The sequence below is a fragment of the Poeciliopsis prolifica genome, unplaced genomic scaffold (assembly GCF_027474105.1).
Source record: "Poeciliopsis prolifica strain line A6 unplaced genomic scaffold, Auburn_PproV2 SCAFFOLD003, whole genome shotgun sequence".
Classification (NCBI taxonomy): Eukaryota; Metazoa; Chordata; class Actinopteri; order Cyprinodontiformes; family Poeciliidae; genus Poeciliopsis; species Poeciliopsis prolifica.
The window spans coordinates 6,568,098-6,828,614 of record NW_026562378.1 but is presented as its reverse complement, the minus strand read 5'-3'; the positions used below and the strand labels follow the sequence as shown (position 1 = coordinate 6,828,614).

The following is a 260,517-nucleotide window of genomic DNA, read 5'->3' as shown; positions in this document are numbered from 1 at the left end:
AAATGTCTGGGTTTTACTTGCTTTATTTACAGTTGAACTTAGGACTGATGTTGGATTTGTTTTGTCCACAAGGTGGAGATATTTAGTTGGTAATAGACGCACGACCGCATGGAAAACATGAGAGGACAAATATTTCTTTGAGCGAAATCAGGCCAGCAGATGGCCAAGGAAATATTTTATCACTGATTCATTGTGAAAATAGGTAGCTTTGACATATTCAGCCTTGTTTGGGCCTTCCTTTATGAAAGGCATTAGGTTTTCTTGTTCTGGCTTGTTCTGCAGCCCCAGAACCAGAACCAGAACCAGAACCAGAACCAAACGTGAAGAAGCAGCATTCAGCTTCTAACACTAAAATAAACACAAAGTTTTCAACAGCATATGATCTGTGAAATAATTTATTTATTTATCAGATGAAACCAATTTTTTACGTACTGTCCATGAAAGACATGCAATATATTGTTTTCATGGAATGGTGATAAATAATCAGGCTAAAAATAATAGAGAAATATCTATAACAGACTCATACAAATGCCAGTAGTGCTATCATTGTTGAAGCCCATATGATGATGCTGTGGTGTTGTAAGCTCCTGCTAAATTAAATCACAACAATTGGGTTAAATGGAAGCACCCACATACTCACAACAATTAATCTGTCCCAGAGATGAACCTGTTCTGATGTGAAATGTGCCAATTTTTCAAGAACAAAAGTTTACATTTTGACCACACGTAGTGTGGTCTGATCAAAATGATTGGTTTATGTTAATGTCACAGGAAATGCAAAGATGCCTGCTGTCATGTGATTGGTTTTATTGCAGGAGGAAGTGGTGTGCTCTATGTGTATGGAAAGCTTGTCAGCAGAGGTGAGCTGTGTGGGAGCGAGGCCGCCATTCAAAACCGACTCAGGCACAGCAGCTCTGTCAGGAAAAACGGGAAAAAATTCCAGGAAGTTATTGTGAAAAACTTGTTGAAGGAGATCAAAAATGGTTGACTCAAAAATAATGAAAAGAAAAAAAAATAACAACAGGTAATTGCCAGACAGCACAATCACAAATAATCATAACATATTAATAGGGAGTCAGTTCTACTAATAAACAGAAAAAACAATTATGGCATTATCTGAATTCATAGCAGAAAAGAATTAATTATGTTGAGCAAAATAAGTGTGGAGTAGGGGTTCTGTGGTGGCGCAGGGGCGAAGCATGACCCATATATTTAGGCCATAATCCTCGTGGCGGTGGTCGCAGGTTCAATTCCTGGCCAGGCGACATTTGCTGCATGTCCTCCTCCTCTCTCATTACCCTCCTTCCTGTCTAACTACTTTCAAATAAAGGCCACTAGAGTCAACAAAACCTTTAAAAAAAGAAGCGTGCAGTTGGAATTTTCAGAGCTGAAAGAGAGAAATAATTATATAGCAAAAACTATTTTAGGCATTTACTGACATTTTCACTCAGAACCACACAAGGTTTTCACTGTGGTCACAAGTAATAATGTCCCTAAAAAAATAAAAAAAAACCCCCAAACCTCTGCATCCCCACAAAATCACCTCAGACTCAAAGTGTCACTTTGCAGTTTATTCAATAAATTTCAGATTTTTTTTATTTTTATACATCCATACAGACATGGCAACATAACGTTAATTTGTGTAAACGACGTCTGACCGAAGAGTCCGTCAACAGAAGTGGTTAAGAGAGCAGCACGGGCTGCTCTGAAGGAAAGGTGAGTTGGAGCATGAAAAGCTTTCAACCAAACGGGTCACTTTGCTGAGGCGGCAACCCGAGGCAGAGGGCAGAGACTCCCCATGACGGCGTCCAGAAGGATTCATGTCACAAACACTAAAGACATTAAACGGAGATTAAATGTGCACAGTAATCTTAGCAGAAATTAAGGCGTTCAACATGAATGTGCTTTGATGCTGCAGGATTCAGCCCCTATTCTACAGAGCTTTGGGCCAGGTGAAGTTTTTTTTTTTGTTTGTTTTTTTTCCCGCTGGTACATATGCTGGAAAACAACTTTTTCTTTTTTCCTTTTGCGAAGCTTTTTGACAGCAACATTTTTGGCAGTGTTTGTAGTTATACGTATTTATAACCATATAGACTTTACAGCCACAAACTGTGACCTGAACCACAAAGAAATACATTTTTAAAAAGGTTCTGATGTCCTATTAAACTTATTTCACAGGTTTAAATCATCTATAGAAAAATAATTTCTTTAATGCAGCATTGCACTCAGAAAATAAAAAATAAAAAAAACTGCTGGGGTATTTGCTTAGCTTTTTTGTGATTGTTTTAATTTAAGCAAATTTTTAAATTCTTTTTAAAAAAAGAAGTATTTATCCTTATTGATTTGCAAGTCAAAACATTTTTATTTGCTCTCTTATATAGCAAATATTTTTTCTGAATGACATATTTCTCGTAATACTTGTAAGTATATAGAAAATAAAGCTATTATTGTGTTGCTTTGTTGACACCCTGAGAACAGATCGAAAGCCAACATTTTCAAAATAATTTAAAGAGATTATTAGTTTAGTATTTTTTAAAATTTGTTTCTGGAATTTTTCTAATTTATCTGACTTCCTTTCGGCTTTATAGAATAAACTTTTACTCAGAGGTAAAGAAAAAAAGTTATTACAGTAGCTCAGAGCATCAGGAATAACTACATATGGATGGGATTTGCTTAAAAGGGCTTTCAAACCGTTTTACAATCATTGTTTCCGGATGACAATATAGAAATAGATACTACTGCAAAACTTATATTTTAACGGTGGCATGCTTGAGCAGGCAGTAAAGAGAAGAGAGCCAAGGCCACCAAAACTTCCCACATCCCTTTGTTTTCTGGTTAAATGCATTTAGACGCCCCACATGAGGATATACTTTACAGCACACAGGCTCCAAACAAGTCCATGTTGGAAGTAAAGAGTTTACTGCTCTAAAGGACTGAATGAAAGAACGAATCTATAGACAGTTATGGATTAGAAGTAGATAATCAGAAATGCAGCATTTTGGGTATTTCTCATCTCAAGGTTCCCCTTAGAGGTTTTGACATCTGTCTGCCTTCTTTCATCTCTTTGTCTTGTTCCTCCGCTCCCAACCTCCTCTCCTCTCCTCTCCTCTCCTCTCCTCTCCTCTCCTCCTCTCCTCTCCTCTCCTCTCCTCTCCTCTCCTCTCTCCTCTCCTCTCCTCTCCTCTCCTCTCCTCTCCTCTCCTCTCCTCTCCTCTCCTCTCCTCTCCTCTCCTCTCCTCTCCTCTCCTCTCCTCTCCTCTCCTCTCCTCTCCTCTCCTCTCCTCTCCTCTCCTCTCCTCTCCTCTCCTCTCCTCTCCTCTCCTCTCTCCCTGCGTGTTGCGCCTCCCTGGCTTCGACTAGTCGTCCAGCATTTCAAACAGTGCCTGCAGCAGCCGGTCGTTTCTGTGCTTGTACGGCTTGATGTTGTAGAAGCCGTCGCTGTAGTCACTGTAGAGGCTGTCCCCTGGGCCGCTGAACTTGTTGATCAAGTCCAGAGCCTGGTACAGCTTATGAGCTGGGAGTTTTGTAGGAAGAGGAAGAAAACCCCGGCTTTGCTGCTGCTGCTGCTTCTTTCGGGCAGAGAGGGGCCTCATTGTGGCCCGGGGAAGCTGCGACGCGGTGGCATGGTGTTTGAAAGCCGTCTGAAGGAGACGCAGCAGGGCCAAGGGAGGAGGGCGTGGGGAGCCGCTTGAGGGGCTTTTGGGCTCCTTCTCTGAGACTGAAGGAGAGGGTTCTGCAGCCTCGGTCTTCTGACGGGGGCGGGGATGCGTGGACTCCTGTGTCACCAACAAGACACAAAGAAGACACGGCATTTGATCAGGACGCAGATGGTAAGAAAAAAAAGAAAAAGAGATAATCTTCAGAATGTGCGTGCAGATTGCGTTGTGTTTCATTTGGCTTCAGCAGTACTGATGTGAGAGCGTGTAAGACAAAAATTTCTCTCATCTTTAAGGATTGGACAGAGAAGCCGAGAAATGAGTCTTAATCTGAGACGACACCAGGACCAGTGAGCTCTGGGCTGAGTTTTGCATCTTATCTTGAAAATACCCGTGCTGCCATTTGTCAGGCTACACATACCAAAAACTTCTCTGTAAAAAATATGTAAATAGACATTACTCACATAAATGGGATTTTACAAATATCGCTACAAATTTCTGCCACTGTTGTCGTAGTTAAGTATTTCTGTGTAGAATTTTGAAGCTATTTTATTAAAATTTGGAAAAAAGCTGTAACATTAAAAAAGTGGAGAAAGTGAAGGAGGTGAATATTTTTCAGAAGTTCTTTAAAAGCTGGGTCATCCTTGAAGAAAACCTATTAGAGCAGCAATTCTAAGAGTACAGCATGAGCTACAATTCACCAGTTTAGTTAAGGCACTTTATGTGTTAGAATGGTGCGGTCATCATACTGACCTAAATCTAACCAGGAATCTTGGAAATAAATGTTTTGCAGGCTGCTGCTCTCCAGCCAGTGGCTGAATTTGCAAAGAAGATTGGGGCAAAAAATATCCTGTGCACGTCCAAAGGCGGTAAAGACGTATTACTAAAGACCTAAAGGTGTAATTGCAGCAAAAAGTCGTTCCGCTCAAACCCCAATGAAAACGCCTTAAAGTTTTTGGCTGTATGATGACATCAGAAAGCTCACCTCCATCATGTCATCCATGTGCTCCACGCCACGCCGGTCATTCTGAACGGCATTGTAAGGAATGTAGACTCGAGGTTTCTTCATGTGTTCTGGCTTCTCCGATGTTCCGTGGAGAATCAGCTTCCAGTTCAAGATCCTCCCCTTGTTCTCCATTCGCCCTGACTGCACAAAAGAATAAGAGGGCTTAAAAAAGCAATAGGAGATGCTCAATAAATCCACAAAACAAGCAATATTATGCACTGATTTGTAAAATAAAATGAAAAACCCCTCACAGTATCTGTGATCTTCAATGTCCAAGTACCAGCAGGGTTTTCTCCCCATGTGTGTACCGACATAAAGTCCCAGTTTTTGAAGCCATTGGATGACGTGTCTCTTTCTCTCTCGGCCAGAAGTACAGTGGTTGTACCTGAGGCAACACCCGAAGGAACGGACTGTTTACAACCACATCGGGGTTTGTTGTTTGTCACACATCCTTGTGTTCGTGTGTGCGCATCTCTGACCTGCGGGGGAGGTAAGCGTGATGTGCAGGTCTCCTCTCCGGGTGTATTCAATGCTGGCCTCCACCTGCACGTGCTCCAGGGAGCGGATGGCGTTCTCCTGGCCCTCGCAGGCTTTGGTTGGGATCTCTATGGTGATCTCTCCTGCCGCCTTCAGCTCCCTGTGGGACGCATTGAATTAGCTGCGACGCAAACAACACTTCTCGACAAACCCGAGGATGTCACATGGTTCCTGACTCAGGACATTTCTGTTATTAAGGAAAGACAATTATGAAAAGCGTACAGTATTTTGCCTCAACTCCTTTCAATTGTTTAAATGTGGAGGGGAAACAATCATCTTTTAACAGGCTTGTTTGTTTGTACTGCCTACAAAAAATAAATTCTCCTATTTTTCACGTAAATATTATATCATAATACATTTCTTTCAATTGGGGTCTGTGATGTTCATGAAAAGTGATACACTAGAAAGTTTTTTCTCACTATCTCAGACCTGAGTGACTTTATCCAACATTTTCACAGACCCACTCATCATCCTCTTAACCTTGCATATTTCCACACTAGTCAGGATGCCCACGCTGGTCAAGACTTGACACCTGATCAGTGTATTTAGCGTCCTAATTGCACTCGTCACATGTCATCATGTTGCATGTTTAGCGGCAGTCGCAAGTGCACACAATATGCGTCTGCAGATTTAGCAGCATTTGGCCATTCATTTGCAAAAAGCAACTAATCCCAATCTCTCCCAGATATGAATGAAAGGATTTATGCGTTTGAGCTGGCATGAAGCCAGAGGGGCCGTCCAGACTGCTGAGCAGAGTTTAGGAAATGGAGAGGCAAATCTTTGGGATTAAACAGGGGAAACGCAAGGTAATCAGAACATGTGTGTTGGGGATACCGAGACTGCTAATCCACCATAAAGAGAAGAATCAACATAAACTTTTTTTTTTTTTACTCTAGTGCTCTTCTGTGCTGGATCATGCAGCAGAATGTATTATCTCTGCTTCAAAGTGTTCTCTGTACCTCGGCTGAAAAGAGTCGTCTCTGACGATGCACTGCTTCTTCTCTGGCGCGTGTTTCCACACCGCTGGGTCTGCCAGGTCCACCAGTGCTTTGGCGTTGAGAAGCCCAAAACCGAAGCGGCTGTTCACCATCAGCCCCGCTCCGTTCCTCTTCCAGCCCGGGTTATTGGCCAGCGGATCGAACTCCGAGGTCCACACCACAATGTGCTGCAGGTCTCTCCACGTGAGATCTGGACTGAGGCAGCAAACACCAGCAGACCAGTGAGCATGTATCGAAACGTACGAAGCAAAGCTTTGATTTGCTAAGTGAGCTGCAGGGTCTCATACTTTTGTTCCAGAGCCAGGGCGAAAATCCCAGCAGCCAGTGGGGCGGACGCCGAGGTTCCAGTGTGAGTCTGAGTGCAGTCGTTGTGAAGATCGGCGCTGGTCTGAAGGCAAAAACAGCAAAGAAGACAGGATGAAGAAAGTCCTGAGGTGGATGAGCTCTGTCTCTCTCTGTGTACTTACAATCCTCTGGTCGGTGTAGTCTCCGCTGCTGTACGCCGTAGCCAGAGTGGAGGAGCACTTCTCGGCGTACCACGGCGACAGGCCCTGCTGGGAGGCGCTGCTGATTGAGATGGTGTAGATGCTGTCTGTGTAACCGTCGCAGTCACAGTTATCGCCCTGGCGACCTCCATTACCCGATGCCCAGACGAAGATGGAGCCTTTCCCGTTGCGACCCTGCGCAACATGAAACAGAGAGCGAAAGGAGAATACTGAGTCAGACAATCTCCTGCTGGTTAGAATCTAAAACTGATCCCAAACAATGTTTAAAATGCAATGAAACTGTTATTTTCTATGAAAGACATAAAAGAAAGTCAGACAGCTTAGGATGTAGTTTGACGGTTCTGAGAAAGAGTTCAATTAGCATCAGTGTAACGTTTACAGCTGATAACAATTTTGTCATTAAAATCTTCACACTGAGCAGCTCACTGCATCGTTTCTAACATTCCCGATCCATTTGAATCTCACCGCTGCTGCATACAATCGTGCCCGTTAGCAGACCCCACCATCTAAATATGCCGCAGTTTGCAGAAGTATTCAAACTCCTGGAATTTGTAACCATTTTGACATGTTACATTGACAAATGTCAGAGTGATTTGGGGAATTATTTGAACAAAGTAACGCCGAATTCGGACAAAAGGATTTTAAAAAAATAATGAAATAATAAAAAAATATGTGCTATATGCATTTGTTGTCATTACCTCTGAGTCAATGCTAGACCAACACTTTGGTCCAGCAACAGCTAAAAGTATTGATGTGGCGATTTCAATGAATGTCAGAAGGTTTGAGGGTGCATGTATACTTTTCTGGTACAAAATGGTATCTGTGTCATGTTTTCTTTACCTGCTGAATACCGTATTCAAATGCTTTCTGGGCCAGGCGGCCAGGACCCTCCACGGTCTTGCCGTCGTCGTTGGGCCCCCAGCTGGCGCTGTAGATGTCCACATGGTTGGGGTTGAATCCAATGGAGCTCGCCTCGATGGCGTCCGTCACAATCCCGTCCAGCATGCGAATTCCTGAGGGTGAAACACAACAGAAATATTAAAGTTCAACACACTTTTATGGCTATGACATTATCCGAGGTTCTCCAGAAAAGTAAGATTTTGATATGAAAGCAGCCGTGTGGTACGAAGGAAAAAGTTTGGATGATCAGGGTCAAAAGTTGAGAGTTCAGAGGAAGTCAAAGGTGAGACAAAATCTAAAATACTCGACTGACATCTTTAATTTCAAAATCAAACACTGCCGCTTATAAAAACAGACAAAAGATAAGATAAAACACACACAGTGTTATGAGGTGGTAAAGCTGAATGGATATGCTCACATTTAGCTCAAAGCAAATGTGAGCATTTGCTTTGCTCTCACCTCCAACCTTGGAGTTGTATGCCACTCCGACGCCACATTTCTTGTTGTCGGCCTGCATTGCAATCTCCCCTGCACACCGAGTGCCATGCCTAAAAGGAAAAGAGCAATATATCTTAATTTCCTCTAAGAAAGGTTTGGTTTTTAACCAAATAAATAAATAGCTAAATCAAGTATGTCTTCCGTAAATAGTCATAGCAAATTATACTAGGACATTTCAGTAACACGGCAGTTCAAAGAGCTTTGCATCGTAAAACCACAAACATCCAAAATTGAAATAAATAAATAAATGAGTGAAACGATAAAGACATAAATACATAAGACTGAATTGTTTAACCCATCTTAACTCAGTCTGAGACACCAGAAAAGTTGAGATTGGTTAACGGTATAACCTGGACTCACTTGTTTTCATTGGTGGAGTCGTATCTGGGGAAAGGATCTGGATCGTTGTCGTTGAAGTCGTAGCTGGCTGCCGGATCCTTCAAAAGAATAAAAGGGAACTGGGTGAATTTTGTCATACAAAGAAGAATCTGATGCAGAATATTATAATTCTGTCATTGTTTTTGACAGACAACTTTGTCATGAATTGACAGGCTGCGTGGTCTTTTATTTCCTGTTCGACAGTCTTATAAAAATAAAGAGCTTCACGGTAACCACTTCCATATCCAATGAAATCAGATGCCTGTGACTGTCATTTTACTGCTTATAAATTATGCAAATGAATGCTGATTATTCTGAATAAGCATCCTGTCTGATTGATCTCTGGATTAATAAGCATCAGCCTAATCGCATTAGGAGCTGTTGTCACACATAATTCACTCTGCTTTTCTTTCCTTTTCTTTGCTGTGTGCATGGCTCCTGAAAGCGCTGCTTTCATACCATATCCCACTGCTGACTGGAATTTGTTTTATGAAATAAATAAACAAAAGAGTCAGAGAGGCCTTGCAGATGCAGAAAAACCCACTAAGAAATGCCTTTTAAAACTCAGCAGCTACGAATCCAGGAAGCCTGGAGGCCCCTGAGCCGACAGGCATCATCACTGCCTCTGCGAAACGCCTCGCGAGGTGTCGCCGGTGCGCGTCGCCACGGCAACGACGGGCCCAGACGACGGAGGCTGTCTCCATGGAAACGGTGTCTTACGTAATTGGCATAGATGTCCGTGTGGTTCCACTCCAGTCCGTCGTCGAGGACGGTGATGACCACTCCCTTCCCCGTGATGCCCTTCTGCCAGACGGGAATCACGTGCAGGTCCAGCTTCGGCAGCTGGGACGACGACCGCGTGTCTTGCTGGATGTGGAGGACGGAAAAAGAAAAACTTTAATTAATAATTACAATAAACCCCCTTCCTCCCAACCCCTTCTTATCTCTTTCTGACGGCTTCACCTGAACGAGGCTTTTCAGGAGTTATCATAATGAGGGTCAGCTGAACTTCTCCTCCCTCCGCCCCGCTGAGTCCGCTGACCTTTACAGACATTCATCCCTGGGCTGTCAGCCCTTTTTTTTCTTTGTTGGAGTTTGAATCCACTCCTGCTGCTGCACAGCCACTCACAGGCAGAGTGTGACTGGAAGGTCAAAATAATTGAGCCGTTTATGCTTCTCAATACAATACCTTCAGGCTCAAGACTCACACTAGTGCACATGGACATATGGGCGTGGGGAGGAGAGGGGAGCTCAGCTCACATCTGGTGATTCCATGAACATAATCAGGGCGAGTCGAGGATGACTGAACGATAGCCTTCCCTTTTCCCGCTGTGAGAAGTTTTGTGGCTCAGAGCTGGAAGAAGCTGAGACTAAAAAAAGAGCTCTGCACTTTATGCGTTATGCTGCAGAACACCTCACCAGATATGAGTCATCCCTGCGATGCATTGGCCTCTGCTTTGATTCCCTGCTCCCACCCCCCTCCTCTCACCTATCGCAGCTCTTTCGCTCAGGACAAGAATCCATACCGTCATACAGACAAATGCCCAAAGAGACGCACTAATAACACAGACCCACAACCTCGCAGCCATGCATGAGAGAGGGATTTCAGGCCACATGTGTGAGTCATCCCCTAATTAGGCTCATGCAGTCACCCACTCATTGTAGATAAAGACACTTCATCTCTCACTCTCTGCTGCAGCTCTCTGCCTCTGATCTTATCACAGAGCTCCACCCCAACTCCAGTATCAGCACCCATAGGGTCCGCCAGTATCGCTGTCACTGCTGTCTTTTATGACCTCTCAGTCTTTGTGTTATCTAATCATTTTCCTTCATTATCCTTCCTTCGCCGGCTCTGTGAGGAAACGCCTTATGCCACAATGTTAAAAACAGAGGGATGCCTCTGGTTGGTTGTCCAATCTGCTGACAGTTTTTTTTTTTTTTTTTTTTTTTTTTGCATCCAGTTGTAACCCGGTCCTCCCGGTGACACAGACACGGCTTGATGTGAAAATACAAAAAGCGGCGCTTTGACGCCGATCCCATTAGTGTCATCATCCCTCAGTGGCAAAGCTGATTCATCTCAATTTGCTTTCTCGGTCGCCGCATGACTCATGTTCTCTTAGTGCAGGTGCAAAAAAAGAGTGGAGGCCCAGAGAACGGATCTGTCTTTCAGACGTCCACTTAACTAATAATGATTTTTAAAAAAAAGTCCAATTTGTTGAAAGAATTTGATGACATTTAAGCCCCAAAACTGGCAAAAACAAGGATTTACTCTCTTCGGTAACTGATCGGTCTCACCTGATTGACCCGTTGATCCAGGTCATGTGAGGTGATCCGGTCAATAACAGAGCACATCTGTTCCCTGTAGCTTAACAGCCGATGGTGAACATGCTCCTCTGCTGACTCTGTTTGCCACTTTATTCCCAGAAAAGTACTTCAGAGGATATAATATTCATTAAGTTGCAGTTGGAAATTAATAACTTGAAGTTTTCTTTGTTTTGGAAAATGCAAGGCATTTTACTGCTTTAAAAGGATTGTTTTCAATATAGTTTGTCATCAGATAGACTTGGCACAATAACAATCTGATACTGGACGATAAGCTGCCTCAGTAATCACTCTGGTAAATGACAATATTGCTCTTTTGAGATGATTTTCAAGTGATCTGTTGATAATTGCATAATAATGCCCTCTCACAGACCAATGAACTTTCATTTTGCAAAGAAGACTCAACACTGGAACGGGAAGATGTCTTCAGTGAAATGAGAAAACAAACAAACAAACAAACAAACAAACAAACAAACAAACACAAAACCATAAATAAAATGGATTTGGATGCTAACAAAATTATTCCTTTGAAAAATATGAACCACACCATTGTTGGTGTGCTCCATCTGTTGGGATGGCCCAGTCAAAGTCCAGACCCAAGTCTTACCAACAATAAGACCTGAAATCTGAAGTTCAGTCACTTCATCCAGTCACACTAAGTTTCCAGAGGTGAAATGCATGCTACACTTTTCAAATGTTTGTAAATCAAGCGTGAACTTTGCAACTAAAACTTCAATCTCGGATTTTACGTGACAGATCGACGTGAAATCGTGCAGCACTTAGAAGCAGAAAGAAAAGGATTCTTTTCCAGACAAATAACTGACAATAATGTGCTGCATGTTTTTGCCCTTAAGCCTAATTGTACTGCTTAGCCCTAATAAAATACAATAGAAAACAACCAGCTGTCGTAAAAGAAGTCCTAAAAGCTCATGGGCGAAAGAAAACTTTTTCCAAGAGGGAATATATGAGAATATGTGAGAAAGGAGGCTTTGATTGCAATCTTTTCTCTAACTCCATGCCCTCAGACAGTCGAAAAGTCCCGTCGTGGTTTAAATTAGGATTTAATGCGTTATGCTCTGGCCTACCCCATCCGACTGGATTACGGTCTCTCCAAACCCTTTCATCTCCACAAGGGACCGTGTGACCAATTAAGCAAATTGCTCTCTTGGCTGGCGCTGCATGATAGAATGCTTTTTTTTTTTTGCCCCTCCGTATTGCAATCTACTGTCCGTATGCGTGCACATGCAGCGTGTTCACTGTTTATTCTCTGCATCGCAACACTTGGATCAATTCACACGAGCCATCTGATGCTTTACGTGTAAAACATGCAGAGGTGTTCCCATTCATCTCGACTTGAAAGGCTGCGGGACAAAGCAGCGAGAGCGTGGATCCGAATGCATGCGGGTCTCTGAGGAGAGCAGACAATCTGCAGGCGAACAGAGCCAAAGTACGCATCATGTGACCAGGGAGTAAATGACCACTCCAAAAACTTTTACGCTCGAACCACAGTCACAAACGTGCAACATCCACACACCACTGGAAGACAAATGTATCCGCTGAAAGTCGCCTCTGACATAAAACTGAAAATGTTCAAGCCTTGGAGACCAAACGACAACTCACCAGGTACCACTGCTCGTTCCACATGGGGTCGTCAAAAAGTTTGTCCACTGAGCAGTCCTTGCATTCCCTCAGGGCCGCCCGCTTGCCTCTGCGCTTCTCGTACTGCTGCTCTGCCCACAACACCTGCGCCGACAAACCAAGAGGCTTGAAATCTCTTCAGAGCTCCAGCGCTTACGGGTACAGGACGAGCCCGAGACCTGAAAACCCACCCGGTCATCCTCCGAGAGCTGCCTGGTGATGTGCTCCGCGGCGCGTCTCATTCTGCGAGGGTGGCTGCCATGTTTGAACAGGAAGAGGTTTTCCAGGGCCCCAATCTGCAGGGATGTTGGACAGATAAGCACACTGCTCCACTGGAATAAAATCAACCATTTGTTGATGCACTCTTATTTCTTAGCTCTTTGTTTCAACTAACTATATTATGTTTAATGATACATGGCTGTAGATCAGTTTGCAACAGGATAAGCAGCAGCTGCTTCACAGGTTTTCATTTTTTTTTTCAAATGAGGATCAAAAGAATCCACACAGATCAGACCAGCAACTTCAGGGACATTAAAGCTTGCATCGGCCAAACTGTTGACACATGAAGGCTCAGACCAATTTTAATCTTAACACATATATCTCGAAAAACAAGATCCTTGGAAAATAAACACAATACTGGTGAAGGACACCAATCGACGCCCAGTGCAAACAGGCTCCAAAGAGTTCAGACCTCTCCTTACTTCTTCATTCCTGCTAAACTAAAATTTCTCTGCTAAAGAAACTAACTCCAAAGCATGATGCTGCCATGTCTAAAAGCCAGCATGATCTGACGAGCTTCTTCTACAGCTCTGCCGTGTCTCTACATGGCTTGTGGCAAACTGGGAATGCATAGCCACAAATCAAAATCACTGAGGGAATGTCAGCAGATTGAGCATGCACGGTTTTGTCATGTTTAGAATAAGTGGACTGATGGACATTTGTACCCAGTGGAGAACAGGAGCCGTGCAGTTATATGAACTAACAGCTGTTATGCATACTATGTTGTTCTCCTCCACTATGCCCTTTTATCTTAAAATAATAATAATACAGTGTTCCGAGTCTCATAGTCTGTTTTTAAGTAAAGTGGTACAATTCAGAAATCTTTGGCTGGTCCATTTGATTAGCTTTAAAAAAGATTTTTTGTTTGTTTGTTTGTTTTTTTTTTGTCTCAGTGAAATGAGACTTTTCATTTTAAAATAAAACCCTACTTTTCTTGTTCTGGCTCTGCCTACGTTAAAATGCTCCTACGTCAGACACTCCCCACCCCCCTCCCCCCATTAAAAATAGATTATTATTATTATCATCATTATTTTTGAATTAAAGCTGGTGCTTCAGGGCGTCGCCTACCTGTCGGACCAGCTGGTAGTCCAGCTCCTTGGCGATGGCCTCGGCTTCGGACAGCCCGCCGGGGATCTCCACAGCCCACTCGTTCAGGTACTGCCTGTCCGCGTAAGACAGCGCCTGGCAGCGGCGCAGCGCGGAGCAGAGGACGGCGAGAACACAGCACATCACCGCTGGACGGCATCTCACGTCCATGTCCGAGGGAAATCAACAAGATGAGAATATATAAATGGAGAGATAATCTCCACACACACACAAAAAAAGAGGGGAATCAAAAAGAAAAGAAAAGAAAGAAAACCCTGCGAGATGTAAACGTTGCGCGGTTCTAATAATCACATAAATGGATGAATCAGTCGTTAAGTTCAGGGTGTTCCTAATGAAAGCCTCTCTCTGAGATGGAAGGAAGGAACCAGCTTGTTGTGGGAGAGGAAACGCTGCTGAAAGGCAGGGCTCGGTGTCAGTGCGCGTCTGTGGTCGTGATGTTGGCAGGAGGGGGGGAGCGAGGGGGGAGCTTACACGTCAAATTACTTGTACTCTGACGTCAGTCTGGCGCCCACCTCTGTTTAGATTGGGTGCTCGTTCCTGAAGGAGAGCGTCGAAACGGGAGGACTAAAAATATCACACGAGAGTTAGAAAAGCAGACAGTACAGCCGCATCCAACGCAGATCCCATCTGATCGCATGTTTTGGGTGTGTTCATGATCATCACCACTGAAGCCGGATGCGCTGCAGCATCTGCCTCACGTGCATTTTTCGTCCGCGCGCGGCCGTCATGTTGTAATCAGGGGTCGTTCACGCGTGTCTGAGCTTTTTTTCCGCCTGTTGTCTGCACTGAACAGGCGGATTGCGCTTCGAGGAGCTCTGTGAGGCAGATCCCGCCGCCTGTCTGTCCTCAGGCGTCAGGAAAAGCTTCAGCACCCCGGACAGCTCCTCCTTCCCGCCGTGAAACCCAGCCGGACGTCGAAAGGAGGGCCCTCAGGGGCCCAACTTTGAAATAAAACAGCCGGCATGCATACCGTTCCTGATCTTGCTATAGTGCTGTGAGTTAGATGCAGTGCGTCACATTAATCCACTCTTTTGTTTGTAGGTTTCTGCGCGTGAATCAAATCTGCGTAATGAAGTAGAGATGGATGATAACAAATACTGCTGCAGAACTGAAGACGTTTTCAAGCTTTATGTAACAGTGACCCTCTATAGATTCAATTGTGATTTATTTTATTTATTTATTTATGGTGGTGCAACACATAGTAGCGAACACCTGTTGTTCAGGTAAAAATGTTTGGTTTGCATTTGTGGTCAATATTTGGCACACAGACCTACAATTGAATTTCTTTTTGGAAATGAAATCAAGCTTGAACAATGACTATCAGATGACAGTCAAAGGGAAAGAATCTTAAGAAATTTATTTTTAATTTGAAAGCTTTATTTTCTTTTGTTTTAACCTATCACAAAGTATATATATATATATATAGTTACGTTTGACAAAAATGCCAGTGTGAAGTCACAATATATTACAAATGGTTGTGAATATTTTTGTGAGGCGTTCTACGTAGCACACGTGTCTCCTGCTCATGCAGTTTACTATTTCCCCACTACAAGATCACTTCAGAGGTGACATGGTCAGGATCATAAATGTTTTTTTTTTTTATGGATATTGTTTTATATTTAGTTGTGGAAAATTGAACCCAGGAAAGACCCATGACTCACACAAAACACACACACCACACACTCACACAATGAGTTTTGTTTGCTAATATCTAGAGGGAATATAAGAGCCAACTTAAGTGCAGTGATATAATCGTGGTAATAAATGACTTCTGGTAGTGCGGTCTGTAATCTGAGCTGCACATCCAGGGAGGTTTACTGTGAGAAGAAGGGAGAACAAAACAGCAAAACCAAACAAAAACGTGTGTATGATTTAAATGTAACACAACCAAGCCATACGAACATATTCAAATAAAAACATTACTGATGAAACCCCCACAAAAACTAAGAAAGTGCTTTAGAATAAAGCGCACGCAGTCACTACAAACCACGTTGTTCTCCGATGACACACCGGGCACCATATGAAATGAAGGCAAGCAGAGGAAGTGAGAATTAAACACAAAGAAGCGAACGTAAAAAGGAACGAGCAAGTTGATGGCCTGGTCACTGTCCAGAAAATGTTGCTCGTTCAAAACCAGACCTTTTCTGACATGCAGACTGCAGCTTAAAAAACTCTGATAAACAGTTTCCCCCCTATAGATTCTCAATTAGCTTTAGATCTTTATTTGGGTCTTTTACTCAAGAGCATAATCTTATGCCCTTCCATCATAGCTCTGCCTATGATGGATGTTCCTTTGTAGCAGGATTGCCATCCTGCTACAAAGTAAATATTTGCCTCCTCCTCATGTTTTAGCAATCCAACTGTTTTTCTCTTTTTGTTACTTTGTCTTGTACTCTGTTTGTCCATCACCTCTGATCCGATTCCTTGTTCTTCCTGATGAGTAGCATCTCCACAGCAGCATACAGTCACCAATCACAATTTTTCTGCATGTAGATGAACTGTTCATGGTGCTCATGCGGTTCATATATCATGCCACACATAGCAAGTAGGCTAACATTTTTGGCATCTTTTCTTATCTTTGCAGTGGAGCAAAAATGATCTTTTTTGTTTCGATTTTTGGTTTAATCTGATCAGAGATTAAACCAAAAAATTTTAAAACAACAGATTGTTTTAAAATTACTTGATAAAATTATGCAGAATCCTAAAAAACAAAACAAAAACAACAAAACAAATGCATCAAACTCGGTGGTTGCAAGTTTCAGGAGGATGGAAACTTTTGCGAGCCGAAATAGCTGTTTTCTGTGACATGTCACGATCTTTAAAGTTTTATACTAATTTTACCGATCAAAAAATGATGCAAATAGCTGGATTAATGAGATAACACTGTGTTACAAAAAAAAACATTATGTTTTGGAAGTTGTCTTATGTTTTTTTCAACTGATTCGGGACTATTTTGAATCCAAAAAATGACATCTATTTGTATCAATCAGGCCAAGTTTTTATTTTAATTTGATTTAGAGAAATCTGATCTTCTGACTAAATTGATGACGTAAACAGTTAATTTCCGTTAACATTTCTCATTAAAACATGTTGTAGGAGAAAAATTTTCTAATAGAGTACATTAGTTAAATGTCACAAACTTGGATTTCTGTAGATTGACTAACAAACAGTGATAAGGAGAAGTACATGTAAATTGAAGATCACGTCTTACTTGTGCTGAACTCTGACTCTTTTCCATCCTGGTTCCTGCTCTGCACTCACTGATCCCAGATTCTCAGGATCCAGATGTGAGAACAAGTCATGCATTTTGATGCTCATGTTGCATCCACAGTTCAGAAAGTTGATCTGATTGAGCAGAACCAATGCAACTTTTGGATTCAGAACATCAAAATGACCCTAAAACAGCTGAGAAACCCCAGACATTTTTTTAGTTGTTAACCAGTGTAATAAGTCTGTTGAACAGCTTTCTTTTCAGAAAAGGCCATTATTACACAGTAAGCCCTCTCATTTAACCATCTCGTCAAACTGCGACAACTGCAGATGGAAACAGTGTGTCAACGGTTTTAAACGAGTGCAATGATCCAGAGACCACGGCTTGAATGAAGGGATGGCTGTGATTTTTCACCCTCCTCGAAACTACGGAGGCCTCAACAGTCACAGCAAAGAAACAGCGTCAACCCGTAACAATGGAGCACGACGCTAGTGCTGCTGCTGCAGTAATGGACACTCCAGTTTTCATTTTAATGAGGTGTGGCTTCTCCATAGAGTGAGTTGTTAGTCATTACCTTTGGTCATCTGGTCGTGTACAAACAGGTTCGCAGCACATCGGCTGTATAATCCATCTTTCCCTAGCAACGACTGTTTGCTCTCACCCAGACTCTCACTCATGCACACAGAAACACTGAGGAGGGGGAACAAAAAAACCCCCAAACACACGGGGTCAGTTTATGAGAAGCTGATATTGTTACAGATCAGTGAATCTTTGTTCATACTGATTCCCTGAATTCGGCGTCTTTACGTCTAAACTGGGCCTGAGCAGAGGGGAGATGTCAACAGAGATGGGTGAGATCATTCTTCTTTCACACGCACCCCCCCCCACAAACACACACACACACACACACACATCACTCACATCAGGCGACTCCAGAGGTCGAGCTGTGCGTCTCGAGCTAATTATTTTTCCAGGTGCACCGAATCGCCTCGCGATAGGGAGCTTTTAGTAGCAGCGTGACGCAGGTGAAGACGTGGAAGGAGGAGAGCTGACTCAGCGCATGCTATCTCAAATGAAATCAATTAGGTATGGCGAATTGATCATTTCTGCATCCCTGCTTGTCTCCTGCATCGTGAGCTGTTGCAGTATTCAGCGTGATGTAAATGCAACTCAAATCATTTTGAGCGACTGTAAGCAAACAATTAACACTGGAATCAATCACAAAGGTTCAGGATCTGCTCCAGTCGTTCGCATGATGACAATTTTCAGGCAGCCTTCCACAAATGTCATCTGATATCACCTCATGGTGTAAAATGTCATTCTGGGGTCAGATAGATCTGCTTCGTATTGACAATGATGCACCGAGGATTGATCTGGGGCGGGCGGAGGTCTGAATGCTTATCGGGCGGTACGACATTTTGAATTCACTCTGAACTGTGTGGTTTTGGACAGCGCCAGCTGCTGCCCTTTTGTCTGTCTGTCCTCTGCCCAGCTGTCTTTGTTTTACATCCCAGACTTTCGTTGCGTCCCTTACAGCGCCATCTCACAGGTTCTTCAATGTTTTTTTTTTTTTTTTTTGTTAAACTATGTGTGCCAGTGACTGACTGGACTCATCTGACCTCTGACCCGACAATAATGTCTTAAATATTAGGAGTAACCTCAGACTTTAAAGCTCCTACTGAACTGTTCCCATCTAAAAGCCTCTTGAACACAGTGCTGACTCAAGGCTACCAACACGTAGGGCTGATAAGACTGTGATCTTTCCAAAAATAAGCAAAACAGGACATTCTGTTAAAGCCTGTGGCATTATTGCTACATGTGAAACTTTTGTTTGTGCGAACTCCTTAAAAGTCCAGGTCAGCCGACTGAGTCGTGTTTTGTTCAAGACTTCCAGGCCGTGAATTCAATTCAAGCTCAAGCTCCAACCGGATACATCCAAATACTGTTTTGTTTCAAATTCCACCTGATGTCAAAGTTTTCTTCAAGAGTCCTACAATCGCTAAGGCTGCACTGATAAACAGTTTAGGCTCTCTCAGCCTGTGTGATGGTACTGCACCGTTTCAGTATGTTGATGAAATCCTCATCTGCAGCCAAGCTGCTGTTGAGTGGACAAAATACATTGAAACATTTACAGGCTTTTGGACACAAAGTGAATTTGTCAAATTTGCAATTTCTGCAGGAAAGTGTTACATTTTCAGGATATTTTATCACTGCTGAGGGATACTTAGTATCCCTCAGCTGCTGTATCCCTCACTGGGGGGGATACAGACTTAGACTTAGACTAGACTTAGACTTGACTTTATTGATCCCTTGGGAAGACTCCCTCAGGAAATTATAGTTTTATAGTGTTGTATTGGGGATATTCCCAATATTCCCAAAATATTGGGAATATTTTGAACTGGGGTTCAAAATGTTCCCATGCCCACCACTAAGAAACATCTTTTGCCATCAGATTGCAGAAATTTAATTCCCAATTACTCTGAGGAGCCCAGTCATTTAGCAAACACCTGGGGAAACTGCGCATCTGCAGAGTTCATGATACAAACTACTTTTTAGCGCAACGCTGTTAAAAAAAAAAAAAAAAAAAAAACGCAGGTAAAATTGCTGTTGAAGGGTTAATAGAGGAGCGGTGTGATGACGTCCCGAAGGCGGAGTTTCAGAAGGGCAGGAGTCAAATTTATTTTAAGTTATGTTTGGTACATCCAGAATTTTCACAACTGAACGTAACATAGTTACTGGATCATGCTATGAAATGGCTCTATGTGCCTGGAAGATCCATAATACTGCCCTTTAAGTACTACTAACATGCAGCGTGTTCAGTGGTGAGCATTGATGTCTCACAGCTAAATGAATCTGGATTCAAATCTTATCGGGCAATTGACAACCTCTTTGTTTATTACAACAAATAATGACCTAAAATTCAGCTTCCCAGAAAAGACAGACTGCACAAGACCAAGATATTTAATAATTAAGTGCCACAATATACGTATCCGCATGGCCTAGAAAATCATGGAGATGATGAGAGAGTCACTGACACCCTCTGCAGGAAGGATAGGATATGGTTATTTCTGAAAGACAGTGTATTGGACAAAGGTGTCAAAGCCACAGGAATAACGACAGGATGAAGTTTAGTTGGAGATTCACAAGGTGAGGACAGGGAGTCAGCTTCAAACAACAAAAGACAGAGATGTCCAGGAAACGAGCTGCAACTCTCACATCTGCTCCTGAAACAGAGATGATGTTAGAAAAAACAATTTAGATCCGATCTTAATTCACTGCTCGGTTGTCCAAAGTTTTGTTTTTCAGGAGAAATAATTGTTTTTCTTTTCATTTGAAGATCAACGTCCAAAAATTTAGAGGAAGAGTAAATACTTTCTAGATGAATGAATTAACATTTTACCTCATTTCTGTGCATCAGGGAGCAACACAAACCTAGATTTTATAAATCCACCACTTAATAGTTAATGCATAATATATCCAATAAATAGATAAAAAGTACATGAAAATAAGATAAAACATGAACTAAACATAAATTCTAAAATCTCATTAAACACTTTACATCCTTTAGTTGTTGTAAGGGGTGTGGATATTTGACTGCATGCTCCTGTTTTCCCACATTGCTGGATAGTAAACATGACGTTAAATGTGGTTCTTTAAGTAAAATGTAAAGTGTCGATGGGCAGTGAGTATTTAGGGAACCACGCCATCTGCTGAGGTTGGTCAACTTTGTCTCATCGGCTACCAGGATAATGTGAAGCACCTCAAGCTGCCCTCTGCTGACCAGCTTTACGGAGATGCTGATTTCCTTTCCCAGCAGGAGGACAGCTCTTGCTTTCTGCATTATCACTGGGCTTGACTGGTTGGTAAACTCAAAAAAAAGATGAGAGATATCAGAGGCAACAATGAAGATCAAAGCAAACCGAGTCAGTGAGCCTGGTCTAAAAATATTAACACACACTGGAAAGAAAATTTCAACCAATAATCAAAACATCTCAGAAATGCAAGTATCACATTGCTGGTGTTTCTGCTGTTGGTACAAGCTATAAAGTCTCCTTAGGGCCTCGCTAAATTTTAGAGCAGATAGTTTTCAGAAGCCTTCGGTTCCAGTTTTGCTCAGCAGAGGGCAGCATTGTGCTTCGATTGCTGATCGGAAACAAAGCCATCAACTGGTGAGTCAACTTTTCCCCTTGTTGTGGGTTGTGTGTGTGTCACCAAATTGGTGTCCAAAGAAAGCCCATCCAGCTAGTGAAACAACAATTTGTTTAATTTGACTAAAATATGAACCGAAATACTGAGTACAAGTAGTTAATTTCATCAATCAGTTGAACAAGTTTTCATATATTTCACCAATTTTCAACCAAATATCTGACAAGAAGGTCGCAATCTGCGTCACAGACATGTCTGATAAGGCATCATAAAGTGAAAACAAGAGTCTGCAAGCTGCAAAACTGGACAGACTTGAGAATGAGATTCCCTGCAGCATTCAGCTCCTCTGGAGAGAGTGGCTGTCTACATTCATGCCAGCCCTTGCATGAAGGGCTGGCATGACACATTGCTTGATGAATGAGAATGAGCTTGGTGAATTAAGGCGGCGATGGCTCGGACTTGGGGCTCCAGGGTACGGATCCAAGGGCCCAGCCGGGCCCCTGGGAGTACCTGGACCCGCCCTGCCTGGTGCCAGCTCCCTGGCACCCGAGGAACAGGGCGTACCCCAAGACCATACTCAAAATACAGAGGTCCTGGATCTCGGACTTGGGGCTCCAGGATACGGTTCCAAGGGCCCAGCCGGGCCCCTGGGAGTACCTGGGCCCGCCCCTACCTGGTGAAGGATGTCTGGTTGGTCGTAAACAAGACTGTCAAACTGGTGTGGTTTAAATTGCCTTTTCTCTAAATATAATCAAGGTTCATTTTCCAAATGCTTTCCAGATCCAAATTCCGCCCGCAATTAGTAAACCTGCCCCTAAAGCTGCTCCAATTCCTATAGTCACATGCTTTAGAAATTTGCTCGATTCTTTTTTCTTGTCTTGATTTGCTTTCATTTCTGCCTCGTTGATTTCCTTCACCTCCTTCTGTTTTGCCATCTGCAACTCTTTCTTGACTATCGTCACTTCTTTTCCTAAATTGTCTATCTGACTTTCCAGCTGCAGCATTGTGTCTATGATTTCAATTGTTCTATCAATTCTAAGTTTTAAACTTACACTGGCCTCTTCCAACATTTTGTGAATTAGTTCAATTTTTCTCATTTTGTCTTTGTCCATATATATCAATTTGGAGTCCAGCTGCTGCAGTTTGTGTATGTCATACAATGTGTGTATGAAGTCTTGAATTATAGTTTCCATATGAAAATCGCATCTGAATGGTGATTTGAAGCCCTTGTGCTATTTTCAGCTGAATGTTGTGTTGATTTTAAAATGAATTTCAAAGATGCCATCAATTAACTTGTCCAACTTTCTATCTATTTTCATCTCCTTTTCTTCATCCATCTGTGGTTTTTTGGTCATGTCCTTCTCCTCCTTTTCTCTCTCTGTCTGAGTATCTTTCATCAGTTTCATACCGCTTTCTGTACATTTTGATCTGGTGGTCAAGCTTTTCTAATTTTTGCTTGGCCTTCAGTGCTCTATTGAGTCTCAAATTTAAACTTAAATTGCCCTCTTCAATTAATGTCTCTAACACTTCAATTTTTGTAATTGAATTCTCGTCCATCACGGTGATGTCCAGCTGGTGCAGTTTATCAATGTCCTCTGCTGCTCTCCAGATTATTGCATGAACTACATCGTCATCACTAGCCATTATGTTTCCAGCTTCCAAGATGAATCTTATATCATTCATATAATCATTTAACTTATCCAGCTGTGTATTCATTTCCCTCAAGATCTCTGAGTTGTTCTCCATTTCCGTCGTAGTTTGTCTGTTTGAACACGAGACTGGAATGTTTGAACTCTTCACTGACTAAATGTGTCTTGTGATGAGCTTATGTTCAAGAATGCAGAGTTGTGATGTAATACAGAAAAGCGTGATGTCACAAATTGATGTCACAGCCTCAGTAGATCAAAGGGCAAACTCATCAAGTTTGAATGAAAACATATTTATTTTTACATATTTTTTAATGAACCAAAATTTATCTACAGCAACTTAGACCAGCTGTAAAGTTGTGTATGCGTGATTTTGGTCATGGTTTTAAGGAAATGTTAACAGATATATCGATATTGCGTTGAAGAAATCTCGAAACTTAACACCTGTTTTTCCAAGAGCTCCATCTTTTCTGTCCTCTTTCGTTTCTCTGCTCTCTGAAAAATATCTGGTTCATTCTCATTAGCGTCTCATTACCACACCCTGCTGAAGCAGACGTCAGCAGCCGGCCAGAAGGTGGCGCTGGTCTGGTCCATGTGGAGGAGCTGTGTCCGTTTCCTGTCGAGCCTCTGCAGCAGGAGCTCAGAAAGTATCTGAACACTAAAGGTAGAGAGAGCCACTGCACGCTGACACACACACACACACGCACACACACACACACACACGCACCACCCCCCACCACCACACACACACACACACGCACACACACGCGCACGGACACACACCATCATGCTGAATCATCTTTGGGTTTACCATTTTCTGCAAGCATTCCTAAAAACCCTCATTTTTCCCCCCCACCATGCAGCGGGAGGGGCAGTTCGGCTCAACTGGGTCCGAACTCACGCAGTGAGACAAGTCGGGACACAAAGGGAGCCGGAGAAGGTTTATCCATCCTGGTCTGCAAAGATGCCACATAAGAGGAGAAGCCACGGCCATCAGAAAAACACCAAGGAGGTACGTTTGATCTTTGCTTTTCATAATAAGCTCAGAAAGAGCCGAACAACGCAATCTCCACGGTGGCATACAGGATTTTTTTGGGGGCACTTTTGGACCTGATTCATCCTCTGCATGCAGGAGTGACTGAATGTCTCGCTGATACTAACAACAAACTTGCTTCCTGTCCACTTAGAGAGGCATGATCACTGCTTCTGGAACGCTTATGGCAACTATTAAGGCGACTGTGGTTGTGTGGCAGAGTTGTCGTGCAATCGGAAGGTTGTAGGTTCGATTCCAGCTTCGTCCTGCCATATGTCGATGTGCCTCTGGGCAAGGCACTTAACCCTAAATTGCCTACTGGTCTGCGTATCGGTGTATGAATGGGTGAATGTGACTCTAGTGTAAAGCGCTTTGAGTGGTCAAAATGACTGGAAAAGCGCTATATAAGTTCAGTCCATTTACCATTTTGGCTTTTCATTTTCAAAAACAAAACAAAACAAAACAAAAAACGCGTTCACTGGGTGGAGCAGGTCGGTGTGTGTGGCTCCGATAAGGAGCCCGAAATTCCTTCGAAAGTTGTGAAACTTTCTGCACCCATTGAGTCAGAGAAAGGAAGCGTTGCAGAGCAGACAGTGTGCGACAAGGTGCAGTCTGCAGGGAGTGGCGCGGCTTTCGGGGAGGCTCGACATAAACCAGGATTTGTTTCCGAGAGCGCAGGAACAGAAGCGCAGACTTCAGCTTTGGTCCCTCATGGCGTACGCTGCGTACTGGATGACTCTTGTAAGTACACCAGTTGTTGTCTCATAGTCTCTCTCTCTCTCTCTAATGATTTTCCGTGCCTCCACCTCTCCAGACTCCCCCGCAACATCGATTTTAAAGGCAGTACATTTGAAGTAATAATTGGCACTCGTTTTGGATGCGGCGCTTCAATGCGCAAAGCCCAGCATTGTCTGAAAACGTCTCGGTTCTGCTGGGCGTGCTTCGAAACTTGACCCAAACCAGATGCAGTGTTGTAGCAGCTTTATTCTGCCATCAAGCATTATTTAAACAGGAAGGTGTGTGACTATCTGAACTGAGATAACTTTCTGAACACTGGATGTTGTTATTACGCAAGTACTGAATTTATGCCGTTAAGCGTGATCTGACGTATTTCAAATTAATACTAATGTCACTTTTAACCCCCATTTTGTTAGCCGTCCAGAAAGCAAAGTGGCCTGAGTATCCCATTGAAACAATAGAAGAATAGAATAGAATAGAAGAATAGAATAGCATTTATTGTCATTGAACAGGATTCAACGAAATTTCTATTGCAACTCCCGTGCAAAAAGTCAAAATATACAATATTAAATAAACAAACACACAATAATAATAATGTATACAACTAAAATTAACTAAAGGCACTCAACCACACCAAAGAAGAAGCAGCAGGTCCAATTATGGTAAAGTGCAGATGATGTGACAGTGCAAGTGCAGAACAATATGGCTGTGTGGGGGTGGGGGGTGTATGTGAGGTTATGATATGTGTGGGAGGGGGCGTCAGGGAGTAATGGCTCTGACGGCTGTGGGGAAGAAACTGTTTCTCAGTCTGTTTGTTGTAGTCCGTATATTCCTGAACCGCTTGCCTGATGGCAGCGGCACAAACAGTCTGTGGCAATAGGTTGAAACGGCTGCATCCTGTTTGTTGGTTTCCACTGAATTCAGACTGAACAATGATAATCATTCTGCCTCCAGAACGTTTGTTCTCATAATAACAAGCTGGTGTGTGTGTGTGTGTGTGTGTGTGTGTGTGTGTGTGTGTGTGTGTGTGTGTGTGTGTGTGTTCATAGCAAGGAAGAGCGGCCGCTCCTCATCTTGAAGTCCATCATTATAGCAAATCTTCACTCTATCCCTCTGCAGAGTCTCATTATGGCAAGGTACTGATTCCACCTCCTTCTCTTGTCTCAAACTCACAACGCTTTCATTTGCACCAGATTGATGAAATATGTTGTATCAATCTTCCAAAACTCATGAAACACAGTTCAGAGGTTTGGGGGATGTTTCAGTTTAATTGAGTGACTGAAATGAAATGCACTTCAGTGAAACTTGTAACTGCTCAACTATATTTTTGTCTGTTATGTGGATGTAATAAGTCTACACTGTGGGTAGGGTAAGGTTTTGTTGTTTTAGCTGAAAGAAATAAGGGTTTTAAACAGCTTACCATTGTGCAGTGTTCTCTAGAGCAATACAATCCAAAAGTGGGAGCAGCAGACAAAGACTGAATCATGAGAAACTCACTGTGGATTAGTGCTTGTTGTTTTATATTAACATGAAAGGTGTGTGTGTGTGTGTGTGTGTGTGTGTGTGTGTGTGTGTGTGTGTGTGTGTGTGTGTGTGTGTGTGTGTGTGTGTGTGTGTGTGTGTGTGTGTGTGTGTGTGTTTGTCTCCCTCTGCTGTATACAGTCAGGTAAGCCTGGGTTATCCATCACCTGACGATAAAGACTCTCTCTACAGATTCACACAAAGTTATTTTTCAACTAATTTTTCTTCTGGAGACGTTCAAGTCTTTGGAATCCTCTTATTGAGAAAAATCACATTTTTATCAAGGATTTTTTTTCTGATTAAATGAATTTTTTTTCTGTGTCTTATAATAAACTTTTCATGTTTTAGGTCGGTTAGGATGACCAACATTATTTCTACTTTCTACTTATTAGTCTTATTCTAAGACTAATAATCTTATTCTTTTATTCTAAGACTAATAATCTTATTCTTTTATTCTAAGACTAATAATCTCATTCTTTTATTCTAAGACTAATAAGGTGTATTTTACTACTTTCTTATATTCAGAAGTTTACACTGAGATTAATTTGGCATTGAATCATTTGTGGAAAACCAGATGATGATGGGGACGCTTAGGAAGCTTTCTGATTAGCTTAAAGTATTTTGATTTGATAGAGGCACACCTGGTCATATACTTTTGAGCAACTCAAAGTCAATGTTTCATTGTGTGACATCATGGGAAAATCTAAAAGACATCAGCCCAGAAAACCAAGTCTGATTTATTGTTATTACAATTTCTAAATACGTGGAGTTGCCACAATAATCTGTCCAAACAATGATGTTAAAGAATAGACACTGTGGTATTGTCCAGCCTGTGTATTGTTCAGAGAGTAGACCGTTTTGGGTTTGAACTGTGCAGATCAACCCCAGATCAAATTCAAAAGCCTTTTGAAGAATCTGCCCAAAGTTGATCATTCACAATCAAACAAGTCCTGTATCAGCTGAAAGGCCCCCAAGGGAGGAAGAAGCTTTTAATGCAAGAGCAAAACAAAAAGGGACAATTGCAGTCCGGAAACAAACTCACAGAAAACAGCAGAGACTGAAACTGAAGTTTGCAGTCTCTGCCCGAGAACTGCTTTGACGCAAAGCGATGCTGACAGCGTGTGATGTTGGATTTAATTACGGCTGACAGAACAACTCTTTTTAAGGAGGTAGAGTGACATCAGCTGCTATGTCTTTGTTAACGTTTTCACATGAATTCGCTTTAAGGGCGAACAATTAAGACGAGTTTTACTAAGTGTGTGCAGACTAGAAAATCTGAATTCTCATTTATTTTGATGTGAGATTCACTTTCAACGTGCAAACGCACTCTGAGCGTCCTATGATCGCTTTCTAAGTAATCTGGTGTTTTTAGTTTGATTTATTTCAGTTTCCAGTTTTATTTTTAGACCTCTTCCATGTCTGCTGCTTTTTTTTTTTATTCCACGCATAAACATTTCAGATAATTAAACAAATGTTGTTTTTTCAGATATAAATACAGTTTTTAAATTCAGCTTTTTTTTAATGCAACCAAGGAAATGGTCTGGACTAACCTGGCCCAATGATAAAAATGTATCACCGCCAGTCCGCCTCTGAAATTATGAATTATCTATAATTGGCCACCTTGTTTTGAAAACTTAGTTTGATTTCAACTGGCCTGATTACTTCAAGATCTGTATAATCAATGACTGACGACACGAATTGGGATAAATGATCTGCTTCAATCTAAAGAAATTCAACAGATGATGAAAAATTACAAATGAACCCATGAACTTTGGCTAATGGTGGCTCAACCGCCTATTAGGTTTCGGGGCCAATTGCTTTTTCCACGTCCGTCAGGGTTGGTGTGGAAATCATAAGCTGCTTCTTGTATCTCTTCAGCTCATATCTCTGTTAAAGTTTGTTTTGAGGATTTGAGACTTGTTCGTGTCATGAAAACAGAAAACACAAGAAATGTGCAAGGGTGCAAATACTTTTTCACAGCATGTGGGCGTGTTGCTCAGTTTGTAAATGAATTACAGCGGGTGAGTTGCAGTGGCTGTACAGCGGTGTGGCTCTAAATATAAAGAGGAATTAGCAGCAGGGTCCAGTTACATATACCACACTATATATTTAACTAAGACACAGTTTCTGGTTTACCTCAGTGGCTGTATTTATACATTTTTTTACATTTGCCTGCTGAAAAAACAAACAAACAAAACCCCCCAAAACATTCATTTCAGTGCAGATGTTAAAAGGAAACTGCATTCACTGAACTTTCAGATAAAGCTCTGCTGATTTCTATCTAAATAGCTGTTTGGGAGGCTGCAGCGGAAAACATAAATTTCCCATGGTGCACCAGCTTGTTTGGCAAGTTCATTTATCTGCGGTGTTTTATGCAGCCGTAGGTGTGCCTGCCTGACCGGGACCGTGCCAGGGTTTGCTATGTGGAAGAGCCTGTATTGTTACTCTGTTCCCACATGTTTCACGTATGATCGTTTCCACGAGTGCATGTGAAGTACGTTCTGAGGTGAAGGAGCCTGAACACCTTTGGTGACTTTTATAGCTGCAGCGTGTGCCTTATAAAAGGCACACTTGTGTAACTTGATTCATATTGTGTGAACACAGTGACAAGATGGAAGAGGACTAAACTGATCTAAGTTTTTTTTTCTGCTTTAAAAAAACTGAGAAAAGTCCAACCTTTAATTTGAGTTTAAATGGACTCTTGGACTTGTGTTCATTTTGTTTCCAGAGTTCTTTATACCACACAAGTGACTGATTTATCTCTCTCTTTCAGTTCTTTATCATTATAAACAGACGATTGTTCTTTTTTGGTTTTCATTCTTTGTACTTTCATCATTTCTAATATGTTTCTCTAGTGGTTTAGGGTGTCTGTTTTCCACCTCATCCGTAAGGCATCTGTGTTACACTTGACTGCATAAAAAGTGCTCTAAAAATACTTTTATTCTTTACACATGAACTCAACATAACCAACCGAGTAATTGGTTTCCCAATTTTTATGACCAAACAGTCCAGGATTAATTGAAGTGAAACAAAGTAGGATTTGTGGAAATAATGATATTAATTATTATTATTATTATTATTGCTAAGTACGGTGGAGGGTTTGTGATGCTGTGGGCTTGTTCCTTCACCTCGCTGGACTGCGTGGATTTAGAATAAAAATCTGGTTGCCTCTGCCAGAAAATTGAACATAATGTTGTTAGTGGATTTTATTGGTTAATGATCCAAAAGAGCTGATCGATCCAACTCAAAAATGAGTCACCAGGCCCAAATGACCCAGGAGAGAGTGACTGTGAAAGGAGTAGTGGTCAAAGATCAAACATCCCTCTCTCTGAAAATTAAACCTTGTGAAACACAGAATAAGTGCTATTGGCAAGAAAAGGGCTGTTCAAAGTCTTAACAACATGCAACCAACAATTATGGTGTTGATTTTGTTAAAAATAATTGATTTATTCCACATTCCTATAACACGAGGGCAAACCATTTGCAGCCCTCATATCGGTACATTTATTCTTTAGCTGTATTAAAGTCTTATCACAAATAAGGTGATGCAATAAAGGGTGAGTGAGGGATGAGGTCATCCAAGTTCCTGAAATGCATCCCACTCCCACATGTGTGTGTTAGCAGCAGCGGACGCTCCCTGTTGTTTTTATGTCCCAATACTGATTAGTTTCCAGCAAACCTATTGTGTGTGTGTTTGAGAGGGGCAGATTTGGTGCTTATGAAGCCTTAATGATTCACCTGGTGAGACACATAAGCGAGTGCGTTGTTCTAGGCTGGTTGAAACTGGTTGTGAAACCGTTTGGTTGTCAAGAAAATGAATTGAGGTGTTCTTCGGAAAGGCTGAAAAAGCCCAAACGGCTCAGGTGTCAGACTGGATCTGTCTCGGTGATTAAATCAAAGGATTTTTAATTTTTTTTTACTGGCTCACCCCACCCATCAACTATTTAAAGAGAGACGTAAAGTTGTGGAGAAAAAAAAGCATCATAGATATGACAGAGATTGCAACTTCTACTCTTGCTCAATTTATAAATTGTAAATATAACATTAGCACAGCTAAAAAAAATCCCCAACATATTTGTTGTGATATTTCTGTGTTTTTTTCTTGCATAAGGCAAGAGGAGTATTGTAAGATTCAGGACGCTCTCTCTCGCCTTCGATCTTTGCACAACTGCAGAAAAACACTCCCTGCATTCCCAGCTGTCAAAACACGCTACTCCGCTTTGCTGCACATTGCAGCACAAAAACCTTTCTTCCCATGGCCTTTATTTTGCTCACTTAAACATCGATTACATCCAAGGGTGTAACCTTTATCGCTTCCTGCTTTTATCTTTAAGAGGTAAAACCAAGGCAGTAAAGAACAGGGTCAAAGTTCTCGGGGTTTTTCTTCTCTTTGTTTACTCTCCATGGTGATTCAGTGAGGGTGTCGGGAACATGGCACAAGTCTTTTATCCCAGTAGGAAGTGTGAACATGTGCTAATGCCATTGGTGTAATAATTGTGTCGCATAAAGATATGAAGTTTGTTTTTTCTATGTGCGTATGCCCTGGTGTGTGCGTCCAAACATGATCTGATGGGTCCTCTGGTCAGCTCTCGTCCCCTTATAGCTCAGAGAGAGTTTACACCGCTGCCCAACATCTGATCCCTCTTTACTCCTTAACCACACCTTCCAGTCGTTCTCCCCTCCCCTCTCTCTTTTCATTCGCTGCTTTCTGCCTGGCTGCTGGGAACATGCAGCAAGCAGACAGATAGGACTCGCAGGCCAACAGACAAACACACACACACGCACACACGCAGGTTGGTCTAACATGGGTCAGATATTGAGCTGGATCCGAGGCTCGCGGGACCCTGAAGCCCTGCAGGATGTGTCTGTGGAGGAGGTCTGTGCCAAATGTGTTTTATTTATTTTTGTTGTTGTTTGTGTTCTTATGCCATCTAAATGTGTCCACATGCGGTGTGTTTTGGGACTGAATTTCAAACAGCACATTTCTAATGTAATGAGCTCACAGTGCAGTTTGCGCTCTTCGTCTGGTTTGTGGTGCTTGTTGGACAAAAGGACTTATAGGGGAAACTCGGAGTCAACCCGAGTCAGACTTCACTCTCTCTCACTCTCTCTCTCTTCAGGAATGTGCGAGGCTCCCGGTTTGCCTCTGAGTTGGTGTGTGTGTGTGTGTGTGTGTGTGCTGCTCAGAGTGAGATATTCAACCAAGACAGAGACAAGGCCTGCAGTGTCCAATTCAAGCAGAAACAAACATTAAAAACTATCATGAAAATATAGTAACCATTTTAATGCTGTTCGAAAAAATAGAGAGTTGGTTGGTTGGTTTTGGCTGACGTTTCAAAAAGGGCTTGATTTCCGTTCCCCACCCAGAAACATATTCCCATATGCTTATCTAGAGCAGCAGATGAAGCAATCTGACTTGGGTGTGTATCTGCAGTAAGGTTAAATGTGTTCAACTTGTAAAATTGCATGTAGGTCAAACCTGGCAACCTCAGCCTCGTTATCTTTGGGCTCTGAACCTGGCAGCCAGGGTGACTGCATGGTGATATATCCCAGACTCGATGTCACTGACCTGTTATCAGGGTCGCTCGAGTTTGCTGTTAGGGGATTTTGTTTGCTAATGGATTAGCGGAAGAGGCCTGAGCACAGTGAGCATGAGTGTTGCAGATGGAAGATGTGTGCAGATCTCCTCCACTGAAGCTGATCCAAACAGAAGAAGACTGCAACCCTGGTCCTGGAGAGCTCCTCTCACCTGCAGGCTTTAGATGAACTCCTGATGCTCTGCAGCAATGTGCAAGCTCACAATTAACAAGAACTAGATCATCTGTGTGAAGTTCAGTTCACACGAGTTGGGGCTAAATTGATCCGTATTGATCGGCACCTAATTAACTAAAAGGAAATCGCAATCCCGCTATGAGCTTTTTTTGTCGTTCATCTCTGAATGATGCACATGTCGGTCTAATTAGAAGAATACAAACGTACACTAAGGATAATAGATCCATATTATTTACCCAAATGCCCACTTAATATCCATGTTGTAAATTAAACCAGACAAGCAAGTCTTTGCTTAAAGAAAGCAAACACTATGCACAGCCCTATACGTTTCATTTTGTCCTTGTTGTCTTGGAGCGCATGTACTGAAGTATAACTTTGTCAAATTTACAGTAAAGTCATTTGTCATTTGCAAATGGAAGTCAAAATGAAGAGTGAGGCAAAAACATGAAGACAGATTTACCTTGTCGTAAAGTCGTGACCGCAGCTCAGGACGTTGGAGTTCGTCTTGTAACTGGTGGACACAGCTGACAGCCAAGTCAGTGTACTTTAGTACTGACACTGCACAGTACCAAAGAGCTGAAAGAGAACGTCAAGACAAAGGTTGGTGGGCACAGCAAAGCCTTTTTACAAGTAAAGATCTGCAGATTTCTCAGATAGTTTACCAAATTCTGACGCGATGCCACAGTGTTCACATTACTGCTTTCTGGAATTCAGTCTCTGCTTGAACGATATCTTAGCATTTTGATTAGCTCTGTTGTGTGACACTGTTGATGGGAATGCTTCAGATTTTCTCATGAGACCTCATACAAACAACCATTTCATACCATGTTGAAAACATCTGTAAGATTTATTCTAGGAAACCACTGTGTTGTTGTTTATTCAATGTTAATATGTAATATGAAATTAGTTTAAATGAATATACTTTATTAAAGTATCTATTTAGTAGGAAGGTATAGATCAGACTTTTGAGGACAACTTGTAGATCTTTTCAAACTGATTTGATCAGGTTTTGATAAAAAAAGTAGTTTGATTCATTTCTGTTCAAGCTGAAGATACTTCAAGTTCCTGTGTCAAAGATATTTTTACCTAAACTTATTTCTAAAAAAGCAGCTGTTTTATAACAGCGAATAAAACTATGAAATATAAAACAGAGCAACTTTAAAGTTTGTTAGTCCTTCCTGTTCCTTCCTGAAGATCTGACTCTCTCTTACTCCAAGTGAAGAACAGATATCTTGCAAAAAAATTCTATTTTTCCTTTAGTGATACTGAAAACAGCTGTCATTGAGCTTCCTCTCCTCTGTAACAGACTCTACACGGAAGAGAGTTTGCAGGCATGTTCACATTTCCACTGACAGGAAGTTCAGAGCAGCCCTGCTGGGTTGACAGCAGGAACTGGTGTCATGTGCATTTTAAGTGACCTCATGTCACACCGTGTCCTTACGCTCACAGTCAAAAGTCACAAACATGACCTGTGAAGCAAGCAGGTTCTAAGCAACATCAAAATACAAATAAAGTAAAAGGAGAAATGGACCGAAAGGAGATGAGAGTCGTCAGTGCTGACGCGATGAACCAGCCTGGAGCACAACTTTAAACTCGGAGGATGTGTGCGGTTCCAGGAGAGTGAAACACAATATCAAGATAAACCCAAACATATCCAGTCCTGCCAAAGCCAGCTAGACGTAATCCTTTAATTTCCTTTAAGTTCTTCGATTTGCTGCTGTGTTTCACATCTCCATCCTGTGATGTTTCACTGCACCCCACCAGACTGGTGCTGTCAGATGTCTCCTGTTGTTGTTCGCCTGGCTTCTTCTTGACTGTTGACCTAGTTGTTATATAAAATCCACTGAGGCATACCTGAGAAAATGCCAGAGGTGTCGTCCTTTGGCACCAAACTATCTGTTTATGTGCCATGACGATGTTCGCCATGTGATGTTTGAAGAGCAGAGTTGAGAAGTAAACACCCTGCAGCCTCTCGCCTCCTGGACGTGTTAGAGGTTAATATGACAGTAATTCCTGATCTTGCAACTTGCAACGAAAATGTAAGTTTGAGTTTGACGTAATCGTTTGGCAAACTCGATTGTAATCAATCCACAGTTTGGTTATTTATAGATACATTTAAAAGCATTTCTGTCACTTGAACTTTCAAATTGTGTCATGTTGCAAGAACATGATTGGGATAAAATCTGATTTATAAACACAAAGTAATACATAAAGAAAGAAAAACAAAATGTTTTTAAAAATGTTAGGAGTGACTCAGTTTAAAAAATAACTCAAATCAGATTGAATCAATTTAGTCAGGTTCTGAACTAAACCTGACTAAAATGATCAAAACCATTCTGTTTGTTTGCTTTAAAGACACTGAATATAATTCCACTGAAGTAAATACATGAAATACGTTGAAGCACGAGTTAACAGGCCATGGCGCAATATGTGAGCGGCTAAATTTAGTGGCAGTTCATGGACGGGCAGCGGGGCAAAGGATATCCGTGGACGACAGCGAGAGTGCGGGTGCCAATGATGTAAATGATGGATGAGTGGAGAAGAGTGTTACACAATGACACTATTTCTATTTGTGCTGATGCATTAAATCAGTCCAGTGCCATGCTCTTTCCACCACACTGACTTTTGATGGATAGGGATATCGACACATTGAGGTCACGTGGATTTAAAAAGAAAAAAAAGATTTGAGCCAAATGGTAAAGTTCAGGTTTGAACATCCTGCACTGTCAGATTGTTTTCATTTAACAGCAGCTCTGAGTTAAAGGATTCTGCACCAAAACTATGTTGTCACTTTCCTGTCATGGTGGCCTAAGTCTTTTATTTGTTTGCCCTTTTTTCGTTCTTTTTTTTTTGTCAAAAGTGATTTTGAAAAGAAATTTGCTTGCTCAATTGCTTACTCATCAGAAATGCACTAATCAGTCATTCAGATATTTGAACTGGATCGCTTTTGATCAACTCTGATCAGCTGATCTGCAGGCCAAAAAATAAAACGTGTTCATCAAGCGCATGCAAAATACCGACTTTATTCAAATTGTATAAAGTCACTAACCGATAGCATGATGATACTTTTTCTCAGTTGAACAAAAATGTGATAAAACATTTCATTTCATAAATACTCAGAATTACTATTGTGCTCCTGGAACACCTGATCAAACACAGTCACAATCTTTAAATGTATTCTAATTAAAGACTCACACTTTTCACATTTGTTTGGCAGGGTGGACTTGCAACATGCTTTTGCCTTTTCCTCTTTTTTCCAAGTTTAATCACTTATCTAAATGTATTGAACCACCAAGATACTAAATGCTGTCTTTAAGAATAGTGCTAACATATTGACTGACGTGTTAATAACGTCTTTAAGAGAAAAAAAACTTACAGTTTCCAAGTGGCAGTTCTGATTGGTTGACCTCTCCGTAGTGCAGTAGGTCACTGCTTGTCAACAAACAAGCGTTACCAGGGTTTACTCCATCAGGCATGTGAGTGCTGTGTGGGGACGTTGCCTCTGTGTCTTACAGACGGGAAAGTTCGTAGGTTTTAAGCCCCGGAGAAAAGCACAGAGGCTGTGTTGTGTTTGTAGAGTCAGCAGGGCCGGAGCTGTTGGAAAAGATTTGCTCTGAGAGGGTCCTCCACAGCGGGAGAGCTTCAGATGTCTTTGTGCTCGACAAGTATTTTTAGATGAGGGAGGTCAGAGTCGATCAGGCACAAGACAACATAGTACAAGGCTGTGATTGATACGTCATCGTCCTGATTATGGTTTGTCTATGTTCAAGGTGATAATCGGAAATCTTAATCATCAGGCTGTTCTGTGCAGTGTTTGAACAAGTGTGCTCACATTCTTGTCAGATACGTTTCTGAGAAAAGTGAAGCTGCTTCTGTTAAGTCAAACATTTTGAAATGACTTAACATCAAGTCTGTGCAGACCAACACGTGTACCAGCCTCGTGTTCGTCCACAGCGACGCAGACACACTGGATACAGATGCTGGACGTTTTGCCGAACTTCTCAACTACGTAATGCCGTCTGTGACAATCTGGGTTTCATCATTTGATGTTGGACATAACTGAAGTTGAGATCACTGAGATTAGAGCGACACATTTTTATTGTTATTTATTTATTTATTTTTACAATCAAAAAGGATTGTTTGAGCACAATATGTCTTAGAATATAAAATATTCCGTATATCAATAATTTATTTGGTCAGTTTAATGGACTCTAAATCAACTTGCCGCTCACATCTGATGTGCAGTCTATAGATGCTAAAGCTAGCATGAGTTAGTGTGTCAGAGAAACACAAATTAATCACAATCAGCATCTTTTCCTGACATGGTGCATCTCTAATATAGATATCAAAAGTTCTTTTAACTAGCAAAATGTGTTATATACATATTGTTGTATTTTATCATCAACGTGAGATGATAAAATATAAATCTTTTGCAAATCCAGCACCACACACATTGAAGCTGTGATGGTAATTGCGATTAAAGAAACTGAGTCGCTCTGATCTGCTGACCCAAACACAAATCAGAAGCAAAATGAACGATAACATTAAATGAATTAAAGTATTTCATAAAATTTCTGAGCATTTATAGTTATAGCTCATGAAAAAGCTGAAGTACTTTGAACTAACATACGATCCTTCAAACACACAGCCACAAAGCGGTTCATTTATTAAAGCAGAAGTGGGAAGTCAGGAGCTTGAGGCCTCATGCTTTTATTTTTCTCCAAGTGCTGTGAGGGTTTTCAGGCAGAAGAGGGCGCCGTTCAGAAAGCTCAGCCCTTCTTTACTAGTTTGAAACTCTTCCCATGTAGATAAGGAGTAGGTTATCTGCGCTCTAAGCTATCAGCTTGTAAATTCTGTCGCGGCTCAGACCGTGAGAGTCCGCAAAGAGAAGAGGGATCACTCTGCCTCGTTTTTCTATAACCTTATATAAGTTTTGGCTTCTGTCCAGGAGTTTTTTTTTTTGTTTTTTTTGCCTCCACCCAAGATCTTCTGCAGAACATCTGACCGCCTTAACTTTTTTTAAATGTCCTCTGCTCCCAGCCTGGATCAGACACTCTTTGATAAAACCCTCCTCCTGTTCTCTCTTGTTTTGTTGCCTTTCCTCTCTGCTCAGACACACACGAACCCACTTTGTTGAAGTCTGTTGGATTCCTAAGCAGTGAGTGTATCAGACACACCCAGGCTGCCAAACAGGACTGCTTCAGCACATCCACGCTTGCCTCATCACTGCTTCAACCTTCACGTCTTCTTCCGCTTCGACCCTTCTAGTTGAAGCCACCGGTTTTTGATTTTTTTGAAACATAAACTCATACTTCACCGTTTCTCCCTGCCCCCTACACTTTTTCTGGGTTAAGCTGCTTTACTCAGTTTGTCATGCAGGGAGCAGCCAGTGGGTGGGTCAGTGTGTGTCCAACCATCCAATCCGACTGAGCCGGCTCTGCTGGCTGCCGGAGAAAAGAGGTGGAGACCTGTACTGGTTTTTTCAGGAGGGGCGGAGCAGCAAGTTTTGTATCACTGGGTGTGTGTTGCCTGTGTGTTTGTGCGTGTTTTCATTTGTGTGTGGATGGGCTGTCTGCTTGGCATGTACTGTAAGCTAAAGTGCTTCCAGAGCAACTGAACCAACAAAAGTGGAGCAATCTTGACTCAATCTCCAGCAAACTAAAGGATACACACGCAGAGTCAGATCTATGGTATGTATCTCTAACTTTCTGCGGGGCTGGTAGTGGCTGGCCGTCTGTCTGTCTGTAGAGGCTTCCGGTTAGACTGATACCTGTCAGATTGTCCTGACAGCTATTGTTGAGGCTCACACCACAGCAATTGGCAGCAGTCATACGGGAAGCAGTGATCAGCTTGGTTCAACTGGTTTCTGTGCATCAGGTTAGGAAGAAAATGACTTTAGGGAGAGTCAAGGTCAGGTTCCCTTGCTGCTGGCGCTGTTATATCTCAGGTAACACTAAAAATTGGACAGAAAAATAAAGGGAACAGAAAACTGTTTTGTTCTTATCAAATACTTATGAGTGCATCCATATCCTCATCAATATAAGTTTGTCAAATCTGACAAAAGGGGTTTGTATGCGCTCCTAGTCTATTATAGGTGCTACTTTTGATGCCTCAATAAAAATTGTCCTGTGTGGAAAACAGCAGGTGGTTCAGTCGTGAAACGTTGGGTAGTTTTGATTAAAACCGACGTGTGACGTAAAGACTTTTTACATATTTCTTCCACCTTCTTCATTGTGTGTTTCATGGTGAGTTGCCCTCTTCACACTCGGGCCTCTTTATTTATTTATTTCTCTTTAACCTGCCTACATGCATCTGGAAAGCTTCAGTAGGTCTCTTGCTGTATTTCATCTTTTGCTTAAATCCAGACGAAGATGGAAAACTAGGCATAAAACAGAGAATGTAACGTAAAGACGAGAGGCTTTCCTGAGTTTCCCCAGGCTTATATTCCCTTTGACAATGGCAAACATGAACAGTATCACATCAGAGTCTTGTACGGCAGGTTTTTTTTCATTTGCGGCATCACTCCTGAGTTTGCTCAGCTGCCTGCTGGCTCACGTCAGCTCCTCTAAAGTGAGAATGCCCCCCTTCGTTCAGATCAGTTCAAACTGGAGAGCTTGCGTCATTCCCTCCGTTTAGGGGATCCACATCATCACAAGCTGCCACTGCTATTTAAAAGCAGAGTTAGCAGCTAGCAGAGGAGTCTGTTTGTAGTGACGGGTGGGGCAAAGCATTAGTCATCAACTTTCATAGGAGGGCCGAGCTTTTATCACTGAAGTTGGGTGAGGTATCCATGTTGCTCTGCCTGTTCACTAATGACACCACGCGAAGCCGTACCCTGGTTACTAATATTTGTGCAGTTGCTGCAGTGCGAGAATGAATGACGGGGAGACCTCAAGCGTGTTGCTTCCTGTGCGCATTGAAGACTGCAGGTTTCGTGAAGCGCCCTCTTTTCCTGCTCTCTGGTCATGTGATGACTCTGCCAGCTTCTGCTGCACTGGGTGCTTCTGTTGGTCTGGCCTCCAAATCAAATCGAAGCAGAATTATTTTTGATTTCTATGACTTTTTTTCCTTTTTAATGGTTTGCGCATTAAGAGTTTCTCAATCATATTAACATAGTGTACATCATGTAGCTGATTTAGGTCATATTTCCACTTTTAGTTATATATTATTAAAAGGTTGCACGGCGCTGCTTTGCTACTGATCTGCTTAGGCGATAGAGGACGAGCTGGTTGTTTCCTTTAGTCAGTGATCTGTGGTGTTTCAGTGAGAGGATTCCTGATGTCATTTTGAGGGTCACCCAACAGGAAGTGGTGACAAGTGGCGGAGTGGGAGGAACTAAACTTTTAAGAAGTTTAGGTTTTCTTAGACGAAGAGCCTGGATGCTCTTCATCTAGGAGAAGATGAAGAGCTTGAGATGACCCGTGACAGAGATCTGAGTTTATTACGCTATCAGCTGCTCTCAGTGTAAATTGGCATTAATAAAAAACATGTGGAACATTGGATATCACACATGCAACCTGGGGTTTGACGTATGCCACCAATTTGTTGACTTTATTCACGATGCAGAGCAATAGTTTTAATTTCTAGACCCAAAAAACTTTTATGTTTTATCAGTCACAACGTCAAAACCGGTAGTCTTTGGCGGACCCGGACAAACCCGGTTTGGTGTACCAATTCTGCCGCTGGGTGACAAATGAAGCTCAATGTGACGGACACACCCAACCAATTCAACTCTGTCCTGACCAAAGATTACCTCTGACAAACATAAAGCAGCGACTGATTCTCCCTGGGGAAATGCAGAGCCTGACCGCTTCTGGTACATTATGTTGAATTATTGAGTTCTTCTCAGCCAATGATCGCTTCCAGACGTTTTTCATTCACCCCGTCCTTCTCTCCTTCTATCAAACTAATGATTCGTTGTTGGCTCATTTTCCTTCTCTTTTTTGCTCCAGCAACAAGTCTACAGTTCGGCATGTCCTCTTGTGCAGAAAGACACAATTTGGTGCTAGCCTCGTATCATTTTGGGCTTGCTAAATAAATGTTCAGGTTCGGTAGGATTTGATGAGGATTCTTTAGCAGCCAGACATTGTGAGTGTTTTTCTTTCTGGGGAAGAAAAACACTCACTGCCAGAGAGGGAATCTTGGAGCTGAACCTGACCAAAAGTCAAAATTCAAACACAACCCATATTATTTGCTTGTCACGTTTAACAAGCAAATAATGTACGAGATGTACGAGAACTGCAGGCGCTTAAATTGAATGAGTATTTTGCTGATGGGCCGTGTTCTGCATATATAAGCGGTCACAAATGTGTGCTTGTCGAAGGACAGCTTTTTGTCTCTAAGCTGCTGCAGAAGGGGAACCGTGAGGAATGTAGGAACGTAGCAGTTAAACGTCACAGCTAGCAGAAAAATTGCAATCAACAGATGAGCTTCTTCTGTCAATCTTCTTAACTTCACAATAAAAATAAGTTCCTCCCTCCCCTAAAGGTTTTAGTCTTATCTTATTTGTCTTGTGCAGATATTCATTCTTCAAATTCCTCATCATTCTGGCAGATGAGCATGTACTATATGTGAATGCAGCAGTTTCCTGTTGTTGTTTTTTTTTTACATGGGGATGAGAGAAAAAAATAAACGGCTTGTTTGGTTGGCCGCCTGCTGCAACACCAGTTTGTTTAAGTGCTGCCTTGCCTGTCTTTTGTAAACGGCACCTGAAGGAGGTGGAGTATTTGTGCAGCGCTTCCAGAAGGCAGACTCGGCCTCACGCGGAGGCTGCATTCAAGGTGTACACTGTGTTGTTAAAGCTGGCTCTGAAGCTGATCATACATGGACTCTAACTTTGCACATGCAACCAGATGCGTTCTGTTTTCACCTTTGTGAATTTTAAGTTTGCTCGTAGCATTCAGAAATCGTTGTGATGTTTGTCTTTTTGACACGTACTACATCAACCCTTCGGTGATCCTCCCCCCCCACACACACACACACACACACACACACACTGCTACCTGCCCCGTTCGTAAACGTTCCTGCATTTACAGTGCTCTCTGTTAAAAAAACGTTGAAAATAACTTTTGCGTGTCATCTCGTTTCCCGTTTTCTTTCCTATTGCTGTGAATAATCCCTGAACTTGCTACAAAAATTTTGTAAGAAACAGACTCTTTCTGGCTGAAAGTTTCAAACTTTCATTTAAAAGTTTCAAACTTTTAAATGAAGGCATTTTGATCCAGAATCGATGGCTTGCAGACTGGCAGCTTTAGTTTTGTGCACAACCAGAACCTGTGAAACAGATTACAGCTTCGTCGTCATTAGCCAGTTGCTCCAAATAGCCGTATTATTTTACTCCGAATGCTTTCAAATCTTAATTCAATCCGCAAGCAAGGATATTCATCTTTTTCTAGTGCCATACCTCTCATAGAAATTTCCACTATTCTTAGCTTTGATTGTGCACTTTGTGGACCGCTCTGACACAAATGCTTACAAAACTACAGCACTATTCATATAACTTAATCTAGATGCATTGTGTACATTCATTTACATTAATAGCACTATTTTCTACAACACAAATGGGGGGTTGATGCTCTGGGTGCTCCTGACCTCACTTCTTCCTTTATATCACTTCCTTCTCGTTCTAAACAGTCAATCTTCAAATAGTCTGATGGAAAATACAGGAAAGAGAAGTTCTAGTTGTTGTCACAACCATAACTGGACAAATATGGAGTTCCCTTTTTTCTTTCATTTCAAATTGTCGAGGATTGTCACCCTTTCACCTGCTTAGACATGGACATTCTTGCGATAAAATGAGCCATTTCTTTCAGTTTGTCACTGGGTGGAAACAAAATGTGCAACATGCAGTTCACATTCAGAGATGGGGTTGTGGCTTGTTTTTGTGTCAAAGGCAGCAGCCAACTCTCCTGAGGTGCAGCGATTTCTTAATCAGGAGTCGCAGATTGTTAAGAGTTGGTGCAACATGTTGTGGATAGTTGTGATGTTTGTCTTTTTGACACGTACTACATCAACGCTTTCAAAAATGTGGAATCTATAAAGGTGAAAGTAAAAAGAGGTGGTGTTCAAATACAGTGTTATTAAACTCTGTTATGAACAAATAAGTGGAGTATGTTGACTGGCAGGCTTGGTTAAGACTGAATACTCAATGTTTCCACAGCACACAAAGCGCTGCACTGGATGTGAACCAGCAATCCCATCCCAACGCCAGAGGTGTGGAGGTTCTCCACTCTTCATTCATGTCATGCAGACGAACTGGGCTGGGTTCTGCTGAAGTCTTTGTTTCACCTGAACAGTGGCTTGAATCTGACATGCAAACTGCACAAACTGTAATCCTGCGAAACGCAGAAAGCTTTTCCTATTGTCGTGATTTCACGTTGTCAGAGTGAACAAATAGAGTGAACTTGTGTTCTCTTACAGATAGTCTTAATCGGTCAGCTGGAAAATTTAACATATAATTAAAGTTATTCACAAACATTTTGAAGCTTTGTTTATTGGAATGGAGAAAAAAGAACTAGTTAACTCTTACTGCATAAAATGCTACTGCACGGGATTTCCTGTTTACCTAATGTAATCCTATGTACAATTCTCACCTTGAAACTCGAATGGAACGATAATTTAAATTATTTATTGGAACAATTGTTTCTTTCAGGATAGAATGATACTCTAAGCAACTTCAACCAGGTCAGAAAAACCAATCAGTTTTGATTCGGAGTTAAAATGCATATACTTCCACTTTTTTTCCAACCTCCCTTAGCAAGTTGTGGTCAAATTATCTGCCTTTTGTAGCCATTGACATCAAAAACCTACAGTGTTTTGCCAGACCTCTTATCAGAAATAGCTAAATTTATTTGAATTGGTTGGTTTCTTGTCGCAGATGTGGAATTAATTCTTAAAAGTTTTATTGTATTAAAAGTCCCAAGCTTTGATAAAACTTTAGCAGAAGCATAATGTCGGTCTGCTTTATTGATTCCAAAATTTTCAAAATCTAAATGTGTCATGTACCTTCATTGTTCAACCAGTTTTGTGAAATACACAGCAAAACAGGCCCGTTGCATAATGCTACCGCCACCGTGTTTAGCAGTTGCTCTTCGGTTTGAAAGCCCAACCTCAAATCTGTTGTTTTTGTTAAATTTTGTGTTTATTTGGTGGTTTACGGTGACCGCTGCATGTCTCAGTCACTCTCTCAGTGGAAGTTGATGATGAAACTCACTTCACTGTGGAAAGTGTCTCTGGTTTCCCACCAGTTTTCAGTGGATAAATGGCTTGAGCCCAGGTAATTCCTGGATTATTCTCGAACATAATCACCAGTGTCATTTCATCTGAGGATGGCTGTTTGTGTCACTACAGTTTAAAACCTGTACACAGTTTGGGTCTTGCAACAGGTCATTGATCCCAAATAAGCCTGAAAACTAGTTTTTGAATCAGGTTCTGAGGTTCTGACCTCGGTGGTACAGTGAGACCAGAAACAAACCAGTTCAATTAAACTCTGACTTGTTTCTGGCTACAAAAGCCTGTTGCTAGGAAACATCTAATCAGATATCGGTGAGGGTTCATGTATACGCCAGTGAACGTATCTATTTGATCGAATAATGATCAATCTCACCGTGTCTGGATGAGGCGAAAACCCACAACAAATACAAACGTGAGGTGTCCCTGAAAATGTCAGATGAGAAAAAAGCAAAAACATGCCCAGGAGGAATGGATGTGATCTTCTTGTTTTAGAACGTGGCGACTGAGTCCAGATCACATTCACTGACGGCGAAGAATGTCTGCATTTCTCTCAAAACTGTTTTAACTTCATTCTGGTCCCAAAAGGTTTTGCCTACAGTCATCTCAAACTAAAGGAATTCAGCCTTCACTTCAAATACGTGTTTAGGAGGGACACCTGAAGCTAAAACACTAAGCAGATATTTCACTGTTACCTCAGCTGAAGAATGGATAGCTGTGACTGTATTATTGTTGCCACTGACAACAATAATACAGTGTCTTTGCACTCTGTTGTCAAACAGCAGTCACACCCTGCAGCCAGGAATGTAGCACTGGACTCATCCATCTCTGACTGGCTCACACTGCCGTGCTGCAGTTCTGAAAGCAAACTATTAAATGAATTGTCTGCATCTTGACTCACTGCTGCTTTGCTTCTGTGCGTTTTTCGCCCAACTCTTGTGAAACCTGAATGTTTGTGCTTGGAGCTTCAAGTAATGAAGATGTTTTCCTGCATTCTCTGCTCATGTGTGACGCTTTTTAAAATATATTTGTATACAAATATATCTCTCTGTTTTTTGTCACTCTGCAGTCGCAGTCAAGCCAGTCAACACCCAAACCGGCACCTCAGGTCTCTTCTGGGAGCACCGCACAGTTTGAGGTATCCAGCATTCCTTTGTAATGTGGCTCAGCCACAGAAAACCATTTGTTGACTTCCTGTCTGAATGACCCTGACCTCTTCTACCCCACCGCATTATCTGAGCTGCGTTGCTGTTTCCTTTCCTGCTCCAGAACTCGGTAGTCTTGAATTGCGACATCTTTAAGAAAAGAGCGGATGCTCTTTGCTTTCACAAAAAACCGTTGCTATGTTCTCCTGGGAACACAAAGAGCTGCGTAAGTGGGAGGAAAATGATGCGTAACTTCAAAATTTTACACAAATAAAAATCCTTAAAGTACTTTGCTTTTATATTCATCCATACAAAAGGTAGCTATTATAGAAATAGCTACCTTTTGTTGGTATTTGTGGTTTCTCTTTAGAAGCATTGAACATATGGACACCGCAATATTTATCCATTTTTGGTCAATTTTATGGAGCCCTTCTTTGAGGAATTGTTAGTTTTATAAATTTTATTATTACCATTCAGTGTTTTGCACTTAAGGATCGACCTGTATTTAGCTTTGTCCATTTTCTCATTTATTCTCCCGACCGACTTCCTTCCAAAGCTGAAGAAAACCATTCCCGTCGTTTGACGCCACAGAGCAGCCATGTCAGACCTGATTGTTTTCTCACAGAAGACGTTTCACACAACCTCAGAGCTTAAGTGCTTCTGCTTGTCCATCAGCCTGAGGCTCAGGAGTGTCTGCCTGCTTTGACTTTTAGAACGATTCTATTTTTACAAGTTTTATAAAACGGCCCAAAGTGCACTCTGTCAGGCAGGTGATCATTTACTGATATGAAGGAATAAGTAGACATGAAGGCTTGTCATAATCTGCTGTCTTAGCCAAAATCTTTCATCTCAAAAGAACATTTCTGGCTGTTTTCTAACACACACCACCACAAGCTTAGCACTCCTCTAATCAGAGATGAAGTATGGTAAATATTGAGCAGAAATGGAGATTTTCCCGTTAGTCGTATGTTGTGGCTGTGACTGTGACTGGCACCTGATCTCTGTCCGACTGTGACCACTTCCAGCCCTCCCTCCTCCTCTCATTCTTTCCAGTGTCTGACTATAATTACTGCATCAATAATTATAACTCTGACCATTTATGACTGAAGTTGTTTCCCACTGGGATCTGTCTGACATGATTCTCGGCACCAGCAAGTAGCCAGAGATCTTCCACCAATCTGTCGAGTTTCACTGCCATGTCGAACAGAAAATATTGCAGTGTTCTGATCCACTTCCCCATACTTGGTGCATTCCAGAAGGCACCTTCCGGATCCACCATGACCACAAAGCCCGGGGTAGTTACCACGGCAGCGGGCGGGGCCACGGAGAGTGGCGTGGCAGCAGGAGCAGCTGCTAAAGCTGGAACTGCAGGAAAGGATTTGCCTAAAGCCAAACCAGAGGTAGACGGACGCCGGGCTTCAAAATAAAAGTCGAAGGCACTTTTGGGCTGTTTGTTGTGACATCCTGCACCGCTTTCTCCTTTTGGTCTAAAGACTTGGTGTGCTCATGAAGGGAAACTGGAATTTCTCGTTCACTGGCTTCATCTCTTTACCATTTGCTCTTCATGGTTTGGGCTGCACCTCCTGATCTCACGCAGGAGTCCGAAGCTTCTCACTCGCCGTCTCCTTTTTAAGTGGGACGTCATAACTCATATTCTCACAACTTTCCACTTGATGTGAATCCTCTTTCCTCACTGCCTGGCTGACCTCATGAATAACTTTCTCAATCTTCCTTTACACTCCCTGGCTAATGACTAACAGTGAGCTGGTTGGTGCTACTGTCATCAGCTGGGACTCATATAATGTCAAACGTCAAAAAGTCATGAACCGTTCTTGTTTTCGCGTGTCTTTTGTTTGGTTTTATAAGTAAAAAAAAAAAAGAAGCTCCATCACTGAATAAAAGTGATTTTCTGAAAAGTTGCATCTGAATCCATCGAGAGCTGATGATAAAATACAAGGCCTTGAAATGTTCTCATTCAGCTTGATTTTGTTTTCTCTTTTTTGTCTAAACAAAAACTATAATTTGAAAGTTTATTACAAATAATAAATATAGTTTGATCTCAGTACAAATCCAGCTGACGACGGCACACCGCATCAAATCCGGCCTTTATGGAGGATTGGCAGGAAGGAAGCTGTTGCTGAAGGAACCTTTGGAAGTCCTGTTTGCACCGAGGCGTGTAGGGGCAGAGCAAACATTTGGAGGAAAGTGCTCTGGTCAAGAAGACCAAAATCAAATCCTTTGCAGCAAACATCCTAGATACATGACAGCATAGATTAGCATTTTTATATGTGCTACAATTCATTTCTGCAAGGCCTTGTGTTGATAACTCTTTTAGTTTCCATACTGCTTTTCTTAACACCTCCAAGGTCTTTCTCACTTATTTGCTTGAGAATAAAAACGTTGGGTTTGTGTGTCGTCACTTGGCCTTGTGTATGTGGGCTTCTGCTGGAACGGCTGCCACCACAGCAGACACCAAACCTAACAATGCATCATGCCTTTTAAGGACGTCTTTTCTTTTTCTCTTCGTTTCTTTCTGCTTCTTTGAGTTGCAGAGTTTTACCTGGTTTGGTTTTACAGCTTTTTTTAACCGGAAACATCATCTTTAAACATGGTTGTTGGAATTTTCTTTTTAAGCTCCTTTGATCTCCGTTAAACATCGACTTTTTTGATCTCTCGGGGCGGTGTGAGTGACCTTGAATCTTTGCTCTCCAGTTCTTTGCTCAGCATGCCTCCAATTGTTCTCCCATAACATGACACTCATCTGCAAACCACAGTCACTCTGAAGAACTGAGTAACAAGGAGATGTGTACACTTTGTTTTGTTTTACTTCTACCCTTGCATCACTTTCCTTTCTCGTCTTTTGACCTCACAAAGCTTGGAGGACACTTTTCCTCTCTCTGGATGTCGGGGGACTTGCTGTCCTGCCTCCTGTGTGTTCTTCGCGTGCATTGCATAGTTTACATGTTCGCACTGGACATGAACTTGACCTGTAAATTAGTTACGTCTCTTGCATTTTTAGAGCACCACTGCGACCGCAACAGTCAAAGCCGATGCCGGTAAAACGTCCAAACCAGCTGCAGCAGCTGTGACTGGAACTGTTTCAGCTCAAGTGAAGAAGGAAGACACTAAGGCAGCACAAACAAAGGTAGACGATCATAATCCGAACTACAACAGAGGCTGCCTGAAAAGAATATGTCTCTTCTTGCGATCCAGAAAGATAAAATATGCTTCAGATTGCAATCGACGACCTGGGCGATGAAGGTGTTTTCTTTATGATGCTGATGATAATCTGCGTTGCAGGTGCAGGTGGAAGTTCCTCCCACGACAGTCAAAGCAGCAGCAGCCAAACAGGTAAAGGCGCTTTGAAGCGCTATGTGTGTGTCTGCTCTGTGAAGCGTGTTGCTTGCTTGTTGCATGCTGAACTGTCGCCTGCGCAGGCCCCTGCTGCGGATCCCTTCGATACCCTGAGCAGCACGCTACCCTCGGCTGGTTCTGTCGCTCCCTCGCGGCCCGCTTACACAGGGCCGGAGGTCACAGAGGTACAGCATAGGCGCAGCTTTTGCAAGCATTTGATCATCCTGTTAATTGTTGATTTAAAAAACAAACAAAAAAAAATTTAACGCAAACTTGCATGGCTCTGCTACATGTAATTGTGTGGTGCACGTTCCTTAGCATGTCACCTTTGAGACAGTCGTGAAGTGTGGAGAAAGAGACGACACGCTGCCTCCGGGATACAGATGGGGAGATATGGTCAGTTTGCTGCTTCTTGCTAAGGCTTTGTTTGCTCTAGAGCTTCAGCTTTTTTCTCTGCAAGCGTCTTTCATGTCTGCTTTCATGAACACACTGAAGAATCAAACTTAGCCAGATTTATAGAACTGAACCACTTGTTGACCAAATTACATTATTTTTACACCAGAGGTGGGCAAAATACTCCAGTAAAAGTAGCACTACTTTGACATATTTATTACTCATGTAAAAATAAAAGTGGCTCTGGGAGAAACTGCTCAAGTAATTGTATAAGTAAATTGTGTATATATATGTATATATATATACCCGACTCATATTGACAGGTTAGTTTATAATATTTGGAAGTATCAGAAAGTTGTGTCACAATAATTCATTTTGCCCGTCATTTGTCTAGTATTTTTTTTAAGAGGGTAACAATCTAGACGGCAACAATCATCTTGCTCTTTAACATTGACTCGGTGGATTTAATTGTCACAACTACCGTTTACATAAAACACGACTCAGCAGGAGGTGCTTAGGAACCATACAGGAATACAAATAAGATATGAAAATAAATCAAATACTTTAAATCATTCAAATGTTGAACCCAGGTCACAACACAACATTCATACATTTTGTATAAGAATATACAAAATGTATGTATGGTTGACTTCTGAAAACTCGGACCTCCATGAAAGGGGATTTTATGTCTGAAATCTTCAAGTGGGGATAACTGAAGGCCTCCAGGCTGCACTCTGAATGTCTGAATTGTTTAGTCTCTTTATTTTTGTCCTAACTTTGAATTATGCATCCTTGTCTTCTCTTTATTTTTAGCCTCCAGCCCCTGCAGATGCAAAACCCAAGGATGTTCCTGTAAGTAACTCTTTCAGTGCTGCCCTGTGTCGGAGCTACAGCTTCCCGAACTTTGAACTCTACAATTAACCCAGAGAAAGATCGGAAACGAATTCCAGATAAACATTTTCCTACATGTGAAACCAATAAAAAGCCACACACACTCATGCATGCGTTTACTGCTTGCACTGTAAGAGCTGCAGGTTCCTCCGCTGCTGCATTGCACTGCTGGGTGTTGGCCTGGCTAACAACTCGGCGTCGGCTCTCCCTCCTCATTTTGGAGCGAGTCAGTTCATGTCGAGCAAAACGCAGCACTCGTTTGAATATGTGTACAGGAACAGATGCATGCAGTTCGCCGCACGTGCTTGCAGCAGCACCTCAGCTGTAGCTTGTTTGTATCTCCGTCCACCCTGACAACATTGCTGGGTTTTTAGTTTGCGGTTATCTCTGAGTTCATGAAACGATTTGAGTTAATGTCCCAAGTGTCGTATTAAAAACATTTAATTGTGACTTTTTTTTCTCTCTTTGTGGAATGTGAGGAAGGGTGTGTCTGTATTTTCCGCTCAGTGTGGGTACATACAGTCTGGTTTGCATTATTTTTCCTTTAGCTTGTGACGGGATGTGCTGTGCCATCTAGTGGAGCATCGCGTGGTTGTTGTAAAGAACTAATTTGGACATTTCACTGAAGAAAGATGCAACATCTGACGTTTCTGTCTTTCCTCTAACATCAGAAGCCGCTGAGCACAGATGAGGCGCTGGATTCCCTTTCGATGGGTTTTACATCCACTGCTCCATCGGCGCCCAAGAAGGAGGAAGTGAGTGTTTTTCTTTTGTGTTGGCATTCAGCTGCTCGTCCATCCTTTCTATAAAACCCAGTGTTCCCAAAAGAGCATCAGGGAGATTTTACAGTTAGGCTGAAAAGCTTTTTGATTGGGATTTGGATGAACCCAACCAGATTCATGGATGTTTGGAGTTGTAATATGATGAAATGTGGGAAAGTTAAACTCTATATCAAATGCATGAAAAACCCATGTCTTTAAAACATCACTGTGGTATCATTGCAGAAGATGGGAGGTTTTATTCTGAGTTTGTATTGCAGAAGGCTCCTGCAGCTGCTCCTCCTGCTGATAAGAAAGCCAGGCTGGACTCTGCAGTTCCCTCTCTTCCCTCCCAGGTATTTTCTCACTGATGTGTCCCGGCAGCAAAATTTAAACGAAACGCCACGTTTGCTTTAGTAACTTGCAGCTGTTGATTGTGAAATTGCTGCTTTTGTTTCCGAAAAGTAGAAGTTATTTTCTAAAACCTTCTAAAAGCCAGATCTAAATCATAAGTTCGGAATCAAAATCTGTCGTTCATTTTTGTATTTGGAAATGCCGTGATTACGTTTGATAACTTTAAGATTCTCCCATCAACAACAAGGGGGCTTTCTTTTTTCTAAATGATTTTTTGGATCACTTTTTGAACTTGTAATATCAGAAAAGTTAAGACTTTTTTTTATTTCTTGTTTTGTCTACATACAGAAATAAACCTATTTTTCAAACAATCAAGTCGGAAGTGGTTTCAAGAAACAAACCACCTGCTCCACCACCCATAACTTTTCTTCAAATATTTTTGATATTGGAGTTTAAAATGTCTTGACGAGGTTTATAAGGGTTAAAAACAACATTGATTTGATATTAATTTTGAATTTGATTGGACTGTTATTTTGCTCAGCCAGCACATTATCAAGAACGCACCTAATGAACCAAATTAGTCTTCTATTAGGGCGATCCTTGCTCTTCTTGGCTTTAGAATAAAAATATTGATAAGACTTCCTCTGATACGAGCTGTGTGTTTGGTTTCTTTGCACTCATTTAATTTCAGGTTATAATGTCTGTCCTTGTTATTCTGCTGTCTGTGTGATACTGTAGAAAACCGTTCCTCCTATAGCTGTGTGCCCCGCTAAGGTCAGCGCTCCACTCAAGTCTGACAAGGTGAGAGAGAGAGAGGCGTGAGATTTATTCACTATCTATATAGTGAATAAATGAGTCAGATTAACTCGCCTTTTGCATCATGATATCAGGGTGAGTCTATCCCTGTGGATGCTCTCGGTGCTCTGGAAGACATGCTGGCGCCAGCTGAACCAAAACCGGAGCCTCCCAAACTCAGACCTGAAGACATCGTAAAGGTAGGAGCTCAAACAGCAGCGCGTCCTGCTTTTTATTGCCTCTGGGCTGAAATCTCTAACAGAAATAATTTAGTCCAAAGCAACTGGCTTTTGAAAATGCCTCATGGTTCTCTCTCATGGATGCGTAACCGACAGGAGGGAAACATCAAGTCGGAGGTGGGTGTTCGCGTGGGAGAGAGGGAGGACACGCTCCCTCCAGATTACAGGTTTAAGAAAGAGGAGTTGAAAAACCTGCCTGCTCCTAAACCTGAGGTAGGACACGGAGAAACGTGCATTACTTCTAAAAACAAATGGGGAATAAATTGAAACTCTCTTGCTCTTTGCTTCCTTTTCTGGCAGCCGACTTTGGGAACCGGAGAAGCTTTGGACATTTTATCTGGCGACTTCACAACCCCGTCAGCAGCAGCTAAAGTCCAGGCTCCGGCGGTCAGGCCTTCAGCTGCTCCCGCACAGGTGCATCATTTCTACCGCTCATGTGACACAGATGTCCGACTCAACATTTGCAAAGTTTTGACCAGTCAAACCAATTTTCAGCGATTCCAGTTTTTCCCTGAGCTTTATTCAGCATCATTCAGGCACTATTAGAGAACAGTTTCAGCTTTAATATTATTTTAAAAAGGCAAGCAATTTAAGGCAGTAGCGTCTCATTTCAAAAATACACTTTGTTAGCGTAGCATTAGCGCTGAAGAAAGCAGGTCATGTCACCATGCTCCATGACACAGAAGAAAACTGTTTAGAGTTAAATAGTTTTATTTAACTCTTGGTTCTTGATTCATCTCAGTTTACCATGTTTTCTTCCCTGGTGTCGCTTGTTGTTGCAGAAAGCGCCCCCTGCTGCCAAGAAAGCGCAAACAGGAACAGTTCCTGCTGACTTCTCTCTGGAAGCTGCTGTGTCTGCTGGCAGTGCTCAGGTACAGTACACCTGTTTCACCAAAAGGTGTCACCAGATTAACTCATTCATTTGCAACTTCTTCTTTTCTTTTTTTAAACTATTAACAGATTTGTCACTGGAAAAATGCTCAATTATTTTAGGAGTTTACTGAAGTTAACTGGTTTGTTAACTTCAGTGGAGGATTTAACTTCTTAACTTGATGTATGGTGTGCTATTTTTTTCTTTCGTTTAAAATAAATGACATGTTTTTTGACTCTTAGAAAGTGGAGTCCTCAGGAGTTCCTCCTGTTTCTGGGAAGAAGTCTTCAGCAGGGAAAACTGGCGCCGTGGATAAACCAAAGAGTGATCAGGTGCAGTGGCAGAAACATTTATCCTCTCTGTCTCTGTGTCTTTCCCTTCATTTCCCACTTCCCATCTTGCTTCACATTTACACATTTGATATGGGATCAGCAGATCAATAGACTTGTCTCTCTTCAGGGCGGCGACATGTCTCTGGATGCTCTCAGCGCTCTCGTTGACACGCTGCCAGAAGACAAACCGAAACCAGAACCTCCCAAAGTCAAGCCTGAGGACATCGTCTCGGTACAAAAGAACCGCTGAATACTCCTGAGCTTTTTGATACCATGCAGGACGTTGTCTGTGTTGCTTATGGATCCGTTCCCTTTTTATCTTTACAGGAAGGCAAAGTAAAGCAGGAAAAGGGTGTGCGGGTTGGAGAGAGGGAGGACACACTTCCCCCGGACTATAGGTTTAACAAAGAAAAGCTCGAAAAGTTGCCCGCTCCAAAACCAGAGGTTAGAAACTAAGCAAATCCAATCTGAGGGAGTTCAGAGTGAAACGCCTGCTTCAGACGATGCTCCATAACTTCAGATAATCATGTATCAGTGTCACATCAAGTGATGCCTTCTTCTCTCTGTCCTTTAGCCCAAAATTGGGACTGGTGAAGCTCTGGACTTTTTGTCTGGAGGCTTCACAACCTCATCTTCAGCTGCTCCTGTCAAGGCTCCAGTTGTTAAACCCTCAGCTCCTCCAGCACAGGTAAACCTCAGATACACCTGTTAGTGGTCAGACATCACATTTAGTCTTTTAAAAAAAAAAATCTGTCTGCAAGTAAAAGAGATAAGCTGATTAACATGTAGGAACATTTCTAGGGTTATCTTGGAGGCAGATATATGTTATATTATTTGTCTATTTGCTTGTATGAACATGGATTTGGAAAATATCACATCTTCCATTCTCTGTTGTTTCAAACAATTTGTAAATATATATATATATATATACACATTTTGTATTTTTAGGCAAAAGTGGAGGATTTAGCTGCTTTGGACAGTCTTGTCGCTCCATCTAAAGCGTCCGGAGTCCACGCACCTGTTCCTCCCCCTGCAAAGAAAACTCCAGAGGTAAAAACAACTAAACCAAACTACCCGTGCGCTCACTAGAGATGACCCCATGAGGGTTTTATTGACCCATCTAAGTTATTTACAAACTGGCCGTTCTGGAGCCCAGACTCATATTTCCTAAAAAATCAGTTGGATTTATGCCTTTGAAAACTCATTAGATTAAAGGCTCAGCAAGTTATACTCTGCATTTCATCTGGACTGCATTAGTGGTGTGATTGAAACGTTCTGAACACGTTTTTTTTTTTTCCCCTGAGAGAAACATATATTTTGCCCAAAACATTTTTTGACACATTTATTTAACTATGCTCATGCGATCCTAGTTGTCAGTAAATTCATTTCAAGCTACAATTACTTTAGGTTTCCTAGCATTTCAGGTAGGTCACTGAAATGCTGGGCTCAGTTTAGGTTGTTTTCAGTTTTCATTCCTTCTTGCAACCTAATTTCCAGTTATTGTAAAGAAAAGATGACTGCCTGCTTCATAAATGTAATGCTTTACTCTGACAGCATAAACTTGAATAACTAGTGTTTCAGCTGCCCTTTCCCTCCACCAGGGGGCAGCAGCTATTTACACCCTTTAGTGTTGAGCTTCATAACTTTCATAACCAAGCAGTTTTTAACTATAAGCAGATTTCTGACATTCATTTCTTGGTGATGCATAAATGTGGAATGTTTTTACAGATATAACTTAGTTCAAATTATTGACATTTTTAGTGTCGCAGTAGAACAGGTCATGTAGATTTTTGGACTCAATGCAAACTTTATTTAGGACTGTAAACATTTCTCTCTTACCCTGGGACAGTCAGACCAGGAGCTGCAGCATCCAATACATTCTCCTTTAACTCCAAAGAAATTTTAAAAGGTAAAACTCTGAGATGACAAATGGAGAACCCAGATTTGTTGCATCAATAAAATATTCCCAGACAGCAGAACGGTGTGGATCAGCACTAATTGATCAGTTGTGGTCTTCATCTTTCAGACATGGCGTCTCCTTTCAAAGATTATACCAACAAACAATATAGTTTTCAATTATAACGTTCTTCTAAAATCTTTCAAAGTTCTCCAGTAGATATGCGCTGCAGTGTGCGTCTTTTGTGTGTTTTTGCAGAAGACTGTTTGTCCCATGAAGCAACAACCCCAAGCTGTCCAGAAGAAACCAGAGCTACCAAAGGTAACGCTGGCTGAACAAACCATTTGTTTGTTTCTTCTGCTTTTTTACCAATTACAGTTTGGAGGTGTAACTTCCTCTCTCTTTCCTTCCTCTTCAGGCGGACTCCATCTCTCTGGATGCGCTCAGCGCTCTTAGCGACACACTTCCAGAGGACAAGCCAAAACCCGAAGCCCCCAAACCCCGACCTGAAGACATCGTCTCGGTAAAAGAGCACGCAGATATGTATGTTTTTTTCTTTTAGGTGTGTTTAATAAATTAAATAATTCCTTTTGCGTTCTTCTTCTCGCAGGTGGGCAAAATCAAGAAAGAGGAGGGCGTGTTTGTGGGTGAGAGAGACGACACACTGCCTCCAGAATACAGGTTTAACAAGGAAGAACTTGAGAAACTGCCTGCTCCCAAACCGGAGGTGAGACCAGATCGGGTGTAGGTTTGTTGTTATTAACCTGGGTTTAGAATGTTTCTTAAGTTTTTCTTTTTTCTGTTTTTTTCCAGCAGCCCACCATGGGAACCGGAGAGGCTCTGGACATTTTGTCAGGAGATTTCACATCCTCCTCTGTAGCTCCTGTCAGCCAGGCTCCTGTCGGCCTCCCATCAGCCCCTCCTGCACAGGTACGCAACAGCGCAGTGTAATCACAACTGCTTCACTCAAAAATTGACTCTCCTTACTAAACGCTGTGTCGCTCCGTCGTTCTCAGTCGTCTGACGCCGCCCTGGATGCCTTGGCGGGGGATTTCGTTGCCTCCTCTGCAGCTCCGTCTGTAAAATCTGCGCCTTGCGCTGCAGCGGATGCCGACATACCGGTAAAGATCCACCGCGAGCCAAACCTGTTTTAGATCTCGCAACATCCAGAAATTAGAAATCAAACTTTTTGTTTCCTTCCTTCCTCTCGTGGATTCAGTTGCCGGCAGAAGCGGACAACGCCCTCGACACTCTGTCCGACACGCTAAAGGACATCGCCCCCGCTCCGCAGCCTGCCCCCGTTCCCGCCAAGGACGTCGTCAAGGTAAGTCCTCCGGCGAGTCCTTAAACTCTGAGACGACAGGGTCACCGTGTCGCGTCGCCTTCTTTGACCTGTGGCCGCTCTGTCGTCGCAGGAGAACAAGATCGTCGAAGAGAAGTTGATCAAGATGGGAGAAAGAGACGACACTCTGCCTCCGGAGTTTCGGCCAACTAAGGAGGACCTGGAGGTAAAATGATTGAAACTGCAGCTCAGTGATGCATTGTTTTAAGTTAACACGGTAAAGACACAATCATAGGGGTTGTTTTTATTTATTTTATATTTCTTTAAAGTGAGGTTTTGTGAAGATAAATGCGTGATGTTGTATTAATAAGTCATGTCAGCTTTATTTACATTACTCCCTCCATGTAACTAATTGAGAATGTTAGATTTTTGCCAATGTTTACGAGTATTGTTATATAACACAACACAGAACACTAAGGTGAAAAAAACTATTTCCAAGCACTGTTAGGTGAAAACCAGAGTCAGGTGGGACAATTTTGTTCACTTTGAATCTAATGTGCGTCTTGTTTGTTTTAAAGAAACGACCAATGGACAAAGCTGCGGCAAAACCCAAGCAGGTACACATTTTTCAATAATACAATATATTGATAACAGAATAGTAATCATCACGTGTTGATGAACGCAGAAAGACTTTTTACTCCCTGCTCTCTTTTTTTTTTTCCTCTTCTACCCTGCAGAAGTCTATGGATGACCAAACCGCCTTGGACCTGCTGTCCGGGGATTTCTCTGCGCCTCCCCAGGCCTCTGCTCCGGTCAACACAGCCACAACAAAACTGGAGCCTCCTGTGCTGGACGCAAAACCACAGAAGGTCACAGGAACTTTTTTTTCTAATGGCCTACACTTTCTGTAGACTTTGTTAGATCGTGTTTTCTGTAAATTTCATCAAATCTTGTGTTTGTCTAAATTAAAGCTTGTTACTAAATTCGAGTTTTTTTTTTTTTTCCCCTCATGTTTTTAGCCGATGGCTGCTCCTGTCCTGGACTCCCTGGCTGAGACACTGTCCCCCGACGCCCTGAAGGCCAAATCCAAAACAGAAAAGCCGAAGGTAAAACTGAAATGTGGCCATTAATATCAAACACAACGCCGTTTAGAAATGATACCAAACGCTTTCAAAAACTACCAGTGGAGGGTGACCAGATTTAATTTGACGTTATTCATTGGAGAAAACTCACTGGCAGTTGCTGCATCACGACCACTAGGAGCAGTGCAAACATAACAAGTCTGTCAACTTTGTTGCAGGGCAAGAGCAAGTCAAAGTCAAAGTCTAAAGTAAGCTACATGTCTAGAGCATGGAGCCCGGGTTGAAGGCTCGACTTTTCACACTCTGGCCTCATTCAACCAAAGCATTTTAGATTCGCACATGTTTAAATCACAAAGCTCCCACAAGCCAGGGCAGAAAGCATCCGACTTTTGCAACACGCCTCTGGGATGAACTGTAGCGTCTCCTGAAAGCTGAAGGTAGTTCAAGGGCATAAGAGCACGCTTCTGCACGGCTCCTTCCACCTGAAAACAAAAGAAAGAAACAAGACGACCAAAAATATCACATGCAGGCTGCTTGCAGTGACGTCACCAAAAATGTTTTTTTCTTTTCTTTCTTTGTGCTTTTGGAGGGTACGCTAAGAGCAAATGTGATCATTCCACAACCTGGAATTTTTTAAACTTTAGTAAATATTTCTCTTATAGTAAAAAGAGGTGACTCTTGCCAGCAGCATTGCCATTATGAAGCCGAGAATTCAAAGCGTTTTTATTTCCCGTTGACTTAAAAGTGGCCTTCTGAGCATCTTTTCTTCATAATAGAATTAGTGCTTCATTTGCAGCTGCAATCTCACTTTTTGTTTGCGCCTGGATGACGGCGATCTGAAGTCAAATATTTGCAGCAGCAGGTGTGCCGATTCGGCACATCTGCCGCACCGTACTGCATGTTTGTGCCTGGATGCCGACAGCGGCGCTTATTCGCTCAGTGCATGAGACGTGAGGACAGAGCAGGCGGCAGGTGCAAGCGATAAGCGATGTGTGAGCTTTCTGGAGCTGAAAGCGGGTTGTCGAGCAAAGTCTTCGGGAACCAGAGTGTTTGTAAAGTTTCTGCGTGCCAAAAGTGTTCCCTCCTTTTTCTTTCTTTTGTTTTTCACGGTTTCACAATAACTTCCTTGCAGAAACAGGAGACCCAACCTGCCGCTGACGTGCTCTCGGCTCAGCTGAGCTCGGACGTCGTGCCCACGTCTGCGACAAAGGGAGGCAAGAGCTAGTTCGCCTGGTGAGATGCGCTCCCATCTGTCACAAAGCAGACGGTCTGACCTGACGACCAACACGTGCTGACCGCCTGTTTCATCCTTCTGCAGGTTGTGAGTGCAATTCCTCCGCCAGACCACAGGGACACATCAGTGAGGGAGCTGCTTTTTGGATATCGATTTTATTTTTCTAGCTCATCAGGAATGTATAGTAGTTGACCGACAGACTTAGACACAGCCTAAAACGCTAAAAAAAAAAAAAAAAGAAAAAAAAAAAGCCCCACACACAAGCATATCTGCGAGCACCGACTTATTTCTAAGTTTTCCGTTCAAAGACGTCAAAAAACCTTTTTGGTTTCTGTCTTTGACGTGGGGGGTTGGAACCGAAAAGACTTTTCACATCAAAATGGGTCGAAGGAACGAGAGAGACGAGACCAAGAGAGAATGAAGAAACTGTTTGGAAACAAACGCAAGAAACCTTTAACCTTAAAGTCCTGCATCTCAGCTGGCGTGGCACCTGAACATCGTGACGCAACACTTGCGTAAGTGTAGGTTGTGTGGGAGCGCTGCGGGGCGAGTGCTTTGTGTTGGGATGTACGTGCAATCTTGATGTACACGGAAAAAGCCAAGTTGTCTATCAAGTTGTGTTTGGATGCTATGGAGAACACTAGTGTACAGCTCTGTGTGTGTGTGTGTGCGCGTGTGTGTTTTAACCAGTGCGTCGTTTACATGTCTAATTATGTGGAGGACTTCCAGGAGCTTATTTCTGTATCTCGGAGCTTTTTGCAAATTCTTCTTCTGTTTCTGCAAGGAAATGTCTGTTTAGAGAAGGGTCTTTTAGTACGTTTCTTATTATGAAAGAAGAAAAAAAAACTGGCATTCACAAGTGTACTTAGTGAACTAATACGTTTACAATGTTTGTGAAGTGCTATTGTTCACATGCTGTAAAAAAAAAAAAAGAAAAAAAAAGCCAAAGACTTTTTGCTCTTTTGAGAAAAACACTGTATAATTTACAGAGGGTTGCTTCTTTTTTTTTTCTAACCAAATAAATCGTATTAAAGAAAATGCGAACCTTCGAATCATTTACGTTTGGCATCGTTTGTGCCAAAACGTGAAGTTAATGCCAACGTGAAAAGCCTCATCGTCTTAACAATGCTAGTGCCGAAGAATAAATAAAAATCAGGACCAAAAACCAAAAGTGGTCGAACGAAAATGTGTTATTGAAGCTGTAAGGAACAGAATCTCCTAAAATGAAGCTTTCTCTTCTCCTAATGTGGGTTTTTCTGAACGCTGCTTTCACTCGACTCCAGTGGGTTTCAAAGCGAATGTCTTTGTCTCAAATATTGCAATTTCACAGATTCTCAAGAGTTTTGCGTCTGTATAAAAATGGTATAAAATAAAGAAAAGAAAAACACATGTGAGTAAATTTTGACTGGAATTATTAAAAAAGAAAAAGAGAGAGAAGTCTTGTTTTTCCTGACCTATAGAGGATAAAAAAAATGCAAACATAAAAAAACAACCAAAAACATGCAAAATTAAAATTTCAGATTTTGTTCTTTTTATTTGTTCTGAATAATGTATGAAAATGAAAGAAAAGCACACATCCTAGAAGCATGTAATATTTCAGCAGAACAATCGAACTGTGGTTATATAGAAGCTTGAAGCACAAACAGGAAGCTAAAGTGTGACAGTAAAGTTTGATCTTCGTTGAAGAGGAAATTCAGATCGAAGTACTGTAAATGTGAGCAAAGAAAATGAGACAAAAAAAATACTTATATACAGTTACAAAAGGGTTAGTTTGGAATATGAACAATAATATATATTCTCATTTTCGTCTTCAGAAATCTTATCCCGATCCAACAGTTAGGATCGGGCAAATTTACTGTAACATGACATAATGATGAATGCAAACACATCAGCGCATTGTTTTCTGACGTTAATCTGCACCTCAGTTAAAAACTTCATGTAATAATAAGTTTGGCACAATTAATAATCAACCAAAGCTCTCTCTGTACTCAAAACAGGGAACCGCTTTGGTCACTAAATATTTTCTATCATACACAAGAATTATTTATTTTTTTTATTCTGACTTGTCAGATTATTGATTTTTTTAAGCTATTGTTAAAAACAATTTTTTTCTTTCTGACAAACATAAAGAGGGAAATATAGCTGCACTTTGAAAAACTGCACACAAAGTCACTTCATCCGTTTCAGACGTACCGATCGGACAGTTTTTCAGGAGCCATCATCCTCGGCCTAACGGGAAATGTGAATAATTAGACATTAAAATAAAATTAGCATTTAATACAACAATTTCACCGAGAAACAGTTTTCCAAAGGATCTTGTAGGCGGTTTTTAATTTATTGTACATGTAGTCCTGTTCGTAAACAAACTTAAAATATTCTAAAAACTGACTATCAGTCATACATTTGTTCTAAGATATTACAAATAAACTTTTAAAATTCTGCCTTACGAAGAGCAACTTCTATACACAGTAAATGCATTTTTGAAAACTAGTTTTCAAATGAGCTTGTGTTAAAATGTAAGACGGAACAACTGCTTCAAAGTAATCTTTATGGCTGAGAAAACAAAACTGAAAAAAATTACAAAATTTAGTGCTTCATCCTCAATACTCTAAGACAAAATTACATTATGGAAAAGAAGCAACTCACTTTCTTTTGTAATGGTGAGGGCATCTCCGGGTCCTCATTTCTAGAAGGCATTTCAAATGAAAACGGGTTATTTAAACTTACACGCTAATTATTTCATTTCTGCACAACGAAATGAAATGTCCTCTGCAGCTGAATGAATTATGGGTGCAAAACTTCAGCCGGACTTACTGTTGCAGTATAAAGCGGTGACGATGAGCAGCAGAAGAAGAAGGCCACAGCCTCCGGCCAGTGGGCCCAGTATGATCGGAGCACAAAACAGGGAAGGACCTACAAAATAAATGCTGGTTTTACCGCCTGTTTCTCTGCGCAGCTTTGCTACTATGCAGATGATGTTGTGCTGTACTTAAAGTTTGGTCTGTGTACCTGATGCAGCTTTATTGTTACAAACACAGCTGGACGTAGTTGTAGTCGTAGTCGTTGCCATCTGCCTGGCGGTGGAAGCCTGGATTACTTGTGGTTTTGTCGTTGCTATAATTGGTCCTGAAAAACGAGCAGAATTTGATAAATGTTACTCTGCACAAAACGTAGCTATCGGGTGGGGATTTGTTGGTAGTAATAAAATGGAGCTCACCTCGAAGTTGAGTTACTTGTCCAAATGAGAGCTCATTTCCTTTCACAAGAGTAGCACAGGTGTACATTCCACTGTCACTTTTCCTGTTGAAGTTCTTCACCGTTAAAGCAAAGTCATTACTTAACTTTTCTACAACGAGGTTCTTGTTGGGTCCAGTTACTTTAGCTGCACCAGTAGGGGAGTAAGACCCGATGAACTCCATGCCTGAGTCCTCCACCACTCTAAACAAGAACACAATCGTCCCCGGCGAAGAAAGCGTACACTTGATCCTCTCCGACTGTCCCTCTTCTACTGTTTTAGTGTGGACAGCAGAATTGATTTCTGAATTGTGTGAAATGAGAACAGTTATCATTTCCTTCTGTTGTCATTCGATGCACACCCGCAACAATGAAAATCATAAGAAAAATACGATTAAATTGAACTTACTTGGACAAAGAAATAAAAGCAACAGAACTTGCATCACTTTTTGGTCCATTTTTAACCTTTCCAAGCCAATGATAGCCGTCGAAGCCGTCTCTTTGGTGTTTACTGAACGCTGACGGCAGATAGTTCAGTGAGATATCAGAAAACCACGCCCCAGCTGTAACCTTCTTCTCTTTTGTGTCGAATGGGATCATTGCAGCGGAACGCTTGCAGAGCCCTCCTGCACTACGGTCGTGGTCTGCACGGCGTTTTGAAGTGGAGCCCACCAGATCTGCGTTTCGCTCCTCTGCCTCCTGGTTGACAGCATCAAACGACACATTTTGATCCAAAAACACTATTGGCACACTAACGCAGAAGTGTGTGGGCTGGAAGAAGGCGGCTGGGTTGGGGAAGAGGGGAGTAAAAAGTGCAACTATAACTGTAAACAGTTTCTGCCCAAATCAAATGTTTCACCCTGTTTTCATGTAAAGCTGGTGGAAGTTTTCAGGATTTTATCTTCCCTCTGAGAAAATGTTATAAGGAAGCATCCTACATCATCCCAAATGATAAATGATGCTAAAGATCGCTCTTAGCAATCATTAGCTAAGCCCTAAAGCATGTCTAAGAAGATGTGCTTAAGGGCTTCAGCATGTCTCGGCCCGTTTCACTTCCTTCATGAGGTCAGTTTTTTCAGACTGAAACTCTATAGACTGAATATCAGCTGTCCAAAGCTGTTAGGCTACGTTCACAATCCAAAGCCGATTTTTATTAAATTATTTTGTCCATATCTGTTCTGTTTATGGCAGTCTGAACGACCATAAACAGACTGTGGATTTATTCCAATCTTTTCACCCCTTAAAATAACCTAAACCTTTCAAGTTTAGGTTATTCAAGTTTGCTGGGTTGTCACGCACCTGAAAGCACCTCAGCAGTCCTTCCACTAAACTTTATATTGATGTGAATGGATGCCAAACCCTGGGAATATTCATTACCTTTGTGTGTCTGCAGTTTTTTCTGTGATTATGTAGGATAAAACATAAAACCTCAGCGTTACAAATATTTCTTTATTGGTTGTTTTCTTAGAAACTTTATCCTGGGTTTCTATTACCTGCAAGCTACAATCATTCAACTGCTTTAAATATAATATTTGGTCTGTAGCAAACTTATATGAGCTTCACTTTTTAATTGATTTACTGAAACAAGTTAACTTTTCAATTATATTCCAACTTGCCGAGACAGACCTGTGCAGTGCTGTCTTCTGTTTTCAAATGAAGGCACAGATTTATTTCGAGCGTCTAAGTCAAGCAGCATTGCCCACATTAAGCCGTGTAAAAAGTGTTCACTGCGATCATTTATTATTTCAAGAAAGCGTCGCAATTGTATAATTTAAGCCACTAGATGGCAACAGCAAGTGGGTCAGGCCTGCTTTCCTGCTGAACATTTGAACACTGAAATGACACATTGGTGCTGCAGAACACTGAAGAACATCGCATGCTGCATTTCTGATCCGTCACAACTTCACTGGTGTTTGGACCTTCACAGCATTCAGAGTCACAAAAGTCTTGATGAAAACCACCTTCACTGACAGTGGCTGTCTTGACTAAGAGATGCTGTTGGCTTTGGGGTAAGAGTCGAGCGATATGAAGCAGCATGAATGAAAAAATGTCTAATCAACCAAATTCAGCAGTTTGAGAAACGCTCGTGATTAAACGTGCAGCAGCTGTACAGATGTGCCCTTTAACAAAAAAAATAAAATTAAAACTCAAGATAAAATCCATTCAGTTTTTCTAAAAAAATAATTAATTTTCAGGAATTGTTTTCAGAAAAAAATCCCCCTCAAAACTAGATGCATGTTTGGACCACTAGTGTCCAAAGTTTTATGCCACAAGAGCTCTTCATACAATAATTTGCAAAAGTACTCAAACTCATTTTTGATCATTTTTTCAAATTGCAGAATTCACTGGGTATTAATGGGAACATTTGCAGCAGATCAACATAAAGTTGCGCGGATGCTTTGAAAATATGAGTTTTGAAAAAAGAAAGTCTGAAAAGTGCGTCGTGCACGTGTGAACGGCAACGGGTCAAAACGAACACGCTCAGAAGTTCGGGAGAGGCCTCTTGCGTGCCGCCGATTATTTCCCACTGGTTCCTACAAGAAGCTGGTCTAACAGTTTGTGGGGAAGTGAAACTGTTCAGCGAGGGGAGACATGGCTGCCACGGCGCAACTCGAAGCCCGTCACATTTCCTGTGCTGTGATGGAAAATAAAAGCGCCGACTTTGTAACAGGCAACGAGTTCTGACATCTTTTCTCACCTGTGGGTGATTTCTGTTCCACTGGTGGGAGGAGATCAAGGCCTTGAATGAAACAGCAAACAAAACAGACCCATTAAATTATCTCGCTGTTGAAGGCTATTTGCTCGTCGCCTCATGATGAGCCTGGAAGCTCTTCAGTTTTATTGAGCCACTTCAACATCTATTTCAAATTGAACCCAGATGGAAAGATGTCTGGTTTCAGTCTTAGCAACGTTTTCAGTAAGCAGGGGATTCTGTTGATGCTCTCTTGTCGGAGGGAAGACCCAGTCAGAACGCGCCCCATTAGCCCACCTCACCTTTCCATATCTCTGTTTCAGGTGTGACTCACCCGTCGAGGCACACCTGCATGGGCTTCCCTGTCTTAGTCACGCAGGGGGGGTCTCCAAGCCGAAACTCTCATATGTGAGCGTTTCGAGGTTGTGGGTGACCAGGGGGAAGCCGGTGAGAAAGGAACACCGGCTCCCCCGAACATGCAGGCAGAGGACCGGTTTGTGCCACACTGAAGCCGAAGCGAATGGAGGAGCAGCTGGAGACCAAGCAGCAGATCACGGGGAGGAAGAAGGAGAACTGAAAGCTGGACTCACCAAAATGTCTGCACGTCTGTTTTGGTTGTTTTTTTTTCCCTCCTTACTGAGACTTCCTGTAAGGATTGTTCAGACTGTGGTAGGTTTTTGGAACAAAATTATGCTCTCATTTTAGACACTTGAAACTTTAAGCTTGAAATTGTAGAAAGCTGGGAATTTGGTTGTAAATACAAAACATGATAGAGACGTTATGAAGATAAACGCGTCATGTGCTTTAGGGCTTCAGCATGTCTAGGCCTGTTTCACTTCCTTCATGAAGTCAGGTTTTTCAGAGAAGAGATTCAAAAAGGAAACATTTTTGATCTTAAAATGTCATAGAAACTGAACAAATCATTTCCAGAAAGCATCTGTTTGGACAAGAAGAAAAAGCAAACACGTTCAGAGATTTCACGTTTTATTACATATGATGACCGCTTGTTGAAATTCAAAGCTAAAAGCAGGCTAAGCGACATCACTTACATAAAGTTTGAAGGGAGATGGCTTAAAAATGATTGTCTTTAAGAAGTCGGTGATTGTCTTAAGATGTCAAACTGAACATTAAATGTGACGTTTATAGCAGATTTTTATTTATTCTGGAGGTTTTAAACGGGTGGCTGGAATATTTCTCGTTTTTTTTTCTCTGCAGTGTTTATGTTAATCAGTTTGTTACTGTCAGAGTTACAAATTTCAAAGAAAGATTGAGATTATTACTGGGTAAAATCATGCAGATGACATGAAAGAAAAAAAAGATCTGAAAATCGAATTTGCTCAAACACTCTTCCAGGAAATGAAGCAAAGGATGAGACCAGCACATTCTTATTGAAGCAAAGAGAGTAAAAAACAACATGACATCATGTTGTTTTTCATATCTTTTTGTTTTACTCCACTACTTTATTTGCATTACAGTTCTTCCCAAGAAAGAATGTAAAGCACAAGATTATGACAAGATTATTACTAAACATTTTGCAATCAGAAAATAATTAAAGCATTTTAATTGTACAGTAGTACTGGTAGCTTAAAGTTTTCATTTGATTTCAGTTATTTATCAGAAGATATTTGAAAATATAGGATCAAAAAGCACATGCTAAAAACACACAATAGATTTGGGTCTGTTTGTTTAAAACAAGAAAGCAGCAACTATTCCTAATGTGACTCACATAATAGAAAATATGGATTATATTACGTTGTGTAATTTGTATATTAATGTTCCTGATAACAGGATTATAACAAAACTATTACAAAATACATGCAGTAAAATATTACTTCAGTCGAATTTGTTGTTCTTCTAAAGAAAAGTGGAATATTTGTATTTCTGACGGTAACAAGTATGGGAGAGGCTGTCTGTCGTAATCAGAGAAAAAAAAACAAACAAAAAAACAAACAATTTTTTTCCATACTTTATATGACACCTCATGGAAACTCTTGTCTCTGTTTTTATGAGGACCCAACACATCATTCCCAAAATTTCTGATCTAGTCTAACACACAGTGGAGGACAGAAACTGGCTCAAAACTTGACATTAATTCTTAACAAAATAAAAACTGATACGCCCTAAACTAGGATCTGGATTCCTAAATAGAGGCCACGAACTAAAAACAAAAAAAGAAGCAATAAATAGACAGTGTGTAATAATTAATCTATATATATATATTTTTTTATCATTTTCATGTTTCCCTTCCTCCCCATTTTAGATCCATCCATCCACCTTCTAACATTCACCGATGTATCATCACATCACCCAGTTTCAGCAGATTTATGTCGGCACCCTGTTCATTTTCATATTGATTTTAAGATTATTTTACTTCTAAAATTTTAAATGGTTTGACACCTCATCATTCAGCTGTTCTTGTTTTACGGTCCAAAAAGATCACTGACGTCTAGCCAGAAGCCAAAGGTCAAATTAAAGCGCAGCAGAGATCTTGCTGCTGTCGCTGCTCTCTGAAACAACCTGACCTTCACATTTCAACTGCAGAGTCTGTACAGTTTTTTTTTTCAATCCCTCTTGAAAACAAATTTTGTCAAACTTGCCTTCAATTGGAGTTCAGACCAGTTTGATTCAAAGCTCAGTGTTTTATTCTACTTATTGTTCTTGTTGATTTTTACTGCTGCCTTGCAGCATTGTTTTCGACCTTTGGTCAAACACTTGGGTCAACACCGTTGCTTTTAGATGTGCTACTTTAACACATTTGATATGAAATGGAACGACACGACGGAACATTTTTCAAACCCTGATTGTAACTTGACACAGGAAACTGGGCCATGGCCAGTTCAAAGAGACCGCTTCAGTGTCGGTTACTGACGTCGTCATGCTCTCCATCGCTGCCTGATTCACTTCAAGTTCTTAAACGATATTGTTTTGGAAATGGATGATGTTTTTACACTCACTCAATAAAGCTGCTCTCAAACTCAACTTGTTGCCGTGTTTTCCTGCATTTCTCTGACTGCATGCACAACCTGTTGACTAAAAAAATAAAACATTGCCTCTGTTCACAAGTATCACCAAATATCTGATGATACCAGAGCATAAATAAAAACAATTTTTGTCTAAATAACATGATTTATATATATATATATATATATATATATATATATATATATATGGCTTGTGAAAATCCTCCACATTGTTTTATTCATTCTCACCTTCATCGACGTGTTTTTCATTTCCAAAGAGCCTTTTGTGTCTTCCTCTTACAGGCTCTATGAAGTTGTCAGAGCTTGTGGTTCTGCGTGTGGTATTCTTTGCGGTCGCTTTGTTTCAGAGACGAGATGAGGAGCTCAAAGCTGAGCGGAGCGATAGCATCTCCTGTGAGCATGGCTCTTTGTCTCCTGTGTCTTCAGCACACAGGAAAAGGGGCCGCGCAGGCAGCCCCCCCCCCCAGCAACCAGACCCGCACCACCAGCAGCTCCACCGAGCCCTCTGCATTCCCCAGTCACACAGGTGTGAACACGCATGTGACCGAGGGGTGTGTGTGTGTGTGTGTGTGTGTGTGTGTGTGTGTTTGAGGTAGAGAGGCAGCATCAGACACGTATTTTGCTTTAAAATGACCTTAGACCCCCCCGCTTACAGCACAGCTCCAGCACGCACATATTGGATGCAGCTAAAACAGAAACTGAATATGATGCAAGTCACAGATCAAAACTAGAAGAAGAAACCAAACCCTGTCACTCACCTACTCAACTTCCGCTGAACACAATATTGACAATGGAAGTACAACGCCCACTTCCAAACGGGTACACACAGCCACTCGGCTCAATTTTATTTGCCTTTTTTTGAAGCAGAGGACTTCTGAGAACCTCAAGAAACTGAATACGTCTTTATCTCTAGATCCTAACGCTGCATCGGATTATTACCCTCCGTTCATCCAGAACTGATGACAGAAACTCTCATTTCTCTGCAATGAGGTGGAAAAGCAGAAATTTATTCATTTCAACTACAAATAAAAGGTGTGTTTTCATCCCTGGGATCCAGATGTGAACATGCAACACTTCTGAAATGACGTGACGCAAACAAATAAATACAAAAAGGCAAAAACGGTACAGAAAAGGAGAAAATACCTGGCTGATTTTTTTTTTTTAAACTAAAAATGACAGCCTTTCTGTCAAAAATGGAACAATAATACAGAGAAATTAAACATGTGATCTGTTTTAGTTCAAGGTAAAATGGCTAAATGATAAACACATGAAAATAATCTACCTAAAAGAATCTGCATGGCTTATGAAATATACAGCAGTAATTTCTTAATATTTGACAATATAATACAACACTATCCTAACTCCGGCGGTGGACATGTTCTCCTTTCAAAGGTAATTGCTTTTAGCAAAGAAGATCTTCAGGTGCTTCAAGCTGCTCAGTCTCCAAACGATGACGAGCTGCAGTAAAGCGATCTCAAATGCTGCGCCTGCCGTCAGAGGAGCAAGCTTTGTTAGTTTTTAAATAAACGTAACAATTATAAATTACCTAATGCAAGGGATACTTACTTAAGTTTCAGTAAAAGCAGGAAATGAAGTTCTTCAGTTCATCAGCCGCTTCCTTAGCAGCAGAAAACAAAAGTAAACATCATCAGTTTCTGGTGATAAATCTTAACAGAAGGCTGACGGAGATAGAATTGAAAATAATAATAATAATAATTTTTCACAGAAAGAAGCCAACAGTTTTACACCAGGACTTACTTCACAAAGTGGTGATGACATTTCTTGGGCAATCCTATTGGAAAAACAGTCAAAAAAAGTTTGAAGGATTAAAAAAAAAAAGAAAAATAGATGTGACACTTAATATGTTTGGTGATACGGATGTTTTCCCACAGAATAAACTGCGTAAAACAGCACTTACTGCTGAAATAATACAGCGTGCAGAAAAGAGCCACAGCCAAGCCCGAAACGACTCCGACAAGCGGCCAAAGAATCAGGGAGTCACAGCCATCTGGAGTAAACAAGCATTACATTTACACTGATAGGGATTTAGTCAGTCTTTTACACTTGATTTGGCTGCAGTCTTCTACAATATGTTCTGTCGTTTACATTGTCTTCATTCTGACATTTGATCATCACCCTCCAAGCACAGAGTGATGATCGTCTGTCAACATCACAGTCAGACTGGCGAAGCCGCTGAAAAACTTCACGTACCCTCAGGCTGGTTCTTCGAAGAGCAGGGGCAGATGGGTTTGGGTTTGGGCTTAAGCTTCGTGACTGGAGGCAAAGTTGGACGGGTCTCTGCCGAAAAGAACCATACATGCAAAGTTAGAAAACAAAAGAGATCATTTTATGTGAATTATTGCGCCAAATTCGTACATGCGAGATGATAATTTGATTTGGAATAATAAGTGCTAAACCAAGCAGTCTTAAGGTATTTCAGCTTTGCTTTATTGCGTGTGATGTGCAGATGCAAAATTTTGAGATCAAAATAATTGTTTGATTTTATTCTCAGAAGATGAAACTTTGTTGAAAAGATGCATCGATGTTTTGGCAGCCAAACAACTTGTTGTAGTTGCAGTTTCTTGCCCTCCTGAAGTATCTTACGCCGTATTAAAGAACAAGCGGTCAGTCGCTAGACAAGAGTGGTTGCATCGTCCTAATAACATGTTTGGTTCATGTTCGTTGCAGACCAAGCAGTTTTGCGATTTAGAAATTATGCACAGGGATCAGGCAAAAATAATACACCCTGAAACTTTCGTTGAGGCCTACACATCTTCCTTATTTGAATGTCGTGCTCTCTTGTCCTTCCAATTTTCAGTAGAGTATAATAGAAAGTGAGAGCCGGAGAACAAAATGTTTAGATCCCCAGAAAAGAGAAAGTCAAGGATTTTCTAAGTCTTTTCTACTTGCCAAGGGCTTTATGAAGTCCAGCTATGAAGTCCATAGCCGGACTTCATAAATATAATTTATATTTATTTTTATTTATGAAGTCCAGCTTCATAAATACCAGGGCATCCTGGCAGGCACCCTCTGCTCATCAGCAGAAGGCAAGGCATTCATTTGTCTCGGACAAATGAAGCAGGGATTTCATCAACGGGTCGACTTCCTGAACCATTGACCCGATAAGAAGCTCTTAATAAAAATGTTCCTGGACACTTTCAAAAAGTGACGCATACTTTAAAAAAAACAGTCCAAAAACACTTAGATTTGCTCCGTTGGTGAAAAACATAATTTTTTTTAATGTGTGGCGTTTAAAAAGCTTTTAGCGCATCTTATCAAGCGGTCAATGAATGTGGAGGGTGCAGTACTGTTGCTATTTTTATAAATAACTCTAACCAAAATCTTAAAGACCCAAAAGTTTTCTTGCTCTATGATGAACACTTTGGGAGACTCTCCTTTTGCCGTGCTGAGCTTTTTTTTTTTCTTCTTGCATTTCTATCCGCAGACATTAATGAGCTGATGAAAAATCATGTCCAAATAGATAAGTCACATCCAAAGCTGATATCTAAGACATAGAAAACCTATTATTATTTTACATTTGTAGTTCCAAGGAATCGACATTTTGGAGTTCAGTCAGAATCTGTGATAAGTTTCATGGGCTAAATCCTCCATGAATGTCTACGGCATCTTTACGCCTCTCAGGAAAAGCAGCGAGAGAGCGTCGGTGAGTCCAGCATGGCCAAACAAAGGAAACAGAAAAAGGAGGGCTGAAGAATATCCTCTGACCTTGGAAGAAATAAACAAGGGAGAGTATTGACTCTTCATGTTTAGATTGGTTGTAGTTTTTATGTCTAGTTATTAGCAAATAGTAGAGCAGGTGGAAGCTGAATTGTAAAAAAAAAAGAGAATCTGATCCAAAGTTCTTTGGATATTCTTGAACTGATTGCATCGTCATTGCCTGGAACACAATTACTTCCACTTGTGAGTTCATTTGTCTCTTTGTTTTTACAGTGCAAAAGATGCCATCCATTTACCTACTCCCCTTGTGCCTATAAAAATCTGACAGAGATTACATTAAAACTTTTCTCAACACGCTTTAATAAACACCCGAGACTTACTGAAGCAAAACAAAGAACTTCAGCATACTGACCTCCTGGCCGAAGAACAACCCCAGGATTAAACGTCATACTTTTAGAGTGCGTTACGACGCACGAGTAAATCCCTGCGTCCGATTTAGTCACGTTGATGATGCGCAGGACAAAGGCCGAGCTGCCCCTCTTGCTTAACTTGAAGCGACGTTCGTCTGCCTTGTACAAAGGCCCAAGGTTAACACGGTCAGCGTTGTTGCATTTGCCAATAAACTCTGCTTTGCTCTCACTGGGAACAGTTCGGAACCAGTAGACAGCGTCGCAGTTGAGTTTACCACAGTCACATTCAATACTCTCAATGCTGCCGATCGCAGGGTAAGCAACTTGCTGCAGGTCCTTGCACGCACCTAGAGAGCGAAAACATAAAGTTGGAGGTTATAGTAAAGAAAGTCAAACACCAACAACTAAGAAGGTCTAGCTCAGAATAGTTAATATCACTTCATTTATTCACTAAACAGTAAAACAAGACAAAACAAAGTCTGAAAAGATGTTTAAAAATGCATATCGGGGCCTCCGTCTGCTAAAACCAATGATTGATGTCTGTAAAGCTGTAAAGCGTCATTATTTTTCCTACAATTTATGCAGTAATGATGTAAACGCCACAAACTCAGGCGTCTTTAGGGAAACACTGCAAATTCAATTGAAACAAAATGTCAAACTCGGAGAGGTTGGCTATTGGACATGGAAATGTAGAACGTGTAAAATCTTTGAGCGAGAGGCCTCCATCCGAAGATCTACTTAATCTAAATCCACAATAAGCCAGGAAGCATTTTGTGCTTTGCTTCTTACATTTGTTTTTATTTTCACATATTTCAGTTTAAATTGTTCCTATTATGTAATGAAATGTAAAGATAAGCGGATGACGAGTTAAAGGTTGCTTGTTGTTGAGTGATGATTTTCTATTATAGAAAGCACAAATTCAAGAAAGCAAACAAGCAAGCTAAGAAAATATCCAACTCGCTGCCAAATACAGAATACAAATACTTTTTATTTTGATGCCACTCAAAGAAAGGAGCTGACCTGTATGAAGGCCTCCTGCAGTAAACGCATCAGTAGTGCAACAGTAACAACACACAGATCTTTACTGCATACATGTATTTGTATAAAATCCATTAAAAAAAACAAAAAAAACATCACATAATAAATTGTAGCACAAACACAAGTTAGAAGAGCAAAGTCAAACAGCTGTTGACACTACAGAGTTTTCTACGGAGAAACGGTGCGTACAACCCTGGAATCCAAAATAATAATAAAAATACCCAACAAAAAAATGTCATGATCTTACCAAACATCCAAATCGAAGCCGCTGTCAGTACGAGCCAAAACATTTTGCCGATTGGCCTGTGTGTTCAAAAGTGTGTAAAAGATGAGCGGGGTCGATGAAGGCAGCTGCCGACACTTTCTGTTCCTGCCTGTCAGTCAGTCAGAGAAGATGGGAGGAACTGCGCTGACAGGCCAGTCTGTCTTCAAAGGTACCACCCCGGTGTGACACACACAGGGCCTATCAGGAGGGGCCCTGAGAGGCCCTGTGATACACACACCGGGATGATTGGGCCAACACAGCACTTTCAGTGTAATCGCAGTTTACACTATGTAAATCGTATTCGCTAAACGTGTGCTTACTTTAGTTGGTTCAGAGTTTAACTCAGTTTCAAGACAACTTTAAGACTTTAAGCTTTTCGCTGACACATGAAACGACTTCAATCTGCGATAAAACCTGATGCTCATTGTTTTGTTAAATCACATTTTGTTGTTGTCTTTCACTTCAAGCAGTGAGTGTCTCAATGCTGCGATCACTGCAAAAAGCTGGCATGATACCGCATATCAAACAATAACAAAAAAATAAAAAAACATCTATATTGGCAGAGCAGCAGCTTGCAGCGCTGTGGTCTGGACCCAGGTGTGTGACCTAGAGTCTGGCAGAGGCCTGTGTGCAGCTTCTGGAGCTCAGTGCACCAAATGGAGAGGGAACCACGACTTACAGAACTGGGATATCTATCAATTACTCATCAGAATAAAATCGTAACATAAAACAGTTTTTAATTGTTGCTTTGTGCATTTATTTGTTGTGTTTCTTCGCTTAATGCCATGTGGAACAAGCATGAAGGGATCATGACGAAAACTGCATGCTTTTAGTTTTGTCAGCCCAGTTTTACTTTAAGAAAACTGGTATGATTTAATATAAAGAATTTTGCATTGTTTTGGGCAAATAAAAATAATTAACATCTGAGGCAAAGTTACAGTGTTTGTAAATTATGTAGGGCCTATTTACATCTGGTTTAAAGAAACTATTTCAAACGCAGCTCAGTTTTTTTTTTTTTTTTTTTTTTACCGTTAAAGAGATCAGCTGTGAAAAACCAAACTGACGTCAAATAAATGTCCCCTTTAATTTGGTAAACAGACCATCAGAGCTCCGGCTGGTATTTCCACTGCCGTCTCGCCGTGCAGTTTTGTGACACATCCACGTGAGGCTTTTAGGTCTTTAACTGGACAAAACATTCTAGTTTAGTTGAATTCCCTATTTAACAAGATAATAAAGGTGAAAAACAGCAAAGCAGAGGAATTTACTGATAACAACCTGTGTGGTTTTATTACTGATGATAATCTTTATATAGCTCAGTACTAAAAGCAGGATGCTGCTGCATCATTTGTGTCCAAATACGAAACCCTGAGGTGTTCCTCTGTACAGCACTGACTACATTTCTTTGTGATCTATATGAATAATATCTACATGAGACGCATAATTCATCCTTTTACCAAAGTGAAGCAGCCTCCTCATGTCTTGTTCAGTTTTTACTCAGAACTGCAGCTTTACAGTGCAGCATGTCCTTGCGTTTAAAGAGGTGCAGTGGGACACTTTCGTCCACATCCCCGTTGTCCTATGCATGGAACGAGATTCTTAGATCGCTCACTCGGCCCATATCAGCCAAACCATCAAAAGGAAAACTTTACTGGTCAACCTGAATAAAATTACAATTAGAAGAAGCTCAAAGACTAAAACTAATCAGTTATGGGTGGCATTAAGAACAACCTTCACTTCTTCACTTTTCCAACTTTCCAAACAGGGCTCGAGTTTGATACAGGTGAGTGAAAGAGTTACTACATTTTGAGGATTTTGTTGGGGGAGTGTGTGTTCAGGTGGGAGGACGGAGGGCCGCGCACCATTTCCATGAGAACCGCCACCGCCTCTGACAAATATAAATCTACCAGCAGTCTATTCTTCAGTGATTAGAAATTAACCCTCTGCCCAAAATGCTACTGGGGTTAAGTGTGAATCCTGGTAACATCATTTCAGCTTGAAATGTTTTCCAATTTCTTTATCAGGTTATGTATAGTGAGAAAAAAAACAAACAGGATCCTTGGACTTCCTATTTCAGGTCAGGATCTGACAAGACTGGAAGTTCAATCAACATAATTTACTGCAGACATTTTGGTAAAAACTGAATCTGGACAATTCATTGATACTGCTGAGGGGAAATCGATTTGGGACAAATAATCTGGCACACTGTTTGGTCGTGATCACTTCCTGGAGGGGAGAGACAATGCTACGCTCTGATCTTACTGCTCTACTATCTTTTTACTTTTCATTGACAGAGAAAGTAACTCCTACATGCTGCATCTCTTTTGTGTACCTGCTCTGTAATTTGGAAAATGAACCGAACTTGAAACACTGTTTAATAACGAGCATCAGTTGATGTGTGACTGAACTGACGTTTCTTTTTTTTTTCCCCCCCGTAAAGTTTCCCAAAGCGACTAGCTTTGGGAAACTTTATTGAATTGAATTACTGGACTTTAGCACCATTTAGATTAGATTTCAAGTCTATTCACAGAACATCATTTTCTGTCAATAAACCGTGTGATCCTTTAAACTAAGTAGTGCTTGTGTTGTTGGGGCGGCCTGGCGGGGGTCTTAAAGTGAGAGGATGTGGGCAGCTTACAGCTCTACGGGGGTCGAAGTTCAGAGCAAGACAGGGAACGAGACCACAGGATTCTTTGAAAACAGGAGTTCTCAGGGGGCTTCAGAGCTGCACTCGACGCGCCGTGGAGCTCTGAAGTCTTTGTTGGTCTCCGCCGCGACGCTTTTGAGTAGCAGACGACGGAGCTGAACCTCCACATTCACTTTTCTACTCCGTGCAGTTGAGTTTTACGCCATTTCTGGTTCTGCAAAGTCTCCAAGTCACTTTATTCACACATTTTAGTGTGTTTGCACCAATAGCTTTCAGCGGTACTCACAATAGAGAACATTCATTTGAACTTTGGATTTGAAAGAGTTTTACTGATGAAAACTTTTAGAATTTGTCTTAAGCGAAGTTTATATTTTTTGTATCTTTTTAATAAGTGAAAGCACAGGGAAGCTGAGTTGTGTGAATTCCTACTTTAAATTTATCTCTTGAGAACGACTCACTCCGATGCAATAATACTATACACAGTATCGTATTATTACTGCATAATCAACATTAAAACAGCAAAATCTTTAGTTTCCATCAGCTGTAAGCAGTAATTATCAAAATGAATGTACATAAATTGAAATGCATCACCTTGTGAGTCGATACAAGTTCCTGCTTGTGAATCACAGAAAGAAGAGCATTTTCAGTAATATTCACATTGAGACAGATATTAACTTCCACAATCTGAGTCTTAACAGTGAAACCTATATATTTGATATATTCATTACACTCAGGCCTATTTCATGTATTTATTCCTGTTGATTTTGATAATTATGACAAAATGGAAGCATTGCATGAGACTGATAAAAAAGTAATTTTAATACTTAAATGTATCGACCTTGTAAACGCTTAAAGAAGTACGGGAAAGACGGTGTCAAACTCGAGGCCTGGGGGCCAAACCCGGCCCTTCATAGCTTTTTATGTGGCCCTCTAGACTGCAGAGGGACGCGTAAAAACAAGTGGTGAAATATATCAGTCAAATCAAAGCAGGTTTTTTTTTTATCTGTGCACTGCCAAATTACAACAATTTGAAAAACATTTTTAATATTTTCTTTTAAGAAGTACTTACTGAACTGCAGAGACAGTCATTTGTTAATATTTTAAGTTTGTTGTTGGGTTTTATCAATAAAAAATTGGCATAACCTGCCCTTCATGACCTTGAAATGGCTCAAAATAAAAATGAGTTCAACACCTCTGCTCTGCAGTACAAGGGAGTTTGGTTACAAAAGTTCCCTGAAAAAGAAGCTTGTTGTTCGGAACGCCGTTTAAAATATGAATGAAAAGTTGACTGCAAGGAAAAACTGTGGTAAGAGAAGACAAAGAGACAACATGGAAACAGCAGCGTATTGAATTATTGAAATAAACTGTTGCTGAGTTGGATCTGTATAATAAATCCTGAAAACCCATTTTTCAGGAATTATGTTAAACCAGTGGATTACAGCTGGACGCACTATTCTGAACATGTGATTTATCTTCGCCTAAAAAAAGAACAGATATTTTCAATTGCAACAATAAATGATACAATCCTCTTCTAGCCTTAAGTCGTGTGAGCTGCCTCATTTGAACTCGTCGCATGCCGTTTTGAACATATAACTGAGGTTTGCGAGGAGTTGTTCTCATTTGAACCCTTGCACCTGCACGACCCCAAACATGTGTGCAAATACATCCACATCACATGCTGATGCACGCGGTGCAGTGCGGCGTTAAAACTGCCTCAGCATCCAGTTCCTTCCCCTTCTTTTGCACATTTTATGCGGCGCAACAGGTCAGGGTCGACTTGAAAATATTCAGCGGCGCACGCTCCGAGCACACTGAACGTCTCGCCACGTATGGCGGCGTTCCTTCTCTCTTTGCATCTTTGAGCAAAAACTCAAGAGAAGCTCGAAAGGAAACAAATGACTAAGCTTTCAGCATCCACAAGCTTCAGTCAGAACCTCCACTGAAGCTCAATGTCTCCAACCGGAGGACACCGAAGGCACTGCAGTCAGTTCGAGATTAGAGGGAGGGGGAAAAAAAATCACAATCAAAGCAATTTGTTTCAAGGTTACTATGGCATGGTTAGCAAAACATATTATAATTAAATATAAACTTTATTCAATAATTGACAGGGATTATGAATGATTATTAACACTCTGGACACACGTTTCCTTAAAAACCCAGACTTATTGCTAGCCAGCTAGCACAATACATCATCACATTAGTCCTTCAGAAGTGATCTTATTTCCTTTTTAAAACTGCTGCTAATAATACATAAATAAAGTTATATTGCTCTGCTTGATATTATCAATTCAGGTGTTATAAAGTGACATTTTTGACAAACATAATCAGAGAAAAGTAATAGCATTAGTGTGATTTATTAGTCTTAACAACCCAGAATTGAGTCGTCCCACAGCTTCTCCTCCTCTGTCCTTGTGTCAACCACTTCCTTAGCTTTCTTCTTCTCTTTCCTGGGTTTGCCTGGCTTACTGTGTCCACTCTCGCTGCCTTCAGCATTAGTTTTGGCCTGTGAATGTGATCGGTCAGTCATGGTTCCTTCCTGGCGCGCCTCAAAGTCCTCCTGCTGACATGGTTTACGTTTCCGTGTCCGCTTACGGCGAGCTTTAGGCTTTTTCCCGCTCCTCTCCTCCCCCGACTCCCCAAACTCCTCCCGTCTCCTGTCCTCAGAGTCATAACTCTTCTCCGTCCTCTGCCTCTTCGTCCTCCCCTCTGCTGCGTCAGACTCCTCATATTCCCTGTGTCTTTTCGTTCTTCTCTTTTCTGTATTCCTGTTTTTGCATTCATCGCTTTCACGTCCGTCTGAGCTGTGAGAAGAGGAGGAGGATGAGGTGCTGCACGTGGAGGAGGTGGAGGGTCTTCTTTGCGGTCCAGTATCAGTGGGCCAGCCGATAAACTGTGTGCAACTTGGGAAGGGTTGGAGAGGATGAGGAGGAGGAACGCTGTAGGGCCAGCCAATGGGAGCCCAGGATGGAGCTGGAGCGAAAGCAAACTGCGGCCCAGGATTAGGCTGAGGAGGAGGGAGGGAAATTTGAGGGAAGTTAGGCAGGAAAACAGGCGTTGCAGCCAAATCGCACTGTTTTACATCTTTGTGCTGCGCTTCGTCTTCTTCTTTATAATTGTTGTCGCTCTGTGTGTTTTCTTCAGGGAGAAGCTCGCTGGTCTTGGGGGTGATTCCTCTGACCTTTTGCACTTCGATGTAATCGGCCAGTTCATCAGCGAATGTGCTGTAGACTTTTGGCTGGGATTTAAAAAGGATCCTCAACTTCTTCTCCCTGATCCAACATCAGACAAAAGTTGGGCTTATTTTCTTTCATGTGACTATATATTCAATATATAATGTTCATTTTATTCAGTTTATCAAAGCACCCAACATTAAGCAGGCAAAAAGGAGTAGTTTATATGGCTTTTGAAAATCCAAACAAACTATTGGAGAAGGTAGCGGGGCGTATGAGATGGGCTCAGGTCGAGTCAACATAAAGATCTGCAGTGGCTTACAAGTTAGCAACTTACCTAGCATTCTGACTAAATCAGCACCAATCAAATAAAACCCCCGATTTTTTTTCTCTTGCTGGATTTTACTTTCCACACAGTTCTTTGAGGTATTCAGAGATGTGAATACCTCTTGGCTTCGTCCACAAATTCACTTTTTCAAATGTGATGTGAAAAACCAAAATTTGACGGTAATTTCAGTTGATCAACGCAATTCACTTTCGCTACATCTTCATCTGACATAAGTGAACGCTGCATCACTGTCAGTGATTCCATGCTATCTGATGGTTTTCATAAGATAGAACACTTTTTATTTTTATTTTACCAATTTTAGTAATAAACTACCATTGACTGAATTGCTTAATAACTAGTCGACTTTGGATCTAACTCAGACAATATTTGTTGTGAATTTATGCTACATAGATAAACTGAATTGAACTGAATTGGACAAAAGAAAGTCCTGATCTCACCTGATCTGGTGTTTGTTTCCCTGCATGTGAGCCTCGTACATCTTTAGGGAGTTGGTTGAGACGCCGCACATTTGGCACATAAAAGAGTTCCCTGGAGACAAAACAAATGGCATGTATCACGAGAATATCACCAAGTAGTGTAAACGCATTAAGACAAGATAGAAGACGGTTCACTTCAACCTGCCACCTCAAACAGGAGAAATCTAATTCACGGAGGGTGTAAATAAGAATCTTTTAGCTGTTATGTACTGTGACATAAATTCATTGTCTTGCAATACCTTGCTGTGCATCATTTTCCTGTGCTTTGAGGAGCTTCTGTCTGGCCATTTTTTTCTGGTGTTTGCGTCCGTTGTAGTGCTGCGAGGCCATCAGAGGGTTGTTAAAAGAAGCGACACACAGGGCGCAGTACTTGTTGGGGTCTTCGAGATCAACCCCGGTGTTCGAGAAAGGTGGGGTGTTTGAAGTTGGCTCGGAGTAAAACTCCAGGTCGTCCTCCTGGGACGAGTTCTGGTCGGAGTTAACGGGATCCTGGGTGACAGCTGGTGAATTATGCACTGCTGTGTCCTTGACTGGGAGTTCGGTTGGAAACAAAGTTCAGGTTAATTTCTCAACATTTCTGAGAACACGACGACTATGAACAATATTCGTTGGCAGTGCATATGGAAGTAACCTCAACAGATTCCTTTTTAATCAAACAAACAGAACTTGCCTGATTCAAGAAGTCTTCGTTTACGCAGGTTTTTCGCATGGAGTTTGCCTTCGTAGTGCGACTTTGCGACTACTTGTGAACTGAACACCACATAGCACAGCTCACAGAAACTGTTTTTATTGCGGGACATGTTCTGCTGCAAAAAGCCAACAGCCATGAGGCAGAAAAAAACATCAAGGAGTATCAACACTTTTGCATGCAACTGTGCATGGAAACAAGTTTCATGTAAATCCTCCTTACTTTGACACCTCAGGGTACAATAAAAAAAAAAACAGAATAGGTACCAACCTGGCAACCGCTGCTCAGATCTGCTCTCATGGCATTCAGATAGGTTTTGACTTTCTGAGAGTGTTGTTTTCCCTGCAGTTGAGGTACATAGCAGACATTACCAAAGACAGTCACATGATCGGTCACAACAGCACAATCAGGCCAGAAATCCACAACTATGACTTGGACATCGCTGCTCACCTCATAATGGGCCACCCGATTAGATTCAAACATCAGGTTAGAAGAGCAAATGTAGCAATAATAGTCAGTGAGAAGTCCCTCTAGCAGCTCTTTGTCACTCTTTTGTTCTACATGACAAAAACAAATTAAATACAATTAATCATGATGCCCAAAAAACTCAAGCATGTTTTTCATAAAAAAAACATTATGAAATGTTTTTTTCTGAAGTTATGCCATGCTCCTCTCAGATATTTCATAGAAAAGAAAGTTTAAGAATATTATGATGACGGATTAAATTAACTCTGTCAGAATCCACCTGTTTCTCTGGCATCTGATCGATTTCATCTCACCATAAATTTCACATAAAATCCTTTAAAATATTTTCTCCTTTGAAAATTTTAAATAATATTTCTACATTGATGTTAATGTTACATTTACTAGTATTCTTGCCAAAGTGTTGTTTCAGGTTGGTTATATTGAATTGTTCTCTAAATACTTCAAAAAGATGGTTTATTTGTATGAATTACTGTACGTGATTTATAATACAAATCCATAAATCTGGACTGCAAACCTATCCCTAAATACAAATACCGCTTTAAATTCAAAACTTACCTATTAAGATTACTTACAATAAGTTGTGTGATTGTACTGTACACTGAAGAAAATAACTAATAATTTATTGACAAGGATGTCTGAATTTCTGACTTGTTCCCACTCAGTAATAAATCCAACAATTATCAGATCATTAAGATCACTGAAATATTCGATTTACCACGCATGAAACTAACTCCAATCAATAATGAGGATGGTCAAAAGAATATATATTTTTGTGCCTCATTTAAAAATAAATGGCTTTTGTTGCATAAAACATGGTGTTTGGTGTCACTATTACTGTGCAACAAATTGTCAAATTCATGATTACTTTTCCGGTCTTTCATAAAGGACTATTTTAAAACAACTGTCCAAAAATATTGAAAATTACTTAAAATTTGATAGACTACATGATATGCTGTATGGCCTATCGAACAAAACGAATACATACTGCGGCCGAGATGAACACCGTGTCACTGAGGCTGTAATGGTGAACTTTTCAGGTAAACGGTCAAAAGCAAAACCGCTCATAACGTCAGCAGTTAATCAAGTAGTTATGGGCTGGTGTCAAGGATCAACAAGATTGAAAACAAATAAATCAAACCCACAAAGACTGTCTGCCGTGTTGTTTCTACAACATAGCAATGCTGTTCCCCCTCCCTCATCTGTTGCTGCAGATCACCAGTCGTCTGGAATTGTGCACTTCCTACACTTCTGCTTTTTCAGAAAAGACAGAGGTGGCTTTTTGGATTATTTTCTAGTAATATACATAGAGTAGCACTGATATCTCTTAAAAACGTAAACTTTTAAAAAACAACAAACCACCTGTGAGCAGATAGCCTGATTAACATGCCAATTGAAGGCCATTTGAAGTCCCATTGAAGTATACTGACCTTAGTACAACAGCATAAAGTAATTTCAGAAGACTGCTTTGATATTGCTGGAGGAGAGGCACAAGTCACTTAACTTAAAAATAAAAAATACAATTGAAAGAGCATTCTGTGTAGAGCGTTTGAATATAAACACTTTCAAATAAGATCCTGATTAGAGTTTGTTTGTTTTTCTCCTGTTGTCATACCTACAGCAACTTTCTGGCCTCCACAGAAAATTCACAGAAAACCAGCTGATGCACTTTCACAATAGAGTTTACCTGGGTTATTAAGTTAACTTTAGTGAATTAAAACAAGATATTAGCCACTTCCAGAATCCATCCGTGAAATGAAAAAGAAAAATATGAATAACTTAAGTCATTTAATTGGGAAACGCCTTGAAACACCCTCACAACAGGCCTCGTTAAAACTGAATCTTCCCTGCAGCAGACGTTAGCCTCTTTAGCAAAAAGGAGCTAACTAGCTCGAATGCTAGCCAGCTCGCCGGGGAGGCTAACGTTGGCTGGGAAAGCAAGGGCATAAGCCGGCTGAATGTTCACATTCCAGACACAACTCACCTTTAACCATGGTACTATCAGTTTTAGTGTTTATTACTGTTTCAGAATCTGTGACAGAAGCCACACTAAGGGAACCAGAAGTGGGTTTTTTAGCGTCTGACTCCGCAGACTGCAGAGAACAGACAGCTGAGGCCTCCATCTTTGTCCCATGTTGCTTTGAGCATGCGCAGTTGAAATGAGCCAGAGTCAACAGAAAACTCAGGGCTCATTGTGTTTTTGTCAGGTATTTTATCTTAAGCATCATTCCAGCATCTAATCATTGAAATACAATAATTAACATACCGCAGACTATATTGAGCCCATGCTTACATTATTACCCTTTTGGAAGCATGTAGTTGTAATAATCGCCCGTTCCTTTATTAACGTTTTTTTGTTTGTTTTGTTTTTCTTTTTAAAACCGTTTTTAAATATCCAGTCAAAAAACGTCAATGTTTTGGTTTCAGTACAGTGCATTTTTCAAAGTGTTCTAAAAATAACAATCTGAAAACTGTCTAACACTATTCCTGCTTTAGTTGATTAACTATAAGTCCCGTGGCTGCATTTTCAGCAGAGAGAATGGTTGGAGTCAGTGGGGAGATGGACGGATCCAAATCAATCGTATAAAAGCAGCTAGAGGCTGCCAGCTGATGACTTCAGATCAGCCAGCCTTTAAAAAAAAATCACATGAAAGCAAACTCATTTGTTAGAAAGACCCGCTCACACCCCAGTTGAGAATCCATGGTGATGCATGGAAAAAAAAATCTCCACAAAAAAAAAAGAAAAAAAAAAAAAAAAAAAAATAAGTGACTCCTAAAATGAGTGTATTATTTATTTATTTTCATTTACCAGCCTGCAAAACTCTACTTTTTGCACTCATTTTTAAACATTTTCAGAGTTTGGAGTACTTTAAAAATGAGCACGCCAAGAGGCTGGTATCAAAATAGACACTTTATTTCGAGTTGCTACTGGGAAAAACCACTTCAGACAAAGCTACACAGAATTGTTCCAAGATAAAGACACCATACCATACCATACCAACTTTATTTATAAATCACTTTAAAACAATCACAGCTGAAACAAAGTGCTGTACATAAAATAGATAAAAACAAATACAGTTTAAAACAACAAACAATGTAAAACTAGATCTCGCTGGAGTTGAAAGCCAAGTAAAATAAATGGGTTTTAATACGAGCTTTAAAACTGGACAGTGCAAAGGCAGGTCATTCCATAACTTAGGAATGACCTGCCTTTGTAGGTTAGAGAACATGGTCACCAGGTAGAAAAGCATACTGGAGACAGGAAGCTGTTACTTTCTCTTCTGGAGCTCTCTGGCCAACGCATCTAACTGTGAAGAGAGTAAATTAACAAGACGTTACTGAGGCACTAATTACATTTTATAAAATCAAATGCAATATTGTTTATCTTTAAATAAAATCACTGACGATCTGGTCTCTCTACGTTAACTTACAACAATGTTTCTCAGGGTATTCCTCCTCTGGGGTCTCAGATAACTGCATTCCCCTGCCTCACACAACTTAATTTCCTCTGACATCTGAAGAAGAAAAGCAAGACAAAAACAAACAAACAAACAAACAAAAAAAAAACAGATGGCGTGACCACGAGGTGAAAAGGGTGAAAAGTTAAGAAGTCTCAATGAATGATGAAATCATTATATTTGTTAAAAAAAACCTCTGATGCTCCAAAGGAGTCCAGCTCCCGTTTTCCTCCAGGATACCAGCCGTGGGACCAGTGCTGAGCATCTGAGAGCTGAGCGCTGACACACATCAGAAGCACGAGCATCAAAACCAGTCGAGACATGACACTGACACCTAAACCAAAATGGATCATTAAATTAGAAATCAACACCAAATTCTTTTCTCTAAAGCTATATGTTCAAGTTTTTTTTGTTTGTTTTTCCACTTACAAACTCCAGATTAGAAAGTAATCCCAAAATATGATATAATAATACTGCAATTTGTAATATTTTGACCAACGAGTATTTGCTGCGAACTTGCTGAACAATTTTCATCATTTTATCTTCTTTTTTTTTTTTTTGCCACACCGTCAGCGTTCTCAAGCTCTCAAGTTTACTTTATGAAACGACATTTGAGTTAAAAGCCAAAATCAGATAAGCTTGACCAAAAGATTTCAGCCACAATAAACCAGAATGAAAATATTCTCACCTGTATCTTTCACAACTCGATCTGTAGATGTTCTGTAACGATGTTTCTTTGGTCGCTCGGAGGGTCCGGCCTCGTTGTGGAGCTAAAACGGTACTTTGATTCTCAATATACTATAATTTTCACAGATACTTTTATGTTTCTCTCCAGCTTCTTCCTCCTCTTTAGTATATATACCCTCTTTCCAAAACCCTGGCCAGGTCCATTTCTGACCCCTTTGGCTTGCTATGCTCCTACAATTAAAATGAAGGGTCCTTGAGGACAGTAAGTCCACAAGACCTGACCAAATCCAATTATCCCCTGCAAACAGTCCTGAACGTCCTGAGGTGCTCAACCAGGGATGTGACTCACACAAACATGACCCATATGTTGTTTGATTTTTATTGAATATTGGGTACATTCTGTTTCCCCTCCCCCCAAAAAAAAGATCAATCTATGTCATTTATTTTCAGAATTTAGCTATTTCGTTCATTTGTGAGTCCTCGAAGAACCTCTGAGAGCTGGACTGGGATTGCGTCTCTGATCTTGCTGGGTTGTTATGATGAAGATGTTTAACTGAAATGCAAAGTGCCACCTGCTAATGCTCCTCTGAAATGGGACAGAAAACAAGTCTTGATTTCAAGTCCATACACCCAAATGTCCCATATTGAATCCTCTCCTGTGTCCCTGTAGTCACTCCACCCAAATTTCATAGTAGTTCATAATCTACTGTTGCTCATTTAGAAATTAAGACCGCTTCGAATTTGTTGATTTGTTGTGAGTGAATTTTCTTTGAATATAAATTCACTACATTCAGGCGAATTAATACATTTCTGGTTTTTAAAGCTGAATGTGAAAACAGGACAGTTGTTTTAGAAAAAAAAAGTTAAATAAATTCTTCATTGGATTGCTAATGTAGCGCAGCTTTAATGTTGAACCTCGCCGGCATCTGACTTGTTGAGTAATCCCCCATGACGACTGGTTTCCGGAATCACATATTTGAGAAGGGGCTCACTTAATGATTTTCTCTTCAAATCCAACTTATTTCCTTGAGCAGTCCACAGTTGGTAACCTGCGAACATCATGGTCATAGATATAAAGTATAACAACTTAAAAGCAGACCATAAATCATAAAATATAGGATGCTGAAATTTCAGTTTGACATTATACATTTACCTTCGTATTCAAAGACAGATTATAATTTGTGCTCATTTTTATCTAATGCTCATCTTTGTTAGTTTTTGTTCATTTTGTGCCCTTCACTTAGTCATTAGTGAAACATTTGGGAAATTCATAACACATTTCATTCTTGATTTTACTGATTACTGGCTCTCATAGATTTTTCTTCTTTGTGAGCTATGATTTAAAATAAATCCAAATTGTTCTGCTACAGAGATTGCTCCATGGAACATTGGGATTAATCTGTTGACAGATTGGTTCATGCACATTGATATAATTTAACATGGCTTACTATTTTCACAAGAGGACATGACGCCAGGAAGCAACCAATTTCAAGCGTTTACTCTTTTTTTTTTTTAAATTCTCTTACAAAGTCTCATCACACATGATCTCTCTGACCATACTGACCTCTCAGTGATGGAAAACGTCAGGGCTATGTGATGGGAAGGAGAACAAACAAGAAGGATTCCTGCTCAGGGTTATATTTAACCTTCTGCTAATTTCTTTTTAGCAGAGTCTCTTAAGGCTCTTGATGCAAAGTGGTTCTGTGTAACCCGGTAAGGAAATGGTTAAGTGCAATCCCTGGTCTTATAAAAAAGTAGTAAAACACAAATAAGGACAAAGCCTGGTTATACTTAGTGGCATTTTTCTTAAATATTAAAATCAGCTCAAACCCTCTTCCTCATCTTTCAATAATTTTCCTCCAAAGGATAATTAGATAAAGCAGTTTAAACTGTTTACCTACCATGTTATGTCAATATCGTCAACTCAAAAAGAGCTTCTGGCTATCTTCTACATGGCCACTATTATGGAGTGGTTCATTCATGAAAAAAGACAGGTTCACATCCCGATTGGACTTTTACTTTCAGGTCGGCTCTGTGGATGGCTACATAAAAACCAACCACCAGAGACTGTTTCTTCCCCCAGGCTGATGAACTCCATATATAATTCTACTAATATAAACAATTCACATTTACAAGAAAACCTACTATCATTAACATTAACATTATTCTCAAGAAAAAAAACTTGATTATTTGAAACCTATACAACGCTGACCTCTAGTGGCTCAAACTTGTATTAATGACGATCCACGTTCTGGTGATGGGATTCAGAGCTGAAATTATACTCTGAAGTTGGCACGTACTTTTCTCTTTTTTTCTAAACCAAGAACAAAAAAAAATTTCAAAATTTCTACTTAGGAATAAAACACAAATTCTTCTACACAAAAGCATCTACTCATATTTACAATAAACAAAAGAATGGTAGTGTAAAATAAGACTATATGCTTTTTCTAAAACTGTCTGCCTTTGATGCAACATAGCAAACATAATTCAGCTGAACAAAAAAACCCACCTGCTTTCCTACGTTTGTAGTCTGGATAAATCACATCTCATAACAAAAATTAATGTCTAATTCCTTAAGTGAATTTGCCAAACTCAAATCAATTTGTCACATTAAGAGGGATGCATATATTTTGGGCAATGAATTCAGAACAAATGTTAAAATTTCAAGCACTTTATTAGGTTTGAACAGTATCTTGCTTAAAAAGGCCATTTGGCATTATATAATTATATATAATTTTATCATATATATAATTATATATATACATATATGAATAACAAAAACACTAGAAACAAACTTGAGCAAATCAAATAATGATAAAAAAAAATTGCTTAAGACATTTATACCAAATTAAAAATGGCCAAAACATCTAACAATGGTCCCGATACAGTTCAGTTAATACCTTAAAAAAAAAAAAAAAAAAAGGGTTGAGGGAACAAGTGAAATCAAACAAGCCAGGCAGCAGACAACAATGACATATAAATAACCTTACATTATGTACAAAAGAAGGATGAAAGTGGACCATTAAAACTGTCCCAAAGACTAAATTGGAGGAATAAGTGGATCAGAGGGGAATAGTTAGATAAAAGACACATGAGGGTGATGAGAAGATGGATTATATGCTCTCAGCTGCTTTTCTTTGATTCTGACGAGGCCGACGTTGGACATACCAAAACCATTTCATTGTGATAAAAGAAGCAACTCTATTTCTTACAAGGGAAAAAAACTAAACTATACATATTTACTCATAGAAACCCACAACTGATTAGCTGTCATGGACCCATATTCAACAGATATGGAAATGAAGCCAGAACAATTCAAATTAAATCAATCACGAGAGCATCTCAAGGTTAGTCTCATCTACTCGTACAAAGGGAAGCAACCGAAAAGAATGTGGAGAAAAGAACGATCGACACAGTCTTGGATTGTGGCTCCCTGTCGATATGCCTCACAGAGGATTCCCCATCGGTCGGATAGGCGACGGCTCGGCAGGTGCATGTAGAGAAGAGGGGAAAAATAATAATCACTGCTTCCACTTGTGAGGGTAAAGCCTGGAGATTCATATACCGTCTTTGTAAACCTACCATTGAGGCACTTTTTAACTCGGTTTCAACGTTAGATCATGTGTGGGTTGGCACAGTGTCATGATTGGCTTCCAAGCAATTTCAAACTATGCGACAAACCCGTGTAACTTAAGCACAGATACAAAAAAACTAACAAAAAAAAAAACATCCACTTTTCTATCAAATAAGAGCCCCAGTAAAAGGCAGCACAAATGAAGGAGGAGCACTGCACTTAAGAGACGAGTGTGGGCACTTTTTACACCTTTAAAACAAAGAAAATACGAGGATGCACAGTTTCAGTGAACGGTCCAACTATCTGCTACTTTTGGATCCATATATGGCTCTTAAGAGGGGAGCTCTGAGACCTGAAGGAGCTTCGGAAAAGTTTAAAGACGGCCTCCATCTTCGAATGGCAAGACCACATTTTCTCTCTCTCTACCTCTTGTACGATTCGTCAATTTAATAAGGGCTTCACTTTTTAGTGCAAATATTGCGGGAGAGCTCAAGCACTCAACATGACGCATTCACCCCGTTCTCAGAATTAGGCATGCACTTTCCAATCGCAGGAAGATAATATGATTGTGCTAATTTCTTTTACAAAGCTCATCGAACATCAGACGGGCTCATGTTATGTAGATTGTGCACTACAATGGCTGTGTTTGGTGTGAAACAGTCTAAAATAGAAAAAAAAGACTCCCATTGAGGAATATTATCTCTGTACCTCCAGTTCAGTCAGACAGGAAGAGAAACTCTGATTTGTGCAACCAGTTAATTCAAACAATGCTCATGTCGGCCATTTCCAGAGCGAACTCAAGTGAAATTAGGAACATCCTCATGGTTGAATTGACATCATTACAATCGCAAAGGGATGAGCCTCAACAGTGACCTCAGTTGTAAAGTCACTGCAGCTCAAGTGAAATAATATTCAAAAACAAACAAAAAAGAAGAATCTTAAAATCTGAGCAAATGTGTAAGGGGACGCCTCTTCTTCTAAGAAATGCATGGGAATCACCCACTGAAGAAGTGATAAGTGTTTGTATGAATGTTTCTCAGAACAAAGCTGAATATTTAAAACTTACTGAATCCAGTAACTCAATAAAGTTGTTGTTGCGTTTGTGGCTTTGCTCGTTCCCAAACAAGGTGCTGATGCTAAACGCATTTTAGACCATAGACCACATTACTGGTTCAACTTAATTGGACAACCTGCTGTACGAGCGGTCGGAGACTCAAAAATCTGACCTTTCTTGATTGGTAAACGCATCATACCTAATTTGTAACACCACCACTCTTCGGTGTAGACATAGCAAATGAAGGAAGGAGAACTGAACTTTGCTATGTTTAGCTCCAGTGAAGTCAGAAGACACACAAAAGTAGGAAACTTTTGCTATGAAGTTTTGAGACGTGTCTGCGGCTCATTCAGGCTACGAGAGAGCGAGAAAAACTTAAAGAGAAAAAAAAATCTGTTTTATTCTTGAGCTTTCAAATCTCAAGACTTTAGGTAGGGAGTCTACATTATAAGCGATACACATTTAGAGTGCTGTTTTAGTAACAAAATCCTAATCGCCAACACAAGATGTTTAACTCTGTTAACACCGTAATCGTTTTGCCTTAGTTTTTAAATAGTAAAACCCTGTTTTACAGTAACTGCTCTCCCGTGAGGGTGACTTCGCCTCTTCTTCTTTTCCAACTAATTATTGACAGCTCGCTGCAAGAAGGCTAGAAAAATGTCTTCAATGTTTTTACTTTGCAGTTCTTGCAGGATTAGCTGACTCGGCTAAAATCGGTATAGGCAGGTTAAAGCTTCATACTAACCAGACTAGATGGTGTATGGATGCATCTCCACCGCTGGATGGTTTGTTTTGAAAGTCAAAAGGAGGTTGGTAGTTTCTCAGGCTTCAGAGCTACATGAGTGAGTGAAGGACTTTGGCACATAGCAGACAGTAACGGGAAAACACAGTGGATCTGTTCTGCCAGCTTATACTTCAGCGTAACACACACAAACGCACGCAAATTCTCCCGATAGTTAGCGGGTGCGTTTGTGTGCATAAAAAACCTGAGATTATGAGCTACGTCAAGGAAACTCAGATCTGCAATAGTGAATCAGCTTCACGCCCCTGAAAAAAAAAAAAAAAGAGAAAATAAAAAGTCGTGGCGGTCTCAATTTGCCGAATTAGATGGTGCAGGCAGGTGCAGAGAAATGGCTTTTACCCTGCGTGTTTGTGTAGCAACATGTGGGAGCGGAAAACATGTCAGGGTTTTACTGGGAGATGTTGAAAACCTCTGCTACCTGTCGCCACAGTGAGGCTCAGGCGAAGTAAAAAATTATCTAAAGTCTTTGTCCCTAAAAAATAAAACTAAAAAAAAAAAAAAAAAATCCAAACATCATTATCTTGACGCTTGATGTTGCACATTAGCCACCAAAAACATTTGATTTGTATTCATATATATTTATATTTTTATATATCTGTATATACCAATAAAATACATTACAGGTGCCACTTGAAAAATGCAGCCAAACTCAAAACTGTGTCTGAAAACAAAGTGATAAAATGCAACACAGTAAGTATATATACATGTTTGTTGGTTGGGGGGTGACGATGTAAAGCAAGAAAAGGGTGATGGTTTGTTATCAACATCCTTACAAAAGATTCAAGAAGGCATCTCAGTAATTTTGTGTCCATCTGCACTGCCCTGTCCTCCAGGCGTACGTGTCGGTTCCCTTTTCCGGCGGGCGGTAACTCTGATCCGCTGATTGTGTAATCAGTCCGTCTTCATCATCCACGAGATATTGGGAAAATGCAGTTGCTGCAAGACATTTGTGTGTGTTCTGGTACACGCTTGTACTTGTAATAGGTGTGTGTGGATATCCATCCATTAATCCATCCATGGCAAGGCCCTACTTGAAGTTGGCGTAGTCAGAAAATGCGTCAATGTATTCCTGGACCACTTTGTAGCAGAACTCGTACTGCTCCTGAGGAGACAGTGGGAGAAGAAATGTCAGCTACAAGCACCAACTCAATGCGCTCAGATTGCATTTAAAAAGGTTTGCAATACATAATGTGATGTTCCTGAGGTTGTTTGTGCACAAAAACAGTACTGCATGCAAATATATGTACGCAATATGTAAAAACTGTCTTAACTGGAAATAATTTGAGTAACTTGATTAAAACGTGACCCTTGGTTTAGAAAAGGTATAACTCCCACATCCAGGCTCATTACAGAGTGATAGATTTCAAGTTTATTTCTCTTAATTTTGATGGTTGCAGGTACAGAAAATTGCTTATCTAAGTGGGTAAAGGCAATAGATGGCTGACTGAACTGAATATTAAAATGATTATAAATACAGAAACTGGCCTTTCCAAAAGTAATCCCATTTACTTGTTCAGCCTGTTTCTCTCTTAAGGAAGTCCAGGATGCTTTAATAGCAGCATTTATCTCATCTTCATTGTCAGTCTGGTGTCTCTCATAGACTCTCTGTGGGTTTTAGGTATATGAATGATTGACAGGCTCTTACCAGTGTCTGCACCATATGTGGTCTCTGCAGTCTGAGGCTCTTCACGGTCTGGAAGACATCCAGGATACCCTCTGCTTTCACCCTCTCCAGAACTGTACTGAGAGCACAGAAAGTCCCTGTCCGGCCCGCCCCCGCACTGCAAACAAATGTCACGGGTCAAAGATAGCAGCTTGACTAGCCTCTCTGTAATAATTAATGAAAAATAACCTCTAAGGTTTTATCATGACACACTGAATCATTGCTGCTAGCGATTGAAACATCTGAAAAATTTACATTTTGATTTCAGAACCGTTTCTTCAAAGTTCCTAAAAATGAGAATAAAATAAATTTTTATTGTGTATTTTACATTCATACCTGCAGTGTACAGTGATGGGATGGTTGCCAGACTGCTGCTGCTGTTTCTGCACCGCAGCAATTATGTTAATCATGCCTTTACCGTCTGCAGGGATGCCCACCTCTGGCCAGCCGTGGAAATGAAACTGCCGCACAAGTCGAGCCTTGTTCTCCTGGATATAATTGACAAAAACAGACTGAAAAAAACAACAACTTTCCCACATGCTACAAGGCCAAGACGCTGTTGAACTACCTCTAGTTCAAACAGAGTTGAAGATGTTAGCTGAATGCAATCATTCAAAGTTACCAAGGAAGAAGTCTCCGTTTTGGCATTTTAGCATCCTTCCTTACCCTGCTGTTGGTGACCAGGAGGTCGCGCACCGTGTAGCTCTCGTTCTCCTCCTCCTTTTTGAGCTCGATGATGATGTCCCCGTGGGACACCGCCCCGTCACTGGGCCAATACTGAGCACACTTATCCTGAAGGACACAGTGGAGATGCAAACATCATGAAATTCACAAAAACGTCCTGGTAACTTAAATGCTTTGCCATGTTTTGTCATTTTAACTGTATGTATTAGGGATGCGAAAAATTAATCGACTTACAAATGATTTTCTATTTATGGTTTATTAGGTTCAAGTTAGTTCCAATCGATTTACTAGCAACGTCCGCTTAGATCTTCTGTTGGTGCGCCACTGGTGCACCTCAAACCTCTCCCTGTGCTAATGAACCCATTTCTGAACCATTATCCTGATGAAAACCCCAATTAACACCTAAGTGGTATTAATTGGTCACCACACACGCATACACACCTGTCCTCTCTCTTCCAGCTCAGTGAGCATCACGATCGAGCAGCTCCTCCACTCCCAGATCATCCTCCAGAAGTCTTCTATGGTGTGCATGAGGGGCCCCTGACTCGCTATGTAGGCGTCTTTCTGACGGTAACCCTGTGATTAACCAGAGAGAAACAAAGAGGGAATTCAAATGTCCAGAGTGGGAAGGATAAGTTCAAACTCTGGAGACGTAAAACAAACTTTTCTTAAACACTCACATCAATGAAGGAGGCGTTGACGTAGTCTGTGTTCTCCTCTCCTCGTTTGACTGGAATGATTACTCTGTTAAACTCATCTGTCAACAAAAGAGCACAGATGTATTTAGCCTGAATAAAAAAGCTGGAAAGATTTCATTACTGTAACAGGCAAGTAGGCCTGTTACCATTTTGCTGGATGACAAATTGCAGTTATCACGATGAACAATAATGTTGAATTGCAACCTTTTTAAAGTGTGTTATATTGATAATAAAATTATAATGCAAGTTCATTGCCTCAAAAACCAACAAACTTTACTTTTGCAAAGAGCACTTCACACCAGAACTGGAAGACATTTTAAACATCCAAAATAAAATGCGACAAATTTTAAAAAGTAAATAAAACAGGAAAAAAATCCATACACTCTGAAACCATAAATAATGGGGATTATGATGTACCCAGAAATTATTGAGTGATTAATTGCTCACTAACAAAATTAGCGACATGCATCAAAAATCCCCCACATCCCAGTGGAGAAGCTGCTTTACTCACATGGAATGATCTGTAGCACTCTGTTCTTCTTCATGTTATCAGGCAGGTTCCCCGTTCTCATCTTGTCATTCTGAATCTTGATGGATGTTAGTTTCTACAGATTGCGAAAATTAAGTATGTTTGCTTATTACAAACATACTTCTTCATTTGATGCTAACATTTTCTGCAGGAAGATGTAGTTTAACCGATAGCTAAAGAATCAAAGCACACACGTATACCTTAAATTCAGCCTCCAGACCGCTGCAGCCGGCTCCGGATGAGTGAGCACCGAGTTTAGCTAAGTGGCTCTCTAGCGAGGTCACCTCTAGTTCCGTGTCTCCAAACAGGTAGTGCTCTAACAACGCTTGGAAGATGAAAACGTACTGCATCTGTGAGAGTAAAAAAGAGAGAGAGAGAGAGATTGCTCAAGATTGATGCCGCTTTGCGAAACACTCGCTGTATGAAGCAAACGGTGACACTGAACTCACATCAGTCTGGACCATCTGACTGCGCTGGGCTCTTATCCGGGTGACAAAGCCAAACACGTCCACCTTCCTCTCTGTAGTCATCATGTCCAACATGGCATCAATCACTATAAAGGTACCTGTCCTTCCTACACCCGCACTGTCAGACAGGCATGCCATCTTGTAAGTGGTATGAATCAATCTAATGATTCATTTAGAAATAAAAAAAACAAAAACAAAGCCACACACTTACCTGCAGTGAACAACAATGGGGCCTGCATAAGTAGGATTGCAGTTTTTGACTTTCTTGAGGAACTTCAGCATCCCAATCGGAGTGAAGGGAACCCCGAAATCCGGCCAGCTGGTGAAGTGGAACTGAGTGACGAGTCTCTGTGGTTTCTTCCCAGACACGTCGCCCACCTGGGACACGGAAAGCTTCAGATCAGAGAGCAAACCACAAACTCAAAGTCCTCTAGTGTGTTTTGAACATACAAGATGAACTAACAAAACACACACATTCTGATTTCTGTCATTAAAGCAGAGTTAACTACTGTAATAAAGAGCAAATATGTGTTTGAGTCAAAACCTGAAGATTTTTAACAAATGGAAAACGAAATAAATCACTACCAGTCATTCAATCTTTAAGGCATGCAAATATTTTCAGACAATATTTTCTGCTGTAGAGAGGTCATGCAGATCCCATTCCTCTGAAATGTAAAGGCTGTAATAAATACGGATAATGTGTTCTTCTGGCACTGCAGAATAAAAATAAAAAACCCACATTGTTTCCTGTATAAAAAGACAATTTTAACAGAAATATGTCACTAAGCGATGTGTAACCGCTTAGTGACACTATTACAAGTGAAAGAGTCAAATGTTTGACTTTCTAGAAAAGGTGAATGAGGTAGCAGAGGACATATTTCCCCTCACTAACAAAAACACTGTTAGAAATATTTTTACCACAAGATTATTTAAAAAATTCAGCAGAAGCACAAACCCAAAACTGAGGGGTGAACATGAATCTCTTCATGTAAAACCAGAAAATTAGCAGTGAGGTGAAACGTGGCATCAATCACTGTAAAGGTTTCACATGAAGTAAAAGTGTTGAGCAGTTGCAGTCGGGTTTGCTGTGATACCTGTTGGATGCAGAACTTGCGGACGGTGTAGTCCACCAGAACCACTGCGTCGTCAACAGACACGCGGATGTTCCCGTAAGTCCAGCAGCCCTGGTCCGGCCAGTACTGCGCACACTTACACTAAAAACAAAACAAAAGCTTTAAGACAAAACAGATACAAAGCGGCTTACGCTTTTCCACCACAAACATAAATTAAAAGAAAATATTTATTCATTCTTTCCTCCCATCTTCGTATTTAAAAATGCTGAAAGTTACTTCTTATCTGCATTTTTAACTGTTTGTATATTTAAATAAAAGTTTGATTATTTGAATTGTATAATTTTAGAGGCTGCCATTTCCTTCCTCTCCTACCTCTTTTCTCTCCTTCAGATTGGTAACCATGACAATGGTGGCGGTATTCTGCTCCCAAATCATCCTCCAAAAGTCGTTTACCGTTTCCTCCTTCGGCCCTAGAAGACGAGGAGAAACACGGAAATCAGCACAGAAGGATCTTGAAGTTTATCGCTGAACTACGGCACAGTTTCTGCGACCAACCTCACCTTGAGCTGCAATAAACTTATTCTTCTCCTGGTACCCCTGCGACAGAAGGAGACCAAAAAGAGAAATTAGGGAATTACTAGCAGGATGAAAGAGGAATTGTTTCTGATGGTAAAAATGTCGAACAAATACAAACATTTATAAAAGAAGCGTTGATAAAGTCAGAGTCTGGGACTCCTTCCAGAGAGGAGAGATGAACCCTGGAGTGATCATCTGAAACAGATGAAGGTTTATGAATGAGTGGAGGCAAAAGAAATAAAAACAGCTAAAATAATCATTTGTTCTGGATGTTAAATCAAGACGCTCCAAAATATTTCTAACTCTTGGTCAGGAACCTGACTGTAGTTCAATATGAACACTATCAAAGCCCGACTCAGCATTGTGTGATCCTCACAAGGCAGGATGTTGATGTATCGGTTCTTCTCTTTATTCTCCTCTTTGGAAGCTGCGTCACATGATGCCTGAATGGGACAGACTGGCAGCGCCTAAACAAAAACAAGCATATGATGAAAACCAGACATCCGTCTCACATTTTAAGAGGATTCCTGATGACTTTTTGTCGACATACATGATGTGTATGACATCTATTAAGCTGTAGAGGAATATTCTACAAATCCACAATCTCCTAAAAATCTTTTTGATACTTTCTTTTGAGTAAAGATGAGTTTAAAATATTATGGTAGGATTTTTTTCTCACTCAGATTTAACAGATTTAGTTCATTTAGTAAAAGTTGCTGGAATTAATTAAGCAATCTGGTTTCTGAAAGACTCGTTTCTGCTTATATCCAGGTAATAAATGGCTTCCAGACTGTGGTGTTATCAGAGGATGTTTGCTTGAGTGTGCCGTACATTAAACTCCTCCCTGAAGAGCTTGTTGTCATCAGCCATGCGACGGTTCATTTCTTCCTCGAGTTTGTCTACGGGAATGGGTGGGTACTTCCTGTTTGTGCTGGGAGACCGAGCCAATAGCGGCACGCTCTGGAGTTCTGCTCCGAGGGCCGAGAAGGAAGGAGGTGAGAGTGAAGAGGAGGGGGGGCCAGATTGGGAGGAGACACGAGATAAAGACATGAGATAATGTGGGAGAACACGAGAAGGCAACAGCACAGATGGAAACCTCGCTCGGACATTTCAGCGGCAGCTTGTAAAAATGCCCAGCAGAGGGTGATGTGAGGCAACAATACAGCAAAAAAGGAGTCTTTGGTCGCCCTGTTGATTAGGTAATCACAGCAAACAAAAGCCTCTTAAAACCCTTAGAAATGTTATCAGTTGAGGGAACAAAATCAAATGAGGGTTAAAAACAAGATCAACTTTGATTCGGCTGTTGGTGAAGAGCGACATGTACATGTGGACGTTTCACCTGTGTCATCTGATCTGCCATTGGTCAATCTGAAGGCATTTGATTGGCTTCCTGCTTGCTTGTACTTCTTAAATCTGTCAAAATCAAAGCATATAATCAATGAGTTTTTAAAAAAGTTCATTATTAAAAAGAACAACAAATTTTGTCTGTCTGCTTCTGTCGCAGCAGGTCAATCAGGCAACATCATGGTGACGGCAGCATTTCCAGCTGTTAACACAAGTCCCTCCTCTCTCCCCCCCAAAAAGAAAGAAACAGACTTTCACTGACCTGAGCATGTAGAGGATAATGATGATGAAGATGATGACGAGCAGCGATGATAGGGCCACCATCACAGCGATTACTGCTACTCCTGGGACAGAATAGGTTTTAAAAACAGAGTCGTATTATGTTAGTTCAACAGTACTAGATCTGGAAAAAATAAATAAATAAAAAATCAGCAAAATTCCATCCTTAAGAACTGCTGTCACAAAATTTTCCTGCTTCGATACATTTGAATGAAAAATTAAAATTCCTCAGAATGTCATTCAGCTCTGCAACTGCAGTTCTTTCATTAGAGTCATGGTGTGCTGACAATGGGATGCAGATACAAGCTACAAGATGGTAGCTCCAGAGGACTGGACTTGGAACAACCTGGTTATTAATCGCCGTCTACTTCAAAGTCCTGTATCCTCGCAAGCCCCCCCCCCCCCAAAAAAAACCCAGAGAGTTGAGGATCACTTTTCTAAAGGTAGCATTGTTTTGATGCCACAGCAGCCAGTCTACAATGAGCATGTCTACTGAGCTGTTTTAACATATTATGAGGCCAACGGCAAATAGTTCAGGGTTTCCCCTGTGTTTTACAAGTCTGGCGGGCCACCAGGCTTTACTCGTGCTCCCTCCAGGCAAAGCATTGCTTATTTACTTAAGGATTTTGGAAATGTTTGCATATTTTAGAACTTTATAGTTGGTGTTCAGGTATTAATCTTCCAAACTTGGAATAACATATAACTATCAAGAGATATTTTGAAATTTCCTGTCAACTTTAAACATGTTTTTAACTGAAAAACATGACGGGATGCTGGATGAATGACCAACCACCGGGCTCAGCAAGCTTTCTGGGTTAAACCTTGTAGTCGATGTTCCATACACAAGTGCTTGAAAATGATTCAATTTAGTGAGCATTTATTTAATGCTTATTTAATTATGTACCAAAAATAAATAAATAAATGTTACTGATACTATTCTTGTTTCCGTTTTATTATTTTACTAGTAGCAGGCACTAATTAATGTTGTTTGTGTTTGAATAAAAACACAATGTGATAAAATGTGGTCATTTTTTTTTACCCAGTTTATTATAGAAAATCTCATGTGGATCATGTCAACTAATGGCAATAATAAGTTGCTTGATCTTGCAGGCCAACATATCTCTGGACATTCCATTCGTATAATTAGAAACCCTGAGATGATGCAACAATTGAGTTAATACTTACCTGCAAGAAATACTTTCAGCGTCCCGAGTTTAGTTCCACAACCTGCAATTTCACCATTTAGTCCATTCCTGCAGATTGAATACCTTCAAGCTCTCAGCGTCCTTTTGGCTTTGGAGAGATTTAAAACACTTGCATATCGCATTGCAAATCTGTGTTATGCAGTCTGCCTTTTGTAAGACTGGCCCGTATCCTTCTGCTCCATTACTGGTATCGATGTCAATTAGGTACATCCCAATTCAATCCCAGGTATGGGCTTGGATCCAGATCATTGTGATCGTGTCTGCTGTAACCATGTGATCACCTTCGTGTACCTTGCAAAGCTGGAATAAAGGCCTTACATTGTTTTGGTGATTGAAATGATGTCAACTGTGACAGAGAAACTGTATCGGTTGTTGTGTATCTAAATGTTACCCTCAGTGTTATTGAAAGCTGCTTTGTTCACTAAACTGTTAAACAGTCAAAGCAAAGACTTAAGCTCATAAAGCATGAGAACTATTTCTCTTTAGGTTTTGTCCATGTATCATCAGTTACAAGATGAATTACAGAGCCATATTAAAACAGAGAGGGCTTCAGCAAAAAGTCCACAGTCAAAACAATTAGTAGAAGGGGAAAGACATTTAAAATTGTCTTTACAAACATGTAATAAAGTAACACTAGTATTGGGCAACACATTGTTTGAACATTAGTCGGTCTGCTGTCTTGTTACAAAAACTCCAGTAGGGAGAAAATACCAGTGGCTGTCAAAAACCAGAGACTGTCTGGAAATGTTATTGATGAGTCAATCGCAACAACAACGCCGCTGGTGCAATACTGATGAAATGTAGCGTACGACAGTTCAGCACTTTGAAGCTACCAATTTATGACGAATGAAAGCTGGCATCGACAACTGCGCCACTGTGCAGCCCTTGATGGGATTTTTTTTATCTGCAAATGCTTATCATTTAAAGACCTTTTGGTAAAAAAACCCAACCTGATTGGCATATCCATAATGTCAATATATTACTGGCTTTAGAAAATAAGAAAAACACCAAACAAGTTGAGAAATGACCCGGTTTCTCTCAGAGTAAACAGATGAATCACATTTTAACCAAGAAGGTGAACCATTCACCTCAGTAACAACCTTTATCCACAATGACAGCAGATACGAGGCGCTGTCAATTTCATTTAAATGATTTTAAAGTCTTTCTGCATATCAAAATCAGAAAAAGTATTCTGCTTAGATTGAGGTTGGTGCTAAAGCATGATTACGGATTCGACATCACAGCAGCCAAAATATGTATCCTCCATTTTGCCCCTCAGTCAGATTACAATGGGTCACCTATTTGTACACATTTCTACCACGTGCATGAGCTGGAAACAGCTCTGTGGCCTTTTGCATCTACAATTAGAACAAAAGATGAGATCTGATTGAACAGTAACAGGGGTTAAAAAACCCACCCGCTCTTTGTGTTCTGTTGGTGATTCAGTAAAAATCCTAGCCAGGGCCGCAACTAATCACTATTTTAATCAATTAATCCATTGATTACTCTGACAATTAACTTATAAATCGGACAAAAAATTTACATATATTTTATAAAACTACTTATGCCTTCTCCATACAATATTGGAAATAGATTAAATAGATGAAAATAAATATTTTATTGCCTAAAATGCAATAACATAGCATTCCTTTGGTGAATTTAAAAAAATACCCCTTGAGAAGTTTTGTGTAAAACATGCTCTCATTAATGCAGATAAAAGTTTTGCCTTAATTACTACTCTGAATATGTTGTTTATTTATCAGCAAACTGTCTTTTTTTTGGAGTCTGTATACTCCAATCAACAATCGATTCCTAAATTAGTTGACAATTATTTCAACAATCAAATAATCGCAATAAATCCTTCTCGCCCTTTTCCTGGCAAACGTCACGCAGTCAGAACGAGACCATCGCCTGATTTTGAGAAAGCTCCTTTGCACTCGAGCGACGTGTTGAGCAGAAAGCATCATTTGAATTCATGCTCCATCTGCCTTTTCTGGGACTTTTTTGTTTAGCAACAGGAGCAGCAGAAACGGCACATTTTTTAACGCACAATTCGCAGGACGTTTCAGTGTTCTCCGTCGGACAATATGTGCATTGAGGAGAGCGTGAGAACAAAGGGCTGCGAGTGTCATGTGGAACTGACACAGCCTTGACGTTTCTAATGGCATTTAGAGCGGCTCGCTGCGCTCCACTCCGGGCTCAAGGATGTCCAGAGAGAAACAATGGAGCAATTACATAATACCTACGGAAAGGAAAGCAATCACGTTATATAATAAGGGTATTATATAGTCGAGTCACATATGTCTTAATCTAACCGACTGGTTGATGCCGATTAGTTGATGCTTAGCATTGATGAAATCCTTGGCTAAGTTCCCAGGCTCAATGCTGCAAAAAATAAAATAAAATATTCCATTTCCACAAGAATTCACACTAAACTAGGTGCTATTGTATCGCCTGAATCAATTTGGTAATTTGGGAACCTTTCATAGATCGAGCATTAATAATTAATGTGAAAGAGTAGGGAGGGCGAGTCACATCTTTTATGAAGCATTGGCACTAAAAATTTTTAAATATTTTCCTCAACTTTACAACACACAAGTCAAAACTGTGCAAATATTTCAGATCCATGAACTGCAAGCTCAATTTAAAAACACCCAAACATTTTACCTTTTTCTTGCACTATAACCATGAAATTTAACTCTTTTTATTCAGATTTTGTATTCGACCAACACAAAATAGTGAGCAGGTGTGAAGTGGGTTCAAAATAGCTATTTTAAAACCAAACGGCAAATATTTTGGGATAACCTCGCCTGTTGTTGTAAAGGCAGGTGTATGTTGCTGAGATGTGTCACCACCAAATTTCTACATCCAGATCTTGTTGTGGATGAAGCAGCACATGACATGGAGGGCAGCACTGATGATGCTGAAGCTCACAGAAAACAGATGAGATGGCGAAAAACCGAGAAAACTGGGAATTTATTACAACTAATACGGTCATTACTATATACACCAATAAGTCCCTGACCCTCCGCTGTTCCTTGGATAACGTTCGCTAACATTTAAACGTTTTTTAAAAGATCAGCTGAGAAATCGCAAATTTGCTTATTGTGAATTGCATTAGATTTTAAGTATTGGATAAGGAGTAAAAAGGGGTAGAGTATAAATATGCATCACACTTTGGTCATTTTTATTTAATAACTGGTTTTGAGATGCATAAACTTTCCTTTCATGTCACAGATATGTGCTGCAACTACAAAAAAATTATCCTAATGACATAGTTAAGATTGTGGTGGCAAAGACAAAGTTGGGAGATACAAATACATTTGTAAAGCTGTGGCCTTGGACTGCTCCCCTGTGGGCGAGTCCGGATGGCGGATGGCTCCGTTAATGTGGTATTTCTGTGGATGAATGATCAAATGAAGCAATATCACGTAAGGATATTTCCGGAACGGAAACAACGGAGGCTAAAAGCAAAAAAGTGTTCACCTATCTAAAATATTAAAGGTTGAATCTTGACCACAGAGCTGGCTTGCCTCACTCACTTGCTCTTGGCAGAGCCATAACGCATGAATAACACAGAAACCACTCAGGATTTTATATGAAATTTCTCTAACCTCGTCTGCTTGTGAAAACCTTTTTTGAGAAAGGCTTTCAGACAGAAAAATGCATCTGAGCAATATAAACATGGCATTAATAATTAAAGGATTTTAAAAAACTAAAAGGTTTATCAGAATCTCCAACCAAATCCAGCCAAAATAGGATCAACTTTTAAAACTCTGCTTTATTCAGATGAGGTTAAATCACCTGAAGATTAAGTTCAATTACCCTGACTTGATGAATCACTTGGTCTGATTTCAAAAAACAATAAATAAAAATTAGTGGCACAATCAAACAAACTAGCAGCGAGATACGGATATGAGTATAAATGATCTGATTTTAGCTTTTATCGATCTGCTTAAATACTTAAAGTTTCGTTCACTTCACCCATCTTTGAACTGCCTCTAGTCAATTTCAAATCATCATTTAAGTTGATCAGACTTGATTTCAGATGTGAACTTTCACAAATTCAGCAGGCATTGCGGAACCACTGGAGGCACAGAGATGATCTGAAGAGGACTGATTTAGAGAACGGTGCATGAAATGTGTTTGACGTCTGCTGTTCTCAAGGATGAAACACATCTTTGAGCTGTGAAAGAGGGAAAAAAACAACATACCTCTATGATTTAAAAAAAATAAAATAAATAACACTTCAGACCCAAGATGGTTCTGGCAGCTGGGTACCAATCACTTCATGATGTCAAAAAGAAAAAGAAATTTCTTCCTTTGAAATTGGGTCTCTGTCTCTTTAAGAAGCTTCTGACATTCTGCCTTCAGCAGATCGTCAGAACTATGCTTCTCATTATGCCATTAACAGGAGTTCTGCGCTGAAAAGCAGCTCGCATGATGAGCTACTTTGAGGTGTTTTCTAATTGCTGCTGCCGCTAGTCTGGAGGAGCTGATTGGGGGAATTATAGGGGAAGGCTGCATCTATTTTACATAATACTCCCCCTTTAAATCCTTTAGCAGGCTTTAAAGGGTTAGCCTGCTAACATATAATCTTTAGCACAGATTATATGATAGAGACAGGTGATATAAATGTTTTATCATATAGCAAGCAGCAAAAAAAAAAGAGAAAAGTCTGCATTAAGGATAATCTATCTTGACTGTGCTCACCAACATCCAAAACTGGAATTACCACTGATCTGTTTGATTCCCGTCTAACTTCTTCCTGCTCTATGCTACAAAATATGACTGTAGACTATTACTGAGTGTTAGTTAGAAGGACTATTAGGCTTATAGTGTTTTTGATAAGTAAATTTTGTTTATATAGTAATGTGCGTGAGGCTCTATCTGCAAGCTGTAACAGATCCATGGTTAAAAATAAATGTTTAACTACATCACAATAGCTCCTTCAAAATATCTACAAGATATGATGTTCATTAGGCCCATCCCTAGTCTCCTCTGTAGTCTATCCTTGAACCACAAAGTCGGAAAATGCTGATATAAGTTCACATTTACAAAGCTGAGAAAAACAAAGCGAGAAAAGCAACAAAAAGAAACACTATAAAATAAAATTTATTTTAAAAAGGTGTGATCTCTCAGATGCACAGATCAACCCAAATGTGTATGTCGGAAACAGCGATGCGAGAGTTGAAGTAGTTTTCAAAATATTATTGATACCTTTGGGTATCTGGAAACATCAGACAACAGTAACGTTTGAATGATCGCTTTCAGCTGGATCTTTGAAAGACAATCCTGATTTTGTTGGGACAAAAACAAAAAACAAAAACAAAAAACCCAACAAAGTGGCAAGAACTTACCATTATCGTTATTGTCTTCGATTTTGGTTGTGGTAGTTGTGGATGTTGTGGTAGTGGTGCCGCTTGTGATGCTTGTGGTGGGTGAGTTTACTGTCAGTGTTGAGTTAGCAATAGACTCAGTCGAGGTCTCATTCAACTCATTCGCTGCTGAAGAATTAGTAGGAACTGCTGTCGGTGTTTCTCTGGAGGAATCATTGTCTTCAGGTGTTTTTGTTGCGCTGCTTCCTTCGATTACTGGTGAATTTGTTGCTGATTGTTTGACTGTAGTGGGTCCTGGGATGGTTGTTGCATACGAGTTGGATTGTTTAGTTGTGGGAGCTGGTGAGGCAGGAGCATCTGAAAGCGCATGAAACAAAACAAAGTGTGTAAGTGTGAGCCATCAAACGCCATGTAAATGTGCTTTCGGTGAATGGCGCTCATACCTGTGATGCTTTGTGGATCCTGGGCTGTTGCCCCGAGGGCTACAGCAAGAAGCAGGAGCAGGGGACACACACCCATTCTGCCCTGCAGAGAGGGCACACAAAAGAGACACGAGTCGATCAATGAAAACTACATTAAAATCAAAACTGTAATGAGGAATCAGGTGGTGACAGAAATCAGACAATTATAAGCTTGATTATGTCTGACTGCCAAAAACTAGTAGATCTCATCATGCTTAATAATTAGCAGCTTGTACAAACTTTCACTTAATTTGTTAAAGTATTTAGAGAGAAAGGTTTAAGAAGCTAAGGGAAGCTAAATTTTCTACAGAGGAATGCAAGCTGTTCAAACACGCCAGGTAATAGGAACGCTGCTACCTACAAAAGAACAAAAAGTTGTTCTTTTTAATCTTTTTGAGATTTCAACCTGGAATATGCCTGATTTGGAAATGATGGCAACCTTTGGAAAATCTCAGATTTCAGACAATTATCTGCGTTCTATGGGAACATACACAGAGTGACAATATTTTCTACAAACAAAACACTTTCCCCATTAAATGTTAACATTTTTTTCTACTACAAATTTGCAGCTCAAAACTTAGCACTTTGAAATACATATTATGTCACAGAAGTGCAACATATCGGCATGAACAAAGGTATAAATCTGATCAGTAAACTGAGCTGATATTAATAACCAATGCTTATTTCCATCTTGTTGCTGTTTGTGTATGTGTTTGGGAAAACTTGGACCTTTTAAAGACTTTTATTATCGGGACCTTTTTGACAGTAATTAAGACAGAAAACTGATTATTACGCCAATCAAGCAGCTGTTGTTTTCAAATATTAGCAAAACCTTAAATAGCAAAACCTTAAATTTTATGAAAAACAAAGAAAACTCTTGGATAAATATTTTAACAATGACTGAAAATGCCTTAAAACCAAAACAAAATTTTGATGACAAAATATTTTCCACAAGGAAATATTTCATATCTGACATATAAATCTAAAGAAAGATCATTTTAAGAGGAAAGAAAGAAAAGAAACCATATGAGATCACAGGGTTAGCTTTGGTTTACCTGAGGAAGCGAAGTTGGCATCAGTCACTCATTCGCACAACTTGGTCCTGGAAACCAACAGAAACAATACATAATAATCTTCTTTTTGTTGCTTTTTTTTGTTTGCTTGTCGGGATGAAAATCTACAGCTCTTATTCCACATCAGCAACAGCCTGGCAAGAAAGTTCCCTTCACCAAGAATTGACTTTATATCTATAAACAACATCGTTGTGATCTTAATTCCTGCTCTTGTTTCATCATTGCTCCATTAATATTTACCCATTGCTGAGCTTTATTTGCTCACAGCAAAACCAGAATTAGTGTCACCCTAAGATTCCTTCAGTAACAGAGGATCTATTCAACCATTCAACGCTCATATGCGGCTCAGCTAGCGGGAGATAGAGAGACTTGAACAGTTTAGGAAACTGTCAAGTTTTTTTTTTTTTTTTTTTTATGCCAGAGGCTAACTGCATTGCAATAATCCCTGATCTAATCGGTCTTGACCCTGGAATAATTCAGCCTGCCCGCCGTTTCTTACAGTAAAAAACAGCTTTTTTGACGCTGAGCTAAGCCAAACACTGCAGGGCTGCCACACACAAACAAACCAACGCTTTACATCCAGGATTATGGCATCAGTGGGCAGAGGATGAACTGGGCGCTAAAAGCTCCAACGCTGCCAGAATCTGAGGCTCTGCCGTTTGGAACCAAGCTCATTCATGGTGGTGCTTACACTTTTTAGTTTTTTTTTCCCCCTCTCTGTTTGGAGCTACCAATTGGGCCTGCTGAGCAAGTTATGTGGTCAATGAGGATGCTATTAACCTACAAATCCAATTGCTGCTCTCCAATTCTCCATCACCAACCCATGCTTCCACTTAGCTGACAACTGTCTGCTTCCAGAAAACAATTCAACCCCTCATGCATTTGAAACTGTGGATTAGGGATTCAAGATTCAAGGGATTCAAGTAGCGTTGGACTGCAGATCTTACTTCTTAATGTGAAACGTTTTTAAGGAGGCCTTATACATTAACAATAGGAAAAAAAATTGTCAGCTTTTTGGGCATTCTAGTTTTATTTTGGGTGATTACACTAATTTGCTTTGCACAAAGAAACCAAATTAGTTCACAAAAAAAAACACTCATATTTACAGTTATGACATGCTGTTTTAATAGTATTTTCATTTTAAAGATTACTAACCATAAGAACTTTAATAATTTTTCTAAATCTTTATTTTATGCTTCTACAATAAAATATTAATTATAGCCTTTAAACGTCTATAAATCTGTAGGACACCGTAGATCCTATATTGAAAAAAAACTTGTTCCATTATTCATAGTATGTGTTTTTTTTCCATCATTGTTCATGTATCCCAAATGTTAGTCTGACTATTGTAAGTTAGAGTTATCAAAACTGGTTGGATACTTCATCAGCATGTCCACTAAACTTGGTCTCATAAAATGAACATGAATGAATACCACTCTAAATCTGCTCTATGCTTGTTGTTGACTATTTTTTAGCTTAAAATTAACCTGCAAAATGTATAAAACTTTGCACATTTTCTAACTAAACAAAAAGCATTTATAAGAATTGTGTAAAAAGAAGGCGGTTTTCTAAAGCTCAACCTTTACTACCCGTTTCTACAAACTGATCTCTCATCAAATTAGTATTATAGAGAGTCAGGATGAACTCAGTCCCTCAGATGGGTGTTGTCACCAGCAAGCTTTTTCTCAGTCACCTTTTCATAAGGGACCATGACTCATTGTTTCTGGTGTGCAATGCGCTGAGGCTGAGAGATGCGTTGGCGTTACAAGGTATGAGCCAATCCTGTTGCTAACTTCTGTATCCCAGATGCTGCTCGGACCCGGGAGGGTTTCTGGTTTTTTTGTTTTGCCCTCCCATCTCGAAGCTTGTGTTGCGCCAAGAGTATCTCTCCCCAGAGATGAATCTTAATGTGCTGTGGTCTCTTTAGAAGATGTCATATTCCAGTTTATGTGAGCGTAAATGCAGACAATCTTTTTTCAGCCGTCTTATACGCTGATGGAGGACATCATTTATTTATTAAGGATCGGGGAAGTGCTTCTATCTGGGACACTTTTAGGTTCTGGTGCACTTTTGGTGTTTGTGCAATTCACACCGAGGGTGGACAGTAAATAAAAGCATTGATTAAATGGATGTTTGTATACTTATCCACTGAGTTACTCTTTTTAATCCATAGTTAATGCGTAACTAATGGTACCAGAGACAACAACATTTTAGAATAACAGAACTGTCTGCATTTATTTAACTACACTAGCTCCATGCAACTTCCCAGAGCTCTGTCCTTTATTTATTATTATTTTAAAGCATTTTGCCCAGCCAACAACCAAGTCACTACAGGGGATTTATCCACTGTTACCAATGTAAAAATAATGCAGACTTCTGTAGCAGATTTCATGTGTAGCACTATGCATCGGCAGCAAAGAGGATTGAAAGAGGTTTTGCGGTCCGACCTACTAATTCTGATTTTGACCGATTTAGATTTTCAATTTCCTAAGAATACATAATGCAAAAGAGATACTACTGGAGGTTTTTTTTTTTTAAACAGAGGCAGCTTTCTGTATTCAGTATATACAGCAAGGATTTACAAAATTATCTTCATTCATGTACTAAATGATATACCTTATTAAGCTACAAACGTTCATGGCTTTAATGGGTAAGAAAGAAAAAACCTGATTTTTTGAGTCTGTTGAAGGGAAATGATTTCAAGGAAGGTGTATTCATTCGAATATTTTAGAGCTATTGCCTGAGGTGCTACTTCTTAAGCATTTTTAAGCATTAACAGATAACTCCTGCTAATTCCACCAGAACTGCTGAAAAAAGTTTTTGTCAGTTTTGCACCAATTTTTAAAATTCAGTTTTTGCATCTTTCTGTCTTGCTGTGAAAACGTTTCATTTAAAAAGAGAAAAAGCCACACATGACCGAGTCCAGCTCTGAGCTTCATAAACTGGAATGAGACGCGCATTCAGAGATATCAGCTGGAACTGGTTGATTTTATGGCTGACCGGCTCTGATTGGTGACCTGATGCTCATAAATTACAAATCCAATCTTTTTTTTCCCGATCACTGAGCACATAAGTGCTAAGAAGCAATGCTGACAATAACACAAGTTTGTATGCTTTGGGGCAGGATTTGCTTGGGCAGAAGAAATGTCTGCCACTTTCAGCATTAGTGAGAGGTTGTAAGGAAGAGGAGGAAGGAAAAAGATGTGCCACTTTTAAACATGATGAATGTGTTACACCAAACAGTTACTTCATTTTAACCTTTTGGGTCAAATTCTGTTAGACGATGCTTGAGAATTAAATATATATTTACATATATCCCAGTGAGGGTAACGTTAACCAGGTCAACATACTGATAACAGTAAGTATTGAAAAATCCCTTGCGGGTGATGGACGTTTGTGTGCATATTGGGAGCCATCTTGACTTTCTTCTACTTCTTGGCTTTTTTTTTTTTTTGACAATTTGTTTTTACAATTTTTATTTGTTTTATTTTGAGATCCTTTATTACCAAAATGTTGAGTTTCACTTTAACAGTCAGGTACGTCAAGCTAAACATCTGAGGTTTGATCAAAATACTGACTCACGGCGTTCTCATGACTGGCGCCTGCGGTGAGGTCGGCCACATTAAGAAGAAATTATTTGTTGCTCACCAGAAGTTAAACTGCTTTAAAATTTGAAGTGTGTTACATTTTTTAATACTTTATTAAGTTATTTTAAACAGTCATGTGTCAAACTGTGCTTGAAAAAGACACAATCATTCCCAGGGATGTATTAATTTTCAATCATGACAGTAAATCAACATGGAAATATTTATTTTTAAGAAAAATATATCCCGGGGTATGTTACATTTTGTTGAGCTGTAAAATATACTTCCATCTTCCAACCTATATGATTTTACAGCAGTTGTAGATTCATGAAAATGTCAAGAGAGTTTTAAGACATTTACATTTACAACAAAGAAGGGCACATTTGTTTTGCTTATGTTATTATTATTTCTAGTTATTAAGTGAAAGCAGTATCAGCAGGTTAAAGCTCAGTCGGTCTCCGGTTGGAGGAGTTTCCAAAAGTACAAAAAAAGTCAAACTAATCTGAAAATCAACTGATTCTGGACACTAGCAGAGTGATTTATGTAATGCCTGCTGTTTTCTTCCATCCCTGCCATCAGCATTATTAATTTTGGACATCTGCTAAAGGGAATGCCATTCATCAAACCCTTTTGTTTGCAAAAATAAAATAAAAAATATTGTTTGCAATTTAAAATGCAGAGATGCATCCTCGTCTAATTTTTTTGCTTACTTCAGTTACGATTTTTCTTTACAGTTTCATAGCAACAAGGAGTAAAACGATTGAAAGTCTTTTCAGTTCATTTTAAATGTTTTCTCAATTGTAAGAAGTAGATGTTCATAGGCTTATTTTGTATTGTGAAAGGGAGTTTAATGCCCCAAAACGAATTTAGTGAATCAGAGAATGAGCGTAAAATGCTTAACTTCTTTTTGTGAGTCCTGAAAAAAAATTTCTCCACCGCCTGTCAGTCAGAAAACATGTGAGCTTTGTATTTCCTTTATCTTGCTATGTCCAGATCAACCTTTTAAATTAAAACACGTTCCTAAATGGTTTGTAAAGTCTAAAGTGCAAAATTACTCATGTCCGTGTTTCTGTAATCCGACAATTGCTCCTACGGGGATCAGAAAATAAGCATTAATCATTTATTCTCAAGCACAATGCATGTTTTTTTGCATATTATGATCTATGTGAGATAACACAGTTGATGTTCTTATCTTCTAAAAGTAGTGGAAATCTTATCTGTATCATGGCAATTTCATTTACACCACAGAGAACGGTCTGCGGCAGGTTCACGCTGCTGTGGGGGTTTTGAGCTTAAAGAGCTCCGCTAGCTAATGAAAATCCTCCTGTCTGATTGCGCTCTTCGGAGCGCTCTTTAGAGCGCAATCACACAGTTGTGAAAGGGCCTGGCTCTTCCCTTCCCATTTCATTCACGCAGTAAAAGGAACACTTTAAGGACGAACATAAAGGCTAGGACATCGGGATAAGTGCAAGATGCTTTTTGATATGGCGACTAAACTCAAAATTTGATGGTTTAGGTTACTGTGGATTTATGTGTGACCTTAAACCCCATTGTGACAAAATCTTCAATGCAGTAAATAACTTAAGTACGTAAAATTTAATTCAAATTGATATTTGAAGGGATTTAAGCGCTAAAGTGTTCTACGGATCTCTGAAGACAAAACTTTTTGTTACTTACGATTACAATTGGTCATGTTTTAAACTAGATTAAACAGAGAGAGAGAAATACAGCCCAACACTACAATGTTTTCCCAATCACAGCAAACCATGCACTACCAGACTTGCGCTACAAACAACACTCTTCAGTATATATGTTGTCACAAAGGGAAGCTGATTTACAAAGTACAATAAAGTCATGTCTTCTGTTTGAACAGTTTTCTGTCTATTATTGTAGACAGAAAACCAATGTGATGTTACCCCTGCTCATAAAATGAACAACTTTTCACAGCTTACAGCAGGAAGATTAGAAAATAGTGTTTAAGACAATCCTCATATCTTCATATTGCATCATTTCAAACAGAAATCAGACACTGGTCAAAGTCTAGGCTTTACAAAATCCTGCGATTGAAAATTTGAGGGTTTTTGATCCACATTAAGATCACTTGGAAGACAAAGTACAATGTACTGAAAGTCCTCAGGAGGACAGGAGATGGAGGCTGGACTGACTTCATCGCCTCACCAAAATGACACAAGCAGTTCTTATCAAAGGGACTTACCATTCATGCAGAGAAATATTTCCTCTGGCTTTCTTACAAGGCATCCTGCTCCGCTCGCTGCTGCAGCGCTGGATAATGCCTGTCTGTCTGTCTCCATTCATGGCATATTAATACTGTTTCTATGTCTTCACTGAGAGAGAAGGGGGGCTCTAAAGCAACAGGATCGCTGTGAATGCTTCTCTTCACGGGAGACCGAAGTATGCCTAACTCAGGCCTGCGAGGACTCCTGCTCCGAAACAGACCACAGATTATATGTCCCTGGTGCCACATACAACAGCCACAATCCTCTGGACTTCCCTTTCTGAGGGATACTACTCCCTGCTGGTGCGGTTTGTGTTCCCGCTGACTTCATTCACGAGCTGGCGGAGTTGATAAAAAAGATGACGAAAAGCGTGGGGTTGCTGTTCCGGCTAATTACAAGGGCGAGAGTGACCGCGCTGTCTCTTATTAAGCCTGTGATGATGATTCTGGCCCATCAGGCTGAATGAATGGATCAAGAAAGCTCACTTGTTTTAATGAGCGAGACTGGTGAGTCATTGAAGCTCTGCTCCGTGTCTGCTGCTTTGTGGGGTTTCTCACAGGAGATGCCAGGGGCCTCTCAAGCTTTCCCACATTGGACACAGAGAGGATCTAAAGGCGCAAACCCATGGCCTCCCCACAAAAGCCACTGTGACCTTCAACTGCGTTTCCAAGCCAAAACGATGGCTCCCGGGCCACAATGAAACTTGATTCACAATCACCTCTGCCCTTTGAAACTCAAACACCAGAACTGATTTCTAGATGCAGCTAAAACCGGATGTCAGATCTCATTTTATTCATTCAGTGAACAAAATGTGCAGGTTCAGAAACACACGGCTCTCTGAATGCAGTCCCAACATGGCAACTTTAGGTGCCTTTATTGTCCTGGCTTCTTTTCTGTTGAGAATCTTTATATTAAATCTGTCTGAAATCCATGTGCAGTTCTTTAAATGTACATTGTTATTTTAAAAAACAGCTGGAGATGTAGAGATCAAAGATTCATAGCTGACCTCTGATGGTTGATTTTGTGAAGCTTTGACCTTCTGATGAGGTTTTGAATTCCTCTGTCAGAAATGGAAATGGCAATATACTTTTTTCTACTTTCTGGATAAGCTGAAAATTTGGTCTCAGACAATAAAATATTTAGAGAAAAATAAGACTCCTAGTATGTCTGCGTCTCTGAAAATCGATAAATACAATAAAATCCTTTATGTTATGGAACAGTTTTCTATATGAATGTCAAGACAAACTATGCATCACTTATTTCTCGTTTTTCTCTTTAAAAGTCCTTCATATCAACAGAAAATATTTTTTTCTACAGGACCCATTGAAAATAGAAATAATAACTGCTGAGGATCTGATTTAAAGTGATCTTTTATCTCAATTAGATGGAACTCTTACAAAGCCTGTCAAAGGACCGGAGGCGGTGTCACTCTATGTGATGTGAAAGCAAAAGTCATCACACAGCCTTACTGTTAAACAGGATTTTCATATTTCACAATGAATAAGAAAGCAAGCCAGAGTTCACATTTTACACAATCTTTAGCATTTTATGCTAATGCTAAGCACAATTAGCGAGCTTAGCATTAGTAGCATTTCTAATAGCTGTTCCTGAGTAGTCAGAGTTAGCCTAAGCTGACAGAAAACATAAATTTCTGCAGGAGAACCATGTCACATATTTTCTATTTGCTTTGATAGGACTTGTTGATAATTTGACTTCTGGCATACTGCATGATTAACCTGCATTTCCGGTTAATCATGCGTGAGTCAGATCGTGACACAGACAGAAAACTGTGGGAGCCAATAGAGTGTCACTTTCACTGTTTACGAGTGAAAAACTCTTTGCCTGGTTTCACACTGCAGAATCTCAAGCTTGGTTTTGTTTTTGGCTGAGATCCGATTTTCTTTGTGTGGATGTTTACATTTTGATTTTAATGCGAACACCACTGGACTCCTGCTGTAATTAGCTTGTAGTTAGCATTGTTCAAAATGATTAACTGGAGAAGCAGTCCCAATGTCTGCCAGGCTTATTTTGTCCACTGTTTAGACTTGATTATGCGGCTTCCTGCCTCCTCCAGTGTATAGTGTGTGACTTTTCTGTCACACAGAGTGACAGAAAAGTCTGATGAAATGGGTCACACGTGGCCTAGAAAGCCAGATTTGGGCCACTTTGCCAGCAGACTGACTGTAGCCGAAATTCATTAGAATTCTGAGTTTCATTTGTTCCCATTTACTAAAACCATTTAGTAAGACCTCTTTTTGGTTTTACTGAAACCAAAAAGGGGTTTTCGTAAATGACTTTTGTCCTGGACTCAACCATTTGCATTGTACAGTCACCAGGAAAGTCCTTTGGTCCGGCCCAAAAGCAAACTTTTTTTTACATTTGGTGCAGTTTGCTTTCACATTGTGAAGCGTTTTGCATGTGGGCTATAATTTGTAAATGAAGCTGTGTGGGTAATGATCATTGCTCCCACCGGATAGAAATAATGAGGGCAGGACAGAGCACAGACACAGAAAAACAAACTTTGGAGGTCCTGCTTGCTGTGTTCATATTTTCTGCAAACTTTTGCTGTTAACAATATGGCTGAAATATCACTTTGACTGTAGTTTTACAACATTTTGAATGAACGCTGGTTTTGCAATGGAATAGCTCTAATTTCCAAATGGTGTCAACAAAAGTGGCTGCAAGCTGAATGAGACGAGAAGCTCTGCATCCTCTGACCCGCAACATGCTGGCCACAGCATCGCTAAGGGATAATTTCAGCACAATCATGAATTAGTACTGTTAGCAACACTGTCCACATCAGCAGTGGACTGTGGGGTGCAAACAGACTCTGCTGTTTGTGGTCGAAAAATGACTCGAAACAACATTTTTTGTACTTGGTTCGGATTGATGTCGCTTTGCGTTCACACCAGAAGCAAACCGTACCAGAGTCTGTTTAGAAGCAGAGTGAGACCATCTCAAAAAGTGGGTCTTGGTCTGGTTGCACAAAGGCGGAAACGAACTCTGCTTTCTTTATTAAAGTAGACCAAATGTGTTGCATGTGAATACAATAAAAGGAATTCTTGATATGCCCATCCCTATCAATAGCAGGGCTTCCTCCAGTGCATTATAAGCTTGGTGGGCCACTGGCTTTACTTGTGCCTCCACCAGGCTTAGCATTGCTTATTTTTTAAAGTCTGTTTAAATGTTTGCATTTTTAAGGATTTATCACTGGTGTTCAGATATTAATCTTCCAAACTTCTAACAACACATAATTATCAAATTATATTTTCAAATTTCCTGTCAACTTTAAACATTTTTTAAATCAAAAACACGGCAAGCCGCTGGATGAATGACTGCCCTAGCACCCAACCACTGGGCTTTACACAAGTTTTCTAGGGGAAAACTTGAATAGATAATAGATAATTTATTGTAAGTACATTTCAGTTTATTGCTACACAAAGTGGTAATGGTACAGTATTATTATCATTAAAGTTCATACTGTCTTCAACCTTGATTTCTTTGCAGCAATATAAAAAAAAAGGTGGAGTAAAACTGCTGTTTTAAGTTGTCTTGAGCAGACTCCAAAAGTTATCGCAGCCCCTGTGAGTCACTGCGTCTGAACTCCACATTTAAAAACAATGCCTCATGCTCAATGAAGCTCTCATTCATAATTTGGAACTGATTCCTGGCATTGTTCTCCTGTGTGAGATGTTTTAAAGGAATCAAAAGCTACGTACTGACTCAGTGAAAGGCCTGAATAACTTGTTGCTGTCTGTTGCCCTTTTGCAACTTAAACATGTCACTTAAAATCCTAATTAGGAGTTGAAAAAGTAAGAAAATCTGGAAGAAAAACGTTTTGTTGCAGGTTCAGAACAGGCAAAAGCAAGTACTTGTTAAGAAACTAAAAGCAATAAGCAAACATTTTAATTAACAGTTAAACAGGGATCAAAGGAAGCTATTTAAATTGGGATTGCTGTAGTAATTCAGCAAGCCTAGGTTTTGTATAAAATGGGGAAATCACCCAAAAGTGACAGTGATTATGTCATACGTGAACATCCCACTGCATATGTCCCCTCCTTTTCCTCAGGAAGATAAGGAAAACTAATCAAAAAGACAAGCATCAGAAGCTCAACTTAAAAAAAAACATGTCTTGACAGCATTTCATAACCCAGTGTCTTCTTGTTAGATTTAAAACACAGAAAGTTTCATTATAGTAAATGCTTTTTTAGAAGACAACGCTCACGCCATAGGGAAATATAAATATTCTCCAACTATGGCTCTCAAAAATGATTGAAATCAAGTGACGTCTGGCACCAACTGTGAACTGCTTGAGTTAAGAGGTGAGGAGCAACTAATTCTCCTTTACAGTCAACATATGGTAAAAGTCAATCAGCGCTGCTCTAAACAAACCCCTGATGGGAAGGAAGAAGGATAAAAACCAGATTTTGATACTCTTACTATGTTACAAGAAACTCCTGGCATATTAAAAGTATGAAGATTTGCTTTATCGTTTGAAGGAACAACATGACAACCAGTGCAGACAGAGCAAAGCTGAATCGTCCTGGATAAATTCCTTCCATGCATTTGATTCTGTTTATCGTCGATCAATCACACGTTCATTTCTTGTACCTGTGTATAAAGCAGAATTGCAGTCCTGCTTCACACTAAAATACCTGTTGGCCTATTGGTGGAAACAAAAACATGCCTCCAGCCCCACCCAAAGAGCCAGCTCATAATATTGTGCCACAAACCTGAAATTGTGACATTTCACAACACCGAAGTAATCTACGAACTGAAATCTCCCACAGAAATCCCACGAGGCAGTTTTTTTCCCCCCGAGCTACACTTCTTATTTTTAGAAACTAGGACGATTGTAAAGTGTGATGCGGATATCAGTCAGTCCTCCACTGAAAGGCTTTCAGCTTCCCAAGTCAGAAATAACTCAGGTTTTCTTAAAATAGCCGAGTAGATGATGACAGCCCTGTTTCCCTGTGTCATACGGGGAAGGCGCACTTCTCTCCCTTCTGCAATTTAGCGCTGATGACAAGGTGCTGCGTGACAAGCGGACGTGGCGCAATAGCTTCTACGGAAAAGCGGCGAACGTGTTCGGGCCTGACGAGCAGAGGTCAAGCTACAGGTCAGGAGGGTGTGCGGCTGCGAGTTTTGCGACTGGACGATGCAAAGACGACACGTGAAGCTGCTGTGGACAAGCAGGCAGAGCGAGGAATCGCATAAATGAGCTGCAGTGCGTTGAACTAAACCAGATGTTGAGGGTTTGCGATCCGGGCGGTAGATATGACAAGTCAGGGATTCCTCCTGGCATCGATGCAACGATTCTGCTGGGAGCTTCCGCACCATCGGCTTGAACCTTTACACATTTTGTCTCGTTTCTACATCTATTTGAACCAACGCAGAAAAGGAGAGTATATTTTACAGTTAACATGTAAGGGAAATAAGACTATTTTATACAAATAAAAATCTGACAAAACATGCCATTCATTTGTAATCAGACTCCTAGGTGAATACTTTGTAGAACCACTTGTTTTTTTGCAATTCCAGGTTCATTTCCCTTTAAATACATCTGTACAAGCGTTTCACTGCTACACACCGACATTCTTATCCAGTCCTGCCGAGAGATTCCTTAGCAAGGTCTGGACTTTGAGTGAACCTTTCGAACCCTTGAACATCTTGTGATCCAAGCCGTTAAATTGAAGCTCCGGCTGTACATTTAGGATCCTTTTCCTCACTGTAAGCCGAAACTCCATTCCTCCCTCAAACGTTTTGCATCGTCAAACTGACTTTCTTCCAAGATAACCCAGTTTCGCCGTAACTTCTGAAGGAAAGCGTGCAGACAGCATGATGCTGATGCTGCCACCACCATGTCTACCATGAAGACGGCCTCATCAGAGTGCAGAGTTCATTTTAGTGTTCTGCAAGACCAGAGGACACCCTTTGACGTGCTTGTTGTACTTGGCTTGTGAAAAACTGCAAACAAACTTTCTTGGTGACGTCCTTCAACTCTTCCACGCTAATAGTTGCGCCGTCGTCTCCAGTTGTGTCTTCAGTTTACGTGGATGGGCTGGTGTCGCTAGGTTTGCAGTTGCAACTTAAGGTTTCCTTAAAGCTCTGCACAACTTTCCCCTTGGTCTAAACCTCTGAGGCCTTCACCGAACAGCTGGATTTTATTTAGTTGAACACAGAATCACAGCACGCATTCATTTTCTTTATATTGATCTACCACGTAAAATCCACAGTAAATAAAGCGACGGTATGCTTTTAACGTGACAAAATTGTGGAAATGTTCCAAGGGGTGAATACTTTTGCGAGGCAAAACCCCCGAAAAAGTTTGACTTGCCATCACTGGTGACAGTTTTTTCTCTTCCCCCCCCACCCCACCCCCTTTCCTTCTCCCCATAATCTCCTACTCGGAGCTTCTGCAAACTGAAAGCAAAGTAATTCATAAAAATAAAGCTGATATGATTTGCTCGGTTACACCCAGTGCTCTGACAGAGAGGAGGGTATTAATCATTACTAAAACTTTTGGGAGAGGCTGTAAGAAGGGGGGTTGAGTGTTTCAGCCAGCATCGGAAGAAGCAGCAGTGATTTGATGGATGGAGAACACATTTGAATGTTAGTGACGACCTAACCCCACGAAGACGACCCACAGCTCCTCCACCCACGGACCCCCCGCCCCCGCAGCTCCAATTTTGAAATGTGTAATAACAAAGCATTGATCAATACGGCGGACTTTCCAGTGAGCCAGTCCAGAGACCCCCCCCCCCTCTTCCTCCTCCTCCTCTTTGTTCCCGTGCCACCGCAACCGCATCCGTGTTGGCACAACAACCCCACTTCTTTTCCTACATAGCTTGTCGCACTCAAGAGTTAAGCTCCCCTTTCTGAGAGCCCCCTCTGCTAAAAAAAAAAAAAAAGAAAACAGAAAGAAAATCCCTCCCTGCCTCCGAGCTACTTCTGAAACGTTCACGGTTTACAACCATTAAACTGAAGCCCGCTTCTTGTCCACTTCCACTGACATATAAGGGGTTCTCTGTGAGCCCGAAAGGAGGAGGGGAGGGGCACAAAGTGCTTGTTTGTGGGTGATACAGTGTTACAGCGAGAGGAAACATGCTCGTACACAGCGACATTGTAACAAGTGGGGGATTCGGCTTTTTTTTTTTTTTTGCGCAACGAAAACAAGTTAACTCACCACAAGTCCTGCGGCGCACAGATGGGAACCCGTACCTGGAGAAAAGATGGCCAGCAGCGAGTGGGTAAGGGGGTGGGGGGGGGATTTTATCCACTCCTTCTCTTTCCACGTTTTTCCAACCCGGCCCCTGCCTCCACACCCCGGGAACAGAGAGGAGTGTGAGCGGGGTTGAGGGTTGGAGGGGGGGCGGGGGGGTGAGCGCAACCTGGGACACACTGCCAACACTTCGCAGTCTGTTTTCCCTGCTAAATCCAGATAAAGATGGCTCCCCCTGGAAAGCACGCCAATTCTCCAGTATCTGCTGTCCGCTCGGAGGTTCCTTTGTTTGCCTCCTCGGGATGGTAAAACCCCCACAGTTTATCCGCTGTATCCGGGCGCGTCGGTCGACTATTCTAGTCCGCCATGTTGTGTGTCTGTCTGCATAGGAAGAATGGGAAGGAGAGCAGAAAAAAAAAAAATATATTCCCAGGCCAGGCCCCGACTCCTCTCCAATCTGTTTCTCCATACCAGGCAGCGCCCCCTGCTGGTAGAGCTTCACTTTGGACGCAGCACACTGCAGCGCTCAGCAGGGGGGATGTCCCAGAACATTTATTGCACATCTAACAATATTTTTTTCCTGATACCAGTAATTATATATACATATATATAAAATATATGTTTCTGTTTATTTCTCCTGTTTATGAAATGATGACACGTGTTTGTGGGTTGTATGTCGGCTGCATACTTTTGCGACAGCTTTTGGTGGAGGCAGTATGATGATGTGGGGGCAGCATCTCCCATAATGGAACGACAAGGCGCCATCACCTGAGCAATAAATCGACCGGATTGGGAAAGTGAGGGCAGCAATTTGATCAAGACATAGCCTTCTGATTTACTCAACCAAATGAGACAAAAAATGTATCACATGTGCTTTATTTTAATTAAAAGGCCATGCACACTTTTGTAACCCTTTTTTTTTTTCATTTTTTATTTCCCTCTTTCTCAGTAAAATGTTCAACATATACGACACAATAAAAATTATTAATTATGATTTTATGTCTTTATATCACAAAAGCCTATTATTGCATCAAGGATGTTACATTTGCCCAGTATATCACTATTTTGTATTAGGATATTGGAGATGATAACTTTTGCTTAGGAATGTTCTTTCCCCCCACCCCCCAAACTTTAACGTTTAGTAACATAAAAAGTATAAATAAATGTAGCTAAATAGTTTATACTACAAGATTTTGAATAGAATGTGTTTGAGAGCCAGCGTTGTTCTGCTTTAATGCCTTAGATGAATGAATACTTGCTAAAGAGTAAGTAATGTTGTCTAATATTCTGTGTTTTACTGAACAAAACCATAGGCAAAAAAAAACATTCAATGCCTTAAAAATCTCATTGTGTGAATCTATTTTTTATGCATCTTCTATAACAGCTTTCGGGATTCAAACTTATACACTATGAGTCATTTCCAGGCGATGAAACAGAGAAAGGTATATTTAAGGAAGAAGTCTTTAAACCCTGATTATCTAAGTTGGGTTAGTCTTATTATTTGAGAAGGTAAAAAGGTTTAATGAACTTATTGAAGACGTTCAGAAAACTGCATGTTTGCAATGCAGTGCAGCATGAACCGTGTGAATCTCTCCAGCTCTTGTCGCCTGATAACGCACTTCTGCAATCCCGCTGGGCGACATCAGTCACAGTCCACATGTGACTAACACAGAGATTCTCATATGACTCCTACGCAGCAGACTATCCAGCTCCACCTGATTGACATGCGTCAGGAAACGATGGAACAAGTACGTTCTAGTTGCTCCTTGGAAACACGTGTGATGACCCTTTAACGCCACTGAATACTGCATCAGGTCTCCATTAAGAATCATGAGACCGCTTCACACTCTTGCTGTCACGTCTCATTTTTTATTCACATCTCGCCACAAATGAAGCGATAAGCTAAAACGCGACGTTAATAAATAATCAGATGTACGAATCCATCCGTTGCGACTGCTGCTTAGTGACCTGAAATGAAGCTATTAGCAGAATTTTTGCAGGGTCAAGAAAGCGAAAGGTCGGCGAAGCTGACATGTTCACGACTGTTAACGTTTTGTCTTCAAAATGCCACTTTAAACAATGTTTTGTAAACATATTGGTGCAGATTTTCTGTGTTTTGCAGTACATTGGCTGAGGCAGTGCACAGACCTTGACAGAATGCAAAAAATCCCAAAAAATAAACGAAAAACTGTGTGTGTGTGTGTCTCAGCAGCCCACAGATTTGCATTTATGAAGCTACGACTGGCAGGTTGGCAATGACAGCCCGGGTGAATTCATCACATGTCGCGTAGCCCCCTAGGTCTCCGGTGCGCACCTGTCGCAAACATAAGGACAGCGTGTTACCATGTGCGCAGCTGCAGCTGCACATGTCCACATTGCAGTGTCGCGGCCTGCATGTCGAAGAGCCTTTGATACAGTAACTGTACTCAGAGAGCAAGCCGAGTGAGTAAATGTCGCTGTGAGGAAAATGTCCGCTCATCAATTTTTTGGGGGTAAGTTGGAAACATGTCTATCTGTGATCCAGAGCAATGCCTTTCAAGTGTTCCTGTTGGTTTAGAATATTTGTGGTGTACATCTCCCTGCTCTGGGTTACTTTGCAGCACATTTCTCGCAAGCCTTTTTTTTTTTTTCCTTCCACTTAACTTCCCGTTGACATAGCTGGAAGCAGCTGACCATGAGTGGTTAATTGCTTTATCCAGGGACTTTTGTGACTTACCCTACATGTGGTTTCAATGACTCTGCTGTTTTACAGTGAAGTCAGGAGTTTCCCAGGAATCTGTTGGCCTTGACAAAACATTTCTGCATTTAAAATCATTCTTATAGTGATACTTTGCCATCCAGAGGAACTGAATGTGGGGCTTTCTTCTGTTGCAAGCTGCAGTCAGCAAAAACAAGCCGACAGATATAAACTTGCCAAAACGAGAACGTGCATACGTTCATATTCTTCTGCGAGTTTTGTTTAGAAAAACAAAAACAACAACAAAAAACATGGCCAGTCAAGTGCTGATGGAGAAATGCCATATCTATTCTATATACTATTTCATTTCTGTTATATGTCAACATGTTGACAAGTCAAGGTTATGTATTCTTATAAGCTAGTTTTAGGTTAAAATGTGACTTGCCAGAGAGGTGATTTTTGTACAGAGAATGATGAACGCTGACAAATAAAAGCTCAAGGGAATCTTACATCAGGAGAATGCTGTCTCCATGAGTCCTGACAGTGATTCAGTGCTTTTTCTTCAGCCTATGGTGCTTTCATTGGGCAAAATTTACATTGTAGAAAAAATATTGGAAGCACCAATAGCCTGAATAAAAATAGAGTGAATTAAGTCAGTTTTTGTTGTTTCTGTGAACAGAGTGCATTACGAGTAATGCACTTTATGTAGGCATATATATATAAATGTATATATATATGTGTGTGTATGTTACATATAATGATTATTATATATAATGTAATTATATTACATTATAAGTAATCAGATGATCTAGCTGCTTCACAAAAAGTTTTGTGGCTCATAACAATTTTAAAATAACTTTCTGTAAACATGGATCTGTGCAGCAGATGATCTAAAAAGATTCATCAGTTCGCAAAGTTAAAATGTAGCTCATGACAACAGAAACATGATGGAAGCATGGATTTTTGCATAAGGTGCATCTCCCTGACATCAATTAGAACTTTACTTATTTGTTGCTTTTTTTACTAAGTTATGTGTTACTGACTGGAAGCTTTGCCCTTCTAAGCTACAATATAATGAATAAGCCTAAAGTGAAAAGTCTACAAAAAGCACAAACATGTCCCAGATGTTACCATGAATGTAGCGACATTTAAAGGCTTCCTATTCATTTTCTATTTCAAAGCTCTGATCTTTTTATATATCAAATTTCAAAATTGTTTAAAAACTTTTTTTGACACTCTTTATAACATCTGAGTGCAAAACGTTTGAATAAAATGCTTGGATAACATAACATTTGATTCATTCGCTGCTCTTGATAGCTGCTGAACTAAAGTAGATCGGCTTTATTGCCATTTCATTGCTTTGTACTTTTGACATGTGCAACGACAATAAAGTTGAATTCTACTTCCAATTCTAATTAATCGAGTTTGTTTGAAACATATAGTGTAAACTGATGCTTTTATGCTGTTTGTAAAAACAAACAAAAATATCAATGTTTAAACCGCCATATATTAAAGATGGACAGAGGTTAAAAAAAAAGCTCTGAAATTTGCCTGTCATTTTATTTTGGAATGTGTTTGAGCCGATTCTCAAACAGAAGTCAAAAAACAAAATACTGAAAGTTAAAATGTTAAAATGCAACAAATAAACATTTATTTTATTCTTTTAGAAACTGGAATAAAGTCTGGAAATAAAGAGACTGTTCTACATTGGCCTTGGGAAAATAATAGAGACAACCTTCAGATTGCAGCTTAGATTATATCCATTTAGAAAAAGCTCAAGGAACTGACTAGATTAAACCTGTAACATAAGTTTACTTATTAACATAACCCAAAATAATGAAAATACTGAAGTTGAGAGTGATTATGGAGGGAAAGGGGCTGCAGGCAGGGAGAGGAAACAGAAGACAAAAAATATGGGATGGAAATCTCCAAAAACTGTGTATTTTCTATTTCCACAAAGTGTGTCACAAATCACTGCTTTTACATCGGCTCAATCACACATACATCAAACATAAACATTGTAGGCCACTAATGTCAAAGCAGAGTAACACATATGGGACACAACATGGAAGTGGGGAGAGTTTTCAGTCTTAACATGCCTTCAGGTCATGTTAGGATGAAGGTCCACATTTACGGCAACATGAGGAAGGTGGGGTCTTATTAGATGGGTCGGTGTCGCAGGTTCTCCACTACTGCTTGCACAAAGTCGCCAGTGGTAGAGTACCCGCCAAGGTCTCGTGTTCGAACCTGGGATGTGCACAAAACACACGTATGCAAACAACAGACACACAGAGGTCAGCGGGGTGCAGGGACAGACGGGAGTGACAGGAAAAGAAGCGGAGGAGCAAACGGATGACATAAGGTCAGCTTTTTAAGGATTTTGATATTTGCCAATAGTTTCATTACAGACACCTGGCTGGGGTGGTGGGAATTGGTGCTGGAGGAGGTTGCACAGCTGCAAATAATGCATCAAATACAAGCAACGTGGCCGGGATTCAGCATGAACATGCTGTACCTGTCAGAGTACATGTGTGCATTCAGCACACGTTAATGACCAAATCTGGGGCAGCTAAAATATTGGGCCAAGAAAAAGCATTTCACCAACTTTTTGTAATGTTTTGGACAAAGTTGTGGCCTTTATTAAGTCACTCAGTGAATTTAAACCAATGACAAGTCAGGTTTTGTTCACATTATTCCCGGACGATGTTTTATTGAACAAATCTTTTTATTCAATTAATCCAGTTATAACCCAGGGTTTATTTTCTTGGCCTGATTCTTTTCAAGTGATATGTAACCAATTTGCCTGGTTTAATCTTAGTTTCTGTTTCAAGAACTGAAGCTCAATATTTGGAAATGATTGCAGTTTGATTTTCCCAAATGGCATAATTTTTGTGGACATTATTAATTTACATGTACAAATATTAATGTAATTATAAAACAAGTTCAGCAAGCAATATATTTAAATCTAAATTACAATATAAATTATCACCACCAACATTTATTTAATTCAGTGGTATGTGTTTTATTATTCACTACTTTATTTTGTGTTATTGGGTCATCATGGGTGTTTTGCTTGCACTTTACTTTGTATCTTAAATATGACCTGAAGGAGTATAATAATCACAGACAGCAGAGAATAAAAATGTTAGTTTCAAACTCTAAAAAATATAAAAATAAAGCATAATAGAAATGCAGCAGGTCTGACACAGATGTTAGTGAATCAAAGGCTCTCTAACACACAAGATGTTAAGTTGTTAAATTTGCAAGCCAAGAACTGCTAATGTTCCACCACAAACTGATCAGAGAAAAAAAACTGTTCAGACTTGCTCAATAAGAGCATAGTCTGGAATTTGATTCTTATGGTATTCTAGATGCACAAGATGCAAGAAAAGATAACATTTTTGGTTACTGACCAGCAAATTGGAGCATGAAAGTATGTTATTTAAAGAGCATGAGTTTCATTAATAAGCATAAAGTCTTCAAACTCAGCGAGTACCACAAACAGCTATGTTACCTTTCCCTGTTTGATGACTTTCTTGACTGAGTCTGACACCATTTGGGAGTGGTACTCCAGACTGAAGCAGAATACAGTGAAAGTTAAAAGGCAGGCCAGGAAACAACGTGTTCTGTGGCTGTTCATAAAAAGATTAGAAAACTCACTTGAGGTGCTTCAGCATGTTAGCAGCACTGAGGAGCATTGCTGTAGGGTTGGCGATGTTCCTGCCCACTGCTTGCGCAAAGGGGTGGCGAGCTCCCTGGAGGAAAAAAAAAAACAGGCAGGAAATGAAGCAACCACTGAAAACGACTCAAACAAATTTTGACCCTTAAGCAAGAAGGAATAGTGTGATAATTAGTTTTGATTCAGGATTTGAAGAATCAAAGCAAATGAGTAGAAGATAAATGTTTGATAACAAGCAGATAAACTATAAGTCGACAACTTTAGGCTCATGCATTTACATTTTAATCTTTATGGCTCAGCATAGAACCTTGTGGTTCACCACTAAGAGCATTAATTAAACCAGATTTAATATTGTTTATTCAAATATAATGATGTCTTTTATTTGGAAAACTTATTATCCAAGAATGTGGAATATGTCTCACATCAAATCTCTCCAGCTTTTGGTCTATAGTGTCAATAAAACGCCCCACAGTAAATCTACTCTCATCTATTGCATTTGCTAGATATTCTGCGATGTAAAATCTGCTGCATTTCTGTCATGAAGGTGAACCTGTGTCCTTTTAATGAGTCATTTCTTTTGAAAATAATTAGGATAGTGTCCTGCATATCACTTCTATGTTGACAATAGCATTTAATTGATCTAAAAACAACACAGATTAATTTGTTACTTTAACTCTTTCATTGTTTAGCTTCTGCCCTTACAGTGTATGTGACAGACACGTCACAGACTCACCAAACTTTGACTCAAACAGAAGGAATTGAATTATTAAAGAAACTCACAGTTTCAAAAACAGCATATTCTGCACTGTAACTTTCCCCTGGAACGACTCCGGCTCCTCCAACCAGTCCTGCTGCCAGGTTATCGATGATATTTCCATAAAGGTTGGGCATGACCAGTACGTCAAACTGGTAGGGGTTCTGAACCAGCTGTAAGAATGAAACAAGTAAATTTTGAATTAAAGTTGAAAAAAATAAAAGAAAATACAACACCAAAGACCATGGCAATACTGTAGTGTGGTGAGGTAGACGGAAACAATGCTCATAAAAACAGCAGGACGAAATATTAAGACTGTAAATACCTGCATGCAACAGTTATCGATGATTATGTTCTCATATTTAATTCTGGGGTAAAGTTCCGCCACCTCTGCACAACTCTGCAGAAACAGCCCATCACCTAGTTTCCTGGAATAACACAATAGGTAAGGATGAAAATTGCTGTAATTGTCAAATTATCACCGCAATTGACAAAGTTTTAAAAATCAACAGACAAAAAAAGCAATTTGTCCTAAAGATGCCCTCACATGATGTTTGCTTTGTGAACTGCAGTGACCTTGCTTCGACCTGTCTTGGTGGCGTAGTCAAAGGCAAACTTGGCGATGCGTCGTGACTTCTCTCTGGTGATGATCTTCAAACATTCGATCACACCGGGCACACTCTACGAACATTGAAGTAGAGGCGTCAAAAATTTTATGACAGATACTAAATGCAGCATCTGTTAGAATTTTTCAGATTGTCTAGCGGCAGTAGACTTATTGTTTAATTGTTTACCTCGTGCTCCAGGGAGCTGTACTCTCCCTCGGTCTGCTCACGAATGATGACGAGGTCCAGGTTGTTATGGCGAGTGTTGTAGCCGGGCAGGCTGTTCACATGGACCACATTAGCAAACAGGTCCAGTGTGCGCCTGGGGAAACAACCGAGATGTAAGGTAATGTTTAAACACAGCAGATACAATTGTTTTTGTTTTTTTTAAAAAGCGTTTCTATGTAATTACCTTAGTTTCATTTCAAAAGACTCCAACTCCCCTTTGTTCTCCATTGGTGAGTGAATCTTCCCTAGTTGACAAAAAAAAATAAAAATACAAACAAACATAAAAAGCAGATATGCTGAAGTTTATTACGCATTATAAAGTTACAGGAGATATTTGGATGGATGGATGGATATGACAAAAAAAAAAAATCACATCATGTGAGTAAAATTATAATCACAATCCTGTTGGATTACTATCTAGTGAAGGCTAGTAGTCCAAAAATAAAAAATCTAAAACAACAAAAACCTGATAAAGTTCAGCTAAAGTTCACTTTTGCTTTATTACACTATGAACATTTTGTATCATGATTACTTGGAAACTTAATCACACACATGAATTCAGACAATATTTTAGAGCAGAATATGTTGGAAGCAGTGTTTATTAGATTTATGCTACTTGTAGTTTAGAGTGCTTCATAGATGAAAAAGGCTTCTGTTATGTTGACCAAGGTATCACAGTTTTGGCTGCTCTGTGTAATCAGAGCAGCTCAAATGCTGGCAGTCCAATAAAAATGACATGCTAGTAACCAGTCTGTCGATCCAGAACGTCATGAAGAGTGCAAACACCCAGTTAAATGTAAACCAGCTCATCATTAGCCGCCAAGCAGTGCAGTGGCAGCTGAAGGAGAACGCTGGTCTTACAGCTGGTTTAAATGTTCCTGCCTTACTTTCCCTCCCAAGTGGATTAAAATATGTCTGAGACAATGTGTTAAATGTTACAACAGCGCCTGCTGCTGGATCAGAGACTACAGGATGTTTCAGACAACTGAGCGAATCAAGATCTTGAAGAAGCTTTGACAAACACAAGAATTAAAAGAACAACAATTCCCGTAAGTAGAGGCAACAGAGCATATTGTCAGAGTTCAAACATATTATCACACTCCCCCGTAAAATGTGAGTGAAAGAGAAAATTTAAAATCTGTTGTGTTTCACAATAAAGTCAACATGATTTGGATATTCTTTGCTTTATTCATGGTAAGCTTTTGGAACAAGTGTGATTGGATGGATTAATCTTTTTAAAGTCTACAAAGAGATTTTTTATTCTGATCTAGACGTGAAATATATTTAGGCTCTATCAAAGCCGTAGGAACCCACTTTATTACACATTTCAAATCCCATATTATTAGTGACTGAACAGCTGCAGAAAAAGAGACCTTACCTTTAATAGCCACTCTATTGCTTTTCATCGACTCCAATAATTTCTCCAGTCGTTCGTCAGTCGCCCTGTTCTGCACTTCACTGATAAAGAACTCGTCGAATTCAACAGGGATGTCACCTGCCTAAAGATAGGGACAAATAAACTTTGTATTTAAAAAACACCAGTATTAATTTATGTCTTCAAACTGTCTCAATGTTAATATCACTGACTCTGACTGCACATTATATGGAAAAAGGATGCTGTACCTTGAAAACATCCTTGACTGCAGTCATCAGCTCAGGTCCCACTCCATCACCTGGAATCATAGTGACCTTGAAGGTACTATCAGCACGGGTAGGTGGGCTTTCGGATCCACAAAGACTTGCAGAAACACTTAGAGGTCTAGAGACCAGCTGCTGCAAGCGGGTGCTTCCCAGACCCTAAGAAATTTCAACAGTAGATTAAAATTTTCCACTATCACAGATGCAAATTTCAAAACATAAGAAAGGGGAAAAAAGCTGGGATTTTCCTTTTTGTTTCCTCTACAATGAATTACTCAAATCCCAGGAGGGTTGTTTCCAAAGTGAGCAACTCCAACAATTCTAACCTTTCTGCATTTCATTTTGAAGACATGACGCTCTTGTGCGACTGAACATGTTCAGAAACAGCAAAATTTAAATTATGATTTACATATGATTGCAGGATACTTGCACAAATTCTCTGTTTGCATATAAAAACGTTGCTGTTTTATATTTATGGTACTAATAACTACATACCAGTGAAAGTGAAACTGGGGATCATCTTCTCCCACAAAAAACAACAAACAAACTCTAAATCCTTCCTTGCTTGTGTACACAATCTTGGCAAATAAATCTGATTCTGACGTGTCATATATAAGCAAATGTGCTAATTACACAAACGTTACTGTTTTAAGTCATTTATGAGATGCATCATCATCCAAAAAGGCCACCGGTGGGTGACCGGGAGGGTTGACTGGATGCTACGAGGGATGAAGCGTGTGGTCGTGGGTGTGACTTTGAAGTCCAACCTTGAAACGGGTAAGAAAACCTTCGACTGTTGAAACTTAGGTTGATCCGTTACGTTGATGTTTTATATGATAACAATAAGCAAATGAATAAAGCTAACAGGATATCCCAGAACGGCTGAGATACTTGTAATGACTAACAGATACAATACAGGAAGATAACTCTGCTCTACTGACCACCAAAATTAGAAGAAACCGTTTTGTTGTTGTTGTTGTTAAACTTTGCTATGGTGTCTGTCCATTTTCCGAGGAGGGCTCTTGACTGGACACACATGCCACATTTTCCTGCCGTTTTCTGGGACAGTTAAAATAAAGCCCTTTGCCTGAGTTTGACAAACTTCACTTCTCCGTTCTAACAGATGTAATAACCCTGTTGTCCTGTCAGCATCCCCTCAGCACTCACCTTGGCCAACGCTACTACCGTTCCTCTTAAGGCGGCCGCCATAGTTCCTCGAGAAGCTGGATGACTTCCTCGGTGGCAGATTGCTGGTGCAATCCCCCAAACCACGAGACAACACCTCCCCCATCAGGACACGCACTGAATTACGTATTTTAGGATAAAAAAGATTAGGTTGGAGAAATTTGTATTTATTTATTTGTTTATTTAGTCACTATTATTATTATTATTATTATTATTATTATTATTATTATTATTATTATTATTATTATTATTATTATTATTATTATTATTATTATTCATTTGTTTTTCCACAATTACACTAAATTCTTTCTCATTAAATTGTATACACACAACACCCACACACACACACACACACACACACACACACACACACACACACACACACACACACACACACACACACACACACACACACACATATATATATATAGTCAGTTGGTCTTTGAGTCACCTTTTTATTTCTTAATGGATCTGGAACACAACAATAATTACTGAGAATATAAATTTTAACATGTTTTGTTGATTTTTTAAATTATGCTTTAATGAAGTTACAAACGTTTTGGATCTTAGTGAATATTTTGATAAGCCTGTCAGAAGAAGAAGAGCTGGACCCAGTGTCCTGGAGGGCTTCAGTTTGTCACCTGCTGCTGAGATCGACGCCAAACCTTCCCGCGATCAACTGGTAGATCACGATCGACTTATTGAGCACCCCTGATCTACAAGTTTCAGGGTGATAAATAAACAGAATTGGACCTGGGCACCTCAGATCTATATCATTCAATTGTAGATCTAATTTTACATTTAGGGATTCTGTCCTGCAGAACAATCAATGGACCCAGTCTGAAGTCAAAGGACTCAAAGAACTTGGAAGATGGACGAGTTGGTCTGACTAGCTTCCATTTCTATCCTGATAAAAAAAATCATCCTCACACTATGATGTTTCCTCCATCTCGAATGGTTTGTTCAGCGAATGCACAAGCTTTTCCACCTCACATGGAGACTGAAACACTTAAGTTTTGGTCTCATTTGCTTAGAGACTTCATGCACATGTTTGCTGCGTCCCCACATGGCTGCTGTCAAATTGCATATAGCTGAAAGCAGGAGAAAGAAAAAGACAGATCATTTTTCACATTGCGCTTGGTGACCTAACAAAGGAGATGATTATCATCAATCTTTCAGGATGAATATGTCACAGCAAAACTGTCTTCAAATTTTATATAATCATTGTAACAGTATATTTGCTTCCGTCGATGCTCACTCTGAAAATATCCTAACCCATATGGGTAAGGGGGATTACCAGTCCTATTCCAGGCCAGTGATGGTTTCTACTGACAGAATGCCATAATAGACTTTAAAATCCCTCTCCTGAAAATGTAGTTCAGGCATATAATTCTAGGATAAGTGTTAAGATCTTAGTAATTTATTTTTATTGGCAAATTTAGGTCGTTATATTTTTCCCCCCGCAGTAATGCAATGTCAATATTCCATGGCTCATTTTTGACGGAAAAATTCTGTCGCATACAATGTTGTGTATAAATTCAATTTGGATTTTTAGCATTAATAATTTGTATTTAGAGTTTTTCTACTCTCTTGGACTCTCAAAGGAGTTGGCTTCTTTGTTTGCTATATTACATATTAAATAAATGTGTCATACAACAAACATGTTCTGGAAACAGAAACTAGGACGCAGGAAGCTGATTTTGAGAATAACCTTTAACCTGCCCTTTATCAGTCCTATTCTTTGTCATGAATTCGTTGGTCATCAATTGCCCTGGAACCTAAAAGACCATATTTAGGTGAAATTTATCCAAATCGCTGCAGCGCACCGCTACTGGCTGACAGCTGCAGCGCATGATCTGAGTTTACCATATATGGGCAAAGCCAGGCAGCGCGAGCGCCGGGGCCGCTTCCGTGTTTGTGTGATAAGGCAGGGCAGTGCACACAGCCGGAGGAGCGTCTCTGTCTCCACAGATTCATTCATTGGAAAGACTAACGATAAGCTCAAGGCCTACAGGAATAATGCCGTTTGAACTGAGTAAGTCTGCGTCGCCTTGTGGCAAAAGCGGAGTTACACAGAGCGAAAAATTCTGCTTTGAAGCAGAATGTAGTGTGCAGTGTCGGCTAGTCGTCCAGCTAGCTAGCCTCGCCCATTCTTCTGTCTTTTCTTTTTGACATTTAAGTTTTCCCCGGTGAAAGCAAAACAGCCACGACTTGTTAACGTGAAAGCCACGTCTGACTATCATGGCTTCCTGGAAATGTATTCTAGCTCTGCTTTCAGCCTGTTATGGGTTGTTTCAGTGAAAGTTAGCGTCGGCTAGCGGAGCTGTAACAAATAGGAAATGGTTCCGCTCACGTCGTGTTGTTGTGACATGTCCAGACTGGAGCTGTCAGACGAGACGTGGCTGCTTGAACTCACGCCGTTTCACCCACAAATGTCACATTTTACTTAAGTTACCAAAAGAAACTTACCAAAAATTGTTTATTGTGACTTGCGAAAATCTACTTAGTGCACGAGCCTGTTCTCAGTTTCTGACTTTTCTCTGTCCAGTTATTGATTTATGACGTTGCGAGCTTTTAGTTTAGAGTTATAGCAGCCAAAAAGTGATCAGAAATTAATGCAGTGTTAATGGTAGTGGGATTTCTTGTTCTGATAGTAGGATACACGTGTTGAGGCATGCAAACATATATATTTCTTTCTCGTGTTGTGATTCAACCTTGTGCAAACTTGAAACATGCAATTGAGTCTTAATAAGAACTCAGATTTTTTAAAACTTATTCTTAAAGTTTTAGACAAGTATACACTTATAGCTTTATACTTTTATGCATTTATTCCATAATTCTCAATTTTGAAGTTATTTAAGAGAAGTTGGACTTTCTGCAGCAAATTTCAGATGTGACTTTTTTTTTACAAAAATGAGAGAATATAGGATCAAAATATTTTTTTCTTGCAATGATTTATTTATAATGAAAGTAGTGTCATTAAACGTATCTTGGACAGCAGTGGCTGTGCATAAGGGTTTTACTAAGATTGAAAATGACCAACTAGACATTTTAAACTGTCTTTAGCTCATTCTGTTGGTACTTAGCGATACTTCAACACTAGTTTCTGTGTCTTGATGAGGTAGATCCTTATCTGAAGTCAAAGATTTCCAAAACGCTATCAGCATTTCTAAATCCAGTGTTTTCCGGTTACAGACAGTTCCCAAAATATAAAATGAAGATCCCAAAGGGGGATTTCTCAACAAATCTCTTGTGAACTTGTAACATTTATTTTTTTTCAGAGCATGTTTTTGCCAGCCTCCCCCAGATGGAAAGGGGAGTTGCGAAAGTAATTGGTGGCGATCCCAAAGGAAACAATTTCCTCTACACCAACGGCAAGTGTGTTGTCATACGAAACATCGAGGTAATTACTTTTCTCATTAAGCCTTAGTAATAAATTTTGCTGGTTCATTCACTGTTTGTGCATTATGTGGTGATCACTCGTGGCAATGTTATGTTTTCTGTAAGTTGTGAAGTAAATCAGAAGTGTCTTTAAGTTTGGTTTGTTTTCTGTCTACAATGTGATGCTGCAGTTGCTTGCCCTCTAAAATCCTGCTCTGTTGAATCGCTCTCCTTTCCCATGGTGCTCTTGCACACTGGTTTAACCAAAATAAGTGTGACTTGGTTTTGCTAAAGACTGACCCTGGTGTGTATTAAACAGGGTATAATAATAGAGGAACATCAGTTTCCTCTATTCATCAAACCACATTTATTGCATGTTCCTGTTATTCTGTTAGTGGGTTAGATCAACCTTTTTATTAAGAAGCATCGTCTGTCCAGCTGTCTAATAAATTGTGATATTTTCTTTTTATTCAAGAATCCAGCAATTGCAGACATTTACACTGAACATGCCCATCAAGTTACTGTCGCCAAGTACGCCCCCAGTGGCTTCTACATTGCATCTGGAGGTATAGATCCCTTTTAGACACTTGTCTACAAATCTATTTTGTACTGTGAATTAGCTGTTTTTAACAAAAACTTTTTCTGGCCTCTCAGATGTATCAGGGAAGATCCGTATCTGGGACACCACCCAGAAGGAACACATGCTCAAGTACGAGTACACCCCCATTTCAGGGAAAGTCAAGGACATCGCCTGGACAGAGGACAGCAAGAGGATTGCGGTTGTAGGCGACGGACGAGAGAAGTAAGAGTCAAAGTTTTGTATCTGTGCATTTTATAATGCCATCAAACATAGTTAATGATGTCTCCCAATGTTCATTATGCTTTTGTGTAAAATATAGAAACCAGCCAGCCAAACAACCTCTTTGTCAGAAAAGCTGAGTGTGTATGTCTCCTGTTGTAGATTTGGTGCAGTGTTCTTGTGGGACTCGGGCTCATCAGTGGGAGAGGTTTCTGGCCATGCAAAATTAATCAACAGTGTAGACATTAGACAGAAACGCCCTTACCGCCTTGCCACTGCCAGCGACGACACCTGCGGCTCTTTCTTTGAGGGACCTCCCTTCAAGTTTAAATTCACGCTCAGGGTATGTTTTTTTTTGTTTGTTTTTTTTCCTTTTCCTTTCTTTTAATCTTTGGTATTTGAATGTAATATTTGTGCTAAACACAGCATTTGGGGTAATTGAGTTTCTTTACATTAAACTCCAGAAATAGGCACATTTCTGAAACATCCTCAACCTGAATTCTTATCAATTAACTTTGTTTTATGGTTTCAGTAACTTTAAGCTGCTGGTTACTTAGTGCTGCTTACTCATCTCAAAGCTGTCACACCCTGGTGGCTTTCAACAGTGTTGCCTTGTGTTGCTGCTTCCACATTATATAACCTCCATCCCACTCAAATGCTTGGGGTGTGACTCAAATTCATTCAAGCCTCTCATTTGTTTCAGCATTCTGTCTTCTTTTCCTAGAATAATCATTTTATGTCTTAAATTTGAAATCAAAATGGCTTTTCCCCCAAATGATATGCATGTTATTTGCTTAAATGTATTGAATTATGCAGGTGATTGGTCTTCCAGTCATGCTCCTCCCTTAGTTTTGTTATCGGTCTAAATGCCAGCCACAGGAAGCTACTATGGATTGGGATGGTCTTCCTCATAATTACTTTCATACTGGCCTCAGTTTTCTATTCTGCCATATGAAACCCAAGTTTTCACCAGCAAACGTAAACCTAAATAAGGAAGAACCGACTTCCTGCTTGCCATGAGGAAGACGGCTTCATGCATGGATGCATGCAATATTACAAAAGCATTGTTTTGAAAGTTTTTTTTTTTTTCCCCATAGATGCTTGCCAGCAACTGCATATGAGAATGCATAGTGGTTCCTGACAATTTGCAAAAACACTCCATCAAACTAACTGCTGTAATTTCTGTAGCCATAAATGACAAATTAACAGCAAGTGTCAATGTTAAATGCTGTGCTCGAGCTTCTCAGAACATCCTGCCGTGAAGTGAATGTAGCTGTGAGAATTGAGGTTTGTTGATCAGAATATTGACTTTGCTGCTGAAAATGGTCACAAAATGAAATGTGTAATACAAGAAATGTGATCATTACAAAAAGTACTCTGCTTGCGTATTCTAGAGAAGGAGAAACTTTAACTCAACAATGAAACTTTCCAAAGGATGCTCACTCTTTTCTAACAGGGTCAAAGCTCTAATGCAGGGTTTCCCACGTCCTATTATCCTGCAACTTTTAGGTGCATCTCTTCTCAAACACAAGGGAGTCAAATTTTCTCATCAGCAGTCATTCAAATCTGCAGAGGACTGGTAACAAGGCATTCATTTGACTAAGGTGTTTTGGAGATGGGAGGGATCTGCATGATGGAAGCTCTTGGGAATCCCTGATCTGAAGAATGATGCAGAGCTATTTTGCTGCACTGCAAAAACACAAAATTGAGTATTCTTGGTCTACTTTCTAGTGCAAATATCATAGTAAACTTGAAATAAGAGCAGTAACTTGCAAATAACATTTTAGTGCTTGTTTTAAGTAAATAGCTCCTTAATATTGATGGAAAATTTGCAGATTTAACTTATGACAAGACATTTTTCTCATGTTATGTTAATCTATCCACCAATAGATCTAATAGTTTTTTTTTTAATCAATATCAAGGATTTATTTATTTAAAACAAGCCTCTATATCTTGCTGGAAAGATATTTAAAAAGCAGACCTGTCTAGATGTCAAAGGAAATGAGCTCCTTTAAAAAAAAAAAAGCATCTTTCTGCTTCCTCTGACTTAATTTGAAATGACTTGCTGAAAAACAAAAGTATGCTTCTCTTCTTTCAGTGAGGACTGCAGAATACATTTTGTCAACACAACTCTGTAGTGCTTATATGTGGTATGTTTGCAGATCAGAAAAAGATGGGTAATTTCAAATTAACAATCTAGTTATTGCTCAAGGAAGATCAAAATGAATGTCTAATTTCAATCATCAATTTTACTGCTAGTCAGAACTCTTAAAATGTTAGTGGGCTTTTGTTAAGGTGACTTGAGAGAAAAAAATAAATTTTTGTCCACATTCTGTGATTTATTCCTTTCAAAATTCCAATATCTAAGTATTAACTATACATATAAGGTCAAAGTAATGTAGCCCACTTTAAACAGCACAATGTTTAGAATTGTTTTTATATTTTTGGGCATTAGGCCTTGTTCAATTTTCTATTTAAGTAATGAGTCTTTTTTGTTTTTTCTTTTCTCTTCTTCCCTGTGACTGCAGGACCACAGCCAGTTCGTCAACTGCATTCGTTTCTCTCCAGATGGAAGTCGATTAGTCACTGCTGGAGCTGATGGCCAGGTCGGTGGCAAAATAAAGACCATGGGCAAGCAATTACATGAAGGCAAATCAGAATGCTAAAACTGAGATTATCATTTAATCAGAGTACAAAACTGTTTTTCTATGTAGAAAAACTTCATGGAGTGGACTGCAGTCGGTCTAATCAAACAACAAAGCCGTAGATATTTTGCCAAAAAAAAAAAAACATTTTAATTGACTTCACACATGACTGTTTTAAGCTTAAACCAATAATCATAACTTTGTGCAAATAATAAACTTATGGGAATAGTTAAAGAATTAAAAGTTTAAAATTAAAGTGAACAATACTCCTGTTTCTGCATGTAAAACAGAGGAAGGAAGTTTAGACACGTGAACAGGCAGTTTTAAAGAAGTGGTCAGGCCAGTAAGCATGTCGAGCAAAAGATGCTTTCTGAAATGACCATATGTTACAGGTTCTGACTGTCAGGATTACTGTAACACAAATAGTATTAAAAGGGCATCTGGAGAACTCAATCACTCTTAATCTAAGCAGTTCTGTGGTGTTTTCCTTTTAATGTGTAGTTTTAAACCTGAGGGTCACACTGCATCACGGCATCATAAAAAGTCAAATTCCAGAGTTTATCAATTGTGGTTCTGATTGTTTTTTCTTTTTTTAAAGTAAGCCCAATTTTTATTTGTGTTTTGATTTACATAACTTATCACATTTTGCTACCCTGAAGGAGACAAAACTATGTTAGTTCCCAGCCATGTGTCCATATCTGGTTTCAGGCTTTATTTGCTTGCAGTAGTAAATGGTTTAAGTGTTAATAAATTACCTTGATATAGATATTGATTAAGCTCAACTTTCTTTGTTCTAAACTGGTTTAAATTGTAACTGAGTTAATCATAGTTAACTTTACACTTTACAAAATTTAAACGTGACTAAAAAATGAAAGGATGTTTTGACTCATTTACCTGCAGATATTCGTCTACGATGGAACAACGGGGGAACGCGTTGGCTCACTGGGTGGAGAGAAGGCTCACAAAGGAGGAATCTATGCTGTAAGTACTTGTGATTTTGAACCAAACTACTGTAGCAACACAAAATGAGAAACATGATGTTTATCCTTTAAGCCCGTCACCTGACTTGCATTAATTTGATTAGATGTGTAAGCTTTTTTGTCAGAGCTGGTGTTCCAGGCCTGCTGTGCTGGGCACAAAGTGTAAACATGAATGGCTCATTTCCTAGTCAAATTATGGACATATTTCCTTAAACTGACCCTCTTCCTCTTCAAAGTCGATGTTTGTTATTCCCTCTGCTCCAACATCTAGGAAATGTGCTTTCCTAGTGACAGATCACGAGAACACTGTCAACACTTTTAATAAAAATGGTCTTTTCTTAACCTCTGCTTCATGTCGTGCAGCTCAGCTGGAGCCCTGACAGCTCCCAGCTGATCTCTGCCTCGGGGGATAAGACGGTGAAGCTCTGGGATGTTGCCGCAGATACGGCCGTCACCACCTTCAATATGGGCTCCGACGTGAGTGACCAGCAGCTGGGCTGCTTGTGGCAGAAGGACCACCTCCTCAGCATCTCTCTGTCAGGATACATCAACTACCTGGACAAGAACAACCCTGACCGGCCCATTCGCACCATCAAGGTCAGACTATAGAGTTTATGAATGTTGTCTAGATAGCGAGGGGCTCCAAAATAATTATTCGTTTTTATAGTTACAATTCAGTAAGTGGGAGTGAAGCGTCTAAGATTTTTCTTTTTTAATAAGTATGGACTCCATATTGCCAATAGCTGTTGATTTTAAGTTGTCTTGATCTAAGTTGTGTAATTGTTGTACAGAGTTGTTAAAACTAATTTAACAAATTTAAGAATGTAGCTGCCTGAACCCGTCTGAAATGTTTACATGGCTTTTCCATAAACTCTGGAATGACGTTCCAGGGTAAATTTGTGCCAAGTTAATTTAGTGTGTGCTCTAAAGCAGATCTCTGTTTGCAGGGTCACACAAAGTCCATCCAGTGTCTGACGGTTCATAAAGGCAATGGTCGATCATACATCTACTCTGGGAGTCATGATGGACACATCAATATCCTTAAATAGTCTATTAATGTGAAGGTGACCCTGGTAAACAAAGTGGGGGTTTCTGCAGCATCATAAGAGATTTTACTTTAATCTCACCCTAAGATCTTGAAATGCAGTTGGTTTAATATTAGGCATTTACAGTTGCAGTTTTTAAGAAATGTGCTGGCAGCGTTCATATGTTGTAGTTTTGACTGAGATTTGATTGATTCATCTGGACATCCAGCTTTCCACATGAACTTGTGGGAATCATACTTTTCTTAAAATAATAAACTGTACATTTAAGAGCTGCTGTTAGTTTTTATTTCAAATTCCTAAACAATATGAATTTGAGAACTTTTAAAAAAAAAAATCATGTACAACTGGATTATGTGTTCGGACTGAGATTGATCATGAAGATGTAGCTCAGTGGCTCAGCAGTGGAAAGTTTCTCAGAGATTTGGTTAAAGTGTACCGCAGGATGCACATCGTCTTTCATTTAAAAGGTTAAAAAATATCAGTATGCGATTTCTTTAACTCATGTTTCACATTACTGGGATGCGGAAACTGGTGAGAATGACAGTTTTTCAGGGAAAGGCCACAGTAACCAGGTGAGCAAGATGCAAGCGGATGAAGCCAATGACCTGGTGACATGCAGCATGGATGATACGCTCCGCTACACAAGCCTCAGCAAGAAAGAGTACAGGTATGGGCTGTTTTCCCTTAAGAGATTCTAAAATGTATTTATTTTTATTTTTTTAAAAAGGTTCTCTGCTGTTTTTAGCATCTTCCTTAACTGTGTTGGATATACAGACAGTAGCATTCATTTAAGGAAAATGAATCTTTTGTTTGAATCGCGTTTGTACGCCGGTGTTGGGTGTAGCTGTCAGACCCTCTGTAACAACCCAGACTGTTGGCTTTGCAGTGCCTCTGATGTGGTGAAGATGGACTCCCAGCCTAAAAGTGTCTCTGCATCAAGAGGGTTCACTCTGGCTGTGTGCATCGGTCAGGTAATGTCCTTTTGGCTGTGGTTACCTTCAACTCATTTTTTGGTTACCTTTAAGAGTAGTGTGATTACATCCTATTTTTTCTTCTTAGCTGGTCTTGCTGAAGGACAAGAAGAAAGTTTTCACATTGGACAATCTTGGCTATGAAGCAGAGGTCGGGGTCATCCATCCTGGTGGCACCACTGCTGCTGTTGGTGGAAATGTGAGTGGAAATCTACTTTGAAGAGACGCTTTGCTGCTTCTGAAAATGCTTTCAGACTGATGTAGTTTTAATCACCGTACCATTTTATCAGATCTTGTCAATACTTTTTAAAATGTTTCCTGTCTTCAGGATGGAAAAGTCCACCTCTACTCCATTCAAGGCAACACTCTGAAGGACGAGGGTAAAACTCTTGAGAATAAAGGGAACATAACCGACATGGCCTACTCCAGTGACGGAGCCTACTTGGCTGTCATCGACGATAAGAAGGTCGCTACGGCCTACTCTGTGGCAGATGGCTACTCGGTAAAACTGGTCTTATCTTGCAAAGCTGAGTTGGTCTTTTAGTTTGGGATGTTAGTTTTAATAATTTTATTTTTTTTCTCCCTCCAGGTAAAAAATGAGTTTTATGGGCATCATGCCAAACCAGTGAGTCTGGCCTGGTCACCTGACAATGAGCACTTTGCAACTGGTGGGATGGACATGATGGTTTACATCTGGACAGTTGGTGATGCAGACACAAGGATCAAACTTCCTGGTTAGTGATAAGCCTGCAAACCTAAACATGCCAGTCTCATGCATGCACGCAAAAATTTTTTTATACTGTTTTCATATTTGTTTTTTGTTTTTGCGGAGGGGGTGGGGGGGAGATCTTTAAGCTGCAAACTTCTTTTAGTTTGGAGGCTTTTCTAATTATTTGCACACCTATTAACTTTTGCTGTTTAGCTTTTCAATAAAGGATTAAACAACTAGCTCCCTAAATGGAACGTACCACTGTTGCATATTTTACTGCAAAACAAATAAAGTTTAAATTGTTACTCCACTCAGATTTCTTGCTGCACTTTTTACAAGTTGTGTTTCAACAATTTAGTTGTGCCACATTATTTGCCTAATCTTAATTTGCTGGTTTAAATAGCAAATTTGTTTTCAGATGTTCTGCAAGTACAAAGCTGATCTTTATGGTCAGACAATGGATCTTATTGCTTGCAACAACTTTGTCAAAGGTGTAAAGGTGAATTAATTGGCATCAAAAATTGAGTTTTCATAGCATAGCGTCATATTACCTTGATGTTTGTTTTGCGGCTCCAGCCTGTGAATATCACAAGGAGTGCTTGGCAAGCAAAATAACCTGCAGAGTAAATTCTGCAAGCTCACACGTTTCTCCACGTATCTATAAAGCTGCATGTAGTCACTGAAGGAACATTAATTAGGCTTCTATAGAAACTTTCACAGCTTTAAAAATAGCTTTTATAAAGCAAACATTTGTAGTCTGGCTTACATCAGGCTACTTTAATCATTAAGCACCTTTTAAAACAGACCAGTGTGCATTTATAAAACCAAACCTAAAAGGAACACCAACACAGAAGAGCTTAAAAGTCAAGTCTAAAATAACTCATAACTTTCTCTCATTGATTGTACTAGTTCATTGTTGTTGTTTTTTTTTTTTTGCCATATTATATTATTGGCACTGGTTGAAGGTCACTCATGGGAGGCTTACTTAAGAGAGAAAATGATAATCAAAGTGCAAATTTAGAAAAGCATAGATTACGATTTCAGAGTTACTTTTAACTAGAATAAAAGCTCTAGTTGTTTTTATTGCCAAAAACTAGAGCACTTTGGCAAGTGCTAGGTCTGAACATCATGACTCAAGTTGAGGACTTTGTTGTTGTAGTTTTTTTTTACCCCCAATTAAAACCTGTTTGATTCAGAATTCTTTGAACTAAGTCTTGAAAATTCTACTTAACATCATATAGAGATTAAATCTAATTTGTTGGACACATAGAAGAATTTGGAAAAATAAACAATGATGTTCTTTTCTTGTTTTATACAATTATTGTGCCTGACCTGCAGCATTAAACCCAACCCAGGACAAATATTCACCGGGGTGTAAATAATCTTCCCCTAAACGTGGAAGAAAGCTTGCAAATTTTTCCAGGTTCTAAAAGTCTTCTTTGACTTTTAGTCAGATTAATTTAATCATATATATATATATATATTATATATATATATATTGTCTTTTTTGTGGAGCTATAATGCCACAAAGTTGAGTATTTTCTGTAGAACTCACAGGATCAAGATGCTGCCATTACCTACACCAGTGTAGGTAATGGCAGCTCATAACTGATCAGACTGAATTAAAAGAATTGCTAAATTGTGACATTGTTACGCTGGCTCTTTTTGTAATGAGTTTTTCTTGCACCGATGTCTGCAGACGCTCACCGCTTGCACCATGTCAGCAGCCTGGCCTGGATCGACGCTCACACTCTAGTCACCACCTCCCATGATGCCACTGTCAAGCAGTGGACAATCAAATACTGAGCTGCAAGAAAAACATTCACATCTCCAGGGACAAGGACTACTGTAGAAATTAAGCTTTTTTTTTCTTTTCTTTTTTTTATTCTCTCCTCTTAATGTACTGTTAAGCATCAAAACTCTATGCTGTCTGTAACATCTGAATTATAAATGGTTATGCTAGTGATGGCGTCCAGAAAACAGTTTTAACACAAGTCTATTTGCAGGTGAAATGTTGAATTATGAAATGTAACCATGAGTGCTTTTGCAGCTCTACATAGACGCAAACATGTTTGTGATCATTCCACAGTTTACTGAAATCCTTTTCTGTGCATCGGGCCCTTTGAGGAGGAACAATGAGCTTTTTACCAGAGCAGAACATGTTTCAATGAAATAAAACCTTTTGGTTACATTCCTGAAATGAATTGGTACCTGGAGCAGATGTCCATTTTTTTCTTTAACAATATTTTACAGTTTTGTGTTTTTATTTGTTTGGTTTTTTTTTTTGTCAACATTCAGACTTTGACTCTGATCTTTGTGATCGGAACCATTAAGGAAATGAGAGAACAAGGAATACAATCAAAATGCTGTCTTTTCTGTTAGGTCTTGTTGGTGGTGTTTAGCTTGTCTCAGTTTTATTTCGATGTCTTTATGAGTGTCTAAAGAGGAACTTGGTTCACTAATTATGATAATAAAAGGTAACTTCTTATGCATTCATCTTCTTACGCATTACTCTTAGCACTTCAAGGCAGACAACATGCACTTATGTTGCGAACTTTTGTCTGCTAACTGCAGATGATCCCTTTTGTCTTAAAGCTATTGATGAAAACTTTAGTTCAAAAAGCACGTCTTTGATCCTCTGTTGTGGCTCCTGAAGTACTGTCTGCAGCAGAAGTTCATGCCTTTTAAATAAGATTTGGTTTCGAATCCTCAAAACATTTCTGGTGATTAAATTTATTTTTTTTTTATTTTCTTCTGTTCAGCTTTCCAATATGACCCTCTGCCCCCAAAATCTTTAGTTTCTGCAACATGCATAACTCGTGTCGGTACCCTTTCCTCCAGAAAGGGTACCGACAATGACAGAATCCTGTCATTGTGTGAGTCTTGTGTAATTTGATTTTGAGAAACTGGTTAGCTGCTAGTCAGTCATCAAAATTTAGTGGAACTAAACTCTTGAAATGTCTTCAAAGTATCTATGTGAATTATACTTTTTAACTGTACCTAAAACATTTTCTATGACCGAACATTCCTCTTGCTAGTTTAATTAACCAAACCCAGCAGGAGAAAGTTCTGCAAACTTTCGAACTGGAGTCATTTGTAAACCCAGATTTGTGCAGATGTTTTAGGAATGCAAACTTAGTGATGGGGAGTTTGTAGCTTCCATGTTTTGATATACGAGTAACAATGCCTGAATATTTTCATCGTTAAAATTGCTTTCAGTCCAGTTTTACTTTTGTTAGAAAGCAAACTGAGTGATTGCTCTTTTTTTTGGGTGGGGCTGTCTTGAAATCCATCAGCACACTGAACATTAGATATCTCATCAATGACATCCTTTATCCTTGTTTATTTACCCAAGCTGCCTGATAAAACTAAGGGATTTAATGGCTCCGTCGATTTGAAAAACCTTGTGAATGTGTATTGGCACAATCCGTATCCCAAGGAGAGGAAACAAACGATTATCTCACATTTACAGCACCTATCGTTGACATTTAACCCAGTGAGTACTGATGACTCTGTTTACACCGCTCTTATTAAAAACGCTGACAGGAGTTGTCACTCTAAACGCAGTAGTAAGCACAGTGAAAGGTGCACAGTAGACAAATGTTTATCATTGCAGCATAAATTTCCACCCCAGTCTAAATTTTACAATGCTCTGTGATAAGATGTCCGTGGAATCAAAACTGTCTTTCAACATGATTGCTGCTCTGTGTGCTGTATACCTGATACATCATTTTCATTTAGTCTAGAGTTTTATTATACTCATGCACAATTTAAGACTCTGATCTCTGATCTGTAATTGTGGAAGGAAATGCATTTAAAGGATGATTAATTAGCTTGGGATTTTTTTTTTTTTTTTTTTTTGCCAAATTGTGGATTTTTGAAATAAGAGGATAATGTAAAAGTCTTAGTATCTACACAGATTCCTGCTGTCAAAACTGTCAACAAATGCAGCTGTAAGCTTTAGAAATACTCAAACAACTTTAACTTCATCACAGGATTCAGCCCAGAGGGCTTTCACTAGCTGCTGTAATAAATATTAAAATACAGGCAAGAATTACAAGAACGGTAAAAATTTCCCATGTTTTACATTCAAACTTATTTCAGTTCAACCAAGGAATTTGTCACTGAAGACAAACGAGACACACATCTACTGCAATATTAAAATAAAATTGTAATATTGATAAATTGTCTTTCCTTACATTTTATTAAACTATAGGATTGTAATTTTAAGCTCCCTTCGAACAGATTCAAATCAGGACTCTGGCAAAAACAGCGTTTGACTGAAGTGGTGCTGCACTGATTATTGAGACTAATATTTAATGCACAACATGCCTCACGGAAGTATGCTGGAAAACTTTTTATTTATTTATTTATTTTTTGTGCATTGTGTAGTTTGAATCACAAATTTCTGCAGGGAAAATGAGGATAGGGAATAATTTATTACTTGTTTATCTTTGCAGGGTTGCAGGTTGGTGCCTGACTCTGGAGGTACAGCCTGGACACAGGCAGTAGCAAGACAACAGTGAACTGGTGATAAATAACAATTAGAAATCAGTACAGAAAAAAATGAGTGGGAGGGGGAGATACGTTTCCAAAACAGAACTGTTGAAATGTCCCAAAAATCCTAAATTATGATCCTTTTACTTGGCGCTTGTCAGTAACAGATTCATGTTCTCTAACGAAACAAACCTTTTGATACCAAACGGAAACACACGATTGCCTTTCTTCTTTTTTATCCTTTAGCGCAGCTCTTTGTTGCTCAAGGTGGAAAGCAGCTACAAGTTTACCAAAAGGGTTGTTCTATTTATCTTAATAATATTTTTGCACAGTTTGCTGCCAGAGGAGACCCAGTAAATCAACCTGAGGCAGCACAGCGTGTGAGCATCAATATCGGGTGGTCAAACCCGGATGTTCCCATGGTTCTCTGAAATAAAAGAGCTTGCTCCAACTGCATTCTAGAGAAATCAAATTATAGTTAAAAGTAATAATTTATCATTTTAAGAAGGGGTTGAATTAAGCCGTTACGTTTGCACTGCAACTATTAATCAGGATTTAGACAATGGTCTGTGCTTATTAAACGGTTTTTAACCCCTCAGTTATTTTTCATATGTAGCAGTAGCCTGCATTGTGTTAACAAAGGGAAATGATTGACTTAAATGTTGCATAGGTGGGCTCCCTTAGCTGCACTCTGGTTACAGCGTGTCTCCAGTCACATTGGCTTCAAATCCAGAGTCAGTAAATTAAGTTAGCCTGCTCGTTCTCATGTGATAATGCTGCCTTCTTAATTAGATGCCTACTGTGGTTTTTGTTTGGGGTTTTCTACGGGACAGGGAGAGTCCAGGCTGCAGAAGGTAATCTTCCATTTTTGTGGTTTATACCTTTTTTTTTGATATATTATCTTTTATTCAAATCTAGTTTTGTTCCACAGTCAACGAGTCTGTTGTCGAATGGCTTCGTTGGAGCGCCAGAGTTTGTCCTACAATTCACTAAAACTTTGTTTCTAGTGAATTGTCAGAGGTGCCCTGACCCTACAAGGTAAGTCAATGTTTAACTCCTTTTGTTTGACTAGACGGCTGCAGAAAGTAATGATGTCTGCTATTAAAGACCTCAGTGTCGGCTGTCTTAGAACAAAAACACTGAGGCAGGCACAGTTAGTCTGTCGAATGTTTGCTTATTCTTGTGGGAAAACTGCAAACAGGACTTTTTAAAAACAAACAAAAAACCCCCCCAAAACATTCATATTCTTCTTCCCACAGATTCTCTGTCTCTTGGCTGCTTGTCTGATGGAAGTAGATGACCGTCCCTCAGTAAATTTTGCAGTTGCAGGTCTTCTGTAGTTCTATCAAGCTGTTTTTTCCTTCCGCTAAGCAATTTTACGTTACTTCTACTCATCTTAGATTCTTTGAAATACTTTGAAATTTGATGTAGCGTGACAAAATGTGAAGGAACTTTAAGGATGGGAATATTTCCCCAACGCCATGTATAAAAAGAAGCAGAATTGGATCGTGTGAGCCGCCTTTTCGCTCAAAGTCTTGCCCTCACACTGAGTGTAACCCAAGACTGGTGTTACCTCGACTCCAGAGACGGCCCAGAGGAGCTGCATTTCATTACAGACCTCTTGACAAGTCAGACAACGACGACGACTCAGAGCCTCACTCTACAGACAGTGCATGATACTGACCGTTCTCTCTCCTGCTGTGTTCACAGTGGAGAACTGTGGTTCACGTTTGGCTGTGTGTCAGAGAACCTAATCTTTGCGAGACAGACGGAAAAGAAAGAAGCCATTGATCAGAGAAATGTTGCCAGAGGAGAAAGTTTTTTTTGGCTCTTCTGCTAAACTCAAGCAGACGGATCGTTCTGCTGATTTTCTAACATGTTTCGGTGTGCAGGTTGTCTTGACATGTAAGCCTTTGGTTGTTTCTTCGCTCCGACCTGCAAGCCATCACTCCTGGGGTCTTGTCTGGACTTTGGCCGGTTGTGTAAATGAAGAGGCTGTTCTTTGGGCTCCTGATGTAGTGACTGATCTGACTTTATTATTTGTGCAGGCTAAACAGGAGCCTTTATATTAGCTTGGCATTTGTTCGATCATCCTTTAATTTCTCACTGTTTTTTTTTTTCTCTTCTGTGACAAAATGTTCTTGGCACATGTTTTGCAAGGTAAGGGAACGTGGATGTTTGCACTAGGGCTTAATTACAGTGACTCTTGATTCAGCTATTGTTCTTATATCCAACCTCAGTGTTTACATGCATCAAAGAGAATTTATCATGGTTTCTTTTTTCAAGTCTGAGTTTCTGACAAAGGAGAAACATTGCTTTAGTATCACTTGCAAGCAAAATGCAAAATGTGCACAAACTTTTACCCTGTTTTTATCCTTACCCAGTGTCTATAGACTTTAATTTACCAAGTTTTTGAAAAAAGATTTGGTGTCAAAAGGGTGAAAAAAAATCTTTCTGTAGCCACTTTTAGCCTGCCACATGGATGCATTTGACCTAAAGCCAGATTATTGTTATGCTGGTCTGCTTATCTTCTTTGCGAAGAAGTCTGTCCCTGGTGAGACTGATAAGTAGCTGGACAGCAACATGTCACACACAGAAAATAAAGTACTTTCTGGATAGTGGCTTTATAACTGACAGGGCATTAAGTTTCTTCTTTTGGAGAGGTTGCCTGCTCCAGGGCTCATATGCTAATAATATTTTGCAAGGGCACTGATTGTTGTTTGATTGGTGTTTTGATTATTTTATTCTAGTTTAATCATTTAGTATTCTTTAGTTTCTTTCTTTTGTCGATTCAGTACTTCCTTAGTGGTTCTAGTTTATTATGTTTGTTTCTTGTGTCTGGTTATTCTTTGCTTCTCTAGTTCAAATGTGTTTCCTAGATTTGGTTATTTTTAGTGTAAGATTTATTTCCTAATTCCTTGTGTGCTCTCCCTCGCCCCCTGTGTCATTTCTCTCTCTCTCACACCTGCAACCCATTAGCTCATCAGCCCAGGTCTTTTGTTCCAGCGTTCACCCTCACAGTATTTAAACTGAGAAAATAACAGGCTTGTCCTGTTATTTTCTCTGGGATTTATGGTTTTTGTTCTGCTCTGGCTCCCTGTGTTCCCTGTGGGGGTTTTTTTCCCTGAAGGTTTGTAAAAAGTGTGGTGTGCATTTGTTTTCACTACGCTTTTTAAGAACCACAATTCACTGCAATTCTAATTTCTGTAAATGTTTTGAGTCGCTCAGAAAAACAAACTTTCTGTAAACTTGATTATAAATGACTTTGATCGTTCTTGACTAACAGCAAACACAGTAGAAAATAAACCTCATAAGATCAAAACAAGTGTAACTTTTTTTTTTATCTCAGAAAACATAAAAGAAATAAACCAAATTAAAGAACTAACAACCAGGAACATCTCTACAATTTTATTCACATAGGTCCGAACAACGTGAGTAGATGTGTCCAATGTATTTTTTTAATGATTAAAAGTCAGCATACACCAATGATTTTTAAAATGTAACATCTTATGAAAACCCCACCATTTATCCTTGAATTTAATTTCATGTGAACACTTATTCACATCGTGGTGTTTGTTATACCAGATGGGATAGAGATTTGTTCATGGACGTTAAACTGATGGAAATGCTGCTTTTAGTTTTGCATGCAGCTGTCCTGACTGTGATTACGACCCAACAAAATGGGACGGACATTCCTTGGGTTAATAATTTCTCAGTGCTATCATGGTTTTATGTAATGTGAGGGCAGTTCTGTGAGTTGTTGCTCTCAGTCTGTTCACAGGTAAATATACGCGCTACACCTCCTTGTGTCTCTAATTTGTACAGAAAACCCAGCGGATCTCAACTCTTACAGCTTCTTTCCTGGGCTGGGAACTTTATGTAGAGGTGATCCAGTTTGGTAAATTGTTTATTTATCTCCTGTTGCCTTGTTCTGTCTCATGTTGTGTGATTTTTGTGTGGCAGTAAATTAATCGCTCCATGCATTTGCATACTCCTGCATGTTTCTGCTCACACTTAGTGTTACACAAGCTGAGAGCGACTTTGAATCACTCGCTGTCATTTGTTTACTCCATCAGTCAATGCGGGAGCCCTTTCATTTGCAAGTATTTTGATTGGATGTAGACTCAGTCAATGGACCCCTGGAGAGGAGAAAAAAAACATCACTTACTCTGTCTTGAAAGAGAGTGAAAAGGTGGCCTTTAGAAATGTAGATGTAGAGAAATTAGGTTTCCTGCAGCTGTGCTTCCAACAAGTTGGAAGGATGTTTTTTTTTTTTTTTAAAGAGTTGATTAAAGAGATTTCATAGTATTACATTTGCAGTTTAAGTAATGGTGAGAATAGTACTTTCTCAAATTAGTACATCTTTAAAGAGACTGAAACTCGCCTGCAATGCTGCATTGATATAGATGCATCTTGAATAATTCTGTACAGTAGTCTACATTTTTATTTAAAGGAAAGACTGCAGCTCTAATCTAAAGTTTGGATCAATTTGACATGGACATAAAAAACATTCATTTGAGTTTTCCTTTTAAATATTTTTTCAATTTGTTTGCAAACTCTTTCATCAAAAATAACTCCAGGACTGTGCTGATGGCTTAATGTATGGTATCTTTTGGACTTGCTTTGGGACCGGATCCAGACATTAGAGTGGTGGTATTTATTGATATTTGAGTTTGTACGTGTAATTTTGGTCCTCTGTAGATTTAAGAAAACCCATTTTAAATTAGACCTTGTTTGCCCAACCACTGAAGTTGCCTGTTAAATCATTCATCAGAAACAAAAACAACGGCTCCAGTAATATAGCACAAGCCCAATGTAAAAACTGCATAAAGTCCATGATGACTGCATGTAAACTAGTTAGAATGTGGAATAGTAGGTTTTAGCTAAAAAAAAATAAATCATCAGGTTAATATAAAACATTAAAATCATGTAAAGGAAATTTATCACTTTGCTCTTGTGTTTCAAGCACATGGATTTTCTTTCCAACAGCATCATGATGACGGTGTGATTACTGGGTTAGGGAGAATGCTAAGGTCAATACTCCTGACTTTTGATGGCCAGTGGTTTTCTCTTCATGTTAAACAAACATTAGTCAATTGACGTATGTTACACACTTGTTTCAGCATTTTACTTACGGCTGGTATTCTTGAAATGAAGGCGAGTCTTACATTATGAACATAGTTTTTTTTTTTTTTTTAAATCAAACAATTCAAACATATTGCTGCTCGTGTATCATGAGCTTTTAACTGCTCTGCTGTGTAGTAGAAGGTCCTGGTCATGGCTGAAGTTCAAAGTCTCACTTGTTATGTAATATAATTTCATAAGGGAAGTGAATGAGTGTGTCTAAATACAATTTGATACACAAGAGGATTCCAGGAATAACAAGTGACTCCTAAATGTAGATTTTAAGGAGTGTTTTGTATTAATTTTCTCTGCAACAAGTATAAGAAATAAATTGGCTGTCACAAACTGAGGCAATAACTGCTGCCAAATGCAGAGGCATTTCAATAACTTAGTTTAATCAAAAAGTTAAATTAAGATTGAATCACTTACAGTTGATGAGAACTCCACCTTCTCTTTTTTTGAAGGTTACAGTATTACAAACACTAATAAAAAATAATTTACTGTAGATATGCTTTGCTTTGATCTACTGCAGGGGTCTCCAACCTGCAACTCTGGAGCCGCATGTCTCTCTTTTACTTCCTACAATGGTTCTTAATGGCAAAAGTTGAAAAGAACCAGTTAATACTTTTAAATACAAATATTAACAAATACGAGTTTCTAACCATTTTCTATTATTTTCTGCAACATTTGCTCTAAATTTCCACAAAGAATGGCACTGAAAATGCCAGTAATAAGTTTTGAGATTTGTTTTCTTTATCATTAAGTTGGAATATATGCGTCTTCTTTTTTAGGATGTATAAGTTACAGATCCCTGGTCTACACATTTATGTAGAAGACTTTTGACTTGACAGATGTTCAGAAGACAGTTACTGACGCCATCAACAAACAGAATAAGCCTCAAATTGCAATTCCCTAACAATACTGCTTTTTACAATAGTTGTTTTCAAGTATTATTGATTAAAAATTGAGTGGAAGAACAAAGGTGCAAGAAAATGATGTTCTTTACATTCTTTACATCAAACTTATTTCCATTTTGGGCCAAATCAAGATCATGAATGTTCTTAAAGGGCCAGCTGTGCCAGAATGTATTGATAAAAGCCTTTAACAAAACTGTTGGAATATAAATAAATTCTTCAAATTGAATAATATTCAGTGCCTAAAGAATGTTGTGATGTTTTTGTGATAAAAATCAAAGCATTTGTGGTACTAATTTAGAAATGTTCATCATTATGGTTTATAACTTGACATCAAGTAAATCTTAAGGAGCTGTTTAGTAGAAGTAAGAAAAGTCAAAAGTCACTTGGATCCAAAAATCTGCAATAAACTCACAATTATGTATTAGTGCAAAAAAGGTGTAGCGATTCATTGGTTTTGTGTGAATTTCCATGACAATTCGCAAGAAATGGGAAGCAGTAAATAGATAAAAACTGCTTTGATTTGATTGATAAAATGACATTGAAGCATGCCCTTCATCTTTACAGTTCTTTTTATGTGTCACATTAGAGTTTAGAAGGCCAGATAAAAAGCTATGGCGGGCTGGATTTGGCCCCTGGGCCTTCAGTTTGACACATATGCTTTAGATGGTTATAAATCAAAGCCCCCAAAACTTTTGAGAAGATCTTCAAAGTGCTGACAGCAGCAGGACTTTGTTCTTCAAAAGCCACACACAACACATCCAGGAAATGAGCTGCGACTGTCTTGTGTGAATCTGACCTGAAAGTCAGAAATGTCTTATCTGGATTGAAGACACAGCAAATTGGAGTCTTGCTCAATTGTCCAAAGTTTTGAATTTAATTTGGAAATCAAAGTTAGAGTGTGGATGGATCAAAGAGGCACAGAAATGAAGTTGAAGTTAAGGTCCAGTGGGAAGTTTTCACACTCATTGGTGATTTGAGGAACCATTGCGTCTTCTTCTGGTCTTTGTTTGCTATGTAGAATGAAATCGAGTGTCAACACTGAAAATTTTAGGGGTCTTCACGGTGAAGGGGATTCCGATTTTAATTCTGCAGCTAGACTTTTTCATCTGTGCACATTAACAAAGGTACCTGTTTAATTGTTGTGGTATCACTGAGCTTGATTGATCAGCTACCAGGGCCTTTGAGAAATCTGTGGAGTATTGTGAAGAGAAAGATGGGATGCGTCCAACTCAATGCAAACAAGCTGAAGGCTACCATCATAGCAACCTGGGTTTTAAGACCTCTGCAGAGCAAGAGACCAATGCTACTACACTCTGATGCAGTAAAACACAACCAAGTAGTCAACCCTTTTTCTGAACCTATGTTCCATGAGAGCAGCATTTATGTATTATATAAAGTTTTACTTAAATGAATGTTTAAAATATCTTACTCTGTGCATACTGAGTCTGTGTAATATGCTAATTTTATTCTTGGAATTAAATTAAAGAAAGAAATAGCCTTTTGCCAACATAGTTAATCACTGAGATCAACTCATAAATTGGAGACAAGCCAGCTTCCATTGTTCGGCGTTGGAGTGTTGTTGCACTTACATCCACTAGGAGGCAGAGTCACTCTGGTATCCGATGCGCTGGACATCTGTGGATTTTCCATACTGTGTTGCTGACAAAATCTTTAATTTTCTCTCATTTGAAGGTTGGAAACAGGCAGTGATTCATGCTGCAGTCTGATTGGGTTTTATATCTTATTTGAATCTCATTAAAACTTTACACAGAGGGCACTAACACACGATTTCATAATCCTGAGCCGCTTTCAGCAAGCTTCTGCACACACAGTCACTTCCTTTGCAGCAGATGTTTCCATCAGCAGCTTGCATAAAAAAATAAAAAAATCTTACTTCCCCAAATGTTGTGAAATGACCCCAGCGCCCCTGTGGCTGTCCCCTCGCAGCGACGTTTCTCATATGATGTATTGTGACCTTCTCGTTTTAGGTTGCTGGAACTCCATCATAGACAAGCAGGACAGCCAGGCTGACCACAAAATGAACGATTCACAAAAAAACCCTGAAAAGGTGAGCTTGATACAGGTGGAAGTTTTTTTTTTTTTTTTTTTTTTTTTTTGAGGAACGGCAAATGACCTGAAATGTTTTTTTTTTTTTTTTTTTTCCAAAGAATTATGTTCCACTTATTGATAGACTCCCAAGCATGGCACCTATATAGCGCTATGTAGGTCACTGTTGCTGCTTGTTATCTTTCAAGTGTGTCACCAACCTACTCTGACATGGTCTGTGTGTAATGTTTGTACATTTCTGCATTTGTACTTCACTTTTGTTACTTTGGACCCAAATTTGTGCCCCAATTTTGCTCTTTATAAATTGAACAGCATTTGCCCCACAATTGACTTGTGTTAATGTTCACAAATGAGATTATATTGTTGTTATGGTAAAACGCATTTCTGCTTCAGGCGAATGAAATCACACATCCAGGAGACCTGCTTATTATTCTCTTTATGACCATCTGTGTTTGTTCATTAATACTGTTGCTATTCATTAAGGCTCTCTTCATCTTAGCCTCCAAAACTTGTGACATCTGTAAGTATTAAAGCTTTGATCAAGGAGCATATCCTGCACTTTTTCATCAACAACTTCAATCCAGTTGCTCATAAATTCCTTCGAGGACGTTGCTGAGTGGAGCTGTTAAGCTGCATTGGATCTGAAAAGTCGACACACCCTGTTGAAATGTTAGGATTTTTGTAGCTTAAAAAGATGAGACCAAGATAAATAATTTCAGAAGTTTGATGTGTTATTCTATCCGTCCATCCAACGGATTCAAGGCAACTTTATTTATCATCTCCAGACACCAAAGGCAAAGAGAAGGCATTTCTTGAAACAGTTAAATGTCAAGCTTCAAAAGCATCGAATAAAAGTACAAAATATTAAATAAAGTATTTTAAATGCCCATTTTAATTCAAAATCTAACTTTCAATCTCACATTAGCTAATTGTTCAGTTGTCAGATTGTTTGATTGCTGTAATCAAAGGTGTTTTAAGTCTTGATTTAGAGGGACTTCTCTGTACATCTCAGATTTTAAGGGCGTTTGTTTCAGAGATGAGGTCTATCAAAACTTAATGCCACTTCACCTTGTTTAATTTCAGTCCTGAAGTTTCTGAAGGTTTCAGTTCTAGGCCACTGACTGGTTTATAGGCCTTTGTAGTGAACTGATTTCATCCATTTACCGGATGAACTTGTTGTTCAGGGTCATGTCTGTAGTTGGTATTGTGTAATGACATTAAAATCCAATGTACTGTCTAACACCAAAACTTACCTATAGTAGAAAATGGCCCCTTCACATGAAAAGAGTTATTTTTTTCCAATTTAAAGAGAGAGTACAAGCGAAGCGGGCATCACAAATTCTGACAGCCATGAAATAAATTGAAACTAATTCAATATCTGTTAAAAAAATATCCAGTTACATTTAGTTTACATGAATTGTTAAGGTCAGACATTATTAATGCAAAAAACCCACGTCTTACTCACCTAGTGAATAACAATGTACTGGAGCAAAAGACCAAATTTCTCTGCATTTTTAATGTAATATGCTACGATTGCAGTAAAATATAAATTTATTTGAAGGCTTTATTCAAATCTTAAACAAACACCCATAAATATGGAGTGCGCTTCACTTCCACCGGATTAAATTAGGTTTATTTTTCCGAAAGACTGCTATCAGAAGCCAGCCCACTGAAAAGCTACATCGTTGTTGTGAAGAAGGATAATGTTTTTTTTAAAAACACCCAAGCACAAAAAGCAAGACAAATGAGTTACAACTCAAAGGTCATTTTGCTGACCTCAGTAAACGCAATTCCAAACTGGGATGAACCCAATGAGAAGGCGAAGCAGTTAACAAGGAGAGCATCAAGGGGGAAACAACACGGACACAGGCAGTGAGGGTAGCAGGGAGGTCGATAGAGCGCCTGATAAACAGTTAATAGAGCCAATGAATAAATACACTGAGCGGAGTAACATAACCACTGACTGGTGAAGTGAATAACAGTTCACTCTCTTCTCATCCCACCTGTTTGAAGGTGACATATATTAGGCAGAAAGTTGATATCATGTCATCGAAGTGTTAGATTCAGGGATAATAGGCAGGATTTAAGAGGGTTTAACAAACTGGGTCATCCACCTGGTGGATGTCTAAAGAAGAAACTGTGAACTGATGAAAGGGTCAGGGACGGGGATCAAGGCTATTTCATATGAGGAGTGAGGAGAACTACTGAAGTTGAAATTGCTGCTGAACTTATTGCCAGGTCTGCTGGAGAAGTGTCAGAAAACACACTGGAGAATAGTTTGCTGTGTCTGTGAGTGTATAAAGCTGGACCAGTCAGACTCACACTGGTCATAATGTTATGCCTTATCAGAGTGTATGGTGTATGAGGATAAAATGCAATAAAATATGCACAACATATGATACATTATTCTTATTTAAAAATTCAGGTTTGATTAAGTAGGTATTCAATATTTTAAATGTTACTTTACGTGGGCTATTTAAAGACTTCAAGTTAAAATATAAGTAGTTTTGATGTCTAACTGGCCATAAGCCATCATTTATTCCATGTGTGCATGAGCTCTTCGGTTTACTTTATTTTCAGTGTCCAACAGTACATAGTGTATGTCATTGTGTTGTTTTCTTTGCAGTGTGCACACATTTCCCACATCTCTAATTACCATACTTCATTCTAGCAGGCTCAGTTTCACCTCCCCTTTGGTCTGTCTGTGCAGAATTCAGACCCTCTTTAAAATTGCTAAGAACTCAATGACCTTGTAATTACACAGTTGGTGCAGCATTCTAATAAACACTGCCATGAATTATAGGACTGAAAGTTAAACTCAGAGCATTTCTGAGACAAATAGAAACAATGAGATATATAAATAGACATATATATATATATATATATATATATATATATATATTATATATATATTATATATATATATATATATATATATATATATATATATATATATATATATAAGAATCTGGTGAGCAATTTAGACAGTTTGTGACCTTTGAAACAAAACAGTGCAAAAATGCTATAAAATCAGCTTTACTCAAAACCTACCCTCTCCACAGTACTGAATATCTGCACAGCGACCCCATGTGTAAGGGATTGTTCGAGGAACTAACAATGTGGAATCCCACATTGCAGTGGTAATAAGTGGGTGAAGAATGGCCTGTATTGGCAGTAATCACAGCCACAGCAGCTGTTCATCTTAAGTAACACGATCCACAGTGAGTTTCTCGGTCAGTCTTGCTCTAAAAAACATATAATTTCTTCTGCCACTGAGTCTCACAATGCAAATAGAAATTTCTGATTCAAGTCATATGGCTGAAAGGAAAATTGCATACCATCCATTTAAATTTCTGACCTCCTGATGGAAAATGGTCAGATCAAACTGTAAACAAGAACTCATGTATGGAAATACTGAAATTGTTTCTTGGAATATTAATTTTTATTGTGGCATTGAGAAAAGAGCATGATGGTATGCAGCTGTACGACCATTTAGGATTTTAAGAAAATTACACTCGTAGATCTCTCATTCACTCCGTTTTGTTTCTTTAAAATCTTTTTTCAAATGTGTGTATGACTTAAACAATGTGGACAACATTTTGGTACCCTAAAAAGCCCACTACAGAACATATATAGATTTTTTTTCCAAAAACTAAACAATGACTGTCAGGCATTTCTTATGAATTGTAGTTCAACTGAATAGTTTTTGTTGTTGTTGTTTTTTAAAAAACGAATGAAACAGGCCTGAACAAAAATAACTTTATATTTAGTTGCGAAAACGTTTTGGATTACCTCACTGTAATCCATTTTCTGTAGCTGATCTTCTGCAGCTATCCACAGACATTTTGGCCCAGTCCTCATGGGCTCCAGTTGTCTCAGGTTGCTTTCTCCAAATGGCATGCTTCACCTCCTTCTTCAGTAACCTCAGTTTTGTCTCATATGTCAAAACGACATTCTCCCAGAAGCTTTTTGGCTTGTAACTATGAATTGTGGCCAGTCAAGGTCCGATCCTTTTCTCCTTGGATGTCTTCCATGAAGTTCGGTTTGGCTTAATGACGACAGATGGTGCGATCTGGCACTGATGTACCTTAACCTTGACATTTACCGTTACTTTTTTGGACGTTGTTTTCGGGTCTTTGGTTGACGCTCACATTATCTTTCTCTTGATTTGTCATCAATTTACATACATTTTTTCCTGCGGTCACAACCAGGAAGGTTGTGTCCTTCCACATCACCAAACAGCATACTGATGACTTGTCAACTTTTAAATAGACTGACTGGCTGATTGTAAGCTTGAATCAGACTTTTGGTGACATTGTTTAATATTTTTTAAATTTTTGTCCAGGTCTGTTTCATTTGTTTTTTTGTTTGTTTTTTTAGATGATTCTGTTGAACCACATTTCAAAGCAATGTCTGCTTTTCATTCGTTAATGCTCAATACATTTTTATTTATTGCCTTTGTCAGTTCAAGTTGGTTCAATCACCATTGTGTTCTTTTCGGTCATTAAAAGAGAGGTACCAATAGGTTGTGTGCAGTGTTGTTCCATGTGTGTACAGGAACAATACAGCACACTTTTTCATTTTATCAAAAATATCAAACTTATGGGAAGAGTAATAACAGCGAGACGGTGGACGGTTCTGATGCTGTTAGTTCCTCCTAAAAACACACACAGAATATGTCTAACTTTAACTCTAACCCTACCAGCACCTATATCAAACTTCAAAGGGTTATATTTTTGTCAATTTCACCATTTTATTTAAGGTATAACACTTTTCAGAAGAAGTTCCTGGAAGATTTAAAACATTTAAATATCCCTCAAACCTTTTCGAGCCATAACTATTAGCCATAACTAACACATCAGTGTTAAACTATGAGTCACGATGCTCATTATTACTCCTCACCATCTTCACAGTCGTGCTTCCTAAATGCCATTCTTGCATTCTGAATATGTGATAATGTAAATGCATCATGAATCTACTCAGTACATTCATATTCTCCAGAGCAACATGGCCTAATGATGCTGTGACATTTCTTTCTGCTCCCTCCATTAGGAGAAACATTATAATTTTGACTTCCTTAGTGCTTTGGTTGTTTGAGTGGCTATACATTTTTATCTTTGGACGGTTTATAACTTTTAACATTAAAATGTCATCTGTTCCAACATGTCGAGGAGTGTGGGACAATATTCTGATTTCCTGCATTGCATATTGAGAGGTTTTGGTGAGCTATAATGTCCAGGATTTCAAGTGTGTCTAAAATGAGAGTTCATTCACTTCTGAAACTGAAACATGAGTCACCTAACATCACATCTTGTTCACAGCACAGGTTCATAGCATTAGTAGAGTTCATGTTCAGGTGGTTTTTACAGAGGCTTTCAAAGGCATTTATTTTTCTTGATGCTTAATCATGTCATCACTTGATTACTACAAACTTCAGTTGATTGTACAGGTGATAAAGTAACACAAATAACTTAGCACATTTAAATTGAGCCCCATTAGTCATTAGTTTGTAGAAAATCCTTTTACTCCAATGTCAGTTCTTTTGGTTTAGCAAACACAAGTCAGTGTTTTGCATGTGAGCCAAAGACATAGTTTTAAGCACAAATTCTTATTTGTGTTTCGACTTCTCAAGGCCATTGATTGCACAGTTATTTTTTTTTATTTTTCTTTTAGGGATTTCAGTGTGTTTGACTAGCATGAGAATCTGAATTTCGTCCCTTCTGCCTTGTCTCTTAGAAGCAACCTCTCACAACCTGCCTGTTCAGCGCAGCCTTCTTCGGGGCACTGGGCTCATCTTTTCTTTACGGCTATAACCTCTCTGTGGTCAATGCACCTGCTTCGGTGAGTAAAGTTAAACTATTAGCTTGCCTTTGGATAACCCATTGTTATCGGAAGGCAGCGTTAATTTATCTTGTTTTCTCATTTCTTATTTTGTTAGCACAGCCAGAAATCAATAAATGTTAATCTAGATGTGGCTTTAGATTCAGAGTCAGGTGTTACTGACACTTCAGCTGAATGAAGATTAATATGGTGCTGAAAAAAATAGAACTTGAATGTACATTACACTCGCCCATAAAAAACTTAGCCAAAACACAAAACATGCTGAATACCATTTATGATGCACAGCTAAACAGAAGGGAGCCGCATTGATGAATTGATGAAATTTCACCCCATATGTCTAAAGATTATTGCTTACTCAGTGACAGTTCTGGTGAAAACTATCATAGATAATGGTAACAAATATCAATGCAGTTACCATTATCTGCATCGATATTGGTATAAATATCAATACCAATATCGATATCTCAAAATGGGACTTTATAAATGGGAAAAGTCCCATTTTGATGCTCCAAAATGGGACTTTTCCCATATTTTTGATCAAGACTTTTAAAAAGACCTTTATTATGACATTTGGCAGAGTTGAAATATTCATTTATCCTGCAGCTGATGCAGGTCGATAGATCGTTACACCATGTCTCAATACAATTTATAACCCCGAAGCTCTAATGACAGACTATTTAGTTGCACATCAGCGGCTTTCAGATGATGATCGCTTATGTGAATGACTTTTTTTTGCTCCAGCAGAATTTAGCAAGTTTTTAAAATAAACAACGAATTCATAATATGTTACCACCATTAGAATATTGAACGCAATTCATTCTTTTGGAATAGAAGATGTGAGTAACTTTGCGCTGAGCTTCTGTCTGCAGCCAGTGATATGTTGTTCAGTTCGTTGTGAGACTGTCTCTCCTCTGGAAACATAAACAATAGATAGGAACAGTATAATCTATCTTGATTAACTCAGCCCTCAAAGCTGAGTCAGACTGAGAAAAGAGCACGATAAGAGTTAAAGACGAGCACGGTCCACCTAATTAGTACAAAATAGGTCATAAACGCACATGTTTTTTCAGTAAGTGAGCACACATGGCAGTCTTTGAAACAGTGTATCAGAAGGTTAATCCCAGATGTCAAAACTGTTAAACGAATAACACTCCAAAGATGAATTTCCTTATTTACCTGAAACCAACTTTTTCAATTTAAGGCAGGTACCTTTCATGCTTCCACTTTTGAATATATATTTAGAAATTGCTTAGAGTGGAAAGATATTTGCATAGTCTTTTTTATTTTTGGTGAATTCAATTTTCAGGAGCTTTTTTGTTCCAGTCCAAGAAATAGAAACAAACCTTGCATTTTCAGAGGTTAGACTTTCTAATTTAGCCTGGTGTTTGTTCAAAGGTAATTAGATTCCCCACAGGTCATTTAATTAGTATTCAGAGATTACAGCCATCGGCTCTTTGGTTGCCCACACAGACAAAGGCAACGCTGTGCATAACTCAAAATTACTTTCTTTTTTTCCCCACGCCTTCTAGAAGCACATGAGTGTGTGAACCCTTGGTTGTGGCTTTTCAGTCTGTTATAACTGCAGAACTACAGCCAGAACTACAGCATGCAGTCTCACTTATTAGTGAAGGCGGTAGCTTAAAATGTAATCATTTTTCTGTACTGGTTATTGTGATACTGGTCGTGACACTATACAAGGCTCATAATATCAACTACAAAAAATACATATACATGCATGGCTTTTGTCTGTAAAGAGAAAAGAAGTGGTGCTAAAACTGACTTGAATTATCTTCTATCTCTCATATGCATTGATTATGATTGTTTAATAATTGTTGGTGATTTCAACATACATCGTGATGACCATACATCATGATGTATGTGTGACCATACATACGTCATATGAATGATGTCTCATACATATTTAGGCGTTTGTTTCGCCATACTGTACATCTGCTGATTTAGAAGTGGTGCTTTTAACCTCTACCATCTCTTCAATGGAGCCTAAAATGAACCGTGTGTTCATTGAAGAGTGATGTTCACTTAATTAGATCTTATCTGGATAGGATGATTAAACTACATATTATCATACTCAGTGTGATTGATGGATTCAACATAGTAATGAAGGGGGCTGTGGAGATTGAGTTAGAAAAAGGAAGTAAGCCCATACAGAGCCTGATTATTAAAAGTTTAATCTGGAGAATCAGCGCTGTGACGTTATGTGGTGTTCTCAGGGTTTGTATCACCCTCCATTTGCTCCTGGTGTTAATATCAAACTTGTGGCTTCTACCAAATCAAAATAGTTTGATAGTTCCCTGTGCTTTCATTCTGTCCTCTGCAGCACTTTGATGAATTGCTCAAAAATCCCATCGGCACATAAAAGAGATGAAAGAGTTGAGTGAGACCAACTACATACTTTGTTAACATGACAACACAAAGTCGAAGTTTGGCAAAAGTTAGAAAAATGGACTGAAACTTGGGAGAGATATACCCAGAATATTAAAAACAACAGTTTTTTTTTTTTTTTTTACATTGGTGAGGGTTTCTGACGAATCTGCATAATTATTTACAAAATGACTTTTGTAAATAATGAGACAAATGGGAAAAGGGAAAACAAGTCCAAAGCATAACAATATAACTGAGAAAAAAAGGCTATTTGTCAAAAATACAAAGCACTGCTGGGACGGGCGCTTATTTAGTGGAAACCGATAATCTGATTAAGAATACAGAGAAAGGTAGCAAAACATGCAATCATTGTCAAAACATTTGATGGCTCCACAAATACATTCTGCGAAGCTTTGTTGGCTTTTGATTTTTTTGGTAAAAGTCGACACATTTTCAGATAAAGTAGACTGAGCAGATGCATATGAAATAATTGTAAAGAAATTAATTAGCATCAAAATCCTGAGTGAAGATGCGAAAGAGGAAACCTGAACCCACTTATCAGTCTAATTAGCAGACTGATTGCTGTAAAAGAGGAGATGTGCTTGATATGATTGTCTTCTTTGGTTACAGAAGGGAATCTGCGGCTCTTCATCAACATAGTCTCCCAGACAAGGAAGTTGCTGATGAGAGTATCTCTCTTGAAAATAACAGTCTTCAGGAACTTTCATAAAAGGGGAGAGTTGGATTTTCTTTTTTCAAACATTGCGTTGCTTCAACGTTTGAAGCAGAGTGACTATATGTACGGCAATGGACAAAAGACCATTCAGTCCAATGATGCTATAAATGGTTGGAGCAACCAGTTATTGGTTTCCGCTCCCAGTTTAATGCCATTAAAATGTCATAAGTCTAGTTGATGAGTTTCTCAGATTACAACTAACAAGCAAAGGTCTTGTCTTCCCTGTTTACATTGGTCTTTCAGATCTCTTGTCTTACTTTGGAAAAGCTAAATTTCTGCAATTGAATTTGTCCAAAACAGTATGCAAGTCAAAACAATACATCTTCCACATTATTATTGAAGACTTTTCTTTTGGGTTTGGTTATTCTCACACCAAAACCTACTCATGTCTCCAAGAACTAGATATAAAGTTTGAAGGTATTTCTCTTTTAAGACTTGTGTCTTAAATCCTGTGGAATGAGCTTCCTTAGTTTTTATGTTGTCTTGAGTAAGTGGACTCATTTTATTTTTTAAAAGGACATTCCTATTCAAACACACTTTTCCTTGGCATCTTTTGACATGTTCTGGTATTTATTTTTTTAATTCTTTGTGACATTTAATTTGCTCTTTGCCCTCAAAAACACCAAGCTACTAAAGTAGGTTCTGCTCTTCTGTAGATGCAAGAAAGCCTCCGTATTTTTAGCATGTCAAACAATTGCTCATTGTTCATCTTCCTTTAAAGTCTCTGCCCACCAGGAACAAGAGCTGATCATTAATGTATTGCTGACTTCTGTCAACCACAGCAGGGGGACCGCCGCGCTTCCGCTGTCTTTATAAAACTCATGGAAAATACATGGAGCTCCCTTTTTAGTTTATGCTCTCCTACCACACCAGGTTCTAATGTTCACGGAGGGAGCCTGCTATCTGTTCTCATCTGTTTCACAGCTGGAAAAAGGGTGACTGGAAAAAGGTAGTGGTGGAATTTATTACAATAAAACATCTATAGCTGGGAGCCTCTCCAGGCGCACACACCAAACCAGGCTGCCCCACAAAGGATCTTGATTAGCCTTTTTAGTAACAATCTATCAAAGCAACAATAACCTCTTCAAACAGCATGTCAGACCACAGCATGCATGCATAAACCAACATTCAGCTGTCTTTATGCACAGCAGGTCCATCTCCAGCAGCTGGTCTTTTTTAAAACAAATGAAGGACTTTTTTTTAATCAAGAATCAAATATGCAGTAAATCTTGAGAAACATCTCAAATATATAACTAGTCCCCATCTTCTTGGCCTAAAATGTTTTTCTTTTTTTTTTTATTTTAACTTGCTGTGTGCGGCGAAGTGGATTGAAAGGATAAACCTTGAACATTACACAGAGATGGAAGTTTATGTCAGTGGTACAAATCTAAGTAAGCTTTTTTCCTTTTTAATCATTGTAAATCTTTTCTGAAAAACCCGAGCTATTTGGAGGAGTGGTGATCGATGACCGGTAGCTTCAAGTGGAGAAAAATGGGATTAGAAACAGATTCCTCACATAACACTGTGTCTTTGGTAAACCACTGCCATTTTTGCGAAAGTTTAAACCACAGGCTGTGAAGGCATGGAAACTCTGCCTGTAGGTAAGCATAATAAGGCATCATTAGCTATTTATCTATTTCATTTCACTTACTTTTAATACGATGGTGTCATCTGAAATATTTTGAAAAGGGAATCAATCTTTGAGTGTATGGACAGAAGATTAGAAGGACCCAAATTTTAGCTAAAATTAGCAATTCAAAACAATTCAAACAAAAAATGGATGCACCTGGATGACACAGCAATCTGTAACAAAATCAACCATCTTTTGCATGTTGTCAAAAGTAGCCCTAAAGTTTCTTTGTTTCCAATGTTGTACGGACATGCCCAGTCAGCCGATTGAGTCTGTAAGAATTATTTGCTAATAACCACATGACCTTGGCACCTGATTATTAAACATTTCAGTTCTCCTAATGAGCTTTGGCCACCACGTCTCATCAGTTCTGCACGAGAACAGAGTAATTTTCTGAAATGATTGTCAGTTGTGCGGAAGCATCAAAGGTGACCTTTGCTTTCCAGATCAGTTGGTCTTTTGAGAATCAGCCTGGTGCATTTAGGATTAGCTAATCTGTCAACCTGGCTGATATTTATAAATCACTTTAAATTTATACACAGCTAAACTTTCTTTTTGGCCCCGGAGGTTCCCAGTTAGAATCCTGTTCGGTGTGAAACACCTGCCAAGTCTGTGCGCACACAGTTGTGGAGTGGGGGTGGGTGTTATAAAGTGGGAACCCCCGGGAAGGGGGTTTAAAATTCACAGCTTCATGGAGAAAGTTGAGTGCAGTGATGCAGATGGTACCACTGCCACTCTGGGCACTCCGGATTTCTTCCACAGTCCAAAAGGATGACAATGAGGTTAATGGGTCTGACTGTTGTTTGTTCTGTGTGTCTATGTGTTGCCATGTCATGGGCATGCATCACTAGTGTCAGGGACGCATCCCAACTTTTTCCCCAGTGACTGACAGAGATGAGCATCAGTGCTTCCACGTCCCTGAAAGGACAAGTGGATATAGGAACTAGAGGGATGGATGCCGAAAGAAGACATTTGAAACTTCTGTCTCATTTCTCATCATGTAACATTTAGAAATTAAATTTGCAGTTGCATCTCTTTGAACGTTCCTTCTGCTATAAAAAACAAAACAAAAACGGAAGCATGGATTATAAAGTACAAATGAAGCCCTTCTAATTAATAATGAAATGCATAATGTTTGCAGCTATCAGTGATATTTTTATATTGTTTTTTTTTTAGGATATATTTGTCTTGTCTGAACTACAGCTAAATCTGTTTTCTTGTGTTTTGCAGTACATTAAAGATTTCTACAATAAGACCTGGATGGAGAGATATGAGGAACCTATTCCTCCAGAAACTTCCACTCTTTTGTGGTCGGTAACTGTGTCCATATTTGCCATCGGAGGCCTTCTTGGAACTCTGTCGGTCTCTTCGATTATTAAAGTTGCTGGGCGGTGAGTAACACAAGATAATTTGTTCAGCGTTTTATATTTCAGGGCATGATTGTTGTACCAGTCATTCAATAAGACGTGAAAAACAAGATGAGTCTCTAAGGCTTTTGCAGGAATTAAGATAATAAGTTGCAGCAACATGCCATTTGGTAAATGCACTTCATTTAATTGAGCATCACTAGTGGGGAGCGTCTCGGATCAATTTTAAATGTTGCCAGCCAATTGATACTTGTTCCGCTCTATCATGGCAATGTTAACAACCGATAACTGTCTTGGTAAAATGAAAGTATGCTGCCATGAAGCCATTTTCTCTTAATTTGTTTTTTTTTTAATCATTTAGCTGTTAAAATATTCATCCACTTAAAGGAAACGCATTGAACACATTTTCCCAGTAATGGACTTCCCAGTAAATTCTCCCCAGGGTCAGACTGTAGGTTGCTTAGAGAATTTGTGAAAAACAAGCCTGTTAGATGATTAATTGCATAACCAATGAGGCAGAATTACCATTCAGCAGACTTCCAGGGTGGATCAAAGGATTGCAGAGTACTTACTACAGTCTGGCATGTTAAATGCTTTCGTCAGACTTCGGCATATAAAAAGTGTTTTCTGCTCACGGTGTCGCTCCGTGTGATTCCAGACTCACCTCACAGCAACAAGGTCACAGCAGGATCCCTGCAAAACTCACATTACATGTCACATTGCACCATCAAGGTTCAGTGTTTTTGGATTTTATTGGACAAGGTAGCACAAAGTAAAGCATCCAGTGCCAATAAAAGATCTTCACTTCCATGATTTTTTTTGTCATTTTTGTTTTGATTTACAAATCAGTCAAGTAAACTTTGGCTTTTTTGACAAACTAATGTCTATTAAATTGGATTATTTAAAATTAAATAGGTAATACATGAACATGCTAAACTGTTCAAGGATGTATTTTTATTTCCTAGCTCTAAACTTTTCAACAACCTTCTCCGTGTCTGCTATGTTCTTGGTTTTTATGATGCTAGTTGTTGACTAAATGGTCAATAATTAGGTCACTTCTGAATGTCATTGGCTGCACTGGATTCAATTTTGGGGGATCAGAGTAAATTAAGACAAATATTAGTATGTGCTTAAAAGTTTCATTTGCACTAGATGGCAATAGATCTCATACGAAGAGTGTTTTGTGTGATGAAAAAGAGGAAACATAGATATCATATACACCAGCTTTATAAAACAAAAAGCAGTGTTAGAGTAAAAGGTTTAGAAAATTTGATTCAGTTTCTTTACATCTGTGCAAAGTGGAGGCACTGGTATCTGGAAACCTTTAGTGGATACTGAATGTGAGTGCGCACTTCACAAACCAATTTCTTTCCTGTATGCATTTATTTATTAATGTTTTTTCAAGTTTATAATAAGGCTGTCCAATCCTTTGCTTCATATCTATGGCTACTTTTTCAGGTTTGGTCCAGAGTTTTGATTCATTGATTCTTGACACGTTCAAGATTAACTTTTATCCATCCTCCTTCATACTCCACATTGGCAGATTTCAGATGAATGTTTATTTTTTTGGTAGTTGGTGTTGAAGTTTATTTGATGTGTGAAATTTTCTGTACTTTTTTGTTTTTGCTTTGCCTGACTTTTCAGGCAACGTTTCAATCTTTGCTTTTCATGTCTTTTATCCCATTCCCACAGACATTTATTTATATGTTTTACAGTCGTAAGTGCTCATGTATAATTATGTTGTGCAAGTGGTAAAAATTTTTTAAAAATTGCAGCATATTACTTTCCTCCTACAGCTGCAGCACTGGTGAGTTTTGTTCCCCTCATTTTTTGTTAACACCCAGTTGGACAGGCAGCTTGTCCTACTAAGTGCAGGTCTTGGAAAATCACAGCTATTATGTGAAAAATATTTTTTGGTGACTTATTATTCTGCCAGCGATGTACGACTTAAGTTTAGGGAAAAAAAAAGAAAAATAGACAAAAAAGAAAGGAGTTGCTTTTGATCTAGCAGTGGTGCTTTGACAACTTATTCCGCCTGCTGAGATCCAGTCTCACAGCAAGTGTAATGAATTTCTCAGGGTTCGGACAAGTCAGGTAGTTTCACATCCTCCTGTGCCCTTCAGGGACAGACTGGAGCTCAACATAATCACCTCCTATGCTCCCAAACTAATTTTGATTCACAAGAATCTATTAACCAGTAGTTATTAGGATGACATTGTCAAAGCAGAGGAAGAATCCCGTATCTTCGATTTGAGTCCACTACAACACTCTTAAGATTCACCTCGACTTTCTTTCTCTGGATTTCTGCTGTGTCAATTGAAGGTACTCATTTTTTCTTTTATGTTCTCTGCTAGACATTAGCGTCCCAGTTGGTTATCCGGAATAGGCTGACATTCAGATGTCAGAGTGAATATATAAAAGCATCAGAAGACACATGCAGAGAGCAAACAGACAGCAACTCTGTAAAAGTGACCAAGGAATTCATTAAAAGTTTTCAAGCGAAGCTGAGGTTAATGGCTTTTTTTTTTTACAGTCTTTGTCATAATGAAGACGTGACATGAAGACGGCGTCGCGTCTTGTTTGTTCTCCAGCTCTGCTATCACGTAAAAGAGGCTGCCCATGAGACGACTTTCATTTCTGCAGCAGCAGTTAAAATGAGCATCTACTCCTTTGACCCTTGACATTAAGCGATGAAACTCCTGTTTAATCCTTGCAACAAAATTAGATTTTTTTTTTGTTGTTTTAGTTTTCGTCTTCCGGCTTGTTTATTCTCAGCTCAAAGTTTGGGTTTCAAATTGTATTCTTACAACGGTAATGTCTTCACAAATCAGCCTTGTGTGCATGCAGATGAATTCATGAATATCCATAAAGCCTGTTTCATTTTGTTGACATTCAGAGGTGGTTTTGGAGGGCATTGTGAAGAAAACCAATTTTCACAGTTCCAATTCTGATGTTTTTCAGAATTGGATGTTTTATATATGAGGTTATGAATCTTATATGAACAAACCTCTGCTACATCTTGAATATGTATAGGAACAGCATGATTGAGTTTGGTGTATGCATGTGTCAGTGGGCTGGAAGCAGCCAGGAGTCAGGAAAACTATCAGAAATACAAATAAATAACCCTCGATGACTTACATATGGAGAATAATATTTGTTCAACTCATTATTTTAATTTTTTTAACTTTTAACCAAGCCAATAATTTAATGCAATTGTAGAAGGTCAAAATGTTGTAAAGTAGCAATAAATAAGAAAGATAATTCTCATACAATAAACTAACTTCAGTTTCTAATGTCAATAATGTTGTTACCCAATGTCCTTCCACCAGTCTGTGCAACCTTTCCATGGTAACCAGCTGTTGCACTGGTCAATGAATAATACTTGCATCAAATACTCGTGCCAGTACTCGGTCCTTTGTGTTTTAACACAGATATTCATCACATAATTTAGGTTGGACATCATTCTGTACTGGAGCATGATACTGACAGTGCATCCGCTATTAAACTGGTCAAAAACAAAAATACAGCAGTCTCTGAGACACTGAGTGATTTATGCCAAGCCTTTACTTGTAATAATTATGATGACTTTAATTGAATTTAATGCAAAAGATAACATTTCAGATTAGAACATTACATTCTATTCAACGACATTAATATAGAAATGTGGACTAAGGGAAACGTAACAGTTTATTTGTACTTTTAATCTGCCTATGGACCCTTATCAGAAGCATATTTTAATGTGTTGAATATAACTAGATTAAACCATTTTAGTACAAGTTGGACCTCCTTTTACCACAATAATTCTTCTTGGCCTACAAACATTCCTTAGAGATTTTGCATTGGTACAAATCCTTTCATCTAAAGATGTGCTTCTTCTTCTTTTTATTTATTTTCTTTAAATAAAAAAAAACATGTTGAATTTTTCAGACCTCATTCACCACTACATAAAATACGACTTTGATCTCTTCTCAGTCATGCTAAAAATAAATAACTCCATGTCCATACGAGCTGACAGATTGAAGTCTAATACAGCTTCTTCATGTAGATTTAGTTCAAGATTACTCGGTAATGATGTCAGGCCACCCAAGGGGCTAAAAGAGTCACCTGCTAGATTACATTTGAAATCTCCGAGATGTTTCAAAGGGAAATTTCAATTTCATTTTAGGTGTGAAGGGAGGGGCATAATATGACAGTCTGTGCTTGCTTTGTAGGACATTAAGCGAAATTTGAACAGCCTGTCTGAAGTTCTTTCTGCTTTAACTATTTTTCTTGGGCCCTTTTTGTTGGAAAACTCTTTGATAAAGTGGATTTTGCAACATGTCTGCAAGAGCTGCCTGAACGCACAGTTTGTGGCGATCTCTTTCATTTGTGAATAAAAAACCACCGACACCATTATTAATCTGATAATTCCTGTGGCTGATGATTAGGTCGATTATGATTACACACACTGACACATTCAAGTGTCTGTTCAGAAATTGGTGGTTTAACTTTGTTTTTCTTGCTGTGTGAAAAAAAAAAGTAATTGAAATGAATCCTCCATGAATTGTTCTCCATCCACTTGGCAAAAGGGGCCTACTGCATCAAAACCTTTTTCTGCTTCCCTGGCCTTGAAGAATCCTTTGCACCCAATGGTTTTCATCCCTTTTATGAACATCTAAAGCCACGAAAATGTGAAGTTATTCTCTTCATCCTCCTTTGGATGTCTCGAGTCTCGTCACTCCTGATTGTTCTTGCTTTGGAGTGCCTTGCGGAAATGTTTTGACAGAAGTCAGATATGCTTGCTGTTCTCCTTCTTTTGTCACAATTAAAGCGCTGCAGATGTTTCAACAAAGGGCTTGAATAACTGGATTAGAAATCTATTCAGGTTTCATTGCCATCATGTCTATACTGCTGATCTTCTCCTCTTTCCTTTGTCACATAGAGTCACATCTACATTGTCTTTCTGTTTTCCAGAAAAGGAACCTTGCTGCTGAATAACTGCTTTGCTGTGACGGCTGCTTTGTTGCTGTCGCTGGGTGAGATTTCAAGATCTTTCGAGATGCTCATCATCGGCCGGATCGTTATGGGCGTGAACTCAGGTCAGTGTGCAATTAAAGGAAGCACGTTTTGTTGCTATTGGTGTACAACAAATGCTGTAGCTTTTGCTTATTTTGGTGAAACAAGAGTGGGGGAAAAAAGGTTTAATTAACTATGTAAACCTTTTGATATTCCTCCACATAATTTAATAATTTAAATTATAATTTTGATACCCCTCCAAATAACACCTAATTGCTCAGCCTTTTATCACAGTTGAACAAATGCAGCAGACTGTGAACCTGAGAGAACAAACACATTTGCAGAGAAACACTTTCCTGTTTCTTTTAAAATGCTCCTGCCAGAACTAAGTAATGATAAAATAATTAGGTTTAAAGTTTGACCTTTCCAAAGACTAAGCTGCTTGTCTGCATAAACAAAACAAACAAAAAAAAAGAAAAAGAAGAAAAAATTAAGGTAAATATTATATTGGTAAAGAAAGTGTTTGGAGTTCATCAAGAGGCAAAGGCAATAAAGATAGGCAGATGTGCAAAATAACTTGCTTATCAAATATGAATTTGGTGACGATCAGAGACGCTCTAATTGCCTTCTGTTCTGAGAGTTTCACCCAAACCGCAGAGGGAAATAAAGCAGCACTTCATCAGAGAATGACTCCAGGAGAGGCCTTGGCAACAACCATTCCTTACATATCACACTATCAACAGTAAGGGAACTATCTGCTCGGACGCTCTCATCACCAAAACAAAACAAAAAAAAATATATATATATATATTTCAAGCTGCAATAAAAGCAAAACAAACTAAATACAAAAATAACTCTCCTTACTTCAAGTGGATAATCATGAATAATTTTTTGTCTTACTCAACTAAGCCTACAAAATTGACTATCTTGTATGGAATTGCTTTAATTTTATCAACGAGTTGACATTTTGAAAGTCATCTGCTTCGCTAAATGAAAGTTGTAGATTTGATGTGTGCCATTTGATAGAAACTGTTAGTAGAGCGCATTTTTACGACATCCTCAGGTCTCAGGAAAACATCTCTAAACATAACGACCTCAGACGATAGAGACAGCTGACAAGAAGTTACTATCAGGTTAACAGATTAAATGGCATCAGACCCGATGGATCCAGACAAAACGGCATGATAATAACGGGACTCAGACCTAAAGGCATATTCCCAAATAGACTAAGATCAAACTGAGTCAGGTGAAATGAAATGATTCGGACCAAACAGATGTAGACCAAATAGACTCAGACCAAGTGACATACTAAGCTCCTCCAGAACAAATGAACTTAGACACAAAACAATGATTTTTGGACAAAACAGCCTATTTTAAAATGACATCAGATCAAATGCAATCAGACCAAACTGATTACATTTAGTCTGTAATCAGCAGTGCCTGTACTGGCACTGCTTGTGCCAGTACAGGTTTATTAGCACTCTTGTCAAGATCCCATAAGCCTGAGCGTTTCACCGAGTTTATTAAACACAATAGAGACCAATATGTTATTGGGTAATTCTCTTCCATAGATTATTTGATCATTTTTGTTTTCTTTCTTCCCTTTTTCACCTTATTCCATTACGTGACCTTCGTTTTTTTTTTCCCTCTAGGTATATCACTGAGCGTCCTCCCCATGTACCTGGGAGAGATTTCCCCTAAACATATCAGAGGCTCCATTGGCCAGTTCAACTCCATCCTGATCTGCTTGGGCGTGTTCACAGGACAAGTGTTGGGTCTACCTGAGCTCTTGGGTCAGGTCGGTGAGCAAACAAATATAATATGCCCTCATATATAAGCAGTGGAGTTTTACAATTTATCACTGATGAATGATTGTCATTGCTTTGATGAAGTTGGAAAATGAAAGAAAAGGCATAGAAATCACTAAGTCCATGAAGTACAGTGGTACATATGACTGCGGTGTTCTGTGATCGGATAAGGAGCTGATGTAATTTCCAAATCCAGGTGGAGAAGCTCCTTTCTTGGTCTGCTTTAGTAACATGTCATGGTATAACAGCAGAGTGTGAACACCTTTTAAACATCATCTGGATTTCAGCTGCACAGCAGCTTATCTGTCCTCCACGAACCACAATCTATTGAATCTGCTGGATCATTTACATGCCTGTCTGTGCATTAATTTGCAGGTGGCTGCTGGTATTTTTTTTTTCTCTCGGTCTATTACATAAGCTCTTCAACAATTAATAACACAATAAACCTCGATCGCGCAGACAGATAATCAGTTTTTCCGGACTCCTTTTACCGGTGGATGATTTTTCCTTCAGGCTGGCCTGACCTAAACCATGACAAATTGTAGCTGAGGAAAACATTACCAATTGCCTCTTCCATTATGAGACATAGATTTAAAAAAAATAAAAAATCTTTAAGTTTAATTGTGTTGATTTGTTTAATTTCCAGGTCCGCTTTGACAGTTCACTGACGACTCCTTATATATTTTCTGCATTCTCTAGTGTTTGCTATAGACACGTCCCTTGAAGTCTATTGAATGAGTCAAGTAGAAAACAATGCTGAGGGCAGCTGGTGACACAATTGATTACTGAAACGGGTATATGGCAAGGTGCGAAAAAGAATATGTTAAAAGCTTGAAGGCATGGTCCGGTGTTCACGTAAAAATACATTTCAGCAAACATTCAGCTTCTGTGAACATTCAGCTTCTTCATACAACCTCCACGTGGATGCTGTTTTGTTCATAGCAAAACCAGCCAAACATGACACTTTCAGGATTTTGTAATTTGCTCCTAATCTCTTAGCTCTACTAGGTTGAAAAAGACACACATGGCTGAGCAGGAGATGTTTAGGTCGTCCCTAAAATTTGGTAATACTGACTAAATCTCTGCTGACAAAGGAATGGCGCTGCACACTTTTTCTAAAGCATTTAGCTCAAACATAGTGAAATATTATTGCAACTTAGGGTAATTATTGTGGCTAATCATGCAACTGTGCTGTTGTGGGAGGTCAGTTCCTGACTCATTGTCATCTGCAGACATCAGCAGATGTTTAGCTCTGACAGACGGCTCATCAAAGCAAAAGACAAGATTTTCCTGCCAGATGAACATCAGCTGCGGTTACAGTCAGCATATACTCATGAGAAAGGTGTTTTGTTTCACGAAAACAGAACAGGTCCTACGTACAACAAAAGTCCATCAGAGTCTGTGGTTTCAAATTATTTTAATGCATGGTACAAATAACTTCCTGTTCCAAAAGAGATGTAGCTTCAAGGGCTCTTTTTTTAAATTAAAAACATTGGTAAGGCTGGTAGTAATTAATTTAATCTTTTTTACTTGAGGGAATTAAAGATTAGGTCTTCAACGTAATATAATAGGTTCTTCAGTCGAGATGCTGTAACCACAGAATTACTTCTTCACTTCACTGTAAACCTGAAAGATCATTTGTTTGCTGAATAGTATGGCTAATGACACAAAAACAGAGCTTGATACCTAACATTTGTCAAGATTAATGGTTGGTTTAACATTGAAACCAACCAGGTTGGTTTTATAGTTCAGTCAGTTGTTCTATAAGAACTAATAAGCGTTAGCCACTTCGGTGCTGAGCCAGATATCAGCTTAGCTAAGAAATCACCTTTACTTGTTTGCACTGAAATGGCCTTGCTTTCCTCTCCTCCCTCGTCTCTTGTATTGAATTGCAGTCGGGAAAGCGCACCGGTCATAAATTGTGCAGAACCAGGACGTTTTTCCCACGTCACCAGAAGAGTTCACATTATGCACGGCCACTCTTCACGTTGCTGTGGCTATATTTAGCATCAGCTTTAATAATTCATGACCTAAAAATAGTCATTAGAAGGTGCGGTTGAAACCAGATACAGAACTGCTCAAAACAAAATCAGACTAATTTTTTCCTTTTTAGCTCAGTCAGGATGAAACAACTGAGCTAGTGGTTTCTATTTGGCTTGTTTGCTTAATTTGCTGATTTTTAAAATTTTCTTAGAAATCCAAAAAAAATCCAGAAATAAATGTAATACCTTGAGAAAATTTGTGAAAACTCCAGTCATGATGTCATGACTTTGTAAGCCTTGGAATGACTTAAAAGCAACATCAACACCAAACGCATCATGAAATCAGCCGACATTTCAGAAAAAATGTCCAGCTATAAAAAAATTGTGTTTTGGTGCGAAAATGTGTGTCAACCCCTGAACATGAGCAACAGCAAACTACACATTTTATATAGCAGTTCAGTCAGGAGTACGGGACAAAATTCAAACAAAGATTTGTGAGGAAAAGATTCCCAGAAGAAGTTACAGTTTAAAATCAATTTTAACAAATACTAAGAAAATGCCTATAAGTTTATATGTAAGTGTTGCCCACAATCCCTTGCTGCTAAAACATATAAGAATGATTACAATCCTGTTTGTACAACAATGAGGGAAAATGCACATTTAACATTACAGGCATTAGTAAATAAAAGGGTTTCATCCCAAGGAATATTTTCCCGTTTTTGCTGTTTTTATAAATCCATAATGACTAACAAAAAAAAAAAAAAAAAAAGATAAAAATTCAAAAGAACCCCTTTAATGTCAAAGTGTGGACTCATTTCTACAAAATAATCACATTGATTTTATTTTCCTTCTGCATCAGTACACTACTTTCTGTTCATCTGTCACAAAAGTTGCTCAGAAAATACACAAAATTGTGTTGTAATCGTACTCCATCAAAATTAAATGACTGTTTTATCACACAGCAGAACATGCAAAGGATGAAAACCTACTAAAGGAAATGAAATCGTACACAATCTTGGATGAATTACAGAATGCTGGGGATTCATATTTGAGTCATTCTGTGCTTACAAATGCTTTGAACAATTTAAGACAACAAAATTATCCTATTAAAGAAAAGGAAAAAAAAATCTAATATATAATATCTAATTTCCATTTTAAAGTGCATTTACTTTGACTTTTGAACATTCTTAATGAAACTTGTGTGTTATTTGCAGGTAGAATACTCATTGATTTACGTTGCCTCTTAACATCCACTTTTGGCCCCGCGACATTGATCCTAATGAGTTACCTTATGAGGTCATCCGAACAACTTTCATGACCTGGGCTCTCGTGTCAGCCGGCTTCCCCTCCACATCTTCCTGGCGACATTAATGTAAGAGTTGGCCACAAAGGTTTAAATGCCAAGGTCTTTCCGACTGATGAGGTCTCACAGCTCTGCTCTGACTTTTTCAACTCCGCGGCCTCTCAGCAGATCGTTCCAGTTTGGCTTGACATTCAAGCCCGAGCTGCTGCTGGGAGAAAGCCCATCTCTGCTCACACTTAATTATTTTTCTTCACTTTCCCAGGCTAGCTGCCAACATCGCCCATCAGGCACCTCAGTTACAAAAAAAAAAAAAAAAAACTTTTACCCTTCACTTCACAGTACGTGTCTGGGCCTATCTGTCTGTCTCATTTCGTTTAGATAGCACCAGGAATTGTCAGTCACACCTTGCTAACCCAGAGGAAGTGTTACTCTGTCCCTTCACACCTTATTGGCTATTGTAGCAAAAACATTGGGTATGGTCGGTGATGATTCTGCTTGCCACTGAAAGATTGTCATGACAGGGATCCATCATAAACCCGCTCAATTATTTGCGTGCTGCATTCTTAGTTTATCTTTTAGGCCCAGAAACAGACATGAGCCTAAAGCACATGAGCTTTGAAAGCCAATCTGTTATGTCACGAGTGCTAATAATCAACAGCTCTCCTCTTGGCACAATTTGCAGACTTTAGATAACTAGTTACGTTTGGCACTGTATTAAAAAGAATAATTATGGAAAATGTCTTCTGAAATTAATTAAGCATATTTATATCTGTTGGCACTTGTTGATGTTCAGTTTGCGATCAGTTATGATTGCAAAAATAAATAAATAAATAAAAGTGCAGTAAAACTGAAAGTAAAATGAACTTGTATTTAAGTGTTTCATGATTCTTCGAAATGTACATTTAAAATGTTTTGGACCTGGATCCATACAAGTATACACACGTACATCTCTTTTCTTCTGTCCATCCGAGATTTATTTGGAGTTTTCGATTCGAAAAAATATTCAAACTTGTGCTGGACTGAAGGTACTTGTGACCCAGTGAAGATACTTTTATGCTACATTATGTTTATTATGTTAAAACATAATAATGCGTGTTTTCCAGGACACTGTTGAATATTATTGAAAAGTTAATGTATTTATTTCACACTACGCATATTAATTACACACAGACTGAATTTGAAGCCATTATTTCTATTAAGTATTAGAAAATACTGCTTGAAGCAAATTGAAACATGACATTTAAGATCAAAATGTTACATCAGACCAATAAAAAAAGAGAAAAAAGTCATATTTATACAGAAATGTGCCCTTGATGAAAATCTATGTTTATTCTTATAAACAAGCCGTCAGAACACATTTCGATTTACTGCCATGTATCTGTATAATGCCAGACTCTTGGCTACTGGGAAAGTGTTGAATATTATTGCCTCAACGACTCTTAGCCTGCCTGGTTTTAATCTAGTTAAGAGGTTTTTGACTCTTAATTGTTCATTGACCAAACATTAGGACATGCTGTACATCGTCTGATCAAAAATTACTGCCGCCATTAACAATCTGAACAAATATTTAGACATCAGGTCTCTGTTCTGTCTGAAACTGAAGTTGATGTATTTTTGTGAAAATTGAACGTGGCAACATAAGCCTTTAAATCCTCTTTCTGCTTCATGTTTTGTATGGTTTCTAACCTTATGGCACAAATATATGTGATTCACACACCCAGCAGAGCATTGGAACCCATTCAAGCATTTAAAATAGGAGTGACAAACACCTTTTCAAGCCAGTGAATCTTGCATGAAGCACCTTTTTGCATCAGTTCAAAGGACAGCACATGGAGAAGGCTGATGGTTGTGAATAAACCTTTTCTCGTAGCTTCTTGTGCTATATCTCCCTCGGCTGTGCCTGGCCTGTCATTCAGCAGAGCACAATGATTTTTAAAGAATTTATTTTGCTGTGGATCTTTTCTCTGGATATGTTCTCTGACATACTTGCTTTTTAAAGTATGTTTATATTTTTTGTGAAATTATGTGGTTTGATTTCTGCTTTTTTTTTATGTCTATACCTGCTTATCCTCGCCGGATAAGGGGGCGGCTCATAGTCTCTGGATCCATTACAATGCAACACAGAGACTCACAGGAATCTGTGTTGCAAGCACATTATTCATTGCTAACGGCAATTCAGAGAGACCAATTAACCTAACAGTCATGGTTTGGGACTGTGTGACAAAGTCAGGGTAGCCTGAGAAAATCAACGCATTCAGAAAACCCTCAAGCCAGGATTAAAACCCACGTACTTCTGGCTGCAAGGGAACAAACAGTGCACTACCAGGCCACTTGCCATATGTGTACAAAGAGTTTATATGACAAGCAAAGTACATGGTTAAAGTCTAACAAAGTTTGCTCTGTTGCAAAATTTGGTTTTTATCTCACATTTATGGGTTCAGTCAAGGTCGGACTTTAAGTTAATCAAATCAAAGACACTTCAAAATTTGGAACAGGGAACTCTATTACTCAACCAAGAACCACGTTTGCTGTAATAGGCAATAAATCAATTGATTGTATGAAAAATTAAAACAAGCTCCATAATTTCTATTTACAGAATGGTTTGTTTTTCTCGTGTCTCTTGCTCTTTCTACCAAGATGTAATAAAAATGCGGAACTCGTCAGAGTTACAGACTTCTCACACAAATGTGCAGAAGCACCTACACCAGTGATTCCCAAAGATTTTCTGGGCCCCCTATAGAATACATTAAAATCCCCCCCAAAAAAGAATAAAAAACATCAACTGGGCACGTATATTGTTCAACCAGACACAAAGCTATACACACATTTTGTTTTCAAACTCCACTGAAGTTTTTTCACACTTCAGGTTGCAACAAAACACACTAAAAAACATCTTTACAGTGTAACTGTTTTTTTTTTCTCATCCATACTGTTCCCGCGCTCCCCAACCCCGACAACAGCACTGCGACCCAGACTTTAGGAACCACTGGTCTAGATGGTGAATCAGCTTTTCTGCATCTGAATGATGAATCTTAGTTTTTACAGGAATGTTCCAGGATTGTTTTTCTGCACCACATGTCCAATAAAGTATTGTTTCAGACATGATAGGAATGCAGGAAAGGCTCAGACACACAGAGATCAGGGATGGAATGAATTGAGGGCAAAGGGATGAATCCGTGTGCAGAAAACAGAAAAAAACAGAGTCTAGCGGGAAAAAGACAGAACAAAACAAAATATCAATCGAGCAGAAAACTGGTGAGAGGCAGAAGAACAACAAGCAGGGACAGGTAGACTGTGAACTGATTTCTGCTTCACAAGAAATGGAAACTGAATGACTGAAGCATTACAGACTAGATTATTAATCCATATGTATTGATTTGACCCATGTCACATTTTAAACTATCTTTCTAAATATATGATGGCATGTCTCTGTGAAGCTGCTACGCATTCTGTGACATACCATTTCGGACTTAGCGAGAGATGACATGTGGTAAATGCATCAACATGCTGGACTGGCCTTTGAACGCGGACTCCATCAAGCGTTCTCTCCATGACGGCTTCTGTTAATGGGAGCTGGTCCAAGATGTCATTCGTTGTTGACTGCCAAATTGTGATAAGCCATGACAAATGATAATTAATGTAACCTTGGTGCTCAGCGTCTGACCTTTTTCCCAGTGGAGAGCATGTTTATTTAGGTTTTGCAGGAGCAGTCTGTCACTAATGGCCCATGGGATTCCGAGCCTATCAGCATAACTCAGACAAAGACAAAGGTTCAATTTAGCTGCCTTAATGAGCTTTATTTATACTCTGTGTTCTCCATCAGAGAGTTGCACAGATTGACAAAAAAGGTTGACGGATCGCTTTAGCCTGTTGGGGAACTGTTATTCTTGTTCGTGCGAGATTGTCAGTGCTCTTGGTTTTACACATAAGATCAATGAAATACATCAAACAGAGGGTGATTCACTTTTTGTGTGACTGAACTTTAAATTGTTGGCTGTGGAAACATGGACGGTGTTGAACATGGCACCAGGGCTTTGCTAAGCTACATTTTCTGATGATTGGTATGTGTGTCCACACACTTTCTTGTCTCTTGTCAAACTCACATTGTCAGTGGAGATGAATCGCTCAGTTTTTGATGTGCAGACGTGCTGCTGGTGAGACTTGATTGGGTTAAGACCTTTCTACAACACTAGTCTATATCCTGCGAGATTGGTTGTCTGCAGTGTCCATCATCTTTGCAGAACGTTTAGTTGCAAAAATTTGAAATCTGATTCATGGAACTAGAATAGTTTTTCTTTTTAATTTTGTCTAATTTTTGTGTTGAAAATAACATTGTTGAAATGTAAGAAGCTTATTTTAGGGACTGCTAAAGAGGGCAGTAAACTGGCCCCCCACTAGTGGGCAATGCTCTGCTAGTGGTGGTGCAAATGCTAATGCATTACCTTCTGATTTTACTTTTGCAAAAGTAAAACTCAGATGTTCACTTCGTTGTACTTGGTTCCCAGAAAACGGGCTCATCTCTTAGCAATTTAAGATGCCACTTAACTTACACTACTTAACTAGAATTGTGCAGTTGGTAAATTTTTCATGAAAAATTATTATTTTTTTTTTTGTCATTGGTGGTAAATATATGATACATCAGACATTCGTCACAGAAGATATGATTTATACTTCGTGGCAGTTCGTTACCAGGAAAAAAACTTGGTGTTCATATCTGAACACCAAGCTAATTAGTTTTTAGAAAACTTAAACTCTGTTGAAAAACTGCTTACCTGTTTAGACACAAGAAATGTACAGTTTGTAAATTTTGCAAAAGTAAAAGTCAGATGTTTACTTCGTGGCACTGGGCGACCAGAAAACACGCTCATCTCTTAGGAACAGATTAACAACAAATATTGTTTAAAAAACATAAGATTTATTCAGCTTTTTTGAAATACTACTTATATTACACTACTTAACAAGAATTGTGCAGTTGGGAATTTTTTCAGAAATTGAAAATGTGTTTTTTTTTTGTCATTGGTGGTAAATATGTTATAAAACATTTAACACAAAAGATTATTTGTACTTCGTTACCATAAAAAAAAAAAAGAAACGCTCATCTCTTAACACCAAGACAGTTATTGGTGTTAAGAGATGAAATCTTTTTAAACACTGTTTATCTGCGTAGACACAAGAAACATATAGTTGGTAAATTTTGCAAAAGTTAAAATCAGGTGTTTACTTCGTGGCACTTGGTTACCAGAAAACACGCTCATCTCTTAGCAACACGTCATGTTTTTTATTGTTCAAAAAACAAGATTTCTTCTGCTCTTTGGAAATACTGTCTTACTCTACTTACTACTTAACAAGAATTGTGCAGTTGGTAAATTTTGCAGGCATTTCAATGGTTTGCATAGCCATGTAAGCCATTGAAACGCTCTCATATGCGTTGCTGTAGCATATGAGAGCGTTTCACATGATATAGTATGACATAGTATATCAGGCTTCAATGACAAATAGGGACATGAAGAATTTTTATTATACAGGAGGGCAAAAAAGGGCTAATCACCATTAAGTTATTTCCTTAAATAATATTATTGTGGGACCATTAAAGTGGCATTAAAGGAAGGAAAATCCATTGTTACCATCCCTACCATTCTCCGATTGTACAATTACACTAAAAAAGGACACATTTATTCTTAGTTCCACTCAGTTCTTTACTGCAGGGTGTTTTTTTCTGTGATTGATGAAGACAAAGTGCTTTGGGGGGCCCAAATGAGGTTCAAAGGTTGAAGTTATTTTTATGTGTGGATGAGGAAACAACTTGTTTAATAAAACACACTGAAAATACTAAAAACATGCCATACCTTTACTCTAGATTTAATAAAACATAAACCTTTTGACACCCTTATCGTAAAAGCAGGTTAGTTATTTTCCTTACCAGATTATTTTTTGCAGACATGCTGCTCTTGCCACGACTCTTCTTGTTGCCGATGGTGACTTCATATTAAACGGTGACAGAAACAATACAAAATACCGATAGGGATCATCTCTGTAATTAACAATAACATGTTGTCCCCCTCCTGTGAGGCGCGAGTCCGAGCATATTTGCTTCCAAATATAAACTGTGCTGCTTTTTTGATTCTGAGAATTGGGACGGCATCACACATCTGCAAGGTCCAGCTGTCAGCTTGTTCCCCTGACAGACCATCAGCAAAATAGGCTTATAGAGATGGTGACATTCATCACAAACAGCTGCGGGCGGACGGATGATGGGCTTTTCTTCTGATCCTAGCAGATGCACACATACGATCATCCAAAGACATTTACTAACCAGGCTCTCACTTTGCTCTACAGCTGTTATTAAAGAAACACAGCTCAGCAGAGACGTTCATCTCACAGGTAACAGGGAGGGTAATGGTAATGTAGGGAGCTACACAAGCAGGTTTAAGGGAAAACAGAAGAGCCATTAGTATAAATATCAATTCAGGTTTTTACATTTCATGTCAAATAGAATAACACATAAAGGGAAAGGTTATTTTCACCGACTTTCTAGTGCACTGAAGGAAATGCCTTGTGCAGTGATGTACAGCTACTGTAAGGGTGAGGGGAAGACTTTATCTCCGTTCTGTGGGGTAAAACTTTGAGGAGTTTGTCACAAAGCAGACTCATTGCTCAGTCAGACGATGCAAAGGTAATTTAATTATGACTGACCCAGTGTGAAGGAAAAGCGAGCTTTAGCTAAAATAATTGGATACCCAGCAGATGTGTTCCACCTGACCAATTCATTAGCCCTGTCAAAGCAAGCTGGGTGTTGGGTTTTAAATCGCTTCAAAAGAAGCCATGATTTCAAGAAATTATTTCAATCCAACCAGCTTATTCTCACCAGAAGGCCTTGAATCCTAATCTTGTATTCCCAATAAAGTTTTAAGAAGCGCACACCTCTAAGAAAACACCAACCAGCTCATCTCACAGTAACGCGATGCTCACTCCTTGTCTCGGCTGATATTTTGAGAGAATACTTTATCATCAGAGTTGATGATCAATAAGTGGACACATGAAGCCTGCTGCTGCTAAAAAGTACCACTGGATGCCAAAAAGTGTGTATTCATCACGTACTGTGAAACTTAATACAGAAATCAATGCTTGCAGGGCAGCAAATGTTCAATCAGTCGCTGCGCGCTCCTGCTCCATGTAAATTAAAGACCAATGTGTAAAGCTTTGGCCATTATTTGCTTATTTATTTACATCTTATCATTTATTCCTTTTATTTTCAGAACATTCTTGACTTTTCCACGTATACACAAGCTTTTATCGCTGGCCTTCTGACATCTAAAAAGCTCTCTGGTCTAAATTACAAAAGCAGAAACCATTCAACCCACACTCACTTTTCGCATCTACGACGCAAATGTACACACCTTTAAGTACATGTTTTATGCAGCTATTTTTATTTTTATACATATTTTAAAGGACATATGGAGTAGAAACAGCATAACTAACTTTGTCTTTTAATTAAAGCCCACCATGCACGCACTCATTCGATGGAGTGTTATATAATAGCTGCAACACACAGCTGTTCTGCAACATGTCTATGTTTAATGTGTTGTAGCTCTCCAGTGTCCGAGGCTTTGATGTGGCTGTTCTGTTTGTGTTCTGACTGCAGGAGTCCAGGTGGAACTACCTGTTTTCTTTCCTGGCATTTCCAGCAGTGCTGCAGCTGTGTGTCCTACCCTTCCTCCCCGAGAGTCCCCGCTACCTGCTGATGGAGAAGAAGGACGAGGCAGGAGCAGAGAGAGGTAGACAGCACTCTGTCAAATAGATTTGCATGATGCACACAGGCATTACATTAAGGGGAGCTGCAGGTATCGCAATCTGCTTTAATGTACTAAAATAATCTTTTCTCAATCTTATTCCCAAAACATATATCTTTATGTGAAAGATGTATATGGCTTTGTGTGACTCCTGAAGTCTAGCTGGGACTTTTGTATTTTAGATTCTCTATATTTTATGGAACCATTCAGACACAAATGACCTTTTACTGTAACACCTTTTCTACTATTCATTTCAGCCAGCCCCAGTTGTGATTTTAAAAAAAATCTCATTTAATATTCAACATGTTTTATGGTCCATTGCACATTCTTTTATTAACCTCATTGAGATTTTAAATCTACCTGGTTATAAATAAAGTTTAGAAACCTACAAAATTTTTAAATCTCAAACTTCTTTGAGGACCCAAACGCCTCTGATGAGATGCCATGTATATTAAAGATCACATAATATCAACATGGAACTGCTGGAAACTACAATTACAGAGATCTGCTGTGAATTAAATTTTTTCCTTTGTTCAGATCTGATGGCACGAGGCTAAAAACAAATATTTTTCAAAATGTAACAGGGACACGTCCCCCTTCACACAAAACTACTGCGAAAATAAATATAAGGCTAAATTAAGTTACATTCACATCATAAATCATTTGGTCTGACTGTGAGCCTATGTTGCCACATCATTTTTTTTTTGTTGCTCTACTGCAACTTTCTCTAACTTTTAAGCACTTGAGATCTGTTTTAGGTTTTATGTACTTTTGCTTTTTTAAAAGTCAGAAAGTCCATCTTTCTCTCTGTCCGTATTTCCAGCTTTCTAAATGTGTACCTATCAGTGCTGAAGCGAAGGAGTCACGTGATTTCTTCTCACAGCTCCAGAAACATATAGGGGAGACGGGACTTTGATCAGTTTTGTCTCCTGGGTTATTTGCCTTGTTTGATGTCCTTGTCCATACATTATCAATGGAAACTCGCATGGATCGCCTTCGCTCTTCGTAACTGTGAACGCTACGGTTGTGTCATTTCAACATAACACGGTTATCTCAGTGAGAGAAAACTTACCTTTGAGGTTCAGAATTAACATAAGGAAATCTGGTAAGTTGAATTATTTCAGTAGTTTTGCAGTTTATCAAGTGCAATTTCTGCCATCTTTATTTACTTACTGCACTCATTCATTTTGTGCTCATTTCTTCATTTTGAAAATCTTTACTGCTTAGAATTGAGGAAGAATTGAATGAAAAAGAAATATTTTAAATGTGGATTTAGAAAATGTTTCTCAGTATTCATAAGGATGCTTCAGCTCCCAACTCAGTAACAAAAAAATTGAAAATACAAAGAGAAGAAAAAGCAGATATTCACTTGGTCAGTAAGTAAAAAGAAAAACAAAAAACAAACAAAACTACATAGTTTTATTTATTCTGAAATTTACCATTAACATACTTTAATCTCTTCTTTTATTTTTCTTAGGGTATAAATGTCTATTTGTCATGTTTGCAGGCTAGTAGAGGAACTCAGAGTTTTTTAAAATAAATAACTCGCAGTTAGTTGGAACTACGGTAGAAAACGAAGCTGAAAGCAGCAAGAGATAATGAAAACCAAAAACTTAAATTAACATTTTTCCAAACGGTATAGGTTTGGAAACAGTACAACTAATATCATTCGATATTAGGGTTAGGAGGTGCAGTCGATGTTATTGATTGAATAAGAAAAAGTTTATTACATTTGTCTACTCCGACTTTGGGCTGGAGCTTAATCAAATTCTGTTGCTGCAGATCTGCTTTGGAACAGACAATCCAGACTTTTATTTAAAAAAATTGAAATAAGGAAGGAATTGTTGATTAATAATGCAATCTTATTAACGAAGCTCCTCCATTTTCTTTGAAAACATAATCCTTTGAACTTTCTAAAACCTTTCTCCTTTGGAATTAGCGACATTGGTTGCAACTCAGTGGAGCGTGTTTATTTATACTGTCCTCTCCCATTGTGCTATTTGTGTTTCATTGCTTCCGTCACCAAATAAATTATTCCAGCCTGGAGTTATTTCAGCATATTTGAATTGAAGGAATGAAGGGATGTGCTCTTTGTCCTTCTGATGGCTCTCACTGAAACGCTTCACTTTTCTTTCTTAACACTCTTGAAGGTTTTCTTAATGCACTCACTTGCTTCCGTGTTGTGATTTATTTTCATGAAAAATGAATCACTGGAAATGACTATCTATAATTTAAGGACATCCAGCTTGACACCCTGTCATCCTAACCAGCCAACATTTTGCTGGCACTAGCCTGGACTCCCATGCTGCAGTTGGCATGTGTTTCTGCGCCGTGGATGAGGGACTTGTTGTCAATGCTCACAGATCTTGTTGACGGACTCCGTGGTGTCCCATTATCATCACAGAGTGTGAGACAGGAACAGCATGTTCTCTTGCTGTCCAAGTTGTTTTCCTGTCAGGCCACATAGCTGCAGTGGTCCTGACCACAGACTAATGCTCTCAGAGTATAAACATGAGTACAAATCTGCATTACAGACGGTCAATATAATTGGCGTCGCTGTTTTTTCCCCAATTAATTTCACAGTGCTTGCTTTTTCTCCTTGTCCATCCGGTATTTTGGTTTTACCAATGCAAAAGTGTTTCCACTTTTTACTCATTTTTGATTCAGTTCAAATGTTTAGCAGTGTTGTAGGCTAAAATGCTGCCTAACATTCGATTCATTTTTATAATGTCGATATGTACAGTATATACAATAAAACAATGTATATACGTTGTCACATACATCTCTGGGAAAAATATATGGTATATGTTTGAATAAAATTGACATGCGAAATGGTCAAAATAGCAAAACAGATGCAAATAATGCAAAGAAAACAAAATCATATTAATTTAGAAACAACAATACTAATGTTTTAACTAAGGAAGAGTTCAGAGATCAATGTTTGCTGGAAAAACCATTTCATTCTGAGCTGTATGTGACATTATTCTTTTAGTTTTCAGCCCTCAAACATAATTACATGTGCAGTTTTTTTCCTGAAGACATTCTTAACACAACTGACAAAAGGAAGAAATGGATTTATGCTACAATACACAAAACTATATGGTTGACACTTTCTGAAATTTTTGCTGGGGTTACAGACTCTTGGCAGAAAATTCTCAATTTTACCAAGTCGGCTCTCTTGCGCCATTTCCCATTTTGCAACAAAGATCATCGTTTGGACAGCTGGGTGCTGCCGACTCTCCTTTCTCTGGAGAAAACGCAAAACCATCAAATCATTACCTTACACCCTAATTGATTCCTGCTAGCTTTTGAATATCTTTGTTATTCTAACCAGCTACTGGTGTAGATTGAAAACAGTCGCCACCTTAACACATAAATCAGTTTATTCCGACTGTCTAAATTGTTTCTCCACCTTCTCATTATGTGTTTGAATTGCAATACAGGATAATTAGAAGGTCATTAAGTCTGCAGGATTATTTTAAACCTCTTTGTTGACTGACATCAGTTCAGCTTATGAATTCAGCGTGGAGCCTGGCTGTCCTCCTGTGAGGGGGAAAAAAAACGGCGTGTCCAACAAACATCAATATCCCGTCATTGACATGGACAGCCCCAGCGTGACTCTGCAGATTACCATATTTTCTATCAGCAGGGAAGAGCAGTTACATCAGTACATGTGTGATTATCAACACATTGAAGAAAGATTTTCCATAAGCCTGTTTCTTTTTTCGCCACTGATTAAAGAACATTCTTAGATTAAAACTCTCCACTGAAAGAGAGATTAGAGTTTATTTCCTCTGTAGGTTTTCTTTACAGGACCATCTACATCTACTGCATTAAAGCGTATCTCTCTCTCTCTCTCTCTCTCTCTCTCTCTTTATATATATATATATATATATATATATATATATATATATATATATATATATATATATATATATATATATATATATATATATATATATATATATATATATAGATGCCAGCATATATATATGCTGGCATTCAGTCAGACTCTAAACACACACACTCACACTGTCCTTGTACTTTCCAATTACTAGACCACACACTGGGAGAACTTGAGCCTGGTTTTGTGTTGGCAGCTCTTGTATCTTGTGTGGTCAAGGTCCACACCATCGCATCCCAATGAACCTGCTTTTTGGTCCCCTCTGTTTTCAAAGATTTTCTATTCTGGGTTGTGTCCTTAACCTTGGTCCACCTGAGTTTTTCTCACAGCCTCAGGAATTCACCTTTAGGGGCGAAAGGATCAAAAATGCAGGGAGAGGTGCCTTTATAACCTCTTCTTTTCTCTAGCGCTGAGGTGGAAATGGCTGCCAGAAACCTGGTCAGCTCTGCCTCAATAAGAAATAAGTGTGAATTTCTGCTTTTTCCCTGGGGTTTAGAAATGGCACAACTGTAAACAGCAATTTTTTGATGTCAGTATATGCTAAATCTGACTGTTTTAATGTGATAAAATGCTACAGAACTATTCAGATCAGAAACATTTTTTCCCTAAAACTTTGTTTGGCATGTTAAGCTGACATCCTGCAGGAAAAGCAACATGAACTATTTTGCAGGAGCATCTGCTGGGTCACAATTTCTAGAAATATCCTGTGAAAATATTTAAATGGGATGGCAAATACTAAGTAATGTCTGTTGATAACCAAATGGAGTCTCTCCAGACTTACTGAGAGGGGGGAAAAAACATACATCATTCATAAATAAAATGATTTTTCACTTTAAGCAATTTGCTTTTGGATTGGTATTCTGTGCTCACATGTTTATAATTCATGTAATTTTAACCAGAGGATTTGCATGTAACCTAGGGACATGTTTAAAGCAACCATCCTATCAAGTATCAAGTGTACTTAAATCGACTTCAGAGTAGAGTTCAATAAACGATATGGCATTGAATCCCCCCTTAAGCAGTCGCGGTTTAAATGAGCCTCTCCCTCTGCCCTATAAAAGGAGTAATTTCCAATTTCATTCAGAAATCTGAGCTCAGATAAAAATAAAAAATAAAAAAATCATTTTCCATAGATTGACTATAAAACGTGCAGATGGATTTAGACTTGGAGATCACAATTTAGAACCAACAATAGATTTATAGCTTTTTACTTGTACTTATTCCTCCTGCTGGAAATGTGTGATAATGCATTTTGTAATGGTTGGATAAAATATTCCAACCACATTCTCCAAAATGAGGGCAGTCGATGATGTGAATTACTTCGATGTATGATTTGACCAATCTGAAGAAAAAAAAAAATTATAATAAAGGGGATTTTTACATGATGATTGCAACATAACCCAGCATTTAAATTCCACTAATCGCTGCAGGAAGCGCGCCGAGTCAATCGCACTGCAGTAAAACCTAATTTCGTGTTGAGGATATTTTAGAGGAGGCATTTCAGCAGAGGCAGAACATGACAGAAGTGAAATGCAGCCTCAGGATATTCACACTTTAAAGAAATCCCACTGCGTTTTTATGTAATTACACAATGATCTGTCATTTGCTGCTCCAGTGAGTGTATATAAATAAATAAATGAATGAATAAATAAGGGTTTTTAAGAACAAAGTATATGTGATGGAATATGGATTCAACAGCTATGCCTTTTTCCCCCCCCTTTGACATTATTAGTCATATAGTTGTGGAGGAATTTATGGCCTAATTTTCTTTTTTCTTTTTATTTTTGAGTTCATTGATATTGGCAGACATTTATTCATGAACAGATCCTCTCAACCTTACACAGTCTGAGTTTGGGCTGAGTGATCAGGGATGCTACACTCATCTATCTGAACACACCAACACTCATGTCTGTACATCTATATGCAGATGAGTTGGAAACGTGGCGTTTCGTGTCCCACCCAAGACACTTTCCCATGGGGGAAACTGAAATTGAACTTAAAATCTTCTGGCTAGAAGATTGGTCACTCTTCCCACTGATCCACAGCCGTCACAATCAGCTGAGCTTGAAAGCGTCGAAAATCATCTCTGGTGTCCTTCCGACTTAGCATTGTGCCAATTTACTTCCTGTGAAGTGTGTACTCTATTTAGAGACACTCTCTTATGCAGGAAAGCAGCAAATTTGTTTTGGCTCAGTTTATTATGAGGACTGCGGATGTGGACAAGGAATCAAGATATCGTCCTGACTAAATTAAATCACTCAACGATTATGCGCAGAAATGGTTTAAGGGATATTATTACTTCACACGTTAGTTTATGTCATATTTCTGTGTGTGTCCCAAAGGGAAGAGGAGATTCACAAAATGGAACAATTGCTGACCCTAAATGTCAGCTCTGCAGGTGACACTCATCCACATGCATCACATCTGCAGGTGAACCACCGTGTCGGTCAGGAAATGTGGAAACCACACGCGCTGTAGAAATGTCCATGACATGTTGTCCTGCTTCATGACATGAGCCAGTGTTACTGAATAAACAGTGTGAGCTCAGTCAAAGGTAATAAATCAACCTTTCTTTTCCATGGTTTCCTTGCAGGGTGTCCTCTGACCCTATCCCTGGACACATTTTATCACCCTATTGATTAGGAGGAAGGATTGTCTCCTAATTGATCAGCGCCTTTGTCCCTCGTTAAAATGTCCTTGCACAGGAGGCTGAATCTTGATTTACCTCCTGTAGGTCATCAGACTGTGATTCTGTATCAGATAAAGAGAAGCACTGCATAGTCTACAGGACCATATTGATTAATGTCAAAGCCATCTGTTAAATCCTTTCATTTACTCAAGTGGGTTTAAATATGCTTATTTTGTTACTTCATTATTTCATGTGCAAGGGAAAATTCACAGGAAAGGTTAAAGCAAGTAAATAAGCATCGTTTGCACTGGTGCAAATCACCTGGTCACTTGTGAAATCACCTGTTTGCACTTTGATTGGAAAAGAAAAGAAAGGTTTTAAAGAATTGATAAAGAAGAGAAAGTTCCCAATAGCAAAGGACCAAATTCTCAAATATGAATCTGAACTGCTGCCCATCTAAAAAAATATAATCTTGAAACAAAATCACCTGAAAGCAGGATTTCAATGAGACTAACTTGAGTAGATGGGTGTGGAGCAAAATATATTGGAGATGGTCTCATGCAGAATGACATATATAGGTCAAACCCCGACAGGATGCAGTAGGGGTTTGGTTTGGGACTCGTACTAAAAGAGGAGCTTGTTGAACCCACTGCAGTTAAAGATGGACTAATGATGTCTTTCTAATAGCAGTTGCCACTTCTGGGACATGCTTAGAAGAAGACGTTCACATTCAACGTTTAAACGAAAGCAAAAGAATAAAAGATTTCTGCTGGTAGCTTTGGACTATTTCGATCACACATTTTGGAGCTCAGAATCCATTTTGCTGTCCGATACAAATGGTGTGGATTTTGATATGTTTTTATTTATGGTGTGGTAGCAGATTTAAATCGGTAAACCTTGTGTTCCTGTGACATGTTGGGTAGCTCATTCACCCATCAGTAGACTTAAATTTTACGATGGATGTCTGAGGAATAACCTTACGGACTAAGTCTAACAGCTGTGTCACATGGACTCTACAAACTTGCACAATTCTCTGTAAAAATTGAAAAAGAATAATTTCCTCAATCATCGCATTGAAGGTTTGAATGTTGAAGCCGCAGAAGACACATTCACATTCGATGTATTCCAATTAGACATTCCAGTTCTAAGAGGCAGCTCTGTTTGTGAGAATATACGATGTTCTCACTTGCTGTGCAACTCATTCCCATTTATCTTTAATCCCAGCATGACGGCTGTGATTGATGGTTCTTGCTCTCTCGGTATTTATGACACTGTGTGTGTGCGTGTCAGCTTTTCAGAAGTTTTTGGGGAAGACGGATGTGTCCCAGGAGCTGGAAGAAGTCCACGCGGAGGCACGAGCTCAGGACAACCTGAACACAGTCTCTGTGTTGCAGCTGCTGAGGAGCCCAGCTGTTCGCTGGCAGCTCTTCACCATCGTCATCACTATGGCTTGCTATCAGCTCTGCGGACTCAACGCTGTAAGATGTGGCCCATGTGTTTCATCAGGTTTTCCGTTCAATGCTGTTTTATATCCATTATTTAGGTGTTTTTGTGTACCATGTTCTCAATTTTTCATAGTGAATTAAAACTGCATGCTATTTAAAAGGATTAGTGACGCATTTGTGTAATCTACCAAAAAAAATGTATTTCTTCTCTCCGGACATCCCTCCAGAAGATACTTTGTCACAACATGTTAGGAAGCTTTAAAACTCAGTCCACTGACAGGATGACAAGAGAAATGAGTCACTATATTGCCAAAAGTATTCACTCATCTGCCTTCACTCTCATGAGTTGAGAGACATAATCCTAATCCATAGGGTTTAGTAGGGTGTCAGCCAGTCCTTTGCAGCTATAACAGCTTCAGCTGCTCTGAAAAGATTTTTCCTACATTTATGTAGGAAAACAGTACATTTATGGGAACATTATAGTAAAACAGTAAAACAGTACATTTATGGGAATTTTTTTTAAAAAACCTTTTTTTCCCTAGAAGCATATTTATGAGGTCAGGCACTGATGTTGGATGAGAAGGCCTGACTCAGTTTCTGTTCTAATTGATCCTAAAGTTGTTGTATTGAGTTTAGGACAATCAGGTTTTTCTAAACTAATATACTTCATCCAGGTCTTTATGGATTTTGCTTTGCGGACCGGTGAGCATCCCTAACTCCTCCCACAAAGCAGGAATTTAGCCAAAATGTCTCAGTGTGGTGACGTTTTAAATTTCTTTCACTAGGTAAAGCCGGACTGCTGTAAAACAGCTTCGTGTTGTGTGGCACCAAATCTTACGTCTGACACAATACAATCAGATTAGTGCTGTTCTTCTGGCCATTGCTGACCTCAGTCCCGGTCATTGTATTACCAGACAGCCTGATTTGCCACTTGGATAAACATGTTTCCTCTGCAGTAGAGTCCAGCGGTAGCATGCGGTTGGTGATGTGAACCTCAGATACAGCTGCTTGGCCATAATAACCGATTAAATGCAGATGTCAATACAACATTCTCAAACTAATCCAAGGAAGTTCACGCAAGGTTTGAAGGTCTGCAGCTTTTGACTCTGCAGAATGTTGGCAACCCTAGTGCACCATTAGCCTCAATATCTCAGTTTACTGTGGGGTGTTTTGTAACAAGAAAATATGATGACTAGACTCATTGCACAGGAAGCATCCTATCATGGTGCCCTGGAATCTGCTGAGACTGATTTATCTTTTACAAACATTCAAAGAGACTTTCTGCATGCCAGGTTGCTCAATTTTATATATATTTAGCCATGGAAGTGACTGGAACGCTAGAATTTAATGATTTGGAGGGGTGACCTAATATTTTGACTAAAATAATGTATTTTTACTTTATGGAAATTTCATTGTGTTTTGTTTTTAAGGAATAATTTGCTCTGTTGTTGCACTTTTAGCAGTAGTCAAAGGATTTTTGGTCGATAATAGGAGTTAAGCTGTTGGCTTTGTGACCGTCCCACTAACATATCTGAGTTAGAATCGGCCTGGTAAAAGCAAACGCACTCGCGTCAATATTTCTGCAGGCATTCCAAACAATTTAATAGTTCAGCAGAGGTGCTGTATTGGACAAAAGAATTACATGACAGTTGATTTTCTACTCAGCTGCTCAGATGTGCTGCCCAATTTATGTCGTAGAAGTGACAAAAACATCAGAAATCTCTCGACAGGGGGTGGATCAGGTGTGGCGGCACAACGTTTTTTCATACCTTCCCTTGGGAAATCTATGTTCACAGTTGTGACAGCAAATGAGAGATTTCTTCCAAAATATGTCCTTTCTCTGCTCTCAACCCAAGATAAAATCCAAGGATAAAATAGGTTATGGTTGTGTATTTTCTTTGAATGTCCATCAGGAAGAGCGTGTAAAAACGCAAACCCAATCATCTGAAATTTGGTGGAGAATTGTGACATGAACGAAGAATTTATTTTTACCTTTGAAAATGTGTATTTGGGAAAAAATTGTTTTCCTCCTTTAGGGTGAAAGTTAAGGAGCAGTTTTTCCCTGTGACTAGAGGTCGTACTCTCTCCATGTTTGATCATTATGAATCAGAATTTTAGCAATTTATAATCTTATCCAGTTTGGATAGAAAGCATGAGCTTTCTATCGATCCAGTGCTGCCCAATGATAATGAATGTTTCCCAAAGAATTGAAAGATACCTGTACATTTATCTCTTTCACAAACCCACAGAGGCCAAATAAACTCCCACATGCTGGCAATGAACATTTATTGCTGCAGCATTTCAGCACTAAACAGTCGTTCGGCACTAGACCGTCATCAGGCGATATACAGTAAAGGTTTTTGCTTGATGAAGGCTGGCTACTTTCATACCACAACAATAACTCTTTATTACAAATTTAAAAAAATGTGCAGAAGCTTGTCCTGATGCAGCTGCTCGCCGTTTTCCATTTACATCACGTACAATAAGGAAACAATCCTCCTGCAGGAGAGGTGTGTCCTTGCATTGCACCAGCAGTTGGGTTCTGAGCTAAGCAGCAGCATGTTGTGATAGCCAATCACTCACAAAGCAACTTAATCATCTGGAAAGGCACTGCTGCAATGTTCAAAGCTTGACCTCGATTGAAATACAGACACTTTGGTGTATAAGTGTGTTGTAATTGCTTCTCCCTTTAAAGTTTTAATTCTCCAATAACCTTTGCCCTTTCTCATGTTACCACCACATATTTTATTGCATGGCACATCAGCCAGTCTGACTGGAGAGCATCTATGAACATTTGTTTTCACATCTTACCTCACATTTTCAATTGGGTTTGGAATTGAACTAACTCTGGGCCATTCTGACATGTGGATATTTCTGATGAAACTATCACGCTGTAGTTTTAGTCATGTGTCTTTGGTGTGGCTGGTAAACTTCTGTCCCAATTCCAAGTTTTTGCAAGCTCTAAACAAGTCTAAGTTCAGGCTTGCCCTCTGTATAGCGGCATTTGTCTTCTCTATCAACTCTCAGAAACTTCTCTATCCCGGCTGAAAAAAAGCACTTCTTCCACATGACGATGCTGCATATTACGATGCAGTGTCGTAATATACCCAAGATAAAACCCACGGATAAAATAGGTTATGGATTTTCTTTGAATGTCCATCGAGAAAGGCGGTGAAATAAAATGCACATACTAGTATTTTTTGATGTTGATTTGTAAATAAAATATATATAGTACTGACTATTCTTTGTTACCTTGCGTAAGTCTGTTAAATAAAATCCAAATAGAACACAATAGAGTCAGATTTAGCCATAGCTAAATGGGAAAAGGCTCCAAATTGCATGTGGCTAAAATTTCTGATCAAAAACCTTGTTAAACTTGCCAATAAAAGGATGATGTGCCTTTCAATCCAGGGACATAAGATCCAGTTCAATCTGGAACGGTGCTGTTTAGTTCCTCTCTGTGTCTCTCCAAATTGCTCCCATCAAGGACGAAACAGTTGAATTGACTGGAAGGATGAATATCTGTGGGAGTGGAAACTGACGGTGCTTAACTGACTATTTCAGGATCAAATTTCTATATTTGATATGCTGGTGGAAATGTCAGTAATTTCCATTTAAGCAAGAAATGATGAAACTGATTCAAAAAGTCAAGGAGAAGAAGATGACCTAATATACACACATTTCCTTCCAACAGAGACAGGAATGTAATTTAGATTCCTGACGGGTTTTATTGGAAACACGTCGCCGTATTCATAAATGTCCGGCAATTTCAGTAAATGCCACAGACTGGAATAATTTAACTGTGTCCCAGGTACTTAATGTTCTCTACAATATCAGTATTTCATCCTGTTTGTGCTTCTAATCCCAAAAAACAGTTACTGAAATCATTTGCAATGTTGGTTTGGATAAATGATGAAAGCTTTTAGAAAAAATTCATAATTTTTTAAAATAGGATATGTGTCTGAAGTCTGAAAATTACTCCAGGTCACAAACAACAACAAAAAAAAGCAAACGTTTTGAGGATGATCACTTTTTATCATCCGGTTGATCTTCGGTATTTGAGCTTTTAACTATTCAGACATCTTATCTTAATTTCGAACCTCATTGATCTTGGTGTTTATCGCCTTATTGGATGTTTTGATGTCAAGAACTCCGTCTGAGTAATCTGTCTTTGCAAGATCTAATCTCATTGCCAGTCCCGGTTTTACGCCATTTTCTTCTCAATTAGTTCAAGGGTGATAAAAATCATAACAGAGAATAATTCTCTAAGCTCTAAGACTAAAGACATGACAGACATTGTTGTAGCAAATCCCATCAGGATTTTGTTTTTAAAACATTAAACACTTTATTGATGAATAAATAAAGCTATCAGTCAAACGTGATTTGTTTTCTTGCAGATCTGGTACTACACTAATGGGATCCTGCGGGAAGCAGGGTTTGCAGAGCACTTACTCCCCTACGTCACCCTGAGCACGGGGGCTACAGAGACTCTGGCCGCCATCTTCTCTGTGAGTACGCCTGATGCCTTTATTTGTTTAAACTCAACGCAGTTCTTTTTATGGCGCAGAAATTGAAATATTGAGGTGAAAAGAAGTTGACTCAGGTTGAAAGGAGGTGATTCTCGTGTATTTTATTCATCTCCTGTGAATACTCCAGTGTGCTCAAAGACACTGCTGCTGTTAGACATGCAGGAATTAGACTCAAGCTACTTCAAATATGATCATTTCATTTTCAAAACTGAACTCAACAGTCTGAAGAAATTCGGTTTGGTATCCTCTGTGCTCTGGTTAGACAATAACACATATTACGGTTAATAAATGAGGCGTCAAAGATGTCAGAGTGAAGAAGTAATTCATGCTAATTGATGTCAGTGTTACTAATGTCACAATTGAAATATATAATCACATAATTACAGAAACCGAAGGTCGTAATTATGCCCACCTCTGCACAGTTTGGCTGTCAGATCCAGAAATTTAATAAAAGGAAAATAGTCTTTTAATTTAAGCATGTCTATATACAACTAGATGCTGTTCCTGTTGTTATCTATGTTGTCATCACAACATAGCTTTTAAAATGCTTGAAAAGTTTTTTACTCATTGCAATTTCAGGAGGTCAGGGGTTAGAGCTGCTGCTGACTGACTCATCTGTTAAGTCAGGGGTCCACAAAGTGGGTCTCTGTCTCTCTATTTTTTGAAAACCTACTTTACTATTTTTCTTAACAGTGACTGCCACAGTCGCTCTTGTCTTGTACTGACTGCTGCTGAAAAGCGCAAAGCAGGAATGAACTATTTCATGCAGATCCAGGGGATGTTCAGGGTAAATGTGTGCTTTTTTTGGTCTGGGATTGATTTTACTGCTAAAAACAATCTTAGAAAACACAATGTCATAAATTTTAGAATTGAAAGGGCTCCATATTCCCCCTTATACGGCACCCCTGCTGTAGAGTGACATTAATGGCCATTGGTAAGAGCTGCAGAAGTAACTGCAATATGTGGCAAATTTTACATCCTTCACAAATACCTCAAATACTCGTTCTTGCAAAGTTTTAATGCTTTTATAATATGTAGTGCAAAATATAAAGTACATGGTACAAATTACTTTTATTATGTGGAACTCAGCTGTCCCAAACCTTTACTATGGATGGCAAAAGGAGATTCTTCCATAAATCCACATTATTTTTAATAAACATATTGATATCTATATCAGTCCATGGAGTTGTCCAAATTCACTCTTAAAAAGGAACAATCAAAAAAGTTAAATATTAATTTTTTGTAATTCACCACAATTAATAGTGCGAGTATATTTACAATACCAAGTGAATTGCTTTATGGGATAAATTCACCCCAAATAAACATCAATAATTTATTAGGTTGTGTCAACACTGAAACCTGACCTCTGCCAGCTAATTTCTGGTTGCTTACTTGTCTCCAGTTACTTATGCTCAGTACAAGCAACTCTAACAAGTACTGCCACCTCTTCAATAAATCTGTTCTCATTCATATGTTTTAGTTTTTAGGTTGCCAAAGCGCCTTAAATATTGTGACTTTAAACAGCTATTAATATCACATTTTCAATCATAGTTTCATCCAAGATTAAGCCCTAATAATCTTGGGGCTTAATCTTCATTTGGCCCTGATGTGATTCTGCCAAATGTTAAATCTGACTCCTGACTTTGGATTAAAACTGATTCTATGAGTCCAAAGAACCTGGAGCAGGTTCTGAGCCTTACTAAGAAAAATATATAACAAAATGTCTTATGAAATTTAGATCTAATGAAAGTGAGAGACATGGTTTTTAAATTAGACATTAGTTTATCTTCATTGTATAGCAGATTTCTTTTGGCACTTTTCCCTCCAAAGGCAAGTGTTTCTTTTTTCAAACAGAAGCACTTAAGGAAAAGCAGTGGGAAATGTTCCCTGTCATCTCCCCTCATTAAATAGGTATATTACTCCTCCTGTGGGATCCTCAGCATTTCTGTGAGTCTCGCGAACATTTGCACATTAGATACAGTCTTTGATCTTTGAAAGATCAAACCTGAACTGAGTCACTCAGGCCTTCCGTAACTTGCTTTCAAGAGCAGCTTGACTGACTATTGATGTCTACCATCCTTCTTTATGTTGCTAAAAATGATGACTCACTAGATAGAACTAATTAAAATGAGAAATTTTATTTATTAATACACTTATGAATTCTGTCTAGCTTTACGTCATTTTATAATGTCAATCCGCCATAAAACACGCGCAGTGTTGCTTTGACTCAAGTCATGTCTGTTTGAGAAACCCTTGAATCTCCTGTAGCTTCAGTGAGAATGATTTGAATTGTGGCTTCAGACGGTTCAAATGGCATCAGTAAGAAGCTCTCACTTGGTTTCAAGATGCTGTTTTGTTTAATTTAGAAAGCAATATTCAGTGTGTGCATTTTTGATTTTGAATGCACCAGAAGAAACGCTTCTGGTGCCACTGTTTGCTGGATTCCAGAAACAGTGGCTTTCCATTACAGGGACCTTCCAAAATTCCCAACAAACACTTCTTTCACACATTTAACATGTTTTTAAATAATAATTAAAAAGATCAATTGTGGGCCAAAGAAAAGCTTTTCTGAGTGAGGTGACTTACTTTGGCCTTGATGTGATTCTGCCAAGAATCTGTAAGGAAACATGAGCAGTGTGTTGGCATCCTCCAGTTTGGATTTAATGAGCTTTGGGAATACTCTGGCTCCTTATGGGCTGACCCAGAACACACCATCTTTTTCTGGTATTCCCCCATCATGTACAATAATATATGTCTGCTTCCTTTTGTTCTCCACCAGACTGTCTTTGAAAATAGAGCAAAGTATATTTATCTTGCTTTCTTCTTTTTTCATTGAGTGAGCATTGATTACAGAGCTATGGCTCTTTTTCTTTTGCCCTTTGCCCTCCTATTAAATTTATATTTGGTACATTGACTGCTCTGTTGTACAGAAGGAAAGGCTTTGGATCTTTAAATTGTGTTTGTGTTCGTTTTCTTCATTGGTTCTAATCATTTTGCTCCAAAAGCATAGACGACTATAGAAATCTGTCAAAAGATTTGATTTGTGAAAAGGCTCATTAAAAAACTAACTTTTTAAAAATCCGTATTGGCCCAACAAGAGGGAACTATTTTCAGGCTGTGAGTAGGCAAAGTTTGTCCTTCTGCCAGAAATACAATTTGTTTCCCCCCTTCCAGCTATTTTACCGCTTTATCTTTTCAGATGACTAAATATGTCAAATAGTATTTTGAGACACCAGCATTTCTGTTCCATGAACCAAAATGCCATAAATATGAGATTTCTATTTGAATAGTGTTTTCCCATTTGAGTTATGCAGATGAGATTGAAGACAACTGTATTGTTGGTGTTTTTGTTAATCTGACTGACATATGATATGAACATGTTTATGTGGGTGTGGAGAAATTTGCAGGGATTTAATGCAGTGTAGATTTAGAAAAGCTTGCATTCAGCTGCGACTGTTCACAACAATCCCCCCGCCTCCCCAAAATAAATGTAACAGAAGTATTTTTTGATTTATTATTTACTTGCAAAACTGATCAGTTTCTAGGAAACTCTTATTAGAAATCCATTACTCTGTGTTTCCCTGGGGTATAAATATGTCATAACACAGAGGCCTAATTCTTTTAGCCAGTGGCTCGAGGCTGATTGAGGACACATATTTATCTTGTCACCATGCTCTGCACTCAGGAATGTTTTTTTTTCCCCATCCCCACAAAAGATATTTGAACTCTGAAATGCGCTTTCAATGCTGACGAACCTCCCTTTTGAGTTTTTAAGTCTTGCGAACATCATTAGACATTACAATGTAAATTTGAAAAAAAAAAACACTATTTCAAATAAATTTATCTTCTACAATTTCATTTTACCTTGCATATGATCTTCCTGTCTCATGTATCAAGTTTATTGGATCAGTCATATGTTGTTAATCATTTTCATACTATGGTTTGAAATTTGCATCTTAGCTTCTTTTATAACCCTACAGCAACTTATAAAACTAATCATGTCCCATTTTTCCATTTTACAGCTGCAGATTTGAATACATTTAGTTTTGTGATTTTCTGATGGATCAGCTCAAAGTATCAAATGTGAGGTTAATCTCAACATAAATCCAGTTTGTCAGTAAAGTCTCAAGAGATTTCTTAGATAATTTTAGTGAATAAAAGCATCAAGGATAAAGGAACTCAGCAGACAAGTCAGGAATAAAGTTGCTGAGAAGTTCAAAGCCAGACTGGGTTTTGAAAAAAAAATATCCCAAGATTTGAACATCTAACACTGTTCAATTCATCAGCTGAAAATACACAGAGTATGGCACCAAGACATTGCAGTTCACCTGACACAACTGGTCTTAGAAGAAGATCAGTAATAAGAGGTCAAGGGAAGCTCTGGTGGACCTACAAGAAACCAAACTTCAAGTGTGAGAATCTTTCGACAAAAGTGGACTTGGTTGTATTATGGCACTTCTCACAAACTGGAAGAAATGTACTAAAGAAGGCGACAAAATCGTGACCTTGTGCAAAATGCTCTGTGTGGCTCAAAAATAAATAACGTTGAAACATGGTGGTGCCAGCAGATGTTTTTCTTTAGTGTGGACATGGAAAACTGGTTAAATTTGATTTGTAGATGGTAATAATAAGGCAGAATAATCTGGGAAGAAAATCTGTAGAGACTGGAAAAGACTTGAGACAGAGATCCTGTAAGAGTCCAGCTCCAGTCATCAGTGTCCTCCTGCTCCATTTGACACCTGAGTCAAATGGTCCAACTCCCTCCTCCCCTGGTCAATATTCTGCAGAAGTCTACTAATGAACCATCATTTGAGAACTGACTGCGCTAAACATACTGGAACGGTTTAAGTAAAACATATTTGTGCTTTTGAGTGGCCTAGTCAAAGTACACACATAAGTCCATATCAGCAGCAATCTGTTGCAATCTTTGAAAATTTCAGATTTTTACACAAAAAGAATGAGCAAACATTATTGTCCCTATGTAGAAAGCTGAGAGCTGGAGCCCTGAACAGGTTGCAGATTTTAATTGCGACAGAAGGAGCTAAATATAAATCACACTTTTCTGATTTGTATTTTTAAAACAAACAACAAAAAAAACATTTAATACCTTTTGTGATGTCTCTTCCAAAACTGTTACTATTACTGCTTAGTGTGGATCCAACAGCAGCTTGTTCCAGCATAATACGTGCAGAATAAATACTTTTGCAAAGTGCTGCATAGTGAGGCAGCAAAGCAAAGCAAGAAAAAAAAAGAATACTGACACAGTTGTGAACCTTTAAATGCAACATGTTATTCACTGACCTCATGCTCTCTTTTGTAATGCCCCACTGGGCAAAAGCCCTTTCTATGCAGCACGCTTGTCACTATTCGACTGGATAATAAACCAGAGCAGAGGATTTTGTGCCACTCCACATTAATTCACACACTTCCGGCCATGTCGTCACAACCTGGAGCCCGCTGGCACGCCAGAGTTTAAAGACTAACAGGGGATCATAGAATGCGAAAACTGACCTTGTTGTGGTGGTGATGCACGTTATGCGAAGAACAAAAACAATAGGCGACTCAGAAACAAATAGTTATAAGTGGAAAGATTTTCTGTGTTGAGTTGACAAAAAAGAGTGAGTGAAGAGTAGGATAATCATTTTCATTTTGCAGGAAAGGAAGTTTTGGATAATCTGTTCTGCTGATACCGCAGGGCCTAGTGGGACATAAAACAATGACAACGGTAAGCTGCTTAATTTAGCAATAAAGTAAAAAGCTACTTAGTTATACATTTGGCCTGTGATGCAACTTGAGTGTAAAAATGGCCACAACTGCATTGGTAAGCCAGATTTTTGACTGAAATCCTAAAGTAAATGGAAGGCTGGAGTTCCCTCAAGCTGCAGCCAGTTGTCTTAAAATGACTCATCTGCTTCCTGATGTGATGAATTGTGACCACACATTTTAGTCCCTCCAACTGAGAGGCCTGATCTCACCAGACTGTTGTGTCTGTCAAGAAGTAGGATAGAGCACAATCGAGTAACTATGTTGCCTGCAATTATTTAAAATTTTTTGAATATATCAAACATGACTTTAAAGAAACTGAACTTCATTATCTGATGCCTTTAAATTGGCCTTTGTCTTTAAGAAGCTCTCACTTTTTGCGACACTTGGACTCCAATTTCTCATCACGACGGTGTGTTTTATTATGTTCTTTATGAGTATTCTAAGGAAGTGTTTGGATGATAAGCTCAGCAGAAGGAATTTCCACAAGGTGTTAGCTAATTCCTGCTGCCGCTAGTTTTGAGGACCTAAATGGGGGAAGCATGCTACCTGCTGCTGTTGCTAGCAACACTTGAAAGCTGAATGAGTATAATAACTGTTTGCTGTTGAGTAACATCCGAATGGATTCAGAACAATAAATATCTTTTTTGTTTGGTTTATATGTCTTTTTTCAACAATTCAACAAAAATGATTAATGACACCAGCTACTGCAATAGTTGTTGATCAAAATCTGCATCATTTTTGGAAGCCTACAATTAACTCTATTTAAAATACAAAATCATTAATCAAAAGTAACATTAAATAAATGTCATAAACAACATTTTTAGGGTTGCGATATTTATATTAGTTTAGTAGCACCAATGCAACTATTGTTTCTTTCACAGTTATAGAGGCAATGCAATAATGTTCTACATTTTGCTTATATATTTGTGTTATACCATAGTTATTTTTCTACACAAAGTTATCATATGATGAGAAACTCATAGCGACCTATTTCTGCTCACAAGATAACTTTGTCGTTGAATCATCTGGGAAGGAGCAGCGACGTACCTAAAACTCGGAGCCCCGGTGAGGAGTGTGTCTGTAATTGTCTTGTTTTTGTTGGTAAAACAGAGCAGAACTAAAAGAACATCGCGTTTGTCATCTCTCCAGCTGGGTTTTAGTTTAGAGGAAGCTGCTTCTGTCACAGAGCTTTTAGGAAACACAATAATTAATGATAACACATACAAACAGAAATCTCAAATGTTCAACCGGCTTCATGTACATGGAGGACTGAACACTAAATGAAGCAGAAATTCACATGATGACTGTATTTTTTTGTCTCCACTGTCTCGTATGAAGCCCGTGATAAATTATTCAGGTCCACAATAGACAAACTTCTGTTGCCTCCCTAATAAAACTCTATCTCTCTCTTTCACAGACATACATGTATTCAGTCTCATAAATATCCATTCTCGCAAGTCTTCCGGGACCCCTAATGAGCTGTGTGTTAGCTGGCGGTTGATGTTTGTGCAAAGAACGCGTGGTGCTGCGGTGTGGGTAGTGTCTGGGAGAGAAATGTCTCGTGTTCGCGGGGGACAATGCCCACCGGGATGAGCACAGACACACAAATACAGATTCAGGAAATTGAGTAAATTCCACCACATGTAGAGGAAACCCAAATCGAACAGAGGCGCAGTCTGGGGCAGCCCAGCAGGAAAGCGTTAGGCCTCCCAAAATAAAAACCTCCACTCAAACTGATCCATCCCAGTGGAAGAAGGATACATTCTATACAAAGAGCAATAGCTTTCCCCCCCTTCTTCAATCTCATGAAATCCCTCAGGTTCAGAACTATCGGAGTGCTGCTATAAATTCTTAACGTCTCACAGGCAGAAATGAAACAAGGCCAGAAGCTGTAGCTCTGCTAAAGCCCTGACCTCATGCCCACTGCTTGATCTGAAATCCCGAGAGGAGGCCAGGTGACGACTGACGTGGCCTCAGAATTACTGATGAGACGGAGACAGTGTGGTGTATGAGTAAATCCAAGGAAAATTGGACAGGAAGAAAAATAAATAAATCACAGATGAAGGCAGCAAATGTTTTGTTTATAATGATGCCAGGAATTTGCTCCTCTCTCACTCAAAAGGCTTCTTACCCTTGAGAAACAAAGATACATTTTAGCTGCGATAACTGTATTATTATTACATAAAAATAGGAAAATACAAGCAATATACAGAAATAATGTGAAGTTTAAAAAGCATGCAAAAAAAAAACTAATGTTTCGCCTTGGTGACCATCTGGGTCACCTCACTGGGTGTCGTGAGGTTTGGCTATTATTACTGTTAACGTAGAAGACGAACACAAAGGTTTGAGTTTCAGGCTGTTTTTCTACCACTTGTGGCCTTTTCTCTGATGTGAGAAAGAGTCTGAGATGATCTACAAACCACGATGGAAAACAACATGGAAATAAAGGCCGAAACAAGTGGTGACAAAGATAACTGTCATCTTCAAAACCTAATCTTCTGGTCCGAATCAATATCGAGTCCATTTTATTGTGTTTGATTGATTGATTGATTGATTTCCTCACTTGCTGCCCTCTCGTAATCTGCTGTCTTTACCTCAGTTATGACATGTCAGCGCAGCAGTCACACATATGATCTATAAATCCACTCTACAAAATTTACACGAGCTGGATCAGACGACATGCTGTTATGGCTTGTTTATAACCGAATCGCCACAGCTCACCTTGTTCTTCATGTTGCAAGACAAACCTATTTTGGATAATGTCTGAATGAAAGTGAAATCTGTCCATTCTGGTCAATTTCATGACCTACCAGGAGTCTTTTAATGTAGCAATATCTGAAAACCCAGTGCTATTCTCAAAACATAGTTTAGGCATTTCCTGCAGCCATGAAGAATAAAGCTAAACCTCGATGAAACTAAATAATAGCACTGCTTTGTGTGTTAGACATATCAAAGCTGCATTGTAGCTTTGATATGAAGTCTGAGTCAGGTGTGTAGACTGCAGAAGCTTGTTTGATTTACATTGAAATAACTAAACAAATATTCAACTTCTCTTTTATATAAAGACAAACTGCATTTTTTACTAATTTTCAATCTTTTTCTTTTCAAAAACAGCAATATGAAGCAAAATGGCATTATATCTACTATCTTTAAAGCGTTTGAAATTGCCGTGCCTTGGATTTCACATTAGTTATCAATAAATATTACCTTATTTTCTGTTCGTGTCTCATCGTTAGGGCCTGGTGATTGAGCGGATTGGGAGAAGACCCCTCCTTATCTTTGGTTTCTCCTCCATGGCTGTATTCTTCAGCCTGCTGACAATTTTCCTCAACTTCCAGGTGAGCCATTTTTCTACTCTGCAAGCTAAATTGTATCTGAAGTATAATTACAGCAAATCCAGACGCACGCGCACGTGTCTGATTGCTACTATCAAGCTGCTAATTGAAACAAGGTTTCTCTTTGTGAAAAAAGTGGAGTTTGCACAGATACTTAAAAAATGTATATGTATATTACACACACACATATATATATGTATATGTATATATATATGATGTAATTTTGAAGCCATTTGCTGCCTCAAAACTGGTTTTCTTCTAGGATCAGCTTGGGTTTACATCTAATCACCTTCACATTAACTCTTAAGTTCCCCTGTTCTTACGAGAGGGAATTTTCCCCAAAGCATGATGTTTTCTGCATTGCATCAGAGGGTCTTTGAGTGACTTGACACGAAGCATTTACATTGTGTCGTTCCAGGACAGTTTTTCATGGATGCCATATCTCAGTTACATCTGCATACTGGCCGTCATCGCAGGCTTTTGCTCGGGACCAGGTAAAACCACCTCTTTCCTTCAAACGGCTGCATAGGTACTGTGTAGATCTGAACGAGTGGGCTGATTTCATTTTTTTTCTGCAGTTATTCTGTGCACTTGGTTGATCAATAGGGCTTTCCCATGTGAGGTCCTGAATAATCAGCTAACCAGCATGTCATAGTGAAAGATGTTGTCCTATATTTGCATACTAAACAGGACCTGTACTGCACTGTATATGCATGACGCTGCAGATACAAGAATGTGAGAGCGTGGGGTCTTGGTAAGAGGTTGAGTTTTTATGTCAAAGTGAAGCCTTCACTGTAATATTCATGTCTCCTGGGAACGTTCATCCAGCAAAGTGCCTGTAAAATGGGAGGAAAGAGTCTTCCTGTTGATTACATATGGATTTGGAGGTGAAGCTCATTAGATCATGTCATTTAGTCAAATAAGGGAAAGAGAGGAAGCTCTGGCAAAACCTTCAGCTGCAGGGAGCACAACACCGACACCCTACTCTGGAAAAACTTTGTGGTCACCAGAGTCTTGCTAAAGTGCCCTACTGTGGTGATCATTGAGAAAGATTGCTGTGTAGTGCACAGATAATTTATAGCCCCTTGAAATGAGTAAAACTACTCACTGGGAGAGAAAAGGAAAGTATTCACAAGAGGGAAAGCCCCAGTTGTGCTTCGAGCATTTGAGTGGATAAATGAGGAGCCACTCTTACCTCTGAATTGGCTTCAACATGGGAATTGTGACCCAGATATTTCACTAATGCTCTGAAACATGAAGTTAGTTTCTTTGTGTGTGTGAATTTTTTTTCTTAAGTACAACAAAGGGAATGGTCACAGCTTTTTTCTAAGTTCTTACCTATACATCGCTCTCTGTTCCAAACTCTCTTCCACTGATTTTCAAAGAATTTTGCTTTTCTATAATGAACCCACCTATTATCTATGACCTACTTCGATATGTTCACAGATTCGTGGCTGCATTATGCCACATGCAGAGTTTTCTGCTGAACCAATCTTTACATTTTCTCTTTGTTAATTGAAGCTCGCTGCTTTTTCTTTTGTTGGAAATGGTTATTTCCAGTAAGTACGCGTTTTCTTCCTGGGGTTTGCAGAAATGTTACGGAGTCCAGTTAGTGACCCATGAACATGTTTTGTCCAATGGATAAAATACTGTTCAAAATATATTGTAATAATATTTAAAAGTGAGCTTTCCCTTTACCTGCTGATATTCTGTATCACATTCAGTGAATTTTATGCTGCTTTATCCTCTATTCAGAGATGGAATTAAGCCATTTCTAAAATGTTTTTTTCTTTGATTTGCTTTAAACATAAACTTCCCATCATCAGGTTCATGTACTGCTGTGAAAACGTATTTACAGCATCAAACTGAGAGGCGGTTTATAGCTGGAAACCCTTTAATGTGGCTAAATTATAAGAAGGTTAAAGAAAATGTGGGCCAAAATTACTCATCAGTGAAATAAAAAAAAACTTGGCTAGGTAATAGGTTTAGGAGGGAAATCAGCTTCTCAAATAGTGCCTGGTTGGTTTGCATAGCTTAATCAAGATGAATAAATATTAATTTACATTGACTGCGAGTGCCACCTGTATCAAACCCTTTTTCACAGAACTGTAGACACTCAATATAAAAGGTGCTTACTTTTCGGTTCTACAAAGGGCAACAGCATTAAGTTTTAATCTCTAGTGCCACAGAACAAAATCACGGCCAGTGAATTCAGCTTCCTTTAAAGTGAAACCTTAAAACAAACTGTGGGAAATCAAATGCCGCAAACCTGCTGTTAGTTATTTTAATAATGCACTCTTCAAGTAATAAAAATAAAAAGACGCGCAGTGCTTGGCTGTTGTGGTCCTCAATGACTCGTCATGCTCCGCTGTACCACCCCTGATGTGCGTGTGTAGCGGATGTTGTGCTGACGCTGTGAAAGTTTGTGTTTGCAGAATTGCCCTATATAAAAAAAATGAGATTCCTTTGGGAGTTTCTTCCTGGCTTTTTGCAGGCTTTAATACATCTGCTGCCAAAAGGGACAACATCCAGCTTGATGAGAACTTCATTTTGCTTTCTTCTGCACTTGGGTGTTCTAAAATTATACCACAAAAGAAGTGAAACTGTGCGTATCTATACTTCATACGTAGTATACCTATTACCAATTCAAGTTCTGGATTTGATGTCATTATATGTCATCTTGTTATTCTGCAACAGTATTTATGAAAGCAGTTTGTGCAGACTATGGAAAAACGAGAAATGTGAAGCGAAAAAGAGAACACAAGCAACATTATGATAAGTTGCTGAATCTGTAATGAGAAGACAAAAAGCCTTTTTCTTTCAAAGAAGCATTACAACTGTATGGAAAGGTGTTTAATACAAGCATGTAAAATTAGAGGGAAATCACATAATGGAACAGGAAGTTATGAATTGGTATAATTAGCCAATTTAAAGGCATATATTTGTTTCAAAGAAAGAGTTATTTGGTAGGTTGCTATATTTCAGTGGTGAGTCGTAAGTTTTGCAAATTTTTTTAACATGTCTGGGAACTTGAATGCAGTTCAACTTTTCTCAATGGCCAAACCTGGTTTATTTTCTTGGTGCCTGAGGTCCTGGAGTTCATTGAGATTGACGGTGACACTACGTAAACAGTGTCCCAAAAGTGAGAGTACATTTTTTTTTTCTATCGGATTCACAACTCCCAGCAGTGATATCACAATTAAATATTCTTCTAAAATTCTGCGGCCCCAGTTGTTCAGCACCATTCAAAAGAAGAGGATCTACTTGGGTTCTTTTCAAAGCTGTTAATATATATGGGACACATTTTATGTGCTAACCTGAATTTTAGGCTTTTCATATGATTGACAAGTGGAACAGCAGTCTGCTGAGGCATGTCTTTATTCACCAAACGGAGGCATTGACAGGTTGGCTTGGTGCAGATTTATCTGGCCAAATTTAATTGGGTCCTTAAATTGCTTTTGGCTGCATCTGGGAATCATTGGAATCCTGAGACTATTGCCACAGAGGCGATGGAGAAATTGCTGAGAAGTTGTGGAGACTTTTATGTTTTGTGTGTAGAGACAAATTCTTGTGTCTTTTCTTTGTGCCTGGTTTTAAAATGTCGTATAACCTAAATATTTTTTTAGATAGACTTTTGCTAAGAAAATCAAACTGACATTTATGTTTAATGCCCAAAACATCAGATGCTCTTCAAAACAAAACAAAAAACATGATTCGCTTTTAGATTTATTGACCTCCTTTAGCAGCCTGACACAGTTATTAAACAGCTCATTCTCTTGCTGTCATGACTGTGGAGTTTGCCCCTGTTGTCAAAACTATAAAAATATTGGATTAAGACACCACCTCCCCCAAGCTGTCCCACAACCAGTGTAAATGGTCTGTGCATGAAAGCTAATAAGACCACATGCAGCAAACTAACAAGATGGGAGACAAGAGCAACATCCCGCTGCCCTGTTCTGCATTCTGCAGGCTGAACAAGATGACAGTTTGCATTCTGATAGGGGAAACATATCTACATATGGCCTCTTTTATTGCTCTTGTTGTATGGTAGCATTCCAGCAGTGTGTGCTTTTCTGCAGTAATGTGTTTTTCCAGATGCTCTTCTCTCACCACGGTGTGCTGGTCCTCCAGCGTCTGACGCAGACCTGTGACATCAAAACTGCAGGCTGCAGGGGAAAGCTTACATTCTGCATGTCGTCAGCTGGAGCACTTAGTTTATCCATTAAGCACTGAGACAGGACAGATTAGTGGACTTTATGTTTTGCACACATCCTTTTGCTTTGAATGGGTAAACATGTTTTGAAGTTTTTTCCCACCTCCCAAAACAATTCTTATAAGATGGAATAACTTCCTATGGTGAGAAATAGATGGAGTGCCACTTTTTGTGCTGAAATTTTTTTCTCTAACTTTTTATTGTGTGCTACATTCATTTACTTTCACTCTGTAACATCAGTATTGATTTTGTTTATGTTCTGTTGAGTGTTTGCTGCATTGTGATGCTACAACAATTCAAAGAAACCGTGTAGTTCAGTTACTTTCCATTTATCTTTCACCTGTCATTTTATAGCAAAAACTCTCAAAAAGAGACCCAGGATTTAAGGTTAAATGTATCTGAACATGATATGGCTGTCTTCTCTCTTCTCCCTATGGCATATCTTAAAAAAATGTCTTTGATAGGCCTGGAAAGGCCATATATCCCTCTTGTATAAAAGCAAAAAACATACTTTTTCACGCTATTCCTATGTAAGTCATAAGAAACTGACACATAATCTGCATGTTGCTGTTCCTGCTAAAGCCCTTTTTTTGTCCCGATTTTCCCTTGACAACAATCCTACAACGTCCTGTAGTGTGTGGTGTGTTACGTGGCTGTGTGTTGAACATACCCAATCTAAAATGGGGCATATTCAACATTGTCTTGGCCCGATTATGGCAGCCTGTGTGGTTTTTCCTGACTGGGAGTGAAAACGCAGCCTGTTGAATGATCAGAAAGCGCGGTGACGTAAGAACGAAGGGGAAACCCAAACAGTTGACATGCCAACCAAGAGTCCGGTGGATAGAGGTGATATGTAGGAAGATACATAAAGGTAATTTTTATATGCGTTTATTATATGTGTTTATGTTTATTCAGTTAAAAATGTTAACTACGAAAAACATAACTCATCTCCAAATCACAGTGCAGCAAAAAGAACGACTCCCACCGTCTTTTATCAAACGCCTTTTCTTTTGTTTCGTCTTTTATCGCTTAAAATGAGCCCACAGACTATCACTACTGCTTCTACATCGTCATCCGTGTTTGATCATTCTCAATTTACGTTTGGTTTGTTGGGTTTTTTTGGAATTTCATTCTGATCACCACATCATGCAGAGCAGCTTGGAATATGTGAATCACCTTCCGGGATAAATCCATTTTCTTGTCTCTTCTCTGGGCCTTTTCCCTTCACAAAGAAACTTTCCAAAGAATCTGATCTGTTTCTTTCTCATTTTGATGCTTGTGGCTCAATGTTGGCGCGCAAGATGTAACCGAGAGAATCCGGCTAAATGATTTTCAGAATAAATGATCCTCCAGACTCAAATAATACATAAAATGGAAATGTTTAATTATTTATTGCGCGGCCCGGTACCTATTGGTCCACAAATTGGTACTGGTCCGCAGCCCAGGGGCTGGCGACCCATGCCTTAGAGGATTGGACTCCACTAGACCTCTATATGGTTTCTGATGTATCTTGCACCAAGGTTTTAAGAGCAGATCCTTGAAGTTTTGCAAGTTGAGATTACGTGGATAGCACTTGTTTGTCCAACACGTTCCTGAGAAGCTGAATTTGGTTGAGCTCTGGGGAATTTCAATGAACAAGTTAGCACCTCAAAATGGTTGTGCTTACCAAAGTGTTACTGGACCATTGTTGCTTTGTGGCAGGAGCATTACCATGATGAAAGAGACCCCAACTATCAGGGAATACTGTTTCCATGAATGGGAATGCAGTAATGTCTTCAGTGCTCTGAGTTGCAGTGGCTCTCAGTATACGGTGACCCATTTGGTTTGAGGGTGACCTATCGGACCATATTCATACATTAAACTTGAATGACTCTGTTGCTCTTATCCTTCCTTGGATAAATTTTGAAGAAAACAAACAAACAAACAAAAAAAAAATGCCACAAAGTTCCCAAAAAACGTGTAACTTTGGGGATACATCGACCCAGTAATCCAGCCATCATAATTTGCCCATTGTCAAAATCATAATTTGGCCATTTCAATTCAAGAGCTACTTCAACTCAAAGTACAAAATGATTAGTTTATAAATCTCTTATTGTTTCTAGTACATTGGGTTTGATTACAAGGCATTCACCTGGTGTCTAATATAAAAGACCTAGTAACGTTGCTATGATGAAGAAATAATCAGTGTTAGTCACTTCACTGGTTATTTGTCGTAATCTCATATCTGGTTGATATTACATATTGGTCACAAGACAGTTTTGTAAAAGCAGCTTCGTAGTTCTTCTTCCTACTGTTGTGGCTCCTGGTTTACTTTCCTGGCGGTTTATTGTGGCACAACTTATAAAACAGAAGTTTGTGTTGCAAACGTTTGACACAGTCACAAAAAAACCTGATCTTCACATGGCTTCAGATTTCTGTAGAGTAGGGGTAATAAAATTCACTCCTGACAGACTTTGCTGTTGAGGAAGCTGTCAAGTGGACCTGCAAAGATTGCTAACTGGACGATTTATATTTGCCAGTTCCTCATGCTGAAAAACTCACTGGAAGAAACCACAGCACATGGAGAGAGAAAGACAAACGTATGTTTTATTGATCTTAACCAGCATTGTTGGGGGAAAAAATTTTATCATCAATAAACTATCTTTTTGAGGGTAAACTGATCCATACTGAACATAGAAAAGGAGCATTTATTGTGGAACACTGTGCTCTTAGTTGCACCTGAACCATTTTGAGTCACGTTCTCCCTAAATAAACTGCTACAGACAGCAAATTCACAGGCCAAAAGTTATTCTGTACTTGGTTTATGAGACAATTTGTTTCTGCTAACTGCAGAGACACCTATTATCTCGAGTGAATGCTGCGAACTGGACCGCCACACGGGGCCGGTTCCTCGTTACCTACGAATAGACACACTGATGCTGTGAGGACCTGTGCACTTCCAAGTATTCAGGTGTCAAAAGACATTAGCCACAGGGCCCACTGGGGTTTTCACTGCGTTGTCAGGAGCTGACTTCAGCACCTTCCTCCTCCTCTCAGAGCTCCTGATGGTTTTAAAACAATGGAAAATGTTGCAGCTCTCTGCAGAAGGACAAATTACTGCGAGGCACAAATGACTTGTGATGTTTTGCCTAAATATCTGTCATGTTCTTTTCTGTCACACACAGTTTTATTTAAAGTAAGATCAATTGTCGGTCTTGACTGCAATTCTTCACTTTTACTCATGTTTCTTTTTAGCTATTCTCACCTCAAAATCACTAAAAATGGTTTAGTGGAGGTGCTTCACAGCAAATGATTGACATATTCAAGACATTGCTCACATTCATTTATTATTTATTTACTGTTCAAACAGGACGAGCTGATTGTTAGAGTCTCTGGGACTGATTTGGTTTGCAAGGTTACAGTCTTAGACTTATCTTAGTTAAAATAGTCAAGTTCTCAACTTGCTTGCTCTGTCTCATCTCAGCCTGAGTTTTCTCTGCCATGATGTGGTGTGGCAGTGGACCCAAATGCTGCAGGCAGTAAACGTAGAAACAAGTGGCTGTTTTAGGGAAGAAAATCAACCAACAAAAAAATCCAAAATCCAAGGGTACAAGAAAACTCAAAAACAAAACAAACTGGAAACACAAGAGAACAACAGGCGATCCAGGAAGGAAAACATGGGTAGCGACGATCAGGGTGAATGTCGAGTTGTGACTGGAATACAAGAGCTTAAATACTGGGAAGGAGTAAGTGGATTAATGGAGCTAACAAGATGAGATAACTGGTTGCAGGTATGAGTAGTTGGCTCAGAAGCTAGCTGAGGGGCAGGGAGAAGATCGCACAGGAAGCCAAGGAGATATACTGGGAAAAAACAGGGAGGAAACACCAGGGAGCTGAAAATACCTCTAAAACGAATAAGAACTAGAGGATCTAGAGCTAGAGAAACTAGAAGATATGCACAGAGATAATCTAACTAGAATTACCAAAGAAAGACTGAATAAACCTAAAGTGACAAAATAACTGAAAACACTACTGGGGGAACTATTAAATAAAAATAAACTACAATCACTAAAGTAGCTCGACATAGAGTCTGACATACAGTCTGACATACAGGAAAAACTGAACCTGGCTAAAGAATAAACCCAACTAGAAACACTCTGAAGGGCTGCAGATAAGGAAAAAAACAAGGCAATTCTAATCACACTAAATAACCTCAAATAATAAAACTGAAATGACCATGAAGGGCGAACCTAAAGTGCACTAAAACAAAAAACCCAGAGTCCTGACAAAAGCATTCCCACTGTATTTGCTCTTTGTTGATCCTGACTATTTGGATAAATGCATCAGATTGTCTTTATCTGCAACAGAAAGACGAGAAAACACAAGAAATAAGTGTGTTGGAGGTGTGAGACTGAAACATGGGAAATGTGTGAATGCTCTATCTAATTTTATACGCATTTTAAAACTACACGACAATTTGCTGTGCATTTGGTAGCTAGTTTTAGTTCTCTATGTATGCATACAGATTATATAATTTATTGGCAAAATATTTCATTGTTAGTATATTACAGGTCAAAAATTATGAAAATATAACTTATAATTTAATGTACAGACTACATATTAGGTATTATGTAGAGCTTTACTGGTTGTGTACACAAAGAACACAGCAGCTGTTTCAACATTATCTGGGACGCTAGACGTTTTGGACAGTTCTAAATCACAACGTACCAGTAAAATGATTTATCAGTAATCTCTCAGCCACTGCAGCAATATATATTTAATCTCAAACAGCAGAAATGTAGCAGATATCTTCAGCCTTGCTGCAAAAGAAATTCAACCAAACAGGAGGTTTCTTGTTTAAAATAAGTTCAAACTTCCTCGGCTGCTAAATCGTATTCGGCTTCTTCTGATTCAAGTGAAGATAACACACAGCGGAGCTGGAATTGAAACATAATAACCTCCACTGTAACGATCTCTATTCAGCCTATTCTTTTTATCACATCACATTCTATATGATCCCTGCAATTTCTTCCCTGAGATGAAAGTCCTGCAGTGGTGCAGGGTCTTATTTTCATGGAATGAGAAAAATATTGGAGTCTGCGAATGCGGCAGGTAAACCATAATCGCACTTTTACTACCGTTTTCAAAGTTTTCCGTCCTTAAAATAGATACAAATTTTCCGACGACGCTCGTCGTTTTCATTTTCATGTCTTTGATGGAACATCAAAAGCAAGCAGCAAAGTGGTTCACACAATTGAATGATCCTTTTTGACCACATGTAGCCCTTTTTACTGTGTTTTTCATTTGTTGTGTTTTAAACATAAATGGAGCATTTTTACCTTCAGCCACACACAAATAAACTTTCTGGGAGTAACATTAAGGTTTCAGGTGAGCCTAAGGAGTCTATCAAAAACGTCTATCAAGCTAACCGTACTTCTTGATTTTCCATCAGGAAAATGTCTTGTTGTTCATTAGTTTCATGTAAGGAATTAGTCATTATTTACACATTATTTCAACAAAGATACGTCTCTTATGAGCACACTGTTGTATTAGGAAGAAAGTTAGCTGAGAAAGAAATGTGATACTAGAAAAGTGTATCGTATCAGTAGGAACTCCCACTGCTTTTGAGAAGAAAGGATTGAACTTGAAGCACAACCAGGATGGACCGAGGTCAAAGCATTTTTGCCTTTTTAGAATAAATACAGAAAAGATTCAGAACCTGATTTTTATGAGAGATTTTTTTTTTAATGTGTGTTTTTGTTTTTTTTTTTTTGCTCTTGAACAAAAAAGTATTAACATGAGTAAGTCAAATTAGATAACAGCGAGATTTGCTATTTAATTTGCTGCTAGGTAGCAATAAAAACCTATAACCATTTCTCCGCCCATGTTTGTTTCTGCATTGAAACACAAACATGTGAAAAGCAAATGGCAATAAATGGATGTTTTAAATGTTTTTTGTTGTTGTTGTAGTTCTTCTTTCCACAGATGTGTCAGATGTTTGTGATTCACTTTGCTAGTTCTCCCTTTAAAATGTGGAATCACACGTAGAGCCAAACACAATGCACTCTGCCTGTTTTTAACTCTGCATGTTTTTAGACGCAACTACGGCAAGGTAATATTTTGCTCCTTAGTTATTAGTTGGGTTGTTTTTAATCAACTTTAGAATTTGATCTCTGAAGATTAACATCTTTACCTTTGCAAAAACAAGATGACTTGCTTTTTTTTCGTGCTTACATATCCGCTGCGTTGAGCTTGTCCGCTCCTCTTCTTTAGAACGTAAAGAAATGACAAGCGTGAAAAGCACGGCAGATGGTAAGCTGGCTCCCTGTGTTCAAAGTACGTAGCTGTATTATGAGCACAGATTTCTTTTCTGAGAAGAAAAAATACTTTTTTTTAAATAAAAAAATCTTCAGCTATGACAAAGATAAAAAGATTGAGTCAATATTAAGCTCGATTGACACTTGTGACTTCAGAAGCTCAGTGTAAAAGTCAGCCAGTGTTAATGAGTTATGGCAACAGACAGTAGCATTGGTCTGGGTGCAGCTCTGCCAGGATGTGCAGTGAATATGACACTGCTGGCGATGTTACTAACTCATGATAGATATTAATTTAATTTAGAATCAGAGTATTTTTTAATGTCCTGTTTTGTGTTTTCTGGGGCTATGAGTTTCAGCTTCTGATCAGCTGATGATTGTTTGATTTTAAATCTGGTTCTCAATAAACAGTGTACATTGCCATCTCAATTTTTGGGGGGGGGTTGTTCTTTCAGGTCGCATTTTACAATCTAGTTAGGATACAACAGAAACAGTGAATTTGAAGAGAAGTCTTCAAATTTGAATTATCATAGAGAACTCCAGCCATCATTGCATATCCCATCAAAAAAATGTATATAACATGTCTTTGGAAGCAATCAGGTGTTATTTTCCAATTGAAGGGGTATTGCTACAAATTACCCTCCTTTGCCATGGAGGTCAGAACGCATCGCTAAAGACCAGACACTTTAACGGCAACCTTTCCCACATTGAAGCAAGCAAAGGCCACGATAATATTTTGCTGCTTCATTTGTATGCTGACCTTCTTATTAATTAAGTTTCAGTTGTGTCTGAATAGTTTAGTCCCCCATTTCCCTGATTAACTGACCACAAAGGTTGAGACACATCAGTTTGTTAGGAATCCACACCATCCTTCCCCGACCATGTTCTGTACTCGAATATCCAGTCAGTTTTAAAAATATTCACCCACATACAACCGGGTGTGTCTTCAGAGTCGCCCACCTGTTTATTTTTATTCCCCTGATATGTAATTTGCGATAAAATGTAAATGGCATCTTTTATGCAGGCCAGTGAGAAGCTGCCGGAGGCTGATTATTGAAAAGCAGCTGAGGCAGTCACTGCAGACACTCATTCTACGGTGATGAAAGGGATATTGTTGTTGTTTGTCAAATCATGCTGAACCTCTCATTGTCCGGATGGAAATTAAGTCTCAACCAAAGATAATGACTCAGTGCAAACCATTGAAAGGCAGGTATTGGCAAGTCCAGATGTTTTCCAATTGCTTTTCTTCCCAGAGAAGTATTTTGACACCTATGAGGCAAAACACTAAAATATTTAGCTTATTATCAGTTTATTTTATGTTGAGTCTTCAAATTGAGAATCACTGTTAAATTAAAGCTTTAAAACAGAAAATAGGATTTATAAAAAATCACAATCACAGAATAATGCTGCTTGAAAAAAATGTGCTGCTAAATGGGGCTAAAATCAAGATGGCTGCACCTTCAGCCAACTGATGACAACTTTAAAAATATTGTTACTACTTCACTGTCATTAGAAAAACCTAATATATTGACTCATTATTAAACTTTTCAACAAAACAATAAAAGTTTTATGGATCCGTTTGAAAACTGTTATGAGGTGACAAACCCAATGTTGATGTTGTAAATTACAGTTTTTTAAAATACAATAGGGTTAAAGGCTTTGTCTGTGCGAGACAGAAAATGCAGGATTAATCCATCATAACGCAACTCTCTGAGGTTCCAGCAGATTATCCACATTAATCATGAGCGTGAAATAGATGAGAACTTCATTTTTTTTTCATAAGAAGGTTTGTGTTTTAACATTTTAGTCTCGCTTTACCTGGATGGTGTTACACATTCATCTCTCATGCAGAAGCGATTTTGCCAGGACAAAGAGAAACAGATAGAGAGTGCTGACAGATAGGCCTGTGTGGATCGGACAGAAAACAATTGAACAAGACGAATCACCTCTCACCAGGGAATTTGGTAATAAACGAGTCGGATGACCAACAGTGTGATTGAATGACTTAGTTGGTATAGAGAGATATTGGAGTTGTTGTGGAAACACTTCCTGACAAGCGGACATGAGGAACTAAACAATTAGATTCTCATTTCGGGAGACGTGAAATATAATGTTGTGAGGGATTATTTTATCTTATTTTTTTCTAAATGAGACTGTGATAGACTGCATGCCTCAAATGATTTACATCTGATTATACAAATCGTTTTGGATTACCATCTGATTTGGTTAAGATAAAATTGTTATTTTAACTCTAGTTTAAGCATCTGTGCAATGATGGGAGGATGAAGGGCAGATTGATGGGCAGAGGGTTCTATTCTGCACCAGTGCCTCCCCTCCTCTGTTCCACTATTGTAGAGGAAAAACTAAGCCAAAAAGCAAAACTCTTAGTTTTCTAGTCTTCCTCCGTTGATATGGATCGTGACCGAGATCATGCTCTTTCTCTTCTGGATGGCAGAGCTCATTTTGAGACATAAGGTGAAAGAGTTTCATTATTCAGGGGAGTTTAGTGCAAAGCTGCAGCTCTTCTGCATTTACAGCCAGGGTGCTCTGGCCGTCTGATTGCGATGCCTCTTTGGTGCCTCTCCACATTGATTTTTTTGAGCATGTGTCCCTGGGAAGAAACCCCAGGTCAGATAATACTAATTAAAGAATCTGAGAGAAAAACAATTCTTGCTAACCTTAAACTTCACTGTGTGCGATATGGATTTATATATTAAATACTGATTGTGAAATTGAAAAATTGTAAAGGATGGTGCATACACAGATGCAAGTAAGGTGTTAGATTTATGTGAATATGGAATTATTCTTTGATATATGCACTTTAATAGAATATTCTTCTGCGGGCTCAATAAAAACTACAAATGCAATTCTCTATATGAATACATTATTATGATAAAAGAGCTGTTTTGATGACAAAACATGTTTCAAACATTAGAGAAAATATTATGGCCTTACTATTGACATTATTGTCCTTTGTTTGTGCATTCACATCCTTTGTTTCAAGTACAATAATGAAAGTCATCTAGTTGTGCAAATATCTATATTGCTATATATAAGTAGAAATGAGAACTGCAAAATTGGAGTGAGGAAAAATTGTTTGATTCAGTAGTTATAAAAGCAAAGTCATGTCTTAATTTATATCTAAAGCCAAAAAACAAAATACATTATATTAACTGTGTGCAGGATCTTCTGTTATCCTGAGGAAATCTTTGACTGAAGACACTTCTTAGTTGTATGGCAGCTTCATGAAGAGGCTGTTAAAGGTTTTCTGTAAACTTCATCATTTTGTAAAACAAAGCAGTCCCAAGAACGGAGCAAGGCTTTCATCAGCTTATAGAGATGTGTATGTAACCAATGCTTCCCCGAACAGGGGATGGGAGAAGACATAGTACTCTCCAAAGCAGAGTTGCTATTCCATCTCCGGTGCTTTTGCTACTGCTCGATTAACTACTGTCTCTCTGTATAGTTAGAAATCCAGGCAGAGAGGTTTCAGTTGTGAGGTGTTTGACCTGTGTTATTAATCTCTCCCCTTAATAACTCTGCTTACTCTTTTATACACAACGCCGTGTCAAATGCCTCGTCTACATGTCCTCTGCTCCAGTCAAGTGTGGAGTGGAGTGAAGCTGTAAACATATGAATGAGAGCTACAAGGCCAGCTGACAGTGAAGAGTGGAGATCAGAAAATCCCTCCTCATAAAGCCCGGCCTAGAAAAACCAGCCTTATTAAAAACTCAGCAGTCACAAAACAGAAACCTTGTTCCTGCTCGTGATACATAAATTAAATCTCCTCATCCAGCAGAGAGGTGTGTGGCACAGTGGCTCTAGCTCATTATGCGGGCCTGGCAAAAGGTGGCATGGGGCCTTGAGGGGAATATAATTGAGGGGCACCTTTTCATGTTAAGTATATCACGACAAACCTCCAGTGACTGTTGTAAATCTGTTGTTTTTTTTCATTATTATTGTTTCATTAAGTCAGATTTGATGCTTTTCAGTTTTTTCAGAGTAAATGTAACTAGTTACTCCCCACCTCTGTCTACAATACGGAGTGACTGCAATATTACAACATTCTGCTCCACAATTGTATAGCACCGGGTCATTTTTCACAATTCGAGGACATCTGAAGGTGAGCAGATTAGGCAAGTTGTGCAGATAGAAGCAAGTGATTTGATATTAATAGATCCTCGCATATTAAATGAAGCAAAGGTGTAGCTGTATGTGTAAGACATTTTGGGTTTTAAAGAGATGATTTTCCTTCAAATATTCTGGAGCGCTGTTCTCTCCAGTGTCACAAAAAAATAATTTAAAAGTTTTTGCAATGTGCTGAATGTCAACTCTAATATTGAGGAATCTTAAAGACAGTTTCTGTTACTCATGTCAAAAAACAGTTTCCCCATCAATATCTGTGTGATGAGTGCTTGAGATGGATTGGTTGATGATTAAGTTAAAGGGAAGTAAAGTCCAAACAACAACAAGATTCAGAAACGGCAAAGAGATGGAAAAACGCAGGCTTGAAATAGGAATTGAAAAGGAACAGACTGGACGGTAAAGTTATCACCAAAGAATATGACTATGAGCAACAGAAAATGACAGGCTAATAAATGCTGGAGAGGTGATTAGTGGAACCAGAATGAAGTGAGTCTTAATCAAGACAAAATACACGGCAGCTGGCAGAGAAGAAAGACAGAGGAGATTTGGCAAATATGAAAATGGACACACTGCAATAAAAAACTAATGCAACCAGGCCCAGGGAAATATCTGATAGAAGTGGGATAGCTAGGACTCCAAGAATACACAACAAATATTGTGCTAAATAAAAACAGAAATAACTCAAAGCATAAAAGCCAGAACATGAAATATAATTTAAATTACACTGGAAAGCAACAGGATTATGACTCAAGGTAATGTTTAGGCTTTTGTCACACCTTCGTATCTTGCCTTGATTCATGTATATCTGATATTGTTATTTTCTTTACTGATTGTGAAGAAATAACACACAAGATGGCAGCTTTCTGTGAAAGAGAAGGCCACGATTGGCTGCTCCCTCCATACTTACTAATCACATGACCATCTAAGGATGCACATTTAACACTCTGTAGTCTCAAAGTGTGTAAAGTAGTAAAGTAATTAGGACTTCATTACTTTTGCATTCGAATAGTACATGCAAAATCATCAGCAGTAGTATATCTGTGTGTTAAATATAATGTCTAAGATGCAGCACTGCATGCTGCCACTTACAGACATGTCTGCAAACATGCAGACGTGTCCAAAGAAATCCATGGACTCCTGTTACCTGGAGTTCAATTTCCATAAGCTACAGTGACAGATGAGTTAAAGACGATGTGTTTTTTGTGTAAAGCTGTTCATCTGTAAAAGGTGTCCAATATGTGTGACACATATTGGACACCATTATGTCCAATATGTGACAGGTATTAACTCATGCATCAAACTGTCAGAGTGCTAATTTATTCGTTTCCTTTTCTTTCTAAAACGTAAAAGTTTAAATATAAAAATTCTAGTCCTTCTATAGAAACCTTTAATAACAAACAACTTAAGTTTTGCTTTGTTCCCTTGCTTTATGATATTTCTAAAGATTTTAGTGCTGAGAAGTGATGTTTTAATAATAAACCTAAAATGAATCAAGACACCACCGTGATTCTCACCCTACGCGAGTTTCAAGAAAAGCTAAATGAACAAATTTCCCTTACAGCCCCAGAAAGTTTACTTTTAATTTCTATTCTTTTATGTTTCCTCTAAATCAGTGTGACATCTATCATAGATGCAACGTGTGTCAGTATACATGCACTGAAATAGTCTCTGTAGTGTCCAGATGTTTGTCACATTGCCCAATCTGCCATTAATGTGGCATTTAATTTAAAGGATTAGAGGTTAAGGTTAAACTCTGATAAATCTTCTATTATGTAATTAGGATGTATTCATTGATGCCGTTTACAAACGTTCTTTTGAACGTTGTACTTTATGTAACAACCCAAGCAGATGTGCAATTTGCGTTTGCTAATTGTTGCAGCTGCTAGTCTGTGTGGGAGAGGGACTCGGCTGGAGAACGAAGCTCCAAAGAGGTGCTTTGGCTCAATAGGTGACACCAAATGGAAAATTCAAACATTTGACAAACTTGCATGAATGAGTCAAAGTGTGTCTGATGAATAAATGTCAGTGTAGCATGATGTAAAGCTCAAACAAGTTGATTTGCATAATATCTTGTCTTTAAAGAGATTGAAAAATTATTCGGTCGCATCATTTCTCACTGTTAGCAGTACTTAAATATTCAAGTTAGAGGTAGAAGGTCAATCTGCATTTGTTTAGTTCCAAAACTCAGCAATGAATAATGTTTGACAACAAAGTTTGTTTTATCAGTTCTGAGTTGACATTTGCTGAAACGTTTTGCCTGATTTTATTTGACCTTCATACCCTGGTCTTTTTTGGTAGCACTTTGACATAACACTGGCATAGATGTGACAAAACAAGTGTCATGAACATGAAGTAGTCTTCATGAATGTTTATGACTGTTGTCATGTAGTGTCATTTTGTAAATAATGACTCTTTTAATGCAAAACTGAATTAAAAGTTGTATTAAAAGGGCATTAAAAGTGTCAAGTTAGCATCATTTGGTAAATAATTACATTTTTATGCAAAATTGCACTAAAACTTACATCAAAACTCTATTAAATGTGTCGACTTTGCACTGAAAGCGTCATTATTTACTGAATGACAACAGTCAGACATTACAATTGTATTTAGGACAGTATAATGTCAGTCTGAACGGCCCTTCAATTAAAGTGTCTTTCAAATTTACAAGGTCAGTCCACCAGCCCATGTTTAGTCTACAGGGCAACAAACATTAAGCAGTAAGTGGTGGCAGATTTCACCATGTTGCATTAATGCTGTGGCTTTTCACTGACGTGCAACAACTTCAAGATGTAAGTTTTCGAACAGAAGCACCACTTTGTCTTCTATCTGGAAGAATGTCAGCTGCTAATGGCTTCAAGTAGATTTAGAAGTGCTGGCAAAGAATCTGTTGAAAACAAATATTGAGCTGTCTTTACTTGCTGCTCTGAATAATCCCTGCTTTTATCCAAAGGACAAACATTAACAGGAAAACCTTGGTGTATTTGTTTCCTGCATACCACTTCTAAGCCTCCTGTTTGTCTTGTCATGTTTCCTTTTTCCTCTTGGTTACCTTTTATTGTGTATTATTGGGGGTTCTAAGCCAATCTTCATTCAGTCGTTTGCATTCTAACTGTGCCACCCAGAACATACCCCTGCAGGTCTATATTTCTACCTTGGCTCACCATTAACTCCTTTATACAAAACTGGACGGTATCAATAAGTGCTGTAAACAGGCGATGGGTGTTTGACATGCTAACCATTCTTTTGTGCCATCTAATCGACTGCATGAATCAGCACGCCTTCTGTCTATAATCCCCAACCCCTTGCATGAAGCTGTTACTGAACTGAAGAGTTTCTTCTGTTTTCCAGGTGATTCTGGAAAGTTATTGCAGATCCTTTCAGATCCTTTTATTAGACTCTAGAGGTGCTTACATCTCTGCTGGCATTGACACTGTTATGACCAATTTTTAAAGAGATTTCTGCTGTTACTGCACGTTTGTTTTTCTGTACTACACTGATATGCTGTATTGTAAAAAAGACTGCTGTCTTTGTATCGCTCACAGTCAGATTATGTATAATTTAAAGACAGTCTTCCTGCTCAGTTGCATGTCCCTCGGTTAGCGAGTACCGTGTCTCTATTCTGATAGCTGCACAGTATTTTTTATATCATCTTGTATAGTGTATTATTATAGCTAATATTGATTTTTTACATACAATTTTTTTTAAAACATTTTTTGATGTTTTGTTTACCATGGATTAACTCCATTATGCAATAATAATAACAGCAGCATCAACATCCCTTGATGCTGCTGTTACACCTGAATTTCCCCACGGTGGGACCATAAAGGCTATTTCAATGCTATTCTATTAATAAACATCATCTTGCTTTTTTTTCTCATAAGTAATTATTTCCAATGAGATGCTAAGCCTTTATGTCAGAATCGTAGCTTCTTATGTTGAGCTGAAAATGCCTTTGTGGTTTTTGTCTCTTTAGCTACAAAGGACAACAAAATTATCGCTGACATGATTTAAAGCAGACATTTTTATTGTATTTATTTTTTTGTAAGCTTCTTTAACATTGACAGACCAGCCTACTGTTAATTAAGCAGTTTATATTATCATGTCGATGATACATTCTTGTGTGAGATCACAAGAATGCACATTAATACATTTTGATTTAGGATTGTGAGTTCAACCAAAAGAAAAAATGTGTTTGGCCATGTAGCATGCGTTACAATCCTTTGCACGAAACACTATCATCCCTTACATCAAAATTCCTCCAGCCTTATTAAAAAGATAACATACAATCCTGATATAAAAATAATAATAATGTGAAAAGGTGACTTAAAGTTTCTTTCCTGTTGTACTGCCTCAAACCATGTAAACAGATTATTTCTGAAATAGACTAAGCAGCAATTACAGCTGCCAGGCTTTTTTGGGGTATATCTTTATCACTGCCAAGATTTTTAAAATAGCTCAAACCCGGAGACATTGGATGAAAACTAGCTTCTAGTTTTGTTAAAGTTTTTAAGTTACATTCAACTCTAATCCTCCACTTGCTCAATCCCACCAATAAATCTGCCCTCGTCTCGTCTTGCAGATTGTAGCGCCGACTGTACGATTAGGGTCACCGGAGGGTGAAGCTCTGCCAGGGTCTTGAGTTAAGAATCCACATGATGGCTTTTGGAGAGCATGGCTGTCAGTCGCCCCTGTTGACACATTGGCCCACCTCAGCAGTGGATTGCTTCATCTCTGCTGCGTTATGATGGGTTTCTCTTTGCCAGGCCTGTCAGCCATGCCTCTGGTACGTTTGTAGTCAGACTCTTTCCATGTTGGGATGATGGACTGATCAGAGCTCCACGAGACGGCTGAAGCTTGGAGTGCTGATTTATAACTCAGTCCTTTTTTTTAAACTTCACCACTGAATTTCTCTGTCTTTATCGTTGTTCGCTGATGTTCTCGAATGCATCTGTGTGGGTTTTAGCTTTGAGTTAGGCTGTGACCTGATTATGATTATGAAGTAATAGGCTTGGCAATCCATGAGGAACAACCTCATGACACCAAATTTGATATGAAGGTTGACATGAAATAAATTGAGTACTAAAATATTTTAAAAATAAATGTGAAAATGAAGGAACAAAGAAATAGTCAGTGAGGAAATATCAAAGAAATGGTATAATGATTTTTTTATGGATGCATTGCTACAGTAAAAGTCCTGAGTAGGTGTTGCCAGCTCTCCTTTTGAACTGTACAACTTAGTTTCTTTTCTTTATCTTCCCCTGTTGTTTGTTTTTCCTTGAAGATGGACAACGTCCCAACAGCTTTGTATAAGATGTAGCATGGAAAACATTTGAACTATTCTAGTCTTTTCCAGTTTTGCAGCTGTTCCTAAGAGATAAACTTCTGAACCTGTTTTATCACATAAGAAAGAGAAACAATAGGTTGACTGCTCATGTTACTTTTGCCCCAATAAAGGCAGAATAATGGAAATATAGAGGTCATCCAACATATGGGTTATATATTTTAAGTTCAGTTATATTTTAGCCAAAGATAAAGTTTATGTTGCCCTTATGAAGACCTCATATTAGACTCACAACCTCAAAGCTTTCTATTCAACGAAAACTATTTCACTAGTACAATTTTGTCATTTGTTGATCACTCCATTTAATACAAAGGAATACCTTTTAATATGGAAACTCTACATGTTGGTATAAAATATTCAGAATCCTGATAACCATTATTTAATAGTTATGGCTGAAAATTCGCCAAACAACTTTCACTTTTCTTAATGAAAAGACTGATTTGACCGTCCCTCACGAGGAAGCATCTGTTGTCTATCCAGCTGCAGAGCTCAAACAAAACCCAAACCAGTTCTTTCCTTCATAATATTATTGGCACAGTGTCCCAACTGCAAAAAAAAAAGAAAAAAAATGGCATTGGCAAGAAATGTTTTACTCATAATTAATATAATGAAACCGCATTTGTGTTTTATTTTACGTCTCCTTCTGAACTCTTCTTTTACAACTTTTGTTTGTTTGTTTTTTTTTAACTAAATTAGCCTTAGTCTAAGTGTTTTCAACATAAACAACTTATGCATCTCTCTGGGTTTTATGTGAACTCAATGCAGGCACATTAAAAGTATCCTCAACATTGGAATTAGGTTTTTTGGTTACTTGATAGCTGTAATTAATGCATGGTGCATAAAAATGAGACACGCAGCCTCCTCTGTGCTGAGTGTTAACCCAGAGATTGTGTTAACACTAAACACAATCTCAAATGCATTTGACGCAAACTCAAATGCATTTGAGTTTGCATAGTTTCTAGCTTCATAAAAGTATTTGACCTTTTGACATACTGACTTTTACATTTAAACAGCAATTTTAACAGACAGAAATATAGCTTCTGCTGGAGTTTTTATTTCTTAGACTAACCATACGAGTTGTGTGCCAATTAAGGAGTGATTTTTATCATCTGCTCAGATTTCTGAAAGTTTTAGCGAAATTGCAATTGTTTGTTGTCATTTAGTTTGTTTCAAAACAACATATAGTTGAAATTAAAGTCAGGAAATTTAAGGGACGTACCTTATTGTGCTGCTGAAAGTTCAGTCCTGCAGCATAAATTGCTGCAGAATCTTTACAGATGCTACAAATACAGAACAAATTTATAAACTGCACCAGACTTTGATCTGCAGCCTGCAGCCAGAGAAAACAATAAAAAAAGTTATGAAACACCTAAAGTGCTTTGTTTGTTTTTCAAACTAAAACCATTTGTTTCTGTTAGTTGCTGTCAGCACTTTGTTGCAACTAATGGTTCATACATCTTTTCTTTCTCTCTCTCTGTCTCTCTCTCTCTCTCAGGTGGCATCCCATTTATCCTGACTGGAGAACTGTTTGAACAATCCTACAGACCTGCTGCTTTCATGATCGCTGGTATTGTGAATTGGTTGTCCAACTTTGCCGTGGGCCTCTTATTCCCCTTCATTCAAGTAAGCTCTGCTGTCGAAACAAAAAGATGCACTCACTGTTCATAATTTATGGTGTTGGCGGAGATTTGAATCATGCTAAAATTAACCGTTGCAAGAGAAGGAACAATAATCGACTGACGTAAATGCAGAAAAGTCACTAAAATGTATCCAGGGAGGGAAGTTTACACACACAAAATGGGGCACATTTATGTGTAATATAGTTACGTTTCAGTAAGAATTGAATGATGAAAGGCTTTGAGGTGTTAATCTGAAATTAGTTATGTTAAATTGCAAAACTTACAATTTAAAGTGCAGTAACAACTTCAATCACAACATTTGAACAATTGAATACTGAAATATAACTTCTTCAGCTGCATTTTTTCACTCTACCCATCTTGTCTCGATACACATGGGTCCAAAAGGAGAATTTGAGATCCGTGTTGAAACTAATAAATCCAATCTTTCACTGATTAATAAACGCATCATAGCAAATCGTCACCAGATAGTGCAGACAACAGTAACGTCAGTAAAGAGTCTGTGGACCGTCGGTTGTTTTGCATAAGAACCATAGAAGAAGTGAGTGGAAAGCACAAGAGGAAGGTTGAACATGTACCAAAACTACCAACCAAGGTCTGGATCACCCACCCGCTGATGACAACCTAGACATTAGAGGAAAACGTGGAAATGGCGCACGTTTCAGAAAAAACATCATGTTCAAATGCATATTTTATGGTTTCGTTGTGTGACAGTAGCTGCTTTGACCTACCTCTGAACATTGATTCATTAATTTTAGTTTCATTGATTCATCATACTGAGTTTTTCATACATTCAGTTCTTGAAATTATCTGCAGCTGAATATGATGGGGTTTGACAGCCAGGACTTTACTCTGGACATCACAGTAGATGCTCTCAGTTTTGTGCCAAATAGAAGATTTCTTAGCACTGAATTTAATAGTCTGACCACAAGTAGAGAACTATGTCTCTCTGAATACTCTTCATAAATAGACAGTTACAACTTTATGCTTTTTTGCTGTTTAATATAAAACCTGGCCAGAGCTTAGAAAACACCAACATTAACTCTCCATTATTGTGACCGTGGTTGCTGCCTTCACTGGCACAGCTGGTGAAGCAAACAAGCCCAAGGGTTCAGTAAGACGTTTGCTTTTATTTCCCAGCCAGGATTAAGGGATAGACTTTATTTGCCTTTTAATGAGAAAACATCAGAGGCCTCATGTTACATGGAAGAAAGCACCGGACTTGAAGTGCTGAAATAAGTTATGCAATGAATACTACAGCTCAGGGAAGATAGTTGCATTTTAAAAGTAAGATGTCAGGAATTTAAGATTTGTCGTAAACGAGGCAGTTAAACATTATCGTCGCAGGGAAACTCGTTCTTGAATCAAATCTCAAAGGCTGATATTTGTTCACGTTTGTTTGTCTTAATGGTTACCTTTTTACTGGATCAGTAACGGCCGAGTTATCGCCCAGTTTTCAAATCGGAGTCACCGTGACTGTATTAATGCTGTAATGTTTGTCCTGAGATGTTTTTATTTTTTTAATAAGGACACTGTTGTAGTGTTTTATGTTGCTGATTTGCTGTTTTGTCTGTGTTTATAAGGTGAAACAGGTGAAAGGTGAAACATGACAGGATGATTAATACTTAGACATGAGACCTGCTATTTTCACTGTGCTATACACATACTGGGTTTATGTTTTGTTTGTGATTTTTGCTTTAAAAATAGCAATAAACATGTCCACGAGGCTGGAAAGCCTCCTTGACATCACCCCAGTCTGTATCTCTCTGCACATAGGGAAAGTTAATGTTATTTCCAGTCAGGAGGAACATGTTGCTCAAATAAAAAGATAACTTTGCACTCAGAATGCACGACACAAGAAAAACATAGTATAAGGATGTTATTCCAGCCTGTTGCAGTGATGCTTTTCAATACAACTTCCTCACATCTTCCTACTGTTGTCCCCAAGTTGTATAATTTCAGCTAATAAGATTTATATCAGCACCTGAATTGTTACTTTCAGCTCAATATTTAGTCCTTTGTGATTTGGTGTCTCAGTGAATGATAAAACCAAACCTGCACGATTCAATAATTCCCACTCGGTAAATCTAAGTGTTATTGAAAAGGTTTTGTATTTTACTAAATGAAGCATTTCTTAAAGATCAATTACACACAGACTGATGTTTTCAAACCTTGTTGTCCATTAATTGTAGCGATTTCACACTTACGGTTAACGAAAATGTAACATTCATTTTCTAAGATTTAGAAAAACAAAATCACACCAATGATTGTTACACTTTCTCATTAACCGGCTTAGAGGATTAAAAGTGATTGGTTACCTTTGAACCTTTTTACCACCTCAGTATTTTTGGAAATTAGAAAATGTGAAATGAAATTGGGACAGAAACAGCAGAATGTTCAAACCTGAAGAACAAACAAGGAAAACTGATCCAGCTGCATCCCAAATACACAAAAATACATTTCTGAGTTTTGTGATCTTTATCGTTGTGTTTTGCCAACGTTCATAAATAAATATGATCTTTGCTTCAGAGAAAAACTTTTTCTTTCTGTCTCCACAACAATTCAGATGCTAATCTTCAAATTAGGATTTTAGAAACGACTCAGCTGCAACATAACCATGCCACAAAATCCCTTGAATGAAACTTTTTCTGGTGCTTTCATCTCTCTGAATCATACTGGATCTGCTATCATCTACATATTGCTAAGTGACAAAAGAAAAGTTTTATTTTTTCACATTTCTGCTTCTTTTCCATATTAATCTCTTAAAATAATATGGACAGAAACATTTTTTGCTGCATTTCTGATTGATTGTCAATAGCCAATAAGGTACTTAATTTCACTTGAATCTAAATCATCAGTAGCTTTTAATTTTACCTGAGGTTTAAATTGTGGGTTGAATGCTATGTGTTTTAAAAGGCTTTGAGACGATGATAGTTCAGCAAACTATCACTAGGCAATGCTGAGGAAAATAAAGCTTCAATCTATTTTGCATGGGAAGAAGGCAAGACCTTCGGTCTCGGTTTAGTAACCATTTAATAAAATGTTAATGTTATGAGATCGCAGAAAAGGTCAATGCTTCTTATTTATCCTTCTTTATAACTTACGGTCCTCTTTGAAGCACTCCACATTCTCCCAGCAACCCTCTTAAGATGTGCTAAGCTGTGAGCAAAGACTTTGGTTTAAGACAAAAACCATCTACAATGTCAATATATTGTCTCTCTGCATTTTGTTGTATTTTCACAGCTTTTGTTCGAGTCAGCAGGAACATGGTGGTCAAGTTAAATCTGAATTGTTCAGATCTTTGCTTAATTTTGCGCTTAATTTTAAATATAACAGATGAAACATTGTTTTTGGCAATTTAATTTAACAATTCTATAGGCAGGAGATTACATAGATAAATACAGTAGCCAATGAGGCACAGATAGATAGAGACAACTTTTATTGAAGCATATTTACAAAAGCATTGGTTCCCTTTTGGTTTAAAGAACCTGGAACTTAAATCAACTACAGCAAAAGAGTCCCTCCAACGTTTAATTATCTTATCAGCAGATAGAGAAAACTGCTTTAGCTAAAGCATGCTGTAGTTTATTTCTTGCCGTCTTATCTCATACTCGGCTTGACAGCGAGCGAAGAATAAAACAAGTAGATTCAGACAACCTCTGGGCCGCGGAAATCAGATTTATTTCTCGGCTCATTCATTGTCTGTAGCGATAAGCTCAGCCGCTGTATTGCTTTTCTCAGATCCGGGCCAGACTGTCAGGACAGACAGCTGTAAAGAGATTAGATACTCTTGGTAATCTTCCCTGAGTTTGTGGAGTTAAATGTCCTGAACTGACATTCCCTCGAGCGAGGCCCGTCATGCGGCGGGACCCGTCGCAGAATCGGATCCGTGACCCAGGTGAACATTTAACCTTTTAATCCAAATCAATATCCTCCAGAAGCCAGTGGGTGAGTCACCAGCGAGAGCTAAGCCTCGTTAATTCCACACCGTTACTGGCGGAAAATTTCGACAGACACTTCATTTTACAATTGATCCTCAGAAGAAAATTGAGAATCAAACGGGTATCCAGGAGCTGCATTGACACGTCCAGATCAAATTAAATATCATCCAAAGGATTTAGGCAGGCTTAGGTATCGGTCACACCTCAAAGGGCTCTACAAGTACGAGGTAGAACGAGCTGGTGTGCTTTCTCACTTAAGGATTCCTGCATGCATGCGTGTGTGTGTGTGTGTGTGTGTGTGTGTGTGTGTGTGTGTGTGTGTGTGTGTGTGTGTGTGTGTGTGTGTGTGTGCAATGACAGGAAAGTCTTTTACTCACATTTCATTGTGGACTTTCTTTCGCCCCTGCAAAATCAAAACACAAAAAAGTGAAACACTCATATGTCAGCGGGCAGCAAAACTGGAGAAAAAAATTACTCCTTGATGAATTTATACACACAAAGGTATTTCTTTAGTCTGGGGTCAATATTTAGAAGCTTTTCATGGTTGGAGATTAAACTAAGAGCCAAAAGATGCAGAACTGGCAGAGGTAGCGAGTGAATATAAATTATTCATTGGGAGAAAAAAAAATTTAAAAGATAAAAAAACAAAAACAAATGAGATCACAGTGAACAACATTGAGGGAGCAGGTAAATGAGGATGTAAGCGTGTGTGTGAGTGTGGTACATACGCACACTCACACACTGTTTGTGATTACTACTTATGAGGAGTTTTCACAAACAGCAGAGCTGGAAAATCAAATCTAACCACAAGCAATATGTACAGGATATAAACATAACCTGACTGAAATAATTAAGACCATACTGAATTAAAGTAAAATAGAAACAGGGCCGATCTAATCAAAATAAGAATAACTAAGGAGAACAAATAACAAAGGTACTAAACCAACACAGATTATAAAATTATTATTTTACTCAAATTTCAGTTCTTCATCTGCTTCAGACACCTTCCCCAAACTCTGTCTGTAGATTTGGGGAGAGAATACTTTCTGGATTATACTGGTTTGGTCGAGAAAGATTTCTAAAAGAAACAATACCTGCTTTGTGCCCAATTTGAAATATCATCCAAGATAAAAGGTGGGCATACAGAAGAAGAACAAAAATGGCTATGAAATGAGAAACTGCTAAATGAAATGTCTCTTGACCTTAATTCAGAGCTTCAGTTCACTAAATTACCAACAGGTTGATCAATAGCAAGAAGAAGCAAGAACAATGTCCTGCTCTGACCGCAAACCCATGGCTAACCAAGTTCATGACCTTTGTAGATTTTGACCTATAGATTAGGAAACAGATATTAGCTTCCCAGTAAAACCAAAAGAAGTTGTGTAATTTAAGCCTCTAACTTTGAAAAGGAAAAAAAAAGATACATATAATGACCCTTTTGATGGCCGTAGGTGTCTGTGTTGTAACATAAGGTATTTACATAGAACTTTTTTTCTTACTTTTAATGAAATAAAAACTCCAAATACTTTTTCCAAACACCTGTAACACGACTGCTTTAAAAAGAAAAAAAATGAAATAAATCCAGTAGCCTACAGGGAAAAGTACTTGATTGCTATTTTCACCTGCATCAAACTTCATTCGACATTATGTTTGATGTGCTTTTCCCACACACTTTGTGAAGCACTTTGTGACTGAAAGCTAAATAAAATTGTACTTTCTTACTCACTACAACCACTAAATGCATCTTCTTTGTTGTTGGAATTGAACGGCCTCACTTTCCTTTTGCTCTTGGGCTTCGACACGCAGCAGTGCAGCCTTTCGAATCAAAACATGTTGGCGAAAAGCCATATATTACACTGCAAGTGTTCGAAGCTTGGGGGAAAAAGTAAAAGATTGCAGTCCACAAATTACGGTAAGAGTGCTGGACCATCCGTCATTTAACCTTATACAGGCCTGTAAAAAACTAAGAGCCCACTGCACTGAACCCCACTGAAAACCTCCTGGTGTTTCCACCAAATACAGATTTCTGAACTCTTCCTGAGGAAAAACAGTGTTAGTGTTGTTGTTTCTAAACGAATCTGAACTTGTTCTCTTTGCATTATTTTAGGCCTGTACGCACTGGATATTTTTGACCAATTCTCATTTTCTGCAAATAAATACAAAATTTTTGCTGGGAATTTCAGAGACACGTTGTCAGCAGTTCATAGAATAAAAGAACAATGTTCATTTTACACAAACATATATCTGTAAAAAGTCAAATCAGAGAAACTGATCATTTGATGTGGTCTCTTAAGTTTTCCCAGAGTCAAAATCCTTCAGCTTAGAAGCAGAGGGTTAGCCTGTATGGCTCCCTGTTAGCTTGTTATTGTCAAATGGGACAAATAATGACGTCAACACAGCAGCACTGGGAGGAGATGATATTCCTATCATTACGTGAAACCCAGGAAGAAGAATGCCAGTTTCTTGGTTTAGTCCTGTTTTGAACTCCAGGCACAAAGGGCTCACTGCCCTGCTGGGGTATTACATTTTTCTGTATGCCTGTGATATACAAAGATGCCGCACAGTGTTGTGGACGCTGCTTAACTCAGCAGAGTTTGGGAAGCGTCCAACAGTATTACAACCACAGTGGAGAGGAATTAAGCCTGAGGGGGTAAGTGCAGAAACAGCAGTGAGGGTGGAGGGTGGGGATCCCCATTGATGTACCACCCGTGTTTAGTTTTCTGTTACACAGAGCTGTAAAAGCCATCATAGTGGCGTAGCGATATCGCCTCTGCCAAACCTGACTCATGCCCACAAGAGGTCAGATGATTTCAAAGACTGATTGCAGCTCCTCAGTTGTGTGCCCAGAACATTTTTCAAGTGTGTCCCAGATGACGAAAAATAAACTTGCAAGTGTTTATGAGTTAATAACTAATTTCTTCCTTTAACACTTGCTGCAGTCAGCTTGTAAAAATGAAAGAAATGACGGAGGAGCAGATGGCGACTTGGTTTACGGTTTCAATAACGTTTCAGGACGTTGGACGTCGAGTTGTTCTGCTGAGCCCTGTTTGCCGAGCCGAAGCTGGGCCTAGAAGCATGTTTCACTGAGACTTAGAAGACATATTTTGAAGATCTTTTACCCCCTGTTTTTTGGAAATCTTCATACTTACCAGTCTGTATTTCACAGCTTTAACTGCTAAACTCATTTTAGAAAACCCCTGACAATACTTTTCTTTTTAATTTAAATCCATTTTGGGATAAACACAGATGATTAACTGAACAAGGAAAGAGAAAATGAAAAGCCATTGACAAACTACTCTTTAGAAGCAAAGTAAAACAAAACATAAAAATGAGCAAAACCTTAACACCTTTATCTGAAGCTACATAGAGATGAAGATGATTGTTTAAAACGACGAAGATAGACGTTAGCGTTCTGTAACATAGACCAGGTAACAAAGCTCCGCACAATGTTTGTGGATATTTTCAGTTTCCTTTTGGTCTCTTCCTTCCTTCACGTTTACCTTTGATGTTTAAAGTGATCTTTAATGTTTTGCCAGGGTTCCTGAGTGAGCATGTTCTTCACAAGCTGGATCCATGTGGCTGTGACGCGCTTTGAAGCTACTTTAATCATCCTTTATGGATTGACGTGTCTGCTTGATCTCAGGGAGAAGGCTATAAATATCGGCTCTTGGATTATTTTTCCAGATAATCCAAAAGACTGAACCGTCAGATTGATTGTCTTTTAATATGCCATATTTTAGCCTTTTTATTCATTCTTAAATGACCCATAAATGACCTACTAAAACGCCGTAACTGTCTACTCGTGAATGTAATTGCGCGATGCGACACGCGTCAAAGGTATTATTGAGTTGGAAAATAGGATGAATAAGGTCTTTTTATTTGAAAACCAAACATAATTATTCGCTCTACTTCATACATACTCATTAGTCAGCCTCTTCCTCTTCCTCCTCCAGCTCGATGTCATACCCTCTACCTTTTGTTGCCGCGCAGTAGACTGACATTCTTTCTCCTAGGGAGCTTTTCATTAAGCAGATTCAACTGTGTCCTGCTCCCTTCACCTCTTTTAAATTTTCAAGTCGTCATTAAAATGAGAACTTTGTGTCCTCCTCCTTTGCTGTTTCCCTTTCCCTTTTTTTAATCAGAACTATATCCTCCAATATAAAGTAGACCCGTTAAAAAGAGCAGTTTGTGTTTCAGTGCTCTTCATATTTCACATTCTTACAAGTGTCGACCTCGCACATGCCTTGACTTTAATCTGAGCATCCAGATGTGGACTCATACTGTTTGCTTTTCTTCTTCTTCTTCTTCTTTTTAAAGTTGGCGAAGGTTTGTCTGAAAGTCAAATCTGAAGTCAGCTTCATCCATCATTCTGGATGGATGCAGAAATTTTAGCCTGATTGAAATTCCTAGCAGACATCTGTGAAGCTGCTTCGCATGTTCTTGCGGAAGTTTATTCCCGGTTGAGTTGCTCTTCTTCAATGCATCAATCTCCCTTTTGCTAATCTAATTCGTTAAATGACATGCAATTCCAGTTGAGGAGTTTTAATTACGATTTTTATTTTGGTGATTTTATCCATATTTTTATTTTATTTTGCAGTATTTGTTCTTTTTTGTTCAAACATTTGCAAATATCTCGAGGAGTTCTTTCGACAGTGAAGATTTCTACTACTATCAGAGATGTTGATAGTGAGGTAGCCATATTGGAAACGTGATTTTGATCATTTTAATTCAACACCACAGATAACATGAAATGAAAAACAACCAACACTTTTCACTCATCAACAGTTAGTTTAGGTTCCACAGCTTGTTCTAACTTTTAGGACCCTTCATGCCCTCTGACATGCTGAAGCCTCAGTCGTCTGCTGGTCCACTGACTCTGTTGATGCCTAAACAGACTCGGCTTAAAATCACTGGGAATCGGTTGTTTTTCCTTCATTTTGATTCCATTGATCATTATTTTAAAAACACAGCTAACAACATATTTGTACAGACAAGCTTTTAAGTCATGTGAAATTGATCTTTGATCTGTTTTTCTTTCGTGACTTGTGAAGCATTTCTGATTTTAGCTTTGCAAATACAATTTACTTATTTACACTGAAAATATCTTAGGACAGAAATAAAAAACCTCCACAAAAAAGTAGTAAATTTTTAAGAATTGATACCTTGATGCATCTGATTTGTAATTCAGTGTGAAGTGCATCTTTAATTATAGCTATATGTACAGGTGTTTTTCATGTATGTTTCATGTACGAACCGAATGTCCACCACGATGCGAATGTGACAGACCTTTATTTGCAGACGCTCCTTGGTGCCTTGAGCAAGTGTCACATGAATCAAGAGAGGATGTGACTGGTATGTGAAGTATTTCACTCCAGGCTTTTAGCTCAGAGCTCTCAGCTATATGGATTCATTTCACTCCTCACTGAAACTAAACTACAAACAACACAAGCACTCAGCGTTTCAATCATGATTCTGAGCGAAAGACCAACATGAATTTATGGAGACAGACATAAAGATTAGGCTATTTAGTAATCTGCCATTGAACTTTGTGTAGCACTAAATCTGCTGTAATTGTCGAGAAAATGAAAATTAGGTTGTATATATACCAATTTCCATTGTTTTATGTGAAATAGAGGTGGCTCTCGCATTGCAACTAGTGATGCGCCAATCAGTCCACCATGACATCAATCATGTCCTTCCTTTACTTCCTGATGGATTCAAACTTCGTGGAATAAAGTTCAGACAGACAAGGTTTGTCTAAACTTTATTAGGTAAACCTGTTTAATTATTTGTTGTCACAAATAGCAAATCAGCTGAAACTCAAAGCAGACAGAGAACGTGATGTGTGAAGAGGACTTGCTGAGATTCAGCAGGAAGAAAGGGATTTCAGGTTGCTTTCAACATGGTCACCAAAAAAAAAATTGCCACTTTTTTTTAATATATATTCACAGAAAACCATCTCTCACATTTAAAGAGAATTAAACTATTTGTATGCTAATTAATTAAACAATTGGTTGAAGAAGTTTGTGGATGGCAAACAGAAAGTTGCTCTTGGAGGGTCAAAGGTTATTTATGCACAAACATAAACTCCCACTCCCTTTTAGCTGGAAGGACATTTTAGTAGAAAAAAAGCTGCAAGTGTTGGGAAAAAAAAAAAAAAGTCAAAGCAGAACCTGAAGATGAGAGTGAAACTTTCCTCAAGGCGTAGCGGACATTCTGCTGATGTTGCTTTGACCTTCTGTCAAAGGCTGTTTGCCTGTTTTCTCTCCAGACCCTCAAGACAAAACTAACTTTGTCTTTTCAGCCGTGAGTGTCGTGTGTTGAAGGTAAAGAGTGACGTGAACTTAAAATAGCCGAAAAACACAGTGTAAGAAACAAATTCAGGTTCTTAGAGAAGAGGGTTGATTCTGGTTTTCTGTGTTTTGTATTTTAATCCTACCCGCTTTCAAAAGACTGATAAAACTGTAGTGAGACCAACAAGGACAACACATTGCTGTGCTGTTCAACCACAGTAATTACACACACTTATGTAGTGATAGATTAGCCCCCTGCTTCTCATTGGAAAAACACAGTTATGAGCACAAATATAAATTTTTAAAAGCAATTTTGTATTTCTGTCCCTTCTTCAGTGGGTCTAACCTTAAACTGATGTGACCTCCAGTTTTCACAGACAAGTCACCAAACAAAATGCATGCAAAACACAGAGAAGCTGATGAACCTGAATTATACCAGACACACCATGACTACAAAAAGTGTGTGGTCTTTCTGCACCATGCTAAGTGACATTTACCCAAATATCAGCGCGGGTCAAATGTATTTATTTGAGCATCAGTTTATAATTTTGAAAAATACTAAATTAAAACTTATACATTCAAATCTTGTTTGTAAAAATCACTGAACCAATAGTCATGTCCCTAAAGAGTCCAAAGTGTTTGTCAAATTGAACGTCACATTTCTCCTAAGTGAGACAAATAACACTGACTTTGACGGTCGTTCGGTATGATTTACTTGAGCACATGTAAGTGACGACCTGCAAGAGTAAAAGTCACAGAGGCAAAGAGAAGGACCCGGGAGATAAGGCTGACCAAAGCGGGTGAGGTGTGGACAAGTGCGAGAGACGAGAAGTGACAGAAGGTTATTTTTAGGCCGCCTATGCCGCTGTTATTGCAGTATTCGTTTTGCTGCCTGCCTCGCTCGGGACCCGCTTATACTCCAAGGCACAGAGCGGGCATCCAGATCACAGCGGTGACTCACTGGTCCCCGACTCGCACCTGAAACCAGCTCTGACCCCTGTTCAGACGACACGCTCTTGCACTGTCACATCCTTATACCGACATGACAGAACGCCACAGAAGTGTCACATGGGCTTCTTGTTCGAGGGGATCCTTGAAAAGTTTAGACCTGGGATGAAGGGAAACATCTCTGAAGTACGTAGAGAAACCGATAGAAATATGAGAGGCATGCAGGTTTAGGAGGCATTGTTTCACCCTTGTTCATGTTTTGATGATTTGTTTCAGGTTAAACTTCGACTTGCCATTTCTGGACTTACTTCTAAAACAATGCTAATGTGTTTTTTTCCCCTGTATGCTGGTGAGGATGAAGGAAACCCTCGTCCTCATCTTTGAGGTGCTGGAATTAATAGTTTGACGCTTATTACCTTCTTTATTTCTGCCTCAAAGATTTATTTAATCCGTTCTCCTCCCCCACCTTTTTTTTGTTTTGTTTTAGCATCATTCAAATTTCCCAGGTGAAACACAATGATGAAAATCGGTCGTTGTTTTTCCCGTCAGGCTCAATTATATAGAGCTATATGAACCCTTAGAGATACATTTTGTTGTTGACCTTTTGCAAAATATTTTAAGCCTATGTTAGCAGGGTATCATTTGCTTATTCAAAGCAAATTGCTTAAAAATGTATACATATTTTTAAAAATGGCTCTCAATGACAGTGAAGACCATTGTCCTCCAAATGGATACCAAAATTAAAGTGCACCGAATATTCATCGAGGATGCCACAAAAGAAAATATCTCAGTGTAGTGTGACACACCTTCTGTACAGTGATGTGAAAGACTAAAGGCCAGTTATCGCCACTGCTTGTTGCTAATTAAATAAACTCAAAATTAAAAACCTGTTTTTTAATTTATTGAGGTCATTTTTACCTGATTATAACCATTATTTTATGATCTGAAACATGTTAGGCTGACAAGAAAAAAAAAAAGGCAAATACATTCTTTTTATGTTTCCAAAAAGAAAAATATAATTTAAAATAAAACCAGTTCACCTCCAGTGCACTCATAAAAAAAGGAGCAACAATTATCCCTTCATGTAAATTGAATATGCAAATACAGTTAAGCGAGACTAACACTATAACCGTATGGAGATTAATATAAATTCAGTTTCAAAAGTTTTGGGTTGCTTTTTCTTCCGAGGTGAACATAATTTCATGGTTTACTGGCCTTTCAGCTTTTTCCGGTTACGATAAATCGACAATATCTGCAGCAGTGCAGCAGCAGACCTTATTTCCTGCTTACTGGGGCAGGTTTTGATGTTATTGTACCCAACAACTCGGCGCGTTTTGTCACACAGAAAGTGTAATTCGAAGGTCCCTCAGAGATCTTTGAGCTCCTTTATTTAATCACGCCTCTTTGTTTCATTTTGAGGACACAAATATTCATTTGGAAGAAAGAGGCAAGAAACAACGGGGCGATTTCTGCGCACGTTATATAAATTAGAATATAAACACCAGGCAAGCGGAGCACTTTTCTTTTTTCCTCAAGATGGAGGTGATGGCCCTTTGTGCTGTGGTGGATTACTGGACCAGAACTGAGCTAAATGTGTGGCTTTGCAAGCGTTACAAATTGTAGTTCAGTGCACAAGAGGCGAGGCATCAATCATGAAAATGAACTAGTCAACACTACAAACACCTCACAGGGGACCACGCTGCTGTTACTTAGGACTGTAAAAACAAAGAAAAGAAAAGAGCAGTACATTTTTAACAAACGCGAGAAACACGTGTCAGTGGTAAAACTATTTCTGTCTGTATACAATCGGATTATACTCAATGCAGTCTGTGATGTGACTGCTACTTTTCACTGCAATAGAAATACAGGTGACTGTGAGGCAAATCATTTTATAAACCTATTTGGACATATTATTGCTTGATATGAGTTTTTTCAATATTGACAAACTCAAGAATTGTAAATAATGGGTAAAAATTGAAGAAGATGCCTTCTAAAGTTTTATTTGTAAAATGTAATTTAAATTTCTGGGCAGGATTAAGCTGGGACATTCAAAATGAATCAATGCAACACAGATATGTTATGTCAGGTGGACATATGGAAATTTTTACTCAGCATTTTGAAGGTTTGCCATGTTTAAATGTCAGATATTTAGTTCTATGGGCTTCTGATTGTAGAAATGAGAATTAATGTCACAGTGAGTTCAGTAGAGCTGCCTGAGCATCTTTCACTGAAAAAAAAACATCATATTTGCACTTTTATAAAACAAAGAATGCACACACGTAATCCTTTTGGAGGACGAAAGCAGCTTCACATCGAGAATTTTAAATAAAACGAACAATAAAGATTGAAATTGATCATTTCTGAGCTACTTTAACAGAGGAAATAAGATGGTTGGCCTCACAACACAGAAACACAATATTGGCATAGAAGTCGATAGTAATGGGAACGCATTAGAAAACAAGCAGCATGTTATCTTTATATATTGTTGTAAATGTCTAACATGCCAGCTGGTTGGCTGAAATGGGCAGGAGAGCCGAGAGAGTCTGGACTTAAAAACTTAAAGTTTTGGTGAAAACGTTGGTTCACAGCACAAATGCTAGTGAGGAGAAAAAGCTTCAGTTCATGAATGACAGGAGATGAACAGTTACCTTCTAACATTAGACTAAATGAAGACTTTAATAAATCATCTCCACATTAGATTAGACTGTAATGAAATGCTCTTACACTAAGGGGCATTCAAGGTTTCATGGGTATTTTGTAAGATTCATGAGTTTGTGAGGAGTCAGAATTGCCATAACTATGATCCAAGGACGAAATGTTTGATTTGTCATCATGTATGCAGTTTGAAATAATTATTTGATAATCCATAAAAATAGTGGATGAGCTTGTCTGGATGCTGGTGTTTTAATCTTGTGTATTTCCATCTGATCTGTTTATCTGAGGTAGTGTTCAGGGCTATGGATGGAAATAGACAAGACACTCACACACACACACACCCGCAGACACAAACAAGCACCCACCCACGCAAACACACAACTCCATTCTGACTTCCACTGCAGCGCAGAGCTGCTATCCGCCGAGGATGAGTCACTGTTGCCCCAGAAACTTGTGACTGTAAATTTTCAAGCATGGACACGTAGTAGACAAGGTCATTTTTAAACGTCATCATTAGGTGGATGTCTGTAGAGAAGATTTAAGTTCTGTCTTCTCCTGCAGTGATACAGTCTCCTTACATTCCTCCTTACTTCTGTGATCTCTTTTATTCTCCTTCAGAATAAAATGAAGAAGTCAAAACAAATGACTTCTTCATTTGTTTTGCCACGTTGTTGCCTGAGAGCCTGATCTTCTTCCAAAGACTTTTATAATAAGGGTTTTCTTGAGATACAAGACATGAGTTGTCCTGGTTGTGAAGTTTCGTTGTTTGACTTCCTGTGAATTACCAGAAAAAGACGACGTTAGGGTAGAACTGGTAGTTACCAAAAAATACTTGAATGTTTGACTTAAGCGAGTGCTAAGTTTAGTTACCAGCTACCAATGTAATCATCAGCTGACTGTGTTAAAAGTAATAAATGTGTAGTTTCTGACATGAATCCATCAGTCATCCATGATGATGGATGTTGCATTTATCTTAATGTATCACCTAACAGCAGAATTTAGATTTAAAAAAAGAACACAAAGACAAGTAGCACCAAAAAAAAAAAAAAAAAAAAAAACTACCAAAAGGTTTTAAATTAACCAAAAAGGGAAGCAATTTTTCTTCCATTTCACAATCATGTACATATTATTAGTTTATCACAACAAATCCACAAAAAGGTATCAAAATTTTCGGTAATGTGACAAAACGTGAGAAGGTGCTAATATTTCTTAATAATGTGAAGTAGTTATGATTATTCTGCAGCACAGGTGGGACAAGAAAAACACCCCCAAAAACAATACAAATTGGCACAATGCATGTTTAAAAATCAAGGTCTGCGTTGTTATGTTGACACTTAAGCAGCCTTGTTTTATTTTCTCAAGCACGTCACGGCAAGAAATTCAGAGAAACTTTTGACCACAGGATTGACGATGTTACGGTTTTTGTCACAGTAACATTTTAAAGCCACTGCAAACTTTCTGCGAAAACATCCTGATGAAACTCCTCATCAAGTTACATCACTCCTGATTATACATTGAGAGATTTTCACAAATGTGTAAGTGTAGCATCTGATGGATACTTACATCCCTGGTTAATTATTTTGTGCATGTGCCTCAATTGAGCCCAGCTGTCTCACTGCAACAGATCAAAGGTTCACCCAAAACGTCTGCCTAATTCTCCTCCCTCTGCCGGGCTTTCAAATTATGATGACCATCATGGACAGGAAAGTGCTCTGTTTGTCCTCCTTGAGGACAGCTGGATCAGGTCCTTCACAAGTTCCCTTTATGTTGTCAATAACTACACTGAAAAAAGACAACAACAACAAAAAAAATGGACAGAAATTGTATTAATTCTGAAAAGCAGTAAGTAGGTTCTAGGGTTCTGCGGACATTGGATCTCTATTATCGGGTTGATTGCACCATTTGAGGGCTGTTTTCTGTATGAGAAAAGGGATTACAGCTTGGCGAAACACTGCTGAGAGTCAGTCGAGTTGCTCTGCCTCATCTAAAATCCCTGTGGCATTACCTCCCTCCCTCCCAAAACCTCTCATCCAAACACACACATAAAATCCTCTCTGTTTCTAAATCTCTCTGGGCAATCAGTGACTGTGTAAATTTTAAATCTGGCACTAATCTGTGTTATTGGCGAATTACTCTGGACAAGGTTCGATTGGGTAGTTTGATTATTTAAACATATCTTCACATAAAAATACACCTGACTTTTTATCATTGCTATTAAAAATACTTATGAAGCAGGGCAAGAAAACGTCATTTGGATTAATGTTGCTCTGGTATGTCAAAAATGTAAGAGTTGGTCTTTTACTCGTGTGCGTGTTTATGTGAAGCTTTTGTGTTTCCTCTGTCAGTGCATCGTCTTTCACTTGTTGGAGCAACACTATGCAGTTCATCCCACCCCGTGCTCAGGCCAGAAGTTTTATAAAGTGCCTCAAGCAAGCTCTGGGTCTACCCCAGGGTTTCCTTCCGGTGTGTGGAAAACCTCGAAAGGGGGTTTCCGAGAAGGCATTCTGGTGCGATGCCTGAAACACATGAAAGGACTCTGTAAGATGTCGAAGAGCTACTTCAAACTCCCCCTGAGATGATTGACGTCCTCTGGACGTCAATCATCTCAGGGGGTGAGATTATTTTTTTTGTCCAGTTTTCTGTGTCCCAGAAAACTGGACAAAAAATACTTGGTAAGATTGCGGGGTTTTTTTTTTTTTTTTTGCAAATTTCAGGAAGCAATCTCTTTATCTGAATGACTTTTTTCCAAATAACATCGGCTGATCAAACCCTCATAGGTGGCTGGGTCCAGCTGTCTGAAAGAGGAAGCTTATTTCAGTCAGTTTATTCTTTAGGTCATGTTCTGTATCCCGTGACCCCAAGTCAAGGGTCAAAATGTGGATGAATAAATAAAGCAATAGCTTAGATTTTTGTGTAAGTTGTTTCTTTACCATAATATGTCCGCTTTGTCCCACCATTACTGGAGAGGCAGACTGTACTCTATTAAGTATGAAACTGTCTCCCGACTATGACAGAACAAATTCACCTGCAACATCACAGTTGGCGGCAAACCATTTCACGACAAAAGGTCACAGTCTGAAAACAACGTCATCTACACATTTCTTTGATGGCATCAAAGAAGCCGGAAACCCTCCTCTCCACCACTCGAACTTGAGATTCTGTCTATCAGCGCCACAAACAAGACAGGAGACAGGAAGCAACCCTGATGGAGTCCAACACAAACTGGGAACAAGTTTAGCTTTGTGCACAAGTTTAGCTCCTGCTTGGACTGGAAAGCAGCCGCACCCATGGATCCTCCACAATATTCCTAAAAAGACACGGTAATCTTGCATTCTCCAGATCCACTAAACACATGTGGACCACCCCCACAAGGATCTAGTTTATCTTTCCAAATTAAAAACCACTGATCCTCCTCTGGCTTTTATGCATTGTTTAACAATCGGCAAAAAACAAAGGGTCGAGGTAGCCATCATGATCGGAGTTCAACTTCCCATCGGTATATGGGTGCTTCGCTTGTGACAGACTGCCACAGGCATCTGTGGCTACAATCCATCATCAGTGTGTGAAAGTGTTCATGAGTGGGAATGACTGATTTCACTGTAAAGCATCTCTGAGTGTCCTAATAGTGCTGGGAAGTCTGATGTCATTTCAAATGTGAATTTACTTTTTAGGTTTTCCAAAGCTTGGAACATCAGACCACTAAATTGGTGTTCATGATAACCAACATAATCTTTGTGGAGCTGATAAGAGCATAAACAGTCAAGCAGTTTCAGGTTCTGTGAGCTAAAATCATCTAAAAATATTTTTTTCTGTTTCTCCAGGAAAAGCTGCAGTCATTTGCCTTCCTGGTGTTTGTGGTGGTCTGCACCCTGGGATCCATCTACCTCTGCGCTGTCCTCCCAGAAACCAAAAACAAAACCTTTATGGACATCAGCCAGAGCTTCGCTAAAATCAACAAAATGCCAGAGCCTTCACCTGGCCAGGAGATGGAACTGGTCCTGTCCATCAAGCCCGAGAACGAGAAAGCGGCAGATGTCACAAAGACAGAGAGCTTCTGAGCTGACGAGCAACATTAATTATGGAAAGAACCGGGGCAAGATATGAGAGTTTAAGAGGGAAATGTTTTTATATATTTATTTGATTGTTTTTCTTAATGAAGCTGAAATGTATACTGTTTGTATGTTTTGTAGGACTAGGATTTTCAAGAAAACTACAGTATTACAAAACTATTTCTATTTCTTTCTTAATAAATGAGGTAAATGATCGGCTTCTGTTTCTTGTTAAAAATTCACGAGGTCATCCAAATTTTGTAATAGACACATAGACATTGCGTATTCACTTCCAAAGTAAAACATGAAGGAAAACGTATGAGACTTTTCTACAGAAAGGAGGAACCAAGAACATCGGGTTGCTTAAAGAAAGAAGTGTCTGAATTTTTATTTTCATAAATTTGCTGAGTAATCTGAAATTGAATAAATGCTCAGTTTTCTTGAGAAACTAATGTTTCTCCAAATCAGTTACCAAACTGATTTGGAGAACTTAATTAAAAAAAATATTGTCTAAAATTATGATTGTCAAGACGTAGGTCAACAACAAATAACCTTCTGCAACTCAATGTGGCTGCGTGTTTTTGAGTCACATTTTAATCAAGCAGCATAAGCAAACATCACTTTTATAACTGAATAATGCACGCAGTGATGACTATTTAAATGTCATGGTAAGAAATTGTGAAATGTTGGCGGAAAGTGATGAACAGTCCCATCAACAGGGTCGATGATGCATGTTGTTTATCACCGCATCACAGTAGAAATGCTATTAGAAAAGTTGCTTTGGTGCGTTTTTGACATTGTGAGGGGAAGCATGATTTATTTCTATCAATTTATTTGAGCCTCCCATCAGTTTGGTTGGGAGAAGTTTGAAAGCAAAGTTTTGAAGGACACAAAAATATTTGAATTTCTACCAGTTTTGACCGCGACCCGTCATGTGTTTGGGCCCCATTAGCAGAAAAGTCAGAGCTCTTAACATGAAGTCGCTGAGCCTCAGGTACTCCTGAGGCACATTCTGTCACTTTACAGCCTGATTACTTCAACGTGTTGTATTGGGATTTTCCATGACAAACCAACACAAAGTGTTTATAAAATGGAGGACAAATCTGAAATGTGTGTTCAACCCCCTTTTACACTAGTGCCTTGAAATAAAATCAAGAAAATAAACATCTACACTGGATGTGACGGTTGTGGAAGAACTGGTGTCGGTAGAGAAGCGTTCTCTTTCCTATGAAGACATCAAGTAATGAGGAGAAACTGGGGGGAAAAAAAACAAAAGATTACCAGGCAGCTTTCTGGAGGGTCTCCAGCTCTTAAAGGGGTTCCGGGCTACTAACCACCAGCTGGCAGGAGCCAGGGGAGGAGCTGATCTGAACAGAAGCAGACAAGCATGGCATCGGATAGCGTTCACAGTTTGCTCCCACAGTGGGGTGTACTCAACGTTTTAAAGCCCATTTCCTTAAGAGCTGACGCTCTCGCTTCCACACAGATGCATGTGCTGTCCACCGTGCCACGACGATGCCGGCTGAGTTTACGCTCTGAATTTTGGCCCATCATCATCATCATCATCATCATCATCACCATGGCTTCAAATTTAACTCCAGATCGCATTCAGTGGGTTGGGACCGCAGTTCACGTTTCCCACACTGGCAAGCAGGCAGAAGTGATGCGAAGAGTAATTGGTTTTGTCTGTCCTATCTCTCTTCTAGCATCCTACTCTGGAAGAGTCCTTTCCTAAGATGCATGAGTTGGTGGGTAATTTAGGGACAAATTCACAGAAGATTGCAGGTGGGTACGTAATTATGATGCTGTCGATCTGCAGTGAAGAACGCTATACTGTATTTTGAATATGATGCGCTGTGGAGTAATGCTGTGCTTCTTTAATTACTGCTCTCATGCATGTTCTTAACAGATTCTCTCAGGATGTGGGATAAATTGGTTTCCTCCAAATAGCAGGAAAAGATGCATGGAAAATACTGCTGGGTGGGTTTTACTTCACTGCTACTACGACCATCAGAAAGTCCTATCCCCTTCCACCACACATGAGGGGGTGAAAAATGCTATTTTCAATTTAGGTTCACTGAAAAGTCGTCATCATATCAGTTTTGAAACCGCTTAAAAAGAAGAACCATTGTTTTTGCTTTTCGAAAGGATGAAAAGCATGAATTAAATCTAAAACATCCACTTCTCAGCTCAAGAGTATTGCATTATTAAATGATAAAAATCCACTATGAAACTTTTACACTCTCTTATTTATTTATTTTTCTTGATACAAACTGATAAAATGATCTCTAGTTTTGTCTGCACTACAAAGAAGCTTTTCATCCCTAACGGATCCAACACTAATCTGACAGATTATGGTTCCAAAATCTTATGTTGACTCGACTTTGATTTTCTTTCTGATGTGTGTGTGTGTTTTTTTTTTTCTCCTGTCTCATATCTTGGAATCAGGTAGGAAAATGCCCTCACAGCTTCCAGGAAAAATAAAAACTTCACTATTAAATACATCTTTTATCAATGCATGAAGCCATTAGTTGTCAAAACATTCTGGTGTTCTTCGAACACAGTTTCCCTTTTGTCGCATCACTGGTTCTTTAAAGAGGTTTTGTTTATTGCTGCTATCTAAACTGCCTAAAAGCTCTTCTCCTCAAAACCAACTTTTAAAAACAATGTGGCTCTGCTGAACGATGCATGAAGCTCGTCTCACCTCTTCATGCACTACAACAGATGGCGTACGACGTCTGGATTATTTTTCTAAATGTTATTTTGGAATTAACATGTTCTTATTTCCATCAACTCGAATCTGTTTCTCTGTTCCTGCCGAATAAAGAAAAAAAGAAAAAGGCCCCATCATGATATGATGATAGGGCTTTTTTGTTGCGCTGTTATTCAGTCTCACCATTTAAATCTTGTTAAAGTAAACTGAAGTTTGTGGATGTGAAATGACATCGGCATGAAAACCTTTATAAAAAACCCAAGTTACTGCACTGGACTTTGCAGACAAATTCTCCGACTTGAAAGATGTAAAGAAAGTTTTTCTTTTCGTAACGGGTGTTTTCTGACTCAGAGCAGTGACTCTCTGAGTCACTGCTGATTAAAGGTCAGATGTGAATTTCTGACTCTGCGTCAGAGTTTATCTGTGGGCTCCCGGTGCTCTGCTTTAGCAGCAGGCCCTGCACTCTGGAGCTCTTTTGCTTTACTGATAAATTCAGCTTTTAAACATTTTTCATTCCTCCATATGGTCTGACTCAGCGACTCAGCTGTGACATCAGCAGGTAATCGTAAGGCAGAAATCGGTGGCCGTTCAAGAAAAACATCACTTATGTCTTCCTGCTGGAAAGCGTAAACTTTTTCATCATGCTCACTGGACTTTGCAACAAAGCAAACAACATAGTGAACCATATTTTATTTTTCTGTGCATAATGGGACAAAATATGTATTTTGTTCACGTAAGCTGGCAATAACTTCACCGCTCCTCTCTGTTACTGACGGAAGAGGTGCATTTGGGATGACGCGACATATTCTTTCTTGTGGGTGGCAGCACTGCCACAATGCATATCTGTAAATGCAAATTTTTGTAAATTGCTGTATATGTGAGCACATATTGTACCATTTTAACATTTTTTACTGGCATTCCATGAGGAAGAAGAGCTGGTTTTGCAAAGCAGCATTGACCTCTTGCATGCCGACCTCCCACATCAGCGTCTTGAGGCAAGTTTCAGCGTCTTCATAGTAAAACTCCTCTGAGCTTTCTCTGCTTAACTGACCAGAGAACTCATTGTTTGAACTCTGCTACCCAGCAGAAGAGGTTTAGGGGAGCTTTTCTTCTTTTTCTAATGAAGATATGAGAATTTCGGCTGTGTTGTTGAGGATATAAGGTCCAAGATCTCTGCCGTCGTCTGCTCCTAATGACAACCGAGATTTGGCTTCAGGGTTCTTCTAACTGCAGCTCCATTATGAAGCCTGTTGTGCCCTGAAAAACCTGCTTTCTCTTCTGGTCTCTGCGGTGCTCTGAGCTTCTGTGCTTTGGACATCTTTCAGCAAATATTGAGACAGGGTAACTGTCTGAAAATGTGGGTGTTTCATAACAAGACGAAACTGCCGAAGGAAAGAAGAAGCCTCCACTCGGCTGCTATATTTGAAAATCTCTCAGCTGTCATTCATTTTGATTGAAACTTTTTTCTTTTGGTTTATTTTACTCGCATGTCTTCACAGAAGAATTCGGTGGTAATTCCAACTCGACCGACCCCGACCGGTGACCAGCTGGATGGAAACTCAAAAATCGTGTCTTTTTGCAGTCACTGAACCAGACCGAAGCACACCACAACACTCTTCTGTGTGGAAGTTGTTACTGATAATGGAGAACTCCAAGATGTCCACTGTCAGTACCAGTAAGTCAAGAACCAATGGCTTCGCAGAATTTCTTCTTTTTAACTCGAGCCTTGATTGATAATATAGTATTTATTTATCTTCGAAAACTATTGACTTAAAACAGACTTATTTATCTTGCTGAAAGTTACCTTTTAGTTATTTTTGTCTTACTTCTTGTGCACTACAATATTTGCATTTCAGGGTAAACAAAAACACTAGGAATTTTTTTTGTGTTTTTGCAGTGCACCGTTTCTTCCTGTCTGAAGAATCCTTGCTTTAATGTTTTTACTTTCTTACTGTAAATGTATTACAGACTTACTGTAAATTTATTACCTTTTGTGTGGTTTTTAAACAATTCAAATCAATTTCAAGGTAGAAAAAAAACAACACAAAACAAACAAAAAACTGCCATATTTTTCGACACCTTTAATAAATAAATTATTAAAAAGTGCAGAGTATTTCTGCTGCTGTGTTCAGCAGAAATGACGTGAGAGAGATGAAATTATTATGCAGCAATTACCAATAGGGGCTGATTTAAGCTGGCATGAATACACAATCAGAAAGAAATAAAATTCCAGGCTTGTTGTTGGCTGTTAACAGGCCTCCATAGGTGGCTTCACTCTCCAGAGTAGAGCAACTTTGATAAAACTCTGTCTTACAGGCAAAAATATAAAACTCCACAACATTTTAGTTGTTCCACTAAGCCCATGCTTTCTGTAGAGGTGAAAGCCTCTGACACATAAGGATTCACCTTCCAATAAGCTACAACAGACAGACTGAACCCCTGTAGGCATCACTCCCTCTCTCTCTCTCTCTCTCTTTCTGTTTCTCTCTCTCTCTCTCTCTCTCTCTCTCTCTCTCTCTCTCTTTCTTCTTCTGCAGAGATACAAACACACAAATAATGATGAGATAAGCATCACTTACCACCATCCCGGCTCTCCGCGGGTGCATCTTGTGCAGGGTTGGTGATGGCGGTCGGAGGGCGGGCAGCACTCTCCAGTTCATGCCTGACTGACCTTGTACAGTGCAGCAAGGACAGAGCAGCCAGGCAGCAGAGCATCATTACCATCATGGAACCAGGAGGAGGGGGGATCATGGTGCCGACGAGCCGGTCGAGCTCATGACGGTTCCTCACAGTCAGCACAGCTGCCCTCTCCGTGCAGGGATTCACCGACTTCCAAACCTCAGTCTTTCACGGCACGAGAAAGTCTGCAACGCCACATTATTTTCTTTACAACAGTCTTTTTGCATGCTGCGCTATGTGGCACGTTTATCCTGCGGGGATTCTGTATTATTTTCTGAATTAAAAGCAGAGTTGGATGCCTAAAGTGTTTTAGAAGAATCCAGTTGCAATCGTAATATGATCAGAGATAACAGACGAGATGAGAGGCGCATATGCTATCACAAAATCCCAAAGAATATGGTTTCTGTTGCACTGCAGGAGAAAACATCAGCCTCCCAGAGTCTGCATGCTGTTTCTATGAGCTTTCAAATAAGAGCAGAGAGTTTGAGTGCCAGAACGTCCTTCTGCAACGCTTCCGGTTTGATTTCCCCTGGCTCTGAGGCAAACGTTTTTCAGTTGGCACAAAGGTAATGTTTTCTTGTGCAACGCTTTGCAGAAAATATTCATACTTGATCAACTTTTGCAGATTTATTCATGGTGCAGTCGTAGATGCTATTGTGTTTTTATCTGGACTATTTGTGATAGACCGAAACAAACAAACACATGATGATGATGCAGTTAATTCTTTTTACAAATATAATTCTTTGTGGATTTGTATTCATTGTTTTGGAGATTCTTATTTTGTTTTTGTCTTTTTGGGGAGGGGGTGGGGGGGGGGTGTTGTGCTACAATTACTGCTAAAAATGTTTAGGGGCCACAATTCTGCTTGAGAATCTCCTTTTCATTTAAAACAAACGAAGCGATCTTCTTCTAGCTCTCTCCAGTGAACTTTAGCCTCCACATCTTTTTCTGCAGCCAGTTTGGCCTTGAAGAAATCCATGTTTGTCATGTTCACTGACATTTCACCTCCCATCCAATCACTTCTTTGAGAAAGAAACAAAAGTTAAACATGAAGGCAAAATAATGAGATTACACGTCTTTATGTTATCTTTAAATTATTTTGTTTTTCTTTTCAGAGCAGATTGCACTGCACACATTTTTCATCGCGATGGTACCAAAATGTTGAATTCAAGGAAACAACGGAGGAAAAAGGAAAACCAGGCCGTCATTAATACTGTATCTGCGCCAAGGTTATGATGAATTTATTCAAAACACATCTTGGAATTTCCTCCCGGTGAAAAAGAAGCGATGCACACAAAACGACGCAGACGTCTCATTAGATCGACTCGAACTGACTTTTAAATAGTCGCGCTCTCCCACGTCGGGGAGTCATAATGTCAGTGGATTTGAATTAAGGTGATTTATTGCGTGTAATGTGAGAAGGATGTAATTCATTCCAGAGCAATTTGTAGGGTGACCTTTGGAAGCTGAAACAGGAAAAGAAGACACCTGATTTTGATTCCGGTGCCGAGTTAGTACAAAGAGAGCTTCAGATTCACACTGCGCTGGTTAATGTCCTCCATCATTAATGAAAGCTGACAGCTCATTAAGTTTGCTCTTAACTAATCACTTGATTCAAAGCAAGTAGGACAAGAAATGATTAATAAAGTAAAGCACCCGGCCCCCCCTCTGCAACTAATTAAACTCTGCGCAACCTCAGGCTGCGGCGAAACACTGGAGGTTGTTTACCTGTTTGTCACGTCATTTAAATGTTTGCAGACTCTGAAATATTGTTCTGACAGCTGGTGCTTTTGTAAATCGTTGAGTGATGGTACATAACGCAGAGAAAGTCTTTCAATATCTTAGCTGAGAAAAGACTAGATGATGACGGGGGGTCATAAAAGCGGGTCCTGTGAGCCGTTCCATCCGTCTGACTGTCAAACTTTATATCTTTGATCTCCTCTTATTTAATACATCTGGTGGTTTCCCCACTTTCTGATGCCATCTTCGGTTCGCACTAAGTGACTCTGATTTGCATTTCTTAATCATTTTAATTAGCCAGGCTTGTCTCAGAGCGTCAGGATGTCAGAGAATAATCATTGGAGTTAGTTTAAAAAAATAAAAAATGAATAAAAAAAAATCCAGTGCCTGTGAAGCACTTGATTTTTGAAGCGATGAGATGCTTTCAGCCCCAGATCTACTCCAAATTTTAGAGAGAAAGAGCATCTATGAGACTAAGTGGAATTTTTGGAGTATTACCTAGAGGTGGGTCGAGTGCACAAAAATTAAACTTCAGAGTGGAACTGCTTCAACATATTTTTGCTTTTGAAAACGCAAAAAAGTTGTTATTCAAAAAAAAAAAAAATCTAAATTCTTTAAACTTCCCCCTGAACTCATATAAAGTTCTACTTTTAGGAGAGTTGTGTCTTCGAGCTAAAACATCGGATCCATAGCAGAATTACAAAGTACTCACAGCCAAAGCCCTGAACAGCAGGTCACAGTGAAAACAGGCATTTGAAGATTTAAAGGGATTTCTCAGGAAGTGTGTCATTATGCTGGTTTTTTTCTTTTTTCTCCCTAGCAGGTGGTTTGCAGCTGCAGGAAAAACATTCTTATTTTTTTATGCAGTTGGATCCTGCTGACTGTGCAAGAGAGAAGAGGATAACACAGACAAAGCTCAGAAGTGTGCTGAAATAGAACATCAGAGTGTTTGTTTTGTAAATCCATAAATATTTGGGCCATGACCTCGGCCCCCTAATTTATGCTGCAGGATTTAGGAATACGGATTAGTCTTCACGTCTGTCTATTGTGCTACAGGTCACAGTGTCTTCACCGCTAAACTGTTGGTTATGAGATTATTTAGCCCAACAAGTTGTTTATTGAACTTCTCGTTCTACAATTTACAAAATCCCTCATCCACACATTTGTCTTGGAAACTGGAGAAATTGTCATTTTCTAACCACACTGCTTTGCTTCACTTGTGAAGAATATTGTGACCTCTGCATGCAGTGGTGCAGGTTTCCATCAAACATTGAGAAATTATGCAATTCACAATAATGTACGGGTTGAAAACAAATGACAAAAACACCAGCAATTGACCTTTCCAAAACTTCTTACAAATCTAGCAGCTTCCTAAAAAAAGATAAAAAGTGTCACCTTTACAAAACATTTGATTGGTTTATAAGATAAGCATATATATATTATTAATGGTACCTTGCAAAGTTTTTGTGTGTTTAAACAGAATCAGGATTTTATTGCTCACAAGTGTTGTTGTTCTGCTGTAAGAGGAAACAGATTCTGCAGAGATCCAACAGATTAAAGTTTTTACCCACAATCGTAAACAAGCTGGGCTGGATAACAGATCTTTTGGTGGCTTTAGTGAACGCTCTGTTGGACATGTGTCTTTTAGAAAACTCCAGTGTGGACTTTCAATGTATCGTCATCCAGTCTGAACAGATTTCACAGGAGGAAGACAGCGCAGACACAGGAAACATCGTTGCATTTACAGTCTGTCCGAGCTGGAACATAACTTATGATCCATGAGGAAGGATGACAGTAAGACGCTGAAATCAGTTATGACGCAGACATAAGACAGTGCATGAATCTGTTTGTATTGTTGTTGTTTGAATCATGTTCCATGTTCATTCAGTTTTGATCCATCATCAATACGTTAATAAGCTGAACTCGGCTTTAGTTGAGCTGTCCACTTATTTCATTTTTTACTGCTTTTGTTGTTAAAATATCTGGAAATCTAAACACATGGTTCAGGTGTTCCTCTACAGACACACTAGATAAAAATGAAACCTTCTGAAGGACAAATGGGAAATAAAAGCAAAGAGAAAAACATTTTCCTTTCCTAAGTGATGCTGGATGATGAAACCAGAGAACTTCTGGTTTCGACGTTGCAAGACAGAAAAGTGAGCGATTTAAAAGAGATACATGTCATGGATACTTTGTCCTGTAATTGAACTCTTTAAAAAAAAGGAAAGAAAAACCTCCCAGGAGATTGTCCATTCATTTCTAATAGGTGTGTTGCTCAGAGAAATCAGATGGATTAAAACAGCACCTCCAGATGGCCGGATGGGATTTAATGTCTGTTTTTGATTTTGGCACTCAAAAGATGTTGAATTCTGTCCTGACAGGAAACGTTTTCTTGGGTTTTTTTTAGCTGTGAAGATTATATTTATTTTTGTCAAGATAAATGTGAGCCACTATTTTTGCCTCATAGTTGCAAAATATTGGTTATTTACTTAAAAATTCAATTCTGCTAACCTTCAGTGCAGCCTCAGGTTTCAGAACAACAACAGCAAAATGATTTATGTATCAAAAGTGTCATATCTGGCATGGGAGGGGATGCCAGACATGGGATCCTCTCCCCATATCCGACAGATTAATTACAAATAAAGAATAGTCTATCAGTTACTAGCTAAGGACTTCGCTACCTCTCAGTGACAGACAAATAAATGTAGGTCAGACTGTGTCTGCTGGTTTTGAGAGAATAACACCGTTCATCTCCTGAAAAAGTTTCCAATGTCAGTGTGCCAGTGCGCCATCTGTACAGCGGCTGATTGCAGCAGCCTAAAAGAACAGAAGGTTAAAGTGGAGCGGCGCCACATCCGACCTTCCTGCTCCACAAATAGACTGGCTGATGTTCAGACGCTGAAAGTCTTTCTCTTACATTTTCTCCCCCTAATCCGAAAATGAATAATTAAAACCTTACACTTCCACGCACGCACATATACTCGGGGTCGGGAGTTACTTTTGATTTACTTGTTCCAGATGAGCATTATTTACATACTGGGCCACCACCTGACTGGAAGCTCTCACGGTTATTACGCCGGATTATCTTTTGTCTGCACACTAAATCCTTGCAACACGCAACGTGCCCAACATGATAATGATTCAATGAGAAAATGAGTGCTTTTATAACATCATCAGACACACAATCTGTGGCTATAGTCATGTGCAGCTCCGATTGCTGAGTGCATACTGCTGAAATACTTATGGGAACTACAGTTTCTCGTGCTGGATTGTACTAAAAAAAACAACAACAAAAAAACTGTTGGGTTAAAGGGAAGAAAGAAAAAAAAAACTTAAACTGGGTTATACTAACCCGGTTCCCGATCCTGGGAAGATGCTTTACAGATGAACCGGAAAATAAATTTCCTTCATTTAGTTAAACCTTCTTCTACTTCTTTACAATGTCAGCTTGAAGATACCGTCGGTCCCGGACCCAACTAATGCGTGGCGCAGTGCAGTATGAACATCGCAGTTAGCAGCTCCGCTTTGGCAATGCAACCTAAAAACTCTTGTGTTGTGTGACCGCGCAGACCACCATGTCACTGCACCGCTTCTTGACATTTCAATATGCTGACTGGCGTGAACGACCCACTGTTTGCAGATTCTTCTCCAGCCAACACAACAGCAAACTCTTTGTTTAAGAGTCAAATAGGTTTTCCAAACTGTTCCCCTTTATAAACAAATCTGGTCAAAGATTAATTTCCTGATCCAGTAACTTCACAGAAGGTGAAGTTATCAAACATATCAAACATATATCAAACATATATCAAACATATCAAACATTATCAAACATATATGGTAAGATATAAGCTAAGAGTAATAGCTTTATAAAACATGTACTACTTGCTACAGATGTTTCTATCTTTAGAATTAAATAGTAAGTCATAAATTGATATTAAATATTTAGAAGTGTTCGATAAAACCTGAACTGAATTATGCATATGTTATTTCATAAATGAAAATATTAAAAACTCTCGGCGGCCATCAAGTGTCCAGAACTGCTGCTCGGGGCCAGAAGTCATGACATTTTTCATGCGGTTTCAAAAACTTAAACTTGAATCAAGTATGACGCATTTTATTTGACCTGATCGGACGGGTTCACGGCTGGTGCTCCAAGTTACTTAGAAGTCATTAGCAGAGATATTTTCCTATCCACATTTGACAAGGAAACGTGGAAAGGCATCCGGGAGGAAACGCAGGCATTTCCGTACAATCTGGGGGCCAATTGTGTTCAGTGAGACAGCAGTCAAAAATCGCACCCAATTTCTTGAAGCGCAGCAATAGAAGGAGCTTGTTACTTCAGAATAATTCAGGGTCCACATTTGATCTGGCTGCTCTTTTTGATCCTTGAAGACATTTCACCTCTCTTCAGAGAAGCTTTGGAGGTTCACGGCTTAAGAAATCCGCCTACATTTCTTTTCTCCAGGCATACGATTTGCATGTTAATTGCTCCTGTAGCTGGTCGGTACTTCTGACAATCACAGAGCTTAACATTCTTTGTAAGGACTAGAACAAGCCAAAAGGCATCGCTATAACATGTTGAGTGAAACATAAAAAGCAAGACATTAGCAAAAGCACCCAAACAAGTTCTGTACTTGGTCAATATCTCTGATGCCTCAGACCAGTTTTGTGTGGATTAATTTCTCTCCTCGAAGCAAAACTTGTCATCCAATTGGCTTGATAAGAACCTGGGGGACAAGAGAAGAGAGGACAGGATTCGTCAACAAAATCTGTGGGCCCTCAAGCGGCGAGGCGTCATATGTTTCCTTTTTGCATTTTGTGACAGTGATCAAGTGTTCCTTCCGCAGAGTAATGTTCTGGAAAAAGCTATCCCAACCTCAGCAAGATGACGCGCAGTAAAATTGCTCCGCGGCATTTTTCCCTGTGAATTTTGAACAGTAAATGTTTATTCTGCTGTTTTCTGTCAAACATGGCTTCATTCATTCCATATCATTTAATCGTGTCGTCACCTCGTTTGTTTGGATAACGCTCGTCGCTTTGCAATGCTTTGCCTCTTCAACGTTTTGACACTAATTTCTATTTGTTTATTTTGCTAAATAAACCAAAACATGGTAGCAAATAATAAAAAGACGAAACTGTATTTTCATGTTTTCATTACTTCTGGTCAGAGTTTTCATAGCGTTACGTTATGTGGTCACCACTATTCTGCACAGTAAGGATGTTCTGGTCAGACCTGAGGTTGTGCTAGACTTTGTCTGTTATTTTGACTGACAAGGCCAAAAAAAAAAAAAATAATCCAGTTTCATCTAGTTTTACTGGTGTTAGGATTTGGTTAAATTGTTTAAACTGAGTTAATTGCTGGGTCTATAATTCATTTGTCAATAGCATTTTCATCAAGTTGCACAAAACACACTCTTGTCCATAGCTTTTCAATGCACAGTCATCTCCCAGAAAGTGAGATGCATCACCATCAATGTCCAGGCCGGAGATGACACTTACATGGGAACTTCCCTTTTCTGATTGTTTCAACTACCTCCTCGATGTACTCTTGGTGTAAAATTGAAAATGTCGGCGTGTCTACCCCAAGAGGTCAGGTGTCTGACTTTAAATCTCTCAAAACAAAAGGTGGCCTTAAGATTTTTCCGTCACCGTCTAAAGAAAACGATCAAAGACGAAACATATTCTGTTCAGACTGATGTTTTACTCTTTAAATCTCGTGAGATCATCTTCACACCAAAGGTCCCAGCAGCACGGTGGGTTTTTGTAGGCAAACAGGAAACGCTGTCCTATTTCAGCAAACATGATTTATCCCAAAATCTTATATACGATTCTAAACAGTCAGATGGTTTGTCCAGGTCAGCCTGAAACACACTATCATAATCTTTTTCAAGCAGATGTTTCAACCAACTAACAGGAGTCGCAGGGGAATTTCTGCATATTGATGATTCATGTTCCCCTCACAAAACCATCAGAGTGGCTTATAACTGCATTCTGGTTCACTGGATCAGTGACACACACCTTTAATCCCTCAAAGAAACATATCAGGTCATCAGAAAATAACAACCAGTCAAACCCATAGAGAATAATGACAACTGCCAACCTGAAAGTTTTCCACGAGTTTGAAAGGTTTCCCGATGTTTACCAAAGTAAAGTTAGTCAAACATGACATTCAGAAGCTTTATTGAAAAACAGCAAAGGAGTTGAGGACAATTGTTGCCAGGGACTTTTAGAAGCCGTTCAAATGGAAATCGTATGGAAACTGCTTAAAAAATCAGCTGTTGTGGGGGAGAAATATTATTTCCCAAGCACTGTTTGGGTTCAGCCGTGTTTAATTTTGTGTATGAAAAATGTAAACTAACTAAAACAAACATGCTGGATAAAAAAAAGAGCAGAGCAAAATCTCACAAAATACTTTCTATAAAACTTAAAACAATACTGTACATACAGTGATGGTCAGTAAATATGGTTCTGATGATATTTACTGAAAAGTAAATTTTTGAAATATGCAGATACATTTCTGGATTGAAATGTTTTTTTTTTTTTTGTTTATTGATGTGTTCTCGTCTTAAATGTTTTGTTTTCATTAGAAGTAAGCGGAAAATTACCATGATAAGCAGAAATGTGCATGTACTTGGGTCAATGACGTCACAAATTGAGTTGATCAGCTGGCATTAATTAGTGAGGGTATAAAAATATGAGACAATGATGATGATGCAATATTGGGATAATTACACATTTTAATTCATGTTGTTTCATTTCTTTTTCACTTTCACAAATCACAGATCTAATTAGTGTAGAATAATTTTGTTTAACTTGTCCACAGAGCTTTTACTACCACATTTCCAAACAACAACAACAAAAAAAGAGCAAAATTTCTCCTTTTATGAAAAAATAATAAAAAAAGTTTAGAGAACAGGTGTTAAGGATCTCTAACTGTCTTCAAAGGATCTCTGATCAGTGTAGCTTTACCTGGTTCAGGTTTGTATATATCTTTGGTTATTTAGGATTTTTAAGGATATCTGGGTAAAAGCAGCCTGGATTCAAAAACTTTGAACCCGTTAGTTTGTTGCTGATGAGAAGCTGCAGAGCAGGTGTGAACTTTGTCATCTGTTAGCACAGTGGCAGTATTTTCACAAATTAGCTCATGTTTTCCTGTTCACTATTTTTGCTCATAGTACCCAAAATGTTCCCAACTGTTTCAAAGCTGCAGTAGGTTAACTTTTATAAAGATGTATTTATTTAGTTTTTATTTTTTTTTGCAAAATGTGTTAAAATTGTCACTTTGTCCTGACAGTTAAATATGAGACCGATTGTCCAAAAAGCTCTTCCAGTAAACATCCTGAGAAGTTTACTGGGAAAAAAACTTGCAAATACAATTAGTAATACACTGTAAAACTTGATTTGAGCCACAATTAGTTGTGTCTTCACACTTACACACAACTAAATGTGGCTCAACTTAATATGTCTTGGAGTGTTTTGCTTGCTTGCTTTTGCTTTTAAGCTTTTTTTTCTTTTTTTGCTTAAAAGCAAAAAAAACTTGCAAGCTTTTTTTTTTTTTGTTCTGTTTTTTTTTTTTTTTTTTTTTTTAGCAAGTTCTAGATTTTGAAACTAAAAGTGTGAGTTTGTTAAAGGTAAACTTACTGTCCTAAGTTGTGATAACTTTTTTTATTTTTATTAATTTTGTCAAACCTCCAAGAATTGAATAAACTGGAATCTTCAGATAAGCACTAAAAAAGGCCAACTTTCATTTTCAAGTTAAACCACTTTCAAATGCTTTACAGTGTATTCATGCACAGAACATTTCTGATAAGGTACCCTTTGATGACACCAGGGGCTTTTGTGCATGGAGGTTTTGTTTGGAGCACTTTATCTTCAATAAATAATTGTTTACAACTAAATAGCAAAACAAATACAAAAACTGCCCATGAAGTGTGGCTCCACAGGGCATAAGCTATATCCAATGTGAGTTAGATTGATTTTACAGAAAAGTCATGCCAGTAGCTTTAAGACCTCTATTATCTGTGTTCTGGTGATTTGTGAGTGTTTGTGTTGTTGCGTTATAAAAACAACAGTGTGTATTGATCGATTCAGCGTACAGCCGTGGCCTTTAACAGCGGTCCGGTCCTGAAACCAGAGCTGCCTCTGTTGAAGCAATATCATGATGCTTCTCAGGGTGATTGTTTGAAAAATTGCAAGAAATTTTTTTATTTTTTTAATTTATTTTATTTCCCAACCAGCGGTAAAGTGGGGCGACTGACACACCGACTGAACGTTGAGGCCCTTTATCTCACCTCAAGCAGCGTTTTTAGTGTCATGAAGTGTTTTGGAGCCTCTGAAGAGGCATCGAGTCTAAGCAGCTTTCTCCCTTTGCACACCTCGGCCACACCGGTTGTTGTAAACATTGGGCTGAACATTAAGCGTTTAGCATTTAGAGTAGAGTAGAGTGTGCCGTGGACTAAATGTCCTATATTTAAAGATTTCCTCAAGCTGATTCTGCCTCACCGGTCCCTGCAGAGCTACAACAGGAAAGGTCTTTTCTTTTAACCCTGAAGATGTGCTGACCCAAGCAGCTCCTTGACCTCTCTGGATCTCTGATCCACAGAGGTCTGTAAAAACAGGCTCCAACTACAACCTGGAATCCATTCAGTGAAAACCTCAAGGAACAAAATGAAACTCAGTTGAGCAACGTGAAGTATTTTTGCAAAGCTCGGCGTTTTATGGTCAAATAATAGATTTTTATGTCGATTTAAATGGATCACTCGTCTTGAAATCAATGTAATTTTTGTATGTTTGCTGCTTTGTAGAGATGAGATGAGATATCAGCCCTTTGTGTGCGATGAAGTGTGGGAATGCAAAAAAAATATTACAAAAAGTCACACATTTTTCTTCACACACGCTCTTCTATTTGGAATAAATAATACATCAAGTAAAATTTTATAAAATTTAAAAAACTAGAATTGTGTTTGAAATGATATTTATTTTCTATGGGTCAGAAAATAAGAACAGTGCACATACCTTCAGTATCGTGTTCGGTGAAGGTTATTCCAGATAGTTATGTGTTTGGGATCATCGTTGTGTTGCAACATCCAACCCGGTCAGAGTATCAGTCGCTCAGCTGCTGATTTGAGGCGAATGCGGAGACTCTGGAGGTAGAACGCTGTTTTGTTATTCCATGCATTTTTCCAATCCACTGTTACCACTGGGTTCAGTCGAGTGTGAAGGAGCACAGAGGGAACCCTCATATATTTCTGTCCCTCGTATTTCAGGGACAAATAAATCTATAAACCTCTTGAAGGAGTCACTCATAATATCAAACCACGTTAAGCTCCTGGTGAACTGATGTCGTGTAAAACTCGCTTGACTGTGGTCAGGGACTCTGCTGTTTCAACGTCTTTCAGTTTGTGAGCCTTGTTATTTTGTTTGTTTGTTTTCATATGAAGACAGCATAAATCTTCTGCTGTGAACTGAAAATTTGTTGATTTCGTTACAAGATAGTTAACTGAGCAGTAGATTGTTTGTTGCAACATTGTCTCTCTAATTGCTCGTCTCTGTGTGGATTAAAGAAATCCAAAAAGAAATAAAAAATGAAGGTTTGAACACCTAATTTATTCTTCTGTAGAATATATATATATATATATATATATATATATATATATATATATATATATAAACCTGGAATGAGTAATTAAAAGCCCAAATTTAACAAGTGATGAAGTAATTCAAACTTTTCACTGAAACTATGAAAGTTTCTGTCTCACCTCAGCAAAATATGATCTGTTCTCCAAGACAAGAATTCCTTGTTAAACATCAAGCAAAGTCCTCAAACCGCTAAATCCCCCGAACAGAGAACACGACAAACACGTGTTGCCATCGACGTTTTCAAAAATAAGCATCTTTCACCTTCGGATGGACGGCTCACAGTCAACAGGAATGCAGGAACGTGGCAAAAAGCAGGTCACATCCTTCACAGTAATGAGGAAAATCATTACTGAGCCTGCAAGCGTGGCAAGACTTTCCCTGAACTCATAGCGCCGGGTCAGCAGGATTTCTGTCCGGCAAGGGATGACCGACAGCTCTCTGGAGCTCTGCGGCTGACGCCACGAGGAAGAACAGAGAGACGGCGGCCATTAACCTCTGGCTTCCCTTGAAGTCAGGGGTGAATTGAAGAGATGTAACATACATATTCTGTGAATAAGTAGCACAAGTAACACAGAGGAAGGCCTCTGCTCTATCAAGACTCAGGAAGACTGCCGGCAGGCACAATGTCAAGCAGCCATTTGAGTTATAGAAGTCTGGGATGGGTTTCCAGTTCAAGCAGATATCACTTTTATTTTGCGTAGTGTTTTAGAAAGCTTTCAAAACTCTTAAGAAATATCAAATTTCATAGTAATTATTGTCCCTCAGCAACGCAAGATGCTGAAGTCAGAGGGGAAAAAATGAAGTTAATCCATATTTAAGGTGACATAAGGAACTCATACTAAAGAAATAAAGACTTGAGCTTTTAGCTGATTGATGGTTCACATTAAAAGGTCTCATCTTTGAAACACTCCTGAGGTGGAAATTACAATGAAAATAGAAATATACAGTTAAATCTTTTGTGCAACAGGCAGCAAATGTATCTGGCAGAGGAAGAAAACGGCAGCATAATCAGATTATAACT

General features: G+C 39.1%; 10 protein-coding genes and 1 long non-coding RNA gene across 39 annotated transcripts; 4 read left to right on the top strand and 7 right to left on the bottom strand.

Annotated features, from left to right (window-relative positions):
* Positions 1-1,556: 1,556 nt before the first annotated feature.
* pcsk1 (proprotein convertase subtilisin/kexin type 1) lies at positions 1,557-14,460 on the bottom strand. The gene is made up of 14 exons (XM_055027203.1): positions 13,787-14,460; positions 12,631-12,735; positions 12,422-12,544; positions 9,200-9,346; positions 8,462-8,538; positions 8,063-8,151; positions 7,544-7,716; positions 6,665-6,877; positions 6,485-6,585; positions 6,159-6,392; positions 5,142-5,299; positions 4,914-5,047; positions 4,642-4,803; positions 1,557-3,776 (listed from the first exon to the last, which is right to left on the bottom strand). The coding sequence occupies exons 1-14, from the start codon at positions 13,973-13,975 to the stop codon at positions 3,357-3,359; spliced, it is 2,325 nt and encodes a 774-aa protein (XP_054883178.1). The 5' UTR covers positions 13,976-14,460; the 3' UTR covers positions 1,557-3,356.
* Positions 14,461-23,718: 9,258 nt separating this feature from the next.
* cast (calpastatin) lies at positions 23,719-59,137 on the top strand. 21 transcript variants are annotated; one of them, XM_055021010.1, is made up of 34 exons: positions 23,723-23,840; positions 25,649-25,735; positions 44,191-44,259; positions 45,523-45,666; positions 47,286-47,411; positions 47,567-47,617; positions 47,704-47,805; positions 47,939-48,016; positions 48,827-48,865; positions 49,576-49,659; positions 49,944-50,018; positions 50,755-50,817; positions 50,907-51,011; positions 51,147-51,263; positions 51,351-51,464; positions 51,833-51,922; positions 52,164-52,253; positions 52,381-52,485; positions 52,581-52,697; positions 52,828-52,941; positions 53,202-53,303; positions 54,409-54,471; positions 54,569-54,673; positions 54,761-54,877; positions 54,964-55,080; positions 55,167-55,271; positions 55,370-55,474; positions 55,566-55,658; positions 56,011-56,049; positions 56,170-56,301; positions 56,452-56,538; positions 56,733-56,762; positions 57,647-57,747; positions 57,833-59,137. In XM_055021010.1, exons 1-33 carry the CDS (start codon positions 23,793-23,795, stop codon positions 57,737-57,739), a joined length of 3,006 nt encoding a protein of 1,001 aa, XP_054876985.1. In that variant the 5' UTR covers positions 23,723-23,792; the 3' UTR covers positions 57,740-57,747; positions 57,833-59,137. The 21 variants fall into 21 exon arrangements, with proteins under 21 accessions (XP_054877006.1, XP_054877035.1, XP_054877063.1 ...); XM_055021018.1 differs by having other exon boundaries at positions 23,724-23,840; positions 54,967-55,080; XM_055021049.1 differs by lacking the exon at positions 23,723-23,840 and adding an exon at positions 24,450-24,602.
* Positions 59,138-59,256: 119 nt separating this feature from the next.
* On the bottom strand, positions 59,257-61,504 carry cd8a (CD8a molecule). Its single transcript, XM_055021158.1, has 6 exons — positions 61,392-61,504; positions 60,966-61,286; positions 60,758-60,874; positions 60,563-60,661; positions 60,395-60,434; positions 59,257-59,977 (listed from the first exon to the last, which is right to left on the bottom strand). Exons 1-6 carry the CDS (start codon positions 61,438-61,440, stop codon positions 59,932-59,934), a joined length of 672 nt encoding a protein of 223 aa, XP_054877133.1. The 5' UTR covers positions 61,441-61,504; the 3' UTR covers positions 59,257-59,931.
* A 6,148-nt stretch (positions 61,505-67,652) lies between these two features.
* Positions 67,653-72,174, bottom strand: cd8b (cd8 beta). The gene is made up of 7 exons (XM_055021002.1): positions 72,029-72,174; positions 70,746-71,090; positions 68,867-68,953; positions 68,574-68,663; positions 68,414-68,447; positions 68,222-68,273; positions 67,653-68,142 (listed from the first exon to the last, which is right to left on the bottom strand). Exons 1-6 carry the CDS (start codon positions 72,069-72,071, stop codon positions 68,255-68,257), a joined length of 618 nt encoding a protein of 205 aa, XP_054876977.1. The 5' UTR covers positions 72,072-72,174; the 3' UTR covers positions 67,653-68,142; positions 68,222-68,254.
* Positions 72,175-77,028: 4,854 nt separating this feature from the next.
* zmat1 (zinc finger matrin-type 1) lies at positions 77,029-81,994 on the bottom strand. 4 transcript variants are annotated; one of them, XM_055020967.1, is made up of 7 exons: positions 81,841-81,994; positions 79,824-79,930; positions 79,644-79,715; positions 79,356-79,491; positions 78,925-79,215; positions 78,647-78,737; positions 77,029-77,959 (listed from the first exon to the last, which is right to left on the bottom strand). In XM_055020967.1, the coding sequence occupies exons 1-7, from the start codon at positions 81,977-81,979 to the stop codon at positions 77,053-77,055; spliced, it is 1,743 nt and encodes a 580-aa protein (XP_054876942.1). In that variant the 5' UTR covers positions 81,980-81,994; the 3' UTR covers positions 77,029-77,052. The 4 variants fall into 4 exon arrangements, with proteins under 4 accessions (XP_054876942.1, XP_054876951.1, XP_054876959.1 ...); XM_055020976.1 differs by having other exon boundaries at positions 79,356-79,488; XM_055020984.1 differs by lacking the exon at positions 81,841-81,994 and adding an exon at positions 81,287-81,414.
* Positions 81,995-82,766: 772 nt separating this feature from the next.
* Positions 82,767-84,118, bottom strand: gnrh2 (gonadotropin-releasing hormone 2). The gene is made up of 4 exons (XM_055027090.1): positions 84,003-84,118; positions 83,509-83,648; positions 83,288-83,371; positions 82,767-83,164 (listed from the first exon to the last, which is right to left on the bottom strand). Exons 2-4 carry the CDS (start codon positions 83,635-83,637, stop codon positions 83,126-83,128), a joined length of 252 nt encoding a protein of 83 aa, XP_054883065.1. The 5' UTR covers positions 83,638-83,648; positions 84,003-84,118; the 3' UTR covers positions 82,767-83,125.
* Positions 84,119-86,656: 2,538 nt separating this feature from the next.
* Positions 86,657-118,386, bottom strand: ptpra (protein tyrosine phosphatase receptor type A). 2 transcript variants are annotated; one of them, XM_055022886.1, is made up of 22 exons: positions 117,830-118,386; positions 104,805-104,851; positions 103,732-103,813; positions 103,310-103,645; positions 96,728-96,809; positions 96,461-96,534; positions 95,953-96,089; positions 95,498-95,588; positions 95,240-95,316; positions 95,106-95,142; positions 94,918-95,015; positions 94,567-94,686; positions 93,684-93,865; positions 93,455-93,590; positions 93,206-93,355; positions 92,988-93,081; positions 92,459-92,535; positions 92,220-92,354; positions 91,761-91,886; positions 91,431-91,582; positions 91,077-91,212; positions 86,657-90,533 (listed from the first exon to the last, which is right to left on the bottom strand). In XM_055022886.1, the coding sequence occupies exons 2-22, from the start codon at positions 104,823-104,825 to the stop codon at positions 90,459-90,461; spliced, it is 2,418 nt and encodes an 805-aa protein (XP_054878861.1). In that variant the 5' UTR covers positions 104,826-104,851; positions 117,830-118,386; the 3' UTR covers positions 86,657-90,458. The 2 variants fall into 2 exon arrangements, with proteins under 2 accessions (XP_054878861.1, XP_054878869.1); XM_055022894.1 differs by having other exon boundaries at positions 93,684-93,850; positions 117,830-118,384.
* A 1,334-nt stretch (positions 118,387-119,720) lies between these two features.
* Positions 119,721-128,693, bottom strand: idh3b (isocitrate dehydrogenase (NAD(+)) 3 non-catalytic subunit beta). 2 transcript variants are annotated; one of them, XM_055022907.1, is made up of 11 exons: positions 128,614-128,693; positions 127,432-127,605; positions 127,187-127,307; positions 125,993-126,053; positions 125,770-125,902; positions 125,523-125,656; positions 125,301-125,403; positions 125,002-125,148; positions 124,203-124,297; positions 124,057-124,117; positions 119,721-120,179 (listed from the first exon to the last, which is right to left on the bottom strand). In XM_055022907.1, the coding sequence occupies exons 1-11, from the start codon at positions 128,653-128,655 to the stop codon at positions 120,093-120,095; spliced, it is 1,158 nt and encodes a 385-aa protein (XP_054878882.1). In that variant the 5' UTR covers positions 128,656-128,693; the 3' UTR covers positions 119,721-120,092. The 2 variants fall into 2 exon arrangements, with proteins under 2 accessions (XP_054878882.1, XP_054878879.1); XM_055022904.1 differs by lacking the exon at positions 119,721-120,179 and adding an exon at positions 122,455-122,789.
* Positions 128,694-130,543: 1,850 nt separating this feature from the next.
* On the top strand, positions 130,544-141,650 carry wdr1 (WD repeat domain 1). Its single transcript, XM_055027401.1, has 15 exons — positions 130,544-130,666; positions 131,913-132,034; positions 132,488-132,578; positions 132,667-132,814; positions 132,974-133,154; positions 135,340-135,417; positions 136,357-136,437; positions 136,800-137,033; positions 137,384-137,473; positions 137,995-138,149; positions 138,369-138,453; positions 138,542-138,652; positions 138,782-138,955; positions 139,043-139,187; positions 140,862-141,650. Exons 1-15 carry the CDS (start codon positions 130,651-130,653, stop codon positions 140,966-140,968), a joined length of 1,818 nt encoding a protein of 605 aa, XP_054883376.1. The 5' UTR covers positions 130,544-130,650; the 3' UTR covers positions 140,969-141,650.
* Positions 141,651-144,459: 2,809 nt separating this feature from the next.
* On the top strand, positions 144,460-242,943 carry slc2a9l2 (solute carrier family 2 member 9, like 2). 4 transcript variants are annotated; one of them, XM_055026965.1, is made up of 14 exons: positions 144,460-144,513; positions 144,591-144,697; positions 151,689-151,768; positions 157,504-157,608; positions 163,587-163,747; positions 168,677-168,801; positions 170,371-170,516; positions 181,454-181,586; positions 189,425-189,612; positions 193,977-194,087; positions 203,111-203,212; positions 203,628-203,703; positions 224,698-224,825; positions 242,498-242,943. In XM_055026965.1, the coding sequence occupies exons 3-14, from the start codon at positions 151,739-151,741 to the stop codon at positions 242,732-242,734; spliced, it is 1,542 nt and encodes a 513-aa protein (XP_054882940.1). In that variant the 5' UTR covers positions 144,460-144,513; positions 144,591-144,697; positions 151,689-151,738; the 3' UTR covers positions 242,735-242,943. The 4 variants fall into 4 exon arrangements, with proteins under 4 accessions (XP_054882940.1, XP_054882941.1, XP_054882939.1 ...); XM_055026966.1 differs by lacking the exons at positions 144,460-144,513; positions 144,591-144,697 and adding an exon at positions 147,418-147,440; XM_055026964.1 differs by lacking the exons at positions 144,460-144,513; positions 144,591-144,697 and adding an exon at positions 147,454-147,557.
* Positions 242,944-246,482: 3,539 nt separating this feature from the next.
* Positions 246,483-248,958, top strand: LOC129358125 (uncharacterized). The gene is made up of 3 exons (XR_008605768.1): positions 246,483-246,795; positions 246,938-247,113; positions 247,976-248,958. It is a non-coding gene; the product is annotated as an uncharacterized LOC129358125 (long non-coding RNA).
* Positions 248,959-260,517: the final 11,559 nt, after the last annotated feature.

Bases quoted from the DNA above. Each gene is read 5' to 3' on its own strand.
- zmat1 (XM_055020967.1), bottom strand. From the start codon at position 81,979: ATGGAGGCCTCAGCTGTCTGTTCTCTGCAGTCTGCGGAGTCAGACGCT. The intron at 79,216-79,355 runs GCAAGTTCTGTT...CCGAACTCCCAG, and splicing joins ACGAAGACTTCTTGAATCAG to TCAAGGACACAGCAGTGCAT. The intron at 78,738-78,924 runs GTATTGCAAGAC...TTTTGTCTCCAG, and splicing joins GGAAAATGATGCACAGCAAG to GGAACTCTTTTATGTGCCAA.
- wdr1 (XM_055027401.1), top strand. The intron at 137,034-137,383 runs GTCAGACTATAG...CTCTGTTTGCAG, and splicing joins GGCCCATTCGCACCATCAAG to GGTCACACAAAGTCCATCCA. The intron at 139,188-140,861 runs GTTAGTGATAAG...CGATGTCTGCAG, and splicing joins CACAAGGATCAAACTTCCTG to ACGCTCACCGCTTGCACCAT.
- idh3b (XM_055022907.1), bottom strand. From the start codon at position 128,655: ATGGCGGCCGCCTTAAGAGGAACGGTAGTAGCGTTGGCCAAG. The intron at 127,606-128,613 runs GTGAGTGCTGAG...GAAATTTCTTAG, and splicing joins CGGTAGTAGCGTTGGCCAAG to GGTCTGGGAAGCACCCGCTT. The intron at 124,298-125,001 runs GTGAGTTTCTTT...TTTTTCCTCCAG, and splicing joins AATATGCTGTTTTTGAAACT to GGAGCTCGCCACCCCTTTGC.
- gnrh2 (XM_055027090.1), bottom strand. From the start codon at position 83,637: ATGTCTCGACTGGTTTTGATGCTCGTGCTTCTGATGTGTGTCAGCGCT. The intron at 83,372-83,508 runs GTTTTTTTTAAC...TTTCTTCTTCAG, and splicing joins ACTCCTTTGGAGCATCAGAG to ATGTCAGAGGAAATTAAGTT. The intron at 83,165-83,287 runs GTAAGTTAACGT...CTCTCTTCACAG, and splicing joins ATACCCTGAGAAACATTGTT to TTAGATGCGTTGGCCAGAGA.
- cast (XM_055021010.1), top strand. From the start codon at position 23,793: ATGCCACATAAGAGGAGAAGCCACGGCCATCAGAAAAACACCAAGGAG. The intron at 48,866-49,575 runs GTAAGTAACTCT...CTCTAACATCAG, and splicing joins CAAAACCCAAGGATGTTCCT to AAGCCGCTGAGCACAGATGA. The intron at 52,486-52,580 runs GTACAAAAGAAC...TTATCTTTACAG, and splicing joins AGCCTGAGGACATCGTCTCG to GAAGGCAAAGTAAAGCAGGA.
- cd8b (XM_055021002.1), bottom strand. From the start codon at position 72,071: ATGTTTTGGCTCGTACTGACAGCGGCTTCGATTTGGATGTTTG. The intron at 71,091-72,028 runs GTAAGATCATGA...TTCGCTCTCTAG, and splicing joins GGCTTCGATTTGGATGTTTG to GTGCGTGCAAGGACCTGCAG. The intron at 68,664-68,866 runs GTACGTGAAGTT...TGTTTACTCCAG, and splicing joins TTCGAAGAACCAGCCTGAGG to ATGGCTGTGACTCCCTGATT.
- pcsk1 (XM_055027203.1), bottom strand. From the start codon at position 13,975: ATGGACGTGAGATGCCGTCCAGCGGTGATGTGCTGTGTTCTCGCCGTC. The intron at 12,545-12,630 runs GTGGGTTTTCAG...TTGTCGGCGCAG, and splicing joins AGCTCTCGGAGGATGACCGG to GTGTTGTGGGCAGAGCAGCA. The intron at 3,777-4,641 runs GTGAGCTTTCTG...TTGGTGACACAG, and splicing joins ACATGGATGACATGATGGAG to GAGTCCACGCATCCCCGCCC.
- cd8a (XM_055021158.1), bottom strand. From the start codon at position 61,440: ATGGACCAAAAAGTGATGCAAGTTCTGTTGCTTTTATTTCTTTGTCCA. The intron at 60,662-60,757 runs GTACACAGACCA...TTTATTTTGTAG, and splicing joins TAACAATAAAGCTGCATCAG to GTCCTTCCCTGTTTTGTGCT. The intron at 59,978-60,394 runs GTGAGTTGCTTC...ATTTCCCGTTAG, and splicing joins CCTCACCATTACAAAAGAAA to GCCGAGGATGATGGCTCCTG.
- slc2a9l2 (XM_055026965.1), top strand. From the start codon at position 151,739: ATGAACGATTCACAAAAAAACCCTGAAAAG. The intron at 168,802-170,370 runs GTCAGTGTGCAA...TTTTCCCTCTAG, and splicing joins CGTTATGGGCGTGAACTCAG to GTATATCACTGAGCGTCCTC. The intron at 203,704-224,697 runs GTAAAACCACCT...TCTCTCTCTCAG, and splicing joins AGGCTTTTGCTCGGGACCAG to GTGGCATCCCATTTATCCTG.
- ptpra (XM_055022886.1), bottom strand. From the start codon at position 104,825: ATGCCAACTTCGCTTCCTCAG. The intron at 103,646-103,731 runs GTATGAGCGCCA...ATGCGCTTTCAG, and splicing joins GGATCCACAAAGCATCACAG to ATGCTCCTGCCTCACCAGCT. The intron at 95,589-95,952 runs GTACGGCACACT...GTTTTTGTTTAG, and splicing joins TCTTCAGGGAGGAGTTTAAT to GCGCTGCCAGTCTGTCCCAT.